General features: G+C 35.2%; 1 protein-coding gene and 1 long non-coding RNA gene across 7 annotated transcripts; one reads left to right on the top strand and one right to left on the bottom strand.

The window, feature by feature from the left end:
• Positions 1–203: 203 nt before the first annotated feature.
• Positions 204–72,706, bottom strand: MEOX2 (mesenchyme homeobox 2). Its single transcript, XM_005550066.5, has 3 exons — positions 71,914–72,706; positions 13,122–13,294; positions 204–1,602 (listed from the first exon to the last, which is right to left on the bottom strand). Exons 1-3 carry the CDS (start codon positions 72,425–72,427, stop codon positions 1,378–1,380), a joined length of 912 nt encoding a protein of 303 aa, XP_005550123.1. The 5' UTR covers positions 72,428–72,706; the 3' UTR covers positions 204–1,377.
• Positions 71,867–122,394, top strand: LOC102139605 (uncharacterized). Of its 6 annotated transcripts, none has more exons than XR_012433219.1 (10): positions 71,867–74,482; positions 80,879–81,480; positions 84,103–84,218; positions 87,744–88,331; positions 103,174–103,272; positions 107,299–107,413; positions 111,036–111,206; positions 114,248–114,400; positions 117,125–117,207; positions 122,201–122,394. It is a non-coding gene; the product is annotated as an uncharacterized lncRNA (long non-coding RNA). The 6 variants fall into 6 exon arrangements; XR_012433218.1 differs by having other exon boundaries at positions 119,007–122,394; XR_010585751.2 differs by adding an exon at positions 115,010–115,123 and having other exon boundaries at positions 107,299–111,206.
• The last annotated feature ends 121,399 nt before the right edge of the window (positions 122,395–243,793 follow it).

The following is a 243,793-nucleotide window of genomic DNA, read 5'->3' as shown; positions in this document are numbered from 1 at the left end:
ATATCTCCATTCTTAGGCACCCTTTGATTACACAAGGATTGATTTTTTTCCTGCCATAATAAAAAAATCAGAAATGAAAATACGTAAATAATTCACTAATTATAATCATCTGGATTTGCACAAGTGAGATAGATTTGAGACTTTGTTAATTATTGATATTGAAATCTATAAAAATTAAGGAAATTATAGTAGGGAGACCAAAGTTATTTACAAAGGATCATTTATTAAACACATTTTAAAAACAAAATACAAAGATTGTTGTTCTGCATGAATACATCACATATGAAAAAAATAATGTGTTTTTACCGAATTTAATTTGAAGATATTCAGAATTTTGTTTTCTATCAACTTGAGCAATCAGTTTTGCTTTGCACCTTGTCTAACACTGTTGTCAATCAGGAAGAAATGTTTCCTTGTTAATTAAATCATATTCATACAGCTAATATTTTACAGATATAAAATAAGGCAATGTCTGTCATACAAAGCTCTTTCTGCAAGGTAACTGATTTGCCTATGATCCTAATTTTTTTAAGCTATAAGATAGGAAGAATTCAGGAGCTAGGTAAGTTTTATAATAATGTATTAGCAGCAGTTGATAGTAAATGCAACATAAGATTTGTTTTGTCTGTGGTACAAGAATATGTCCTATCAGACTCTACTGTATTTTTCTCTACTTGAACACAGGTAAGCACATACTGATTGTCTCTGGGATGACAAAATGTATAAAAAAGACAAGAAGCTGGCTCTGGTTGTCATTGTGAGTGCCTATTTTCATCAGCTAATATGAATGCATTGCTCAATTAGTGAAGACAGGAAAATGACTTAAGGGTAATATATACAGAGTTAAAATACACTTTTTATCCACTTGAGTGATTTCAGGCACTGTGGCTGTTCAGGATAAAATGTTTCATGGTTTATTCTTGATAGCAATTTAATTTTCAGTGCAAGCAAAAGCAAATACCTGCCCACTGTAATACACATGACCTCACACATCTGGAATGTTCAATGCAAGTTCATCCTCGGCATCTTCACTTTGGAGGCATCTTGAATAAAAACGTTTCATAGTTTGCTCTTGATAGCAATTTAATTTTCAGTGCAAGCAAAAGCAAATACATACCTGCTCACTGCCATACACAGGACCAAACACATCTGGAATATTCAAAGCAAGTTCACCTTCTCCATCTTCACTGTGAAGCTCTTTAATAAGTGGCACTTTGTGTAAACCCTCTATAAATCATGAAAAACAGATTCGAGATGCCTGGATTTAATAATATTAAACATCACTGCCATAGTCATCTCTCTGTGTAAACGATGTTTGGGTAAGGCTTGCCATCACAACATTTCTTTCCTGAGAATGGAGCTAGTCCTCTGTGTATATCATAAGTGCGCATGCTCCGAGCTGTGGTCACTATCGTGACTGTCTTCATTTGCTAGAGAGTCCCCTGTTTGCTGGAGGGTGGCTGCACCAATTCCCGATAGCTCTGATGGGAGAAGTGTTCCCTTTTTCACATTCACCAGTTCCTTTTCCCGAGCCGCAGCTCCTTGCTGTCCGCCCTTTACCCTCTTCCACTTCATCCGCCTGTTTTGGAACCAGACTTTCACCTTCAACCACGAAAGGGAACAAACAAACAGAAGAAAAAAGATGATTAAAATGATATTTTCTTCTCCTTAGTGTCATCAATGAAAAGTAGCTCCTCAAAGGCTTGTACAAAGACACCTTGAAGGAGTGAAAAGAAAAATAAATCCACATTGAATTTAATCAGGTTGTACGTTCATGATAATTTTTAAACTTTCAAAAGGTGCATACAAAGTACTGTATTTGTATTTTACAGCACACAGTGTAAAATATGGAACTAGACAAAAACTTTGTCATTTACTCAAAGTACTTGTGTCTATAAAGAGTTTCTGTGAATTGGAGCTAACATAATATTGTGTTGGTCAAAGCCCCCTCACTCCTAAGTTCTTCTTGGATTTGATATCTAGCTGTCATTTCCTGAACCAATTTAAAACATGTTCTGGGAGCTACTGATTAAGTGGCATCTGAAAGGCCATTCTCTGCCATTAGAAACCACTGCTGCTTTCACAAATCTTTATTTGACCATTCCACCTCTCACTGAGCCTCTCTCCTTTTGAACTATTCTTCTTATTTTCTACCTTAATTCATTTATTTTACTTAGCAAATATTTGATCTAGTGATTTGTTTAAAATATGGTCACAATAAAAAATCTCAACATTTGTTAAATCACCAAGATTATATACTACATCATTCACATCAACTTTGTACAGATATTTTCCTTTTAAAAGCTTCATTGAAGTTGCCTAATACATTTAAATATATATATATATATATATAACATATGTGTTAAAAACAAAACAAAACAAAAAAACAGCAAACAGACGTTAAAGGTTTATCCATTATCAGAACTAGAATATTATTGACATTATTGCATCTTGTTTAGGAGGAAATCTGTTTCTTTCACATTGCATTTCTCATAATTATAGCTTCTAGTAAGCTAAGTGTTCTTTTTACATTGTATTTCTCTGTCTACCCCACCTAAAATGCCACAGGCCTGAATTGTGTGTATCATCTGCAAGTCTTTCTTAAAAAAGAAAACAAATTTTTTTCATAACACGTAACATTAAAAATATACTCTTTAATTTTATTTGTTTGTTAGGTTTATCAATGGAATGTTCTTAAGTGCAGGCTTTTTGCTATATCTATGTTGATTCAAGAGACTGTATTTATTCATTTTTTATCATTGTACAGCATTCTAAATTCTGCCAGTATAGCACTATTTTTCCATTCCATGGAAAAGTCCATGGATTTTCGAAAAGTCCATGGATATATTTGAATTCTTTTTTTTCTATATGTAAGCTGCTACAGATATTCTTGCATTTGTGTTCTGATAAGCATATCATGGGAACTTGCCTGGAGAACACAGTTATATGGCTGCTACTATCTATCTTCTCTCAATGTATGCTGTTTCTTTTTCCTTTTCTTAGAGTATCTTTTGATGATTAGAAACTCTTAATATTAATATGTTTAAATTTATCTACTATTTCTTTTATGACTAGTGTTTTTGTGTTTTCTTTTTTAAAAAAAATCTATTTTCTGAGGCCACTAAGATTTTCTATTGTGTCTTCTTCTAAGAGTTTTAAAGGTTGCCTTGTCCAACACAATGGGACCCTGTCTCTACAAATAAAATAAAATATAATAAAATAAAATTAGCGGAATGGGATGGCACAGTGCCTGTAGTCCCAGCTTCTCAGGAGGCTAAGGTGGGAGGATCGCTTGAGCCCAACAGGTTGAGGTTGCAGTGAGTGGTGGTTGTACCACTGCACTCCAGCCTGGGCAACAGAGCAAGATCCTGTCTCAAAAAGAAAAAAAAAAGTTTTCCTTTCAAATTGAAGTAGTTAATCAATGAAGTACTGATTTTAGTATATAGTCTGAGGAATAGGCTTAAATTTACTTTATTTTAAATGGATAACACATTGCCTCAGGTTCATTTATTAAATAACTCAGCTTTTTTCCAGTGATCACTGTTTCATCTGTGTTCATAAATCAAGCTTCCATATATGCATAGCTTTATTGCTATATTCTGTTCTGTTCCTATATTATTTTTTCTATAGTTGTGACAAAACCACATTATCTTATTAATTATAATTTTATAATAAACCTCTGTATCTGCTAGGGATAATTCTGTTTCATTCTTCTATATTAGGAATATTTTGAATATTCTCTATTTTCATTTTAGAAATAACCTCAATTTCTGTAAATAGTGCTATAGAGAAAGTGAGGAAAAATATATTAAATTTCCAAAGGCATTATTATATCAGTGATCTTCAAATCACGATGCTTTATCAGCATGCTTTCACAGTGAAATATTTAAACTGAGATATTTCTCTATTCTGGATTTTTCTTGGTCTCACTTTGAGCCATGGTTAAATTCGTGTATCATATATTACCCCAACATATAGTAATCAATTTGACAATAAAAAATAAGAAAAAATAGTACAAAGACTATTCACTAAAAAGTAGCTGATGGGTGTTCACATATTATTATTACTTACTAAACAAAAGAATCAGTAATTGCCTTTTATTATAGACCTACTTAGGGATAGACAGTATTCTCATACAGTTTTCCAAATATTATTACCATTATTCTTATATTATAGCTGAGAAAGTTGAGGTAAAGGTTAAGTGACTTACCTAAGATTACACAGAAAGAAAACCGTGGTGCCAGGATTTAAACTTGAGGGCTGGGGTTTGTTTGATTCCAGATTCTGTTTTGTTTGTTTGTTTGTTTGTTGTTTTTTGTTTCCTATTATATTTCAATCTCCTATTTTTAAAGCATTTGTAATAAAAAATAAAGCATATAGAGTATGTGAACGCCATCCATATGATTACTATCATTCAGGTAATTCTCCCACTTGATATAATTAGGTTTGTAAATATGACACAATTTTTCTGTACTATAATTTAGGTAATTATACTACTGAGTTCAATTACCTTTGCAAGCTTGACATTGCATTTTGCATTAGATCTATTGTACATGAGTTGGGTTCCACTCTTGGCTTTACTTGTTGATTTTGTGTGAATTTGAGAAAATTTTACTTCTCTCTACCTCAATTTTCATATTTCTAATATTGGAATCATAAGCCTTTCAAGACTTCCTATAGGGATATTTTCTCATGGACAACTCCAGATGGAAGAAATACATATGCCATGATCATCATCATTGTGCCCAAGAGCTGAAACATTCAGTCTAAATAATCCTGGCAGAAAAAGAGGAGAAATATACTTTTTAAGATCTACATATATTTCCTTTTCTAGAAGAAGGGGTATAGTAATTATATAATATCAGTATAAAAACTGTTATGGGCAATTCTAAATAAGAAAATTCTAAATGTAAGAATATGGTATTGATTTTAGATATATTATAGCCTATTTTGTGTGTTGTTTTCTATGTCTATCATGTGAAATTTTACCATTTCATTTTTTAAAATAGACTGAAAAAAGACTGAATAATTGCCAATAGTAGCTACATGTATATACATATGAATAGATATATACATATAAGAACATGCATTTGATTATATAGAGTAACTCTAATACCTTATATACTATTTCATTTAAAAACTAGATTATATATTTGACACTGAAATTCCATAATATGGGCAAGGAAACAAAAAATAGCAACAAATATATAATGGGCATATCTTATAGAAAAGAGAAGGAAGAACATAGAACTCTAAAAGTCAGCATGTTCAGATTTATTTTCAAATATACTATAAAGTATTGGGGTGAATTAAAATAAGTGGAGAAGGATTTTTGGAAAAACACACATTTTTCTATTAGCATTACAGTATTAGCAACCCCCCCAACAAAATCTACAAATTTAATTCCAGATTATGAGTCAATATTGTCATTAATGTAGGACAGTAGTCAATTTATAAATAAAAAGACTTCATAGTATAATTTAGTATCATTTTATTAACCCAGCTTTATTGACTGTAATGAAAAAAAACTTTTTCTTTTGGTTTTTCTTTTTAAGACAGCTAAATTATAATCATCCAAATGCCTAAAATTTTATTTACTAAAAAATAAGTGTTTGAATTATTTTTATTAAAATTTATAAGCATATTTTATATAATAAGATTAATTTATAAACTACATCGAGTGCAAGATTTCTCAAATCTCTTTGGTGACTTTGGATCTCTATTCATTCATTCATACATTTAAAAATATTACCAAATGTCCAGTAACCTGTACTGTGTTAGATCATAGATGGGAGGTATTGAAGCACAAATAAAACATAGTCCCCGCCCTTAAGGTATTCACAGTCAAGAAAATGAAGGAAATGTAAATGTAACTTATTTGGACATCACCTTACACCCTTTATCTTGTAAGTTCACAATACCTGTCCTTTTAGGTTTCACAATATATTACCAGACAAAATAAGTGACTTATGAATCTGTGTTGTTACACAATTTCCTAAGGTGTCCAGAGGCAAATAGGTTGATAGAAAGTTGAATCCATGTAATGCCATAACTCATATTTATGTAATAACATAAATGTCTGTGTTTTGAAGAAACAACCATAACACCAAACATCTGGATGAAAACTAAATATTTCAGTGACATACCCAGATGCCTCTAAACATCTGGGATTTGTAGATTCAACATTCCAACTGTTTCCATTTTTATCTGGGCACTTGGAATATTGTAGACATTGTCTAATAAATATTTATTTATATCTTTGAGATATGAAAACATGCAAAGGATAATTGTACAAATAACATTTTCAGATTTAATCACATCCCTAGTGATTACATTTGATCATGGCAGTGTATCTAGTAAATTCAAAAACTCACCCAAGTAATACAGTAACAAAGTAGCTGAACTACTGATTTAGCAGTATTAGAATTAGAAGCAAGAATGCTTAAAAGTAAAGGTGAAAAATGGGGAAGAGAAAGCTTTTTTTTTTACCCTTCCTGAATAGATAGATTTATATCTGATTAAGAGAAGGAATTCTTCAGCTATTTCCAAAAGCTTATTGGAGTCACGAATTGATTCTACACAATTAAAGGGTGTTTATGTGTGCTGGGGAGGCTGTGGAGGGTTAGGATACACTTCATAGCTAAAGGCTGAAGTCCTGTTTACAGGACTGCCTCTCACCTTTACCCACTGATTTAGCACATTGGGAATCATTTTCTCCTTAGTAGTCATCAAAAAAATGATAGCTATTTTGAAAATACTTGGCATTGGGCCATTTGATGATTTATGAGTAAAAAACAAAACATAATCCCTCTCATTTCCACCAATGGAGTGTGATCTAGTTAGGTGGGATTTTCCATTTATCTTGGCAGAAGTATCATTAATTTAGTCTGTTTATTCCAGTAATCTTAACTAGTTTACAAGTCTGCAACATTGCACCTTTATTAGCTCTGTGAAAAAGATGTTTTGAAGGGAAAAGATCTCCCATTCTTTCTACATTTTGGCAGCCTTAACTCTATAAAAATGTCCATTTTACCACTTCTTTTATATGCTCCTGCAGCTGCTTTCTCTCGTCTTCCCACTGTGAGATATTAAAAATCTGGTGGGAGTTCCCTCCAAGTTTATCTGGATGGAGAAAAAACACCAGAATAAGCTTGTCCAACTTAAAAATACCTTGAAACTGGAGAGCCTTTATACTGAGTTCTCTGCAAATCATTCAGGGTGACTGACAATTGAAGATTATTAGCTGTTGATCTTGAAGGGTATATGAGAATATATTGTAAACTAGAAGCTGTAAGTTAGAAGCTGGAAGATTTACTGGAGTGATCTGTAACTGTTTGACAAATAACACTATATAATTAAAATATTTGAAGCTCAGCTTCATTCTAGGTTCTGCATTTTTATTTAACATAATATAATTTTCTTTAACACTTGTATGCTAACATGGAATTACTTTGCAGAATGAGCCGGTTTTTTTATTTTTTATTTTTTTCTTCTTTAGCTGGATTAAGTTCAAAGAGAATTACAGACTACCCTGACACTGCATTATGGAAGATGCAAATATAAGAGTGTGACATCTTTGTGTGATTCCATGACTATTCTTCAGAATGAAATTTGGAAATTCAAGTCCTGAGTGATATTTAAGGATTTAACATACCTTATGTTTTCTAAAAGGAAACCTAATTATTATTGCAAATCTTCATGACAAATATATGATTCATCATAAAATTTGAGTTAGATATACTGATCGGTGATATAAGTAAGGTAGGGGTAGCCACATATAACATCGAATATAACATGCATATTTTATAAGCAATCATGTACAATTTCCACATGACAATATGTCTAAAGACTAGTTCTGATTATAAAGTAAGTTTTCACGTAGGAGAAAATTATTTCTCAAAAACAATTCTGTTACGGGCCAGGTGCCGTGGCTCAAGCCTGTAAATCTCAGCACTTTGGGAGGGTGAGGCTGGTGGATCATGAGGTCAGGAGTTCAAGACCAGCCTGGCCAAGATGGTGAAACCCTGTCCTTACTAAAAATACAAAAAATTAGCGGGGGATGGTAGCAGGTGCCTGTAATTCCCGCTACCAGTGAGGCTGAGGAAGAGAATGGCTTGAATCCAAGAGGCAGAGCTTGCAGTGAGCTGAGATTGCATCCCTGCACTCCAGCCTTGGTGACAGAGCGAGACTCCATCTCAAAAAAAAAAAAACAAACAAACAAAAACAATTTTGTTATATAATTTAATATTTGTTTTTCCCTGTTTGCATGATATCCTTCTTTTGATGTAGATAGATAGATATATGTATAGTTAGAGGTATGGAGATGTGTATATATCTATATGTACACACACACACATATATATCTGTGTATATGTGTATGTGTTTGCATATGTATATATTTACACTCAGCCACATAAAATGAGCCTATAAGTCCTGTCTCTGCATTTGACTCTCAAAAGACCTTGACAATGTTAAGGAAACTATTTTATATTCAGATAATTCTATTAAAGCTAAGGAAAATATCGAACAATATGAGGTTAGATGTAATATTCCTCGGTGTATATGTTTATTTTACTGAATCTCGGGTTATTTCAACATATGAAAAAAAAGTCTTAAAGAATGAATATGAAAAGACAACATATCTATAGTTAGATATTTTACACATGGAAATCCTAGGGAAAGATGTTATTTAAGATTATATAGGGTCAAGATATAGACTACATAGCTAAACATAGCATTTATGAGATTAATATAAAATCAAAATAATGGAATAGCTGTCCTGTGGTCTAAATATTTATGTCTCCCCCAAATTCTTTTTTTTTTTTTTTTTTTTTTTTTTTTTGAGATGGAGTCTTGCTCTGTCACCCAGGCTGGAGTGCAGTGCTGCGATCTCAGCTCACTGCAAGCTCCACCTCCTGGATTCATGCCATTCTCCTGCCTCAGACTCCCAAGTAGCTGGAACTACAGGCACCCGCCACCATGCCTGGCTAATTTTTTTGTAGAGATGGGGTTTCACTGTGTTATCCAGGATGGTCTGGATCTCCTGACCTAGTGATCGGCCCACCTCAGACTCCCAAAGTGCTGGGATTACACGCGTGAGCCACCGCACCCGGCCTCTCTACCCCAAATTCTTATGTTAAGATCCTAACCCTCAAGGTGATGGCATTAGGAAGTGGGGCCCTTGGAAGGAGATTAGGTCATAAGAACAGATCTAGCATTACTCAGATTAGTGCCCTTATTAAAGAGGTTCCAGAGAGCTACCTAGCCTCTTCAGCCATATCAAGGTAGAGTGGAAAGATGGAAGTCTATGAAGAAGTGTGTGCTCACCAGACACCGAATCTGCTGATGCCTTGATCTTGGACTTCCCATCCTCCAGAACTGTGAGAAATAAATGTGTGTTGTTTATAAGCCACCCAGTCTATGGCATTTTGTCACAGTGGCCCCAATAGACTACAAGCTGCATTTCAAATTACAGAAGATGGATTTGAAAGTGTTCTGATTGTAATTCTGTCAATAACTTTAAAAGCCCAACCTCCAGAAAATAAACTGAAAATATTTCACTGGGATGAGAGCACTGGCATTTTGAAAGAATATGCCATCTGACCTTCAAAAATAGCAAAGTTGATGACTGACATCATACTATATTTTTTCTGATAAATTCAGCATACTAAAATTTAGCCCGGAAAATACAAATATAACTTAAGGTAGAAAGATAATTAAAATATGCGATTTTTTTTTTGATATGGAGTCTCACTCTGTTGCCCAGGCAGGAGTGCAGTGGTGCAATCTCGACTCACTGCAACTTCTGCCTCCTGGGTCCAAGTTTTTCTCCTGCCTCAGCCTCCCGTGTACCTAGGATTATAGGTGCCTGCCACCATGCCTGGCTCATTTTTGTATTTTTAGTAGAGACGGGTTTTACCATGTTGGCCAGGATGGCCTTGAACTCCTGACCTCCAGTGACCGGCCTGCCTTGTCTTCCCAAAGGGCTGGGACAAGTACAGGCATGAGCCACCACTCCCAGCTTGATTGTTAATTTAAGATATTTTGTGCACAGATTCTCAATTTAAGAAACTTAAGATAATATGTGTGCATAGAAATGTTGGAATGAAATGGTGCAACCAGAAACATTATCCAACACAATTACATCATCCCTCTCTTGTGACATTCTACATTCATAACAATTGTAAATACTTGTTCGACTTTTACCTCTTCTGCGAATTCTAACAGGTATTTCTTTAGCTTATTTTAAGAAGATTTTATTTCCAGCACTTAGCTCAACAAATATTTGTGTTACAAAAGGATTAATTCAACATACTTTGCATAGCAAAGGTTTTTCCCACCTGGGTGATAATTCTGTTTTATAGTTTATGCTAAAAATTATTTCATATCCATTATGATATACAAATCTACATAGAAGAAAGAGCAGGTAGTTTTAATTTCCATTTTGTGCCTTGGGGAGATTGTTACTTACTTAAGAACACACAATTCTAATCGGCAAACCTTGGATTTTTATTCAGACTTTTTTCAAAACAATTACACTCTTTTTGACTAACCCATGTGGCCTTCTAAAGACTTAGTGTTGATTAGGAATTTAAATTCTGCATGCATACATCTTTTCACATTAACTTGCAAAACTATACATAGAGATTTATTAAATAAAAATATATTGTGCACAGTAACAAATTTTCAATTCAGTGAAAACCGAATTATCTCTCATATTCTTTGTTATTTTCCCCTCGTGATGCTGTGGTTAGATTATTTCAGGAATGACTTCCAATGAAGTGTTCTGTCCTATACTGACACTGAGTTTGGTCATGTGGCTTGCTTTGGACATTGGGACATTAGAAAATATGACGTAAGAAGCCTGAAAAGCCCTTGCTTACTAGAGTTTTTCCCCTCAGTGCTCCTGGGAATGCTTCTATCACCATTGGAAGGATCCCAAGCTAGCCTATAAGAAGATGAAGCCACAAGCAACAGAGACTAGCTGTCCCAGCTGAGGCCCAACCATCTCTTTCTTAGTCAACCCACCAGCTGACTGGAGCTCCATGAGGATTCCATGTAGGGCCAGCAGTATTACTGTCCAACTAAGCCCAGTCAAAATCTCTACAAAATCTAAAGCAAATAAAACTTTAGTTATTATTTGAAGCCACTAAGATTTGGAGTTGTTTGTTACACGGCAAAGGGTAGCTAACACAAAATTTTAAAAGAATCTTTCAAAAAACATTGAAATAGTATGTATATCTATATGTAATTCTTGCATGTAATTCTTTACCAAGCTTGTCAAGTCAGTTAGAAAGAAGAAATATCCAAGACACCTTCAACATTTTCAAACCAGATTTCCAAAACTGCTTCTAAAAATAAATGATTCTGCTCCATGGTCAATGACAGATAACCCTAGAACATCCCCGAACTGGCAAGTACAGAATCTTGTTTTTCATCTTGGCTGAGAGCACAGTAGTGCATCCTGTCATTTCTACATATTGGAAGCAAATCCTAGGTTCCTAGTTCCTTCATGTATTGTATAAAACACGCTTGCATTTCCTAGAGTTCACCATCTCTATATAAGAACATTACTGTGTAATTCTCCCTCCACATACACCTTTTTATTTTCCTGTTCCCTGTTTTAAAAAAATAATAATAAAATAAAGGTCTGATGATGTAGATTTTGGATCCTGCTTTCCAGCATGCCAAATGTTGAATACATAGAGGGAATTTTGTATGTGAAGTCCAAGGGAAGGAAAATGCTGCGCTCCATAACATAGGTACTAGTCATAATATGTAATAAAATATAAACTGCCAATAAATAAAACCAGAGAAAAGTGTTCCTCTGCATATTTCTACTACCCATAAATAACCTACCAAAGCTGAAATGTAAAAATTAACAGAAGGAAAGCAGATTATTTAAGAAATTGGATAAAATAATTTGCTCTAGTAAGACATGCATTCATTTGTCCACACCCTGTTGATATTTCTTTGGTTCCAATGGGATCCTGGAGGAGGTACACACAGTGAAAGAGGAAATGAGACTCTAGCCCTAAGAGTGCCAATCATAACTGCACTGTCCATAAAGATGTTTGCATTCGCCTTTCAGGAATGTTTTTGTAAAGATTAGCAACTGTTAACCGGCAGTAGGCTAGATTCTCCTTGGGGAAACCAGAATCTGTACAAGGAGTTCACTGGGAAGACTATTAGAACAAATCATTTGTCATTTAAAAAAATGCAAGAAAGGGACCTGAAAAGCAATTAATTTAAAAATATTATTTAGGTCTCATTAATTAGAGTCCAAAAACATTAATAATTTCAAAATATTCTCTAAGTGGATAGCAGATTTTTCAATATCTGAGAGCCATTCAATTTCAAAAATATGTTGGGTAATGGGGCAGAAATATTTACCAATGATCTATGTGACCTTGCCTTTCATCATTTCCCAGCCATCTTGCACCTAAGCTGCACCATTTGACTCTTCTAGACATCAGTGTGTAAATAGAAGTGACATGGGTAATTTCCAGGTGAAAACATTTAAAGGTCAGTGCATAAACTTCCAATTCTTTCTTATTTCTTGTAGTTACCACGGACACCACATGTTGAGATGTTAAAGAGTCAGAATGGGTCTGTGAGCGATTATCTGGAATGCTGGACATGTAGAGTTTGTATGGAGAGTGAGTAAGTAATGAATATTTTTGTGTTACGCCATTGAGGTTTACGGGTGAACGTGTTACTGCAGGGTAACATACCCTATCCTGAGCAATACAGAAAACTAATCTGGGGTTACCAACTTTCTCATATGCCAAATAAGGAGATTTTAGCATATAAGCATACACAATTCCTCACTGTATGCCATCATTATGTAAAAGAAATAATATTTTAAAACCAAAAAATACAGAAGGATCATAATCATAGGAGGATTCTTTCTTAAACTCAGTAAGTATGGTTTTCTTTTAAATATCATTATATTATTTTTAATTTTGTCATTTTGCTGGCAAAATTTTATCATGGAATAGTATACCTGTCTTCCAAATGGTATTGAAGAATTCTGGATCTAGGTATTTCAAATATGGCAAAGAAAACTGTGGACCCAGAGCAATTAAAAAAGATCATATAATGACAATGTCCAGCTTTACCTGTCTTTCAGTGAGATCCAGATTCACTGCTATCTCGTATCGCCTCAGTCTGGTGAGATAATTATGATGGGCAAATTCTGCTTCAAGTTCTCTGATTTGTTCTTTGGTAAATGCTGTCCTTTCTTTCCTGGGTTTGCTGTTGACTTCTGACTTGTAATTTCCTTCCTGGGAGTCTGAAAAAAAGTGAGGAAGAATTGGTAATAACTCATTTATTCAAACACATGCAATCATATCATTCACAATTATTGAGTTACTACTTTTCCAGGTTCCGCACAAGACATGGAACAAATATAGACCAAAGACAGTAAGACTGATGGCAACTCAACAGGGGGAGATATGTTTCTTATTTTTCTCATCTTCCTTCAGGTAACTCACAACCTAATTGGGAAAGCATGTAATTTTCCTCTTATAAAATATTAACAAAACTTCTAACTGCTTGTAATATGATTTTAAGATAAACCAAAACCTCTCTAGAAAACAATTTTAGATATGAAGTTTTGTTTCATAAGTTGTTGAGCATACGTACTTGAGGTCTAAGTAAGATTGAACATAGTAATCCTTTAAAAAGTGGCATCTAGTACATGAGTATTTGAGAAATTCAAACATTCAGCAACTGGACCATAAAAAATTTTATACTCAAACTGAGCATATGTAGAAGTATGTGTGTACTTATTGGTCTTTTTACCTGTATTTAAGTAAAATTATTGAGGGCAATAGCAATGTTCTTTTATTATATATAATACTTAGTCCAACATGGACTCTATAAATGAAATTGTGTTCGTATGACTTAAACTATGAACAGAGTTTTTCAATGTGTTTTTCATTACATATAAGATAAACTTGAGATGTACAACACGTACCATCAGTGATCCACAACATCAAATCTTATAATGCAGTGTAAAATACCAATAACAATTTTGAGCATATCATTCCATTTTTCCTCTTAAGGGTTCAAGACATAATTAATGTATAGAATTTCTTTCACCCTCATAGTACCCCTGAAATGTAGGTCAGAAGATATTCTTAATATACGAAAAAACAGAATGTGAATCAATAGTAAACACACACGCCAAGTAAAAAGTAATCATACCCAGCTCTAGTAACTTATGGCAAATTTATCCTCAGTGAAATATCAACATAATCAAGATAAAGGAGCACATTAATGCTCTCCTGAAAATTATTTCTGGTATCTAATTATTTTTGCACATGTACAAACAAGCTGTGATATCTTTAAAAAGTATGAATACAATTAACTCTTCTAGGAGCCCAGATGATACAAAATTGGTGTAGAAAGATCATCATTAACCAAAGGTTTCAAAGAGTGACATTTTAATTGTTTTTTTAATTGACAAATGTAATATTGCATGGCTTATACAGGATCTTTTTACATTATGGGTGTTTTTTTTTTTTGTGCAACGATGCTTAAATATGCTAAGAAGTACAAAAATGAATTTTTTAGTGTTCTACTTCTTTCTATCTGCCTGAGGGATGTTTAACTGAACTAAAGAGAACCTGCATAATGGAAATTCACTAGACAAGGCACTGTAACGTAAACACTTTTATTTTGATTCTTAGAAGTATCTAAGTGAGCCAGATGTAAGGTTTTTTAGGTCTAGTAGCAGCAGCAGCAGCAATAAGTTGCCTCAACAACTTGGCACACTGGTCATTACTTATCCTCTGATGGATCACAGAGTGTTTCACTCACTGGTGCACTGGCACTATCTAAAGCTCTTCATTCACTGACCACATTTCTGGGCTTGTCACTTACCCCTGTATCAGCTAGCTTCTCACCTTAGCAGGGCACGTGGGGCTTTATCCAGCACAAAAGTAGTTTGTGACATGTCATGCACAGGCTGACTGCACTTTATAGAAAGCCACTGGGACCGGGAAAGTGACATAAGAGATGATGTGTGTACTCTCAGGTAGGCCATGTTTACATGGTACCAACTTACCTGGCTGTGAGGATGGAAACTGCAGTCTATCATCCAATTTTCTCTAGTTACAGATATGTCAACATCCACACTGGTGGAGCATTTAGCTATTCTGGCATTGCATGAACATTTCCAAATGATTGATTATTTTTTTAACTTTTCCGTGGGCTGTTCTTGCAGCCTGCGAACTGTTACAGTACAGAATATTCATATAACAAGATCCTCTCACAAGCATTCATGTTCTCAGGTGAATTGAAACAACTTTTTCCAGTTTGAATCCCTGCGTTGCCTAAAATCTGTGGCTGATTATTCTTTATGTGGAGACAATGCTCTTTTCCTTTCACTCTGGAAACTGAGAGTAAAGCCAGCACATTTCTTCTCATGAGCAATTCAATTTGAATGATTCATAGTTAGCACATTCCCTTATGCAAGCATGAATGAACAAATTCAAATTCAGGAAAGCCTTTGACTTGTATTTATTTGAGTTTCTTTGAAAGTGATCTTCTTTAACTTTTGCGATATTCAAAAGTACTTCATAAATACCACACAGTAACACAAACCAAAACACAAAACACGGGCCAGTGCTCAGAAGAACACTCACAGGTAATGGGTCTATATACACACTCATTGTAACTAGAAATATACAACAGGAGGTTTATACAGCCAGTGACTGGATTTAAACTAAAATCTGGCTGTAATTCAATATTTAAATCCATAAATTATTTACTGAATGCCTGACTACCAAACCAAAAATTGCTCACAAAGTGAAATCCAATGACTAAAATGAAGTAAGTTGTGCACACTCATATTTATAACCACAGAAGGAACCATTAAATTGTAATTAAATTACATTAAATTAGATGACAGAGAGTGGATGTGTGCTTCTTGACCTTACCTCCTATGAGAGAGAACGTACATGCAGTTGAAGTGGCACCAGTGTTGATTAATCCGGCCACTACTTTTACCCTTGTATGGTAAAAGGTACTTTTACCCTTGTAGTGTGGTTTCCATCACAACCCTCATTCTCTTTTATTAAAAACATGCTTCTTGGAATTGCATTTCGGGATTTGTATTTCCTACAATCTTGGGTTTTTAATTTTTTTTTTTTTTTTTTTGCTTCTTTCTTTACAGTTTCCAAAGCCTATCGCTTGCTGCCATCACCTAACTAGACTTTCTTTGGTAGAAAATGGGTGGAAGATTTGCACCATGCATTTGACAATTTTCGCATCAGTTTCCATCTGTTTCCCAGCTGTTTTAAGTGAGGCAAAACTCCCTCCCTTTTCTTCAACCTCCCATATCCTATGCCAAATGGTAGGTGTTGAGGGGGGAATCTGGACACTGCCTTCCTTTCTTCCCTACAACCACAAACAAAATGTCACCATCTGTACAGTATATTCCCATGTAAAATACTACAATTGTTGTTTTTCGTCTCAGATACTTTAATGCACCTGTGGGTCCATTCACACACTCTCTCAGCGCTTCGAGGAAATGTTGACTTATGTGTTCAGGTATGGTTGGCAGTCCCAGTTCCCTAACCTTTTGCTCCCTGGGACTACGCTAATGGAAGAAGTCTGCAATACTTCCGTGGAGGATAAAAATTGCCCTCCAAGGATCATTTCTGTCTAGCATTTAGAACTTCTCCACATGTGACTTTTTATTTCCCCTAGTGCAAGAGAATGACAAAAGATAATAATGTTTTATTGAAGACAAGTAATGGGAGGGCTTGGTCTGTTCACTAGTGGCACAGAGTGCTATTTAGCAAATGAGAAATAAAAGTTCGATTGAGTATATTTTTGGCTACTCTGGGTAAATGTATTAGCTCGTTTAAATGAAGAACATAATTTACCTGTGTCTGTAAAATGTCAAAATTGAATGGAATGTCTATATAGCTTGGACTAATATAAATTCTTCTTCCATATCCTGAATAAAAATGAATACTAAGCCTCAGCATATTGATGTAACCTTTGTATCAATGTTTTGTAAACTATTCAAAATGAGAGGTATTTCATTATTTATTAACAAAACAGCACAAACCCGTAGTTACGGAAAGCTAATAATTTTTACGTAGGCATAGGGATTGTGGATGGAGGCAGAAAAATTTATGAAATCATTCTATTGGTGCTAGTAATTTTCACATTTAAAGGGGAAATTGCCTTCTTTATGGGCACTTATCCAATTTGCTACTCCAGCTTATTAATGAAAGAGCATTTCAGCTTCTCAGTGTTTCTTCTTTTTTCAAAGTAAACAACCTTCTCCAGGAGTTCTTAAATCCTCTTACCAATCCACTCTCCAGATTTGAGAACCACAGTCATAGTGAGCTACTAAGATTCATGAATGTGTCTATTATACACTAAGGTGTGTGAGGAGTTAAAAATTGGATCAAGCACCACTATGTTAGATCCAGAATAGGATAGCCAGAAAACATCTATTATTTCTTGTACCTCTTTGATAACTATAATAATATTTTCTCTTACAAAGCAAACCCAAATTTGACATACCAAAAAAGGAATTTCCATTGATTTGTAATTATTATTGTAATAGTTGTCTTCAAAATGCAAAAAAAAAAAAAAAAATCATTGTACCTGCTGAGCAGTGATTATCAATTGGCAGATGTACTCTTTTTCACTATCTGTCCTCTCTGCTCAACATCTTGATTATTCATGGGTTTGTCTAATATGCTTTCAGGGAGGAAATAAATCAGATAAATCCCAATTTAGTATAATTGAAGATAGATTTTTTATTATATTTGCATAGCCAATTATATGTCTTGAACAAATAATTTATAGAGGACATCCTAGTTATTCCTGTTAAAGGCATTTAAGTTCATACTTAGTGGTCTACATTGAAAGAGTAACGGTGTGGCTAAAAATTTTATCTAATAGTCTTTCAATTTAAGTTTATAGATTTGACTTTTTCTCAATATATTTAGGTTTATGTTTATACCACTCATTCTTAAAATGAGATCGATGAAAATTTTATGCACATGATTGCATCAGTATTTAGCAATAGCTACTTACATAAGAAAATATTTCAATTGCTAACTTGTAACACAATTTATGCTGTACAAAGCAATAATATAAAAGGGAAAAGTATAAAGATTTAAGATGCTTTATAAAATCTATATATTTTGCATATTATTTTAATATGAAAGAGAATTTTAATTTTTGGAAATATCATAAATTTATCACAGGCTATAAAATTTTACCAAAAAGAAAAGAGCAAGTTAAGCCAAGGTTAAATGTGTGTGTGTGTGTGTGTGTGTGTGTGTGTGTGTGTAGAGAAAGAGATAGACAGAGGAGAAAGTAGCACAAGATTATTCTTAAATGGGTAGAAATTTAGCAACTTAGCATGGATATGGATTTGAAAAATTTGCAAACACGTATCTCAGAATTTACACAAAAGTAAAATACTTAGGTCTCTAAAGTCCTCCACATCTTAGATGTAGATGTTTCCTTGAAGTAGGTAATAAAATTTCCTTGGCATTGCATTGCATTCCTGGAATAAACTGGCGAGTATTAGAACAAAGTCTTTCATTTTGCTTCCTCCTCTCTTCTCCACAATTTTGAGGTGATGGAAGTTACAGAAATTTTAGCTGTTTTAAAATAGGTGCATAGTACATAACTCATTTTAATTCCTTATTTTTTGTGCCCATCATATATGAATTCAGTTTTACCTTACAGCCTGTTTAGTAAAGATCCTTATTTTTAAATGATGAGATTTTAAAGTGTCATTTTGTTTTAATTTTATCTTTCCTTTTCTATAATTTATTATTATGCAATGCTTCCTCATAGTAAGAAGATGCCAACCCAATGGTTCTTCCTCCATGACTTAAGTACAGAGACAAATTCACAAAGAACTAAAAATGGTGATGAAATTACTATCATGATTAATGTGCAATTCCAAAACCATTTAACAAAAACAAAGTATTTTTGTTAAAAATATTTTTAAAGGCCAGAGACATATAAAACAGGAATATAATGCAATTTACTTGAGTCAAATTTGACACAGATTTGATTCTTCTAACTACCGACTTCAAAGCACAAAAACAAAACCAGGACATGTCTTCTGGGTAAAAATAAACTTTGTAGATTTTACTACACATTTCTAGGCTTAGAAAGAGTTTACAGAGCCCAGAATTGACTTTATGGCTCTTGCTATAGTCCAGAGAGAAAACATAAACTACAGAAAGATCATGGCCACCCATCCAACAAAACAAGGCACATGTGCCTGGATCTGCCTAATAGCAAAGGACTTCTCAAAGGTCATCGTTTGTACCTACAGTGGGACTAAAGGCCCTAAATAAGACTTTTTGACATAAAGCATTCCATTCCATTTTCCATGATTATATTAGTTTAAAGAGGGTACCCCTTCTGTTGGCTCCCTTCAAACTCTTTTTGTTCTTTTCTTACAATGCTTACCACATTCTGTCACTGTATGGATGCTTTCTTTCCTACACTAGAACGTTAAGTGTTTGAAGCCAACTCTTGTTCCAGTTTATTCAGATGTTGGAGGTCAATAAGAACAATACTTGCATTGATACTTACATTTTAATACATGCAGAAGCAATAGGCAAGATAGTGAAGAGAACTCAAGCTTCCACATGTGTCCCCCATTCACCTCCTATTCAGCTCTTATGTCAGCAAATGGCCTGGAATTACATGGTATTACTGCATATTTGAGAAGATGGGGAGGGAAAGAAACTATTTTCACAAATTAAGGACAATAGTAACTTGGCAACGACCAGAAGAATTGTGACACTTCTAATTTACAGCTGTCAACAGAGCAAAAAGGATTGAGCCCTCTTATGATATCAGATAACACCATACAGATTTGCAGTGTGATGCCAGAAAATTCAGCACCAATTCTGCTAGTAGTGCAGTAAAACCCTTGGACATGCAACAGGAAAACTTCCATAGAGTTTTTTATTTATATTATGAAAGACAAGTTCACGCCTTCTCAGAGTGTAAGGACTTGCATTTATGCCATAATTCTGAGCCATTTCTTCAGCAAGTCATCTTAGCGGCTTTAATGTATTTTTAAGTAGTGACATAGAAATTATTGAACTTTTCATTTATTTTCGTGTCTGCTTTGCTTCTCTGGACTCTAGACTCTGGGTAACTGAAGATTATGAATTTCGGCCGGGCACGGTAGCTCAAGCCTGTAATCCCAGCACTTTGGGAGGCCGAGACGGGCGGATCACGAGGTCAGGAGATCGAGACCATCCCGACTAACACGGTGAAAACACGTCTCTACTAAAAATACCAAAACAAAATTAGCCGGGCATGGTGGCGGGCGCCTGTAGTCCCAGCTACTCGGGAGGCTGAGGCAGGAGAATGGCGTAAACCCGGGAGGGGAGGCGGAGCTTGCAGTGAGCTGAGATCCGGTCACTGCACTCCAGCCTGGGCGACAGAGCGAGACTCCGTCTCAAAAAAAAAAAGATTATGAATTTCATCTTCTTCATCTTTGTATTTCTAATACTAAACACCTAATATTCTGCTGTATCTTTGATTTTATGATCTGGTTATAGATTACAATTACAAAATAACCCTAACCCTTAAGAAGCCTCGTTCTAGTATAGTAATTTAACTGACCTTCAGCTTAGAAAAAGGAAAATTAACATTTATTATTGCTTTCTATTAACTTTTAAGACATGTTTACACATATCTCGTGTAACTAATGGCAGACTGGTATTTATAATGATACCTCCAAACATGTTCACATAGAAAAGTACCAAATCAGTCTCCCTATTGTAAAATTTGAAACCAAAATGATTGAATGCTATACTAAGTGAAGGAACATACTGCACAGAGATTATAGTTCTGAACCTCAGCACTATTGACATTTTGGACTGGATAATTCTTGTTACATTTATATTCAATGAAACATAAACATATTCAAAATAAAGATGCCTGGTGTGAAGTAGGGACAGTTCTGGGCATTGTAGAATGTTTAGAACATCCCTGACTTCTTCTACTCACTGGATGCCTACAGCAAACCCCAACCCTAATTTTAGTGTTGCCAGATAAAATATGGTTCTCCCAGTCCAATTTGAATTTCAGACAAACAATAAATAAAGTTTTAGTATGTTACAAATATTACACAAAGCATACTTATATTTTAAAATGTTTATTGTTGTATGAAAATAATTCAACCAGGTATCTGTAGTTTAATTTGTTAAATCTGGCAATCCTAAACTGCCAATGTACCCAAAGGGAAAAACTGCTCCCAGTAGAGAATCATTGCATATGGATAATATTTGGATGAAGATATCAATAACTTTCAGTTATACAACTCTGTCTAGGAATGACCAACCTGATTCATAAGTTAGCATGCATTATTTATGTGTAAATAATACCACCTCTATACTGTGGTCAAGCCTTGTCTCCTCCAAGCCAATGATGAGATTATTTGCAGATAAAATTGTTCAAGAAGAGATTTTGTCAGTGCTAATTCACCCAAAATATAACTACAGAATAAGTGACTCTAACTTCAGAGGATTATCTACACAGAACTGTAAAATGACACATATGGCATCACCATAGAAATTGTTACGTCCCTAAGCCATCCCTTAGAGGTGTGATAGTTTCAATAAATTTCGGAGGGAAGTATCATGTTTCTACAGTGCATCAAAGCACATAAGCGCTAATAATAAATCAACTATTTGATGACATCCATATCATTTAATTAATAAACACTGACTAAATTAATAAATATTGACTTTGTAGGCACACATTTTAGAAATTGAGGAGATTCTTACAAACCATCTATTTCCATCTGCTCTCTACCTGAGAAAAGTGAGGCTCAAAGTGGCTGAAGGGCTCATCAATGGTCACAAATAGTCACAGAATGTTTCTAGGCCTAAGTGTCATTCATCTACAGAAACCAACAGGAATACATTTTATGAACTCCTGAAATATCTTTTACCTACTGCACAGCCTTTTCACAACAAGGATTTGAGGACCACTGCCATTTAATTGTGATACTAAATATGGTTATGAAACCTAAAATACTCAAACAGAATCTTGAGTACAAAAGATTCCAAATACACAGATATTAAGAGCATTGTCTGTACTCCTTATCTGCTTATTCAACCCCTATTGTCTCCACTGTGCTCATCTTTAATACAGAATTTAAGTGAAGAGGGTTAAATTAAGCAAATCATGTAGAACAATGCCTACATATTACGGGCACTCAATAATCCATTATAAACTCTAGCCGTTGTTAGGAGAGGACTGTGGTCCAAGACCTTAGCAATCGAAGATTATGCATTTGATAAAATCATGTGTTGGAATTATTATTTTTTTAATGTAAGAAAATTTTGTTTTTAAAATGGACCTCAATCTAAAAATCTAAGAATTAGGAATTTACATAGTGACTAGCAGAGTTCCACTTTACACTGAAAAATGGTTGGGCCCCTAAAAGTATCTATGTGTTATTTTTGGCTAATGTACAAATGAAGCTGAAAGTTTAATTACAATTTTCCAAGGAACCTGGGGAGGTGACACTTTACAAGTCTTAGTGGTATCAATGTATGAAATTTTATTTCCTCTGAAAGTTTTATTTGGAAATTCAACGAAACATAACCAAATCTGGCATACCCAATAAAATGGAGTCAGATAGTATGCTTGTGTTTGTGTGAGTATGTGTGTTTCTTCTCCTTTAAAGTCCTGGCAAACAGGTACATAAATTTAGGAAGATAGGAATCACATTCTGCCTAGTCGTTAAGGTATAAAAAAAGTTTAGTTAATACTTTTATATGGATTTTTAGAAGAGCAAGATAAGAAGTATTTACTGAAAACACTTACAAGCCAATTCTCTTAAATGTTGTGCTCTTATTTGTTTACTTAGAAATATTATCTAATTATGAGTTTCTTCATATAGAGGGTTTGAGAAAAAAAAAATCCCTTAGATATTTTTTCTGAAATAATCATATTGAAAGATTAATGACCAAGAATTCATAAATTGATTTTCCTTTAGTTTCAAAGTATAATAGACAAATTATAAACAATAATAAATAACGCATAAAGGTAATGAAATCAAACTAATTATAAAATCCAAACAACATAGGGTTCTAGCTCAGGCATCAGTTTCCTTTTGACTGCACCAGTGAAGTTAAATTCTTGTGATCTATTTCATGATTGCAACTGTACTGGCAAGAAGGAAAACAATCTCAGGTTGACGAATCTGCATTATAATCAAATTGTGATTTTTTTCGCAAAGATTTTCCCAATTAGAGAGCATCTAAATCATTTCTTTGAAGATCTTAAATTCAATTATACATGAAATATCGAAATTTAAGAACTTAAATGTAATAATTATCTGCCTCAGTCCATTTTGTGCTGCTATAACAGAATACCTGAGTGAATAATTTATAAAAAAATTTATTTCTGACAATCCTTGAGGCTGAGAAGAAGTGCACGATCAAGGCAGCAACATCTGGTGAGGGCTTTCTTGCTACACCCTTAATGGTAAAATGCAAAAGGGCAAAAGAGTGTGATCCCATCCATACAAGCCCTTTTCATAGTGGCATTAATCCATTTGTGGGAGTGAAATCCTCATGACCGAAACACCTCCCAAAGGCCTCACTTGCCAACACTGTTGCCCTGGGGATCAGGTTTTCAACACATGAATATTGGGGAACACATTCAGACCATAGAATTATCCATTCATTTATGATATTTTAGAGACTAACTTTAATGTTCTGTTGAGTAAATTATACTAGGAAAATGATGTCTCTGAAGTCTGAAATATTTTTTTAAATCATACTTAATTTCATATTAGATTAAATGTGAAAAATGTTCTACTAGTTCTGATCTCTCCCAAGATAGCCTATAATGATATAACATTAAGTTTTTGTGAATGGGAAGCTTTTATCTAGGTCTTACAGGCAATCCTTGGGTTGTAATTGTATAACAAATTCAGGCACTCAAAACTCACAATACTTTTTTCACATGTCATAGGTTACATCTTATAATCTTTGAAATGATTCATAAGTTTCTTACAGTTAGATATTAGACAACATTCAGTATTCTATTACACAGTGGAGAGAAAGGGACTTGAAGCATACACATTTGTATTTTACTTAACAACTGTGCTGCCATCCACCAAAAGAGTACGTGCTTACTCCTAAAATGTAATTTTCCAATACACACACACACACACACACACACACACACGCACGCACCTAAAACATACCATCCGCTAATCTTGCAATACTTCTCAATAAGCAGAAAAATCTTAGTAGTATCCAGTTTTTAACGGTTTTCATTGATTAAACAGAATTGTAGTTATAATTATAGCTGTATAACTTCTATAGTTTTGTTTACAATTCGAATATTTAGAAGGAAAGAATGGCTGGGGAATATATCAGGGGCTTTGAAGCCAGCAGAGTTGAGCTGGAAATCCATTGTTGCTACTTACTGTGTGGTCTTCTGAGCCTGGTCTTTTGAAATTCAGATTCCCCATCTAAGAATCCACAAGATGGTTGAAAATAGGAGAATAAGGGAATTTAAAGTGTGTATATCTGAGATGTAGTAAATTCAATAATACAAACTTACTATTAGCAATATTAAACTTAAAATGTACCAGGAATAGGATGGTACTGTTATATTTATTAGCCTTTTCTAAGTCAAATTTATTAGTTTTCCAATTCTGTTTGAATCATTTAACTTTCATTTAACACCTAACATTTAGTGAAATACACTTTTATTTCATTTTTAGTGATCTTGAACTTAGTAAAAAGGTGATTTTTATTTTCTAGCTCTTTCTACCTATGTGTATTTTAAAAGATCCACAATCCTCATAATTTCTTTAAGCAATCAGCGAGAGTTGTGTATTATTACTTTTTAAAAAGTTAATAGGTTGTGAAAGTCTGCATGCTTTTATTTCTTTCATGTTTTATAGCTTTGCTGCTAAAAAGTGCAGTCAAGTTTAAAGCATAAATTATTTTTCTGAGTCCAATTAAATGGCATTATCTTTTATTTATATACATTTGTATGTGTGTGGTCATATATATTACAGTTAACACACTTAAAATACTTTGCTTTATTTAGTCATCATTGGTCATATATGCATTTAGTCAAATTCATGCAAATGTTGTGCATACGTAAAGCATTTCTAGATCTTCTGTATTTTTTAGGTTCAGAGGGGTACATGTGCAGGTCTGTTATGTAGGTATATTGCATAATGGTAAGGTTTGGGCTTCTAGTGAACCCATCACCTAAATAGTGAACATGGTAGTATTTTTTACCCTCTCCTCTTTCTCTCTCTCCCCTTTTGGAATACCCAGGGTCTATTATTTCCATCTTTGTGTCCACGTGTACCTATTGTTTAGATTCCACTTGTAAGTGAGAACTTGTATTTCATTTCTTTCTGAGTTATTTCACTTAAGATAACAACCTCCAACTCCATCTCTGTTGATGCAAAGGACAGGATTTTATTCCTTTTTATGGTTCCATCATATTCCATGGTGTATATATATCACAATTTCTTTACACAGTCAACAGTCGATGGACATTTAGGTTGATTCCATAAATTTGCTATTGTGAATAGTGCTGTGATAAACATGATAAACAGGTGACGTTTTGATACAATTATTTCTTTTCCTTTGGGTAGGTACCCAGTAGTGGAATTGCTGGGTGAAATTATAGTTCTTTTTATAGCTGAGAAATCTCCATACTGGTTTCCATAGGATATAAGCTAATTTACTTTCCCACCAATGGTGTATAAGTATTCACTTCTCTCCACATCCTCACCATCTGTTATTTTTTGACTTTTTAATAATAGCCATTCTGACTGGTATGAGATGGTATCTCATAGGGGTTTTTATTTGTATTTCACTGAAGATTTGTGATGCTGAGCATGTTTTCATATGTTTATTAGCAGTTTGTATGTCTTCTTTTGAGACATATTTGTTCATGTCCTTTTTCTACTTTATAATTGGGTTGTCATTGTCTTGTGGATTTGTTTAAGTTCTTTATATATTCTGGATATTAGTCTTTTGTTGTATGCATAGTTTTTGAATATTTTCTTCCATTTTCTGATTATTCAATTGATTGTGTCCTTTGCTGTGCAGAAGCTCTTTAGTTTAATAAGTTCCATTAGTCTGCTTTTGTTTTTGGTGCGTTTTCTTTTGAGGTCTTAATCTAAAGGCCAGTTTCTAAAAGAGTTCTTTCTAGATTTTCCTCTTGTTTTTTTTTTTTTTTTTTTTTCTTATAGTTTTGGGTCTTATATTTAGATCTTTGATCCATCTTGAGTTAATTTTTGTATACAGTGAGAGATAAGGTTCCAGTTTCATTCTTCTGCATGCAGCTAGCCAGTTTTCTCAGAACCATTTATTAAAAAGGGTGTCCTTTCTCCATGTTTGTTTTTGTTCACTTTGTTGGAGATCAGCTAGCATTGGGAGTGTGGCTTTATTTCTAGGCTCTCTACTCTGTTCCATTGATCTATGTGTCTATTGTACCAGTACCAAACTGTTTTGGTTACTAAAGCCTTCTAGTATCCTTTTAAGTCAGGTAATGTGATATCCCCAGTTTTGCTTGCTTTTGGTTTTTGTTTGTTTGTTTTAGTTATGACTGTTTTGGCTATTTGAGCTCTCTTTTTTGTTTCCATGTGGATTTTAGAATTGTTTTTCTAATTCTGTGAAAAATGACCTTAGTAGTTTAATAGTAATTGTATTGAATCTGTAGATTGCTTTCGGCAAATATAGTCATTTTAATATTTATTTTTCCTATCCATGGGATGGTTTTTCCACTTGTTTGTATTGTCTATGATTCTATAATCAGTGCTTTGTAGTTCTCCTTGTAGAATTGTTTCACCTCCTTAGTTAGATATATTTCTAGGTTTGTTATTGTTGCTGTTTGGGGTGTGTGTGTGTGTGTGTGTGTGTGTGTGTGTGTGTGTGTTTTCTGGCTACCGTGAATGAGATTGGGTTCTTGATTCAGTTCTGAGCTTGAGCACTGTTGTTGTATAAAATGCAATTGATTTTTATACATTAATTTTGTATCCTGAAACTTTATTGAAGTTATTTTTCACATCTGGGAGTCTTTTGAAGGGATGTTTATAGAGTTTTCTAGATATAAGATCATGACATCAGTGAACAGAGGTAATTTGACTTCCTTGTTTCAAATGTGAATGCCTTTTGTTTCTTTCTCTTGCCCTGCTAGGACTTCCAGTACTATGTTGAATAGCAATGGTGAGAGTGGGCATCCTTGTCTTCTTTCAGTTCTTAAAGGGAATGTTTTCAAATTTTCCCCATTCAGTGTGATGTTAGTTGTGGGTTTGTCATACATGGCTTTTAGTATTTTGAAATCTATTCCTTCAATGCCTGGTTTGTTGAGGGTTTTTATCATGAAGGATGCTGGATTTTAACAAATGCTTTTTCTGTATCTATTGAGATTATCATATGGTTTTTGTTTTTAATTCTGTTTACATAGTGAATCATATTTATTGATTTGTGTATGTTGAACTATCCTTGCTTCCCTGGAATTAAACTCACTTGATCGTGATGAATTCTTTTTTGATATATTGCCAGATTTGGCTTCCCAGGATTTTCTTGAGAATTTTTGCATCTGTGTTCATCAGAGATATTGGCTTATGATTTTCTTTTTGTTGTTGTTGTAGTGGCCTTGCCATATTTTGATATATTGGTAGGATGAGTTAGGAAAGAAACTCTCTTCCTTGATTTCTTAGAATAATTTCAGTAATACCACCTTTGTCTTGTATGTCTGGTAGAATTTGGCTATGAATCCATCTGGCCCCGGGCTTTTTTTCATTGGGAGACTTTTTTTATTACTGATTCAATTTCATAACTCATTATTTGTCTGTGCAGAATTTCAATGTCTTCCTGGTTCACTCTTGGGAGATTATATGTTTCAGGAATTTATTCATTTGGGTTGCATGTATGTTTAGGGTAGTTAACTCTTACTGAATTGAATTGAACGCTTTATTTTAATACAATCCCCCCTTTTTTTTTATTTTTTGGTTTGTTTGTTTGTTTGTTTTAACTGTTGTTGGTTTAAAGTCTGTTTCATCAAATACAAGAATAGCAACCTCTGCTGTCTTTTCCTTTCTGTTTGCATCATAGATCTTTCTTCACTTCTTTACTTTGAGCTTGTGTCGTTACATGTTAAGTGGGTCCCATGAAGGCAGCAAATGGTTGGGTCTTGTTTTTTTCATCCAATTTGCCAATCTGTATTTTTTAAGTGGTGCAGTTAGGCCATTTACAATCACGGTTAATATTGATATGGGAGGTTTTGTTTCTCTAATAGTGTTGTTAGATAGTTGCTTTGTAGTCCCAGTTGTGTAATTGCTTCATAGCATCTGTAAACTTTGTATTTTCATTTGCTTTTGTCCTAGTAAGTATTGTCCTTTTATTTCCATTTTTAGAACTCCCTTGAGCATTTCTTGAAGGCCTAGTCTCATGGTGATAAATTCCATTAGTGTTTGCTTGTCTGAAAAAAATATTTTATTTCTCCTTCATTTATGAAGCTCAGTTTGAGAGGATATAAAATTTTGGGGTGCCATTTTTTAAAAAAGGCTAAAAATGAGCCCCCAATCTCTTCTGGCCTATAAAATTTCTGCTGAGAAATCTTCTGTTAGTCTGATGGGATTACCTTTATAGGTGATTTGACTCTTTTCTTTATCAGTCTTTACGATTTTTCCTTCATGCTGACCTTGGATAGCCTGAAGACTCTATGCCTTGTTGATGTTCATCTTGTATAGTATCTTGCAGGTATTCCCTGCATTTCTCATTTCTGGATGTTTACCTCTCTAGCAATATTAGAGAAATTTTCTTGAATTATCCCTTCAGCCATGTTTTCCAAGTTAGTTACTTTTTTGTCTTCTCTCTCTGGAGAGCCTTCAAGTCATAGATTTGTTTGCTTCACATAATCCCATATTTCTGAAAGTCTTTGTTCATTTCCTTAAATTATTTTTTCTTTATTTTTGTCTGACTGAGATAATTCAAAAGTACAGTCTTCAAGCTCTGAATTTCTTTTTTTCTGTTTGTTCTACTCTACTGCTAAGTTTGCCACAGTGTTTTGAAGTTCCTTCGTGCATTTTCCATTTCCAAAGGTTCTGTTTTGCTTTTCTTTAATATATCTATTTTGCCTTTTGTCTCCTAAATTGATTTTCTGGTTTCTTTGTGATTATTTTCAACTTTCTTTTGGATCTTGTTGATCTTGCTTACAACCCATGTTTTGAATTCCTTATCTCTCACTTCAAAGTTTTCATTTTGGTTAGGAGCCATTGCTAGAGAATTAACATGGTCCTTTGGGGGTGTCACAGCACTCTGTTTATTCGTGGTGCTAGAATTCTTTATGCTGGTTCCTTCTCATATGCAGAAGCTATTATTTCTTATTTTTTAATTTACTTTCATTTGGGTGGCGGTTTCCCCTTCTTGGGGATGTAACTATTGCATATGCTAGGTAGGGTCCTTTAGCTTTGCCTCTTTGTGTTTTAGGGGGCCGAGGCTCTATATGAAATCCTTGGCTATAGAGAACCTTAGTTTAGTGGTTTTCTCAAGTGCTAATTGTTTTCATGTTGTAGTAGTGATGTGCAGTGCTTGTGGTCAGACTCACTGTCTCCTACAAGGATAAGGTGTTGGAGGTCTAGAGAGGCTTATCTTGTTCCTTGCTGTGCAGTTCTGTCAACAATTATATCGGGTTGTGCAGTTTATGCTACAGGTCAATAGGTAGCTCTTGCAAGTAAGAGCCAGTTGAGTTCCTTACAATCAGGCTAGAAATTGTGATGGGACATACAGTTTGACCTCTCAGCCAGTAGGTGATGCTTGCAGGTGAGAGGCAGTTGCACTGTTGGCAGTGGGATTTTTGCTTGGCCTTTGTGGATCAAAGGAAGTATTGATATGTCCGTAATGAAGAGTGGCACTGGGGCTCCTGGGGGTATGTTCTGCACTTTGCTGCCAAGGTAGCTGGAGGTGGCAAAGCTGGGTGGAGCTGGGTCAGGCAACTCAGTCACTAGGCTCTCCAAGGCAGGTACAAGCATTGACCTTGGTCAAGGTCTAGGGGCAGCTCTCAGGCCACTGGGCCAACCTTTCAGGGAAGGGCTGTGTTGTCCCTCCTGTGCCACAGAGCTCACATAGGGAAACGGGGGTAGGGGAGGGTGCTGGGGTTTACAGCCCAGCAGACAGACATGGGGCATGCCCAGGGGAGTCTCCCTTCCACGTCCAGCCCAGTAACAGGCCTGAGCTCATCCCAAACTGCCTGTTTCAGGTCACTGAGCCATTTTAGGCTTTCTAAACTGTGGGACTCCCTGAGGGAAAAACTGCAGCTATCAGGCCACACACCCTTCACATTCCAGTTTCATGAAGGGAGGGATACCCAGCCCCTGTGCTCCTAAACAAACCTGTGCAACACTCTTCTCTGTTTTCTAACAATGGGCAAGTGAATCTGTAGTGAAGATCAAGCCATAAATCCCATTTTCATGCCCCTATGCAGAGTGCTTGTGTCCTGGGGAACTGGGACCAGACCAGCAGTTTCGTTCTCTGGCCCTCGGGGTCAAGCATCAACTGTGATGGGGTTGGTGAGCTGCTCCCAGGCCACCAACAAAACAAGACAATGCTGTGGCCCCACTGCAGGAACAGCCAGGCAGGCAGTCTTGGTTGCAGGGGTGACTGGAAGGCAAGGGGATATGTGTTTAAGATGCATCTTGGTCCCCTGACAATGGCAGTTGACCTGTCCTGGGTGCATGAGAGTGTCTGGGCTCTGTTTTCTCCTAGCCAGGCAGACAACAGGAGCTGTGGTTGTTCAGTGCAGGATGAGGGCCTTGGGAGATGAGCGCTCAGAGCCACATTTTCTTTGTAGCTGCCCAGCACAGCAAAGCCTTCTGGGCTCTATGCAGGTTCAAGCAGTGCCTCCATATGTTCTCCATTGGCTCCTCTGCCAATCCAAAGGTCTGTGAGGGTGTGGAAATTCCTCCTGTCGCTGGGATCTCAGAGTTCTGTGGCAAGATATGGTGCCTCGGGTTCCTCTTTTACCCCTTATGATAGAATTTCAGTGCTTTCTCTCAAAATATTTGTTCAAAGTGTTTCACAAGGAATCTAAAAGAGCAAAATCCTTCTATGCCTGAAACAGAGGAGGATGGAGAAGCACATGGACCCAGGAAAAATTCTCCAAGAAAAGGTGAATCTGCTCCTGGACCTCGGACAGATCTGCAACACAGCCTTTCCTGTGATGTCACTTTCTGCGGCTCACCTCCTTGCTCCAGGATTCGAGGGAGGCGCTCTGGATACGCTTTAGATAGTGGTAGAGCCCAGAAGGACGGGAATGAAAGCCTGGCCTCGAAAAGAAATCTAGATTTTTTTTGTTGTCCATTACTTATGCAACACATGAATCTTTTCTGGAGTAATTTACAGTGAATTATACCCAGTTGTGTGCTGGTAGGAGAGAAGAAAGGCTCGTTTTGCATAATTTGCCACCTTCCATGAAGTAAATACACCCACCAAAGGGGATTCCAAGCCATTAAGCTAAGGTGACGTCAACAGGGTTACAAACTTCCTGAAAATTTAACAGTCAGCCTCCGAGAGCCCCTATTCACTGGCCCCAGAACACCCACTGCTGTAATACCTTACTGCTTCACAAACTAAATCCTGGTATTCAGAAGCTGTCATAGAACAATAGATAAAGATCTCCTTAGTGATAACCTAATAAAGAAAGAAGATTAAGGGTAAGGAGGTATGATTAGCTAATTTGAAAGTTCTCTCAATGATTAGACAGCAGTATTGAAAGCGATATTCTAAAAATTCATCTATAAAACTGATTAATGAATTATTAATAATTCATTAATAACCTTTCTTATAGTGTTAATCTGACAATCAATTCCCCAAAATGGGTAAATCTTAGAGGCTATGCAAATGTCATTGTAAGCAAGGAAACTGCTAGGAGTAGCCATAAATAAGTGCAAAAGATTTCTTTTTAATCATGTGCAATACACAATAAGCAGTGTTCTTTAAATGAAATAACAGCTATGACAAATCTAAAGCATTGAGAAAAGATATGAAGGAGAAACCAAACATCCTTTTATATCCAAATATTGAAATGTAAAAGTATAGACATGGCCTCGTACCAGTGAAAAGAAACACCAAATTCCCCATGACTGCAATAATAGTTTTCTTTTAAGATGGATATTGGAATTATTTTTTCTTGAAAATATTTCTACATTGAACTTACTTAAGGAATTTACAACTTAAAACAAACAGAAATGTAAAGAATTGGTTGGTAAAAAACACCCTTGGTAGTTACTGAGTACCTGAATTATCTGGAGACTATTAACAAAGAAAGAAGCATTTCTCAAGTGGTCTCTTGGCTGTCGTGCTATTTTAAGTACTAGACAATGAAAGTAAAATATGCGGAGTGCCTGACCTCTAGAAAGAGTTGGCTTGCAAATAGTAAACAGGAGGGAAATTATCACAGAAATATACGTATACCTTGTATTCTGAGGAATGTATATGAATATTTTTGTGTCACAAGCATCGTGTGTGCATATGTGTATGTCCTTGTGGCAGTGCTAAAAGAAAGTATTTCTGGTTTATATCTTCTCTTTAAGGACAGAATCAAAAGAAATCTTTCATAAGTGGATGCATAATATTCAAAATTAAGAAGAATTTATGAGATAATATCTATGTTAGTAGCCACACAATAAATGCTAATTACTCGGCACTAAAACCCTACATTTTGTGGTGGTAGCTATGAAAATAAGAATAGCAACAAACTTGGCATAAAAACCTCTGTTGTAGTCCCTGTTTATTTATCTGATAGTTTTAACATCTCTCTACTCTTAGTTTACTCCCTGACTTACAAATTTTTGTTAATGAGCAAGTGGGATAATATATGTGAAAGAATTTTATAAACTCCTCCATAAATAAGCATAAATTTTCTTCTTTGGAAGCTTTCTATAGCACTTATATCTTCACAATATAATCGTGCTTTTTCCTTCCCAAACCTCAGATGAAATGACACTGGCTTTCTATTATTCGACTATCATCTGTCACATAGCTACACAACTACTCCCTGCTCTGGAATATATGATTTCTCAACTGAAGGAGATTCTCTTTGTAACATATAAAAGTTTAAAATTTGAGTTTGACAAAGTATAGTCAATAAAATCCATGATATTAAAACTCTGGGTTACTAAAAATATTACTTGTTTGATTATATTTTAAATCCTTATTATTTAACAGAGCTCTATCATACTTATCAATGAAGTAATGTCTTCTTAAAAGAAAGCACTTCAAGAACCTAAGAAAGTTTTCATAATGGAAGGAGAAATCTCCATAATTCATAATTACATTTAATCACAGATTTGAAAAGAGCACCAATATTCGCCACTTAAAAAAATCACACTGACATAAAACTAATATTCAGAATATGAAAGATTGATATACAAATTATTGAATCAGCATTTACTCTTCTTCTCTAAGGTGACAGTTGCTTTTAATTAATGTTTTATATTTATTAATATTCTATTATATTCAAGATACTATATTGGCTGTGTTGAAGTGCTTATGTCAAAATATATTTGCTATATCAAAGGCAATTTATAAACAGCACTATCTACACATTCAGTGCATTTATATATCTGGACATACCCCCTCAAGAAACAAATACAGCAAGTATATATTTATTATGTTACACTATAGCTAAAGATTGCATTTTTTTGATGCTCATAAGACTCATATATTAAAAATACTCCTTAATTTAGGTATTTCAGTACTTCTACAGGAAGAAAGTTTTTATTAGCTAAGTACAGTTGTTTTTGATAGATATCATGCCTTAAAAATAGTAAAGTTTCTGTTGAGAAAAAAATAATCATCCAATTCCCAGAAATCTATGTTACTCAAACATACATAAAATGAGTGTTGGAAGAACATCACAATTGCTTATTTTTACCAATAATCCAAGTTTGCCTCAGGAACCCACCATAGCAGTATCTCAGAGAGGTTCTCATGCTTTCTGCGTTAAATGGTAAGACATTTCCAGACATATGGCTGCAAGCTACATTTTAGTAAATTCTCTAGCTAGGCTCAACAAGCATTAAGATTCTGCTTATTATGCAAGAGTCTACTTTGATGGTTCAATTTCTTTGTCTTCTCATATTACAGTATTTCCTTTCCTTAGCAATCTTATGCATTAGCATAGACATTCTCAAGGATAATGATCTAGGTTCTAAAATGTAAAGACAGGAAGCTCAATTTTATGGAACATGAACATGAAACTAAAGCTGCTGTGAACAGCCACTGTATACTAGTAGCAATGCTACATGGCTGAAACTTTATAATTGTTTGTAACACCCAAAAACAAAAACAAATCATGAATAGTTCTATTATTTCAATTTTCTTGAAATTACTAAAATGTAATTTCTCATTTTAAAAGATAATCTTTTAATAAAACAGTAGGACTTTTAAAATTAATTCACCTTAAAAAATGATCACTGTTTCTAGGATTACCACGTATGCATTAGCCTATCTTCTAATAAATAACTGACTTCAGAACTCTCCTTTATTTTTAAACTTCTCAATTTACAGACCATGATTTGGATCACTTGTAAGACACATTCAAATAATTGAGACATAATAGTGTCAGAAGCATTTCTTTTACTCACTCATTGAAGTTGGGAAATCTGGCCTTCAACATGCTGAATATTAAGATATTGATACTATCAGGCTAGAGATATTCCCATAGCATGCAAATACGTCCTTAGCGACATATATTTTTAATTAATAGGTATTTTTAAAAAATCAAAAATAGACAAGTTTACCCGTTTTACATTTTTAAGTTTTTAAGACTTAATGTAATATTTACTTCTCTGAATTATTATGAACAGCATGAATAAATATTTACAGATAAAACACAGCTATTTAAAGAAGTAAAACTGAATGAGCATTATTTAAATGAATGAAAAGCAATTTTAACCCTATAATCATAGTATACTAGACTGCTTTTTTCCTTAAAATTGAAACCAACTATACATAAAAAAATAATTTTATGTCGGTGCGGATGAAGGAATAAAAAGAAAGCGTAAATTACATCCCAGAATATACAAAAGAGAGATTGTATTTGGAAGGTTTAAGATGGCTCTTTTTTGGAAACTGTGTAATCAGTGCTGGGATACAGAGGAAAGGATAGCAGGCCAGAGAAAGAGATCTGGGTCCTTTATTGTTACCATTAAAGTCTTACATAAAACTGTCTCCACATTCCATAAAAATGCCATGGTGCTTCAGGAAAAATACAGACCTGAGATAATAGTTTATTTTGGCTGGGACTAAGGTTCCAGAACTGAAGAGTTACTGCCAGAAATAGAAACCAGCTTTGAGAAAAATTTGACTGAACTAGGATGCAGCGAAAGTGCTGCAGCATCAATAACCTAGCGCTTCAGAATCTGAATCAAGGGTTCTTTGTTTAGAACCTTGTAACATAATTAATCACCAGAGGAAGTAAAGAGATTTGAGGTTGGAGTTTAGTTGCCCAGGGAATTCCCTCTTCCTTTGGCACCCACTTGCCAGCACAACTATAAAACAGGAGCAGAAATGCCTCACTCTATAAATGATTAATAATAGCTGATTTACATGAAATTAAGTTGTTCACTTGCTGAGACACAGTTGACCTGAATTCTGGGAGGCCCTCCCACATCTCCCTGAGTAACAAAGCAAGTCACCATCTCCAGGACGCCTCATCTCTGTTTCCATTACTCTTTCCTCCCGAAATAGGAAATTCTGCAATAGCCATGCATATGCTGATCTTTTCTATAAATAATTTCCGTATCTTAAACAGTTCACCGTTTTTAAGGTGTTAACTACCACATGAATTCCACTCAACAAATACAGTATTTATTGAATATTTACAATGCAAGGTATTGTTTTAATCACTAGGAAACAAATTGTAAGTAATATATTATGTAACTTCATTAAGGAGCTTATAAAAATAGTGTGCAGTAAAGGTGGGGGGAAACATCAGAAACAGATAAAAATAATTTCAAAAATAGCTAAAACATCAGAGAACATGCTTTGTACTAGAAAAGAGATACAAGCATCTATGGATGATGAAAGGTGGGAGAATCACTTAAATTGAAGAATCATGAAGTTTCACAAGCAAATTACATTTACGATAGTTCTTCTAGAAAGGACAGAGCTTCTGCGATAGCCGAAAATAACTTCCCAGATGACAAGAAAAATAAGAACAAAGACTTTAGGTTAGGGACTGACTAGTGGTTGCAGGAAACAGTAAGTATCTGGAATACAGATGGGAAAGATGGTAAACTCATTTCAGAAAAATAGTTAAGGCCGTGTCAATGCCATGAGTGAATGGCAGGCTGAGGGATGAAGCTGAACATTTTTGAGCAGAAAAACTGTTCTGTGACAGCAACAAGTATGGGGTATTGCAAAAGTACAGGTGTCCAGGCAATGGTATCATGGGGCTGAGTAGATCAGGACACTGTGCTGCTGATAAGCCATCAGGAACTCAGGACAGGGGTCTCACCCAGCAGAGCATCTAATATTTTTGGGTAAGCAAGGCAGAGGTCTCCGTATTAAGTCAACACTGTAGAAATTAAGCAGAGTGCTAGAACCATATTAAATTGCTGCAAAGCAATTTGGTCCAAACTCACAAAGCTGGTGACCAGGTAGGCCCAAGCATATAGATCGAAGGTTTTAAAGATCGGTAGTAAATAGAGGTGGATCTCAGGAGACTTCTCACCAGTCCAGCTCTTCTAATTGCCTACTGGGAAACTGCACTTGGATGTTTGGCCATCCCTTACAAGTCAACTGGTTTAGAGTTAAATTCCTCTTCACAAAAACGACACTTGCTTCCTTTTCCAACCTCTCTGTAAATTGCACCACAATTTTCCCAATTGTGGGCTCAAAATCATTAAAGAGTTCTAATGTTTTCCACTTTTCTCCATACCCCATAACTTAGTTGCAATGTTCTGTGTAATTTTCCCTTGAGATGGCAAGTAACACCTGCACCAGATTCAGCATCTTGTGCTAAGATGACTGCAATAATCTCTTAGTACAATTCACACTTAATTTTTTACCTACCTTCTAGGTACCTTTCAATTTGCTTTTACTGTTCCTTTGAAAATTGTTTCTATTTTACCATTTATGTTTCATAAGTGCAAATGATGCTGATCTCATTACATATTTCAGACTAATGCCATATCTTGTGAATATGTTATTTATAAATGTTTACTGAATGCTTCCTATGTGCCAGTAACTGTGCAGGGCACTGAGGAGACACAAAGATAAGTGAGAAATTATTCCTTCCCTTAAGGATCATAGCATTTCACACAGGAGAGAGAAGAAATAGAGGGGAAAAAAATTGACACTCATTTATTTTTTTGCACTTTTCCATACTTTTAAAATTTTGAATTATAAAAGCAATTAAACGAAAAAAGTCAATGCAATGAAAGAATTACTATTAGCATGGAGGGATTTCCACAGTGATTTAAAAAGAGAACAGACAAGAAGACAACAGAGGCACTCAATCTGTCTGCCTTTTATTAAAAGGGACTCCCAGAGAAGGTAAATATGAGTCAGGACTTGGAAATGGAGAGGAGTTTGCCTAAAAGAGAAATGAGGGCAGACTGCATTTGGACAAGTGAACAGAAGACTGAGATAGAGCATGTGGAATGTACTGGGAACACTTACTTTCTTAAAGTGCTGGAAACAAGGACATGGAGCAAAGAGGAGAGATGAGGCTGGGACCAGCCTGTGAAAGTCCTCGATCTTCATACTGAGTATTTTCTCTTGTTAATAGGAAGCCATTGGTGATTTTTAAAATTGAAAGAGAGTGGGGAATAAAATAGGTTTGAATGTCTAACTTTGGTATGTATAAATGAAATGTGATATACTTTCCCTCAATACTGCTATGAAAATATTCATGCTCCTTGAATATTCTGAGAATGTCTCCTGCCTTTAATAGTATATATATATATATCCAGTATTGTCACATTGTAGGTATTGAACAAAAAATAATCAGTTAATCCTGGCATGTTCTTAATGGTCAAAAAATTGTAAGAAATTGTCTCTTATAAAATTGCAATGCAATACTATTTCTAATCACTCAAAATAAAAGAAATTATTTTAGAATATAATGTCATTTCTACAGTATTCTTGATATTGATATAATAATATCTAACCTTTAGAGTCCTGATTATGCACCAGGCTGTATTCTGAGCACCTACATTTATTTACACTACCCTGCATTTCAAGACTGAGGAAACTGAGGCACAAGAAGTCCAGTAGCACATGCCAGATCACATAGCCAACAAGGGCTGGGGTTTAATTGTGTGAAGTCTTGCACTAGACTCTGTCCTCTTGATCACTACTCAAGACCCCCTTGTCCAAGTGTTCTATTTTGAGCCCACACTAAGAAAGACTCTACTGAAAAAAAGGAAAAATAAGGAGAAAAGATATGAACAACATTTAGTGGCTTCTACCTTCCCTACTGAAAAACTTCAAAGTCATATATGATTTCAACAGTCTCAGGGTCTTCAGTTACACAGGTGACCACATCATTAACAGACACACATGATTACTTAGTAATTTCACTTCCCCAACAGAAGACAACTGAATGTTAACAAGCATATCCTGAGAAGAAGGAATTATTTAGAACCCAGTCAATGATTAACTCATCTTCTTCCCGGTCTTGGAATCTACCAACAAAGGATCTGAACAGCTTACAAAATACCATCTTTAAAAGAAAAAATCTTTTAAGAGAATAGGGATTCAAGACTCAATTGCTTTGAACCTATAGGCTTCTCAGCAATTAATTCATTTTCATTTGACTTTTCTGAAAATGTGTTTTCAAATGCAGTTACATGCTTTTACTGTTCAAAAGAACTTTTAGGTAAATTAATTGTGACTGATTTATAGGATATTTTGGGATGCCTCTTTAGAACTCTGTTATAAAGTAGAAAATGCATTTACTCATGCATTTGAATACTCTCATTAAGTAATCTATAATGTTTTAACAAAATGTACGTGACATAAAAGCATGTAATATATGTCGCAGTATCTTTTGTAAACACCAGTCATATAAGCAGATCTTCTATTCTCAGCCAGAAGTATTTTCCATTTTAAAGGCAGCACTAACACTGCCACATTGGAAAATAAAATATCTACAAAGAGTATAAAGCATATCATAGCCCATATAAATAGTAAACATATAAATAAATAAACAAATATATGTTACAAATAAAGATATTCTAAAAAACTAAGCCACCATCTTTTTAATTGCGTTAATCTTTTTATTTTGAGATAGTTGTTGATTCCCATGCAATCTCTATTTCTGCAAGTTCTTGATGTCTGTAATTTTTGTCCTCTCGAGAATGCTATTTATATGGAATAATACATTGTTAGTCTTTGGGGAATGACTTTTTTCACTCACCATAATTCTTTAAAGATTCATCCAAGTTGCTATAAATACATCAACAGCTCCCTTCTCTTTAATTGCTGAGGGTATTCCATAGTATGGATGTACCACCGTTTGTTTAACCATTTGCCTATTGAAGAGCATTTGTACTGTTTCCAGATTTTGCTTATTATGATTAAAACTTCTGTGGATATTCACTCACAGATATTTGTATAAACATGTTTTCATCTCTCTGAAATAAATACTCAAAAGTGCAACTGATGAGTCATATGGTAGTTGCATGTTTTGTTTTTTTAAGAAACTGTCAAACTTTTTTCCAGAGTGGCTGGGGCATTTTACATTCCCACAAGTGGTGGTGTCTGGATGATCCAGTTTTTCCACATGTTTGCCATCATGTGTTAGTATCACCGTTTTTCAATTTTAGCTAGTATGATAGCTGTGTAGTGCTATCTCAGTGTGGTTTTAATTTGCTCTTTCTAAATAGCTAATAATGTTGAACACTTGTCGTGTATTTATTTGCCATCTTCATATTCTGTTCGATTAAAAGATCGCTTTCTATCCTTGGCCCACTTTCACATTTGATTTTTTTATTGTTGGGACTTGAGAGTTCTTTACGTATTTTTGATATTCATCCTTTATCAGATATGTGGTTTGTTAACATGTTCCTCCATTCTGCAGCTGGTCTTTTCATCCTCTTAACAGGGTCTTTCACAGAGCAAAAATTTGTAATTTTGATGAAGTCTGCTTTATCAATTTTTCCTTTTATGGACTATGCTTTTGCTGTCAAGTCTAACAAGTCTTCACCAAGCTCTATGGATTCAAAAGATTTTCTCATATGTTTTATTCTAATTATCATAAGTGAATGTTTTGTATTTACATTCATGATTCATTTTGATTTAATTTTTGTATAAGGTCTGAGGTTTAGATCAAGATTATTTTTTACCTATGATTGTCCAACTGCCTTAGCACCATTTGTTGAAAAGAATATGCCTTCTCCCCTGTTGATTTTCTATTTTTTTCCATTAATATATGTTTCTATGTCTCCACCAATAGCACACAGTTTTGATTAATGTAGGTATGTAATACATCAAAACAGAATCCATGACTTCTTATCACTTCATTCTCCCTGTTCAAAATCATTTAGCTATTCTAGTGTCTCTGATTTTCATATACATTTTAGAAAATCTCATGTCTATAACAATTCTTGTTGGGAATTTGATAGAGTGACATAAAACTTACAGCAAATTGGAGGAAATTGACATCTTTACTATGTTAAGTTTTCCAGTCCATAAACACAACATGTCTGTCCATTTATCTAGATCTTCTTTGATTTCCTTCAGCATTTTGTAGTTTTCTGCATGCAGATCATGTGAATGCTTTGTTAGATTTATACCTAAGATATTTCTTGTTGAGCTATTGGAGCTTGAATTGTGTTTTAATTTTAGAGTACATGTGTTAATTACCAGTAAATAGAAATACAATTATGTAATTTTTGTATGTTTATCTTGTATTCCACAACTTTTCTATACTTACATATAAGTTCTAATATTTGGGAGATTTTGTTGGTAAATTCCGTGGTTTTGCCTTGAAAACACATGTATCATCTGCAACTAAGGCAGGCTTTTTTTTTTCCTTTCTGATCTGTATGCATTTTATTTCCTTTTCTGGCCTTATTGGATTGGCTATACCTTTCAGTCTTATGTTGAATAAGAATGGTGAGGGAGGACATTCCTGATATTAAGGGTAAAACATTCAGTCTTTCATCATTAGTATGTTAGTTGTAGGCTGCCACTAAATTTATTTTTATCAAGTTGAGGAAGTTTGCCTCCATTTCTAGTTTTCTGAGAGGTTCTATGGTAAATGCTTCTAGAAATTTGTCAAATATTTCTTCCGCCACCAACTGGTTTAATCATGAGAATATTTTTTGCTTTTAATATAGTGAATTACATTGATTTTTAAATATTTAATCAGCTTTGCAACCCTACAATAAACAGTACTTGATCATAGTATATAATTATTTTTATATACTACTGAATTTTATTTTATATTATTTTAAGAATTTTTACATCTATATTCATGAACAATATAACTCTGTAGTTTTCTTCTGTTATACTGACTGTCTGCTGTTGATATTACAATAATACTATCTTCATTAAGTAAATTGGAAAGTATCCGCTCCTCTGCTATTTTCTGGAAGAGATTGTATAGAATTAACATAATTCTATGTTATGTCTTATTTCAGTTTGGTAGAATTCTGAAATGAGTTCATATGGGTCTGTAGTTTTTTTTGACATTTTAAAATCATAAATTCAATTTCTTAAATAAATTTAGAACTATTGAAATTATTTTTTTCATATTGGGTGAGTTGCACTAGTTTGTGCTTTTTAAGAAATGGGTCCATTTCCTCTACATTGTCAAATTGATGTGAGTGGAATTCATCATGGTATTTTCTTTTTGTCCTTTTGGTGTCTGCAGGATCTGCAGCAATATCTTTTATATAATATCTAATGCTGGCATTTTTGTGGCTTCTTTCTGTTTTTCATTATCTGTCTTGCTAGAGGATTATCAGTTTTAAAAATCATTTCAAAGAACAAGCTTTTTATTTCACTTATTTTCATTATTATTTTTATATTTTCAAAATCATTGATTTCTGGTCTTATATGTTCTATTTCCTTCCTTTTGCTTGCTTTGAGTTTATTTTTCTCTTTTTTTCTAGATGGGAGATTAGACAATTGTTTTGAAACCTTTTCTCTTTCCTAATGTTCATTACTGCTATAAATTTCCTTCTCAGGACTGCTATAACTAGATCCCAAAAAATTAACAATGTTGTATTTTCATTTTCTTGCAGATCAATGTATTTCTTATTTCTATCAAGATTTCCTTTTTGATCCATAATATTTAGAAGTGTGTTTAATTTCTGTGTTTGAAAATTTTCTGTTACTAATATCTGGTTTACTTTCAATGTGGTTAGAAAACACATTTTGTAAGATTCCAATTCTTTTAAGTTTGTTAAGATTTGTTTTGTAGTTCAAGTTACGGTGTACCTTGATATATGTTTAGTGAGCTTTAAAAATATGTGTATTCTACCATTTCAGAATAGAACATTCTATAAATTGTCCATTAGTTCTTGTTGGTTTATGGTGTTGTTAAGTTTTTTTATATCCTTGCTAGTTTTCTGTCTAGCTGTTTTATCGATTGAGAGAAGAATATTAAAATCTCCAACTATAATAATGGGTTTATCCATTTCTCCTATTAGTTCTATCAGTTTTTTGTATGTATTTTGAAGCTCTGCTTTTGGTGAATATACATTTAGGATACCTACATCTTCCCGATGAATTGACTTTGATCATTTTTAATATCTCTCTCTGTCTCTGGTAATTTTTTTCTCCAAAATCTACTTTATCTCATATTAATATAGCCACTCCTTCCTTCTTTTGATTAAAGTTTGAGTGGTAAATCTTTTTTAATTTTAATTTTCTTTGATCTCAACCTAGATTTATCATTGTATTTAGAGTGAGTTTTTTGTACACAACAAATGGTTGGTTCATGTTTTTAGTCCACTCTATCAATCTCTGCCTTTTAATTGCGTGTTTTTAGGCCATTAACACTTAATATAATTATTGTATGCTACAGCTTAAGTCTGCCTTTTTACTTTTTGTTTTTTCATTGTTACCTTGTTTTTTCATGGTTTTTCTTTCTTTTTTCTTTTATCTGCCATTCCCTTGGTTACTGAACATTTATTTAGAACACAGTTTTGATTTGTCTCATGTTTTTGTGTGCTTTAACCTCTTTGAGGTTAAAACCTTTTTGTTTAACCTTTTTGTTAAAACCTTTTGATGTTCTAAGATTACTTCCTTTATCATTTCTTTTTTGTCAAAAAAAAAAAAAAATTCTTCAGTCATTCTTTTTGGGTAGTCTTACTAGGAAAATTCTCTTAGTCTTCCTTCACTTGAGAATGTCATAATCTCCCTGTCCTTCCTGAGAATATTTTTTCTGGGTACCAAGTCCTGCATTGACTGTTCTTTTCTTTCTGCACTTGAAAAATGTTGTACTACTTCTTTCTGACCTCCACGGTTTTTAATGTGAAATCTACTATCATTGAAAAATTGCCCTTCATTGGTATAGCTTCTCTTTCACTGATTTAGACATGCTTTTATTTTCTTTGTTTTTAGTTTTCAGAAGTTTGACTGTGATGTGTTTAGTGTAAATTTCTTTGTGTTTATCCTATTTAGGATTCTCTCAGCTGCTTGTTTTTGCAGGTTTATGTCTTTTGCTAAATTTGGAAAAGTTTCAGCCATTATTTCAACAATTTCTCTGTCAGTTTCACCCTCTTTTTCTCCCCTTAAGGAATTCCAATTACACAAATATTAGATTGCTTTTGGTCACAGACTCACAGATCCACAAGGTAAAAATATTTTCTTTTTTTTTTTTCATTTTTCTTTTTATCATTCATTTTGGACAATTTCTATGGTTTTATCTTCATGTTCTCCAGTTCTTCCCTTTGTCCTATCCATCCTGCTATTAAGTTCATCCATTGAGATTTTATTTTGGCTAGTATATTTTTAGTTTTAAAATTTATGCTTGTTTCTCCTTTATGTCTTCTAGAGCATTGTTGAATTTTTTGCTTCTTTGCTGAGATGTTCTATTTTTTCATTTGTTCCAAGCATGTTTGTACTTAATCATTGAAAAGATTTTATGATTATTGATTTAAAACATTTTTAGCCAATTACTACATCTAACTTCTCTATTATCTCAATTTTAAGGTGCAATGATGGTCACTCTTCATTCAACTTCAGATTTACCTGGTTATTGGTAAAGGTCTGATGAGTGATTTTTTTCACTGAAACCTGGAAAGTTTAAGTATTATATATGGTGCTCTTATTTAAACCTTCTGTTTCAGCAGGCTTCTTTTGACACTGCTGTGATAATGAGTGAATGAGGGGTAAGGCAGGTGGAGCAGGCTCCTTACTGCTACCTGAAGTAGAAGTATAAGTCCCCCACTAAGCCTCAGTTTACATCAGAAGTGGAGAAGGTTCTTCATTACTCTTAGCTGGAGGTAGAATTTCTAGCTCCCCACTAGGCCTCTGATAATACCACCTTAGTTGGTAAGGATAAGACTAGCTTTTTACTAATACCACAGAGTAGGTAGGTGGAGTCATCCTCATTAACACTGCTTGGTTCTGAAAGTCCGGACTTTCTATGAGGCCTCCTCTGGAACCATCCCTTTGGGGAACAAGATGAGTAACTCATTACTGCCAGTTGGCTCTGGGTCCTTATTCAGGTTTCTCTGACTTCAGCCTGGTGGGGAGGTGGGAGGAAGATTGGGGTTCTCATTAAAGCCTGGTGAGGGCAGAAGTCTAGGCTATTCACTCAGCCTTCACTAGTGTGGATGCAGAAGAAGCCAGGGTGTTTTTTTTTTTTCCTACGGTGTTTAACTGGAGTAGAGAGGTGGTTGTCTTAAATTGGTATGCTTTGCGAGGCTCCTCCTTTCCTGGATTTTTGTCTAAAAACAGCAAACATTTGTTAGAACTTTTTGTCTGTATGTATCAGTGTATTGGATTTCTGGCTTCTTCAATTCTGGTATTAATGAGGCAAAAAAGCAAAAAGAGAACTCACGATCTCAAAATCCCTAGCTGTTATGGACCAAAAGTTTGTATCTTCCCCCAGTACATATGTTGAAATCTCTAATCCCCGATGTGATGGTATTTTGAGTTGGGGCTTTTGAAAAGCAATTAGGTCACAAGACTGGAGCCCTGAGGAACAGGATTTGAGCCTCATAAGACAAGATGCAAGAGAAATGATCTCTGTCTGCATGTGAGGACATAGTGAGAAGACAACCATATGCAAATCAGAAAAAGGATCATCATAAGACACTCAATCTGCCACCCTGGCCTTGGACTTCCCAGCCTCCGGAACTGTGAGAAATAAAGATTTATTTTTTAAGACAACCAGTCTATAATATTTTGTTATAGTACCCTGAACTAAGACACTAGCTATTCTGCCTCCTCTTTCTACCTTTCAGAAATTCTTTCTGTTTGTTTTACATATAATATCCAATGATCCAGTACTTTCTTTTGGTAAGACAGGGTCTCACTCTGTCACCAAGGCTGGAGTGCAGTGTCATGATCATCGCTCACTACAGCCTTGATCTCCTGGGCTCAAGCAATCCTCCTACCTGAGCTTCCCAGGTAGCTAGGACTACAGGCATATGCCACCATGTCTGGCTATTTTTTATTTTATTTTATTTTGTAGCGATGAAGCAGAAGTCCAAAAATTTACTTTAATATATAACTTATTTATAAACTAGGCAATGTTATTTTAAAATATGAAAGGTGTGGAAACCATAATGTTGCATCTTTATTGCAACCAATTTTCATATATTTATATGTAAGCATAGGAATTAGTGGTAGTAAAAAAAGAAATGCTTTTGCAGTCGGGTGTATGCATATAAAACGAAAATTTTATATCTATGTCTGCTATGTGTCAAAGAATGCCTAATGTCTAAACCCAGAATTTTAAGCACTTGAAACTAAAGCGCGCCGGGCCCAGTGGCTCATCCTGTAATCCCAGCACTTTGAGAGGCCGAGATGGGCAGATCACGAGGTCAGGAGATCGAGACAATCCTGGCTAACATGGTGAAACTCTGTCTCTACTAAAAATACAAAAAATTACCCCGCGGTGGCGGGCGCCTGTAGTCCCAGTTACTTGGGAGACTGAGGCAGAAGAATGGCGTGAACCCAGGAGGCAGAGCTTGCAGTGAGCCGAGATCGCGCCACTGCACTCCAGCCTGGGCGACAGAGTGAGACTCCTCTCAAAATAAAAAGAAAGCAAAGAGGATCCAGCTTAATGATTTTTAGAAGTTTTATGTGATATAGATTCTTTATTCTCTTTCCACAATTATTCAAATATTTATTTTATTCTTTTATCAAGTACTTGAGTGATATTCTGTACCAGTCATTGTCTTAAGCACATGGAACTAAAGACTTGGTCTCTGTAATCAGGTATAGGAGACACAAGTTAATAAATGATTACAATGCAAAATGACTTATTCAAAAATAAAAGCCTGTGCAATGATCTATCATATTGAGAGGAAAAGTGAATACCTTTCCTCCTTGAATGAGCTAAGGATGGCTTCTAGGAGGAAGTGACACCTGAGCTAGATCTTAAAGAATGAGTGAGATTTCTGTAGATGCAAAAGTAAGGGTATTCCACACAAAAGAAAAAGCAAGAACAAAATCTAGAAACACAAAAGAGTACAGAATGTCCTGTGGAAAATCATACTGTCCTGGGACTAAAACCAGCACATGGAGAACACCGGAGAATGGTAGAAAAAATTATCAAGAGAGTGTAGACTGTGAGCAACGGGAGTATAAATAAAAATCAAGAATTTCACTCAGCGCAGTACTAGATGAGTATGCCTGAAGAATAGAAACCTGATCTTATTCTTTAAATCCTGTCCACCCTACTCTCTCGAGGATTTTTCAGCTTTGGCACTATGGACCTTTTGGATGATGTAATTCCTGGTTGTAGGGCACTGTTGTTTGCATCGTAAGATATTTAACAGCATTTGTGGCCCCTAATCACCAGATGCCAATAGAACTACTCCTACTTCCAACGTGTCACAACTATTTGTCTCTAGAGATTACCAAATGCCTCTCGAGGGACAAAATCACTGTGACTTGAGAACCACTGATCCCACATGAAAGGTCCATGCCTGTCATAGAATGCTCATTGAACAATGGTTAAATACATGGTCACAATGGCATTAGAAATGAGAAAGGAGCCAGGCGTGATGGCTCATGCCTGTAATCCCAGCACTTTGAGAGGCCGAGGCAGGCGGATCACCTGAGGTCAGGAGTTCAAGACCAGCCTGGCCAACATGGTGAGACCCTACCTCTACAAAAATTAGCCAGGCATGATGGAGGGTGTCTGTAATCCCAGGTACTCGGGAGGCTGAGGCAGGAGAATCACTTGAACTCAGGAGGTGGATGTTGCAGTGAGCCAAGATCGCGCTATTGCACTCCAACATTGGCGACAGAGTGAGACTCAGTCTCAAAAAAAAAAAAAAAAAAAAAAAAAGAGAGAGAGAGAGAGAGAGAGAGAGAAAGGAAGCATTAGGATACACTGAAGAGGGGTTGTTGTAATGACACAGGTGAATAATAGCATTTCTAAATTAAGAAAGTGGGTTAAGGGAAATATTAAACAGTTGCCTAGAATGTAAAATTGGTAGGCTTTGATAACTAAAAACATAAATAACTTTTCTGTTGATAAGTGGCTATTTTTTTCCTTATCAAATCTGCCATGACCTATAGCTGAGCTACTTCACATAATAAACTAAGAAGCGTATTCACTCACATCTCTAATTTTTCTAGAGCTAAGCTAATTATGGTTTGAGAGAGGGATATTCAAAGTTTCTCAATTTTCTTTATGATTGATTAATATATTAGCATATTCACCAAACTGATTTGATCTAATAGCCACCTACATAAACCATGGGGCCTGAACTTTTGGAATACTTTTTGCTTTTAAAATCAACCACATGTGTTTTTAGAAGTTCATCACTTTGCCAATGGGAGGGACTCAATATGCACTTTATGAGTGACTGAATGACTGAAGGAGTAGGGAGATGAATCAGTCATTCTAAAAAATATGATCAGCCATTTCAAAGTGGCATTCTTGATGTGTTTTCCATTTATGGCAAGGCAAACACACAAAGTTCCCTGTGTAACACAGAATGCATTTATTATATGGCTGGTAATGATTGGGGCAGTGCTCTATTGTCACAAAAGAAAATCATTCTCTGAGAGAAGCTAACGTTCAAAACCTAAGCCTGTGGTTTTGACATTATTAGTACCACTCTACCTACTTAAGCATTGACAAATTATTCAGTAACAGATAATGACTGGCCGGGGTGGCAAACATAGATGCTACTACCTCCATAGTTGCACACTACATACTATAAAATTGCATTATGCAATGGAAATAGTCAAGTTAAATAGGGTAAAATAAAATAAACTTGTTTTGTATTTAGACAGAATTTTGCAAGGATAACAATTTCATTTTCATTTGAAGCAAGTTCATCCTTACACCCTGGAATTAAAATGAAAAAGATCAGTGTTTCCCCACCCCCCACCCCACCAACTCCATTTATTCTCTCTACTGGTGTTGACTAGGAAAATCTCGAACAGAAAACTAGCACTACTACCACTATTTATATTTCAGTTAATTTTTGAAAAGGAAAAATAAAATCAGTCAAAGTCTATTATTTAGAGAAGTCTAATTTAGCAACTTTGAGGTCTTCAAATAAGAGTGTAATATTAATGTTATACATAATATTTTTTTCTTTAGGGATGTGTATTAGTTATAGGGGTTTTCAGTTCTCCATTTTCTTAAACTAAAAGCAATTAAGTAGATAGGGAAGGAAAGATTGAGACAATTTTACTTATATTTAATTTTAAAAGTGTGTATGCCAAACTGCTCCAATAGCATGAACATCAGCTGTACAATAGTCTAATGAGAAGTGAACTGTCAGCAGAATAGAGCTTTTGAATGATACTCTTTTCAAAATAAAAGAATAAAGACAGAAGGACTGGGAAAATTAAATGTATTTTGTAGTTGCCAGGCAATATAATTTTTCAAGGTTGAGTAATGCATTAATCCCCTATAGAAATAAGCAGACTTTTAGTTTCCATAGTGTTATAAGCCAAATTTTGATATTTTTGGCTTAGAACAATGGAGCAGGTCCCCATTCCTTCAAAGTTTTTCCACATCCTCTTTAAAATCCACACTGCACAGTGACTGAGAGTATTTTTGGTAATTTATTTGCATTTCATACTGAAATTTATAAAAAATGAAAACACTTCAAAAGATGTATGACTGAATGCAGGACATATGAAAATTTAAAAACACAGTTCATTAAACCAATCAATGAGTCCCGTGATTAGAAAACAATAATCTAACAGACAGTGCATTTTTTTCTGAAGGTCAAAGTCTAAGTTATTATCAATACTTTAGGAAGAGAAGCCCCACACGTAAAAGACCTCCATCCCCTTTAATCACATAATTCATGGATGTAAATAGCATGAAATATACTAACATAGTGGTCATTCCCACATCTATAAATAACCAATCTCCAAATCTATTCTACAGAGAGAACACCAGCTTTCTTACCGAAGTTCCCAGTGACTGAGGCCACACAGAACACACAGGCATGACACTCTTTCACAGCCACAAATAACATTTTATTTTAAAAATATCAGAGGTTTCTGAAAATCAATATAATTATAAATTTATTATTGAAAATTAATGAGTAAGAAGATTCAATTTTCAAAAGTGATGTAAGAACTCATCTTGCGACCAACCGTGTTAATGTCAAGCAAGATACATTTCTGTAGTAATCTTTGTTTGCTGGTTTTTGTTTTTTTTTTTTTTTTTTGAGACGGAGTCTCGCTCTGTCACCCAAGCTGGAGTGCAGTGGCGCGATCTCAGCTCACTGCAACCTCCGCCTCCCGGATTCAAGTGATTCTCCTGCCTCAGCCTCCTGAGTAGCTGGGGTTACAGGCACATGTTACCACACCCTGCTAATTTTTGTTTTTTTTTTTTTTCAGTAGAGATGGGGTTTCACCATGTTGGTCAAGTTGGTCTCGAACTCCTGACCTTGTGATCCGCCCACCTTGTCCTCCCGAAGTTCTGGGATTACAGGCATGAGCCACCTCGCCCAGCCAATAATCTTTAATATAAACGAATGACATAGCACTAAACTTATGTTTTGAAAGATGAAAATAACATGCAAGCTTTCTGAAGGCTGGGACTATTGTAAATTAAATTAAATGCACAGTGGCAGGTATGTAAAGAGAAAGATAGACAGGTATAAGGCAGGCAGTAAGAAGCAAATCATAGCTCATAGGAACAGCATCATTCCAATGACTAAGCTGCTGGAAGACACAAAATAACTTGTGATTTGATCTCCTGATTAGGCTCTTGCTCTTTTCAATACTATCTGTTTGAAAATATAGAGATATAGATAGATAGATAGATAGATAGATAGATAGATAGATAGATAGATAGATAATAGATAGCTAACTGATTTAAGAAGTTTATCAAATCTTGAGAGAAAGAAAATTTTGAATTCATATAAAAATTTTAGTTCAGATCAAGTTTTGTTTCTGTTTTTATTTTGTTTTAGCAATCATTTAGCATCTTGATTGCTAAAGCAAATATAAACTACAGTTGACTGTATTAAAGAGCCAATATATGTGAAGGAGATCGGTTAAGAGGGATTTACTCTGCTCTTGAGACAAATCAATTCATTAATAAAAAAAATAAGGAATTAAAACAAAAATATGCTTTTAAATTTAATTTTGGGATATACTTTTTGTCTTCCTCTTAACGTCTGTTTCTTGCCTTTGTGTTTTATTTGCTTTTTGATCTTTCTAGTTGTTGTGACATTTGGCTTCTCTTTTTCTTACCTCTTACCTGATCTTGTATTTCCCTATTAAATTGCTGGCGAGAATATATATGCAATTACTTTGGAGGCACTCATTTGTTTTGATTGAGGTAAATAACAATGAGTCATATCTCTGAAATTTTCCAACATCAAATATGCCAGCAAACAAACAACAGAAACTCAGCAATAGATGCTTGATGTTTACTCCTTAAGCAAGACCCCACCTTTCTAGTAAAAGCTCCTATATATGGATCAATTACCATTTGACTTAAAGTAGAATATGAAATAATTTAAAGATAAAAATACTTCAGAGCTAATTCATTGGGTGGGGGACACAACCCTCCAGCTATAATTACTAACATTTTATCTTCAAACTTCCTATGTTCCCACAAATCAGTCTTTCTAATTAAGAAGTTTGCGAAGGCTGTACAGATTTCTTTCTTGGCTTAGTCTCTGCAATTTTGCTAAAAGTCAAAGTTTGAGATTTGTTAGAATTCGTGCTCTGTGGATATCTGCTGGACTTCTAGCAGGTGTGAAGACTCCACCACTCCTTCTGTTGCATCTCATTTCCACTTATTAAATACTTTATCTTAAAGGATGAAGCAAAAGTGACTTTTGTGTTTCCTGGCAGTCTCCTGTTTCAAAGGACTTAATAGTGATTTGTTTATTTCAGAGGAAATGAACACCAGTCAGTGATGACAGATTTATTATTAAGTGGACATCACACACACACACACACACACACACACAAAGCCTCTACTTTTCTTATATTTCAGGGTTCCTTCTAACCACGCTCTAAATTGTCAAGACAATGTTACACATTTTGGCAAACCAGAGGCATGTGATTCAATATCATCAAATCTGTGAATCTATATAACTTCCTCCAGATATGTTTCCAGAATAACCCAGGGAAAATAAAATGAGCAAAGAAAACTAAGGTTACCTTAAAGTGAGAGAAAAAAACACCTTAATGAATCAGTAACCCTAATTATCTTTTGGAAAATACTTGAAGGAATATTAAAAACAAAAAGAGATTAATTTCAGGAATTCAAGTAAGATGTCTGTTATTTAGAAAGAGCATACAGGAAAACCCTGAAACTTCAGATCTTGAAGTAGTTTCAAGTACAACAGCACTATAGATTTACTTGTCATTTTAGTCACTAATGAAATATATTAATGTTAAGTGGAATTTTCAAAATAAATTTGAAGAATAAATATCAACTCCAGAATGGTCCAAATTATTCTTCCCACAAAATGACCAATTTTACCATGTAGTAAATATCGTGCAGGTCAGACACTGAGCTCTCATCAATGAGAATTACATCCCATTTAGATTCAATTTTTAAAATACTGACAAACTAATTTGCAGTATTCATTCAGATCAAGTGGACAGCAGTAATGGAACAATAATTTTGTTAGACTAGGAAGGTAGACTTACATGCTATCTTTACCCTTATTGCTGAAAGTGCTCAGCTGAATAATCCTCAAAGGTAAAATTTCAGTTACTTGACACTTTAATAAATAAATGAAATGAAATGTTCAAACAACAGATTATAGAAGACACTTAATTGGATGCTATTATTCCCAGCTCTGCATATATGGTCTTAGGGGTGCCACTTTCAGAGCCTCAATTTTCTCAAATTTAAGATGAGATGGTGGTTTTGATGGATTCTAGATCCCCTTCCAATTCTAACATTCTGCAAATGTGTTCAAATGTAGACTGCAGGAAAGTATTAAGAGCTCTCAAGATAAAGATGGAAATAAAGGAAGAAATGCCGAGACCAATGGAGGGAAACTCAGAAAGGGCTAAAAGTCACATCACTTGTTTCGTAATTTTCATCTAAAGTCAGTCCTTGAAACATGGGAGAGCTAATACAATCACAGTCATGCCTGTAAATGTAATTCTCAATGACTTCCATAGGCCTAATCCTCCCTTACCTTATCAAAATGGCATTGATTTCATGCCCAAAATAATACAGCTTATATATATTTAACCAGCTATGAAAATCTGCCTTTCACTGTGACTTTATCTAATGATGTCCTAGGAATTGTATTTTTGAAATACAAAGTTTAGTAACCTTGGATCGATTACTGCTTCACTAACCTTGGTGCATGAGACAAAGAAATATTCAAATGGGGCTGGGCAGGGTGGCTCACACCTGTAATCCCAGCACTTTGGGAGGCCAAGGTGGGCAGATCATGAGGTCAGGAGTTCGCAACCAGCCTGGGCAACACAGTGAAACCCTGTCTCTACTAAAATACAAAAAATTAGCCGGGTGTTGTGGTATGCACCTGTAATCCCAACTTCTTGGGAGGCTGAGGCAAGAGAATTACTTGAACCCGGGAGGCGGAGGTTGCAGTGAGTTGAGTTCGTGTCACTACACTCCAGCGTGGACAACAGAGCAAGACTCCATCTTAAGAAACAAAACAAAACAAAAAGAAATATTCAAATGGTAAAAATTGAGGATATGAACAAGAATATCCTCAGAATAGATTTTGCACAGGATTCCAGGAACCCAAAAGCTACACTGAATTAAATATCCTTATTACTTGACAAGGTTCCTAATATTTTTCTTCAAAATGATTTGATCCTGGCCACCATCTACTAGATATTCATGTACTCATCACCTTTTGTAAGTAGGAAATACGACTGGGTGCAATGGCTCACACCTGTAATCCCAGCACTTTGGGAGGCCGAGGGCAACAGATCACGAAATCAAGAGATCTAGACCATCCTGGCCAACATGATGAAACACCAACTCTACTAAAAATACAAAAAAAAAAAAAAAAAAAAAAAAAAAAAAATAGCTGGGCGTGGTGGTGCGTGCCTGTAGTCCCAGCTACTGAGGAGGTTGAGTCAAGAGAATTGGTTGAATCCAAGAGGCAGAGGTTGCAGTGAGCCGAGATTGCACCACTGCCCTCCAGCCTGGCGACAGCGAGACTCTGTCTCAAAAAAAAAAAAAAAAAAAAAAAAAAGAAGTAGGCAGTCAGAGGTGAGAGGAATTGAGGCAGCCACCGTCCTTTTCCTGGAAACTCCCGGATTTCTCTGGATATTTGCAACATGTTTGCTGCATTATTATACCCTCTATCACAGATTGTCACCATTTGTTTCCATCGTTGGCTTCCCTATTATACTGTGGACCCTTCCAGAAACCTCAAGGTGTTCTATTTATCTTAGAGTACTCAAAACATAGGGCCAAGTCCCTGGAATTTAGAGAATTATGTACAAGCTTATTAATTATTATGCCGCTGAAACACCGATTGCATTGGTGTGTGTTGGGGGCCCTAGGGGAGGTAGGCTACAATTTGAAATGAATAACCATTTAGGAAAATCCTCCTTTTCTGAGCTACCTGCCTTTAAATAATTCATCTTGGGCTAAAATACTAATGTGCTTCCTAAGGTTAATAGGTGATTTTAAGTGAAGTATATTTTCATTAGGAAATGTAGAAGGAGAAAGTTTTTAAAAGGTAGAGAAAATGTGAGGAAGTATTTGTATCTGACCTGAGAATAGCACAGCTACTTGATGAGGAAACTCCCTTCATCACATTCTGTGTGTGATTCTTGTGGTAAGTGGTCCCTCCCTAGTTCAGCACCTCTTTACAACACAGTTAAACAACAGATCCACTTTATTCCATCCCCTTGGAATAACATATTTAAATTTCCTGTTGGTTTAATGTGTTTTTCTCACATCTTGAGTTTTCAAGGTAAAGCCAAGCAATGTGGAAACTACCTATTTCCACTGTGTGCTAACATGCATTTAACTATAGCTGACCTTTGAATAACAGGGGGTGCAACTGCGTGGGTCCACTTATGCGTGGATTCTCTTCCACCTCTGCTACCTGAGACAGAAGACCTTTCCCTTCTCTTGCTCCTTCTGCTCATCCTGCTCAACCTGAAGGTGATGAACACTGAAGCCCTTGATGACAATCCACCTCCACTTAATGAAGAGTAAATATATTTTCTCTTCCTCATGATTTTCTTAATAACATTTCTTTTCTCTGGTTTACTTTATTGTAAGAATACAGTATACAATACATATAACATTGAAAATGTGCATTAATCTACTGTTGATGTTATTGATAAGACTTCTGGGCAATAGTAGGCTAGTAGTAGTAGTTAAGTTTGTTTTGTTTTGTTTTGTTTTTGTTTGTTTTTGTTTTTACTTTGTCACCCAGGCTGGAGTGCAGTGGCACGATCTTGGCTCACTGCAACATCCGCCTCCTGGGTTCAAGCAATTATCCTGCCTCAGCTTCCTGAGTAGCTGGGATTACAGGCATGCACCACCACGCCCAGCTATTTTTGTATTTTTAGTAGAGATGGGGTTTCAATACGTTGGTCAGGCTTGTCTCGAACTCCTGATCTCAGATGATCCGCCCACCTGGGCCTCCCAAAGTGCTGAGATTAACAGGCGTGAGCCGCCACCACTGGCCAGTAGTTAAGTGTTTGAAGACTCGAAAGTTATACATGGATTTTCAACTGCACATGGGGGTCTGCCCCCCTGACTTCCGCATTATTCAAGGGTCAACTATACTTTACTGCATTTAATTAATATTAATTTAATTAGTGTCTCTAATAGGGATGCTATACATATGCAAACTATTTCTTCTAAGTGGTTTCTATTTAAAACATCATCTCTTATCTCTCCTTACTATGTCCATGGAAAAAACAATAGCACCTTTTCTTTATTTGCAAAAAGTCAGTTTTATTAATCTAAAGGAAAAAACAATTGGTATTAATAACACAATTACCACATCCACACATTTACACACCAATGACACTGATATCATGAGTAAAGTTTCAATATAAAAGTAAACTCATAAATGTCACTCAGTGAAAACTACTGAAAGGTTTTCTCTACCCTTCTGCTATACTGCCAATAAAACTTTATTACAAATTATATTTGGTCTAGACTTACTTCTGTTCCAAAACCCTTTGTGAATAATGAGAATTGCCTGGGCACTTATTTATATTTGGCTTAATGCTATAATATGTATATTTGTTTTTTGTGTTTCTAAGATATCCTGATTGCAATCATTAACATTTTTTCTACATTTTCATACTTTAACGCACACTCTCAACTCATAAATTCTAACGTGAATACGTCCAGTAATATTTTTGCCTGATGTGTAGTGTTAATACTACCTTTTCTACCACAAATCACTAACAGGTTAACCCTCAATTAATTCCTAATTAATCTTTATTAAAAATGAATTCACTGGTGAATAGTCCTCCTGCTTCCCACATAGTCAAAACTCTGCAGTCGTGGCAGCTGAATTGTGTAATGTATGGCCACAGCCAAACAGGCCCAGATGTTTCACGGTATAGACCAGAGACTCCCTATACGCCACTCTTACTTGCATTTGCTCTTTTCTAATGCCAAGATGAATACTTTATTCCCATTTTCCTTCTAAAAAGTTAAAAAACTCCTCTAGTAGCTTCTCCTGTTTCTCAGCTACCTGACTTGTGATTCTGGAATTCAGACCATGGATTACTAAAGATTACATCTTTTGAGAGGCTTGAAAGGTGAATGATTCCAGGTCATTAGTTGCCACTGCCTGATTCGATTAAGTTTTCATACTTTCCCCCTGGAAAATCTAGCCTACTTCCTGGCATGTTCCCCATCCTTTCCCAGAAAAATGTCTCCTCCCCATTCCTCAAGAGGCCTGGAAGAATCTCCCTAGTTGACCTTACATTCTTGAATATGCTTTTATTGTTTGCTTTCCTGCTTCCAATGTTCCACTTTTTTTTTTTAACATTCACTTCCATTGTTATGTCGTGCTTTACTCCATTTTCATTGGGTATCTTCACTTCAGTGATTTCATATTTCTGAGTTTGCTTTTATTTTGATAAGTCCCCATAACTTACATGTATGCATTATGTTTAATAATTATTTTAGGATGCATTTGTCCTCTTCAAAACAATTAATGCATTTTATTTTCATAAATATTTGGTTGATAGATGCAAGAATTTATCCACAGAGGCATTTGGTAAAATAGTACTCTTACATTTCACTTTCAGATATGTTTCAACTTTTCATTATAATTGGCTTCTTGTGGTATTTGAACCTCATAATCTCTTTGTCCATTAAGGTGGGAGAGGGATACTATCCTTGATGCTTCCTTCAGTAGCTGAAGAGTAAGAAAGTTTGTCTCGTTGTTTAGAATGACTGTCCAACTGGAGTTACTAACAGATGAAAATGTTCTATATTTGTGCTGCCCAATACATTAGCTAGTAGCCACATATAGTTATTGAGTACTTCGAATACGCTTAGTGGAGCCAAACAATTGAATTTTTAATTTTATTTAGTTAAAATTTAAATTTAGACAGCAACATGTGGCTTTACATACCATACTACATGGAATAAAACAGTATTACAATAATTGATGCTAATCACATATGTACAGATGGCCATTTCTAGCACATTTCTGGTATTTGTTGAGCAACTCTGTCTGACATTGGTCTCCAGGTGCAGAAAAAGATCATATTTAGACTACAGGGTCCTTGACTCTCAGAACTTTTCAACTGAGAAACAAGACTATTCTAAACTGGTAGTTCTCAACTTTGTCTATACATTCCAGTCACCTGGAAGTTTTTTTTAAAACTACTAATGTCCGGATAAAATAATAAGATATCTGAGATGTTTTCAAAATAATTGGGACACTATGAGGCAGTAGTGGGATGGTACAAATAAATAAGATTTGCCAGGTGTTGATAAACATTGAACATAATGGACACAGGGAAGTCCATTATACAATTATCTGTATTTTTTAGATGCTGAAATTTTCCAATATAAAATTTTTTAAATGCAAGCTCCATTATAGATGAACTTAATCATATTCTATGGGGTATCATTATTTCTTTAAAATGCCCATATCATTCCAATGTAACATCCGTGTTGAGAATTACTGGTCAGAAAAAAGTAATTTTATGATAAATTAAGGAAGCATGGAGAGTCTGACAGTGATCTGTTCTTATGAACTAAATAAATTGCTAAAATGGAATCAGTATCAGAGTCATTGGTAACAAAACAAATCAGATTTAACAGATTTTTTAAAACCTATCAAAATGCATTGCAATATGGATTGATTTTTACTTTCTTACAGAAATAAATGCTAACTCAATTGCACAAGTAGACTTATTGTACACTTCCCTTTCATTAGACTGTTTACCTGACTAAGCCCAGAACCACAGCTGAAATGACTTTGTTAGCTTGTCCACCCCTCACTATCATTGCTCCTTCCTTACAAGCCAGACCACAGTGTGGTTACTTATCAGTGCCTCATAACCACATAAACAAACAGCATTAATGAATATGGTTAATCAGTCATACTAAAAGCAGAGTGACATGACACAGGTATTACAGTTTAAATCAGTATCATCGTATCAAGGTCCTCATAAAGGAGATTTTTCATTTCTTTTTTAAAAACTGGTCAATCTGGGCTGGGCATGATGGCTCACGCCTGTAATTCCAGCACTTTGGGAGGCCACGAAGTGCTGATCACTTGAGGTCAGGAGTTCGAGACCAGCCTGGCATATATGGTGAAACCCTATCTCTACTAATAATACAAAAATTAGCCAGGCATGCTGCTGCACGCCTGTGATCCCAGCTGCATGGGTGGCTGAGGAAGGAGAATCACTTGAACCCAGGAGGCTTAGGTTGCAATGAGCCAAGATTGCACCACTACACTCCAACCTGGGTAACAGAGTAAGACTCCATTTCAAAAAAAAAAAAAAAAAGTAGTCAATTGAAAAATTTGCAATTAATCTATTTTTTATTTTCAGATCACCAACTATTTTCACCACTATCCAATACTACAATGCAGATTGCTTGATATTCCATATATTTCTCAGTTGTCCAATGATTCCATGTCTTATTTAATGTTTTGTCTCTGTGAGACTGGCATATTAAGTACTATGTTTCTTGACTGTATATAATGCTGAGAAACTCAACAATGTATAGCATAACTGCACAGAATCTATATAGAATCTTATGTCTTACTTAAAAATAATGTACTGAGGCATTCTCACATGTTAGTTAGAAAATTAGACTTGACAGTTACCAAATTCTTAAAAATATAGACATCTTACCTTTCAAACTATAGATTGTTTCGCTGGTTTATGGTAAACTTTTAAAAATGCATATTTATATTTGTCCTGATTAATCTAATAATAGCAAATATATCACATCTAATCAAGGTATTTCACTTTAGAAAGTATCCGTAAATATTGGGCCGGGCACAGTGGCTCATGCCTGTAATCCCAACACTTTGGGAGGCTGAGGTGGACAGATCATGAAGTCAGGAGATCGAGACCATCCTGGCTAAAATGGTGAAACCCCATCTCTACTAAAAATACAAAAAATTAGTCGGGTGTGGTGGCACGTGCCTGTAGTCCCAGCTACTTGGGAGGTTGAGGCAGAAGAATTGCTTGAACCCGGGAGGCAGAGGTTGCAGTGAGCCGAGATCGTGCTAATGCACTCCAGTCTGGGCAACAGAGCGAGATTCCATCTCAAAAAAAAAAAAAAAAAAGAAAGAAAGAAAGAAAGAAAGAAAGAAAGAAAGAAAGAAAGAAAGAAAGAAAGAAAGAAAGAAAGAAAGAAAGAAAGAAAGAAAAGTAAAAAGAAAGTATCCATAAATATCAATTAGACACAAACACAGATAATTAAACTTAACCTGGACAGTCATTCAACTCTCCTACAGATTGCCCAAGCATCTTCAAAATTTGCCTTACTACTAAAAGCCTGGAACCAAAACAAAAGCAAAACCAACATCAACAAAAACGGTCCTAGCTGGTCAATAAAGGTTGTAATGATTAGGATGAGAGACTGTAGACAGCAATTCATTAAAATATAGTCTAAATTCTTTTCTGAGGAAATTAGATAGTAAGACATAGCATGTCACTGGAGATTCTTGACTAACTGAGAGATGTGGAAAATCCTGTAGAAAACTTGAATGTAGCTAAACTATAAATATTTAGATATTCACATTAGGAAGTATCAGAACATTGTCTTAAACTCTTAACATTAAGCATCATGTTCCAAAGACTAAGAGAAAAGTTCACTTTGCCAGAAAAGCACTGCTCTAAATACACACACACATGCATATATGTGTATGTGTATATAGATAGATGATAGATATATATAATAATACATATGTATCTATCGATAAATATAATATTAAACAAAATTTGGTTACACACAAGAGCCAGTACGAGTGATATCTAATAACATATTATTTATTCACATTAGCCACTCCCTGTGTCATGTGTTTCAAAGCCAATAATTCAACATTTGTATTTTAAGTGTAGAATAATTTCAGGTTAACGTAGAATTCCACGAAGAGAAATGATAGGGTCAAAATAATACTACATGTTGTATTATTCTACAGCATTTAATTAGAGAAGAATGACAACAGATAAAGATGCTCAGAGAATACTTAGGGAGTCCTGGGGAAAGAACTAATTAAGTGCAAGTGACTTGAAAGTAGGTATAGAGAAAAAATACAGAAGAATATGGAATAGAATGGATTTGAACCATGCTCTGGTAGGATGAAGCAATGGAACGAGTTTTAAATACAAGTCTAATAGAAAAAGAGAAATCATCAACTGAGACTATGAATGTGTAAGCATTTTGAAAGTAAATTAAAATTAATTAGATAAAAGATTGTGTGTGTGCGTGTGTGTGTGTGTGTGTGTATGCATGTTTGGAACTGGTGTTGTCTTTAGAAAACAAAAGGAAAAAAGCTATGGAATAATTAACAGTATTTTTGACATTTAATTCTGTGTTTTGAGAGTCTTGTAAGAACTAAGGATCTGAAATAGACAAGAATGGTCAACGTCAGAGTGTTCCAGAGGTTATACAGTTCATTGTATTAGAGAGGAACAGATGGGTCTGGTGTTTACACATTGTGGGGAAGATGGGTGTGAACAGGAGAGGAGGAGAAACAAGGAAAGTATGCCTGGTTAGCATTAGAAAATGACCAATCATTAATATTTTTCAGCATCTTCTGTGCAAAAAGACTATATTCAATTTTCTTAAATCAATTGCTTTCTAAAACTGGGGATAAAGTTAAGGACTTGAGATAAGGGAAGGTTGCCTGGACTCTACTTGTAATAATGTTTTTTATTACTTTATCTGAACACACACAAAAAAGGCAAATACAATGTAGGTAATGCTCAACTTAACAAAATTACTTGGATTAAATGTTAAATTTTTAAACAAAAAACAGATTCTTCAATTCACAAATAACTACCTAAAATATGATTCGGTTCACATAAATATCTACTATTTGTAGCAAAGCCCATCTACACATTGCCAGATATTAAACTCTGTCAAATATATTCAGGTACTTTGGTAATTGACCACAAGAGCTATATCATTAAAAAATTTAAAAATTGAAGCTAGGAAAGTTAGTCACTGTTCGCATTCATAAAACAAAGCTGAAAAATGTCTGAGGTAATCATTAAATCAGACTCTGGGAGAGGTAATTTGCACCCAAGCAAAGCACTTCGTCAAATTCCATTTTGTTCACTTAAAAGCGGTAGCCAACATTTTAAATGATGCTGAAATTTATTTTTATTGGGAAGACTAAAAACTTAAGGCTTCAAAATATTTTATGAGATATTCCTTTTAAGGGCACTAGGCTGAAGTCAGGATATGGGAGCTCAGCTGCCACTACTTGGCTGAATGAACAGACATTACTTAACTTCTCTGGGCACATTCCCTCATCTAGGAAATACATTCATTGAACTGGGTAGTGCTCTGAGTCTCTTCTAGTGTCTTAATTATTTTGATTCTAATCATCTGTTTAAACATTACAGATTACTATTCATTAAGAAAACTTTGACAAATCAAGCCTCTTCTAAAATCAAAGAGTTGATGCACCGGTTGATGCCGTTGGACCCTTCTTGTCCCTGCTGTGTATTATCGGACATTTAATATTTTGTTCTTCCTGTACTCTTCTCCCTACATCCTGTACTCTTCTCCTCCCCGTTGTACTATTATCTAGCAGAGAAACACTATTCCTTTAAACTTCTCTCATTTTAGGGGTCAAATTGCTGTGGATCTGAAAATGCTTAAAGAGTTAACTTTGCATTTGTGATTTTAATGTAATGTTTGATTCTATTATTCATTCAAAAGGCACTGTAGAAGTCTAGCATATATAATCATCTACAATTTTGCTGAAGTACATTTCTGAATTCTGCACACTGCATTGTGGATGTGGGAGAGGTGACTAAACTAAATAGAGTCAATGCAGTCAACCACCCAGGACTTGCAATTCCAGGGGTTTTGCGGTTCCCTTTTACCTCAATCTAAGTGGTATTTCTCAATAACGTATTAAATATGCAAGCGTGAACAAACAAATAATTAAAATATTTTCTTTGTAAAAAGAAATTATACCACCAAAATAAAATTATTGTTATGCATTTTGTGTGAGACATACATGTTTTCAGCTTTCAGTAATATTTGCACATTTGCCATTCTTAATGGTCTCCAACTGGAACTGCTAAAAATAACAGAACTACAACAAGAAAACTCTCTCTGCCATAAAGTTTCTAACATAGCAGGAAAATGTCATTCCCACCCTCCTAGTTAACAGCTAAAACAGAGACCCAAAATTTCATTGTCATATTTGAATTCCTTTTATTTAAGTTCTGTTTCCTCTTGACTAAATGCCCTGCCCCTCTGTACACTCTTTTTAAAAAGTTAAGTTCTGGCCAGGAGCGGTGGTTTACACCTGTAATCCCAGCGCTTTGAGAGGCCGAGGCAGGCAGATCACTCGAGGTCAGTAGTTCAAGACCAGCCTGGCCAACATGTGAAACCGTGTCTCTACTAAAAATACAAAAATTATCTAGGCGTGATGGTGGGGCGCCTGTAGTCCTAGCTACCCGGGAGACTGAGGCAGGAGAATAGCTTGAACCCGGACAGCGGAGGTTGCAGTGAGTCGAGATAGCACCACTGCACTCCAGCCTGGGCAACAGAAAAAAACTTGGTCTCAAAAAAAAAAAAAAAAAAAAAGTCTTCATTTTATTCTTTATTTTGTTCAATATGTACTCTTCCTGAAAACAGCTTTTCAATGGAGAAGTAGCAGGAGACACAAGAGAAGAGGAGGTTAGGAGAGGCCTAAGCAAAAGAGGCTGTGGAATGGGAATCTTAAGGGTGGGAAAGGCACTTGAGCCTCTTACATAACTTGGCTAGAATTCATCTTACATTTCAGGGAAATTTCATGCCATTTACAATTCTGAGGACAATGATTATTTTAAATCTTTAGTAATTACTTAGGCAGGCCACATTTCCTATAGCAGTATTTGTAATAAAATGCAAACAGGTAGCATAAAACAGATTATTTTCAGATGGTGCATATGCATGACATAATGACACCTTCATTGATAGATGATAAAAATAATAACACTTTACTAAGCCAGTCATTGTTCTAATTGCTTTGTGTATATTAATTCAATTTCATTTTCAGAAACGATGGTACAAAAAAGTTAAAATTTGTGGCCGAGGGGTGACAATAGTAAGAGACAGAGCGGGGGTTTAGCCCTAACCATTGTGTTCTCCCAGATATGCTCGCCTCATTTCTTCTTCGGTTGACTCTTAGGGTTTCATCCACCTGGCCCCCGGGGTTCTGGCTTTGGATAGTGTTTGGTCAATGGGAAGCAACAAAAGAAGACTGGAGGACATGAAGACAGGTTATTGGATGATATTTGACATGAGATGCAATCCTCCATCTGAGGTCCCAACTTTTCAAGAAAGCTTCTGTCCTGTTGCCCTCATTGGATTCTGGTAAGAGCTCCCTGCATTTGCCCCCTCAGGTTAGGGGAGCTAACATATTCCAATTGTGGACAGATCCTGGGTGATTCATCATTTCCTGTGGTTTCCCTACATTCTACCCACCATCAAATTGCCATCATCAAACTCTCTTCAATTATCCCTTTGAGTGTGACATCTATTTCCTTGTCTAATATGATAACTAAGAAATAGGATAAATCTTTTATGATTTATCAACTAATGGCTAAATATGCAAAAGTGTTGCCACTTTTTTATATTTTCCTAAACATCTGGGTATTCTAGAGAATAAATTATAAAGCTCTACTTCCAGGAACAAAGAATAGTTCTGGAGGAAAAATTACTTATAATTATCTGAATTTTGAGTGTGGACATTCACAAGATGGTAATCCTGGAAACGTGGGTGGCAGCAAGCCTCCAAATAGGGATGCCTAAACTCTGACTTTCCTGTCATTTCAATCTGTCTCAATCATTTTTACATCTACACTCTGTCTAGTTTAATGCATTCAGATCTGTTTATACTTCAAATAAGAAAAAGAAATTCCCATGTAAACATAGCCTATAGGTGAGAAAATTTTAATTGTTAAAGGTAGTAAACATACTAAGACCTCATTTTATCTTTGAATAATATTAAATAAGAGACATCACTTGATTCCAACCTATGCAGTGAGTGTTAAAGCATTATTTATATGGTTCTTTAAATGTGAAAGTTATTTGCTAAATTGCTGTTGTCCCACAAAATCAAAGCTAGTTCCCATTACATTTCAGATGACACATATTTATTTTCCTAAATATTTTCCTGCTTGTGTTACCTACCAACATAAATCAATGGTTTGCGAAATTTGCTTTGCATTCATTGTTAATTTGATAAGAGTCATGCCCACTTAATTTTTTCAACTAATAAAAATATACCTCAGTTTAGTTTGCTAGTTTTTTGGGTGGCTAAGAGTAATCATCCAAATGTTTACTGTGCAGTCCAGACGGTGGACAAGCTACCTCGACAGACTCCGAATATATTTCACTACTACATTTGCAATTAACTATCACTTTGCAAAAATAAGTTTTCATTTGGGTGTCATTTCTGGCGAAAATTTAAGGCTGTATTTTCAAAGAGTAAAATTCCAGGCCTTTAAAATTCTACTGGCATCTGCCAACCTAAGCTGGACCCTCCTCTAGGTTTTGCAGAGCCTGACAGATGACTTCACCTTAGTCATTTTCTTGCCCACCGTCACGTAAGATAACTGCAGATTTGTTTTTTTCTTGTAACATTATGGGAATCTCTTGAAGTATGTGAAGAATAATGAGCTAAAGAAAGAGGAAAAACAAAAGAAAACAAAAACTGCAGGGACTTGGCAGGTTTGACTTTTATGACTATCATTGATTGCCAGCTTAAGCCTGCTGGACTCCTCATACAACTGTATATGCTTCAAGCTTAATATTAAATTTTGTAATTGGAACATTTATAATCATATTATGACATTTAATAAGGATGCTCTAATTCAGATTTACTATTATCAGAAAATTAAATTTGGAGTTCTAGTAATGTATGCATATATATGTGTGGGTGTGGGTGTGCATATATCTATATATCTATATGCATATATAAAGTAAATGCCTTCTTTTAACATGTGTTTTAAGTATAGCTTCCACGTCCTAGTTAATTCAGCACCCTCCCTTTTATCCTTTCCTTGCCATTTTCCTCTCTACTAGATTACAATAAAAACAAAAAACTATGAAAGTAAGCAGCTTATAATCATAATTTTAATCAATGAAGCCTATGCAAGCTTTAAGAAACATACCTCTAACATCTTAGAAATAAAGCTTATGAACACAAACAGCAGAATACTTAAACACATTTGAAACATTCACATTGAATTGATTCTGTAAAATTTTGAAGAGCAACAGCTTTTGAATTTAAAGCTATAATGAATACCCTAAAGTTTTTACCACTGTGAGTTATCACCTAGTAAAAAGATGTTATATTTACAATAAAAGTACACATTTTAAGGACATAAGAATTGTCATCAAGGTACACAAATAGTTTAGAATTATTAAACATTTAAGTAAATGGAAATTTTAAAAATAAAATAGCAATATTATCACACAAGTTAAAGATCCAGTTTATTAATTTCTAATTCTATTGATAAAACAAGGGATTATTTTTTAAAAGCTTTTTCCCTGTTTCATACAAACCCTTTCCAAAAATGTATAGATATAGTACAGATTCTACCTGATCATTCTTGCGCATACGCTGATGTAAGAAACAAAAAACATGTAAATTATTTTCATAACACTGTGAAAACCAATATTAAAAAATACAGTACACAATTAATACCGAGTAACCTGTATAAATTTAGAAATATTATGTTTCTGTAGACAGTGTAACATTATAAATGAAAGCTTCAGGAATAATGAGCTACTTTGCTATATATCAAAAATTTCAAATATAGAGGAAAGTTAATAACCACCCATCACCCATGAAAATTAATAACCCATTCAATCATACACTTACCATGTAACTTTCTGTTAATTTAGTAATACATAATGTCAAAAGGTTTTAAATGAAAATACTTATCTGAAACTTAAAAAGAACATCTGAGATGAACACAAATGCATCAATAGATACATTATAGATTATTTTGTGTCATAAAATATTATCTAGTAAAACATTCTTAAAAATCAATATTTTTATAATGTAAGTAAAATAGGAAGAACTCTTAGGGAAAGGGGCATCAGATTTAGATTAATTCTGCCTCTAATGCAAATCAAAGGCTGAGCTCTATATGACCTTAACCATTGTAAGTTTTATTACATTAAAATAAATAAAATATTCTGCGAGGTTTTCTCCAATGGGATTTTGAATCTCACTGATGACTATGATTTAGAAGTAGTGTAGAGAGTTTTGCAACTAACTATACTTTATATTGTTACCCCTTCTCTACTTGGGGGTTCAGTTCAACATGCTAATAAAAGAAATAGTCATAAGAACATCATAAGGAAAGTAGGCAAAATGTTAGTGCCTCATTATATTTATAATCTTTACAAAAAATGTATGTCAGTAAACCATATTAACATCTAAAGCACATGATATGTAGAAACAAATTGTGACTATAAAATGTGTCTTGTTTCTTAAAAACGCTAAATAGGAAATAGATCGCATTTACGTCAATTTTTAATCTGTGGACTTTGGCCTTAGTTAGTGTTTTATTTTATTTTTTTGCTTTTGATTTTAACCACTGAAATCATTCACCAAAACTATAAGCCAGGAAATACAATGTAACTGGCCAGTTGAGAATTAAGTCTTCTCATTTTATTATTACAATCAAGGGGGGAAATGCTTATATATCTTCCTGCACAAAATGCTTCATTTATTTAAAAAAAGTGACAAAAATAAAGAAAATTTGGGAGAGATAAATCATCCACAACTATTAATTCAACAAATATTATTTAAGGAATTCCTATCTGTAATTTATTTTCTAATATTTCTGCATCCTTAGCATTTATCGCTCAAAGACATTTGCAGTCCTCATAGCAGTGTGGAAAAGAGATATGCTCTGAAAATTTAGAAATAAATTCCTGAAGTGAATACAGTTCAAAACTAAAATATATTGTTGTACTATATTGGTTTTTCCCATTTGAAATGAAAATTTAAAAAGCCTTCACATTTGGTTTTATGTGTCAAGCTGCCATTATAAAAACACTAAATGAATAAAATTTCGCAAGCAAGGCAGCATTATCAGCCTAAGTACATGTAGTGGGCTTATATATGGTGACGTTTTACATAATTCAACTATTAATTCATCTACAGATTTACATTTCTTAAGTGCAAAAAAAAAAGCAATTATTTCATTACATACAGAATTGGCCTCCCAAATTTCCCAGAATCCAAGAGAAAGGATTGCTACTTTCTGATATTTCATTTTTGCTTAAAATTAAATTCTTAGGATGTTTAGAACTTATTATAAATATTACAAACTTAAATTCTAGGGTTATAATGAATGGTCTATGTTTTCAAACACAGAGGGAAAATGGGGTAATGGCTGAAGTACTGTTTTTTCAGTTTATTAGTAAAAATCAGCTTATAATATGTCAATGTAATGGTTTCTATTGATAATTACCGTAAACAAAGATTAAAATTTTAAATACTAAGTTCTGGATTTCGAAGCCCAGTGAAAGTTTGTGCAATACCATGACTTGCATTTATGATTTTTCTTTTAAAATGAACTATAAATGAAGAAATTTACACAGAAGTGGAAACTATTCCTACTTTTATTTGCATTCTTCCTTCCATTCATTGCTAACATTCAACAATAAAGCATTTTAATTCTAAAGGAATTGTTGCTTTTAACTTGAGTGTGATTATTTTAGATTGTATTTTAGAACACTCATGTAGGTCAATGATACTTAGAATTTTTTATGGCAGATTACCATTTTTAAATGTTCACACCCAAAATTAGTCTATGAGTCCAAGACAAAGAGTGAAAAACAAATCCATTTGATTTGTTCAATACTTCACTATAACCTTCAAGATCCAGTATATTATTTTTAAATTCTGAAGCAAATGCCGAAAAGCCACAATCCAGTAACACAGAAATGAAAAATAACACTATTTTATTCCTTTCAGAAAACACAATGATTGAAATGTCTTGGAAATATTACAGTGTAATACTGAATGAGGTTGAGAAGGTATTACTCTGAGTTTAACTTCCAGCTTATTAAATGTAATATTTGCTACTCATTCTGCATAGTCAAGCATATAGACAGACATAATTTGACAGCAAAGGCTTTATGATATAGTAGCTATAAATAAAATATTTGTAATTTTACAAGAATCTAATATGATTCAAAACCTAGTTAAATCTACCTCCCCAAATCGCTCTTTTCTTTTTTGATATAATTTTTATTTTTTATAAAATATGTATTCATAAATTTGAATAGAAAATATCTAGATATGTACACTGTATAATGCATGCACAAAAGCTAAAGTTAGATCAATGAATTAATTTTAGTTACTTTAACTAAAAGTGGGCAGTTTATTCCTACTACTAGATTGCTCAAAGAGCAATCAAATGTAATTGAAACCAAGCAATTCACACTATTTATAGACATTTTTCAGAATCACCTGCTTTGTAGTGATTTTTTTCAGCACAGTTGTAAAGTTTTGATTTTTAAGAGTCCCTTTGAAGACGTGGCAGATGTTGGCTTTGCTAATAATGCTGGAAAGCGCAGCAGGTTCAAAGTTACAAAAATGTTTAACACATATAAAATATAACGGCGTGCTTTTCTATTAAATTTGGTTATTTTCAATTGTCAATAAACTTATGTAAAGGAAGCCTAAAGTCCATAAATATTTGCTTCCAAAACATGAAGCTGCTAGAGTTTATATATGTGTGTGTCCATGTGCATTTGTGGAGGGAAAATGCATAAAATATATACTATAGAAGCTTACATATTATAGTTTTAAATCATTACTATAAATTAAATAGTAAGGTTTATAAATATTTAAGCTGTTTTTCAATATTTTCTGGTGCTTAAAATTCTATTAGAATTTAACATGGTAATTAGCGCAAACACATACAATCTAGGTATTAGATGCAGGGATACAGAATTTTGGTTCTGACTTTACCCTGGATTTATGTACTAAATCTTCTCTCAACCATAAATGAAAAGTAATTATAAACTACCTACCAAAATACAGATGGTCTCACTATATAGGATGAGATTTTTATCTAACACAATTTTAAATTTCAGGAGTTCTGAAAGCACTTCAATTTTGTTTTTTACAAATAGTGAAATACTAAAATGTGCTATAAACAATGAGAGATATACGTATTAATAGCATACCAGGATCATAATCATTTTCAATGTTGCTTTAGTTTGTGCTGGATCAAGATGTCTATGAAATAAAATATCTTTGAAGATAACTTATGGAAAACCTAATGCAATTGTTACACGAGAAAGATATCTTTAATTTAAATCTATCTGAATATCTGACAAATATACCTCAAGCTGAAATTGGAAAATAAAATTTTATTTTCAATAAGTGTACATAGATTTAAACAGAAATTATTGGGATACTTCCTTTTAGTCAATATTTCTTCAAAATATCAAAGGAAAGAAAAGCTCGTCCTAAGTCCCCAGTATTTTTATCCTTGGTGATGACTAATTGTACTTTCCACTCAAGTTTTAATCTGTTAATAATTTATGCAGCTGACACAAACACTTATATTGGCTTGTTTTTCCAGTACCCTCATTATCAGCTTCAACATGTAGAAATGAACTTAATTTTGTTAAATGGTTATTTCCCACTAAGTTAGGAGGAGAGATAAACACGTTTTGTTAAATTATTCCACTTTAAAAAAATTATTAAAATAAATTAAGGGAATCAGTTACTGAATTCCACTTTCTTGGTTTCCCCCAAACAAAATAACATGTGCTTGTATGAAAATTCAGTTTGCCCTAAGAAACTTAAGAGCAATGGCTCAGTTCAGGAAGCATAAAGGACAATCTGTCATGTAGGTTACTCATTGCAAAAAATAAAATGAACAGTAAGAGCTTACGGGAATTGCAAGAGTACTCTCATCAACCTGAACTGGGATCTGCTTCCAAAGTGACACTGATATCAAATGTTCGGTTTATGAAATTGTCACTGCATTCTAAAATTGACTGTTTTTCTAATACAAATTGAAACCTTCTTGCTATGATTAACCATTCAACTCACTATCTAAAGAGACTTTCACTTATAGTTAGGAAAGTACATTAAATATCAGTGACACTACTGGTAATTTTCTTATAAAAACTAATTTGTGACAGAACATTAAAAGTTCACCCCCTGACCTTGGAAAATAAAAGTTAGCTTTTGAGACCATGACAGAAGAATCCATCCCATAGGATTGCTGAATAACAATTGATATTGCTGTGAAGGGTGAAGGAATATTAAATATGCGGTCAATCATTTTCATTTAGGTGGCATCTTACCTAAAGCTTTATACACGATAAACATTTGTCCAATACTTCAAACCAACATATGGGATTACCTTCTAGGACTATTATTAACCCAATTCCGCAGAGGAAGAAAAATATGCAAATGTTATATTAAACAAATGATATCTTCCAAAAATATGCAATCCAGGTTGCACTATAGCCACGAAAGAAAACTCACAAGTCTCTTAATTTTAAAGTATCTTTTAACAATTTTATGATAATACAGGTAGGTAAGAGCTTTGAAAAGTGGTCTGGAAAACTTTGAGTTTCTCTGGATTGCTACAGAAAAGTTACTCGGCAAGTGTGTCTTCAAGTACCAGAGGTCAGAAAGGTTTCCCTTTTCCGTGGCTGCTCAAATTATCCCCCACTAAAATCAGCGCCTCCTGCGCGCACCCTTACATACCACCTTCAGGCACGTAGCTAACTAACACTACCCGAGCTACTGTTGCTTCGCTGTATTTGTCTCTACTAATACCCACTTGGTAGAGGGATTTGTTTTCCACTTTTGAAACGTTGATTCTGTAATTAGCTTACACCACATGAACATGTACTATTAAGGTTCGTCTTTCTTCCAATGTGAGCATCTATTTATTTACAATTCTCTGACACATTCCTTAAAATCTGAATTCCTAGATAATGTCTTTTTCCCCAATAAAGGGAAAATTTTACCATTTGAAATAGGGTGCTATTTAAAGAACGCTGAAATAAGAATGTTAGAAAAAAAAAAAAAAAAACTAAAACTTTTTTTTTTCTCATGCGCTCTGCCAAGTTCCACTGCAAGTTCCAAATATTGTGCAATGATTTGGAAATCCAGTTAACGATGGGAAAAATCGAGCCACTCACAGTCGGGAACTTGCAAGAGAAAAGTCAAGAAGCGGCACCCGCACGCACGCCTGCCCAACCGACGCTGCATCTCTGGGCGCACGCCCCTCCCTCCCCAGCGCTGGGATGGAAGGTCACGCTTCGCAATCGATTTCACAGCCACTTGTCCTTTTTTATCAACCTTCTGGTAAACTAGTTTAGGACCTTGGAGAGCTTAGAGCTGCTGGCTGTATATGCATTGCTCTCGGATAAACACGTGTCCCCCAAATATCAGGACCAAAGCTTCACCGCCGAATTTGGCCGCGGGAAGCCACAAAGGGCAACACATTCCCATATTCCCCGCTGCCACCCTGTAGTGCGAGAATCTCCCCTGGCATCTCTCCGCCCCCTTTCCAGGCCGGCGCGCACTCTCGAGGGTGCCTGGTGCGCCCTTACCTGAGCTGTCGCTTTTCCTCTTGCCACCGCTTCGCTTCTCCGCCTCCGCAGGTGACAGTGCCTGGCGGCCGTAGTCCCCCGGCGCGCACGCGGCCCCAGTCGGGGTGCTGGAGCCCAAGCTGGAAGAGTTGGAACACAGGACCGGAGGGCTGCTCCCCAACTCTGGGGGCCCTCCGGAGTCGGGCTGGAGGCAGAGGCTGTGTCGAGCCGCACTCGGTGGGGAAGACATCTGCGGGAGGTGCCAGTTGGTTTGCAGAGCCTGGTGCTGCTGCTGCTGATGATGGTGATGGTGGTGGTGGTGGTGGTGGTGGTGCCCCCTGTGATGCTGGCTGGCAAACATGCCTTCTTCGTTGGGGTATCCCGCGATTATGCAAGATGAGGAAGAAGTAGAGAGCTCGGGGTAAGACATATGGTCAGATCTTCCATGGAGGGCGAGAGAAGATTGGGAGAACGGGTGCAAGCCTTGCGCCGTGGCGTGAGGGCTGCGCAGGCAGCCAAAGAGCGGGTGTTCCATAGCATGCAAGTTTCAGGTTCCAGGCAGAAGACTTCAGGACGGTTCCAAAGGTCACCACCCTCTGTCACTTTTCACTGGAAACCGTATGATTTTTTTTTACCCTCCCAAAGCAATAGCCGTGCACTTCTGCAGAGCTCGGATAATCCCGGTTCTGAGCCCCAGCGACCAGTCTCCTTTGCATATGAACAGTCGGACCTGGAAGAGCTTCCCTGAACTACTCAGATGTCAAGAGTGGGAGAGGTTGAAGCCAAAAGAAGGTGGTCCCAGAGAACTGCTTTCAGGGGGAAATGGCTCTGAGAGGTTATAAATAGAGTGTAACGTGAGCTGGGGGCCGGCTTAGGAGCCCAGAGTTGACCACATGCAAACTCCCTCCAAAACTCCCGCTCAGTTTGCGCCACGCGCTCCCCAGTTCCACTTCCTATCGCCTGCTGGACAGACGCAGAGCGTCCACGCCCGCCCAGCACTGCCGGCTGCCAGGGCTACAAGCGGCACGCCAGTGCCTAAGTCCCGCCCGGGAGGGCAGCAGCTCTGCCCTCCAGACTCTGGAGGCCTGGGCGCGGCGCACACCACCCCCAACCCAGCACCCTGATTCCTACCTACTCACTTTCCTCTCCGGGAATCGTGATTTGTCAGTGTCATTTGTGAACTGTCACCTGCAGAAAAGCTAGGGATATGCCTAGCCTTTCAGGAACCCAAAAGAAGTAATAGGGTTAAACGAAAAGATCAGAGCTAGTTAGGCGCATCCTCGAAGTTTTTCAAACTTCGCATCTTCCAGTGCCCTGGGCGCCGCAGCGCGCCTAGGTTTTCACAGCTGGTTTCTGTGGGTGGATTGTTAATGGGCTGGGACGCCAGATCTGAGGTTGTGGGGATGAGTACCATGGCCTGGAAAAGGCAGTTCTCAGTGCGGAACCAAGAGGGACCCGGTAGGGTGGGTGGGAGGAAGGCGTGAGTCTGAAAGGGTTGCAGATGCCTGTTCCCTGGCATCCTCTTGTGCGATGCCAGGTGGAGTCTCCCTTCCCCCTCTTTCCTGGTCCCGCTCAATTTCCTAGCCACTTGTCCACCAAGAAGAAATTTTCCTGGGTCAAAAATATTTCCAGGCGATTTTGTCCCGGTCACATGAGATGTGTAGATTGCACGCACATATCTAGCCTTTCCCCTCAGGAGCTAGCCTAGGTCTCCGCAGTTTCCTACAGAAATCCACTCTCTTCCCCTCAAAAATAAATCCGCTAATCGCATCCCTTATCACCACCGTCCCATTTACTGAGAAATCTTACATTTCGATAGCTCCCAAAATTCACTAAGCTTGGGCACTTGGCTATAACTTTGCATCCGTGAAAATAAATTAGAAAATTTGCCTCCAGTAAGCATGCAAGAACGATGGCAGGGCTTTGAGACTGCCACTTGTTTGGCGGGTGACAGGGTCCGCTGGGGGCAGAGTCGTTTACACACAAGTGAGTGGCTCTGTAATGAGCAGGAGAAACAGTCAAGTCCCATCTGGGACCTGTCGCATCAGGAGAATATCTGTAGTCACCTATTCCGCCCGGGGCCCCAAATGCACCACCAGCAGTGTCGCCCCGTTATTTTCATTGTCTCAGGTGTCCAGAGGATGATGAGCAGGTCTTTGAAGTTGTTAGTGGGATTAATGGGTACAGCAAACTGGGCTAGACATCTGGTTTGAATTAGGAAAAAGTATTGATTAATCTTTGAGAGGTGTCCCCAAAGCAGAACCTTCCCCCTCCTCTTCCAGTCCCCCTGCTTAAGCCTCACTATCTTCTTTTCTTGTAAGTCATGCTGTAGAATAGTGGCTTCTCAAAAACATCCGTGTGAAAGATCGAATTGTTTTCTATTGCTTAGAGGTGGGGTGGAGTGGGGGTTGATCAGGAATTCTGAGATTTGTAAGCGCTGCTTTCTTTAACGGAAATTGAGCTCTATTTTGAGGGAAATTAGTTTTGCAGACTTCGTTTAAAAAAAAAAAAAAAAACTAAAACTTTTGTTCACCAGCTGCTCAGCTTTTCAGTCTGGGTCTGAGCTGAAACCTGCTGCAAGTCTTTGACGGTAAGAATTTCTTTGCCGATACTTTGGGAATCTAATATTGTTTTAGACTTCGAAAGGGGGTGTTGTTCAGGTTGCACGTTTCTAGGGGCTTTAAGCACTAGCAGGATGGCGTCCAGGACTTAGATCTTAAGAATATTTCTTCCTGCCACTCCCCACGCCCTTGGCTCTTTAAGAATAAAAAGAGGTGGGGGAGTTATAGTCCTCTAATATCGTCGGAATATTTTTTGTATTTTCATTGTGTTTATGGTTTCAATATGTGCTCTGATATTAAAAGTTTAAGTACAAAGAGCAACACTAAACTTCCCCAACTTGTGTAGCTTCTCTATGGATTCTAGGTGAAAGCATTAAACGCTTTATTTAAAGTGAGATTTAGGCAACCACCTCAATAAGCCTAACCAGAAATATTTACATAATACAATGCTGTCAACTAAAGCATTGTGGAAAATGTCAGACAAGACAGACTAAAATTACACATGATCTGCAGACATCAGTCCAAAACATCCACAATGGTCCTTTTGGTTTGCATTACATTGGTTTAGAGGAAGCTAAGCAATTACCAAATGAATGGATTTGAATTTAACCAGAGTGTTGCAGGTAACTAGCAACAAGAACACACAAATCTTTCATCTCCCAGAGCTGCCACTTCTTCTTAAACCTGCCCAGTGACTGTGCTGGATTTTTTCTCACTCATTGTGTCAGATGTTAACAATCTGTCCAGAAGTTTCTCTACAACCTGCCCCAGTCAGTCAGCCTCTAGAACTTTTTCTAGAAGAAAAATTTAGGAAAGGTTAGAAAAGGAGGAAGTCATTGCAAAGGCATGCAATGAAAGCAAAGGTAGTAAGATAGGTCTTTTTAATTGGAGACGCAAAACATTTAATATCAACAAAAATTATGAAGTCCAGTTTTCTTATAGAAAACACAACATAAGGAAAATATTTGAAAGGAAAAAAATGAAGGACTAAAAAGGAGGTCTTGGTAAATTCCAGAATTAAATAGGACTTTAATTTTCTCTGGATTTCTAAATATGTATTAATCATTACATAAAGATTTTTAAATATTAATTTATTCAAATATTTGGAATAAGATAGAATATTGAATTTTATGTTCTAGGTTTTAGAGAAATTTTTAAAATGTAGTAAAAACAGGAAAAAAAAATCCTTAGCTTTCCTATAACAGCTACTTCAGTGTCACATCCATAAAATCCAATATTGAGAAGATGCCTCTTTATTTAATGATATCAAGAATGGTAAAAATTATAAAGTTTATCATAAAATTTATATAAACAATCATTTAAAACTATATATGACATAGTATTTATCTAATATTTGCAATATACTTGAGTTTTCCTGAAGAAAAGTTATATTAATGCCAATATTTCATGGAAGGTTTCAATATCCAGTAACACATTATAAAGAGGTTGATTATGTGAAAAGGTAAGCTACCTAGCTCTTGTAGGCTCCACAACTATAATGATTTTAAATGTAGGCTAGGTTCTTTAAACTTGATGAGTGTGTATATCTATTGCTTCTTTGGCTTAAATATAATGACATTCAAGAGTAAAGGTAGAGATTTTTTTTTTTATTAGGACTATTTTTTTTTTAAGCGGAATAGAACTCATATTAAGCAACACAACAAAATTGTATTTACATTTTACTTTAAGATTCATGACGATTCTTTTAAAAGTTGCCATTCTTCTGCACACGTGTGACATGAGTTATCATGGTACTTCAAATATTTAAAATTAAATGGGAAATTTTACTTTGAATTTTACCTAATAGGTAAATTTTCCTTGGTAACACATAGTCGTAATATAAGAACTTAAGGATGGATAATTAAATTAATATTGTAACTTGTTTCTGAAAACTTTATTGAGTATAGAAATATTATTTCTGTTATATTTTGCCAAAAAGTAGCAGCTACGTCCTTCAGTTCCTTCTTCTAAAATAAAGAATTTTGAAAATGTATCCAAATACGCTAAATACCCAATGGTAATTTATGTGATTTATGATGTACTTTATTTTATAAAACTAAGGAATTGATTTTCCCCCGGAACTATGCATTATAAAATTTATGGAACAATTTTGCTATGGTTAATGCATGTTATTTAGTGATTCCATATACTTTTACACATTTTTTAAATGTTATTATTTTTACATAACATTAATTGGTACGTTCACAATAAAACTTGTTGCATTCATTTTACATGTACCAAAATAAATGAACACTTAAAACCTTACTTCTAAACTGTAAAACAATCCAATGTACTTTGTTTTTCTAGTTTCTAGGTCTTCCTGCATTTACATTTATTTCTTTCAGGAATTAGTGGTTTTCTTCAGTTCAATTCCGGTATACTATAATCAATGAAACTGTTCTAAACACTAAATATAACTCTGCCTAAAGCAATAAGACAGAAAACAAAATAAATCAAAATTAGAACTATTTAACAGATAATCTTTAGAAAGCCAGCATGCAATATAGATTATGACTAATAAAATTAAATCTAAAAGATTGAATTAAAAATCAAAAATATATGCATTCTTTCATAACATGTATTCACACAGTTAATAAAATTCTAATGATCTTTTGTCTTTCTTTTTCTTTTCTATTTTGTGAGGAGTATTATGATTGGGAAGACATAGATTGCCTCTCAAATTTCAAAAACTTCTAACTGGACTTCCTTTTGTTCACCTGTTTTAAATCCATAATTATTTGATAGTTACTTCATAATAATGCTAATAGACAATAATTAATTTCTACATTTTCATTTGCATTCATGTTGTATGTTATTTTTATTGATAAATGTAGGCCTTTTCAAAATTTTATTATTGAAAATTATATCCTTTCCAACACAGGGAAATGTACAGGCAAACTAATTCAAGATAATTTTATAATGAAATGCTCTATATTATATTTTCTATAGCATCCAACTCATAACCATTACATTTCTATCCACAATTTAAGGGAATTACACCATTTATTTCTCCCATGTCTTAAAAAGCAATGCTATCCTTTCATATGAATTGAATTTAGAAAAGTTTACAAATCTCAGAGAAGAAAAATTGAATCGAAAATACAGACGAGAATTATAAGTAAAACCTTAGTCTTCTGTTTTAAGTTTTCCAACTTGAAGAGTTTAACATAACTAATGTAACTTTGGCACTATGATACGTTTTTCTTGTGTGTTTTTATTTTTCATACTTCATCAAATTGTAGCAAGTTTTATTCTTAAAGTGGCTTTTCCATTTTGAGCTCAGGTTTATGATTTGGATTACTAAAAACCTCTGTGTTTTAGCTGTTAGTATAGTTCTCCAAAATATTTAATTGCATGCTCGTATTTTATATGATTCAGACTCAACAAAGAAACACCAGCTGCCTTTTATGTCAACATTCTTTTTCAGGAATAAAGGAAAAATGTTGTATATTTGTATACCAAACAAAATGAAAAGTTAAGGCCAAATACATGATCTCTTATAAAAGCATATTTTTGAGAGTTTAACATTATAATAGTACTTGATGGAGGACAGGTTTTTTTTCGAAGATTTTGAGAGTGATACGGAGTATTTCATACAAGGCGATGGCCATATGGAAATGGATCAAAACAAGGATGAAATGATTAAATGACAACTGTCTGCCCATGTTTTAATTAACGTAAGAACCAAGAAAGGTAACAGAAGGTCAGAATGAGCCAAAAAAAAATCAGAAGAGTATTTAGCAGGTGGAAAGACAGAAAGCGAGATAAGCTTAAAGATATTAAAAATAATTTTAAATTTGTTAATACATAAATTGTAAGCCACATATGATCATGATAAAAAGATTCCAGATTCATATCTTAGTTTAATTGGAATTTTAAAAATAAATAATCAGAAAGGTTCATATTTAACTGCATGGCATATATATTTTTGATAGAAGTAATAATGAAATATTACTAATCTGAGAAACTGTTTCAAATAATTAATATGAAATGTGGATATAGATGTGATCAGTGCTTAGATATGCACAGGCTATTGAATATCTGAAGTTCTGAAAAATCACTGCCTTTTCGTCTTACAAATTTGTAACCTGAAACTCATTATAATCAAAAGGTTTTTCTAAATTGTATCTATTTTTAGAGGATGATTTCTGCTAAGTTGGGTTCATAGTATATGGGAAGGGAATAAGCTGGTTTTCAACAGCTGTTAGTGTCTGAGGAAAAAAAAAAAAGAAGTCTTGGGCCAACTGCACTCTAGAGCACTTCAAAGCACAAGTAAGGAAATTCTGTACCGAACACCAACCAGAACCCAGGAGGAATACCAGCTCTGAGCTCAAAGGCCCAGGAAAAGGCAATTTCTCATACTACCAGCTAACAGTTGTTTTCATCCACAAAAGGGCCTGTGATCAAAACAAAGCTTTCTCTATATTACATAAGACTGTATAAATACTAGATACAACCTCTTCAACCCTTAGAGTGACTAGAAAAGATTCTCCCCCCCGCACCGCCCGGACATGCATTATGCATGACCTTTGTACTATAAGCTCAAAGTTGTGGGACCTTATGTTGGTCCAATTCCACTTCTAACGATTCATTCTTGAGGGTATAAAAAAACTAATGGGTAGAAAAAGAGAACAGTGACTGAAGAGGTCAAAATAATCTTGTAATACTTCGTGATAAAATAGAATCAAACTGACAACTGATGTTGAAAATGGACTTTATGAGTAAAAGAAAACTGATGGGTTTTTCATCTAATTTAGGACATCAGATTAGTAATCTGAAGCAGTATTTCTGCAAATAACTTACTAAAGATGATTAAGTGGCTGGTTAAAGTGACGGTAATGTTTCTCTGAAAATATACTCAAGGTCAAATTAAATAGACTTGACCCATAGTCAAATATAATAATACCTCCATTTATTGCAAACAACTTTAAGAATATTCCTTTGATATAGTAACTATAGAGCAATAAAAATAGCACATTTATGACCTTCCAGGTTAATTATTTTATTCATCATAGTTATCATCTGTGGGCCAGTACTACCTGTCAACAGCTTATGAAATGTTTGAATTTCTATAAATTTTGTTCTTGGTTACCTCTGGTATCCTACCTCTTACAGTTAATGATGTGATTTGATCAGAGTTGAAAGATGAGTCCTTTTGGGTTTTAAGATCTGATCATACCTTCATCAGATAGACCCCAACAGGCAAAGATCTCAGGACCAGGTAGCACCACTTGGAATCCTTCCAGAACCAAAGACAAGCACATAAGTATAAAACTGCAAAAATGTTCACTGTTGCACATGTGGTGATAAAGCCTAGTGTGTATTTTTAGAGAAGAAAGATATGAAGAAGCACATTAGAAGCTTGTAAATGTTATGCACTGTAAATCTAAGGTTATTGAATTAGCTATTGGTGTTTCTCTTTCTGTAACAGTATTAAAGACTTGCTGATTCATGTCTATGTGAACAATATTTTTCTTAAAAAGCAATTGTCAGATCACTATAATCTGGTATTTGTGTCAAATATAGCCGTGGCTAGAACCAAAAGAGTGGGTTATTTTCCTTGTACTGTACTGGTAATTCCAGTGATCAAAAATCGCTAAATCTCAATTTTAAGTGAGCAAGTCCATGTCAGTCTCTCTCTAAATAGACTTATTGACAAGTCAGTTGCTTAAGTCAGAAGTAGGAACCCGCAATTGCCAGGCCCCTCCTTCCTTCTCCTTTTCCCCCATGCAGTCAATCATCAAGTGCAGTATTTACTTGATGATTACCAATTATACTTATTTAATGTTCATTAACTCCATAATCCTCTCCATCACCAGTCAGTACTTTCTTTGGGGGCCTCACTCTTCTTGTTTGACTTATAGAGGGGTCCCATGATCCTGTAGTTGCCTAGAGCATTCCTCCATCTTCAGAGGCAGGGTGGAGAATTGATTTGGATCTTAGCTCCGTCACTTTCTGATTCTGTGGATATATTCATTTCTTAACTCAAGAGAATATTATAATAAACAATTTAGACGATGCTGTGAACATACTTACCATGATGACTGGCATAAGCTCAACAAATGTTTAACAAATTTAAGTTACATCTAGACCTCACTGTGGAACACAGATTCATGTGGTTATTGAGCACTTGAAATGTGGCTTTTCCAAATTAAGATCCATTTTAAGATTAAAATGCACACCAGATCTCAAAGACTTCTTATGAAATTAATGAAGTTTTTCATTGACTACACGTTAAAATAACCATGGTTGGATACACTGGGCTAAATAAAATATATTATTAAAATTAACTTCTGTTATTTTTTACTTTTTTCAGGCAGATGCCAGAAAACTTAAAATGACCTATGTAGTTTACATTGGACAGTGCTAAGCTAGAGGATGTCATTTAACTTTTTCTTTCTTTTATTCCCTCCCCTTGCAAATAGGTACCAAATTACATATATCTGTCAAAATGATGTAGGACCTAAAGTCTCTCTGTAAGTTGATCCTCTTGACCCCATGATTAGGAGCTTCACAATGTGATACCACACCTGGAAACCTCCAGAACAAGATCTCAAGGAAACACAGGAAATTCCTGAAACAGCAAAACCCCCTATGTGAAGACGCCTGTTATTCCTTTGTGCATCAGGAGCATCACTGTTAATTAACTGTTGATACACTTAAAAGAGCTTGGTTGGCAATGTCCTTTTTGAAAAAAGAAGAGCCAGGTATGTTATTCAGGATGAACTAGACAATGCTGTCACAAGTTTACCTCTACGTCTTATTGCCTTGGAAAAATTGCCTGCATATTGTGGCACAAGATGGTTGGCTCTCCAGGCAGCAGTTGGCATTGTGAATCAGTCTTCTCAGCATGTATCTCCAAGATCTCACAGCAGGGGAAAAAAGAGGTGGAGGGTCACATGCCTGGTGTTACATACTTCAAGGCAGAGGTGGTAGGTGCCATTTCTGCTCACAGCTCATGGACCAGAACAAAGCCATGCATACCTGCGAGAGGACCAGAAAATATTCTGAAGCACATGGCTATTTGGTGAGCAGTAAATGTTTCTGTTACAACAGGTTTTGACAAACTTCAAATGTACTCCTACTAGGCCTACTTCACACCACTAAACTCTATACTTCTTATTTCTTGATGGCATCTTATGTTGATGTTTTCTGTCATAGTGTTTGGCACAAAATGAGAGCTCAATACATATACTTAATAGTACATTTAGATCTAAGAGTTTCACTTTACACAAGATTTTAGTACCCGTGTAGCGTTGGGCCACATCAGGAAAATGTAACTGCTTCTACAACTGCAAAGAAAAATTAACTAATTATATGCTCATCGCAGCTTCAGGTTTTTGTTTTGCTTTGTGTTTTGTTTGCTTGCTTCTTTTTGGTTTATAATTGTTGCTTTGTTTTTTGCCCTTGAGCAGAGGTTCATTTCTAATTTTCACTGGAATTAGAACAACAGTTGTGTCCATATGCAATGACAGTGTTTCAGATTCTTTGAGGATTTGCCCACAGTGTCTGCAGTCGTATTGTGACAGCAGTTGTGATGCCAATCTCTGTAAATCAGACTTATTCCCAGTGAGACATTATATATTTTTGCAGCCAATACTATTTATTTTATAGTGATTTATAGCATTGTCTCTGAAGAGGATACTTTGGTTTGTGTCTTGTTTTTGTCAGTTTTCCACACTTTGATTGTGGCCAGGTTAATTAATATTTTTGTGTCTAGGTTTCCTCATCTCTAAAAAAAACGATGTTTATTTCTATAGCTTCATGTTGACAAATTATATAAACTATGTTACTCAACTGGCAAGTAAATTGATGTATAGTATATTTATAAATGATAGATACTATCTTTATGTTAATTTTTATTATCATCATTATCATCAATTTTCAGGTCCATGTTCTAAAAAGAAGGCACACTGTCTAAAACAAGCTTTGTAAGAAAATTTTGAAGTATTTACATATATCTAACCATTCATTCCACCTTTTCTCCCAAATAACACTCTAATACCTTGAGACATCTTGTCTAGAGCAAGATTTCATAAATGCTTGTGAGGCAGGATAGTAGGGTCTGGAGACAGGAAACCTAAAGCCAATTCACACTGACTTCCTAGTACTAAATCTAAAGGAAAACCCCAACTTTCCTCACCCAAGTAACAAAAGGATCAGAGGCTATACTCCCTTTGCAACCTGCCGCCTTTCTGCCTGGAAGATGAAAAATGAAACGTACCTCTGATTGGTCCCCTCCCGCGACCAGTCAGACTGGTCGCCGATCACTGCTTCATTTACATAGGGTGTAAACCGAATAACCAATGGGAAACCTCTAGAGGGTATTTAAACCCCAGAAAATTCTGTAACCAGTGGTCTCCAGCAGGTTGCTCAATCTTGCTCCCACTCTGTGGGATGTACTTTTGTTTCAATAACTCTGTGCTCTTCCTCCGTGGTTTTGTTTGTGCTTTTTGTCCAAAATGCCAGGAACCTGGACACTCTCCACTGGTAACACTTGTTAATCAAATAAAGAATATGCTAAAGATAAATGTGACTTTAGTTATCAACATTTTTAATTAAATGATTATACATTTAGGTTGTACATATTTCACTTGACTTTTCCACTTCCTTCAAAGTAATAGGAAAACAAAAACTCTTGGCTTATAAAACCTGGAATTTGAGATGCCTGACAAAAATGCTTCATATGGCCAAAAGAACTATTAAGTTCTAAAGAAAAAGTCATGTGTCATTTCTTATCTAAAGCACTTTGGATAAATTTATAGTGGAATTTGATTTTAGGTTGTACAGGATCTAGCCATTAGTTCAAAAATAATGAACAGTCCTGTAACAATAGAGGTTTAGTGAGATAATAACTACACGACTAGCCCTAACCTCAATTATGGTGTAATATGCAACTCACTTAACTCCAAATAAATGAGCATACTAACAATGAAATAAAATACTCATAAAATGAATAACATAGAACTTAAGATTTAACATCTATTTACATCATTTATGCTTGATTCATATAGTGGGTATATATAAGCTATGCTGAAAATAAGCGCAATGTACGGCTTAATGCTGACTAGAATGTACATTCTTTTACAACTGAATCTCCACTTCCAGAAATGTTTTGTGGTGATTTACAGTATAATTTCATAAAACAAAATGTAAATGTAGAATAAAGACTATAGATAAATAAATACTAAAGGTCAACACATTATAGACTAAAGTATAATATAAAATAAAGACATGAGAACCTTCTGAAGGAGAAGTTTCCAAACCTTAAATATCAGAAGAAACCTCTGGGTTTTTGTTTGTTTGTTTGTTTTTAGGAAACGCATTGTAGCACACAGCTATGTAAGGGCGGTGAGAACCAGAGCAATCAGGATGCGCACAGATCAGGGGCACCAAGCACCACTTGCTCAGTGATTTTTCCCTTCTCCTCACAGCCCACAGGCTCATGAGTGGCACCTACAAAGAAACAAATGGATCTTGAGACACAACCTAAAAACCAAACACGAATTTCTCCAATATATGTAATACAGCCAGTGAAATGGCTCCTCAAATGCTATGCCTGTGTTTTCTTGGTCTGTTAACTCATTTGATAGGTACATTCTTGGGGCAAATATTTGAGCAACATTATTTTAATTTTTATTTTTTTCAGAGGCAAGTTCTTCCTCTGTCTGGAGTGAAGTGGTATAATCATAGCTCACTGCAGCTTCAAACTCCTGAGCTCAAGTGATCATCCTGTCTCAGCCTCCATTGTAGTTGGGACTACAGGTGTGTACCACCACATTCAGCTAATTTTTAAAAATGTTTTATAGAGATGAGTCTTACCATGTTGCTCAAGTTGGTCTCAATCTCCTGGCCTCAAGCCATCCTCTCACCTTGGCCTCCCAAACTTCTGGGATTACAGGCGTGGGCCACCACACCCTATTTTCCTTTATTTTTCTCTTCAGCTGTTTAGTTATAAATTCTTTCCAGTTGTCTAAGTTTTGTTTAACATATAAAGATAGATTGCCTAAAACTATGAATGTAGAAATATTTCTAATGCAGAAAAATTTAATCTAATACCCTTGTATTTATCAAGAGTCAATTTTTTAAAAAACAGAGACTTCTCTGTAAGGCCTGAACAGCAAAATGTTAATTAGTGGAATCTAGAAAAATCAAATCCCCACAGAATTCAGAGCTAGAAAAACAGAGTCTAATAAAAAGAGAGTAAAGGACATGAATTACTGTATTTTCAAAGTAGAACTATTTATGATCAAGAAATATTAAACTACTGGAAACTTATTTGTAATAAAAATGAAAGTTAAAAAAGATAGCATTTCCCACCTAGCAAATTGATAACCATTAAAAAACAAATAGGTTATGATGACAAGGATTTTGGAAAATAATAAATGTTGTACACTTCTGGGAAGAGTGTAATTAGAACACATTATATAGTGGAAATTTTAAGAGTAAGTAAAATGCTGACTTTAATCCAATAATTGCAGATGAATTAATATAGTGAATGGAAATAATTGGATATCTCAAATGATGTACATACAAGTATATCTCTGAAGTGATACTTATTATATTGAAATATGTCAAATAAAATGGATTAAATAAATTATGATAAATCATAAGTAGAGCATAACTATTAAAAATCATGTTATAAAATAAAGAATATAGAAAGTCAATCATGATATAATGCTGAGAAAGAAAGCAGGTTACAACCATATGATTCAAATACACTCACACCATACGTGTTCTGTTGTATTTATTGTATATATATTTGATTTCAAAGACACACTCAAAATGACAACAATTTGAGCTTATTAATACTATCTCTAGTTGGTGAGATTAGTGGGTATTTGTATTGTTTCTAACAGTTTTAAAATAGTTTTATAATTTTTTTATAGTGAATGTGTACACTTTATTATCAGGAAAATGCCTTTGTTTTTTCTAAATATTTAAAAGATGTCCTATGTATTAGAAAAAAATCTGTAGTGGCTCAAGCCAAGTTTTCACATGTTAAATAAATCCATTATGTATAGACACAATTATCACATAATTTTTCATTGGCCAGCAGCTGTGTTAAAGGCCTTGATTATCTTTAATGAATCTTTGCCTTTGAAACTGTTGTTTCTCTTTCTAAATAACATCCATTACTCTAAAATTGTATTGTTCTGCTATCTCCAATTTGGCACTAATCCGAGCCAACTCAAATGTGAATGATTCAATGGTCTGCCTCTGAGTAAGGTGAAGCATATGGAGTGCATTATACTTAAGACCAAGAGTTTATACTGGCTGGTTGGTAGTATCTGGGGGTATAAACCAGGGTGTTGTCTTAGACAAATATAGCTATTTAATAGTTTGAGTTATGGTAAACGGAAACCAATTCTTCTCCCAAGTGTAAAAGTTGAGACTGGGGCAGGGACATTTTTGGGGTTTTTTGCTATGATAGGGTCTAATCTTTAGTGGGAGTCAGAATGGCAGCAAGTGTTCTCGAATGAAGGGATGACAAGGAAGAGTTCAGAGTGTCACATGACACCTTCTATTACCTATGAGGCATGAGCTGCTGCAGTGCTAAAGCACAAGTTTACAGAGTTTCAGGGTCTTGAGATTTTTACACAAAATTTCAAATGAAACTCAGAGTGTTACTTTTTCTCCTGAGTTGATACCATTTTGCAAAATACAAATATTTAACTAACAATCCAAAAATAAGCACATTCAAATTTCTAATACATAACCAAAGAAATAGTCTTTCCTTAATACTAAAAATATTGCATGAAAAAAACACAGTTTAACATCCATTTGTAGTAAATATCCTCTTCCTCTTCCTCTCCCTATCCTTATCTTCCCCCCTTACTCCCTCACCTCTTCTCTCTCTCTCTTTCTCTCACAAACGACTTAGATACTGTTATTGATGTCTCTAATATGAAAATACTCTTGGCATAATGAGAGCTTAAACTGTACTTAAAGTCCATTGAAACGTAAAGTTAAAAACAAAGCTTAGACTTAGATGGAAGCGACTTTAGAGATCATCTGATTCAATCTTCTTTATTTAAAAAGAATAATTCAAGGGCTATTTACAGCATATGAATGACCTATAAACTCACAAGTTAAATTAGAAATTAGTAGTAATTTGTTAAGAGGCTGTGACAAAATTTAAATTTCATATAGTCAACAAACCTGATAAAATTACAAAGTTAATTGGGCTGTTAATATTTTGACCCAAAATTTCTAAGTGACCTCAGTTAATACATATTTATATCTAGAAGGAACTAATTTGATGATGGAGAAAAATGGAGTTCTCTAATTCATATCAAATTATTTGTATCAAATATTAATATTTTATTGTCCCAGTAACTGTTTTTTCTTTTCTTTTTTTTTTTTTTTTTTTTTTTTTTTGAGTCATGGCCTTGCTCCATCCCCCAGGCTGAAGTGGTGCAATCTTGGCTCACTGCAGCCTCAATCTCCTGGACTCAAGCAATCCTCCCACCTCAGCTGCCCGAGTAGCTGGGACTATGGCTACATGCCACCACATCTGGCCAATTTGTAAAATGTTTTGTAGAGAGGAGGTATCATTATGTTGCCCAGGCTGCTCTCGAACTCCTGGGGTTAACTAATCCACCCACCTCAGCTTCCCAAACCGCTGGGATTATAGGTGTGAGTCACCATGCCTGGCCAATAATTTCCATTTAAGGAAAGTAAATAGCAAATATTTTAGACTGGCTATAAATTATTATATTACCTTAAAGTCCCATAATTCACTAAGGCATCAGTCATTCTTATACTTTAAAATAACTTTTTGGTTCATGCCATGAGAAACCATATATAAAAAACATTTTCTTATAAAATAATTAGCCTATACACTAGGAATAATTTGATCTTTTCTTTTTTTTTCTTTTTTTTTTTTTTTTTTTTTTTGAGATGGTGTCTCACTCTGTAACCCAAGCTGGAGTGCAGTGGCACAATCTTGGCTCACGGCACCCTCTGTTTCCCAGGCTCAAGCAATTCTCATGCCTCAGCCTCTCGAGTAGCTGAAACAAAAGGCACACGCCACCACACCCAGTTAGTTTTTTTTTTTTTTTTTTTTTGTATTTTAGCAGAGACGGGGTTTCACCATATTGGTCAGGGTTTTCTCGAACTCCTGAGCTCAGGCGATCCGCCAGCCTTGGCCTCCCAAAGTTCTGGGATTACAGGCTTGAGCCACCACACCCAGCTGAATATATATTTCTCATTGCAAAATGATGATGAAACTGAAAGCTTTGTGGCAAAAATTGCAGTTATAAGGAAAAGAGGTTCATGTTTCCCCAGGTATAAAAATGGGCTACCAAGTAACTATGTGACCTGAGCTACCCACCATGAACTGGGTGTTATCTGACCACCAACCCATCAAGTTGCTGTGTGAAATAACACTCCATCATCAAATAGAAGTGGTATATTTGTGATCTGGCCCTAGCAGCTGTGAAGGCACAAGTCAGTTACATGAAGAAGTGGCCCAAATGCTCCTGGTCTCCGCTTCTGCTACCCTGGCTTCTCTCTCCCAGCCTGCACCTGTGGTCTCATGGAGTTCCCGATGATCACTTGACAGAAGAAGAGAAGACTAGGGCCTGATTAACAGATGTTCTGCGTAATACTCAGGCACCACCCTAAAGGGGACAGCTGCAGCAAAAATAGAACAAAAAGGCTTAGAAAGGGCACATTTGCTCACTGAGCTGGGACATGTATTATCTCCTGCCCTTGGACATCAGCACTCCTGGTTCTCAGGCCTTTGGACTTTGACGAAGATTTCCATCATGGCTTCTCCTGGTTCTCAGGCCTTTTGACCCAAACGTCTTACACCACTGGCTTTCCTGCTTCTCCAGCTGGCAGATCGTGGGGCTTCTTGGCCTCCATAATCACGTGAGCAAATTCCCGTAATAAACCTCTCTGTATTTGTTTGTGTGTTTGTGTTTGTGTTTTTGTATTATGTTGGCTCTGTTTCTCTAGATGATCCTGATTAATTCAGATGGAGGAAATCATATCATCTTATCTGACAGTCAATAGTGTATCTCTCTTTTGACCTTGACTTCTTTTGTCTGTATTAAAAACTTTTATTGTATTTGATACATTGTGACTGTAATAACAGGAGTTTTTTTTTTAATATATATTAACATAGTGATCAGAATATTTGACTCTAAAGTAGGCCATATATTTAACTTTTAATAGGTCAGATATGGCTTGGGTTTAAAGGTGAGTACAATAAATTTATACTATAAATTAATTTCTCATCAACATTTCCAAAGAAGATATCAAGAATGCAAATATATACTACTTGTGTACATATTTGACAATAGTTTTCATGAAACACTTGAATAATTGTGACATTTAAGTAGCAGTTAAGAGACAAGATGGCAACATTTCCTGAGGAGACCAGTCAGCTTCCTGATGGCAGGTTGATTCCATTCAATCACTTTCATTATGAAACTGTCCACATTTTGTCCTTACTGGACAAAACTCAACTCTAGATATGGATTTTCCTTCCTTGCAGGCAATGATTTTGCCAAAACTACCACCTGTATACTTATAAAATGCCTTATCCACTGTCACGATATGCCATACAGCATTGCTTCTGATCAAGAAATTCACTTCACAGCAAAAAAAGTGTGCCAATGGGCTCATGCTCATGGAATTCACTAGTTTTACCATGTCTCCAACCATCCTAAAACAGCTGCCTTGATAGAATGGTAGTTTGGCCTTTTGAAGACTCAGTTACAGTGCTAGTTAGGTGACAATACCACTTGGCCAAGTTCTCCAGAAGGCTACACATGCTCTGAATCAGCATTCAATGAATGGTGTTTTTTGTTTTGTTTTGTTTTGTTTTTGGGTTTTGTTTTGTTTTGTTTTTTCTATACTAAGGATTCACAGGTCCAGGAATTCAGAAGTAGAAATGAGAGTGGTGCCACTCGCAATTACCCCTAGTGACCTATTAGCAAAATATATTTTTGTTACCATGACTTTGTGCTCTGCTCACCCAGAGGTCTTAGTCCCAGAGGGAGGAATGCTTCCACTAGGAGACGCAACAGTGATTCTAATGAACTGGAAGTTAAGACTGCCTCCTTAACACTTTGGGCAACTCATGCCTCTGAGACAACAAGAAGGGAGTTTTGGTGTTGACTAGGGAAATTGAACTGGACTACCAAAAGGAAATTGGCCTACTCCACAATGGAGGTAAAAATGAGTATACCTTAAATATAGATGCTTCCCTAGGACTTCTGCTAGTATTACCATGCCTGTGCTCAACGTTAATGGAAAGCTACAACAACCTCATCTGAACAGGACTACTAATGGCCCAAACTATAAAGGAATGGTTTGGGTCTCCCCACCAGGTAAAAAACCATGACCAGCTAAGGTTCGTGCTGAAGCAAAGGGCGTGTAGAAGAGTAGGTAGTTATAAACACCAGCTATGACAACAGGACCAGTTACAGAAACCAAAAGTTTTTCATGTGTATTTCCTCCTTATTTTGTTATTAATATATTTTGCTTATATATATATATATTAAGCAAATATACTTGTTTTCTTTTTTCTCTCATTCTCCTATTATGTAACATAAGATATTTGACTCTATATCAGTATTTAGTATTGTTAATTTTACATCATCGTATTTAAGTTATAAAATATCAGAAGGATAAATATTACTTAAGGACTGTATCTCCTCTGGAAGGGATTAGTGGATTTTTTATTTTATGCAAGATAGTTGTATTATGTAAGGCAGAATTATGGCCTTGTTAATTGTCGTTATTTGGAAACTAAGTATGGTTAAAGGACGTGCATGTGGGTGCCAAGTAGACAAAGGTGAATTGTGATGGTGAATGTCATGTATCAACTTGACTCAGCTAAGGAATGGCCAGATAGCTGGTAAAACATTATTAATGGGTGTGTTGATGAGGGTGTTGCTGGAAGACATTAGCATTTGAATCAGTAGAAAGAGTAAAGAAGACTGCCTTCATCAATGTGTGTGAGTTTGAAATAATAGAGTTTATAGGTGGATGTGTTTAGCACAAAGGCCCAAAATTGTTTTCTTAACATGATAGGTTTTAACAATTATATGACCTGCAAATAACACTAACCGTATGCCATAAAGACATTATATCTTTAGTCAAAATATGTCAATACAGGGCCAGAATTAGTAAATAAAATAAAAATCATTCTATATTTCTTGAAGACAAGTATTACTGATTTATCTGAGTGATAATTTACATATAAACCATGTATATTCTACTAGTATGTTTAGAGCAAATAAAAATTATGAAATCAGTTTAATAATTTATTTCTATAGTGAAAATCCCAGGGTAAAAATCAACAAATATAATTTGAAATATAAAATGTATTTCTATACATTTGTAAAACAGGGACCAATGCTTACTTCAGTAGGCAATAAAGCATACACACATTATTACATTCACCAGCATTTGGTTATAGTGGTTCTTATTTGAAATAAGTGGCAACTGTCTATCAAAACATATTTTTCTGGTTCAATTTTTCCCATGTGGACTTCATAATTTTATTTTAAGTACATATAAATTATATATAAATGATTACTAAGACATTTCAGGTTTGTATGTTAGCTTTAATTACTAAACACTAATCTAGCTGTGCAAGAAAATTGTTAATCATCTAATAATTCAAGTAAAATAAAACTAGATAAAATTCCAGTGGAAGATCTAATGCGGTGCTCAGTCATAAAGGTACAGACAGATTTTAAAAGTGTAGACAGATTCCTCTCCTGAGAAAACTTGTTGGATTTCTAGGAAGATAAGATTTACACATAAAAGGTAGCTAGACAATAGTACGAGAATATATATATAGTCTTCTGTAATTCATAAATGGAGAGAGGGAGGAGAGTGGGGAGAGAGAAAAAGAGAGAAAGAGAGACTATACATGTTAGAGTCATCTACAAAAGGTCTCTAGGAAGATAAAACAGCACAAATTAGAAAGGAGTCTGAAATTTCATTTGGAGAGAATGCTTGTGCAGTATTTGAGGCAAAAAGTTAGGTAAGAATTATCAACTGATTGTATTTTAGGATTGAAAAAGTAGTTATTGGTGGCCATGCAGTCCATCCCCCGACAGAATTAGAAATATCAAAAAGGATCTAGCTAGAGAGGAAAGTGGTGAGTGCTTATGTATTATGTATTTAATACATACGATTCAAGTGGATGGTTGCATATTTAATATATTCCTTTATTTGATGAGTTGGAATTTGCATTCGAAGTAAGGATAAAATTAAGACTTGATTGCCAAACGATCATTAAGACTATGATTATAAATAAGCTTTCTGAGATGACGTAGAGTGACCATACAAAAACAATGGCTCCTCCTGGAGGTAGTCTTACTCTCAGGAAGAAAGAAAAGGATGAAACCTCATAAGGAAGGTTTGTCAGAGAAATGATTAGAGAGGCAAGGAGCAAGCGAGCACAATATCCAGAAAGCCACGAGGAGAGAAAAATTCTGGACATGGGTGATGAAGAATTTCAAGTAGAGATATTGTGGAAGATAATATTTGAGAAAGGCCCCAGGGAAGGATGTGGTTAACAGTACAGAGACTGTTTCATCAGAGCAGCAGAGGATCCAGAAGACAGCAAGAAAAGAGAAAATAGATGCAGGGTTTATCTAGATACGAACAGGAAAAAAAGTAATGCAGCTATGTAAAAGAGAAGCAAAGACAATGAAAATGTTTTGCTTTGTTTATTTTCTTTGTCCTAAGAAACAATCCTTAAGAAATTTAAGTTGAAGGAAAGAAAGTGATTATGTTGTCATCACTTGGTACTTGTCTGGGCTCAGTATATATTGAGTGGATAATTGAGAAATAGTTGGAAATGGCAAAAATTATGAAAACAGTTATATTTTTGGAAGTCACAGAAGGTGAATACAAATGGGGAATTTTCTTTAAATGAAAAGAAAGAGAGAGACATACTACCTTAAAAATAATGTGGCTAGGTGCAGTGGCTCACGCCTGTAATCCCAGCACTTTGGGAGGCCGAGGCAGGTGGATTATGAGGTCAGGAGTTCGAGACCAGCCTGGCCAACATCGTGAAACCCTTTCTCTACTAAAAATACAAAAATTAGCTGGGCATGGTGGCGGGCACCTGTAATCTCAGCTACTCAGTAGGCTGAGGCAGGTGAATCCTTTGAACCTGGGAGGCGGAGGTTGCGGTGAGCCGAGATGGCAGCATTGCACTCCAGCCTGGGCGACAGGGTGAGACTTTGTCTCAAAAAAAAAAAAAAAAAAAGGAAAAATCTGGTTTGTTTTTTCCATATGCTGGGATGGTATTGTGGAGTTTTGAAAAAATTATCACTTTGATGTTAAATAATAATATGTTGCTTGGCAGTCTTGGTTTCTCTGTTCCATGTATATTTCTCTTTTTGACCTTACTATTTTAAATATGCTTGAATTTGGCATATGTAGCATTCTCCTTATCTATCTGTAATTAAATCTAGAATAAATAGTAAAATCAATAATACATAACCCAATTGCTATGTAATTCTGTAATAGAAATATGCGCATCAAGTTTCTGACCAGTAAGAACTTGGTAAAGAAAGCTAACTAAATATTTATCTCATTAGGATTTCAGGAAATTATTATCCAATTTTAGGACATATCAGAATACAGTGCTAAGCACTACAAGTCATGAATTTTACAAAAAATTTACTCTTTCACACAAATATGTAATTTACTTTGTTAACTTTAAATCACTTCAGCATCTTTCTAAGAATGTATTAATTTGGAATTGACCAGTGAGTTCTGTCAAGCAACACTCATATTTGTTCAAACATTAGGACAATGCATTTTCCCAATATTATCTTACAGGAAACAGGATGTCATAGTTTGAATCATTGAATCTTTACATAGTCTGATATGGCTCATTCTCTCAGTTACTTTATTTTTAGCCATAAACCACTATTCAGAGATACATGTTAATCTGAAACAATGTAAATTAATGCTTTTAATGTTTATGATTATTATATATTTATAATTAAAAAGGAAAAAAAAATAAATGTTTTTAAATTTCTCCCAGGAAATTACCTCAGAATAACAAGTGTTAGTTTAGGATGCTGTAAAGAAATCTTTTAAAGATTACTTAAAAATAAGGAATGGTGAAGTTGTGAGATCAAGCATATATAAATTTCAGGAAAAACGAAATGTTAATATTTTGTAAACTGGTGTAAAAATTGAGACAAAATATTGAGTGAGATAATTATGCAGCTCTGTGTCTCTTTTTAAAGGAGGTAAGGTTTATGTACTCTTGAAAACTGCCTTGGAAGACTCAAGACATGACTCCAGTATGAACCATGAATGAATCAACTGGTGTTGAAGATGCATATTAAGGGAGTAGTTTCCTATGACTTTTATAACAAATAACCGCAAACTGTGTAACTTAATAGGATTTGATTCTCTGACAGTTCTTGAGGCCAGAAGTCTGAAATCAAGGTGTTGGCAGAGCTGTGCTCCCTTTGATGGCACAGGGGAAATAACCATGGTTGCCTCTTCCTGGCTTCTGGGGGTTGCTAGAAATCCCTGGTGTTCTTTGACTGCAGCTATATCTCCCTGCCTCCATGGTTACATGCCTTGATTACTGTGTTTCTCTTCACATAACGACACCAGTCATATTGAATTTAGAGCCCACTCTAATCTTATATGGCCTCAACTTAACTAATTACCTCTGTAAATACAACATAAAGCTATGGAAACTAGCATATGAGAAGGAATCAATAGTGCACCGATGAAGCATACTATATATACTTCATCAACTGAAGGTAATGAAAATTCCTATGGAAGGAAAATTACTACTATAATGAAAATTACATGAGAAGTTGAAAACCAAGGGACTCAGGTCATTGAAAACCCTGACCAATATTTTACAACCTTTGAAATAAAAATCTAACTATAATACATCATATAGGAGGATTCTCCACTAGAGTTCACACACTTGAAGTAAGTAAAATAGATGCAAGGCATTTGACTTTTATTCAACACACCTGCTCACTAGGAACATGTCAGGGTCTGCCCCTGCTGGAATTTCTAGATTTTTAAAAAATGTATTTGCTTTGAGCATAAGATCTTCAGATTTAGCAATTTATAATTATTTACACTCACTTTACTTGCAGAATAATTTGAAAGCTTGAGTATCTTTTTTAGTGAAGAATTTGCTCTGCCCAAGTTAAGTTCCTGCCCAAAAACAAGGGCTCATCAATCGATGTTTCACGTTCAGTTTAGTCCATTCTCACTGAGACATACTCAAGTAGTTCTAACCAACAGTTTATTCTAGAATCTTCCATTTCTCTTAGCCATAAAATTCTACCATTTGTCAAATTTTAGAAAGTTCATATTGTAAATATATCTTGGCTCTTTCTTTTTCCTCTTCATAATTATCTCTATAGCTGAGTCTGTAAAATAACTCTGTACTCTTTTGTTTCTAGCTTCGGATTCTTCAAATCCAACCTACATATTGAATACCAGAAGAATAAAACCCAAATCTGGTTATGATTTCTTATACATATATAAAATGCACACACACTGCCTGGCATGTATAAAAATCCCACTTTAAGGTAGCAGAATGTTTGTTTCTGTCTTTTAAAATCCACTTCCTAAATTGCTGCAATGCCTCCTTATTACCTTGACAATGAAAATTCTTTACCTGATGAATTCGTTGGATGAGTTCACTGCTAAGAAACCCAGACTCAAAGTGGCTTAACAAGAAGAACATTTTAAATCTCATATCACATGAAGCTTAGAAACAGCATGAGGTTTTCTAGTTTCTGATACCTCAAGTTTCCAGCCCTGCTTCTCAGGTTTTCTTGACTCTGCCTGTAACCCAGTATCAGCTAATTATTCTCAATCTGGCTTCTCTCATGAAGCAGCAACCATGAAACATACCTCTCACCATCCATCTGGTTGCAGAAAAGATTTTTCTCTTTTCCATGGAGTTGAAGAAAGTTTCTCCTTGATTTAAATTTGCTTAGATTCTTCTATTATTGAACCAATCATAAAAGAAGGAATAAAATTACTATGATAGGTTTATCAATATCTGGAGAATAATTAACTAGTACACAATGAATATTGAAGAGTCAATTGCATATTTCATGTAACATATTCGATTTTTGCATGTTACTGCTCCAGATTTGCCTATACATATTCTAAATACTAACCACAACAACCACTTCCTGTTTCTTAAATGTGTCATGTTTTTTGTTTTTTTTTTTTTCTTTTTTTTTTTTTTTTGAGACGGAGTCTCACTCTGTCGCCCAAGCTGGAGTGCAGTGGCCGGATCTCAGCTCACTGCAAGCTCCGCCGCCCGAGTTTACACCATTCTCCTGCCTCAGCCTCCCGTGTAGCTGGGACTACAGGCGCCCGCCACCTCGCCCGGCTAGTTTTTTGTATTTTTTAGTAGAGACGGGGTTTCACCGTGTTAGCCAGGATGGTCTTGATCTCCTGACCTCGTGATCCGCCCGTCTCGGCCTCCCAAAGTGCTGGGATTACAGGCTTGAGCCACCGCGCCCGGCCATGTGTCATGTTTTTCTTCCCCTTTAGTCATGATTTCCTTTTTGCCAAGAATGACCTTCACCATGTCTTCATCTGACTGATCTCAAGCATTCTTGAAAGCTTAGTTTAAGCATCACCTTTCCTAGATCTATTGCCCTGTTTCTACCAGATGGAATCAAGAGAGCCTTTCTTATCACCTTGCCTTCCTCAAGCACAGTCCTTCTCAACCTCCCGAAAATTAGGATTACTCTGTAGACCATTTCAAAATTCTGATGCCCTGAAACTGCTTCCAAACATCTGATTCAACTGGTTTGCAGAAGAGCCTGGTCATGATATTTATTTGTTTTTAACTTCTCAGCTGGTTCTAAAGTGAAGTCAAGATTTAGATCACTGCTCTCGATCACTTGCCGTATCTGATTATTAGGATACATTTCTCTTTCTCCTCTACTAGGGTTTTAGTTTTTGAAGATATGACTATGTTTTTTACCTTGGTAGCCTAAGTACCTAAAAGAACATCTGATGTAATGTTGGTGCTCAAAAGTTTGTTGATTGAAAATAAACGCTGAGTTTCAAAAGACAGTTTTTAAAAATTCAATTTATCAGCTGTAAACCAAATGCCTTACGTGTGCTAAACTCTATAAAAACTGTTGGTACACATGGTAGATAATGCAGAGTCAGGTTTTAGCACAATTAATTTTCAATTAGGTGCTAACAAGTTAGCAATTATGATCACAGGGTTAGGAGCATCAGGCCACTACATCTGAAATTACTCTTCCAGAACTTCGACCTTCAATCTAATAGAGCAAGTTATTATTTCCTTAAATAATATTCCATTATCTTAAGTAGTAGTTTGCATAATTTAAAAAAATTAGGTCTTACAAGTCTTTTACTTACGAGTATGTAAAGTCTAACTATAAATAAGTCCATCCTTTTCTTTTTCTTTTACCCAAATATTTATTTTTTGTGTGTTTTTACCTAGGCTCCAAACAAAATCTAAAAGGTTTTGCATTGTTTTAATAGCCAATGAAAGGCAGGTGTTCACTAAATGGAATGAGAAAAATTAAAAGCAGCCTAACTGCAGAAGTGTCTTTGAACCACAAATTTAAATTTTTAGTGGTTTTATAATCTTCTTAAGCTGTCAATGGAAAAACATGGCTTGACATTGAACACATACCAAGTCAGTAGCATAAAACTATTTTATAATGTCTGATTGGTCATTGGAAAAAAACAGTTTAAAATTCAATCCGTGTGATAGAAATGCCACTTAGAAAAAGACCATTCATACTGCAGTGCTGTAGGAAACCCGTGGTTATAACAGTTCCCATTTCATCCAGCAGCAGAAGGGGTTTTAAAGAATTACAAATGGAATGGTTCCTAGAATCCTGCATGTTGGGTAAAATTTATTATCATAAAATTCACTATTAGAAGAAAAAAACATACTATTATTTTTTCACTCTCATGCATTAAAAAACATCATCTTAAATGATGATTTTCAGGTTTATTAATGGGAATTCTTTGGGAATGTCCATTCATAATTTCATCAGGTCATTCATTCATTAACCAAAATATGTTGAACACTTGCTATATTGTTACTCATAGTGGAAAGGTTTGGCCTAGTCATCTGTCCAGCTGGCATTTGTTAGTCATGAATTTTGTATTTGGAAAGTCTGTGTGCAGCTATTAATGGTGAGAGATTGTAGAATTACAGATTACCTGAAACAGAACTGGTTGTTTCAAAGTGTTTATAAGTCATATAACAAAACAAAACCTAAGTAATCAAAGTAAAGCAAATGGTGAATTTTTTAGATTTGAAACTATTCTGGAAAATTATGAAAAATTAAGTGGACTTCATCCACACTTGGAAATCAGATTTGTTGCACATATCTTAGTATCGGACAAGTTTTGAGGACTGTAAATTTTGAATTTCTAAACTTCTGCTAACTTCAGCTAAATTTGAACTGTCTAATTTTGAGAAATCCAAACTCATTATTTTCTCGTATGCCTATGTGTCTTATTTCTAGACTTTTCATTATTAATTAGCAATTTCAAAAGGGTAGAGACAAGGGGGAAAAAGCATGGACAAGAAAAGACAGCAGGACAAGAAAAAAAGCATTACACAAATTAACTCATTTATGCCTGAGGTTGCAATTTCTTGAATTTTTGCAATCAGGCCTTGGCGATGATCTTGAGCACTAAGCTAGAAATAATTCCCACATACTTAGCATTCCAATAATGCAACAATAGGCATAAATTGGACAGATTTGCCCAATCTTGGTTATCACCTCTAAAAAATTATTTAATAGAATATAAGGTTGAAATTAGTGTGAAAGCTTCAGAGAATATGTGGATTGCAAGATCTGCTTTAATCCTTTCCCCCCATCATTGCCAAAAGTTAAGAATTAGTCCTACATATAATGGTATGAAATTAATTCATGTTCTCATCTGTAAAATAAAAGTTAAGCATTATAATTGACTTCAATAGTTATTATGGTGACGATCAATAAAAATTCCTGGCAAGTATTGACAAGCCTTTAAGGACATAGCAGTTATGAGCTGCCAGCTAAAAAGTACTTAGAGACCTAGGCAGGAAGGTGACTTATGGCTACTTTATTTTTTTTTTTAATGTAATTTGATTTACTTCGTTCCTTAAGAGAAAACATTTTACTAAGGCTTTTTGTTTGTGTGTTTTTAAGGTTTTTTTTAATAGACTTTATTTTTTTAGAGTAATTTTTTTGAAGTAATTTTAGGTTCACAGCAAATTTAATGAGAAAGTATAGAAAATTCCTATATTCTCCTTCCCCACTCCTCCACGTACAGTCTCCTCCACTACTAAACATCCAGCATGAGAATGGTACCTTTGTTACAAAATAAACCTACATTGATACACTTTTCTTGTTGTGCTTGATTTAGGAAGAGATGTAAATATGCAGTTTGTAAAATCCTGGGAAAAAATTATCTACTCACCTCCCATCATACACATACCTAAAAAAAAGCATATATATGCACACACGAACACACATGCCACAACTTTTGACTTTCCATCCTAAGAATGCACAGTGAAACGGACATTATCTGCCTATCACAGTATCAAACAATAACTCTTAAAAGCTCTTCCTATCACACTTCCTTTTAAGATAAGTGAGTGTTTTTTACATTGAAGGGATACATAGTAACCTTCTAAAGTAAGCCCATAGATTTAGAATATTTTAGCAGTAGTGTTTTTAGTGGGTACACAGTGATTGATATAGACATTGTTAAAATTAGAGGCTGAACAAGTTTGATGTTTATCTTCCCTCCTCTTCCTTTCTCTCATCATTTCATAAAAGCAATGGCTTGGATTTTATTACAGAAATTATGCCACTCTGTTTAGAGACAGCATTTTTAAATTTAGGTTTAGGTATGTATTTGTCTAATAATTAATTACTAATAATAAATTACTATTCAATAAAATTCCCGTAAGATATAATTTAAAATGTGATAGGGAAATGTTTACAGAGTGTTTTCTTTTTACTTTTATGAAAGTTTTGTATACTTATCAAATGCCTTTATATAGGGTTTTCTTTTCATAGACATTGTGGTACCTATAATTCTTGATTATTTGTCCTTGGTAGTTACAGCTAAGGTTAAATTTGCACTGTATTTCTTTCTTTCTCTCTCTCTCTCTTTTTTTTTTTTTTTTTTTTTTTTTTTTTTTGAGACGGAATCTTGCTCTGTCACCCAGGCTGAAATGCAGTGGCATGATCTCGGCTCACTGCAAGCTGGCTCACACTCATGAATCTGCCTCCCGGGTTCATGCCATTCTCCTGCCTTAGCCTCCCAAGTGGCTGGGACTACAGACACCCACCACCACGCCCAGCTAATTTTTTTTTTTTTTGTATTTTTTAGTAGAGACGAGGTTTCACTGTGTTAGCCAGAATGGTCTCGATCTCCTAACCTCATGATCCGCCCGCCTCGGCCTCCCAAAGTACTGGGATTACAGGCATGAGCCACTGCACCCAGCCTGCATTGTATTTCTAAAATAAATATAATATAATTTATAAAGTTTTTAGTCATAAAAAGACAGGCCAAACCAACAAACCTTAAAACCTTACTACTAAGCTGGGCACCAGAGTTCGTGCCTGTAGTCCAGCTATTTGGGAATCTGTGGAGCCCAGCCTGAACAACAAAGTAAGACCTCATCACTCTAAAACAAACAAATGAGCAAAAAACCCAAAACAGAAAAAAAAATTCCACCTTACTATGTCACATGCAAAAAAAAAAAAAAAAAAAAAAAATTAGAACCAGACCTTATACCCTTCACAAAAATTAACTCAAAACTGACCATTGACATACATTTAAAATACAAAACTATAAAATGCCTAGCAAATAACAGAGAACTTCTAGATGATCTTGGGCATGATCACAACTTTTTAAATACAACACAAAAGGCAAGATCCATGAAAGAAATAACTGATAAACGGGGGGCTCCATTAAAATAAAAAACTTCTACTCTGTGAAAGATACTGTCAAGAGAAGGGGAAGATAACCACAGATTGGGAGAACATATTTGCCTAAGACTTAACAGACGGACTGTTATCCAAAATACAAAAATAACTCTTACAACTCAACAATAAGAAAATGAACAACCTAATTTAACAAATAGGCCAAAGAACCGAGTTCGCACCACTGCACTCCAGCCTGGGTGACAGAGTAAGATTTCATCTCAAAAGAAAAACAAAACAAAACAAAACAAAAAAGTGGTGAAATATAATATTTAATGAGGGGAATGGAAATCAAATGACAACAAAATTACATCATACACAGAAGAGAGTTAAGTACTTGTGTAGAGGAATTAAACTGATTAAGGTTTTCCTGCAAATTGCTCCATACACACATTATTTCCATAACTTTAAAGAATATATTTTGTTTTTTTGTCCAGGGTGTATTGTTAAGTACATTCCCTCTTACTCGTTCTTCTCAACCCAGATCCATTTTCCAATCTCCCACTGATCCCATGTCAGCATGCTCTGTTTTTGACTAGACAAATAATACACAGATTTATTTCTACAGGAAAAACCTCTGGTAAAATCATAGAGTGCCTACTTGAACGATACCCAAAAGGTAACTGCGTGCTTTCCGCTGGCCAGAAATAACTCACAGCAAATGAATTCACAGAGCAGTCAATGGAATACTGTAACCCTCTTAGGGGAGCCATTGTACTATGAAAGAAATGTAAAGCAGTGAAGCAGCCTTTATATCTATATCTATATGCATATATATATACACACACAATGCAGTGTGTGTATGTGTGTGTACATATATATACACACATACATGCATACATATGTATGTACACACATACACACTGTATTATGTACGATAGAAATTATGGTAAAAATAAGTTAGACTATTGATCTGTGACAAATTTCCACTTGAAGCCATATGGAGTTGGCTTAATATTCCTTTCATTGACATTGTATTATTGTGATAATTTATTTAGAATGATTTTTATTATTACTGTTGTAAGACTAGCAGTAGATTGAATGGCAGTAATTCTAAGACCAGAATAGACTGATGTTACTTCTTAGATGTAAATCTACAGATTGAAAGATTGGTACTGTGAGATTTGTTTTTGTTTTGTTTTGTTTTGTTTTTCTTTTGAGATGAAGTCTTACTCTGTCACCCAGGCTGGAGTGCAGTGGTGCGATCTCGGTTCACTGCAAACTCTGCCTCCTGGGTTCAAGCAATTCTCCTGCCTCAGCCTCCCATATTAGCTGGGATTACAGGCATGCGCCACCGCAACCAGCTAATTTTTGTATTTTAGTAGAGACGGGGTTTCACCGTGTTGGCCAGGCTAGTCTCAAACTCCTGGCCTCAAGCAATCCACCCACCTCAGTCACCCGAAGTGCTGGGATTACAGTCCTGAGCCACCGCACCTGGCCCAAGATTTGTATTTCTTAAACTGAATTCTAGAATTTATTTAAGGGGGGGGGGGAAACAACGCACACTTTCAGTGCATGAATGGGATTCTGTATTACTGGGATTAACTATAAGAATTCATTTAACGAATTTCTTTTACAGAAGTCAGTTTAGAATTGGGGGCAGTGTTAGAGCTGAAAGTATGGAAAAGTAAAGATGGAAATAAAATTGTTTAGAAATAAAACTCAAATTTATGACATGGGAGAAATCATGAATTTTTCAAGTGAACAGTGTTTGGCTATTGTTATATATATCCTGGTTTAGCCAATATGCACATCCATTGTTTTATGTTGACATGTCGTGTTACAAGTTTTGTGTTATTCTTGGAAGCTAGCACACTTCTGAAACTTTTGGCGACCATTCTGGCAGAGTATCTAATGCGTCTGAAAACAAACAAACAATAAAGGTAATTATTTGAAGGAAATCAATGCACAATTAAAAGTGGAGACACAGTGTCAGTTTGCATCAATCTAATTTAAAGATGTCTCCTAAACCTAAATGTCACTAAGAATTACTAGCTTTTTTTTTTTTTTTTCAGCGTAAGAATTTGGAAAATCTTACCCCCTTCCAAAATGATATTTCAGGGGATTTCCAGACCTTTTCCCGCTATTACATTTGATTGCTTTCTATCTCATTACTTCAAAATCTGATGTTTTCTAGAATATCTACACTCACACACACACACACACACACACACACACACACACACACACACTACATTTACATTGCATTCCCTTTAGCCCTAGTCATCTTTTTTTTAGGTCATCTAAATTTTGGGCTGGTTACTTTTCTCACTTCATCTAATTTCTGGGATGGTCACATTTCTTACTTCATCTTAATTCTGGTCAAGGGCGGGATTTACTGTGTCTGGACAGATAGTGAGAGAGAAAGGGCATGACAAAGGTGAAGATATCACACTCCTGCCTCCCACCTCCCCTGAGAATATGTATCTCAGTCTATCATTCTTCCTTCAGAGTGATGCTCCTAGATATAAAAGGAAATGATCAGAGACTTGCTGCTGGTTGAGTGCGTTTCAGTATATAGGATTCCTCACAGGAACTGAACTGCAAGTTTCTGCATGTCTCATAATTATTATTCCTGTGTGCTTTTGTCTCTGTAGATTATCAAAGGAGAAGGCAAAGGGGGAAAAGGGGAAAAACAGAGAAAGATAAAAATGGAGCCCTCTTCACAGCTTTTCTTTCTATTTGTTAATGGCTATGAAGATTCCTTAAAACTTGAGTGGGTTTCTTCATTCTCCCTTCAGGAAAAGAAGAGATGGAAGGAAGCTGTTGCTTCATTTTCTGTTCATAGCAGGGAAGAGAGAATATCAGAGTTTGATGGGAGCAGGCACAGCCAGAAGAAGGTAATTATGCAGCCAAATTCAGACTTGGGAGAAACACAACTGTGATAGGCGATTCCAGGACAGAGAATTGTGCTCTTAACAGGACTTTTTTTTTCGATCTGCATTTTTTTTTTTCTGCTGGCCACCAAGACCACTTGTCCAGACATGGAACTCCCAACAGGAGCTCAGAGCTCATACAATACCAAGTACTGCAACCGGGCAGAGTTTTCTCAGTCCAGAGTCACGGCTGTAGTGTGAAGGTGTCATCTGAATTTGGGATTTTGTCTGAATTTGTCTTACGTTTAATAATTTTTTGGCAATGCTAGGCCAGAGTTATTCTTTATGCACGATCCATAGCTTAACCAGAACACTGTGGGTCAGGTCGGAAATACAACCACCAGTGACAACATTGATTTTGTCTGCTCAACAAGTATTTATTAAGCACTATGAGGATGTATTCCAATTTTCAAGCAGAGAGTAGCAAGACATAGGTTTTTACAATTAGTGATTATCTGAACATGAGTGGCATTAAAATGTGTATTCAAATTATAATTTTTTCAAGATATATAAAGGCTTAATATTCTCTTCCAGAAGATGGCAAAGAATGAATTTCAATTATTGTAATCACCACTATTGATTTAATATGACTTCTTTAATTGGATGTGCTATCTTCTGCCATAGATATAATAAACAGAAAATTATATAATCTGGAGAGTATTTTTTCTCGTTCAGTTTCTATAACATTTATTTTAAATTCACGCTATGCCTCCTTAACTTGAAGAAAGCAAGCCTGCATTTGAAAAACACAACAACAAAATTTACTTCTGAGTCCAGCTTCATGTACTAAGAAATGTTGTTATTGTCTTATTGTAATGTTATTATTATATATAAAGTAAATTTTCACATCTATAATTACTATCCCACGTAATTTAAATCTCTCTACATTGTCACAGAAATATAATAATGTAATATTGACCATTTGTAGATATGTATTTTAATTTAAATGACTCATACAATTTGAGTTTATTTTAAGAAAAAAAGGAATGGATTGAGGCAAAATAATATTGATAAGTTGAAGAAATACCAGTGGGCAGTTAGAATCACTAAGCTGAATTTTTGACTTCTTGTCATATTCTAATTATTTGTTTTGATTTTAAATTTGGAATATTTTAAATACAATATTTTAGTGTAAGAAAGTTTGGTTCAAAGATATTTGGGCATTTCCCATTACCCCTTAACGATGTAATATTAATATTTTCAACATTATACTTGATACAGTAAACCATAAAAAAGATTTTCTTGAACTAATTAGAACATAAAAGACTCTTATTTTAGTCAAATAATATTCCAAACAGTAAGTCTCCTTTTATAAAGACAAATAACGGTAAACAGACCAAATCAGAGTGTTTGTAAAATGCTTATTATTATGATTGAAGGAGAAAAGCTCTTTCGGGTTTTGATATTGAGATTGATACAGATACGAATGTTCTCTACGTGCATGATTTACAATTGCCATTATATCAAGATGACAAATGTTCAAACAGTCTTGAAATAATTTTGATCATCTCCCCTCCTCACGAAAATAAAAAATGATATTACAATAGAAAAAGAAGAAAAAGAAACATAATGGGTAACTGAAAGTCATTGACTTGATTTAAAATCTGGTCAAAAGATTACGGCTCTCTGTAAACAAAGAAGCATAGACTGTCTCATTCTTTTCCCACAGTTGCGTTCTGATGCAAGAGGATATATATTTGGGTTCCCAAATTCTTGCCTCCCTAAGGGAATTTAACTTCTATACAATTCTCAGCAATAAATATGAACCACCATTTCACACTGTAAAACATTTCTGTCAACATAGCAGATGCTAAAGATGATATATTTGACTAAGCACACATCCAGATAATACAATGTATTTTGAGTGGGAAAGAAAAGTAACCTCTGCAGGTAAAGAAAATATTCTAATGATATATTTAATTTAGACAATATAATTTTTTGAATGTTTCTACCTTTTCTCTTCTATTTTAGCAAGGAAAAAATATAGTGTTCATAGTATTGAACTTTAAAGTAAAAGTAACAATATTCAGTTATTTTTGTTTTATAATATTATAGATTTATGCATGGCCTGCATTAAATACCATGTGAGGTTTATAGAGAAAAGAGAAGACATAGATATTACCTTTAAGAATATCCCTTATTTACTTTTAACATAAAATGTCAATCTAAAAACTAAACATTTTTAGATGGCCTTTATGGAAATTTTCAGCTATAACCACCAGAAAATGGGCATGAGAAACTGTCAATTTTTTTAATCCACTGAACCAAATCGTTTTGCAAAATATTGTATTTGTACATTTTTAAAACTTTTATAGTTTACATTTAGAATATAAAACAGCAGGGCATAACTCCTCCGTGTAACTTTCAATTATTCATAACAGAGTAGATCTAGGAACAAACGTCTAAGAAGTGTATTATTGTTGTTGTTGTTGTTATTCAAGATATGTCCCATAATATGTAGATGTGGAAAATCCCTATTTTTCCAGTGGTCAGATGTTTTGAACTTGTGTTGACTGAACCATAAAAATGGCTGACTCCACCACTACGACACTAAGGAAACTGAACCTGAAAGATACATTTCCTTGTTTTGTTCATGGTTTTTTTTTTTTTTCCTTCTGAATTACCTGATTTTCCTAGGAACTTCAGAATCTCTTTTACTATGTTTTGAAATCATTCATTAACCTCTCAAGCAAGTGAACAAAATCGATGTCACCATTTAAGATGAGAAAAAGAAATCCTCTGCCGCACAATTTATTATCATTTTTTAGCACTGCACGATTTTAAATCAAGGTTTAGACATTCTGGAATGGAAAAGTTGCACTAGAAAAGAATAAGTTTATAGCTACAGACTCGAAGGGTCTTGTTCCCTAAAGAACCTCTGCTTCCAAGATCTTTCTGATTCATCACAAAGACCTAAATGTGGGGAAAAATAAAAAGTTAAAAAAAGGATAATTGGAAAATATGCTTAAGTGTTGGAGAAGTGAGAGTCTGTCAGGAACAGAAATAGACAATTATCTAGAACAATAAACAACCAAAAGTAATTTACAAAATATATTGACGTTTCTGAGAATTTTCTAGAAAATAATTCTCGGTATGTTTTCTAGCTAAGAACATTCCCCAGCAGACTGCAAATATGAAACTGGTTTTTGAATTTCTAAGAAAAGAGGAAGGAATGTTTTAATATGTAACAATGAATCACACCCTGACAGCGCCATCTACCAGTCACAGTTCAAACTGCAAGGGAAAACCGAGTTCTAAAACAAAGCTTCTGATTGTAAATAACCAAAACAATTTCTGAAACAATATATAATTGTGTTTAATATATGAAACATTTTATTTTGGATTCATCATTTTATACTTTTATTATGTCCTCATAATAAATTATATAGGGGATTTCTACTTAACCAAAATAATATAATCCCATAGTCCTTGAATCATTATTTTTATGTGGCATAGAAAAAACTACAGCTTCCTAAGCTAATTACTATCTCAAAGTTCATTTTCTTTTCATCACTACAAATATGTTCTCCAGGAAAATATAATGCCCATAATTTGTCTATGCCCTTCTAACTGTGTTGCTATCTCATGCAGTGGATAATTTTATGACTTCCTGTTTCACTGACTTTCTCATGGTATCCTAAGGTCCAGAAAACTTCTTTTATCCTAGCACCCATTTGAGCTTGAAATTTAAAAGTCTAGAGGGTTAGTCTTTATTTTTCTCTTGCAGAAATGGAAATGATTGAAATGACACATTACTAAATCATTAAAGCATTATCACAAGATGTTTTGGTGTAGTCGTTTGGTTTGGAGTCTGTGAAATGGAAAACGCAACATTGTTTTACCTTGCAGCCCTGCTTTAGTTAAAAGACATTACAGTCTCTCATGAGTATGTGGTATAAGCTTCTCTGTCCAAAACCAACAGTCAGTTGGCTCCACGCTCACTCATTTCCTTCTCTCCTCTTCTTCCTCTTCCTCCTCCTCTTCTGACAGAAGCAGAAAAATTATTTCAGCATTTTGAAATAAATGTCCTTTTGGGGCCAAAGATGTCTACCACCCAACTGGAAAAGCAGGAGAGACCACGCAAACTTGAGAATCAGCGCAAATGGTGAGGCTGAGGAGCAAGCATGTTTCCAAGATGAAGCACAAATGCTTCTATGGGTAACTTAATTGGCTGTGGCATTTGGATCTACTCTAATGATTCGAAAAAAAGAATTGTTTATAAGCATAAATAGTAAAAATATGTAAACATTATTTGTGTGCCTCGAGGTTTTTTTACATGTAACCTCCATTAGAGATTACAAATGAAAAATAATATTTGTTAAATCATAAAGCTCTATTTGGTCAATTTCTTCTTTTAAAACCTTAGGAAGTATTTTAAAGAACCACAAATTATATTCCTCTTTTTTTTTCTTTTAGGGAGAAAGAATATTTAGTTTGTACTTGTTTGGATATCAGCAACATAGAGACCGTTTTCTTTTTTGGAAAGAAAATTTTTATACCCTTAGTTGACTTCACACACACACACAAATCTGGTACACAAATGTAGGCAATTTAAACTAGTCACTTGGGTGAAAATCTCTCTGTCTTCATCTCATTCAAAATATTACCTAAATGTAATCTGAACCATTTAGAGTAGCTCTACTTAAATCCTGTTATGTTTTCAGTAGTAAAGACTGATAACTTGATAGTTCCCAAGGGTTTGATGCTTACAGTTTAAGTACAAAGTTGACATTACATGCTCTTTTCTGAAAATCCCCAGGGCTATATTAGAGATGAGATAAGTAAAGATGTGTAGAACTGTGTAGAAATCTGTGGGTATCTTCGAACACAGTACTCTAAGTGAATATCCCTATAGGTTTAGTCATTCTCATATTAATATAATCTTCTTACTGGTGGTTAATGAAAGACAATGAAAACTTGGCCTCAAAGTTTTAAATACTTACATATTTCTTTGTAAGTAGAATTACTATGAAAATAGCATTTATTATACATTTAAAAACACTTCAAAGGTATTCATTTTTAGAGGTTGTGAGTTCATTTTTTCACTCATTCTTGCTCTCTAACATAGAATAGTATGCCCCCAAAGGCTCTTATTTAGGCCATCATAATTTCTCCTCTGGGCTATTACTTTACTCCCTAACTTAATCTCTAATTTCAGTGTCACCATTCTTCTCCCTTTGCACAGTAGATTGAATTTTCTAATCTCCTTATCCTATCATCAGTGCATAAAAATATACACAGGCCTTCCACAATGTTCCTTTATGATGGTACTTCATCCCTCCACTTCTCCATCTCCAACCTGAAATCTAGTCACACTGGATTCATGACAGTTCTTTTAAAGACTTTGCACTTTCACTTTCCTGTTCCCCACTCCTACCTACCAATCTCACATGTTTAGGACATCTTCATTTGTGTTTTAATACCTACTAAAATAAAACCCCACAGAGAAATCTTTCCTGACCTCTTGAACCCTTCTCTTTAACTCCCCACATGTCCAACTCACATTACCGTAACCCCGTACTTGAAATTCAATAGACTGTAAGACATTTATGGGCAGAAAGCACATGCGATCCATTTAGAAGGAAAGCACTGAAGACAAGGCCTGATAAGAGATAGTTCTCACTATCAGTTCATTGAATAAATGAAGGTATGTTTCAGTAGACAGTCAGATCAACTCAGTAACTTTAGAAACAAAGAAATTGAGAAGTAGTTTGATTAAAAGACTTATCTGAGGCCAGTTTTTGAAGGAATGGCACCATGACACCAGGTGACAATTACCATTCAGGGCTCCTTCCCCTTACAGCTCAAGAACAGCTCCTGAAAAATGTCAGTCTCAGTAGCATTAATTTAGGACTAAATCTTAGCTATGTACAATGTCCCAGTAAGAATAATATTCCATGTTTGTCCTTTGTGTTTAAACAAAGTGTGTGATCAATTTGAATTTAGTGTCCTCTGCCCCCATGCCTGAGGTGGGGAGCACAACTTTAGAAACTGCAAGTGGCAGCCCTTCTATGAAGCAAGAAGCTTGCACACTTAGCTCTGTTTTCCATGGTTTCTTCAACACTTAGGATTTTCCTGACTTCCTCCAGTTGTGTTTTTTTTCTTTTTCATTTTTCTTTTTTAAGTTTGGAGAAGTACAGCCAGCTGGCTGAAATCTGCTTCCCATGTGTTCTTAATAACTATTATTTCCCCAAGGGCTAGCCTATGCTTCTCAAACCTGGCTACAGATTAGAATCTCCAAGGTAACTTTTGAAAAAAAATACCAATGTGTGGACCCACAACCAATGATTCTGATTAAATTGGTTGGGGGTAGATCTTGGGCAACAGTAGGCTATAAAAACTCTCATCTGATTCTAATGTGTGGCTAGACCTGGCCATCTCCACTCTTTACTTTTTCAGGAGGAATAATGAAATGGCTTGGCCTTCCATTTAATTTGTATATCGCTTCCGTCCACAGCTGCCAGGGCAGAGGATGCTGCATGTTCAATGTATACATTCTATTCAAATGTGGAATGAATGATGAAATGATTGTTCTTTCTTTGTATGTTAGTTTGGATATGTGGCTGGTCAAAGACTCCTATAAGCACCAATAAAAAGGAAGGTATCATTGGATTCGATACCGTCAATGTCTGACTTTGTCTTGGAAAAATTGTACTGAAACCCTATTCGGACTTGGCTTTGGAAAGCCCCTCCCTCTCCCAGAAGGGTGAGGCAAGTGGTGACAGAAGTTGATTACAGAACAAAGAACCATTTTCCCAATTTCTCTTTAATTCTGAGTATTTTCTTATCAAATTGCCATTCCTCTACACTTATTCTTCCCTTGAATTGAATATGTAATCTGAATAGGTACTAGATCAGGTTATTATAATTTCTAATAAAGTTGTTAAGCTGTTGATAGTAACACAATAGAAGACTAATGAAAAGTGAACAATGAGCTGTTCTTGGCATAACAATAGAAGAGTGAATAGCACTCTGACACCTTATGACTACCTAATCAGTTACTGTTATTTATGGAGAGATTGATGGTTCTCTTGAGATATTAATTTGGGTTTTGAGGGGCGGTTAAGGAAAGAACATGTTGCTAATGTGCTAGTCAATTCATTTATATTTTCTATGCTTCTTTTTCAGAGTTTGTCTGTTCCAGAGTATCAGCTTACAGAGCAACGTTATCTAGGGAGCCCTATACCTCTGGCCATTGCTGATTAGATAAGAATAAGCATTTGGTTATTTGTTATATACTTGGTTGTCCAGTATATAAACCAATAAACTTGGTTGTCCAGTGACAAATCTGATTTTTTTTCCAGCGATTCATACTAATAGTGCCAGAGATATTCTGAGGTATTCACAAATATTGACACCCTAAGGTTACATATTCTAAGGCCGGTGGCCAATTTCATCTATGTTTAAGTTAATGATTAAACAGGGAAATCTGGTTCTAATGTGTGTTCTAACAGATAAAATGTACTGAGTATTTGGCTTAATGAGCATGCCTTGGAATGAGTGGCAGATAGAGAAAGGAGACTAGCTACTTTTAGTTCCTGGGAGCCCTGGCTACTCTTTCTTTCAGTCACTTGGTGAGATTCCCTTGTGTTCCTCGGATACATTTATTTTTTCTTAGCTAATTTATGTTCATTAAAATAACACTGCCCTTAACCAGGAAGAACAGTAAAGTGTTCCGTAACATACATATTTATATTAGTCTTCACTTTGAATTTTTTTGTTTAAAGTGATTGAAAGAAACCATTTAGCTTTGGATTGACAAATTTCCAGAGGAGGCTTTTCACCTAAAACAACAGACTGTGGAAAGACCTACGGGCTTGTGTGATGGAGGAAAAACAAAGAGAACTCAAAGGATGAGGAAAGAACTTGAAAGTTAAATTCTCTGTTACTTCATATCAGTAAGTGATTTCTTCTTATATAATTTACACTGTAATATTCTTTAAATGAACAAAAATATTTTGTATATTTGTAAAAGGCCCTATACATACACTGGTAAGAAATGTGTTAAAAATGAAAGAAAAATGCTGACATGCCTAGGAATGATTATAATGATAACCATTGTAAATATTATGGGCCAGACACTATACCAATGCCAATACAATACCAAGTTTATTGTAAAGCAATAAACTTTACATGGATGATAACATTGAATTATAACAACAGTTTTACGAATTTAGAAATGTTATGTCTATTTTATGAATAAGGAAACCTAGACTTAGAGTGGTTAAATCACAGTCCAAAGTTATACAGCTGTAATATGGTGGATTCAAATTGCAAAATCAACTGAGTATTGTTTTAGCGTCCGTGATCTTAAGCATTCTGCTTTAATATACTTAGAGGAAAACTTTCCTCAATTTCTGGAGATGAAGAAATGGAAAATTATCCAAGCTAGTGGCAATGCAAACCATCTGAGAAAGGAGAGTCTGGGAGTGTGGCTGTCTGAGACACATCATTTCATCCCAGCTGGTGCTCTTGGGAAGAATTAGGACTTTGTAAGAAAGATTTACTTTGAAAAAGATTATCTTGACACTTCTGCAGAAGGTCGACCAGAAAAAGGAAGATACATCATAAGACTATTTTAGTAATTAAAATAAAATGAAAATGTCCAGTTTGGGGTTATAATTATCAAGGTTTATAGAAGCTGGTAAAGAAGAAAATTTGTTACAGATAATTTTAAATTTTGAGTCTGGTGGACTGAAAAAATAATGATGCCATTGGGAGCAAAAGTAAAATTATAAAGTGTCTGTTTTTTGATGAGGAAAAAAATATATTTCGCTGGTGGTGTAATCAAGCTGCCAACAAAGATGTGAGATAGATCTTTTCTTATTCAAGTGTATTATCTTCCTGTTCTGTTCTAGTCAGGCTTTCTGAGTGTGTAGGTCAGCGTCTTAACCTCAAATTATTCTTTTAGCTCATCTTATTGTTGTCTTTGTCTTGTTCTTTGGAACTGTGTCTTCTCATCTCATATCCATTCTTCATTAGCTGGATAGTACACTATTTTATATGCCGATACCCTGTCTTGTATTTCAGAAAGATCTACAGTTATGGAGACCAGTAGCTTAACCCAGTGGTTGGAGATTCTAACTAGTAGTAGCTCTTTGGTGCCAACTTTATACATACTTGGATTTTGACTTACTGACTGATACGCACAATTCTTGTAGTGTCATATTGTTTACCTTCCAGTATGTCAGCTTGATAACTGTCTTTAGATAACCTTGATTCTCAAAGAAACATCAGCATAGATGTCTACCAAGTTTCCGAAGATCAGCCATTTCCAGTGGGAGGATTGTACTTGGGCCATAGTCTAAATACTTATTTTCTTTAATTCCCCTGTATATTCATTATGCCTTGATGTTATTTAATAGATCAGATGTATTTATTATACATTTGCATATATATTAATACACATGTGCACTCTGATCTATTTATTACATGTATTATTTTCTTTGTTTTCCAAAATTGGAATCATGCTACAAATATTGGTTTGTTTTTTAAATTTTTATCCACTTACTCAATTATCATATGTACCATTTTAGGTTAGCACCTCATTATTTTTAATAGTTTCATAGTAATTTTTAAATATAGGTACTATAATTCTTTATCTCATTTTATTTTTTATTGATATTGAGCCTGCAAATAACATTTATAACGAATATCGTTTATGCATAAGTGTCCCTGACTGCATGTGTATCTGCTGTAGAGGTTAGACTAATGTAACTAAAGAATAGATTCTTAGATTTTCAATTTCTGGGGGAAAGAGAGGACAATCTTAAAAGTATATACATATTCCCAGGTTACTCTCCAAAACCCATATCTACTCACACCAAATATTCATATTTATGACTATACATTTTACCCCATCTTTGTCCACACTGAACATTGTTGAATCTTTTTATTTAAATAGCTAGGTAAAGAGTATAACATTATTTTATTAAATTAATGAAGTTGAACATCTTTTTATGTGTTTGCTGGCCATTTATATGTCTTCTAATGTCAAGTTGCACTCTTGTTTTCCTTGTTATTGAAGTATATATCTTTTTCTTTTCATTTTATATGAGCTCCCAAATTTTACTAAATTTGAATGCAGAAGTTATTCTTTATTAATGTGCTAATTAAATGTATTTCTCTGTTTAAATGTATTTTAAACTATATTTTAAATAAATGTTCTCAGAATACTTTAGAGTACATTGAAGCAACCTTGGAGTAATTTAGTTTAGGATTGTTCATTAAGTAAGAGCTACATGGAGAAATAGACTTAATCTATCTAACGGCACATAGAAGTACAACAAACTCACAGCACACACCTTCTAGACTTTAGGATCATGCAAAAGATGTCAACTTTGTACTGTCTGTTCTTAATCACTGCAGTATGTTGAAAGTGATTTTAAAAATATTTAGCAGACATAATTGAAGTATTTACAAAGAATAAATGAAATGAGATTATGCTTGCCAGAAGTCCTATGTTGTATACATTTCTTCATATGTTCTATTTTTAAGGCACAGTCAACTTTCAACATATTCATGAGAGGCATGTATAAACAAACATAATATGTTATCTCCCAACAAAATATTGTTTCATAATTTCATATTGATTGTAAATATAATAGAAATTGTGCTGGGAATTTAAGACTAAATTTAAAGGCAAGAATGAGATTTCAGTGACTATGTTTTTAAAGATAAAGATTGAGGAGTTGGAAACGAAATAGAAAGTGAGAAAGTATAGCTGGAGAGAGATGTTCAAGGAACAAATCCTACATTGTCATGGGACTCAAGATAAACTGACTTATACAAAGGAAATTCTTCACTCTTTTCTCACCTTTCTGTCAGCCCAATATTGCTTAATTCCTCTAGAAATCAGTAGAGTTGAGAGTGCCTGCAGACAGATATTAATAAAAATCTACACCTTTCTTTTTCTTTTTCATTTTTTTTTCCACATTAGTAAAGCTGATCAGCTAGAAACTTTTCTCCACCGCTTCTGTGTATCTGGGGTCATGAAGAACATATTTCTAAGAGAGTTTCAGTGGAGGTAAATTATTGCTGCTAAAGAATTGCAGCCAATACACATGCCCATTGCCTTCTAGGTGAATAGTTGGTAAGTATTCAGTGTAAACATTATGCATATTAAAATCAATCAATATGTATAAACTTATGAATGAATATTCAATATTTATTGTGTATTTATAATATGTTAAAGAACATATTGATGAACAAAACCAGAAAGCTGCTTTCATGAAACTCAAATATATTTTAATACAAATATATTCAATTGATTTTACAATAATATATTAAAAATATGATGGCATAGCATAAATCATGGGCATTGGGGTCTCACATATCTAGATTCTTGTACCAGCATTACCACTTACTGGCTACGTGACCTTGGGCAATTTATCTGACCTCTTTAAGTGGTCTTAATTATGTTGTCAGAGATTATTTCCTCCTGTCATTTAGAAGGTGTAATGGAAAAAACCACTGGATTAGAAGTAGAATCCTGGCTTAAGGTTTCTTCTGCTCCTGGCTCCAGCACCACCCTGCTCTGGGACTCAGTTTCCTTATGTATGAAATAAAGCTCTGGATAATGTAATTTGCTAAAGTCTCTTTCATATTTTAGGACACAAAGAACTTTTACTTTCACACTTAATTTCACATTCATGAGGGAAAATTAGCTTCCTTCATGTTTCCCCCTTCTTTTATTTTTTAGATTCTATTGCAAGGCTGCAGCTTCAAATCTAGGAGCAAAATATGTTGAAAGCTTTAAAATTTCAAAATCATTTATTTACCAGAGAAGACCTTTGCCATTGGATTTCAAACAATGGTAGGAGTGGTTTTAAGAAGCACAGTCTACACTACAATTTATTTCCCAAGGGCTTTGAAAGAAAGGCCTCTCCTAAAACTTACATTTTTGAGAAAGGTGGAGCTGAACTCTCATCTGTAGAAAACATCAGTCAGAATCTATGATTCATTGCCAGAAGCCTTATTTTGGAATCTTTTCTTAATAACAACCCTGTATAACAAAAAGATGCTTTGTATTTCAGAAATGCCTTTATTTAGACCACCTTTCCAATGTATTTATAAACATGTCTAAGAAACACAGGCTATGTCTAGACTATCAAAGCAAAACGGCACCAAAATCTAACAGAAACAAAGGTATAGCATTGGTGAACTGGTATGTTCAGTAGTCTGAACATCCATATTAGTTTATTCCATTGATAACTCCAATAAAGATTGTAGAGAGGCCGGGCGCGGTGGCTCAAGCCTGTAATCCCAGCACTTTGGGAGGCCGAGACGGGCGGATCACAAGGTCAGGAGATCGAGACCATCCTGGCTAACACGGCGAAACCCCGTCTCTACTAAAAACACAAAAAAATTAGCCGGGCGAGGTGGCGGCGCCTGTGGTCCCAGCTACTCGGGAGGCTGAGGCAGGAGAATGGCGGGAACCCGGGAGGCGGAGCTTGCAGTGAGCTGAGATCCGGCCACTGCACTCCAGCCTGGGCGACAGAGCGAGACTCCGTCTCAAAAAAAAAAAAAAAAAAAAAAAAAAAAAAAAAAAAAAAAAAGATTGTAGAGAAAAGTATAAATTTTATGGAAGCAGATTTTTATTTAAGTCATTCCCTGTCAGTTTGGACATGTTCAAAATATATTTATTAACTGTGATTGGTGCTGATAGCTTAAAGAAATGTAGGTTATTCAGGGCTTACCCACATGAAAAGCTAAAAATCAAAACAAGAGTGTCTGTTCAAATCTTTTGCCCATTTTTAAATTATGATGTTTATTTTATTATTGAGTTAGAAGAATTCTTTATATATTCTAAACACAAGTTCTTTCTCAGATACATGTCCTGCAAATATTTTTTTCTCAGTTTTTTGCTTGCCTTTTGTTTTTATAACAGTGCCTTTTGAAAACCCAACAATTTTAATGTTGATAATGTCAAATGTACTGATTTTGTTCTTGCTTTCTGTGTTATAGCTTTAAAAATATTTGTCAAACTCAAGGCGACTAAGATTTTCTTTCCATCTCCCAAAACTTTTATAGTTTTAGGTTTTTGATCCATTTTGAGTTATTTTTACATATGACATAAAATAAGGCTTCTTTTTTGCATATGGCTATAAAATTGTTCCACTAGTATATATTGAAACGCTTATCCTTCCCAATTGAAATTCTTGGGTACCTTTGGCAAAAATTGATTGACCATAAATGTGTGAATTGATATTTAATATATCCATTGATCTGTTTTCCTGTGATTACAGCAATACCCACTTTCTTGATTACTAAACTTGTATAATAAGTATTGAAATCAGATAGTGAAAAGTCCTTCAAAATTATTTTTCTTTTTCAATGATGTTTTCATTATTCCAAGTTCTTTGTATTTCCATATAAATTTTAAAACAAACAATTTCTACAGCAAAGTCTACTGAGATTTTGACTGGGCTCGCATTGAATGAATTTGCAGGGAATTGATGTTTTAACAATATTGAGTCATCACACTATGAATGCACCATATTTCTCCACATATTCAATCTTTAATTTATGCTAGGTATCTTTTGTGGTTTCCACTGTCTAGAACTTACACCTCTCTGTCAAATTTATCCCTAAGCAGTTTATATTTTTATATTATAGTAAATAGTATTATTTTATAAGTTCATTTTCTAATTGTTCACAGCTAGTATAATAGAAATATATTTAATTTTTTAAATTGATCTTGTATCCTGAAACCTTGTTAAACTCATTTACTAATTCTGATAGTTTCTCTGTAGATTTTTTAGAATGTATTACACAAATGATTGCCTTTTCTTTCTTTTTCAACCTGATTACACAGGCTGGAATCTCCAGTAAAATGTTGAATAGAAATAATAAAGAGTGTACCACTTTGGCCACTTTGCTTTGTTCCTGAATTTACAGGTATAGTATCCAGTCTTCACCATTAACTATGATTTGAGTTGTTAATTTTTCATGGATTCCCTTTAGGGATATTTAAGGAGTCATCAGACTCCATGGAACATACACATGTAAGATTATTATTTAAAGACAAAGGATTAGATACAGAAAGAGAAAGAGAATTGAGGCAAGCATGAAATATCGAAGAGACATTCAACAAGAAGTTTCCCCGGGGCCACTATTCATATTCATGTCCCACATATGTAACAATCTGTATCTCCAGCCGTGCTGGACAAAATGGTTAGATCAGTTGCAAATATTAGTAAGGAAACTGATTTTGAAGGCCGTAGGAGAGTTTTGGACCTTAAACAGCATAACATAAATGCCTACTACTCACCTTCTCAGTTTGAGGAAGTTCACTTCTATTCTTAGTTTCTTCAGAGCTTTAATTAGAAACGGATGGTGTGTTTTATCAAATACTTTTCTCCAGCTCTACAGATTACGTTTTTCAGCTGTTACTGAAAATAATTACATTGGTTGACTTGAAAATCTTAAACCAGGCAGGCATTCCTGGAATAAAGCCCCATTTTGTCATGGGATTATATATGAGACATGACATCTGTATGACATATGTCATGAGTGTGTGTGTGTGTGTGTGTGTGTGATATAAACATTTGGCAAAACTTTGTTAGAAATTTTTGCGTCGATGTTCATGACGGATTTTCATCTCCAGTTTTCTCTTGCTTGGCTTGGGTATCAGGATCATAATGCCCTCATAGGATTGAAAAGCATTCTGTCCTCTTCAATTTTCTAAGAATTTGTGCAGAATTATTATTCTTTCCTTGACATTGTGGTGGAATTTTCCCATGAAGCTATCTGATCCACAATTTTTCTTCGTGGAAAAGTTTAACTGTAAGCTCAATTTATTTAATAGAGTTGAGGCTATTTGAGTTATATTTATTTTCGAGTGAGCTTTGTTGGTTTGTGTCTTTCAAGGATTTTTTTCATTTCATTGAAATTGTTAAATTTGTCATAAAATGTATTATATCTGCTCATTATCCTTCTAATGTGTGCAAAATTACTAGTGATGTCACCTCTCTCATTCCTAGTTTGTTAATTTGTGTTTCATTTTTATTTTTTTAAATCAATCTAACAAGAAATGTATCAATTGTATTTGTCGTCTCAAAGAAGCAGCTTTCCCTTTTATTGATTTTTCTCTGTTTTCTCTTTTTACCTTTACTTTGCATTTAGTATTTCATTTCTTCTGTATTTTGGATTGGGATTGATTTTTTTCAAATTGTGTTAGTTTCTTAACGTAAAAGTTTAAATCACTGATTTGATAACTTTTCTCTCTTTTTTTTTTTAACATAGGTATTTAGTGTTATAAATTTGCCTTTAAGTATAGTTTTAGCTACAACCTAAACTTTTGGTATGTTTTCATTTTTATTCAGTTCAAAAAACTTTCTAATTTCTTTTGTTATGTCTTCTTTGATCCATAGTTTACTTAGAAGTTTGTCTTGTAGTTTCTAGATGTTTGAAGATTTTTCCGATATATTAATCTTATTGATTGTTAATTTAACTTTATCTTGGTCAAATAACATGCTCTGTATAATTTGAGATCTTCCTAGAAATATTGAGAACTTTTTCATGGCCCAGAATATGACATTTTATGGTAAATGTTCTGTGTGTACTTAAAATGAGTATGTACTTTGTTGTTGTTGAATAGATTGTTTATAAATATAAATGAAATCTAGTTGGTTGACTTATTTAAGGAAGAATGCAATCTTATTCTACATGTGTGAATTTCTCTGTTTTTCTTGCAGTACCATCATCGTTTTCTTTATGTATTTTGAAGCTGTGTTACTTGGCATACACGTATTTTGAACTGTTATTTTCTATCAGTTGACCTTCTACATCATTATGCAGAGGCCTTCGTTAGCTCTTTTAATACATTTTTTTCAAAGTTAAAAAGAAGATTCTTACTATGACTCAGTGCTTCTGTTACCCTTCTGAAGAAAGTTATATTATAATGTTATATAAAGGCTACATTGAAAGTTCTTCTTTAAATTAACTACACTTTATTCCTAAAATTACAAAGAATTGAGGTATTTTGCAAGTCAAATGCAATAAATTAAAATGTTCTTTTAACATAAATCAACACTAGAAAAAATAAACGTTATAGATGGAAGTTAAATAGTTTTCAAGTGGCTTCGTTGAATATTTTTATCTCTGAAATCCACTCTGTCTAAAATTATTAGCATTGTAGCATTTTTTCATTAATATTATTATATATTTTCCCATTCACTTATTTTTACCCCATTGCTATCTATATACTCAAAGTAAGTTTCTTACGGCAGTGATAAGCAATTCTTGCTATTTTATCTAGTAATATCTGCCTTTTAATTTGAGTATTTAGACCATTTATATGTAATGTGGTTATTGATATTATTAATTAATACTGTTTCCTTACCCTTTGTTTTCTATTTGTTCCATTTTTTTTTCTTCTTCCCCTTTCCTTTCTTTTCTTTTCTTTTTTTTCTTTAGGGCTAATTTAGTATTTTTATGATTCCATTTTATTTATTTTTTTATTAGCTGTAATCCAGCAATTTATGACAAATAAGCATATGAAAAGATGTGGAACATCAGTAGTAAGTAAATTCAAATTAACACTACAATGAGATATTACTACTCACTAGAATTAGTAAATTTAATTTGGATAATAACAATAATTCAGATAATAGTTAAATTAGATAATAACAAGTATTGGTAAGAGAGTTAAATAACTGAAACTCTCATACGCTACTGGTGGATAAAAATTGTACAGCCAATTGAAAAAACTGTTCAGAAATTTCTTAGAAAATTTAACATACAATTACCTTATAAACCTGCCATTTAACTTCTAGTTTATCTTCCAATTAACTTCTAATTTATCCATTAGAAATAAAAACAGATGTTCATATAAAGATCATACACCAACGTTTACAGCACCTTTATTTATAACAGTTTGAAAACTGGCTGGGTGCCTTGGCTCACACCTGTAATCCCAGTACTTTGGTAGGCCAAGGTAGGTGGATCAAGCAAGGTCAGGGGTTCGAGACCAGCCTGGCCAACATGTCAAAACCCCATCTCTATTAAAAATACAAAAATTAGTTACGCATGGTGGCAGGTGCCTGTAATTTCAGCTACTAGGGAGGCCAAGGCAGGAGAATCGCTTGAACCTGGGAGGCGGAGGTTTCAGTGAGCTGAGATCGTGCCATTGCACTCTAGCCTGGGCCACAAGAGTGAAACTCCATCTCAAAAAAAAAAAAAAGGTAGTAAAAAGAAAATAACTTAAGTCTTGTACACTTCAAATCATGGAGAGGACAGCTTTGTTTCTTATAAAGAGTTTCCGCCTGCAGGCTGGCCACCCTGCAGACTGGGAAGCATAGTCTCCAGCAGAAATCAAAAGCAGGCACTTCAATGGAAGAAGGATGAGACAGGAATTTATACTGGACAGGATGGCTAAATAAACATATCAACAAGTTATAAGAAGAGTTAGGAATATTCACAAGGGACACACATATGCTAGTAAGCAAACATACATATTACACATGTCACATGTTCACTTTATGATGGAGAATTAACACTGAAATATATTAAAATTAGGCTGTATACATTAAAACGTGACAGACATCTTGTGGGCAACCTCTGTATCTGGCCAGAACCAGTCCATGGCTAGTAATAAAAAATCAGAAAGGAATGCGCTATTAAACTGGTTAGCTGCTGTGTAGAAACTACAAGAAGGGAGGGGATTCCAGCTGCAGTGTCCAGAGTTGGCTGAAATCAGCAAAGGAGTGAGGTTTCATTTCTTTATTTTTCCAGGGCCAGTTTCTGTTTAACCCTTAGGAAATAATCTAGTAAAGATTGGCAAGGAAGGAGGTATACCAAAGGGTAATCAACCTCCCACCTTGTCATGACCAGGAATCTCAATTTTTCAAAGTTTTTCTGGAGTCTCCTTGGGCAGCAGGTGTCTACTCAGTCAGTTGCAGGGCTTAGGATTTTATTTATATTTCACGATCTTTACAAAAATATAAATGGATAAATAAGTTATAGAATATCTATGTAATGAAATTCTACTCTGCAACATGGAAAAATATGAAAATAATTATGCTGAATATAAGATGTCAGAGGAAAAAGCGTTCACAGTGAATGATTCCATTGTATATAACATTTCAGAAAATGCAAATGAATCTATAGTGACTGAAAGCAGATTAGTGGTTTATTGGGTTTGAGGGATGCTGGGGAGTGTTGAGAGGTAACAATTACAAAGCCTGATGAGAAAATATTTGGGAATCATGTCTGAGCTCATTATCTTGAGTGTAATGATAAATTTTCATCAGATGATTGATAGACAGATGATTGATAGACAGATAACTAAATATGTCAACTATAGCTCATTAAAATTATTTTAAATACAATAAGATAGTTTAAACAGAATTCAAAGTACAAGGTAGAAAAGAAATTTATGTTCTTGGAGGTCAAAGGAATTGGTGATCACTGAGAACTGGAGCAGGTACAGGAGATATTTTAGAAGGTATGAGACTTAGGCTGTATGTTGAAGGCAATGGGTGTGGTCATGAAGATAATTTATGGATCAAAAATGGGCCCTGTTTTTGAATGATGTTAAACACCAGCAGGTTCCTATCACTGTACGTAGACAGAATATGCCTCCATATGGTACAAGCAAAAAACAATTGTATTCAATTTCCCTTTTGCCCATTCAAAACTTTCTCATGAGGCTAGTTATTTTCTGTTCCATGGTGACATCCACAGCAGTCCACATGTTGTTGTCTAGTCTTAGTTCAGGAATTAAAATGTCCAGATAATTTAATTGTCTAAACTCCCAATTTTATTTGTGGTCAGTGATCTTTCTCCATCCCTCCTTGTTGTACCTTTTCAGATATGGAGCCTGCAATGAAAAAGGGAATGTGTCTTCTTCATTTCTATTTTGTAACCATTGCTTCTTTTTGTCCCCCAGTTTCTATCCTCTCTAGCATGAAAAGAATTAGAATAAAGAGAAGAATAAAGTGAAGAATAAAGTGAAGAAACATCATGACTTGTCTGTTACTGTTGTGATCTTACTTTAGCAAACGTTTACATTTGACTCTTTTATGGAGTCCTACTGCACCTCCCCTGACTTGGATAATAAATTGTATTATTTTTCCCTTCCCACTCAGTCTTAGATTTCTGAAGACGTTATCGCTTTGGTTGAGGTCATATCAAACCCACAGATGGTCCTCTTCATCACAGTCGAAATCAATCTCTGACCAGTTATTTCTCACTTGGCACAATCCCTACATCACAAAAAACCACATTGCAGGGAAGTCTGTGATGGCTCCTTTACCTCTCTCTTTCTTGTTTCTCTCAGAGATTGCTCAGGAACCTGTATGCTCTGTATTTGACTTCAGAAGCTGTATATATATATCTCCAGGAGATAGATGTATATGTGTATATATATGTATGTACATGTACATGAATATATAGATGCATTTGAACATGTACAAATATATGTATGTATGATAATATGACTAAATATGTATGATAATATGACTAATGCCAAAATGTCTTATATACATATATACAAATGTATCTATATATACATTCATATACATTCATATCCACATACAGATATACAGATATATATATACACATAATATATATACATATGTATCTGTATATATATACAGTATATATCTCAAGTTCTCTGGATGATTAGATTAAAGATCCCATAGCTGATTTCAGTTAAGGCTAGGGTACCCTCCATTATTTTTTGCCTCTTTGAGCAGATACACAAAAAAAATCCATAGCAGTTCAGCAACTGTATAAAAAAAAAAAATCCTCTTAGCTCTTTAACCTGAAAAATGTTGTGCTAAAAAGGATATGTAGCTAGAGTTCCAGAAACTGTTTTCATTTTTGTTTCTGCACTGTTTCCTTTGCTGGTCGTATATAGGCAGTATATCACCTCAGTGTGGAATGTGAAAGCACTTGCCTGCTATTGTTTTCGTCTTGGAATTTGAAGTCTCCACCAAAACTAAAAAGAAAGGTTTCCATTTTAACATCCTGTTACAAGAATGTATACTGCCAAGGATGTGATGTAATTGAATTTGACTATCAAAGTCTGTAGTTCTCAGAAAATAGGATTGCAAGAGGCATCACTTATGAGCAACTTGAAAGAATGTGTGATTAGTTTGGATGTTTAATTTTTTGTTTATTTGCATTTATTTCAGACTTTGTGCCAATATGCTGTTAAGATTTACATTGGATAACAAAACAAGATTATGAATAATTCTATAAATGTCAAAATACTAGCAAGCACTCTTATTAATATATTTTTCCATGAAAGCTATCAAAATAATAATACTTTGAAAAATAATTCCTCCTTATAATATCACAGATTTATCTAAATAGACAGTCAAATCAAAGGTTGTTTCTTGCAACTAATAATGCACGATTGATTATTTGGGGCATGGGATAATATGACTACATGCCAAAATGTCTTCTTACGTCTTGAAATTATTAGTGAGAGTTTAATGTAGAAAAGTTCATTACAATTCACAACACATTAAAATAACAAAGACTTTAAAACTTTTTCATAAAGCTAAGGAGAATATGTATAAGTTTGTTAGAAGGGGGTGTCAAAGACAAAAGTTTTATTCAGTCTATTACAATAGGGAGAACACTCCAGATCTGAATATCAGAGTTTCTCAGCAGGATGATTTTGCTTTGGCATTTATAAATAGGAATAAACAAGTTACAGGTGGGCAATTATCCAGTTGGGCTTATTTTTATAATCAGGGAGTGTCTCAGTCAATCAGCTGAAAAAGAAATGTTTATCTCCGTGTCTAGTTAATATCAGGGGACAAACATTTCACCTAATCATTGGTGAGCCAAAGAATAAGAATTTAGAGCTTTTGTATCTGGCCTTGTTATAGGTTAACAAGGAGGTCATCTGTCAGTCTTAGGAGAGTCACAATAAATAGTGGACATCAAATCTTATCTGAATCATATGGTGAAAGGTGGTTCTTTGCAGCAAACAATTTTCTGGAACATAAAATATTGGAGGTTCTGAAAAACACAGAGTGGGGAATGATTCTTAACCACAACTGTGTTGTGGAGCAAAGTGCTCAGGTTCAATGTTGTAAATCTTACCTCTGGATAGGTATTAGGAAACTGATTTAGCAAACCTTCCTTTGTGTTAAAGAAAAAACTAATGACATTGTTATGATTTTAATTTTTATCATTGGTACTTTGCAAATTAAAAAAAAAAAAAAAACATTTACTTTCAGTCGAACATGTAAAGAGCTTAAACTCATCAATCCCATCCTCAAAACTAAAGAAAGCTGAACAAATTGAAAGTTAACAATGCTACTTAAACCCATCAGAGAATTACAGTCCTGAAGAAAATGAGGTACACAGAGAGTCACAATTTGGCAGGAACAGAATCAGTCAGAAGACAGGATCTGGGAACTGAAAAATTGTTGAAGACTGACATGGACTGGCTCAAGGGTAAAACCTCCTGGGACCAGCCTTGAAGAAGCTGTCATACGTTCTGGAGGTTCTGGAGTTTTTACCTCCAGAGGCCCACCAGGTTCTCAGCCTGAAGACTGCAGGAAATACTATCACGATTCTGGCAGAGGAAAAGGAAAAACAACCATTTTTAAATATCCCCATAGTCTTCTGTTCTTCCTAACAAAGTCCTGCCCTTAAGGGAAACTATTTTATCAGAACTTAAACAATTTGGGTTTTTCCAGAGACTGAAGGACCTTGGGGAAGGGAAATACCCAGTTCCAGGCTTCTCTAGCCTTCCTGTCTCACCTAAAGAGGAAAACAAGGCTGACAACACTTTTGAAGGTCAGGGACCAAGGGCAGAAGCCCACTAAAATATTAATCAGAGGAGTATAGAACACTTCCCCTCCTCCCACACATTTCCAACTAGACTACTGAATAGTAACAAGGGATTACAGCTGAAATAAGTGCAAAGCTCAGACCCTACTTAAGAAAGAGTCTAAAAGGAAATCCAAAGACAAAAGGAGGTGCAATAACAAAGACACTGGAGGAAAATTTTAGCCTCTGACACCTGTAGATACAGCCTAACCCCAGCCAGATAATACAAAACTTCATACTAATGACCTATTTATTTCAGCTCCTTGTACCTGATATGTCACTTCTGGCTTTGAACAACAACAACAACAAAATCACAAGGCGTACTAAAAGGTAAAAAAAATATAATCTAAACATACAAATTAAGCATCACAATTAGATTTAGAGATGGTAGAAATTGGAATTTTCAGTCTGGAAATAGAAAATAACTATGATTAATATGCTAAGTGCTCTCTCGGAAAACGTAGACCCCACATAAGAAAAGATGGATGCCATAAACAGAGAAGACACAGAAATTCTAAGAAATAATACAAAGTATATGCTAAAAATAAAAAATTATATATTGCAAGAAAAAGGAAAACAAGTCTTTCAGTGGCCTGATAGGCAGACTGGAGGCTGAGGAAAGAATCAGAGACCTGGAGACATATCAATAGAAACTTCCCAAACTGAAAAGGAGAAAAAAGTGAAAAAAAAATAAACAAGATATCTAAGAACTGTTGGACAGTTACAAAATGTGTAACAAACATGTAACTGGAATCCTGTAAGAAGAGAGAAAGGAACAGAAAAAAATCATTTGAAGTACTTAATGGCTAAGAATTTTCCAAAATTAATGACTGACACCAAAACACAACACGAGGAATCTCAGAGAACACCAAGTACGATAAATACAAAAAATACATACCTAGGTATATAATGGCCACACTGCAGAAAATAAGAGTTAAAGGGAATATCTTGATAGGAGCCAAGGATGGGGAAACCCAAAACACCTTAACTATAGGTGAACAAGGACAGGAATTATATCAGATTTTTTCTACAGAAATCATGACAGTAAAAAGAAAGTGGAGTAAAATATTTTGTATTGAAAGGAGAAAAGCACCAACCAAAAATTCCATAAAGAATAAAATTATCATTAAAAACTGGAAGAAAAATAAAGACTTTCTCAGACAAAAGTGGAAGGAATTTGTTGTCTGTAGACTTGCCTTGCAAGAAATATTAAATTATATAGGTCAGTAACTCTATCTATACAAATGAAGGAATAGCATCAAAAAAGGAATTAAACAAAGGTAAAATAAAATAGTTTGCTTTTACCATTCCTAATTGTAAATGGATTTGTTTAAAATTCTAATAGCAACAATATATTTGATGATTATAGCTTATGAGTAAGCGAAATCAATAACAGCAATATTACAAGGCATGGGAGGGAGTAATTGAGAATGCTTTGTTATAAGGTACCTGTACTACACATGAAGCAGCACAGTGTTACTTGCAAATGAACTTAGATTACTTGTAAATGTATATTTCCTAGGGCAAACACTAATTTTTTTCTGGGCCACATAATGCACTATAAAATACAAGGAATAGCAATCATGTAAAATAAGGTCTCAGTTCACAACAAAATTAAACTAAAACAACAGAATGATAGCTGGAAATCCCCCAAATATTTGGAGATTATAAAGCAGAGTATAAAATAACAGACCAGTCAAATAAGAAGTCTCAGGAGAAATTAGATATATTTGAACTAAATTAAAAGGGAGAAAAAAATCAAAATTTGTAGGATACAGTGAAAGCAGCAGTTAGAAGGAAACTTATAGCATTGAATGTGTATATTAGAAAAAAAAAAAAGACCTGAACTCAAAAAAATCTAAGCTTCCACATTGGGAAACTAGAAAAAGAAGAGCAAATTAAATCCAAAGTAAGAAGAAGATACAAAATTACAAAAATTAGAGCAAAAATCAGTGATCTTGAAAACAAGAGATCAATACATAAAATCAATGAATCCAAGAGCTTTTTTTTTTTTTTTAAAAGATAAGTAAAATGTATAAACTTCTACCCAGATTAATACCCCTGCCCCCAAAAGAAAAGAGAGAAGACACAAATTACTAATATCAGGAATGAAAGAGGGGTCATCACTACTGATCCTTTGGATATTAAAAGGATAATAAATAAATATTATAAACAACTCTTTGCCCACAAATAAACCAGATAAAATGAACCAATTTCTTGAAAGATACTGCTCTTCTGGGGAGAGAATTTGAGAAACCGTGCTTTAATTGAACTCAGACTGCCATGATGTTTAAATTTTTCTATCAGTTTTTTTAAACAATCTTCATCTTTAATATTGAAATTCCATTTGCCATTTCTCCTTTATCTTAAAGGAATAACAAAAGCAGACACCTACAACTGTATATCTGTTTATTCATCCTTTAAACTTGTTTATCTGTGTCTCACTGAACACTGCGTAAGATGCAGAGGACTGTGTTAGCTAGGGATCATTTGGTAGCAGTGAGAAAAAAGTTTTAGTCAGCTGAAGTGGAAGGAGGAGTTTACTGGTGGAAATCAATCCATCTCACAGAATTTACAAGTAGCGAGTACTGCTGAGTCTGAGGAGGTGCTAAAACCAGGAGCTAAAAAGTTATTATGAATCTAGGTGTATTTGTGCTTATTGCTGTCTCTCTCCCTTTCTCTCTCCCTCTGCCACCACAGCTCCATATTATATCTCCTTCCTTTTCAAGTCCCTAGTTGAGCTGACTGGAGTTATTTTCTACCAATTACAAGTGTCAGGGAGAGAGTAAAATGCTCAATTTTGTCATCTCGACCCAAACATCTGTGTTTTAGTCAGCCTGCAGGTGATTCAGATACATGCTAGAGTGTGAGAAACCTTGGACCAGAACAATTATCCAGGAAGGAGGCTTCTGAGAGTTGCTGGCAGCAACACTGACTGCTAGATCTTGCAGATGAGTGCACCACGGGTGCACTCAATGGAAGCCATCAATGGCTTCCACTACAGGGTGCTAAGTGCTAGCTCCTCTCTTTTTATATTCACTTAGAAAATTTTACTCTAGGACACAAAAAATTCTGAGAGCAGAGGAGACAAGTGTCTTCTAATGTGTCCTAAAATTGGTAATAACCTTAAAATGTTATAGGTCAAATAGGAAAAGGAGCACTGTAGAAGCAGAATGTCTTACAGTATCTTAAGCATATTACACATTACAATGGAAAACTGCAGAGTACATTGATCTTTGAACAGAGCAGTCAGAGAAATTCTACCACTGAATAGCATGGCCTCATGGGCTGAGTGCTTGTTAGGCATGTGACCCCGTTGAAGCACTTCTATTGAATGTGATTGCAGAACAAAATAGATGGACACTCAAGCCCCACAAGGGGAACTTCAGAGTTCTGGGATAGGAAGCTCTTCATTCATGGATGAGGAAATCCATTTACACACAAAACCTCAGCACAAGGCTCATCAACAATTCTCTGACACAAAAGAGATAACATTTGTTGGAAGATTTGGGAAAACAAATACCCTAAAATAATTTATTAAATAAAATAGAAGATTTTCTGAGAAAATTTACTTAGTGTTCTATCTTACAAAAGATAGAGGAAAATATTGCCTTAATTCTTTCTAAAAAACTGATTCAAATATGTCACATGATACGAATTATAAATGAAGACTCAAACTATGTTTCATTGGACTCTCCTATATAAGCAATAGGACAAAATGTAATTCACTGGAGCCCTATTAGGAATCTTCATGGGGGCAAGTATGTTGGAAGGAATGGCCACATCATTGAACCTACTTTGATGTGCAGAATCATTCTATCCTTTTATAGTGTAATCTAGCTCATGGGCCAAAGGAAACAATTTCCTTTTCTCTGTTATTATTCACAAGTCCTCCAGTAGTTTGCTACCAGATTCTGAAGTCTAATAAAATATTATCATAACTGGTTAAAAATAAATGACTCATGTCTACTGTAAAAAATTAGCTCATATAATACCATTCTAGGAAGTACTATTAACAAAGTATAATTTAGTAAGTCCTATATATTATGACAGATATAATTTACAAATTTGTACTCTAGTCACCACTAAATAAGCCCAATAACCAAACTCTCGTAAAAGTAATATATAATTTTCTCTGATTAAATACATATTACAGAAGGCAAAAGCAGATTTTGCCAAAGTATATTCCTTTGACACTCTGAGTTGCATATGATTTTCATAAATACTTTTATGCATTATATTGAGTTCAAAATCCATGGCATATGTTTAACATTACATGTTGAAGAAATTCCAAGTTTACATTCAATAGTTAAAGTAAACAAATGCTTAGAAACACATAAAATTCTTATAAACTGTCACTACCTAACTGTCACCTGTCAATGTAAACATTTTTAAATTAACAGACATGTATTCACTGGCTGGAGTGATCACATGAAAACCATGGTCAGATAAAGTTTGGGAAAATGAACATAAAAGTTTCATGCAGATAAAAGAAGATAAAAAAGAAGATGGTCCATTACAATTTGGAGCGATCACAGCTGACCTCCTTCCTGCTTTGTGTGCTGCATGGGCAGAAAAAACAGAGCCTTTTTGGAATCTGAAGAGGGAGTCGGGATAGAATGGGTGCTCTGCCTGGGGTGGTCATCCTACAGTAATCTAAGAAGGTCTATGTGTCTGAATTGGCCAATATGTGTGACATAGTCCATACGTACATTATGCTGGCATGCCCAGAGTTGTCATAATCTAAGAGCCATCAATGTATCTTGACTCTGAAGTATCATATCAGTCATCCTGGACTGCTAGTTCATCCAGAAGGAAAAAGATGGTCAAATAGGTGTTTGGTAAGTGTCTCAGCAATGCCTTATTTCCAGCATCCTTTCCTACCTTAGAGTGGTTCTGCCCTTGCAGCCAGAATGTTGCCAAAAGCAGATGGCTGCTAGGGTGAGATGTTTTAATAGCTCATCTTAGAATTCAAACTCCTGTTAACCAAGCAATATCCTTCCGTCTGGGTACATCTGAACTGTCTGCCGTTCTCTTCTCCAGGCTAGTAGGCAGGGAATGGATATATGGAATGTACCTTAAGCCCCAAGTAATCTGGATAACAGGAATCTCTTTGTCCTCAAATTCTCTTTCCCAAATGATCTATCTTAAAATTAGGGGCATGTGGATATTCTGTCCCCAGTAGTTAATCTTTGTCGCCTCTGAAATCTGAGTAAATCCAAATCACAGTTTCACCAGTTATTGGTTGAACAACTCTTTTAACCCCTCTATGGCTTAAATAAATCATGTAAAGCACGGACAGCAATAGGATTTAACAGCAAAAAAATTTACAAGCCCAGCATCACTATTTTCTAGCTGAGCGACTATGGCAAAGTTATTTAACTCCTCTGTGGCTCAATTTATTTCTATGTAAAGCATGGATCATAATAGTTTCTGCTTCATAGATTTGATATGAAAATTAAATGAATTAATACATGTGTGTTACATAGAACAGACCTTGGCACATTGTAGACACTGTATAAGTGCTTGTTATCATTACTGATGCTATCATTATCATCATCATCATTATCATTATCACTGCATTTTCCATATTCAACTGAAGAGTTTTTCATGTGATCAATGGATATCTCTGCCCTTATTTGTCAATGTGATCATGTAAAACTTATACCCAGGTTAAACTTTCTTTTTTATGGAGTCTTGCTATGTCATCCAGGTTGGGGTGCAATGGTGCAATATTAGCTCGCTCTAACCTCCACCTCCTAGGTTCAAGCAATTCTCCTGCCTCAGCTTACTGAGTAGTTGGGACTACAGACACCCACCACCACACCCAGCTAATTTTGTATATTTAGAGACGGGGTTTCATCATGTTGGCCAAGCTGGTCTTGAACTCCTGACTGCAAGTGATCTGCCTGGCTCGGCCTCCCAAAGTGCTAGGACTACAGGTCCAGGTTAAACTTACTTTTAACAACTTACATAGATATAGAGATAAATAATAAAATATATAAGTAGTATTTGAATTGTGTTTCAGTGGGCTATTTTTTTCTTCCTTAAACTGTATGTGTTTTTAAAAATGTATAAAAGTATGGATCACAAGAACAGAAAACCAAACACCGCATGTTCTCACTCATAGGTGGGAACCGAACAATGAGATCACTTGGACTCAGGAAGGGGAACATCACACACCGGGGCCTATCATGGGGAGGGGGGAGGGGGGAGGGATTGCATTGGGAGTTATACCTGATGTAAATGACGAGTTGATGGGTGCAGCACACCAACAAGGCACAAGTATACATATGTAACAAACCTGCACGTTATGCACATGTACCCTACAACTTAAAGTATTATAATAATAAATAAATTTTAAAAAAAAGTGTAAAAGTATCATTGTAAATAAAAATATAAATTTAAAAAATGCTCATAGCTGACAAAGAGTAATAATGAACATCTGGAAAAGAGAAGTATTATTTAATCTATGATGGTTGGACAATTGGCTAGCTTCTGTCAAAATAAATATCTAAAGAAAAAAATTTGGCCAGGCACGGTAGCTCAGGCCTGTAATCCCAGCACTTTGAGGGGCTGCGGCGGGCGGATCACGAGGTCATGAGATTGAGACCATCCTGGCTAACAGAGTGAAACTCCATCGCTACTTAAAATTCAAAAAATTAGTCGGGCGTGGTGGCACCCGCCTGTAGTCCCAGCTACTTGGGAGGCTGAAGCAGGAGAATCCCTTGAGCCTGGGAGGTAGAGGTTGCCAAGATCAGGCCATTGCATTCCAGGCTGGGCAACAGAGTGAGACTCCAACTCAGAAAAAAAAAAGGAAAAAATGTTAAATGTAAACATTAAATGGTGGAGTGAGGAACTTGGTAGATCCTCTCTTCAATAAACACAACAAAACATCAGCAAAATCAACATGATATCAAATAACAAGAAAATAAAGGGAGAGACTTAACAAATTTCTGAATAAGGACAAACTTTAGAAGGTTAAAGTAACAGAAGAACTCATAACAATAATACTTTAGGCAAGGTGAGACTATTAGAAAGGTGGAGTGAGGAACTTGGTAGATCCTCTCTTCAATAAACACAACAAAATATCAGCAAAATCAACATTTTTGGAACTCCAGAAATTAACCAAAGGCTTACAATACTCTGAAGAGCAATTATATTCCGGAAAAACTACTGAACTTGGTGATGTTTTAACTTGGCTTACTCCCATCCCCTTGTCCACAGAAATGCAGTTTAAAACCACAATAAGATACCATTCACGCTTACTAGAATGCTTGTGATATTAATTAAGACAGACAATGCAAATATTGGTGAGGATGTGGACAAACAAGCCTGGTGGGAATGTAAATTGGTGCAGCCACTTTGGACGATAGTTTGACAGTTTCTCAGAAAGATAAACATAAAATTATCTTTTGACCCAGCAATTCCACTCCTAAGCACCTACCAAAGAGAAGGTATTTCCACACAAAAACATATGTTTACAGTACCTTATTCATCATATCCAAACCCTGAAAAACTGCTAATCAACTAGATAGACAAAAATGGATGGAGAGACAAAATGTGGCATATTCATACAATAAAATAGCATTCAGTAATAAAAACAATTGAAACATGTTATGTCATGGGTGAACTTCAAAAGTGATGCTACATGAAACAAGCCAAGCAAAAGATACCACGCAGTGCATGATCCCATTTATAAGAGATGTTCATAAAAGGCAAATTGTTAGAGAGGGAACGTAGATTAATTATTGCCTGAGCTGGGAATTGGGAGGGGGATTAACTGTACATAAGGAGTGATCCTATTGGAAGGCTAAAAATCAATTATAAAACTGATTTATGTGATGTTTACACCTCTCATTAAAGTTACCAGTGATCATCAAATTGTGTATTTGAAAAGGGTGAATTTTATGGTATGTAAAATACACTTCAATAAAGTTAACAACCAAAAAAAAATGTTTTAAGCTAATTCCCTGTCCCATAAACCAGTGGATACTTTGCTAGGTGTATTCTGGGACCAATGGCCTAGACTCCTGGTTATGCAAAAAGGCAGGATTTCAGTTGCCAATAATGTGCTGTGCCTGGCATGGACAGAGGAAAGAATTTATAAATCAGTGTCTGGTGGAGTCTTTGAATAAAAAGCCCATTAAAAATGGTCTTTCTTTAAAAACAGAGTTCTGGGTGTAAACTCAAATTACTGAATGACAGAGAGCCAAATATGTGTAAGAATATTTAAAGCCAAATTTAGGAGGCAGAGCAGGGACAAATTCTTAAAATAGCAGTGAGATAGCTGAGTGGCCTTGGACAGCTCCACATGCACTTTAGAAGAGTGTTATGTTGACTGCCAGGCATAGTTCTTCTCTTAGATCTTAAGTAAGAATGTAAATGTTCAAGGACCAATAACCAAGTGAAGAACAAAGTAGAGCTTTGGTACTCTAGACAAAAACCTTTTGTCACTGAAGTTTTACTTGAGGAAAATTCAGATTATAAAACAGTTTTGTTTCTTTTATTGAATCCTTCATAGTTTATCTTTCTCCTTCAACAGAGGGTAGGATATTCACTGTACAGTTCACAACTATTCATTAATAATTATTAAGCAAGTATTATGCCTTAAGTACTTGCACTTGGGATATAACAGTAACAAAACAGACTATAACTTTTTTCCCTCATTGAGCTTGTATCCTCACAGAAAGAGAGTAACAAGAATAAACAAACAGATATAGATATCAAGTTAAGTCACATAGAGATGCTACAAAAAGTATAAATAGGGAAGGGGCATGAGCAGCAAAACAGGAAAGGCGCTGTGATTTTAGGGTGGTCAAGGAAATGTCAAAGAGAACGTGGGACACTCTGGGAACGGTCATCCCATTGAGTGAGGCAATGTCTGCAGTGGTTGACAACTGAACATGGCTCACCAAGAGCACTCCCAGCCACACTGGCAATGTTTTTTGTTAAAGAGAAATCCAAGTCCACCAGGTGCTCCAATATTCTCAAACAATAAAATGATCAGAATGAGTTATTTACCTGTGATTTAGTTATTAATCTCCATGTATAGGTGGTTACACCCCATGATAGCAAACCCAGATGAGGGAGTAACAGGAGTGTAATACCTGATTGCTAAATTATTAGGTGTAGAAGATAATACACAAATCCAAAAAATGTAACAAGAATGTAGTAGGAGAAATCATCAAAACATAGATGGATTGCAACATGGGCATTTGCCATCTCTTTAATTCTTAGGACTCATAAAATATACATAATATTATTGGTATACTATCTCTTTTTATTCTCAATTACTTTAGGGTACAAGTGAAAAATTGCAGTCATATACATATTTTTAAAGTTCTATTTACTTCAAGTCATTGCCAAATTCTCGTTATGTAGCATTTATTCACATTCTAATGCAAGACAATTTAAGCTAAATCACTGTTATCACAAAGACTTTTCAAGAGTGTATAACTTCAGAAATAATAATAGCTAACATTTATTAAGCAATTTCTACATGTCAGGCATTATGTGGAACACTAAATAACTTATCTCTAACAAATCTGTATAACAACTCTACCAAGAATAGTCCAGGATTAATTATCCTTATTAACATATGAGGAACCTGAGGGTAAGGCAGCCTAAATGGCCTGTCTAAGTTTACACAGCTACTAGATTGCCCATCTAGAATCCAGTCTCAGCCATGGAATTAGATGTAAAACTTGTAAGAGCTTTATTGCCAAGAATCCTGTTTGATGGCAACAGGAGATACACTCCTGATAAGGGATGATTAGCAGAGATGAAAGTCATATGTAAATGATCTGAGGAGCACTCCCCAGTCTAGCCTCAATCCCTGATTGCAGTTCTTTACCTCAGGTCTTGAATTGGACAGTCACTCACAAAGAGATTTAGAGAGCCAGGAAACTGAAGACTTAAACAAGAACACAAGAGGTGATAATAGTTTGGTGAAAACTAACAAAGCAATTCAGTTATATATAATTTCACAGAAAAAAAATTATGATCTTTAAAACATGCTGTGAGATAGGGTTAATTCTCTGAAGATATATACAAAAATCAGTCCAGCATTGGAAGAATGGAATGCAATGTTTAAGAAAAGTAAATTGCTGAAAAGTTGTCATTACAAAGAAACTCTGAAGTGTGCAATTGCTTTAGCTGAAGCAGATGGAGTTAATCATGCCATGTTCAAGACTTTTTTTCACCTCCCCTTGAAATAATTAGCCACAAGACTATAAGTACATTTTTCATGTCAAATGGACAGTGGCTTCAAAGAAATTGGAGGACAGAACTCTAGGAGAGAGTGAGAAAAGAAGATTGGATGCACGAAAGATAAAATATCAACATTTTTTGTGTAATCACTGAACATGTGTCAGCAAGTATGAGATCACTTTTTAACTGGGAACAATACAACTAAAATAGGTAGTTTGTTAAATAAGAGAAGCAACGAAGTGGAGCTCATCTTGCTGATCAACTCAAAGTCTTGCAGAATTTTGGGGGCATCATGGAATTTTAGTTAAATCTAAACTCAAACAATACGAGTTAAAGTAATGAAACTGCTAGAAAACTAATATTAAATACAATGCCCGAAAATGAAGAGCAAAAAATCTAATTCAAACCCTACCCAAATCAAACTCGATGACATGTCTTTTGGTCTGAACTGCACACTTGACCTAATAGTGGCAAGGTTGGGTGTCTCAGAAGAACGTTTATGTTACGGAGGGCCTAGTAGAAGCTCTCTTATTGAAGGCTATCAGCCTGGAATTAGTTTAGTTAATCAAAATGTCCATTATATGACTTCTGCCATGGTCATTTGAATCCAAATCTTTAGTAAGGAATGGTTAGTGAGTTTTATCAGATTCAGTTTGGTTGCTCTCAGACTCTAGTTACATAAGCAGAAAAATAGGCATACTTGTGAGTTTGCCATGCTAGAACTACTTACTGTCAAAACCTGTGCAGGGTATCACCAACCAGAAATAATAATCATCATCATAATTCTGGTCAAAGCGCTTTATATATAGTAACTCTTATAATTGTAATAATAGTACCCTTTGAGGTAGGTCCAATGATTAAAGCCTCATTTTACTAATAAGCAAGCAGAGGTGCAGAGAAGTTAAGTAACTTCACCACATCACATACTAGCGAGTAGCAGAGTTGAGACTGAAACCCAGTTATCTCATCTTCAGAGTCTGCACTTAACCACAATGATATAACGTTGTGACAGCTACGTGGAGGCCACTTTGCTCTAATATGTGCATATCTCCCTCCTGACTCTACCCACAGGTTTCTTACCCACTATTGCTGACTATTCTGTGGAGTATCTCTTTTTGCTTCCTCTCTAGGGTAATCCAAGTCAACATTTATGAGAATGCCATAACTTACACGTAGCCTCAATGGAATCAAGTTTCGTTTCTTCAGTATCAGAGAACAGGATCCTGGGAGGCCTGAACATAAAGTCAATGGAAATTTACCCCATTCAAAAATACAGCATCCTATATATCATAACATAAAAATGCTCAAAGGGGCTATATCTAAGTTCTACTCATATAACTTGAAAGTAATGATTGAAAAATGTTTTGTAAAAACTCACAAAAAATGTTCTAAGCAGTTTTGGAATGAGTAATTGATGTTTGCGGTACCCAGGGACAAATTAGTCATTCAGAATTTCAGAATGGAAGGAAAGCCCCACGGGTGTTTCTGCAAATATTATTTTACTCCTTTTTTTCCTATTGTCCCTGTTTATTATAATGACCTGTTGGAATTTTTTGGATCGCACCATCCTTTCATCACATAGCTAAGAAACACCCGAATGTTCTGGCGTTCCCTGTATCTATATCCAACCCTGAGCCTGGTCAGCAATGATATAAGGAGTTGCAAATCAGAGAAGTTAACTCAGTTCTGCTGTAATCTAGGGCTTCTCTCTTTTTGGTGTCCAGCAATAATACTCTAGACACATGCCCGTAAGTCTTAGTCTGATTTTACAAGCTTAGTCATTGCTGTAGCCATCTTCTAGGGAAGTCATATGTCTTCCCTTGCTTGCCCCTTTCCCGAAACGAAAACCAACCAGGGTTCTATCTTTTGAATTTGAGTCTTATAACCTAAGGATTTAAACTCCTGCCTATCCCAAACATTGACGAGCCCCAGAGAAACTGTGCTTCTAAACTCCATTTTGATAACTTTTTGCATTTTACTTCTTGGCAGAATATCCTGATGCTTACTATTGCTTCAACCACTACTTGCTTCCTATTGTCATTTATTTTTTAAAAACCCATAACCTTGCTGTATTGCAGTTCTTCTGATCCATAACTTGTTAGATGCCACCCTCCCCAACCATCCTGTCATGTCCCCTACTCTATGGTAGGGCAGCTATTTATTTGTATCATAGTCTTCATGTTCCTTGACAGTAACATTAGAGTTACCAAATCTATTTTAAGTCGAACTAAACTTTAAATTCCAAAGGCGCAGGGAGGTTAACTTTCTTTCTTTCTTTCTTTCTTTATTTTTGTCTTATCATTTGTTAAATTCTTATTGTACAGCACACTGGTAAATTACTGGCATGTAGTGGACTCTTAAAAACATCTGTTGAATAATGAAAGGAAGGAAATGAAGAGGGAAGAAAGACAGGATAGCTGTGAAACTTTAAAAATTAGAACTCATTCAAGAGGTAGTAACGAAAGATAAAGTCCTAGTACAATTCCTGGTTTCCGAATTAAAAAAAAAAAAAATACTACATTTTGGCAGGCAACTTAATCTGTTAGTGATGACATTTAGGTCAATGGTCATCGAAAATATAATAATAATTAAGATTTAAATATTTTGGTGCTAATAATTTTATTTAGAAACTAATAGTAACACTTAGATCTCTGATACTAAGAATAATAAATGCTGCATCAGGTGAGCAGGAAGAACATGAAGTCATACATTTTTCTGTTCCAACTCAGCTTAAGCTCTTGCTAGTTGAGTGAACATGGTTAAGTAAATTAAGCTCTGGGAAATTTACTTTCCTCATTATAAAAGGGGACTAGTAATTTTTATGTAGGTTTGAAATATTACCAATATTTGCCTCTAGGGGCAAGGTAGAATGTTTTATTTAAATGTTAGAGGGATAGAAAAGGAATCATGTTATAAAGAAAATTTAGTCACTTGAAGAGATGTTATTAATACTTTTAAGTTAATAAAAGGTTATAAAAGTTTCTATAACATCATTTTTGTATGTTAATTTATAAATGAAAAAATAATAAAAGTATGTTTTTCCACAAAAGCTACCATGAATTATTTCTGTGTTGTGGTTCTATCACATTTTGTTAAACACAAAGAAATTTATCAACATGTATTATATATTTATCAATATGTATTTATCAATATGTATTATACTTGTATTTATCAATATGAATTATACTTATATTTATCAATATGTATTATACTCACAAATTGAAAACAAATAGATATAAGGAAAAAGGGAATTTAATATGTGTTAGATCAATGTTTTTAGCACATTTGTCTTCCTGAATAGGAATAACTGATAGATAAAAACTTGTCCAAAGTAGTATATTTGTTTTAATGTTATTTTAAAATCAATTAGTGGTATTTTAAATGAAGTGTGAAAGAAGGTAGTTTTTACTATCTGTATTTTTTAATTCTTGATTTTAAACTAATCAATAATATCGATAACGAAACACATAAATTTTTCTTTTGGTAAGAGAAAATATACTACTTTACTAAATATAGAAGATATAACAAACTTTGAGAGTAGTTTTGGTTGCTTTGAAGAGCTGGTTGTTGATTATAATAATGGTTCATAAAAAGAAACATGGATGCAATGTAGCTGATATTTTCATGATTCAAGATCTCCCTAAAATATTGTGTAGTTTGGCCTGCAAGTTGCACTGGTCTCTTATCCTCATGGCAAGCAAGGTAATGAAATGGGATATTACTTAAGCCAAGTAATTTTATTGGAAATACTACAGTTCAATTGTTGTCAAATCTTTCCAGAACAAGTCAAAATACACCTTAACTTACAAATATCCAAAGTTCTGACCTTTTGATTTTTCATAAATTTTTCTTTACTGACATGAGTTATTCTTCCCACCCTTTTCCAGTTAGTAATTTGGATTCTTTCCTGAAGAGGATTTTTCCATGCACACCACATAAAGCTATCCATCAACTTCTTCCCATGCTTAAGTTTTTATTCATCTTAACCAACACCAATTTTTGTTGGCAACAAATCAGAAAGTTAGGGAAACTACAAATGGAAAAGATACAACATGTCAACCAGTATAACACCGTACAAACAAGATTCTGTCTTAAAATTTACTTATAGTTTATTTTATTATACCTGACATCACCACAATAGCATCATTATTCTTTAATCACAGAGTAAGAATATTTGCCTTGCTTAATGTTTAATATAATATTCAGTTTTATGTTTTCTTCCTTCCTTCCCAGAGTTGGAGGAAAAAATGAAGAGAAATATTTTGGCTGCATAATTCTCCTCCCATCCCTGCCTATGCCAAGTCTTTTCTTCTTAGTTCTGAACTATTAACTCTTAGTGCAGAGAGCATTACTAAACTAAAAGGGATTTTCCTCAACAAGGAAGAAAAAGGAACAAAATATTTTGTCATTTACTGGAAAGGGGATAAAGGAAAGTTACCCAAACTGTGTTCCTCTTCTCTGCTTAAAGATGGCCAGCACCATGATCCTCCTTATTACCCTTTACCTCCCTACAAATTTCCTTGTCAAGGACTGTCACTTCTCAATTATTTAGCAAATACACAAGCAGTTCATAGTATATAAACAAGCAGTATAGTATATGAACAAGCAGTTCATAGTATATAGCATATTGTTCTAAGTGCTGGGTTTACAAAATTAAAATTCTGTAATCTCAATCCTACAGTTGATATGGACACAAATGAGAAAGAAGTACTATGTAAAAAGCATTTTAAAGAACAATAAACATGGTGCAATGGAAGTATGAAAAGGATGGGTGTGGTGACTGTAATTCCAGCACATTGGGAAGCCAAGGTCAGTGGATCACCTGAGGTCAGGAGTTCGAGATCAGCCTGGCCAACATGGTGAAACTCCGTCTCTACTAAAATTACAAAATTTGCTGTATGTGGTGGTGTGTGCCTGTAATCCCAGCTACTCCAAAGACTGAGGGAGGAGAATCGCTTAGAACTTGGGAGGCAGAGGTTGCAGTGAGCTGAGATTGTACCACTGCACTCCAGCCTGGGAGACACAGCAAGATTCTGGCAAACAAGAAGGAGAAGGAGAAGAAGAAGAAGAAGAAGCATTAATTCTCTGAGAGTATAAAAAGGATGCAGTAAAAGAGGGCTTGAGGTTTGGCATGAGTTATGACTTGAAAAAAATGACTAGAAGGAACTCATCAGTGGAGCTGCCAAACCAATGAAAACAGTATGCAAAACCTAGATGGTGTGAGTGAGTGTGACATGCTTGGCAAGCAGTGCTAAGCCATAAAATGAATATCATAAGATCTTTGATTCATATTCAGAAAAAATTAATCTGGAACTATGGAGAGCTAAAATAATAAATGCAATCTCAATAAAGTTTACATTTCTAAAAGTTTATTCATCTTATTGTTTCAGATCTTCGGCAAAGGTAGAATTTCAAATATTAAATTAACTCTACATGATTGGTGACCATATCTAATATGAAAAAGAGAAGTACTTATGAAATGGTGAGGAGAGTACCTCTAAAAAGTCTTTCTTTCATAAAAAGAATTACAACAAAGATAATCAAAATAAACATTTACAGAATTCTGGAAATTAACCAAAGGCTTACAACAATACCACTAGTGGAACATATTTAAGGAAAACAGCTGAATCTTATTAAGAACAAGGAACTCTGACATTTTAGTCTATTATCAACCCTCTTTCTACAACTCTGGGGCAGCCTTAAAAACCAATACCCTTGTAACCACGGTAGTTGTGAAATCCAGCAGCCTACCAGCCAATGTAGATAACAGAAATGGTTGGAAGTACCCCAAATAACCTGTACCACCAAAAATTGTCACTATTTGACTAGTCTAGCAGCCTCCTAGAAAAGCTTTGATCTTAGGTCTTGTGTTTACTTGAGATGACTAAATAATTGCCGTGTGTGAACAGTTTTATTGCCAAGTTGTCTGTTGGAAACAATCAGTGACAAATGTTTAATGTTGTATTGCTCTGAGCTTGTCATATCAGTTGGGTTAACAAAGGCTGATGAAAATACTTAGCAGAAATTTGGAATGAAATGTCCATGGTAGCTTTGAAAGTTCCAACATATTTCTGGGAATCCAGAACACCATGTCCATGTGCAGGGCTATGTGCATGCCCAGAAAAGACTTTAGAGGCCTTATTCTCTCACTTTTTATTCTGAGGCTTTACAAATCAGGAAATAAAGACTTAGGCAGAGTTATAAAATGCCTGTCAACACATTAAGAGCATGTCCCAACACACACACATACACACACACACCGTTGGCAAAGACTGAGAGAATCATTTGTTTGATGCGTTTAATGAAATCCCTGTCCAACCATGAGCTGACTCCTGAACTAACTGAGCAGAGACTTCAGTGTCCACATATGACAAATAATACAGGCTTTACAGGATTAGTTCAAGAAAGCCAATAAATAAATAGCAACAATAACAAACGAGGGACAGGGGTAGGGGTTGATTTTAAGAGTTGTCACATTATATTATCTACAATATTCAATTAGTAATATAAAAGAAAATGAGACATGCAATGAAGCAGGAAATTATTGTCTACCCATAGGGAAAAAAAAAAAAAAAGCAGCCTATAGAAAGTGTCCCTGAGGAAACCATAAACATGAGACTTACTAGGCAAGAACTTTAAATAAGCTGTTATAAATATGCTAAACAACTGAAAAATCTGTGTCTAATGAACTAAAAGGAAATGTGAAAATGGTAATTCATCAACAAGAGAATATCAACAAAGCGTTAGAATTCAGTTTTAAAAATTAAGAAAAATTAAGCAATTGAAAAGTACAACAAATTCACTAGAAAATTCACTAGAGCTCAAAAGAAAATTTAAAATTTAAACTTACAGTAAAAAGAATCAAAAAGCTTGGAGAATGTCAGTTGAGATTATCCAGTGTGAGGAACAGACAGAAAAAAAAGGAAGAAAATGAACAGAGCCTTAGCATCCTGTGGGACACCATTGAGGAAAGGAATGTACTCATTGTATTCATTTTCTGTTGCAGCTATGATAAATGATGTCAAATTTAGTGACTTCAAATCACACAAATTTATTATCTTACAGTTGTAGGGGTCAGAAATCTCACTGGGCTATAGCCAAGGTGTCTATTGGACGGTATTCCTGTGCAGACTTTAGGGTAGAATCTGTTTTTTGTCTTTTCCAGATTTTAGAGGCTGCTTGAAATCTCTGGCTAGTGGGTAAACATCAGCTTGACCTCTGCCTCTGTCATAACATCTCTGACTCTGACCCTTCTGTTTCCCTTTTACACTTTCAAAGACTCTTGTGATTATATGGTGCCCACATAAATAATTCAGAATAACCACCACATTTTAAGACTCTTAACTTAATCTTATTTGTAAAGTACCTTTTGCCATGCTAATTAACATATACACATCCTCTGGGGAGTAGAACATGAAAGTTTTTTGAGGAGTCATTATGCTGTCTACTTCATACATAATGTTCCTAAAAGAGTGCAGAGAAAGTAAAGGGCAGAAAGGGTATTTGAAAAAATTGTGGTTGTATGCATCCCAAGTTTAAAGAAAAATGTTAATACGGCAATTAAATAATCTTAATAAACTTGAAGTAATATGTATATGTAGACACATGGTAGTCAAAAGAGAGACTTTCAAAAGCTGCAAAAGGAAAGTGACTCATGATGTAAAAGAAAACCTCAGTTAGTTTAATGGCTGGCCTTTTATCAGAAACCACGAAGACTAAAAGGCAATGAAATGACTTCTTTAAGGTGCTGAAAGTAAAAACACTGTAAACCAAGATTTATTTATATACCACAACCATCCTTCAAAAACAAAGAAAAAATTAACACATTCTCAAATACCAAAACGAAGAGACTTCATCATGAGTAGACTTGCCCTACAGGAAATACTAAAGAGAGTTTGTGAGGCTGAAATAAAAGGGCATTAGACAATAAAGTGCTTCAACATGAATAAATTAAAGCACTGGTGAAGGTGACTACATAGATGAAATAAAAGTGACAGTGTATGCTTTTTTGTTTGTAAATCTTTTCTTCTATTGGATTTAAAAGATAAGGGCATAAATTAATAATTATAAAACTGTATTGATAAGGTTATAATGTATAAAGATGTAATTTTTAAGACAATTATAGCACAAAGGCAGGGGAAAACATATAGCTATATGGGAGCAAAGCTTTTATATAATATTAAAATTAAATTAATATTAATCTGAATTATAAAATTTAAGATGTTAATCCTTATCCTTAGGGCAGTCACTCAGGGAATAAGTCCAAAAATAACAGTAAAATAAGATTTTTTAAATTATATATTAGAAAATATCTCATTAACAAAAAAGAAAGAAGTAATACAGAAATAGAGGAACAAAAACAAAAACACAAAAAAAGTACCTAAGACATATAGAAAACAAATAACAAAATGATAGATGTAAATTTAATTCATCACTAATTACATTAAATATAGACTAAGCTCTCCAATAGAAAAATTGAAATTTATAGAATGGATTTTTTAAAAATATTTTCTACAAAGGACACACTGTATATTCAAAGATCAAAAATAGGTTGAAAGTAAAGTGATCAAAAAATATATACCACATAAACAGTAAGTACAAAAGAGCTCAAAGAGTTATGTTAAAATCAGACAAAATATTATTTAAGATAAATTGTTACCAAAGACATACCAAAGTATTGTATACTGATACAAAAAGATTTGAACAAGACTATAAATCAACCAGACATAACAGACATGTATTAAATATTCAGATCAGTAACATCAGAATACACATTTTCTCTAGTGTACATGCAGAACAGACAATATGTTAGGTCCTTAAAAACTCTTCATAAACTTAATGTTTGAAACTATACAAATGAACAAAATTATGTATGAATAATTTAAAGAGTTTTTGAAAATGTACAAAGTTGGGAAAATTATACAACATACTACTAAATAACCCATGAATCATAGAAGTCAGAAGCAAAAATAGAAAGTACTTTGAGATTAATGAAAAGGAAAACACAGTACACCAAAACTTATAAGATGTGTGTAAAACAGTTTATAGAGGTCAATTCACACCAGTAGAAGTCTATACCAAAAAGAAAAAAAATTCTAAAATCAAGAACCTAACCTTCCAGCTAAAGAAAATAGAAGAAGGAATCAAATTGAATTTAATGCCCATAGAAAGAAGAAAATAATATAGATTAGAGCAGAAATAAATGATATTGGTAATAGAAAAAAGTAGAGAAAATCCACAACGCCAAAAGTTGATTCTTTGAAAAAATAAAAAGTATTGACAAACTAGATGAATGAAGGAAAAAAAAAAAAAGAGTCAAATTGCTAAAATCAGGAATAAAAGTCCACATCACTCGTGACCTCACAAACCAAAAGAAGACGAAACAAAAAAGACAAAATGACAAGGTAAAGGTATAATAAGGAAAGAAAACTAGATACTACTATCTCTTATGCATGAAGATGTAAAAATCCTAAAACCAAATCCATCAACAATAAAAATGAGTATACACCATGACCAAGTGGGATTTATCCCAAAATGGAAAGTTGACTTAACACATGAAAATAATTCAGTTTAATATATCATATTGAAAGGACAAAGAATAAAAACTACATGGTCATCTCAATAGACACAGAGCAGAAAAGGCATTTCACAAAATCTAAAACTCTTTCATGGTGAAAAACCATTACAAAACACAGGGAATAGAAGAGACCTACTACAATGTGGTAAAAAGTATCTATTAAAAAATGCATTTATTCTTGCCACCTCTATTCAACATTTTACTGAAGGTTCTACATGGGGAAATTAGGCAGGAAACAAAATAAAATCGGCTGGGCACAATGGCTCACACCTATAATCCAAGCACTTTGAGAGGCCGAGGTAGGTGAATCACTTGAGGTCAAGAGTTTGAGACCAGTCTGACCAACACAGTAAAATTCCATCTCAACTGAAAACATGAAAATTAGCCGGGCTGGGCATGGTGGTGGATGTCTGTAATCCCAGCTACGTGGGAGGCTGAGGAAGGAGAATTGCTTGAACCTGGGAAGCTGAGGTTGCAGTAAGCCAAGATCACGTCATTGCACTTTAGTCTGGGTGACAGAGTGAGACTCTGTCTCAAAAAAACAAAAAAACAAAAAAAACCATACATACATAAAATAAAATAATAAAATAAAATTCATCTTGATTGGAAGGGAAGAAATAAACTACCTCTATTTGGAGATCTCATGATTTTGAATGTTAAAACTCATAAGAAGGTTCCTGTCTCTCCCTAAAAAATCTTTTGGAACTAATGAACAAGTTCAACAAGTGTGCAGGATATAAGAACAATATAGAAAGAATCAATTCTTTTCCTATATACTGCCAAAGGACACCCAAAAATGAAATTAAGAAAACAATTTTATTTACATTTAGTATCAAAATAATAATACTTGGTAATTGCCTGAATCAGTTTAGTGTTACTATAACAGAACAATGAGGCTGCATACTTTATTTAAAAAAACAGTTTTGCTGGGCGCGGTGGCTCATGCCTGTAAACCCAGCACTTTGGAAGGCTGAGGTGGGTGGATCACGAGGTCAGGAGTTCAAGACCAGCCTGGCCAACATGGTGAAACCCCGTCTCTACTAAAAGTACAAAAAGTATCTGGGCACGGTGGCACATGCCTCTAATCCCAGCTACTTGGGAGGCTGAAGCAGGAGAATTGCTTGAACCAGGACCCTGGAGGCGGAGGTAGCCATGAGCAGAGATTGTGCCACTGCACTCCAACCTGGGCTACAGAGCAAGACTGTGTCTCCCAACCCCACCCCCCCAAAAAATAGTTTTATTTGGCTCATGATCCTAGTGGCTGGAAGGTTCAAGATTGGGTTTCAATATCTGGTGAGTGACTCAGGCCGTTTCAACTCATACTGGAAAGTGGAAGGGATGCAGGCATTTGTAAAGAGAATGCCTTGTGAGAAAGGAAGCAAAAGAAAGAAACTGAGGAAGCCAGATTGTTTTTTAAAACCTGCTTTCATACAAACTAACACATCCCTGAGAGAGTGAGAACGCATTCTGTGGGAGGTCATTAATCTATTTATGAGGGATCTGCCACGTGACCCAAACTCCTCCCACCAGACTTCACCTCTAAACCTGCCACATTCGCATTTCAACATGAGTTTTGGTTGAGACAAACGATATCCAAATCATAGCAGTAATAACATTTAACAAAAGAAGTTCAATTCTTGTACACTGAAAACTGCAAAGCGTTGCTGAAAGAAACCAAAGAATTCCTAAGTAAATAGAAATAAAAGTTTACGGATTGGAAACATTTAATATTGCTAAAATGACAGTGTTTCTCAAATTAATCTACAAATTCAACATAATCCCCACACAAATTCCAGTTGCTTTTTTAAAATAAATTGACTAACTGATCCCAAAATGTCTATGAAAAGGCATGGGACCCAGGGAGCTAAAACAATCTTGAAATTCAAGAACAAAGTTGTGGGACTCATACTTCCTGATTTCAAAACTTACATCTGCAATATTTAAGACTATGTGGTACTAACATAAGTCTAGACATGTAGATAAATGGAATATAATTAAAAGTCCAGAAATAAGCCCTTACACTTATTGTCAGTTTATTTTAGGCAAAGGTGCCAGTATGGAGGGAAAATAGCCTTTTTAAATTTTCCATCATTTTTTGCAAGTGCATAGATTTTTGCAAAAGAGTAAATTTAGACTCCTTCCTCACATCATATACAAAACTTAACTAGAAATGGAAAGTAGACCTAATGGTAAAGGCTAAAACAACAGAACGTTTAGAAGATAACACAGGACTAAATCTTTGTCACCTTGAATTAAACAATAGTTTCATAAATATAACAATAGGCTGGGTGCGGTGGCTCATGCCTGTGACCCCCAGCACTTCGGAAGGTCAAGATGAGCAGATTGCTTTGAGCTCAGGAGCTTGAGACCAGCCTGGGCAACATGGTGAAACCCTGTCTCTACAAAATTACAAAAATCAGCTGGGTGTGGTGGCTCACTCCTGTAATCCCAACACTGTGGGAGGCTGAGGCAGGCAGATCACCTAAGGCCAGGAGTTCAAGACCAGCCTGGACAACATGGTGAAACCCCATCTCTAGTAAAAATGCAAAAAATTAGCTGTGCACTTGTAGTCCCTGCTACTCAGGAGGCTGAGGCAGGAGAATCGCTTGAACCAGGGAGCCAGAGGTTGCAGTCAACCAAGATCACACCACTGGACTCTAGCCTAAGCAACAGAGCAAGACCCTGTTTCAAACAAACAAACAAAAACTATGATGAAGGTAAGTGTGCTCTGGAGTTACTTTAAAATGTCAAGCATCAGAAATACTAAGCACAACATTGCTGAAGATGTGGAGAAATTGGAACCCTCATTTATTGTTGGGAATATAAAATAGCTCAGATATTTTGGAAAAACAGTGGCAGTTCCTGCAAGGGTTAAGCAAAGTTACCATATGACCCAGCAATTCGAATCCTATGTATGTGCCTGTTATGGAGTGAGTTACAAATAATTAACTGCCCCAGGAGGCCAGAGTGCACAAACCTGAGGAGCAAAGCAATCTCTTCCTTGGCTCTACAGGTTGCAACACATCTTTGGTTTCTGCAGGCAAGGCTGCCTAGCCCAGGGTTTCAGGGGACAATCCACAGGTTATGGAAGGTGAGATTACTACCTAGGGTTGAGGGTGTGGAACTGTCACTCCCCTTTGGCCCTGAAGGTGGGGTTGCCACTCTAGTGGGCCTGCAAAGTTGGTCCAGATGGCACACCATTTAGACAAAGAGAATTATTCTCCAGCCTTAAGATCTAATGGAATTTGTTTAGCTAAATTTTGCATTTGCTTGGGATTCACTACCTCTTTCATCTTTACAATGTCTTCCTTTTGGAATGATTTTTCTATTCTGTCTTTTTCACCAAGCATTTTGACTGCACATAACTTGTCTGGTTTTGCAGATTCAGAATTGGAGAAAAAATTCATCTCAGGAACAATGTATCTTGAGTCTCACTCATACCTGATTTAGACAATGTTTAAATGAGACTTTGGACTTGGAGCTGATGCTCAAATCAGTTAGGGCTTTGGGGGCTGTTGGGCTGGGATGAATATACTTTACATGTGTGAAAGAAATAAATTTGGGGGGCAAAGGGTAGAATGTTATGGACTGAATTGTATCTCCTCTCAAATCCTCTATGGATTTGCCTATTCTAGACATTTCATGTAAATGGCATCATATAATACATGATATTTTCTGATTGACCTCATTTAGAATCATGTGTTCAAGATTCATCCATATTGAAACATGTATCTGTACTTTATCCATTTTTGCTGACATATTCCATTGAGTAAATGTATCACTTTTGTCCATTCATCAGTTAATGGACAATTGGGTTGTTTCTACTTTTTTGGCTATTTTGAATAATGCTGTTATAAACATTAATGTACAAGTTATTATCAGACATGTATTTTTATTTTTAGGGGGAATATAATTAGGAGTGGAATTATTGGTCATATAGTAACTCCAGATTCTGATTTTTGAGAAACCACAAAACTATTTTCTAAAGTGTATCTACAGCTTTTCATCATCCCATGAGAAATGCATGAGCCGCAATTTATTATTGTTCATCCTTTTTATTTAGCCATTATAGTAGTATGAAGTGGTATCTCATTATGCTTTTGATTTGCGTTTTCCTAAAACTAATAATGTTGAGTGTCTTTTCATGTAGAGACAGGGTTTCACCATATTGGCCAGGCTGGTCTTGAACTCCTGACCTCATGATCTGCCCACCTCGGCCTCCCAAGTGCTGGGATTGCAGGCGTGAGCCACTGCACCTGGCCCTCATCAGAGTTTTAATCACAACTTCTTTCATTCTTTCTTCTGCCCTGTGATGACTCCTTTGCTTTTCTCTATCACTCCATCTTATCAAAGTCCTGCCAGCACATTCCCAGAATGCAACACATAAAAAGGAACTTGTAAGGCTTTTTAGGATTTTTTTTAAAATACTTTTGTTTTAGTACTATGACATTTGCCATCACTAAGTCAATTTGGTTTTGCAAGACAAGCTCTCTGAAGCCGGTTAATTTTGCTTAGATACCCTTTCTCCAGTTTTCTTCCAGACAGTTTCTGGGTGCCTGGAGTTCAGCTGGAGTGAGTCTCAGGCAAGGACTTCCTTGTCTAGTGGCAGAACATTTTCACATGAGGATAAAACTAAATTTAAAAAAATCAATATAATTAATTAATGTAATCGCATAAATTATATATGCTCTTGGTAATTAGTTATGTTTGCATAGCAAATTAACTCATGATCTTAGAACAAATTTACACCCTTCCAATAACCTCTCCAATGTGGGAGAAGTCTAAATACTGATGGAAAAATAAATGAGATAAAATAAATATTTTTTATTCAGTTAACTGTGAATTTTCTTTTTTTTTTTTTTTTTTTTTTTTTTTTTTTTTGAGACGGAGTCTCGCTCTGTCGCCCAGGCTGGAGTGCAGTGGCCGGATCTCAGCTCACTGCAAGCTCCGCCTCCCGGGTTCACGCCATTCTCCTGCCTCAGCCTCCGGAGTAGCTGGGACTACAGGCGCCCGCCACCGCGCCCGGCTAGTTTTTTGTATTTTTTAGTAGAGACGGGGTTTCACCGTGTTAGCCAGGATGGTCTCGATCTCCTGACCTCGTGATCCGCCCATCTCGGCCTCCCAAAGTGCTGGGATTACAGGCTTGAGCCACCGCGCCCGGCCAACTGTGAATTTTCTTAATAGCCCAAGTAAAACTAGTGCTTCTGCTTTCCAGCTGTGTAATTCCTGTCTGTAATTTTTTTTTTAAAATGACCTTTTTCATTCACAGTGGTCACATAAACCTGGGACATCCTCTTTAACTTTAAATTGCAGATTATCAGTATCAGGCTGGAATTAAGTCATAAAAGATTATTGACTGATTTATTAGGGCTGATGTTGTAATGTTTTTTCAATTCATAAAATGCATATACTATGAAGCCAGAGATTCAGAGATTTTTTTGATACACAGATTTTTCCATGGAAACAGAGATGATCTTGTCGTTTCACAATTTACTAGTAAGGCCCAGGCCAAGCACGTGTTCAAAAAAAATTGGCGGATGCTCACAGCATGCAGAACAAATTCCAGCCCCAAAGTAAAGGCATTACAAATGCCTAAAATTACAATCTTTATCTCTAAGGCAGGTGTTTCAAAACTGGAGTCGTCCCAATTCTTTTTTTCCTTCTTGGTTATTGTTTTACTACAAGAATTTGAAAAGGATATTGAAGATAAAGCAGGTGTTAGATAAGATTCCTCACCAGGAATGACTCATCAAGAGCCAATCAGGGATTTTCTATCTGTGAACATGACCAGGGTGGTGGCTTGGCTATGGCTATGAAAATTCCCTTCAATTCAACAGTAACAAATAGTTTTAAACAAAAGTTTGAAATAATCCCCACTTTAAGGAAAAAAAAGATTTTCCACAGTCACTTGCACTAATTATATTCCAATGAATCTGTTACTGTGTGAACATAAAGTGAGCAGTTCTGACTTTGTCTATTACATTAAGGTGTATTAGATCCTTAAAATTTTAAATTTTATTAGATGATACACTAAATCTCTTAGTTAGTTTAAGTAAAACATATCAAAACGAATTATTAAAACAATATATATTAATCAAAGAATGAATCAGTAGCAAAAGGGAACAAACATAAGAGTTTAAGATGTTCAACACTGGAGTCTTCCAGAACTATGCTATTTTTCCTTGGAATAAAACGGATTAATAGATAATATCAAGACAGAGGTTCATTGGCCCCTTTGTCATTCACCTCCACTGGGAATTACAACAAGGAACAGTTGCCCTTGTTAACCTGTGAACATTTTTCACTCTCTTAGGTCATTGACTCTAGCTCAGGGGTCCAATTTTCCTTTCATTCATTAAGCACATTAGGAAGCAGAGTTCCTAACCCTTTCCAGTCTAAATGTGGAACAATCACATCCCCTCACAATCCACTGCCAGCGTGCTGGGACCTTTACGTTTCACTGTGCTCTTGCAGTGACGCAAGTTTCTAACAATTGAAGGATATTAACTCAAAAACTTGTTTTCTAATTGGAGGAGCTCAAGGGATTTCAAATAAATGAACTTGTATAAACTGGAAGCTGATACATGTGCCTTTCCAATTATTTTTTTGTTCAAATTAGAGGAGAGGGCACTGCTAATCTCAGAAAGCAGATTTCAGAAATTATTTTAGCTATGAAGCCAACTCTGAATAACAAAACTGAGCAGTTATGAATTGTTTAGATAACTGAAAAGATATAATAATGTCTTTTATCTTAGTAAAGATACCATATATTCAGAACAACGTCATTTTATTACTTAAACATGTGCATGTTATTAATCCATTGGATTGCTTTTATTTCACCAATAAGAAGCAAAGGAAATGTCCAATTGAATATTAGATGTTTGCTAGACCTTTTTACTTTCCTCCAATTTATATAAGCTAATTGTGAATGTTTTGAAACACAAAGTGTTTATTTGTAATAATTATGATCAAAGTATTTTCTTTATTAGTCAGCAATTTACTAATAAATCTATATTGCTAGCATCATCAGGGAACAACTTCCCACACTGTTTAAGTTAAGCACATCACCTTCAAGAGACTGAAATGAATGTGTACAGCAGGCTTTCAAGGAACTTTCAAACTGTGCACTATCAGTTTGAAGTTAAAAAAGCTTGATTTGGAAGAATGATAGGGAAATCCTCAGTGTTATTTTTCATTTTCTATATCTCACAAGAATGATAGAGAGAGACAGAATATGTATTTGAGAAAAAGAGAGAGAGAGAATATGTATCTGAGAGAGAGAGAGAATATATATCTGAGAGAGAGAGAGAGAGAAGGTAGGGCCTCATATAACTATATCTCTATTCAGATAATATTAGATACTTCTTACAAAGGATGAGATTTAGGCCTCTTCTTAAAATCTCTAATTGATCTTCACAAGGGAAAATTTTCATTAAGAAAATATTTTATTTTATTTTTAATGTAAAATTATGTTAATATATAAATATATTAGAAAATTTGATATTAAAAAGCTGCCAATTCTCACCAACACACACACACACACACACACACACACACACAAAATATCTCCAATGGCAAAATAATGCTTTTATACTTAAAAATTTGTTTCACTCAAATGGCCATACTACCCAAGGTAATTTATAGATTCAGTGCAATCCCCATTAAGCTACCAATGAGTTTCTTCACAGAATTGGAAAAAAACACTTTAAAGTTCATATGGAACCAAAAAAGAGCCCACATTGCCAAGACAATCCTAAGTCAAAAGAACAAAGCTAGAGGCATCACACTACCTGACTTCAAACTATACCACAACGTTACGGTAACCAAAACAGCATGGTACTGCTACCAAAACAGAGATATAGACAAATAGAATAGAACAGAGCCCTCAGAAATAATACCACACATCTACAACCATCTGATCTTTGACAAACTTGACAAAAACAAGAAATGGGGAAAGGATTCCCTATTTAATAAATGGTGCTGGGAAAACTGGCTAGCCGTTAGTAGAAAGCTGAAACTGGATCCCTTCCTTACACCTTATATAAAAATTAATTCAACATGGATTAGAGACTTAAATAACAGACCTAAAACCATAAAATCCCTAGAAGAAAACCTAGACAATACCATTCAGGACTTAGGCATGGGCAAGGACTTCATGTCTAAAACACCAAGAGCAATGGCAACAAAAGCCAAAATTGACAAATGGGATCTAATTAAACTAAAGAGCTTCTGCACAGCAAAAGAATCTACCATCAGAGTGAACAGGCAACCTACAGAATGGGAGAAAAATTTTGCAATCTACTCATCTGACAAAAGGATAATATCCAGAATCTACAAATAATTCAATCAAATTTACAAGAAAAAAACAAACAACCTCATCAAAAAGTGGGCAAAGGAAATGAACAGACATTTCTCAAAAGAAGATGTTTATACAGCCAACAGACATATGAAAAAATGCTCATCATCACTAGCCCTCAGAGAAATGCAAATCAAAACCATAATGAGATACCATCTCACAGTTAGAATGGCAATGATTAAAAAGTCAGGAAACAACAAGTGCTGGAGAGGATGTGGAGAAATAGGAACATTTTTACACTGTTTGTGGGACTGTAAACTAGTTCAACCATTGTGGAAGACAGTCTGGGGATTCCTCAAGGATCTAGAATTAGAAATACCATTTCACCTAGCCATCCCATTATGGGTATATACCCAAAGGATTATAAATCATGCTGCTATAAAGACACATGCACATGTATGTTTATTGTAGCACTATTCACAATAGCAAAGACTTGGAACCAACCCAAATGTCCATCAATGACAGACTGGATTAAGAAAATGTGGCACATATACACCATGAAATACTAAGCAGCCATAAAAAAGGATGAGTTCACGTCCTTTGTAGGGACATGGATGCAGCTGGAAACCATCATTCTCAGCAAACTATCACAAGAACAGAATACCTAACACCACATGTTCTCACTCAAAGGTGGGAATTGAACAATGAGATCACTTGGACACAGGAAGTGGAACATCACATACTGGGGCCTATTGTGGGGAGGGGAGATTGGGGAGGGATAGCATTAGGAGATATACCTAATGTAAATGACAAGTTAATGGGTGTAGCACACCAACATGGCACATGTATACATATGTAACAAACCTGCACTTGTGCACATGTACCTTAGAACATAAAGTATAATTAAAAAAGTATTACTAATATCTTCATAAAATTCATTGATATAAATAAAAATGACTAATATGATCAATTTGTAGCATTTTGAAGACTAACATGACTCCTTTGAATATATAAAAATAAAAAATAAAAATAAAGAGTTCCAAAAATAGAAAAAAAAATTGTTTCACCTCCTAAAATTAAGGCACTCACTGGTCCAGTTGGTAAAGTATAAATATTTGGGTATAAGATTGTAATCATTAACTACTCATTTAGACATGTTGTTCAAATTACAAAAGTGATTCATGAAGATACACGTGTTGTATAATATTTATACAATACATAACACAACCAGGCCACTAGTTCTGCAATGTATATTACCAGTAGCAAAAATTTTTGAAAACAGTGACTCTATATTTTTTATTCTCCTATGTGTTCTACAAATATTTATTTTGTAATGTATGACAAATGACCAATTTACAATTTCAATGAAACCATATGAGATCCCTGGTTTCCAATAACTATAACAAGATGCAATGTTATCCTTCAAATCAAATTTTTTAAATATTATAGATAAAACATAATATTTTCTTGCTCTTTTATTTGCCTTTCTCTTGATACTAATTTGAGCATATTTCAATGCATTTTTAAACTACTTATGTTACTACTACTTATATTATTTTAAACCACTTTTAAATGCATCTGTATGTTTTACTTGTATATTTTAGGTTATTTTTATTTTTATATTTTGTTGTACTAGAACTTTTCATATAGTCTCTGCAGGGTAGTTACATTGAATGGTTTATTTGGTTACGTTATATTTACTAAAGATGCTTCTTGTAACTAAAACTAGTTATTATTTTTTGTCCTAGGAAAACAATAATAAGACATCCCATTAAGGGGCAACAGAATTAGACCTTAAGTAAATGAATTAATATAGAAGACAATTTCTGTAAAAAACGGAGATTATAAACAAATTATAATAGGAAGTCTTACTCATTACTAATGGGCATAAAAAATGGTACTGACACTTTGGGAGATGGTTTGGTAATTTCATACAAAACTAAACCTACTCTTACCATACAATCAAGCAATCGTACTCCCTGGGATTTATCCCCAGGCTCTGAGCTCACCCCTATGGCCCCAGGCTCCAGGACTGCCCAGCACACCCAGGTTCCAGACCCACTGCAGCACCAGACCAGCCCTCATGGTTCCAGGCTCCAGGCCAATCTCAGCACCAGGCTGATCACGGCCCTAGATTAACAAACCTGTGATCCAGGTCTGTCTCAGTAAACGTTGGCACTTGCCAGCCACCATGGATCTAGGCTACACATCCTGCCCCTAAAGTCCCAGATTCTAGGCCAGCCTTTATGGGAGCAAGACCCTGTAACCTTCCCCCATGGCCCAAGGCTGTAAGTCCACCTAACAGGATCCCAGACTGGCCCCCATGGACTCAGGATCAGGTTTGTTTCCATGGATCTGGTGCTAGGCTCACCCCGGGGTGAGCACAAGGATCACAAATAATCAGGAAAACATAACACCAACAAAGAAACAAAATAAAGCACCAATAACTGAACCTAAAAAATATCTGACAAAGAATTCAAAATAATCATCTTAAAACAGCTCAGTGAGCTACAAGAGAACATATATAGATACAAATTAGGAAAACAAAACATGAACAAAATGATGAGCTCAACAAAGAGAGAGAAACCATAAAAAAGAATGAAACAAATTCTGGAGCTGAAGCACACAATGATTGAAGTAAAAAATTCCATAGAGTTTCATTCAAGTAGAAGAATCAGTGAGCTTGCAGACATGTTATTTGCAATTACCCACATAGAGAAACAAAAAGAAAAATGAATGAAAAACAGTGAAAAAGACTATAAAACTTATGGGGCACCATCAAACAAATGAATATTCTCATTATGGGAGTTCTAAGAAGTAAGAGAGAAAGACAAAAGGGCAGAAGACTTATTTAAATAAATAATAACAGAAAAGTTTCCAAATCTGGAGAGGGAAATTAGTATTTAGATTAAATGTAAAGAAATTTTCAGTTAGATACATTATAATGAAATTCTCAAAACTCAAAGGAAGAGAGAATTTTGAAAGCAGAAAGAAAAGTGAAGAGTACCTTGTTGACTGCAAGAAAATCTTAAAATGGTCATCAGAGGACTTCTCAGTAGAAACTGAAGAGTAGGAGAAAGTGGGACGGCTTATTCACAATGCTGAAAGAATAAAACTACCACACAAAAGTAGTATATCTAGCCAAGCTTTTCTTCAAAAATGAGGAAGAGATACAGACTTTTCCAGACAAGTAAAAGTTGAGGAGTTCATGACCACTAGACCTACCTTAAAAGAAGAGCTGAAGGAAATTATTCGAGTTGAAAAAGGACACTAATTAACTACATGAAAGTGTAAAGCTCACTGTAAAGGTTGGAATATAGTCAGATTTACAATATCTGATACTGTGTAATGGTGGTGTGCAAATCAATTTTAACTCTATTTTAAACTTAAAAGACAAAAGTAATAAAACAAACTACAGCTACAATAATTTGTTAGTTGATATGAAATATAAAAATATGTAAATCGACACAAATAAAATAAAATCTTGGGGGAAGAGAAGATAAATTGTAGAATTTTTGTGTGTCAAGTTAAGTTGTTATTAAAATAGACTGTTATAAGATGCTTCATGTACACCATATGGCAAACACAAATAAAAAAATATGTATCAGATACACAAAAGATAAAGAGAAAAAAATCACAACATACGACTACAAAAGTCTAGAAATCACAAAGGAAGACAAAAAGAGAAAGAAGAAAGAAAAGAAAGAGAGAAAGAAGAAACAAAAGAAAAAAGAAAAGAAAGAAGAAAGAAAGATGAAAAGAAAGAGAAAAGAAAGAAAGATAAGAAAGAAAGAGAGGGAGAAAAAGAAAGAAAGAAAGAAAGAAAGAAAGAAAGAAAGAAAGAAAGAAAGAAAGAAAGAAAGAAAGAAAGAAAGAAAGAAAGAAAGAAAGAGAGAGAGAGAGAGAAAGAAAGAAAGAAAGGAGGGAGGGAGGGAGGGAGGGAGGGAGGGAGGGAGAGAGAGAGAAGGGAAACTTCAAAACATTCAGAAAAGAATTAACAAAATGGCAGTTGAAGGTACTCACCTATGAAGAATTATTTTAAATGTAATGTTATTCTTCCTTTTTTAGTTTTTTTTTTTTTTTTTCTTTTTTTGAGATTGAGTCTTGCTCTTGTCACCCAGGCTGGAGTACAGTGGCACGATCTGGGCTCACTGCAACCTCCGCCTCCCGGGTTCAAGAAATTTTCCTGCCTCAGCCTCCTGAGTACCTGAGATCACATGCACCCTCCACCATGACTGGTTAATTTTTGTAGTTTTAGTAGAGATGGGCTTTCACCATGTTGGCTAGGCTGGTCTAGAACTCCTGACCTCAAGTGATCTGCTCGTCTCAGTCTCCCAAAGTGCTGGGATTACAGGCATGAGCCACCATACCCGGCCTAAATTCTTCAATCAAAAGACATAAAGTGGTTAAATCAATTCTAAAGAAATTTTAAAAAACATAAATAAATGAAAGGCTATCTCATATTTCTGGATTGGAAAAATTCTTATTGTTAAAATGTTGATACTACTCAAAGTGATCTAGACTTAATAGAATTGCCATCAAAATCCCAACGATATTATTTTGCAGATATAGGATAAACAATCCTACAATTCATGTGGAATCATAAAGCATCCATAATACCTAAAGAAGCCTTCAGAAGGACAAATCTGAAGGCATCTGAATTCAAAATAAACTACAAATCTACAGAAATAAAAACAGTATAGTGTCGGCATTAAAGCAAGTATATAGACCAATGGAAAAGAATAGACAGCCCAGAAATAAACCCAAACTTAAAAAGTCAACTAATTTTTGTCAAGGGTATCAATAATACACAATAGGGGAAAAAAAGACTCTTCCATAAATAGTGTTAGAAAATCTGGATATCCATATGCAGAAGAATGAAATAAGACCCTTATCTCATACGATATTTAAAAAAAAATCAACTCAAAATGGTTTGAAGACTTAAAAGTAATGGCTGAAATTGTTCAAATTACTGAAAGAAAATGTAGGGAGAAAGTTCCTTGACATTGGTCTGGGTAATGGTTTTTTTGGAGAGGACCCCAAAACCACAAACAACAAAAGCAAAAAAAAAAAAAAAAAAGGCAAATGGGATTGCATCAAAAAACTCTGCACTACAAAGGATATAATCAACAGAGTAACAGACAACCTAAAAGATGAGAGAAAAAATATTTGTAAACCACAGGTCTGATAAGGAGTGAATATCCAAAATATATAGTGAACTCAAACAGCTCAATAGCAAAATACCCTCCCCAATAACTCATTACAAAATGAGTGAAGAACCTCAATAGACACTTCTCAAGAGAAGATATCCAAATGGCCAACAGGCATATGAAGAAATGTTCAGTATCACTAAGCATCAGGGAAATGCAAATCAAAACCACAATGAGTTATCACCTTACACCTGGTAAAATGGCTACTACTATTTTTAAAAAGATAGCAAATGTTGGGGAGGATATGAAGACTAAGGAACCCTTGTACACTTAGTGGGAATGTGAATTGACACAGTCACTATGGAAAGCATAGAAGTTTCTAAAAAAAATTAAAAATAGAAGTACCATATAAGCTAGTCATTCCTCTTCTGGGTAAATATCCAAAGGAAATTAAACCAGCATCTCAAAAAGAAGTTTGCACTCCATATTCATTACAGCATTATTCACAATAGCCAAAATATGGAATCAAATGGAGCTGATTAAATCTACTTGGAATTAATCTAAGACTGATGAAGATTTTAATATTATATATGTGTGTGTGTGTATATATATATACAAACACATATAAAATATTAAAATACACACAAATTATATTTGTGTGTATATATACACAGATATAATATTAAAATCACACATATATGTGTGTGTGTATATATACATACACACACACACAATCTGATATTACTGAGCCTTAGAAAAAGAAGGAAATCCTGCCATATGTGACAATATGGATGAACCTATAGAATATTATGCTATGTGAAATAAGCCAGTCACAAAAGATAAAATACTTCATGATTTTACTTATATGTATAATCTTAAAAAGTTGAACTCATAGAAGCATAGGGTAGAATGCTGATTGTCAGGAGAAGGTGGGCAGAAAGGGCCATTGAGAGACGTTGGGCAAACAGTACAGAATTTCAGTTATGTGCCATGAATAAATTTTGGAAATCTAATGTAGAATATGTTGACTATAGTTAATAATACTGTATTGTACTGTATACTTGAAATTTGCTAACGGAGTAGATTGTAAATGTTCTCACCACAAAAAACTATGACAACTAGTGAAATGATGGATATGTTATTTTGCTCTATTGTGGAAATCATTTCACAATGTATATACATATAAAAACATCACATTGTATACCTTAAATATATACCATTTTTGTCAGCTGTATCCTCATAAAGCTGACAAACAAAGCCATTGAATGTGCAACACCAAGAATGAACCCTAATGTAAACTGAACTTTGGGTGTAATGATGTATCATAGTAAGCTCATCCTCTGTAACATATGTATCACTATGACTGGGAATGTTGATAATGAAGGAGGCTAGGCATAAGGAGGGGCAGGAGTTATATGGGAAATCTCTGTATCTTTTGCTGTGAACCAAGATTTTTTTGGTTTGTTTCAAGATTATGCTAGTATTGTAAAATGAACAGGGAAACTTTATATCTACTAACATCTATTTCTGCTCTTTAAAACAGTGTATAAAAGATTAGAATAATCTATTTAAATAGAACTCATTCATAAAATTATCTGATCATAGAACTCATTCATAAAATTATCTGATCTGGGTATCTTTAATATAAACTGACTTTCAGCAGTCTTGTATTTCTGCAATGGTTATTGGTATGTTGAAATTTTCTACTCTATTTCTTCTCTAATTCTTGAGCCAATAATAAGGACGATTTAGATAACACTTAAGTATTCACAGATATCATCTATTTTGCATATATTTTCAAATATATTGGCATACATACAGGGTATATTCATTTGCTAGGGTTGGCATAACAAAGTACCATAAATGAAGTGGCTTAAATAACAGAAATTTATAAATTCCCAGTTCTGGAGTCTGGAAGTCCAAATTCAAGATGGTGGCAGGAATTTCTTCTTCTGAAGGCTCTAAGGAAAGAGTCTGTTGTAGGCCTCTTTCCTTGTATGTAGATAGCAATCTTCTACACGTGTTTCTTCATATCATTTTCCTTTTACATGTGTCTGTCTCTGTTCTAATTTCCTCTTTTTGTATGGATACCAGCCATATCAGATTTAAGTCTAATCACCTTATTTCTAACTTGATTACCTCTGTAAAGACCCTATCTCCAAATAAGGTCACATTAGATTAGGTACTGAGGTTTGGACATTAACATATTAATTTCGGGGATACACAATTTAATCCATAGTACATGTCATCATTTTTTAAAAATTTAATATCACTTAATATCTGTAATTATGCTTAACTTCTCATTTCTAATATTACTTAGTGCTTCTTTTCTTCTATTTTATTTTGTTAGTCTTGCCGCAGTGTATTTAGTATTACTGAAAATTGTGTTCTTATTTATGTATTCCTTTCTTCCGCTTTATATGTTTTTTATTCTACTTTCTCGATACTGATAGAGGCAGGAGGCAAAGAAATTCTGGGCAGACAGGGGCAGGTCCCTGGCATAACCCTACCTTCAAGCTGAGAAGCTGGAAATCCATGGTCCAAAGTGAGAACTTCTATCTCTGTTTGCCTGCTTTCTCCCAATTGGTTCTTTGAATAATGTCTTTTTACCAATTAAATATTGCCTTTTCCAAAATTACCTATGGCCCACTCTGGCCCCCACCCTGTTCCTATAAAGAACCCGGACTCAGCCAGTAGGGAGAGAGACCTGGCTTGACTGGAGAGAGGTTTGACTTCACTTCAGAGGGACAGCTGGACTTCAGAGGAGAGACAGCTTAACTGTGAAGAGGCGGCTAGAGTCAACCAGACTTCAGGGAAAATTATCTGCCCATCCTGTCCCCTCTCCAGCTTTTCTCTCCACTGAGAGCCATTTTCATCACTAAAATTCTCCACCTCCACCATCCTTCAAGTGTCTGTGCAACCTCATTCTTCTTGGACGCTGGACAAGAGCTCAGCACTCACTGAGTGCACGTGCCCAAAAAAGGTTGTCACACTGGCTCTTTGCCCTCACTAGTGGAGGGCAGCTCCCCCATGTGAGGAGGCAAGGGGCCCACTGAGCAGATAACACAGCACTGTTCATGGATGGCAGAGCTAGAGAGCACTGCAACATGCCCTCTGGGGCTGCAGGGTCACAGACACCCCCACCTGGTCGCCGCAGTAGAGACCGCAAAGAGCCTGCTCCTGTAGGTGCCCAAAGCAGCTGGCTGGATCCTGCACTTGATCGCTCATGTGCTCCCTCCTGCAAGAGGTTGAGCATGATAGACTGAGTAAATGGGGCACCCCTGTCGCATGTCCATTGAAGGGGTTAAGAAAAACATCCTGCATCAATATGAAACTTGGATAACTCATTTTTACATTTGCTTTTGTTGTTGTTTTGAGAGTATTTTGTCCTCTTTTTTTTTTTTTTTTTTTTTTTTTTTTTGTTGTTGTTGTTGTTGTTGTTGAGATAGTCTTGCTCTGTTACCCAATCTGGGATGCAGTGGCAAGATCATGGCTCACTGCAGCCTCAACCTCCTGGGCTCAAGCTATCCTTCCACCTCAGCCCCCTAGAGCAGCTAGAACTACACGCATGCACCACCACATCCAGATAATTTTTTTAGTTTTGCAGAGATGGTGTATAAATATGTTGTCCTGGTTAGTCTCAAATTCCTGGGCTCAAGTAATCCTCCTGCCTTGGCCTCCTGAAGTTTTGGGATAACAGGATGAGCCACCTTGACTGGCCTACATTTTCGCATTTTTTAATAAACTCATTCGTAGATAAACGCATTTTGTCATGAGCATTATTTAAGTCACTTCCCAAAGATGCTAAGACATAGTAGTCCATCTTTGGTCATTTCCAAAGAGTTTCTTATTTTTATTTTTATTTCTTCTTTATCCTAATTTATAAAATAACATTTTAAGATTAATGAGTAGATAATTTGTGATTAAAGAAAAATAATTTAGGCTGCATGGTTCCCGTTTTTAAAAATCTATGGAGATTTATTTGGTCTACGATTTAGTGACTAATTGGTGAATTCCTCACATTTTCTAAAGCAGAGTTTTATTTTAAGAATACAGAGTGTTTATGTGTATGGGTATATACAAGTGTATATATTTGTAGAATGATATTTGTCATTTGCCTTACATTTCCCTAGACATTTTTGTTTGTTAAATCTCCTTGAATTTTTCAAAACTGTTAGGTTAATTCCTGGGACATCTTGGTGAGGTATATCTTTTATCAGAAATAATTTCCCTTTTTCAATTTAATAATTTCACATTAAAATAAATTTATTTTTATTGCTCTGCCTACTTTATTTTGTACTTACCTGCAAATTTACTTCTTATTTCAAAACTTTGTAATATCAGTAGGTAGATGTTGTGTAAGTATATATTATTAGGATAATACTCAGACAATTTGTGAATCTAAAACTTTTAATAGGTTTTATTTCACCAATGCAAGTTTTAACTATTTATATGTTTGGGAATATTTCTGTAATTGTATATTGTATTTCCTATTTACTGTGCTCTTGATAGATTTTAGTCCATTCTTCCTTTTGTTGTTTTATTTTTCCTCATTTTTTTTTCAAGTTATTTTGAGGGCTTCCATCTATATCTTGTGTGCTAATGAACATTATGCTTTTTATTCTGTAGATCTGCCCTTAAATTATTCTACCAAAGTCTAGGATTAAGCAATATCCTCTCCCTCAAACCAATTTTCTCTTTCTCAAAATTTTACATATTTTTATTTCTCCATTTCTGCATTTCTCTTCACTCCCAGGTTCCATTAATCTGGATTTTATATCCATATGTTATATTTTACATTAGAAATAACTGCTACATGCAGTTAAAATTTAGTGTTTTTTCCTTACCATGTGTCTATTACCACTTTTAGCCTAGTTTATTGGACTTATTTTGAATTTTGCTAGAAATAATCCCCTAGTTGTTCTTTTCTGGAATGTCTGTGTTTAGGGAAATTTATGAGTATTTATATGTTTTATGATGTCTTTATTTTGCCCTTTTCATTTATTGATGGTTTGACTAGATAGAAGACTAAGATTTAAACTCACAATCATATTTCCTCAATTTGTTAAATACTACTTTATATGCTCTAGCATCTGCTGCTGACAAGGAAGCCTTATTCAAATATAATTCTTGTTCTATTGTAGTAACTCATTTTTGTCTCTTTAGAAGATTTAACTTTACTCTTTATCCTCAGAGTTCTGCATTTTACCATGGCATTTCAATACGTAGTTCTTTCTTTATTTATTTGTCTTAGGACTTATTCATGTGTATTCATGTATGATGCCAATTTTTATTATGGAAATTTCCTTCTATGTTATGATCACTATGGCTTTTTTTTCTGTATTTAGTGATTTATTATCATATGATCATTGTTGTATTTGAAAACACCTGTTCAAGTTTTATTAGAACTGTTTCTGATTATAGGAATTTGCATGGTTGATTATGGGAAATGAATATAATATTATTGGATGAGGTGCAACTGTAGTTTGTCTTCTGCATATGGAAGCTCAATCTCCTTTTAAAGAGTTGCTACCTACCTCAGACTTTGTCCAAATATCTTTGTTTCCTCTAACTTGGCCAATCTAAGAGACAGGAGAGGGTCTAGTCAGTCAGCAATTCCTGCGAAGTTTACAATTAATTATCTCAGCAGATCCCAGGGTTATCAGGCTGCTCCTTATATTTAATTACTTTGCTTTATCTTCCATTATAGATATGCTATCTTAAAATGTTTTATGCCATGTTATGTGCATTTTCTTGTCAATCTGATTATATCTCCTTTGTATCTTGCAGAAATTCCTCTCTCATCTACAAGTGCAGGATGCTATATTATGTGTTACCTTTTGAGTCATGTCCTGCATAGTTGTTTCTGTTTGTGTCAGGTCAGGCAGGAATTAAAGGCACTTCTGTTCATTTTCAAATACTATTGAGAATAATTTTCAATTTAAAAATAGTTTTTCTTCTTTTTAAATAGATTTAATTGGGAGTCAAGCCAGAAATATTTTATTAACATGACATTTGGTGATCAATCTTTGTTTGTTTGTTTTTGTTTATTTATTTATTTATTTTTTGAGATGGAGTCTTGCTCTGTTGCCCAGGCTGGAGTGCAGTGGCATAATCTTGGCTCACTGCAAGCTCTGCCTCCCGGGTTCACACCATTCTCCTGCCTCAGCCTCCCGAATAGCTGAGACTGCAGGCGTCTGCCACCACACCCAGCTAATTTTTTTTTTATTTTATTTTTATTAGAGATGGGGTTTCACTGGGTTATCCAGGATGGTCTCGATCTCCTGACCTCGTGATCCTCCCACCTCAGCCTCCCAAAGTGCTGGGATTACTGGCGTGAGCCACCGCGCCCTGCCTAGTGCCCAATCTTCTTATTGTCTGTCACAGCAATCTGTTCATATAATCAAAAATTCCGTTTTTTTAAAGAAAAGGATATAGAAAGATCTTTCCATAACATAAAAATAAGACTATTAGTATAAGAAATCATATAATATAAATTTCCATGTTTGTTTTTTTCTTGGTATGTCATGGCAGTTCACTGTTTCTGAGGAAATTTGGAGTTTGTTGGCTCTAAGAAAATAGTTATGTTCTTTTAGCTCTCTCTAAAAATTTAGAATTAAAATTATGGCAGCTAATGATTCAAGAGAAGGCAGAAAAGAAAATGAATTCATTCTTTCACTGTTTTTTCAATAGAGCTATGGTTTGTCAAACTGATGTCTGAAACAATGAGTTTAACATCAAAGATTTATCTGGTTTAGGTACTAGAGATGGTTGGATTCTGACTACATTGTTTTAGGAAGCACAAACATGACTTCTAGATAATTAGGAAAAAAAAAAAATCTTGCAGGAAATAAGAGTTGTCTCTTCGTAGCCCCTACACTTCCCATCACAGAGAAAAAGTCTTTAGAATTGTTCGATTTTACCTAAGCTAACTCCGCACAATGAATGACTGAACTGAACTTCCTCCCAGGCACCGCCCGTTATTCCACACCACTTCACTCACTAACTAACCCAGCTGGAACTTTATCTAGTCACTTGCCAAAATCCTCCTCCTTCTTAAAGATGTTCTGACCCACCTCTGAGTTTTAATTTCCTCCCACTCTACCCTAGTGATGAGCTCTAACCTCTTCCTTCCAGCTGTCAAACCCACCTACTCCCTGGAGGTAAAATATCTGCAACAGTCTTGCTTCTCTGCCAACCATTCACTAAGGTGAAAATGAATTTTCATATTTCTTTCTCAAGTGTAAAAAAGTACATATCAAAGGGAAAAATTATACGCCCCCTTAAAACATATCACCAGTCTACTAGATACATCAATCTAGATGTAAGAAATCATTTTATTTTATTCTTATAATTTCTCCAGTAAATGCACAAGTGCACACACATGACATTAATGAAATATAGTATCTAAAAACTCATTTTTAAATATTAACTCATGAAAAGTAATTATACCATCTTGCTCCTCAGTTATTTGGAAGTGGAATTACTAGGTATTTCTCATATACATATTTTTAAAATCCTCTTTTTATAATGTATTACATTACTGGTTGCCTGTGGCAATCATAGAAGTATAGAATTTTAATAGAAGGGAATATAGAAATCATGTAATATAGCTTTTTGTTCCCAGCATGGAATTTAAATGTATCTAATTTTAGGTGCTTACTATTTTGTGAGGAAGTTTGTTTATTGTTCATTTATTTATTCAATAAATACTTATTGAGTGTTTTATTATGCCCCAAATTTAATCTAGTGGCTGGGCATAAATCCAGGAATAAAATATGGTTCTGCACTTTCAAGGAAGTTACATTTTAGTGGGAAAATAACAAGCAATATTTATAAGTGATCAACATAATAATTTTTAAAGTAATAAGTAATAAACATCATAATTAAATCAATAATGAAATGTGATGAGGTAATCTGGAATTTTACTTACTTGTGAGTTAATAAATTAGACACTGTTAACCTGTTACTGTTTGATAGTTGCTGGCAGCAGACATGAGACTCCTCAGCCAGGGACAAGGTTATCTTTTACTCTCAGCACAGTGGGCAGATTATTAGCAATTTTGCTTAGTCATTATGCAGACTCCCCCACCACCCCATAGGAATTATGCAGATGGGAACAGATGGATTCTGTACATACAGTAAGGTTGTAGCACAACTGAAGAATTCTGACTGTGGGAAAATCATGTTCTTAATCTTCCTTAACATCATAATGTTTACCTGCATTTTTCTATGAGTTTCTAAAGGTAGGTATCAAGAATCTACCAAAATAAATGGGCATAATTTATTTTTAAAATTATGCAGAATTTAGAATTGTGTATCTTCCTGTTGGATTGATAACTTCATCAGAAAATGACTGTCTCTGTATCTAGTAATGTTTCTCCTTTAAAGTTGTTTTATCAGATATCAGTAGAACCATACTAGTTTATTTTGTTTAGAGTACGTGTAGTACATGTCCAATAATTTTACTTTTTTTTTTTTTGAGATGGATTTTTCACTCTTGTTGCCCAGGCTGGAGTGCAATGGCACTATCTCGGCACACTGCAACCTCCATCTCCTGTGTTCAAGTGATTCTCCTCCCTAAACTTCCTAAGTAGCTGGGATTACAGGCGCCTACCACAACACCTGGCTAATTCTGTATTTTTTTAGTAGAGATGCGGTTTCACCACGTTGGTCAGGATGGTCTTGAACTCCTGACCTCGAGTGATCCACCCGCTTCTGCCTCCCAAAGTGCTGGTATTAGAGGAGTGAGCCACCATGCCTGGCCCAATAATTTTACTTTTAAACATTCAAGGACTGTATCTTAGACAGCATATAGTTGACTTCTGTGGTTTTATACAGTCTGACAATGTTGAATTTTAGCTGGAAGATTCAGTTAATTTACACTTTTTTTTAAATTATTTGTGACAGAATCTTGCTTTGTCACCCAGGCTAAAGTTCAGTGGCACAATCTCAGCTCACTGCAGCCTCCGCTTTCTGCTCCTCGGTGATCCTCCTGCCTCAGCCTCCTGAGTAGCTGGGACTACAGGTATGTGTCAACATGCCTGGCTAATTTTTGCGGGTTTTTTTTTTTTTTTTTGATACAGAGTCTCGCTGTGTTGCCCAGGCTGGAGTGCAGTCGCACCATCTCGGCTCACTGCAAGCTCCACCTCCCAGGTTCATGCCATTCTCCTGCCTCAGCCTCCCGAGTAGCTGGGACTACAGGTGCCCACCACCACACCCGGCTAATTTTTTGTATTTTTTTAGTAGAGACAGTGTTTCACCATGTTAGCCAGAATGATCTCGATCTCCTGACATCGTGATTGATCTGCCTTCCTCGGTCTCCCAAAGTGCTGGGATTACAGGTGTGAGCCACCATGCCCAGCCTGTGGGGTTTTTTTGTTTTGTTTTGTTTTGTTTTTGTAGAGACTGGGTTTTGCCATGTTGCCCAGGCTGATCTCAAACTCACGGGCTTATGCAATCCTCCCACCTCAGTCTCCTGAAGTACTGAGATTACAGACATGAGCCACTGTCCCCAGCCTAGTTAATTTACATTTAAAGTTTTGTTTATATATTGGTATTTCTATCTAGCATTTTACTATAGCTTTTAAATTTTACTAGTAGTTTTGTTCTTTTCTTGAGACTCTTTATTTCTCTTTAATCTATATATGTTCTTATTTTACTTCCCCTCTGTTTGTTATGCATTCCTCATTTTTGTGGTTACCCCAGAGATTGCAATATTTACTATTTATTAAACTATATTTCAAATTAGTACGTTTGTCACTTTCTCAGAAATACTAGCTTTATGTACTTTCTTGCCAATGCATATTTGTCTAAAAAAAATCTATATATTTTGCCTTTGTTTGCAAAGATTACTTTTGCTTATAGACTGTTTGGTTGCTGCTACTGTTTACGCATTTTAAAGATGTCATTCTACTATCTTTTGTCAGCTGAACAGTGAGTCTCAGTCTTACACTGCACCTATGATAGTAATATGATTGTTTTATCTGTCTCATTTGAAAAAGATCTCTTAGATCTTGGTTTTGAAAAGTTTTTCTAACTCATAATGAGATGTGACTTTTATTGCATTTTTCTGTTTAGAGTTTCTATTATTTAGTGCCTAATTCTAATTATCGGAGTTTTCAGTTGTCAAATTTTCACTTGATTCTATTTTGTAGATTTCTCTTGTATAGTGAAATTCTCCATTTGTACCCATTTTTGAACATTTTAATCATATTTTAAAATTCACATTTGATAAATTCAATGTCTAAATTACCTGTGTGACTGTTTCTATTTTCCGTTTGTTGTTGTTGTTGTCCTGGTTTTCAATAATTTGGTTCTATTTTCTAGCATGCCTGGTAATTTTTTTATTGCATGCTAAACATGGTATATATAAAAATGTATGGACTTTTTATGTGTCAGAGACTTAATTTTTTTTCTGGCAATGAATCATAATATGGGTGAGTTAGGTTATTTCAATTAAAATTTGAAATAATTTTAGTTTAGATTTCAATGTCATTGAGCCATCTGGATTATATCTGGTATGTTCTTAAATGTAGGAAAGATCTTCTTGTAGGGCCTCAATTTATAAGTGTTCTCTCTTCTTCATGAGCACTAAATTCTATTTTTTCTAGGTCTCATATTGTGGGACAGATAAAATGTATGTTTCATTTTTTAGCTCCTTATTGTAACCATCTGAGGAGTTCTACCTCCCTGTTGCACAAAGAAAAACAACAACATTGCAGTAAAGAAAGCATTTAATAGACATGAAGCCAGCCATGCCTGCCACCTCAAATCAGTCTCCTTGAAGGCATGTAGTTAGTGGTTTTTCAGCGCTTACTGCTGATAGGTTGGGATGGAGACAAAATCATAAGTGGTCGAAGCTGTTCTCTTGAGCGTAGTGGTTTCTGGGTGGGCCCACAGGAATGGGGGTCAGCAAGTACAGATGGAGTCTCTGTGTCCACGTATAGCTATGAGTGTCACACATGCAAAAAAGTTGTGTATCTAATGACTAGTCTAGACATTAGCTCCTCTCCCTAATTTGATGACCTTTCATTAGCTTTAAAAAGGCAGTTGATGTTTGGAGAATGGCCATTATCATTTAAACTATAACCCAAAAGCCTCTCAAAGTTAGCTTGGTCCAAAAGCCCAGGAATAATTAAGGAGAAGGTGAGATAAGGAAAGGGTTAAATCAGAATCCTTCACTGCCATAATTTTCTCACTGATACAATTTTTGCAAGGGTGGTTTCATTATCAGCTAATCTCTATTCTTAAAAAAATATTTTAAATATGGCCCATACAAGAGTAGTTTAGGAGTTAGGAAATCCCTCAAGAGGAAATTGTACACAGAATGTTAGGTCCATTTCTCTGTGATTTTCTTTATTATCTGGGACATCAGCCCCTCAAATTCTGGCTGGCTCAATGGTCTTAAATTGCAATATTTTACCTCCCAAATACAGATTGATCACAAAAACCTTTAACCTTATTTTTCTGGTAACCTCTATGCTCAGTGCTTTGAATTATCAAATGTCCCAACGTGTAATTGCAGTGATAGATGTATGACTTATTTTGATGCATCTTCTTCTCTTCTTGATCTCATTGGTTGCTTTCTAATCCCTTCAACTGGCTGTTTCTGTTTTTGTGTTTTGCATTTACTCAGCTTTTTTACAGTAGTTGAACTAATCAGCAACATGAGTATGATACATATCTCTGGTTACTTTGACATAGCTAGAAGCAGAAGTCTGTCAAATATCTTTTTTATATTATAATTTAGAAATTGGATTGCAGGTTTATGAGTCAGATTATTGTGCTTTGAAAACAAATTTACTGCTTTTACGATGCCTGAATGTAAGCAAAGTAGTTACTCACTCTAGGCCTTAGTTTCCTTATATGTAAAATAGAAATAACAGAGTTCCAAAATTACAGAATTGTTGTGAGAAGGCATTACAAGGGTTATATGTGTGATGTGCTGTGCATAGAGTTTGGCACTTCTGAAGCACAAAGAAAAGTTACAAATATGAATATCAGTTATGTTCTACTCTAAAGATACTCACCCAGCAGAGAATAGAGACATTGCCCTATTTTTAAAACGAGCCTTGCCAATGCCTAACAATTAAAATTATTCTAAATAATCAAAACAATTGTAATAATCTGCACAAGAATTTAGTCAGTACTTTTTGTCAAACTTACCAAATTGTGTGTTTTAATTATTCCTTTTAAAATATGGCATTTTTCTGTCCACTGTCCTCTATCACCTCAATTGTTCTGCAAAATTTCTCTAATACTACCTGAAATAATGTACTATATCTGCTTCCTTCCACTCAGTTTGGCATAAAGTTTTATGTTGTTGTCTATTTATGTTTTTATTTTCCCTCCAACAAAATTCTGTATGCCTAATGAAAGCCATAGTTTTTGTTATTGCTGATAATTTTCCTATGAGCAGAGTGCTGAGTACATAGTTTCAATACAATGTTTATTTGTTGACTTTAATAGGAGCATGAATTTAAAAAAAATAAATAGGAAAAAGAGAGATTCCCACTCTAGTTTAAAAAGTTGAAAAGATACATAGGGATTCACACCTCTTAAAATTGTGCTTTGAAGGAAATATTTTATGACTGTTTCCATGGAACACCAGAAGATGTAAAATATTAAGTCTAGTAAAATATGTGATTTACTTTATATATTTTAAAAGATAAAAATACTTTTAAATTACATATTTATTAATTTTTAATACCAATTATGGCATATAACAGAAAACATTAGCTTGTGCTATACCCATTGCACTACAAAAAGCTGCATTAATGTTTTTTGTTACTTGAAAACAGTTAAGCTTGTAGTTTGGTTTTATAAAGTTTCCAGGCTCTTCAGTAAGAGAGATAACTCAAGGAGTAAAAAAAAAAAAAAAAAGGGAGCTTAGGGAGGAGTGGAGCAAGGGAGCAAGAAGGCTGAATAGAAGGTTCCAGTGATTGTTCCTCTGGCAAAGACACCAATTTAACAGCTATCTACACAACAAAAGCACCTTCATAAGAAGCAAAAAGCAGTTAGCACTCATAGTACTTGCTTTAACTTTATATCACTGAGTCTTGAATAGCTGGCACTACTTCTCCCCCATCCCCCAGCAGTGGCCATGTAGTACAGAGAGTGTTTCTGTTCCCTTGGGAGAGGGAGAGTGCAGCAATTGTGAGACACTTCATTGAATTTATCCTCTGTCACAGAAGAAAGCAAAACTGGGCTGAACTCAGCTGACACGTGTATTTAAAACAGCCCTAGCCAGAGGGGAATCATCCTTGCAAGCGGTTGAAATTTGAGTTTCAGCAAGTCTTACCACCACAAGCTAAAGTGTTCTGGGGCTCTAAATAAGCTTAAAAGGCTGTCTAGGCCACAAGGACTGCAACTTGTAGGTAAGTCTTACTGCTCAGAGCCAGTGAACTTGGGAGGCTTGTGACCTACTGAGATACCAGCCAGAGTGGCTGAGGGAGTGCTTGCACCACACCTCCCTCAACCCCAGGTGTCATAGCTCGCAGCTCCAAAAATGACCCCTTCCTTCTGCTTGGGAGAAGAGAGGGAAGAATAAAGAGGACTTTCTCTTGCTTCTTAGATACCAGCTCAGCCACAGTAGGATAGGGAACCAGTAGGAGTTCCCCTTTCCAGGCCCCCTTAGCTCCCAGATGACATTTCTAGAGATACCTTGAGCCAGAAGGGAACCCATTGCCTTGAAGGGAAGAACCCAGTCCTGGCAGCATCTATCACATGATGTCTATAGAGCCCTTAAGTCCTAAACATTCAGCAACAATACCCAGGTAGTATACCGTGGGCCTTGGGTGAGCCTCTGAGGCTTGCTGACTTCAGGTGAGACTCAGCACATTCCCACTTGTGGTGGCTATGGAGCGAGACTAATTCTGCTTGAGAAAAGCATGGGAAAAAGTAAAGGGGACTTTGTCTTGCACCTTAGGTACTAGCTTGGCTATAGGAGGATAGCACATCAAACAGACTCCTGGGGTTCCTGATTCCAGGCTTTCCCTCTTGGACAGCATTTCTGGACCTCTCCTGAGACAGAGGGCACCCCACTTCCCTGAAGAGTGAGTCTGAGGCCACACAGCATTCAACGCAAGCTGCCTAAAGAGCCCTTGAGACATAAGGAAACGTCGGTGGTACCCTGGAAGTAGTCTCCGTGGACCTGTGGTGGGGGTGGCCATGGGGTTCTTTTCTGCCTGTGGAAAGGGAGAGAAGTGTGAGAAGAGCTGTGACTCATTATTTGAGTGCCAGCTCAGCTGCAGTAAAATAGAACACTAGGTAGACTTCTAAGATTTTTGACTCCAGTCCCTGGCTCCCAGATGGCACCTCTGGATCATCTGAGGCCAGAGGGAACTTACCACCCTAAAGGGAAGGACACTAGCCTGGCTGGCTTCACCCCCCTGCTGATTGTAGAGCCCCATGACCTTGAGTGAACATAGCAGCTAGCCAAGTAGTGGTTACAGTGAGCCTTGGGTAAGAGTCAGTGCTGTGCTGGCTTCAGGTCTGACCCAGCAGTCCCAGTGATGGTGGCCACAGGGGTACTTGTATCACTCCACCCTTAGCTTCAGGTGGCTCAGAACAGAGAGAGAGAGAATCCATTTGTTTGGGAGAAAGTAAGGGAAGACACTAAAAGACTCTGCTTGGTAATCCAGAGAATTATTCCAGAACTTATCAAAGACCATCAAGCAGTACCTCTACAAGTCTGAAAGAACCACAGTGTTACTGGGTTTGAGATGCCTCCTAATGCAGATAAAGTTTGGATTACAACACCCAAGTCCTTTGGAATACCTGAAAGCCTCACCAAAAAGGATGACTACAAATAAGTACAGACAGCAAAGACTACAAAAAATACCTAACTCTTCAAGGCCAAGACAAAGATGAACATCCACAAGCATCAAGACTAGCCAGGAAAACATGACCTAACCAAATGAACTAAATGAGGCACCAGGGATCAATCATGGAGAAACAGAGATATGTGACCTTCCAGACAGTGAATACAAAATAGCTGTTTTGAGGAAACTCAAAGACATTCATGATAATACAGAGGAGGAATTCATAATACATTTAATAAAGAAATTGAAATTGTTCAAAAGAATCGAGTAGAAATTCTGGAGTTAAAACATGCAATTGAGATACTGAAGAATGCATCAGAGTCTTTTATAGCACAATTAATCAACTAGAAAAAATAATTAGTGAGCTTGGAGGTAGGTTTTTTTGAAAATACATAGTCAGAGGAGACAAAAAAAAAAAAAATAAAGACAATGCAGCATGTCTACAGGATCTAGAAGATAGTCTCCAAGGGGCAAATCTAAGAGTTATCGGCCTTAAAGACGTAGAGAGAAAGATAGGGGTAGAACAATTTTTCAAAGGGATAATAACTCAGAACTTCCTAAACCTAGAGAAAGACATCAATATCCATGTACATGAAGGTTATAGAACACCCAGTAGATTTAACCCAAACACGATTATCTCAAGAAATTCTAATAATCAAACACTCAAAGGTCAAGGATGAAGAAAGTATCCTAAAAGCAGCAAGAAAAAGGAATAGATAACATACAATGGAATGCCAATACCTCTGGCAGCAGACTTTTCAGTGGAAAACACCAGGCCAGGAGAGAGTGTTGTGACATATTTAAAGTGCTGGGAATTTTTTTTTCTTTTTTTCTTTTTCTTTCTTTCTTTTTTTTTGAGGCAAGTTTCACTCTTGTTGCCCAGGCTGGAGTACAATGCATGATCTCGGCTCACTGCAATCTCTGCCTCCTGGGTTCAAACGATTCTTCTGCCTCAACCTCCTGAGTAGCTAGGATTATAGGCACCTACAACCATGCCCAGCTAATTTTTGTATTTCTAGTAGAGGTGGAGTTTCACCATGTTGGTCAGGCTAGTCTCGAATTCCTGACCTCAGGTGATCCACCAGCTTCAGCCTCCCAAAGTGCTAGTGTTACAGTTGTGAATCACCGCATCCAGCCGAAAAAAATTTTTTTGACCCTAGAATAGTATATCTTGAAATAGTTGAAAATACTCTTTCAAATAGTTGAAAATATTCTTCAAACATGAAGGAGAAATAAAAACTTTCTCAGGAAAACAAAAGCTTAAGAGTTTTATTGACACCAGACCTTACATATAATAAATGCTAAAGGGTGTACTTCAGTTAGAAAGAAAAGGACATTAATGAGCAATAAGAAATCATCTGAAGGTACAAAACTCACTGCTAATGATAAGCACACAGAGAAATTTAGAATACTACAATAATGTAGCTATGGGGTGTAAACTGTTCTTATCTTAAATAGAAAGGCTAAAAAATAAAGCAATCAGAAATAAAAACTAAAACAACTTTTTGAGACCTAAGACAGTACAACAAGATATAAATGGAAACAACAAAAGGTTAAAAAGCAGGGAGATGAAGTTAAGGTGTAGAATTTCTATTAATTTTATTTTTTCTTAGTTTGTTTATATGATCATGCAATCAATGTTAAATCGTTATCAGCTTAAGATAATGAGTTATAGGATAGTATTTGCAAACCTCATGGTATCCTCAAGTCAAAAACCATATAATGGATACACAAAATGTAAAAAACAAGAAATGAAATATCACCAGAGAAAATCGCCTTCACTGAAAAAAAAAAAAAAAAAAAAAAAAAAAGACAGGAAGGAAAGAAAGAGAAGGAAGAGAAGACCACAAAACAACCAGAAAACCAGAACTAACTGTCCTGTCAAAAGACATAGAGTGGCTGAATGGATTAAACAACAACAACAACAACCAAGACCCAATGATCTCGGGCCAATAAGAAATATACTTGACCTATAGAAACACACATAGACTGAAAAGAAAGAAATGGAAGAAGATATGTCATCCCAGTGGAAACCAAAATAGAGTAGAAGTAGCTATAATTATATCAGACAAAATAGATTCCAAGACAAAGACTATAAGAAGATACAAAGAAGGTCACTATATAATGATAAAAGAATTAATTAGCCGGGCGCGGTGGCTCAAGCCTGTAATCCCAGCACTTTGGGAGGCTGAGACGGGCGGATCACAAGGTCAGGAGATGGAGACCATCCTGGCTAACACGGCGAAACCCCGTCTCTACTAAAAAATACAAAAAAAGCTAGCCGGGCGAGGTGGCGGGCGCCTGTAGTCCCAGCTACTCGGGAGGCTGAGGCAGGAGAATGGCGTGAACCCGGGAGGCGGAGCTTGCAGTGAGCTGAGATCCGGCCACTGCACTCCAGCCCGGGTGACAGAGCGAGACTCCGTCTCAAAAAAAAAAAAAAAAAAAGAATTAATTCAGCAAGAAGATATAATAATTTTAACCCTATTCCTATTTAGAAAAAAAAGTGCAGCTCATTGCCAGCACTCATGTAATTTTACATAAATACACTCTTTGAGGCTGAAGCAAATCTGACTGATTTTCAATGTAAAAATAAAATATAAAAATTACTTTTGGAGTTATTTCTAAACAGAACTAACATCAGAATCATCAGAATCATTCCTTTTGGAAAAAATAAGATTTATCAAATGAATCTTTGTCAACAACTGTTCAAGAATGATGTTAACATTACATGAAATGTCACATTTTCCAAGGTCTGACATTGTCAGTAATCAAGAATTACTATATTTTGTAAATGGAAATACCACTATGTATTATTACATTCTCACACTGCTATAAAGAAATACCTGAGACTGGGTAATTTATAAAGGAAAGAAGTTTAGTTGACTCACAGCTCCACATGTATTGGGAGGTCTCGGGAGACTTACAATCATGGCAGAAGGTTAAAGGGAAGCAAGGCTTTCTTCATATGGCAGCAGGAGAGAGAAGAGTGAGCAGGAGAAATGCCAGACACTTATAAAACCATCAGATCTAATGAGGACTCACTCACTTTCACCAGAACAGCATGGAGGAAACTGCCCCCATGATCCAATTGCCTCCCACTGGGTCCTTCCCTTAACAGATGGGGAATATGGGGATAACAATTCAAGATGAGATTTGGGTGGGAACACAAAGCCACACCATATCACGCTACTAAAAACAGAATGCTACAAATAAAATGATGTCTTGTGTCCAATGTTGATCTACTAGAGCAATACAAAAATAGCAAAAGCGAGATAATTTCATGTCCAAGTTATCTTGGGATAAACTTGGGAACCACAAACTCTGCTGGCAAGTATTCTTGAGGCAGATAGGAAAAGGGTTAAATATACATCCACTGAACACTGGAGCACCCAGATTTACAAAGCAAATATTATTAAAGATAAGGAGAGCAATAGACTCAATATGATAACAACTGGAGACTTTAACAACCCGCTTTCAGCATTGGACAGACCATTCAGACAGAAAATCAACAAAGAAAAATGGGACTTAATCACACTATAGAACAAATGGGCCTGATACATGTTAGCAGAACATTTTATCTAATGACTGCAGATTATACATTTTTTCCTCAGCACACGGACCATTCTCAAGGATAGATGATATGTTAGGTCACAAAACAAGTCTTAAAACATTCAAAATAATTGAAATAATATCAAGAATCTTCTTCTCTGAAAACAATGGAATAAAACTAGAAATAAATAACAAGAGAAATTTTGGAAACTATAGAAACACATGGAAATTAAACAATATGCCCCTGAAAGACCACTGGGTCCATGAGGAAATTAAGAAGGAAATTAAAAATTTTTGGAAACAAATAATAATGGAAACACAACATACCAAAATCTATAGGACACAGCAAAAGCAGAACCTAAGAGGGAAGTTTATAGCTCCAAGTGCCTAGATTAAAAAAAAGAAGTAAAACTTCAAACAAACAATCTATGTACTTTAAAGAATTTAAAAAAGCAAGCACAAACAAAACCCAAAATTAGTAGAAGAAAATGAATAATAAATATCAGAGCAAAAATAAATGAACTTGAAGTGAAGAAAACAATACAAAAGAACAATGAACCAAAAAGTTGTTATTTTGAAAAGATAAACAATTGTGAAACTTTTAGCCAGATTAAGGAAAAAAATAAATACCTAAATAAATAAAATCAACGATTAAAAATGAGAAATTATAACCGATACCACTAAAATTCAAAGGATCATTAGTGGCTATTATAAGCAACTATATGCCAATTAATTGAAAAATCTACAACTGGGCAAATTCCTAGACTTAAATCTACCAAGATTGAACCACAAATAAATTCAAAACTTGAACATACCAATAACAGGTAATGAGATAAAAGCCATAATAAAAATTCTTCCAGGGAAAAAATCTCAGGACCCAATGCCTTCACTGCTGAATTCTGCCAAACATTTAAGGAAGAACTAATACTAATAACAACTCAAACTATTTCAAAAAAGACAGAGGAGAAGAGAATACTTCCAAACCCATTCTATGAGGCCAGTATTACCCTGATACCAAACCCAGATAAAGATACATCAAAAAGAAAATTATAGGACAAAATCTCTTATGAATATTGATACAAAATCCTCAACAAAACACTGGCAAATCAAATTTAGCAATATATTAGAAAGATTACTCATCATTACAAAGTGCAGTTTATTCCTGGGAAGAAAGGATGGTTCAACATAAGCAAATCAATCAATGTGATACATCATATTAACAGAATGAAGGATAAAAACCACATGATCATATCAATTGATTCTGAAAACCCATTTGATAAAATTTAACATGCTTCACAATAAAAACCCTCAAAAAACTGTGTATAGAAGGAAAATAACACAATAAAAGCTGTATACAACAGAACCACAGCTAATATCATACTGAATGGGAAAAAACTTAAACCCTTTTCTCTAAGATCTGCAATGCAACAAGGATGCCTAATTTCATTCCTTTTATTCAACATAGTACTGGAAATCCTAGCTAGAGCAATCAGAAAAGAGAAAGAATTAAAGGGCATCCATATTGGAATGAAAGAATTCAAACTATATTTGTTTGCAGATAATATGATTTTGTATTTGGAAAAACCTGAAGACTTCACAAAGAGACTATTAGAACTGATAAACAAATTCAATAAAGTTGCAGGATATAAAATTAACATACAAAAATCAGTATCATTTCTGTATGCCAACACCGAACACTCTCAGAAAGGAATTAAGAAAGTAATCCCATCTACAGTAGCTACAAATAAAATGAAATACCTAGGAATTAACTTAACCAAAGGGGTGAGGGATCTGTACAACGAAAACTATAAAATACTCATGCAAGAAATTAAAGAGGACACACAAAAATGGAAAGACAATCTATATTCATGGATAGAAAGAATCAATACTACCAAAATCTCCACACTACCAAAAGCAAGCTACAGATTTATTGCAATTCTTATCAAAATATCAATGACATTCCTCACAGAAATATAAAAAGTAGCCCTAAAATTTACATAGAAACACAAAAGACCCAGAACAGCCAAAGCTCTCCTAAGCAAAAAGAATGAAACTGGAGGAATCACATTACCTGACTTTATACTATGGAGCCATAGTAGCCAAAACGACATACTAATGGCATAAAAACAGACACATAGATAAGTGGAACAGAAAAAGGGAACCCGGAGATAAATGCATAGACAGTAAACTCATTTTTGACAAAGGTGCAAGAATCTACACTGGAAAAAGAGAAGTCTCTTCAATACATTGCTCTGGGAAAACTGAATATCCATATGCAAAAGAATGAAACTAGAACTCTACCTCTCACCATATACAAAAAAAAATCAAAGTGGATTAAAGATCTAAATGCAAGACCTCAAATTATAAAACTACTAAAAGCAAACATAAGGGAAACTGTGCAGGGCATTGCACTGGGTAAATATTTCTTGAGTAATACCCCACAAACACAGACAATCAAAGCAAAAATGGACAAATATAATCACATCAACTTAAAAGCTTCTGCACAGGAAAGGAACCAATTGACAAAGTGAACAGGCAGTCCACAGAATGGGAGAAAATATATTCAAACTACCCATCTAACAAATTAATAACCAGAATATACAAGGAACTCAAATAACACTATAGGAAAAAAAATCTAATTATTTGATTTTAAAAATGGGCAAAAATCTAAATAGATACTTCTCAAAAGAAGACATACAAATGGCAAACAGGTATATAAAAAGGTGCTCAATATCATTAATCATCAGAGAAATACAATTCAAAACTACATTGAGATGCATCATCTCACCCCATTTATAATGGCTTTTATCTCAATTTCAGGCACTAACAAATGTTGACAAGGATATGGTGAAAGGGGAACCCTCCTACACTGTTGGTGGGAATGCAAATCGGTATAACCACTATGGAAAACACTTTGGAAGTTCCTCAAAAAACTGAAAATAGAGCTACCATTTGATCTAGCAATCCCACTTTAGCTATATGCTCCAAGTAAAGAAATTCAGTATATCAAAGAGCTATCTGCACGGCAATGATTATTGCAGTACTATTCATAATAGCCAAAAGTTGAAAGCAAGCTACATGTCAATCACCAGATGAATTGATAAAGGAAATGTGTACATATACACAATAGAGTACTTTTCAGTCATAAAAATGAATGAGATCCTGTTATTTGCAACAACATGAATGGAACTGGAGGTCATTATATTAGGTAATATAAGTCCAGCACAGAAAGACAAGCTCCACACATTCTCACTTATTTGTGGAAGCTAATAATGAAAATAATTCAACTCATGAACATAGAGAGCAGAAGGACGATTACCAGAGGCTGGGCAGGGTAGTGGGGGACTGGAGGAAGCACAGATGGTTAATTAATACAAAAAATAGTTAGAAAGAATGAATAGGATGTATTATTTGCTAGCACAACAGGGTGACTACAGTCAAAAGTGATTTAATTGTACATTTTAAAATAACAAAAGGAGTATAATTGAATTGTTTGTAACACAAAGGATAAATCCTTCAGGTGATGGATACCCCATTTACCCTTATGTTATTATCATGCATTGCATGCTTCTATCAAAATATCTTATGTAACACATAAATATATACACCTACTATATACCCACAAAAATATAGAAAATTTAAAAATATATGAGCTTAGCTTTCTTTACCCAGATCAAAGTAAACATTGCTGTCTGTCAACAACATGGTCAATATAAATATATTTCAGTAGTAACAGCATTTATAATATGTTTAAATATGGCATTCTTAAATTTTATTAGTCAAAATGTTGGAAACAATAAAGAAAGTACTATTTACCACCCAATAAACTATTTATAGTACTATTACTAAAAATTATAAAAATTCTTACTGTCTGTTTTGAATTTCTCTTCTGCTACAATCATTCCAAAGAAGTGTCTGTACTTGGGTCTGAACATATCATTATGGATCTCTGAATAACACACTTGTTATTTGATGAAATTCTTCTGGAAATCCTCTCAGTATTGAATTGCAATTGTTCTGTAAGAAGGAATACATAGAAAAGCCAATTAGCTTGCCAGGCTCCACCAGCATTTTAAAGATGGTATTTAAGAGAGGCCCATGACTACTTTGATTTTACAAATTTCACTAGGTGATAATTTCCCAGTCATCAGAATTAATAAAAATTCAGGAAATGTCAAACTTCAGAGAATATAAAACCTCACCTAAGAACATTTTAGAAGGGTCCAGTAACCATCCCAAGTGACAAATCAGGCCTTCCTTTATGTACATTACAGGGAGAAGAGAAGGTGGAAGGGGAGCATAGGGGTGGAGGGCAAAGCTAGATCTACAGCTTCCTGCAGATGTATCCTCCACTTCCCTGGACAGGGGTCAGTCTAATTTAATTAACTAATTATTTTCATATGTTCTGTAAGAATGGACTATTTGCTACATCTGTTATAGGATGTAGTAATTGGAAGGGTGGATGGAAATACAGAGAGAGGAATTGACAGTGAGACTTGCCAATTTCATACTCTAAGGTGATGTGGATGTCCATCCAAGACCCTTCAGAAACCCTAATTCCAGAAGGCACTGACTACTCTTTAGGGAATTCAGGTCTCACTGCATTATTCATCAGAACCAGTGTCTGTGTAGATGACTGAAATAGCATATTAGATTTTTTTCTATAAAAGGGAGGAAAAAAATACCGTTAGGTTATATAGATTGAATTTTAGCATGCAACTCTTAGCTAAAGAGAGACATACTCTCCTCTGCAGTCATCTACTGTAGTGCTTTTAATGAAGTTTCTTAGGAATACTATGAAGATCTTACAGGGTCATCTCTGTGTTTCTGGGGTAATCCTTCGCACATACCTCACCCTTCCCTGTGCCTTCAATCGGAAAACAACAAATTCTAGATAGTTGAGTGTCTTAGTCCATTCTCACACTGCTATGAAGAAATACCCGAGACTGGGTAATTCCTAAAGAAAAGAATTTTAATTGACTCACAGTTCCACATGGCTGGGAAAGCCTCAGGACACTTACAATCATGGTGGAAGGTACCTCTTCACGGAGTGGCAGGAGAGAGAATGAGTGCCAAGTGAAGGGGGAAGCCCCTTATAAAACCATCAGATCTCCTAAGAACTCCCTCACTATCATGAGAATAGCATGCGGGAAACTGTCCCCATGTCTCAATTATCTCCACCTGGTCCCACCCTTGACACATGGAGATTATTACAATTCAAGGTGAGATTTAGGAGGGGATATAGAACCAAATCATATCAATGAGTGAAGTATTTATAAGCAATGGTGCTTTGTGTGGGTTACTCTCTGAAAAGCAGTGCAGTCATTTGTGCCATTACATATATCCCTCGGTATGTTAATAAATTTCTGCTCCATGACCTGTGGGCCTCAACAATAAATTGAGCTATATGACTTCTTCTATTTTTCACACTGCACTCAGAAACACAAGTCTAAAATAAATAGACTGTGAATCAGGGCCATGGGAGTCTCTTCTTTTACAAGGGTTGTCCTTTGGAAGCACTTTCTCCTTCCCTAAAGAGCTTATGTTTTTACCAGCTAAACTTAAAAATGGGTCTTTTCCATGTCCATTTCCTGAATATTTTGTTATTGATCCAAACTATTTTTTTCTCTGCCTTTAATGTTATTATAAAAGTAACCTCATTGTGCCCTAGTGCACATATTAAAATATAAAATAAAAGAAGATTAAAGGTATAAACCGAAAAGTCAGCAAGCAACTAAAAATCCTACCACTTAAAAAAAAGAAAGAAAGTGGGTTAAAAGGTTACAAAGGAAAAGAATATGGGTTTCTGGAAGAGGCTAAAACATAAACAGCCCCCTGACCTTGGGTTCAAATAAGGAATGAATAGAAGGGTTGGACATACTTATTAAGGCAGACAATTTGAAAAATTTAATCCTCAGCTAAACTAAAAAACATCCAAGGAAGGCAGTATTTGAATGTCTACCCTCAAGTCCAAGAGGAAGAATCTCTAGGGATTTTCTGGAGAGAAGAAACTCTATTACAACATTTTCCTGGCCTGAAAGCCTAGTTAGGAGGAAGTGAACAGAACCCAGCCCCAAGGCCAAATTTCAGCTCAAATGGATGGACTGCCAGGACATCCTACACACTGGACAAAGACAGTGAAGCCAAGACTACCCACATTCCCATGCTTTTAAAACCGGGGAACCTCAAGGGGGTACTTGATTTATGTGGAATAACTGGTCTGCGTAAATTCGTTTAAGAAAGAAAACCTTTTCCAGCACCCTCACCTGGGATTGAGGGTTTTAGAAAATGGAAATGGAAGATGGAAATATATTAAATTGCTCCTTGGCTAATATATTAGGACCCTGAAAAAAAGAGCCTAAGGTTCAAATGATAACAATAGACAGCAGTTATTGAACACTGAGTGCTCCATGCCATGTTGTTTTACATGTAGAATCTCCTTCTATTGTCACAAAAATCCTATGAAGCATGTAACATCACACCAGGATTTATAGATGAGGAAGCCTGAGCCTAGGTTGGTTCATTAGCCAATGAATATATTATAAACATGTAATGAAGAGCTATAATAGTTAATGGTAGAGACAGGATTCAACCTCCAGGTCTGCCTGACTCAAGGCCTATATTCTTTACAACCTACACTATAGAATGAATGAACCACTGCAATAAATATAATCATGAATTAACAAGCAAACAATACGAATATGATACTCTACTTATATTAATAAATCTTATGAGCAAAGGATGTCAAAGAAGATTCTTTACAACTCACCTACACAACAATAAGAGCTTAGAGGGCCTAATGTTGCAAGATACAATTTGTGTATTTACTCAGGCTCTAACATTCAGAATTTCCATGAATTGGTCCTACTCCTTCATCAACTGTTATTAATCTAATGTATTAATCTTAAAATAATAAAAGTAATAAATAAAAAATAATAAAATAAAGTAATAAAAAATAATAAATAAAAAATAAAAATTAAGTTACTATAATATGTCATTTCCTGTGCTGTTGCTACACATTCATAGAAATTTTCTCTTTTAATCTAATACCCACTTCAGTGGTTAGTATAAAATATGCATTCAGTAAATATTTGTAAAATAGTATAGTTAGTATTTCCCTCATTTTCCTGATGTGACAATTGACACTCAGAGAAAACTTACCAAGGACCACAGGTCCTTATGTAGGATTCAAATTTAGTTTTTCTAACTTCAAGACCCATATATTTGGTACAATATCAAAAACTACAAAATTACAAAATTAAATTGTTATAGAAATGAATAAAGTGAGTTAAAAGAAGATTACACCTGAGGAGTGTCTTAAATAATGAGCAAAATCTTTCATGGAACAAAAGTTGATTGTATATGGGGATCAGATATTCTTGGCCACTGCTTCCAAATTTGTTCATATCATGGCACATATATTAATATTTTTATGGCACACTTTTGGAAATAAAATGATTCTCAACTGGAAGCAACTTTCTTGTGTTATCTGGCCACCCTGGCTCTGACCAGCTACCCTATGAACTGTGGAATCAATATCACACATTTAGTCCACTGGTTGCATGCAAATATTCAGGATTTACCAGTTGAGAAGCTTAGTTGTATGCATATAAAACAGCATGCAAAAATGAAGATTTGAGGAAATGCATAAACTATTTTTGAAACCTTGAAAAGTTCAGTTTGGTTTAGGAAATATGGTGGGAAATAGTACCGGAGAAGAGTTTAGAGTCAGATCATAAAATTTCTTATATGTCATGCATTTGAACTGTAAAATTACATTAAATAGGCAAAAATTGCATAATAATGTATAGATTTTCGTTTTTCAATTTTTCTCTTCGGCATTGTTTCATTTACTTCAAACTGTATTTATTACTCTGGATTCCTTTCTGCAGTGCAGTATTTGGCACAATACAAATACTCTCAATGAGATCAACTATAAAAGTTGCATAAAACAAATGAAGCAGTAACAACTACTTAAAATTATTGGAGATTAACTAAGTCAACAAGAAATTGAGGAACTGAGTTCCTGAAGAGAATGGAAGTACATTAGGATGAATGTTCATTTGCATTCACTTTTTTGCATTAGCAACCAATTATTAGCTCTAAGCATAGAAACTGATCATGCAGCAAGAGTCTAAAAATGTGAGGGGCCCAAATCAGCAAACTTCAGAAAAGTGACTTTGACATTCTACACAGTTTCTACTCTTGGCATTTACCAACTCTAAAACACTGAGATTAGAAACTAAAAAAATAGCTTAGCAATGATTTTGAAACTTTTATTGTGCTAGAAAGACAAAAAGTAGTATTCAGATACCCCAAATAAGAATGATCCTAAGCACCAAAGCTCTTTTTTAGTTGAGATTTCTACAAACATTGCATAGAAATGACTGAGAACAAACTAAAAATAGGCCAGTTTTGCCTAGATGAAAATGATTTGTCTGTACTTGGGACTGGAAAAAACAAAACACATGAAATTGTCTTTGGAGGAAGATGTCATCTAAATATTCTACATTTTATCCCACATACTGTCCAGCATTTAATGAAAACTTACAAAACATGTCAATAAACACAGTCATTAACCAAACCCAAAGAGAAAACATATAGGAACAGGTGTCCAAGTAATCTAAATTTTGTTGGAGATACACATAGATTTAAAATAACTGAGTTTAATATATATAATAAGATAGAGTACAATTTGAAAATTTCCTAAACATCGACTCTTAAAAAAGAAATTAAGAATTAAAGGATTAATCTAATGGCACCTTAGAAACTGCAGAAGACGGGATTAGTGGCCTATAGATTAGTAGAAAATAATTTGTAATGAAGCACAAAGAAAGGACTGAAAATGACATATATATAGATAAATTAATAGAATTAATAAAAATAGCAGTGTTGCCAAGTATAATTTCTATATGAGTTAATTACATTCCTATATTAGCAACAAGCATTTATAAATGGAAGTTGAAAGCTAAATCAATTTACAATAGTTTGAAAGTCACCACATACCTAGGAATAAGTCTAATAAAAATTGTAATACTGCTACATAGAAATCAAGAAAATACTACAAGTGAAATCAAAGAAAATATATCAAAGGGAGGAAAATATCATGGTAAGAAATACAGGAAGAGCAGATATCTTAATAATATTGAATCCTCTAATCTCTGATTTACAACAAAATTGTTTTTGAAAAAAGACAACTGTGAGATTCGAACAATTCCAAAATTGCTTTTGAGAAACTATATATTACTTGGCTTGATTGTGAGTATTTCACAGTGTGCAAATACATACACAATTTTTCATTTTCAACTGTACCTCAACAAAACTGAGAAGATGCAACAAGGAAAGGGTTATCTTTTCAGTAAATGGTGCTAGGTCAATCGAATTTTTATTAAAGAGGTGATCATTTATTTCTTCTTCACACCCCACACATGAAATTCAGTTGCAATGGAATGTTAATGTAAATGCTTATTGCTCAAGGCTCCACCTCAAGCCTTCTTTCCTCCAACAGGCATCACCTTACCTTACTGCTCTAACAGTCACTTATGTGCTTATTTTCTAAATACTTTTAGGTAGAAATTGTATCACATTATGCTGTTATACATTTTCTTTACCCATGACCATTTTATCTACCCCATAACGTATAAGCTCTTTAAAGAGAAGAAATATGGGTTTGTTGTCCATATCATTAATTTGACAGGCACAGCTCCCCGATGTAAAATGCTTCGTTATCTGTACGTGATTCATCTACTCAAATACTCTGTTAGATTCAGGAAGTCAAGCTTCTAACTGTATTCTTTATTTTCTCAAACATTGAGCCCAATGCCTTGCACAATGAAAACCTCCAATATATACTTATGGATTGAATTTTCCAAGAATTAGGCCTTTATAATGCTAGAGACTAACACCCCAAATTTTACTTTAATTCTAAGGGCATCACACTCAGCAAAAAAATCCTAATGACTCGCCATGTGCCACAGGTCTTACGGATCTAGCTCTGTCCCAGTTCCCTGGGGTTCTATTCTTTACCTCTCTCCCCTCCCTCCCTCTCAGTCTAGTCTTATTCTTCTCTCTGCCTGGAATGCTCTCCCAGGTCTTCCCAGTGCTTGACTCTTCATATATTTTCAGTCTTTCTTCAAATGTTGCCTCCATAGAGAGGTCATTATCCATCTTGTCACTCCCTGTCCAATATTCACTTTTGTTTTTCTTCATAGTTTCACCCACTCTTACCTAAAAATAAGCTGCCCAAGGGCAGGGATTTTGTGTTTCTTATTTTTGGTGTATCTCCAAGTTTTGCACATACAGTGTGTTCAGTAAATATGTATTGAATATATAAATAAATGAACAAATTGTGTAGACACTTGCAATAATGTTTGACAAAAAGAAAAACTTCTAATTCATAGCATTAGTTCAGAGTGAATGAAAACAAAATCCTGAGAGACAGAGTAATATAGCAATGATACAGGAAGAAGGCACAACCTCAGAATCTGTGGTTATAATTAATTTTAAAAATAGGGTGAATGTGAGTTGTGGGCAAATTACTTTTACAAAACGATAAGATGTGCTAGTGCTTTATAACTTCTAAATTCAGCCGACATTGAATACTGAGCTATATGGTAAATAATCAATAAAGCTCATTATTTATCTATGTCTATCCTTATTCTAAAAAGCAGTGCATCTGGGGGCCAGATGACTTTAGAATCACTTTATTAAAAATAACTCCTGGCCGGGCGCGGTGGCTCACCCCTGTAATCCCAGCACTTTGGGAGGCCGAGGTGGGCGGATCACGAGGTCAGGAAATCGAGACCGTCCAGGCCAACATGCTGAAACCCCGTATCTACTGAAAATAAAAAATTAGGCAGCCGTGATGGCACGCACCTGTAGTCCCAGCTACTCAGGAGGCTGAGGCAGGAGAATTGCTTGAATCCGGGAGGCGGAGGTTGCAGTGAACCGAGATCGCGCCACTGCCCGCCAGCCTGCCAATAGAGCGAGACTCCGTCTCAAACAAAAGAAACAAAAAAAGAAAAAATAAGTAAAAATAACTCCTTAATTCTTCAACATAAGTGGAGACAGGCTTCATTATCTCATTTAGCAGAGATAGCTCACGATTGTAATCCCAGCACTTTGGAAGACCAAGACAGGAGGATCACCTGAGGTCAGGAGTTCAAAACCAGCCTGACCAAAATGGAGAAACCCCGTCTCTACTAAAAATACAAAAAAAAAAAAAAAAAAAATAGCCGGGCGTGGTGGTGCATGCCTGTAATCCCAGGTACTCGGGGGACTGAGGCAGGAGAATCGCTTGAACCCGGGAGGCAGACGTTGCGGTGAGCCGAGATCTCGCCATTGTGCTCCTGCCTGAGCAACAAGAGCGAAGCTCTGTCTCAAAAAAAAAAAAAAAAAAGAAAGAAAAAGAAAAAAGTTGAGGCAGTAAAAAGTAAATGGTTTGTCTAACGTTTCAACATTAATTTGATAGTGTCATGTTGAATATCAATTTGTAGCCACGTTTGTTCCTGAATTTGTGACATCATTTATGACATAATTTATATTATGAACATAACTTTCAACAGAGTGAGAGAAGCATCACACTCTGTGCTCTAGAATAGATTTCTCTTCTATAATCATTCAATTATGGGTAACCAGAAAGGCAATGAATATAACATGAGGTCTTAAATGTGGACATTTCCCCCATTAACTCATTCAAAATGTGTTGTCAGGGAGTTGGTTCAGGTTCAAAAGTGAGCTGACTTATGGAAAGACATGAATTGAAACCCAAATTAGAATCTTAAAGGAAGTATGGTACTATAAAGCAGAGAAAGTGGGTTTGTGGTGGCACAGTGGTAGTGCATACCAACTTGATGACTCTTGACAAATCACATAGAGCGAGACTCCGTCTCAAAAAAAAAAAAAAAAAAAATTAAAATTAAACAAATTGGGGTAATATTGTGATAGAAAATTATTTTTCCTCTTGTGCACCATGTCCTATAGATGCATCCCTTTACTTTTATTTATTTTTTATTCATTGATATTCAAAACTCCATTCTCCCAACCAAAAAGTTCCAGCCTCAAACTTGTTAAAGTCAAAACAATTGTTAAAATGGAAAATAGAAGCAATTTTTATCATTGGCCCACCACAGTTTGGCTCAATTCTTCCAGTCTCTGCTCTAGTGAGAACGAAGCCAGACCACACACTGAGGCTGAATTACAACACTTCAAAAAGAAGAAAAACACTAATGGAAAAAGTCAAATGGGTTTCCAAATAGGAGGTGGTAGACAGTACAGAAACCTCTTAGCACAGCTCTTACAAGGCTAAACTCTGAATCCCAGGCCCCAACAGGCAATCATTAGCTTGCTTTCCCATTCTTCTGTGGTTGTAGGACAGGAAATGTCCATTCAGCTGCACATTGTTCTAGAGTGCATCAGCTTAAGTGGAAATGCATTTTTAGAGCCTCTTAACCCAATCCCCACTTTTGTAAAACGGAACCTGTCATTTATAAAAATAAAAATGAGAGCTGCATGAGATATTTTCTTCCTTAAAATTATTTCAGCAAGTGAATGAAAAAATAAAGGAGTAAATTATTTCAGCAAGTGAATGAAAAATTTAAAGGAGTAAATGTTTGGAAGGAAGTCCTTAAGTTGATAGTGGTAGAGGAACCTAATTTTGTTATCTTGGACACAAATGCAGCTTCCTAACTCCTAGAAGGCAAGTGAATGTTGATAACACAAACTGTGGAAAGGGGCGGGGTACAGACAGGTTTCAGGGAAAACTCAAGAAAGGTATTTTATTTCTTCTGGAATGTTGTCTATCTCTTTTCTCTGGCCATGGCACTTAGGACACAGTGGTAAGCAGAAGAAAATACTGTTCCTTCTTTAAGGAAGACAGATCAAAATTTAAAAACAGTCCCACAGATGCAAAATTAGAATTGTCCTGAGTGCTAGAAAAGAGAGGTACCTGTTAATATGAGTATAAAATGTATAAATTGACTAGGGAAGGCTTTTCTGAAGAAATATCATGAAGCTGACCTATAATATGAGCAAGTAAGTCTCAAAATCATGAAGCAGTTTGTCTCCTGAACACAGCCATGCTGAGAAGTTCTAAACTATAGTTTGGTTAGACCTGGGAAGGTTAAGGTCATTTGGCCAGACATATATGTTTCCATGGCTCCTTCACAAACATTATGCAAACTTCTGAAAATCTGGACTTAACTTGACATTTAAGGAGTCCTTTGGGGAAGAGCACAAATAGGAGCTTGAGAGATGCTTTAAATCTAGTCAGCAGAAATAAAAGGATAAAAATAAAGAAGCAACAGGGAAGAAAATTGACATTTTTAAGTGTCAAGCAGAAACTTGATGCTGTATATCAATTACCTCACTGAATCTCCCCAAATACTACAGGCATTGGGTATAGTTATCCCCATTTTATACTAGCTGAAACTGAGGCTCCCAAGATTTAAGTAGCTTACCAATGATGACAAATTCAGGTACTAGGAATGCTAGGATTTGAACACAGGACTTGCTTTGACTTCTTACTTTGCTCTTCAGTTTTCCATACACAGTACATTTTCTCTAGAGAAACATCAGTAGGCCTTAGGAGTGGATAAGAGATGTCATTTTTAACTCTATAGCTAATTCAATTTAAATATAGGAAAACAGTCCTGAAAATTCAAACTGATTGTCATTATCTTTTGGTTGGTTGGTTGTGTGTTTTCTGAGACAGGGTCTCACTTTGTAGCTCAGGCTAGAGTGCAGTAGTGCAGTCACAGCTCACTGCATCCTCAACCTCCTGGGCTCAAGTGATTCTCCCACCTCAGCCTTCCGAGTAGCTGGGACTACAAGCATGTACCACCCAATCCAGCTAACATTTTTTCTTTTTTGTAGCGATAAGGACCTCACTATGTTGCCCAGGCTATATCATTATAATAAGAGAGAGATTCCAGAGATTTGTCTTAATTCTGTGTGTCTTGATAACTTTTTCTATCAATTTAGTCATGCCCTAACCTTCTTTTGTGAAAATAGGAGCTCCTCCCTGACCACAGAGACAGACCCATAACTCAGGCTGGGACAATAACACTTTCCTATTCTCCTGTCATAATATCAGTCAGTGTGGCAGCCTTTGTAGTTTGGCTCACCCAATACTCAAATATAATCACATTTTCCCCTACTTGACTCTATCACAGAGACTGAAAAAGACAAAATAATTGATGTCTCAGACTCTTCCGTGGATAAGAGTAGCCATGTGGTCCATTTCTAGTCTATAAGATGTAAGTGAAAGTTTGCTGAATAGGATTTCTGGGAAAGATTTTACATCCCTGATAATAAAGTACGGACTCAGTTGGCTTGTCCTTTTGCCCATTTGTTCTCTCTCCAGCCTGAAATTCAGATGTAATACCTAGAGGCACAGCACCCATTCTATAACCATGAAGTAATAAGCCCGAGGGCATAAGTCAACACTAAAGATGTTGGTTCAAGAAGATGGAAAGCGCCTGGGTCCTTCAGTCACTTTTCTGGCCGCAAACTGTCTACCTTTGGTTTTGTCATAGGAAAAAATATTATCCAATTGTTTAAGCCACTATTGTGAGGTTCTCTTCTGTTTTATTGCCAAAAGCACTCCTGACAGCCAGAGTTGGGCGTACAAAACAAGCCAGGCCAATTGACATTCTTACTCAAGAGCTTTCTGACTGAGTGAGAAGGGTAACACTCTTTTCAATATTTTGCCTCAAGGCAATGGTCATGTTCCCTGCAGTTGTGACCACTCCACAGAAACAGGATGGACCCCCAATAAAATTTGGTTTGGATGTCTAGATTGATGATATCCCATGCAAACCAAAAGGGTGTGAAGAGGATAGGGACAAATCCTAAAACAGATATACTGGACCTATATCAAACAAATTCACAAAACAATGTTGGTAGAAATTTTAAAAACCTAAATAAATTGGTAAACTTGCATACAGGTGAGAGAACTCAGTATTTTAATATGTAAATCACCCCAACTTAATTTCTATGTCACATTAATTACAATCAGATCTCGGCAAGCTGTTTTTTGGGAAAAGTAAACTGATTTTAAAATTTAGGTAGAAATGACCAACAGTAATCAAAGCAACTATTGAAAATAATAAAATAATTGAAAAAAACTAACATTTGTTCTCAAGAATGATTATGAAGCTATAATAGTCAAGATTGTCTGCTAATGGCATCAAAAAAAAAATAGATCTATGGAATACAATAGAAATTCCAGAAATAGAACTACACATATATAAACAACTGATTTTTAGCAAAAAAAAAAAAAAATGCACAATCAATTCAATGGCAAAAGGAGATAAGAGATGGTGCTGGAACAATTGGCTACTGTGAAAAATAAAAGCTTCAATCTATACTCCACGCCATATATAAAAATTAACTCAATATGAAGCATAGACCTAAATGTAAACCTTTTTTTTTTTTTTTTTTTTTTTTTTTTTTGAGACGGAGTCTCGCTCTGTCGCCCAGGCTGGAGTGCAGTGGCGCGATCTCGGCTCACTGCAAGCTCCGCCTCCCGGGTTCACGCCATTCTCCTGCCTCAGCCTCCCCAGTAGCTGGGACTACAGGCGCCCACAACCGCGCCCGGCTAATTTTTTGTATTTTTAGTAGAGACGGGGTTTCACCGTGGTCTCGATCTCCTGACCTTGTGATCCGCCCGCCTCGGCCTCCCAAAGCGCTGGGATTACAGGCGTGAGCCACCGCGCCCGGCAATGTAAACCTTAAAATATAAAACTTTGAGAATAAAACAGAGAAGAAAAGTTTCATCATATTGGGTCAGGCAGTGATTTCTTAAATATTGCACTATTACAATGGATGAGAAATAGAAATTTTACTGTGATTTCAATTTGCATATACCTAATTACTTATGATGTTGAATTTCTTTTCTTGTGTTGTAATTTTTATATCTTCTTTGATGAAACGTGTGCTCAAATCTTCAGCCTATTTTTATATTTCTTCCTCTTATTGACTTGTGTGTTTTCTGTATATTCTAGATACAAGACAGTTATTAGATCGTTGTTTTGTAAATATTTTTCCCAGTTTGTGGCTTGTCTTCTAATTTTTAAATAATTTCTTTTGAAAAGTAAATGTTTTTAATTTAATGAAGCTCATTTTTTAATATTTTAAGTGAATTTAGCTTTATATATAAATCTAAAGTCTTTGCTTATGCCAAGATTATAATGATTTTCTCTGCTTTGTTCTAGTTGTATTGTTTTAGCTTTCCCAGTTAGGTCTCTAGTCTTTTGGAAGTTTGCAGTTATGCTGAGGTTCTTTTTTCCTTTCTTGTGTAGGTATTCAGTTCTTCCATGACATTTGTTGAGATGGCTATACTTTATGCATACTTATCTTCACACTTTTAACAAAATCATTGTTCATATTTATTTATGGACTGGTTATATTTGTAAACTCCCTATTCTGTTTGATTTGTATATTTAAGACTATTATGACCATGTCTTGATTACTGTAGTTTTGTTAAATTCTTAATTCAGAGAATGTGCTAACTTTGACTTTTACTTCTACTGCTTTTACGTTGGTGCAAAAGCAATTGCAGTTTTTGCCATTAATTTCAGTGTTAATAAGCATAGTCTATGTCCTTTGAATTTCCATATTGATTTTTAGAATCAGTCTGCCTATTTTCTAAAGAAAAGCCTCTCCCTCTGTAGCTTCCTCCTCCTCTTAAGTATTCTGACTCACAGATTCCAGCATGTTGCCCTCTTCAAACTCTATCTTTTTAAACTCTGAATCTACAAGGACACCAGGCTCCATTTGGGCTCATCCATCCTGCCCTGAGGCCTGGAAATTGCTTCCAGGAAGCACTGGAGCATTTAGAGTGCTGACCCCATTTGTTTTCCTTCTCTTAGAGATTATAATCCTCTGGTGTCTGTTGTTCAATATCTGGAAACAGTTGTTTCCATTATTTTGTCCAGTTTTCTGTTTACATTGAGGAGACATTCTCTGCAACAGTAAATCCTTTATGGACAGAAGCAGATGCCTGCCAGACATTTTAATATTAGCCCTTCCAGTGGAGGTGTAGTGCATGTTATTGTGATTTTAATTTGCATTTTCTGAATGACTCATGATATTGAAAATCCTGCATGTGCTTATTAGTCTTTCACGTATTTTCCTTTATGAAAGATTTATCAATTTTTGCTTATTTTGATTTTTTTGGTTTCTTTACATTTGTAGGAATTCTTATGTATTCTAGAAACCAGACCTTTGTCAGAAATGTTAATATGTACTGTGAACATTTGCTCTCACTCTATACATTTTCTTTTCATTTTCAGTAATATATTTTTGTAGAGCAGAAGTTGCTAATATAACTCAAATGTTGATTTTTAAAATTTTATGATTTACACTCTTTGTGTCCCAAGATACCTTTGCCCACCCCCAAAGTTACAAAGGTTTAGACATTTTATAAGTTTTAACTTTTATGTTTATATCTGATCCACATGAAACTAATTTTGCATGTATAGGTTAAGGTAAGCGTTGAGGAACATGTTCTTCAAGTATATGTCTACTTATACCAGAACCATTTTTGGAAATAAATATTTTCCTCATTTAATTATCTTGGTACACTTGTTAAACATGATCTCCCTTTATATTCCCTTTTAATTTGTCTTCATTTTTGAAAGATGTTTCTATTGCGTTCACATTAATTTTTTCAGTGCTTTAATGCCATTTCATTGTATATGATCTTACAAAGCTTCTTAAAATAATTCTGCTGTCACACTTATTTTATTCCTTTGTATATAATGTGCACTTTTTTCTCTCTACTTTTGAGATTTTATTTTTCTGTATTGTTAGTTTTCTGCAATTTAATTATGATGTGCCTAGGTATTTGTGGTAGGTAGAATAATGGCACTCCAAAGATAAACACACTCTAATACTTGGAACTTGTGAATACACTATTTTTTGTGGCAAAGGGAGATTAAGGTTGTAGATGGAATTAAGCTTGCTAATTAACTGACCTTAAAATAGTCTTAATTATGTAGGTAGATTCAGTGTATTCACAGGGAGTCTTAAAACTAGAAGAGAGACTCAGAAAGAAGAAGATATGTCTATGTAAGAAGTTCACAATGAGGTGCAATGTTGCGATCCTTGGAGATGCAGAAATGGGATTATGTGGGTGGTTCTAGAAGCTGGAAAGGTCTTGAACTCATACTATTTGTGGGTTATTAATCCTTATGTATCAGTGGAGTCATATTTTTATTAAATTTGGAAAATGTTCAGCTATTATTTCTTCATGTGTGTGTGTATATATGTGTGTGTGTGCGAGCATATATACATATATATTTTTTTTTTAGACGGAGTGTTACTCTGTCGCCCAGACTGGAGTGTAGTGGCACCGTCTTGGCTCACTGCAACCTCCACCTTCTGGGTTCAAGCAATTCTCCTGCCTCAACCTTCCAAGTAGCTGGGATTACAAGTGACCGTCACTACACCCGGATAATTTTTGTGGGTTTTACCATGTTGGCCAGGCTGTACTCAAACTCCTGACCTCAGGTGATCCGCCCTTCCAAAGTGCTAGGATTATAGGTGTGAGCCACCGCATCCAGCCCCTCTTCTAATATTTTTAATGATTCTCACTTCAGGATTTGTATAACACTATCTGATATTTATCACAAGCCCCTGAGTGTCTATTTATATATTTTTTTCATTCTTTTTCTTTTTCTCTCTCTCTGGACTTCATTTTGTAGTTTGAGCTACTGCATATTCAAGTTTACTGGTCTTTTTTAACATTGTGTTTAATCTGTTAATCTCATCCAGTAAAACTTTTATTTTAGTTCTGTTTGGTTCTTTTTCATTGCTTATATTTCTTTCCTCACATTTTGTTTTAAATACTTGAAGATATCAGTGATAGCCCCTTTAAAATCATTATCTGTTTATTTCACCTTTTCTGTCTTTTTTTTTTTTTTTTCATTATTTTTTTGAGACGGAGTCTCATTCTGTCGCCCAGGTTGGAGTGCAGTGGCTCAATCTCGGCTCACTGCAAGCTCCGCCTCCCAGGTTCACACCATTCTCCTGCCTCAGCCTCCCAAGTAGCTGGGACTACAGGCGCCTGCCACCACGCCTGGCTAATTTTTTGTATTTTTAGTTGAGATGGGGTTTCACCATATTAGCCAGCAAAGTCTCAATCTCCTGACCTCGTGATCTGCCTGCCTCAGCCTCCCAAAGTGCTAGGATTATAGGCGTGAACCACCACACCCGGCCTTCTGTCATTTTTTGGGTTTTCTTCTATTTCTGCTTATAGGTAACAATTTCCTGTTTCTTCTTATTTCTCTTTTTTTTTTTTTTTTTTTTTTTTTTTTTTCTGGAGACGGAGTCTCGCTCTGTCGCCCAGGCTGGAGTGCAGTGGCCGGATCTCAGCTCACTGCAAGCTCCGCCTCCCGGGTCTACGCCATTCTCCTGCCTCAGCCTCCCGAGTAGCTGGGACTACAGGCGCCCGCCACCTCGCCCGGCTAGTTTTTTGTATTTTTTAGTAGAGACGGGGTTTCACTGTGTTAGCCAGGATGGTCTCGATCTCCTGACCTCGTGATCCGCCCGTCTCGGCCTCCCAAAGTGCTGGGATTACAGGCTTGAGCCACCGCGCCCGGCTGTTTCTTCTTATTTCTAATCATTCTTATTTAGTGCTGGGCACTTGTGAATTCTATATTTTTTAATACTAATTTAAAAAATTGTTTAAAGGCTATTAAACTTTGGTCTGTCAGATAGTTATTTGTAGATAAACTAAATTTTTGAGGCTTGTTTTTAAGTTTTAGTAGAGCACGTTTGGAGTAGTTTTGCACTAGGAATTTTTTTTTCCAGTCCTACTACTAACTCTGCTATGTATATTGAATGTACTGAGTGTGCATTTTAGCTGTGTGCATTCTAAACTCTCCATTCTAGCTGGTCAAAACTATAAAGTCTCCTAACCTTGTAAACTCTGCACTTCTTTAGCTTTCAGGTCTCAAGTCTTTCTTTTCCTAGACTAGTGAATTGTTTCCTATGCATGGACAATTTCAAATTTAGAAACAGACTCAAGGGTACCCTATGCAGATTTCTGAGACTTTCACTCTCCAGCTCCCTCTTTTCTGGCACTCTACTCTTCAATTTTCAGCTGTCTCCACCTCCCTGAAATCTAGTCTCTACCTCTTCAGAGAGATCACTATTCTATATTTGGGATTCCCACCCTACATACACCATGGACTGGAGAATGCCTCTAGAGAAAAAGTCACAAAAATCATAGAGCTCATCACACTTGGTTATCTTTTCTTAATATCAGGATTATTAATATCTTCATGGCCTATAACGACAGTTGTCCAATGTCTGCAAACCATTGCTTCATATATGTATTAGTCCATTTTCACACTGCTGATACAGACATACCCGAGATTGGGCAATTTACAAAATAAAGAGGTTTTTGGACTTATAGTTCCACATGGCTGGGGAGGCCTCACAATCATGGGGGAAGGCGAGGAGAAGCAAGTCACATCTTACGTGTATGGCAGCATGCAAAGAGAGCTTGTGGAAGAAATTCCCATTTTTAAAACCATCCGATCAGAATAGGGCATGTCAGACCTATTCACTATCATGAGAAGAGCACAATAAAGACCCGCCCCCATGATTTGATCTTCTCCCACCAGGTCCCTCCCACAACATGCAGGAATTATGGGAGCTACAAGATGTGATTTGGGTGGGGACACAGGGCCAAATAATATCAATATATTTTGTCCAATTTTCCAGTTGTTTATGGCAGGAGGGTAAGTCTTATATCAATTTCTCTAGCAAGTAAGGAAGTGTAATTGTTTTCTTTAGTTTTTATTGAAAATTTATATGTTGAAAGATTATCAGTATGACTTACCAAAGAAAAAAAGATTTTTTTCTTTCCTGTGTGTTCCTTCATGTATACTAGATTGTCACCTAATTGCAAGGATTAATTTGTAAGAAAAAAAATAATTGGAATTCAAATGGTGTGCCTTAATCATTTTTGCTTTAATTCCCAAAAGGAATTTTTAAAAATTATTTTCCTCTATGCATATTTTCAAGTAAAATATACATATTTTATTAAATTTTTACATATTTTTGGAAGATTTCCAGAATATTATACAAATTAGCATTAAACCAACCTCCTCACTATTTGTTGTTTGTTTACTGTTTATTTGTTCAATGTTTATTTTTATTGTTTATTGTTTTAATAAACATCATAGCAACTTGATATCATCTATAATCTTTTTTTAATGTATGTGTTGGCTCCTTTTTAACCTCATTTCCAGCAAAGACTATTTTGACAAAATGTAATATATTTTTAGTCTTAAATTATCTTATTGCTTATGTGTTACACTTCTCTGCCACAATAATGAGGACTGAAATGGAAAGTTAATATTTTTTTCTCATTTTCTGAAATTACAATTCTCTGAATATTAAAAAGTGCTTTTTTCTGCATTTTATTCTAATTATTTCTATTGCCATAAAATTGATCCAAGTAAGATATAATTCACATTTTGTTAAGTAATTATTAAACATTCAAAGGGAAGGTTTTGTTTTTTTTTTTTTTAAAGAAATGCATTTCTTAATGAGATAGATAGGCATTTTTTTGGTCAAGTTAGGTTTTAAATCCTTGGATGAAATAAGAAGTAAGGGTTCTGACATCAATTTGATACTCATTTTTCATTTTTATAGATCTAAGCCCTGAGGAACCATGTAGTCATAAACTTAAAAAATTGAATGGAGGCAGTATTGTTTTAGCTATTTCATTCAATTCTTTGAACAATTTCTGATTTATATGACAGTGTAATTTATTGTTTAAAATGATTTTTTATAATCAGTATGTAGATAACTAGATTACAGTCTAATCTGGTATTTCTGATTGTAAAGAATTTGAAGCCATCTGATGTGCAAAGAAAAATTTCATTAATCAGTAATTAGAAATTAGTGCCCTTCATTATCATTGGTGTCATAATGTTACCTAGGTATATTAGGTGATGCTAACGTTTGGGGTAAAAATGATCCCCTCACCCAAGTACTGAGCATAGTACTCAACAGTTAGATTTTCGACCTTTCCCCCTTCCTCCCTCACCTGCTCTGGTAGTCCCCAATATCTATTGTTGCCATCTTTATGTCCATCAGTATCCAATGTTTATCTTCCACTTATAAGTGAGAACATGCAGTATTTGGTTTTCTGTTTCGGCATTACTTTGCTTAGGATAATAGTCTCTCGCTGCTTCCATGTTGCTGCAAAGGACACAATTTTGTTCTTTTTTATGACTGCATATTATTCATAGTATTCCATGGCATATACGTACCATATTTTCTTTATCCAATCTACTGTTAATAGGCACATGGTTTGATTCCATGTCTTTTTTATGTTGAGCAGTGCTATGATTAAAATATGAGTGTGTGTGTCTCGATATTTTTGAATTGTCCCTTTTCTCAGCTGGCTGCAGGTTTGAACACCATGAGTCACAAATAAAATAAGATTCAACATTTCTGTTGTAAAGCAGAAAAGAGGGCCATTAATTTCTTGACTATAGGCACTTTGTTAGGTAGATGACTCTTAGGAAAGTACAGGCACACCTTATTTTATTATGCTTCACTTTATTGTCTTTCATAGATACTGTGTTTTATAACCAATTGAAGGTTATGGTAGCCCTGCATCAAGCAAGCCTATGGGACAATTTTTCCAACAGCATGTGCTCACTTCATGTCTCAGCGTCACATTCTGGTAATTCTCACAATATTTTAAACTCTTTCCTATTATTATATCAGTTATAGAAATCTGTGATCAATGATCTTCAATGTCATTATTGTAATTGCTTTGGGGCACCACAAAGGATGCCCATATATAAGACAGTGAAGTTAATCAATAAATGTGTGTGTTTTGACTGCTCCACTAACTAGATATTTCCTCATCATTTTGTCCTCAGGCCTCCCTATTCACTAAGATAAAATACTATTAGACTTAAGTCAATTAATAACCTCACAATGGTCTCTAAATATTCGAGTGAAAGAAAGAGCTACACATCTCTCACTTTCAGTTAAAAGCTAGAAATCACGAGGCTCGGTGAAGTAGGCATGTCAAAAGCCAGCTAAAGGCTAAACTCTTGTACCAGTTAACCAAGTTGTAAATACAAAAAAAAAATATATATATATATATATATAGAAGGAAATTAGAGGTGCTACTCCAGTGAACACATGAATGATATTAAAACAAAACAGCCTTATTGCTGACAGGGAGACTATTATAATGGTCTGTATAGAAGATCAAAAAAGCCACACTTCCTTATTAAGCTAAACCCTGATCTAAAGCAAGGCCTCAACTCTATTCAATTCTGTGAAGGCTGAAAGAGATGAGGAAGCTGCAAAAGGAAAGTGTGAAACTAGCAGAATTTGGTTCATGAGGCTTAAAGAAAGAAGTCATCTCCATGACAGAAAAGTGCAAAGTGAAGCAGCAAGTGCTGATGGAGAAGCTGCACGAAATTATTCAGAAGATCTAGCTATGATCATTTATAAAGGTGGCTACACTAAACAACAGATTTTCAATGTAAATGAAATAGCTTTTTATTGGGAGAAGATGGCATCTAGGACTTTCATACCTAGAAGAAAGACAATGCCTGGCTTGAAAACTTCAAAGAACAGGCTGACTCTTCTTAGAGGGCTAATGCAGATGGTGACTTTCACTTGAAAGCAATGCTCATGTACCATTTCAAAAATCCTAGGGCCCTGAAGAATTATGCTAAATCTTCTCTCCCTACGCTTTACATATGGAACAACAAAGCCTACATGACAGCACATCTGTTACAGTAGGGTTTACTGAATATCTTGAGCTCACTGTTGAGACCCACTACTCAAAATTTTTTTTCTTCAAAATATTACTGCTCAATAACAATGCACCCAGTCACCCAAGAGATATGATGGATGTGTACAGGGAGATTAATTTTGTTTTCATGCCTGCTAACACAACATCTATCCTGTAGCCCATGGATCAAGGAGTCATTTCAATTTTCAAGTCTTATTGTTTCCGACATACATTTCATAAGTCTATAGCAGCTATAGATAGTGATTTCTCTGATAGATCTGGGAAAAGTAAATAGAAAACCTTCTGGAAAGGATTCAGTATTCTAGGTGTCATTAATCACATTTTTGATTCATGAGATTAGGTCAAAATATCAATACTAAGGGGAGTTTGAAAGAAGTTGATTTTAGTCTTAACGGATGACTTTGAGGAGTCTGAGACTTCAGTAGAGAAAGTAATTGCAGATATGGTAGAAATAGCAAGAGAACTAAAATTAGAAGTAGAACCTAAAGATGTAACTGCTGCAGTCTTACAATAAAACTGAAATGGAGGTTGGGCACAGTGGCTCATGCCTGTAATCCCAGCAGGCATGAGCCACAGGGAGGCTGAGGCGAACAGATCACCTGAGGTCAGGACTTCAAGAACAGTCTGGCCAACATGGTGAAACCCCATCTCTACTAAAAATACAAAAATTAGCCAGGAGTGGTGGCGCACGCCTGTAATCCCAGCTACTCAGGAGGCTGAGGCAGGAGAATTGCTTGAACCCAGGAGGCGGAGGTTGCAGTGAGTCAAGATCACACCACTGCACTCCAGACTGGGCAACAAAGCAAGACTCTGTCTCAAACAACAACAACAACAACAACAACAACAAACTCCAATGGATGCAGAGTTGCTTCTTAAGGAACTCAAATGGATGAGGAGTTGTTTCTATCTTGTAGATAGAAACTGCTCCTAGTAAATATGCTATGAACACTATTAAAAAGACAATAAAGCATTTAGAATATTCTATAAATGTAGTTGATAAAGCAGTGGCAGAGTTTGAGAGGACTGACCCCATTTTTGAAAGATGTTCTACTGTGGGTAAAATGCTATCAAACAGCATTGCATGGTACAGAAAAGTTTTTCTTAAAAGGAAGAGTCATTCAATGTGACAAACTTCACTGGTGTCTTATTTTTTAAAAGTGCCACAGCCACCCTAACCTTCAGCACCTACCAGCCGTATCAGTCACCAGCCATCAACATCAATGCAAGACCTTTACCAACAAAAAAGTGACAACTCACTGAAGCCTCAGATGATCATTAGCATTTTTAACAATAAATTGTTTTAATTAACATATTTACATTATTTTTTAGACACAATGCCAATGTACACTTAATAGATTACAGTAACTTTTAACCTTTAAAAGTAAACATAACTTTTATATCCACTGGGAAACAAAACATTTGTGTGACCCAGTTTATTTCAACAATCACTTTGTTGCAGTGGTTTAAACCAAACCTGCAATATCTCTGAGGTATGCCTGTACATAGATGTAAGTTGAGGATGTAGAAATTTGCCCTGCATTTTAAGCTATTCATGTCCATGCATTACTTGGAAAATCTTTATGTACCCCCACAGATCTCAGTTGGAAGATCATAGAACTAGAAGACTGTGCGAGTGCATGTGTGTGCGTGTGTGTGTGTGTGTGTGTGTGTATGCTCCATTCTGAATACCTCTAGGGATTGTGCAATCTAGAATAAAAGACGTGGATTCTGCTTTCTATAAGACTACACTTTGACCAGGTGCAGTGGCTCATGCCTGTAATCCTAAGCACATTGGGATGCTGAGGCAGGCGGATTATCTGAGGTCAGGAGTTTGAGACCAGCCTGACCAACATGGCAAACACCCATCTCTACTAAAAATACAAAAATTAGCTGGGCATGGTTGTGGGTGCCTGTAATCCCAGCTACTTAGGAGGCTGAGGCAGGAGAATCACTTGAACATGGAGGCGGAGGTTGCAGTGACCTGAGATGGCAGCACTGCACTCCAGCCTGGGCGACAAGAGCAAGACTCTGTATCAAAAAAAAAAAAAAAAGACTACACTTTATTGGGAAACAGAAGACTGCACACTTATACTGTGTTACTCTATTTCTATAGACGAGGCAAATGGAGCTCAGGAAGATGAGAGAGCATGTCCAGTTTCACAGGCAGTAATTGATGACCTTGGAGCTCAAACCTTGGCTCTGTTAATTGAAAGTCCATGCTCTTTTTCCTAATACCATCTTCTAAATGGCCAGAAAAAATAGTATAATTTGACTAACTTTATAAATGGAAGTTATCATGTGAATATGTATTATTTGGAAGTTTACATGAAGAGAGAGGAAAACAAATAACTTGGTCTTGAGGAATGGGGAAGATTTCTGTAGATAGAAACAAAGAGCCAGTTAGGTTGAGGCATAGTGTAAAGAATTTGGGAATGTGTAAGGCACATTGTAGAAGAAAGGGAAAACAAAAACATTCGGAGATGGAGTTTATTTGGAAAGCAGAGAAAGTTGGCAAGTTGTTGTGGAGTCAAGCATGGAAAATCTTAAAATGAAAATGATTTTCTTGAGAATTAGGAGGCATTGATGGGTTTTGAACAGGGGACATGGTAAAAGTCATGTTTTACGAAGAATTATCCGGTAGCAGCCTGAAGTATGGTTTGAAAACGGCTTTGACAAGACTACCTAAGTAGGCTGCTGTAATAATCCAGATGTGAGGTTATAATGGAATAGACTAGAGTGTGAGCTGTGGGAATATAAAGGAGAAGACAAATACCAGAGACAGTAAGAAGGAAATCGCAGCCTGGGTTAAATAATGCATGTGGGGAATGGTGAAATATTAGGCAAGAGAGACTACCTTGGATTACACAGAGCCTTTAATGCAAGTTCAGGGCCTGTGTATTTTAGATAGTAAGGAGCCAAAAAAAGTTTTGAGCATAAGAGGAAGAGTGTTTGAAGACTATTCATAGTGAAATAAATATTTTTATCTCATTCTACAGCAATGAAGTTAAAATATAATTCAAAAACCCAGGAATCTAAAGTCTCAATTCCATAAATTAGAAACTCCTTTCCTCAAAGAGTAATATAAAGTTGTTTATTTGTCATATTTGATCTCAGCCAGATTAGCTTGTTTCTGCCATTGTATATTTAAAAGAAAGTGTAAGGAAATGGTTAGTGAGACTTTTGGATTGCTCTGGAATTGTTTTCTATCAGGGGACAAAGAAGATGTAAACAATTTGGGCTCAGCTACCCTCTCCAGACAGTAAAGCTTGTGCGATCAATGGCTGCTATTCCCAACTTCACCAAAACACCACCCAAGACAACTGGCTGCTTGATAAGAGTTTCTACGACCAGGAGCTGGAGCTGAAGGGAGCACTGAAAACAGATAATTGGAAGTGAATCTCTCATGTCATGAAAAGTGCAGGGAGACTTTCAGCAGGGTTTGGAAAGAATTTATCTATTAAGTCCCATGAGAGAATCATAAGGTCAAAGGAAAGGTTGCCCTGGCAAAATCATGCAAGACTGACTGTTTTCTTCAGTGTCCATTTGACTTGCTAAACATGGAGGTTTCTTCCTCTTTCTCTCTCTTTCTCTCTCTCTCTCCTGCTCTCGCACTCCCTCCTACTCTCTCCTACTCTGCAATTCCCTTTCCCTTATATCTAACTGGATGAGAGATACCAGTATCCACTTTGTTCTCAATTTTTCTAAGTGACTCTTAAGGAATCACTCACAAGATTGGAAGTAGGGAGCGCTACATTCACGATTCACACTGCAGGGAAAGGAAAAAAAGTGTTGAAAATTTCCCACTGACCCAAGGAGTCGTACTTCATTGACTCATTCTCTTATCTTTCCACTTACAAAGACTGATTGGGAGGCAGTAATGAAAGGATGTTTGGGAATAGCACAGTTAATTTGGTATCTTCCTAAGAAGATTCTAAGGAGGTCTGATCCCCACATTTTTAAAGTATTTTATTTTCAATACTATTTATTTAGATATAATTCCATATTTCCTGAAGATTTTAAATAATATTACAAATAAACTCATTTACCTAGATTCGTCAATTTTGTATATTTTATTTTATCATCCTACCCACATATCTATCTATCTATCTACCTACCTACCTACCTACCTATCTATTTTCTGAAAGTTGGAGACAGTTAGCCTCTTTAAATACTGCACTGTGTATTTTCTTAGGTATCCAGTTCTTTTTAGAATGTGACAGAATCAGAAATTTGTCCCTAGCTTTTGAATCTAGTGACAAAACCCAGAGCAACTAAGAGGCTAACTCAGCCATACTATTATAAAAACATTCTATAAAGTATAATTTTCCTAAAAAGAAAATTGATAAACAGTAGTCTGACAGAAATTTATTATTATATATCAACTACTTATTCAGGTTTTAAGATATACCAGGCAATGTATTTGTAGTTTTACATACTATTTATTGTTCTCATCATATTTTTCTAATCATGCTATTCTTTACAATAAATTCATGATGGAAGCCTTATTTGAACAAATTAGCCATAAAATATTAGTTCACTAAGTAAGGAAACCTAAAAAGTATTACTAGTTAATGTTGTATTAATTACTAATGTATGTGCCTTTACATCAGAGGGGATGAATATCATGTTCTATTAATACAAAACATCATTAAGTGGTTGGGAATATTCACTAATTCTAGAAAATTGCACCCAAGATATAGTGAATGTGTTTGCTTTAGACAGCGAGCTTGGTTAGTTTAATTTTGTACAGGCTTTACTTCACCCTTTTTCAATGGGTAGTCCAGTAGTTCTTTGTTCTTGATTCTTGGAGTTGACTACTTGTTCACTTTTCTCCTGATGTCTCAATGTTCCTTTCCATTCCCTTCTACCCTTTTTATTTTCTTAGTCATATCTATGAAAGACTTTGGACCTTGGTGACCTAGGAGAATAAAAGCAACAGAGAGCCAAATATCTACCAAAAAAAAAAAAAAAAAATTCGATCTCTTAGATAGTCCAGGGTAAAACCATTCTAGGCATAACTTCAATGTTAAGATCTTCCTTTTCCCTCCTCATCTATAAGTGACACAATTTACAATTTTAAAAAGTTGATTTAGCATCTTCTATGTAGCATGCATCGCTCAGCCACTTTATACATAACACAATTTAATCTTCAAAACAATCCTCTGTGTAACTAATGACTGAGAAAAAAAATATTATTGAAAAATCTATGACCAGAATATAAATATTATATACTAGAATATAATGATAATAGAATATAAATATAATAAAATACCAAATACTTAAATATAAAGAAAATAACGTGATACTCACATAATAATATCTCTTTATTTGGGGCCATTCTTTTGAAATCATGTTTCTTTTCTCATACTATTGAGTGTCATTTGGAGAAAAAAAAATTAAGAAGTTGCTTCAGATGTTCTTTCTTCAACTTCACCTTGTGTCTTCTTTTTCTGCTACCTGTAACAGATAGGATGGCTGGAGCTCCAGTGATTAACTGGGACCAAAAAGTGACTTTGAGAATAGAAATCTTGTGCTAAGCATGGCAGAGCAAAGGAGACTGAGTTTTTTGATGACTTTGTGAAACCTCCATAACAGCCTAAGTCATCCTGCCTCCACACTTTTTATATATGACACAGAAATATAATTTTCTCATTTATAGGCTACTCTAGTATCATTTTGGATTTTTCTATTAAATCAAAGTAAACCCAAAGCTCCTAACTACAAGTACTTAACTATGCTATATATTTAGGTGCTTGCACTTTATTCCATCATAAGCTTTGCAGAGACATTAACGATTATTAAACAGAAATCAGAGTGTGATCAGAATTTTTGTTTCAGGTATTTCTGACTAAAATGTATTTGATACATTTTTTGAAAACTCAATATTGGAGCAGAAAACCATTTAGGAGGTTGTTACAGTGATTCAACAAGAAGATGATGAAAGCCCAATCTAGAAAAGCTATACTTAGGGTAGGGTAGGGGAAATAAAGAATAAATAAATACTTCGGATCTAAAACTGTCAAGAGTAGATGGAACTAAGATGAGAGAGAGAGTGGAGACATTCTAGAAACTCTTGAGTTTCCAAAACTGTGTGGTGCAACCAATAGTGTTAGTGAATATTGAGAGAAGCGTCAGTGGGAAAGTTCAACTTTGCACATGGTGAATTTGAGTTATTTATGGGAAAGCCAAATGGATATATGCAGAATGCAGCTGGATAAAAGAAGACTCTTGCTGTTGTTTACCAGGGAAATTCTGAATTCTACTTACAGAATGTGTGTGTGTGTGTGTGTGTATGTGTGTGTGTGTGTGTGTGTGTGTGTTTTATCAGAATAAAAATCAACCAGAGAGGGAATGAAGAGTGGAAAAATTCATAAATTCAAGATGAAGTCTCGGGGAACCTTAAATTTGGGGGTTGGTGGAGAAAGACAGATGTTCAAAAAGGAGACAGAGAAGAAAGAGTGATTGAGGAACAAAGGTGTTCAAGAATTGTTTCAATAAATGTCATCTCAAGTGACAAAATAAAATGTGCTCAATGCAAGATCACCCTTGGATTGGGCAATGAAGAAGTCATTATTGTTAATGAGAAAAATTTCTGTTGAGTTGTTGAGTTGGGAAAATACTATAGTAAGTTAGGGGGTAATGATAAATGAAGATGGTTGACCATTCTTTGGAGAAGTTTAGATGAAAAGTAAAAAGAAATATTCAGTAATAGGCAGAGCAAAATCTAGATTAGAAGATGATTAAATGACAACTAATTTAAAAATAAAAATTTTGAAGTTGTCATTATTAAATACTATTTGATTGATAACTTTTGGAATAACACCTGTATCAAAATGATGCCCCTCATCCTAGGTTTAGAGAAATATGGTTTCAGTTTTAAATATTCTAAAGAGAGAGGAGCAACTCAATACAAATTCCAAGTTCTGTGTAGTTATGGATAAGGTAATAGAGACAGAAAATTATAAATAGTTTGAATTTTGATATCAATAGGAAAAAATAAAATAAATCAGGAGAAGAGTGAGAACAATGTTACCATATTAATTGGTCCACTAATATGTTTTTACATGTCTCTTAGCAGTTAAGAAAATAATAAACCAACCACATCTGTACTTTTTCAGTCAGCATACAGATCCAGGAATAGACTCTAAATTAGTTACCATGAAGCCAACGAGCTCATGCAAATGTCAGAACTCACGTTTCTGAATTTCACCATTTCCCAAAGCAAGTTGACCCAATGATCTATATTTGGTGGTGATTTTTATTCCCAGATGTTGAAAACAGCTTCTTTGCTGGCAGTAGGTCCTTGAGGATGCATGTTCCTTAAGCTTTAAATAGCATGCCCTAGGGAATTAGTATTACCCAAGATATAAAAAGATTAATAAGGATTTAAAATTGAATAACTCCAGTAATTCCTTTAATGGATGTGCATCCAAATTATTTCCTTGGTCAGCTTGTTTATCACTGCATTCCTAAGAGATAACTCTCTTAATTTAGTGCCCATAGGGTTTCAGTCATAATGCAGTGCTGAGGCGGCCTGCCTTATTTCTTGGCACATGAGCAACCTTGCATAAGTCCATGTGTGAGACTTTGGAGAGCCTATATCCTTCGATACCCTGTGTAGCTTCTTTTTAAAGACATCTGAATTTTCCCTGTGTCTTCTGGCTTTCATTGAAGATGTTTATTCAATTCAATGTGAGATAATTGAATTCTCAACAAGGATCATGATGAATTTTCAAATTCAAACTGGGTACCAAGAGGTGGCCTGTCATCGTTTTCCTTTTGTTGTACTGGGAAAAAAAAAAAAAAAAAAAGGCAAAGAGTCTCCTTGAGAGCCGTTCCCATTTCTGTTTCAAGTTCCCCCAACAAGTCATTAAACATTCTCTGGATTTTGTCAACAGCCTGGTAAACATCCAGAGAAAGAATCAAAATAAGATTGTTTATTTAACATTCTTCAGCTCCAACTGCTGATTAGGGTAAATAGTTTGGATAAAACTCCTATATGATCCAAAAATCACAAGAAGAAAGCATTAGCTATTGGGCAAGTTTAGAATGAGTTAGAAATTCTTTAAACAGCAAAGACATTTTTGCACACTTTGATATTTTCTTCATCTTCAACTCATCTTGTGAAGGCATTGTTAGAGCTAAACATGAAAGTTGAACAACCACTGAGAAAGCTCCTTGGATTCTAAGTGAAAATATAACAGTGATTTCCAGAACAATATGATGCCTCATATTATATAGCTGTGCAAGCTTTTTAAAGAAAATATCTATCATAATCCTGAAAAAAGATCTAGTGAAATATGCTGCTAATATATTTTTTAAAATGTTATTTTCTTCTTATAACCTCTAATCCAAATTTCAGTACATTAATTGTGCTTCAATAAGTGGAATATTTAGCAGATCAATTTTTTTTTGGTGGGGGGGGGAAATGTCTCATTCTGTCGCCAAGGCTGGGGTGCAGTGGTGTGATCTTGGCTCACTGCAGCCTCTGCCTCCCAGGCTGAGGCAATTCTAATGGTTCAGCCTCCTGAGTAGCTGGGGCTAGAGGTGTGTGCCACTGTACCCAGCTAATTTTTGTATTTTCATTTTAGTAGAGACAAAATTTTCCATATTGGCCAGGCTGGTCTAAACTCCTGGCCTCAAGTGATCTGCCAGCCTTGGCCTCCCAATAGATCATTTTTTAACATGAACTTTAACATAAATTTAAGGTTCTGAATAACACAAAATTTCCTCCACCAGCCTTGCTCTTATTTTCTGTCCTGCTCCAGATTAACTAATTTAGTTACAAGGGCCATAGGATAACACTCACATCAATGCATTCATGCTTTTTCTTAGAAAGTTCTCTTTTCCTTCTTCAAGGCTGATTATAATCCTATTATTACTTTCAGAATGACTTCAAATGACACCATGAAATATTATTTTACTAGAAATAATGATTGAAAGACAAACTATCATTCTGCAGACTTGAATATTGGGCAGACATTTCCTTAAAAATGAATAAAATGAGCCTGGCACTTTGAGAAACACAAGTGACAATAATTATGATAAAATTCGAGCTGTCAAAAGAAAATAAAAATTTTGGAAAGTGTTTATCTACCTTCATGAATTTGGTAGTTTCCTGATACTTAAAAATATGACTTTTCAATAATGCATATCAACCTTTGGAGATCTACATAAGCCAATAATCTGTTATATTACAAATTAGTAATGTATTAAGTTACAAAATCATATATGAGAAAAAAGCCATCTAAAGTATAAGATAAACCAGTAGATTTTGCTATACAAGGTAAGAAAAGTTTGTTGATATAATTTCAGATTCTTACATTTCAACTAACTTGTAAGAAAATACTACTTGTCAGTTGTTAATTTAATACCAAAGAAGAGTATCTGCAATTATCTCCAATCTCCTCCTCTTTTCAATTATATATCTGTGTAAAAGAAGATTTTCTTCATATACTTCAAGTAGAAAGAAATATATTGCTACAGAGTGATTGCAGGAAAAATATAAGAACCCAATTGTCTTTGATTAAGACTTCAAAGAGATTTCCAAAAATGTAAAATAATACCACTCTTCTGGCCAAATTTTTTGAATATATTGGTTATTTTTCAAAATGACTAATATTAAGGACAATTTAAAGTGCCAGTATAAATTTATCCATGAAAAATATTTCCAAGGAAATGCAACTTTATATAAACTCTAGCTCATTTTATTTTCTTAAGTTTTATAAAATTTAGTTGCATTTATTTTTTGAATCCAAGCAAATTATTTGCCTAAAGAAAAAATATATCTAATCTCATTTAAATTTAAGGATTTCTTAATTATTTTATGTTTGATGCAAATCCTTTTAATCGCTTTCTTCCCACCTAATTTGGTGAAAGGAGGATAATTTGAGACGGGATTGTGCAGGTGCTATGAATCTCAATGGAGTAAGGGAGTGTTAACTTCTCAACCTTGATCTCAGATCACTTCGTGTACCATATATGGAGTAATTTGTCATCCGGTTCTCTACATTGCTGGAACTCAGGAATTTCGCAATGTTGCACAATGAGTACTAGAGAACAAGTTAAGTAACCTGATGTGAGAAGAGGGATGAAAAGCATATTGACTAGAAATTTGAAATATTATCATTACCATGTTGATAAATATAGAGAGAGCTGGGTACAATGGCTAGCACCTGTAGTCCCAGCTACTCAGGAGGCTGGGGTGGGGAGACAGCTTGAGCCCAGGAGTTCAAGGCCAAGGTGGACAATATGGTGAGACCTTGTCTTAAAATATATATACATATTTCATCTTTTCTTGTTTTCTTGTTACATCTGCTTTATAAACAATATATCGGGGACATTTTATCTTCTTATTACATATTCCTCTAAATTATAATTTATAAATGTTGCATCATATTTTATCCTAATGACATACTTCATCTAAGAAATTTCATTTACATGTTTCCAATTCATCATTATTATCAACAATGAGCTTAAAACAGCTGTTCATCTCTTCACCCAAATCTCTGTATTCATTCATGATTATTTCATTAAGACAAATTCCTAGCAAAAAAAATTATTGGGTCAAAAGTTCTATATATTATTAAAGATTTGAGAGGTTTTTTTCAAGATTATTCTCTAGAACAGTTGTACAATTTAGAATTCACCGAGAACCATATAAATATACTTAATTTAGTAGAGTGAACATTATTTCAGATATGAAATGGCTGTTTCAATATTTTTTGTGATCATTCTATTTATATTTATTGTCCATTTTATTGTTTGTATGTTGGGCCTTTTCTTATTGATTTAATTATTTGTACAATAATTCTTTGAGTGATCTTAATGATACCAGCCTATTCTTTCTTTTGGTTGTTTTACTTGTCTATCCTTTTATTTTTAAACCATGTCTATCATTCTGTTATGAATATATTCTTTTAAAAAGCAAATGTGCCTGGTGCTGTGGCTGATGCCTATAATCCCAGTACTTTGAGAGACCAGGTGGGAGGATCACTTGGGCCCAGGGGTTCAGACCACCTGGAACAATACAATGAGGCTGCGTCTCTACAAAAAAAATAAAATAAAATAATTGACCACATGTGGTGGTTGTGCATGCCGGTAGTCCCAGCTACTCCAGAAGCTGAGGCAGGAAGCTCTCTTGAACCTAGGAATTTGAGGCTGCAATGAACTGTGATCACACATCTGCACTCCAGCCTTGGCAACAGAGTGAGACGCTGTCTCTAAAAATATAAATAAATAAATAATAAAAAAAATAGAAAATGCTAGGTTTTTGTGTTTTGTCAAATTTATATAGAGAAATTTAACATATTCATATATTTTTATTTTATTTTATTATTATTATTTTTTTTGAGACGGAGTCTCACTCTGTTGCCCAGGCTGGAGTGCAATGGCACGATCTCGGCTGACTGCAAGCTCCGCCTCCCGGGTTCACGCCATTCTCCTACCTCAGCCTCCCGTATAGCTGGGACTACAGGTGCCCTCCACCACGCTTGGCTCATTTTTTGTATTTTTTTTAGTAGAGATGGGGTTTCACCGTGTTAGCCAGGATGGTCTCAATCCCCTAATCTCGTGATTCGCCTGCCTCGGCCTCCCTAAAGTGCTGTGATCCTAGGCGTGAGCCACTACGCCGGCCCATATTCATATATTTTTAAAACTAATATCGAAGTTTAGTTTCAATGCTGTCATCCTCATTGCTTTCTGGGATTTTGTTTGTTGTGTTTTTCAGTGTTCCTTTCTTCTTCTATCTTTTGCTTTTAGATCATGTTTTCCTTGCAATTTTTGTTAGTAATTTGGATACTTTGCATCCTTCTTATAAAAGTTGTCATTACTTTTTAGTTATTAAAATACATCATAACCACAGCAAAAAAAAAAAAAAAAAATTACTTAGCATCTGTTTTGTAATTAGAATAATATCACTTGAATTATTTCTGTGTCTCATTACTGATCCAGGGGTTGAATTCTACAGGGGAAGAACCCTTTGGGTGATTTTTTTGTGACAATTTTTGTTATTTTAATAGGATAATTTAACATACTCAAAAAGAGTTCAATGAAACTCCATGTACACATTATGCAGATTCAAGTAAGGCTTGGCTACAGCTGTGCCATTTATTATCTTTGTCTAAAATATATTTAAATCACTGTTTCTTCGAATTACCGGTTCCAGTGATGAAAAAGAATCTATGTAATATCTCTTGTAAAAATAACTCCAGCTCATTTTCTTCCTATTTTTCTGTTTTTGTTGATATATGCCTTATTATTTTTTAAACTACACAATGTGGTAAGAATCTTTTGAATACAGATATTATTGTATATCCTGTGAAGTCAATTATTTAGACTTAATTCTGCGTCTACTGGTTTCATGATACACCACAGTTTCTTTCATGCCATTATTCTCCAATCTACCCTAGCATATATTTGTGTCATCTTTACCAGGGAAGTATGTGGGTGACATCCTTCCTATGCCCTTGCATGCCTGATAATGTCAATCCATTCCTCTCGCACATAAATAGATTTGGCTGGTCATAGAATTTTGCCGCTCACTGACAACATGACTCCTTTGTTTTCTAGCAGTTAAAATGCCTATATGATAAAATCCAAATATTTCAATTTATTATCCATGGTTGGGCACAGTATAATCTTTAAATAGTCTTTCTTGTTCCAGCTCCCAAGTCTTCTGAACACAGTTTTTTGTTCAAATGAGACTGTTTCCTCATTGTTTTCCAAATAAGCCATGTTTAATTGTACTTGCTCTCTTTTCCTCACGCTGTATCATTGGTCTGGAATGGTTTCTATGCTATAGGCAAATTCTCTCCATTATTTTATTCCTAGCTCAAGAACTACTTTTTACACTGAGCTATGTAAAGTTATCCCAGTTTACACAGTATTTTCTTTCCTGTGACACTCAGATTAGTAATTAATTGTATGATGTCGTATATTTGTTTTCATACATTGAATGAGGAGTTGTCTCATCTCTTCTACTTAGATAATACCTTAAGGTAAGTGGCAGTTAGCAGTAACAGTTTTTGATCTGCATTTTACCTTCAACATTGTATACATGATAGCTTTCAATAAGTACCTGCTGAATAAATAAATGTGTGAATAAACAGAGAAAACAAAACAAACAGACCTAAAAATTGGTTTTCACTTTAAGGCACTTTATATGTTCTTGAAAAAAGTCTAAATTTCTCACTGAAAAATTCAGTTGAGTTAAACTGAGCCTGGCATGGTGGCTCACGCCTGTAATCCCAGCACTTTGGGAGCCAAAGGAGGATGGATCACCTGAGGTTCAGGAGTTCAAGACCAGCCTGGCCAACATGGTGAAACCCTGACTCTATTAAAAATACAAAAATTAGCCGAGCATGGTGGCGGGCACCTGTAGTCTCAGCTACTCGGGAGGCTGAGGCAGGAGAATCGCTTAAACCCGGGAGACGGAAGTTGCAGTGAGCCGAGATGGTGCCACTGCACTCTAGCCTGGGCCACAGAGTGAGACTCACTTTCAAAAAAAAAAAAAAAAAAGTCCAAATTATTATAAATGAAAATTATACCACGTTCACAGGGTACTTGAAATGACCTTCAAGGTATCCTTTCTAGGATGAGCAGATAATTGCCTCATTATACAGGCAGAATGGTGAAATGAGATTTGAAGTGAGGTCGCTTTGAGTTCAACTCTCAGTCCTGAGTTCTGTGACTGTTTAATGATATCTTCTTGGACAAGTTTCTAATCCCACTTTGTCCTGTTCCTTCATCCGTAAAATGGGAATAATAATGGCATATGAACGATGTGTCAGACTAAATATTTAAAATATCTCTGGAAGCACAGGGTCTAGTAGAGCAGAGAATAATAATCACATCTAGCAAACATATCTTTAACCCCTTAAAATGCATTCATTCATCTTTCACAGCTTGATGAGCTGGGTAGTAGTATCACTTCAGTTAAAGATGATGAGACTGACAGATAAAATAAGTACTTTTCTAAAGCCAGATAGTTAAAAAAAAAAAACCAACAAACAAGTAGCAGAACCAAACAATTGATTTTGTGTGCATCTAGAGCACACATTCCTGACCTTGAGGCTATCCTGCTACCCAGAGCCACAGGTATTCTTGGCCTATTCTTATTCATCTTGACTCACACTGGCAGTCAGACCTTGTGGGAGTTACCCATCCTCTTGTGGAGCCGGTGTAAGCCTGTTGGGATGTTAATGGGAAATGATAATCCTCCATTTCCCTTGAGGTATGAACAGGAGACAGGAAGGATTTAAGAAAATAGATCACTTCTCAAACAGTCATAAAATCTCTTTTCTGGAGATTTTCAACAATATTATTTGAAATGGTTTAGCAATTTCTGAATGAATGTTACAACTTCTCATGGTGCCCTTTGAGGCCTATAGTACAAAATTTGATTTTTTAATTCTTTGATGTATGATTCAGATGTGTTTCCCTCCGTGCGAAAAATGAAATAGCTGGTATCCTAAGTGGGAAAGAACTCAGAATTTCTAAATTAGGCTTCTATTTATATTCATATATTTTGAAAAAGGTTTTAAAAATTTATTCTATATGCATTTAAATGAGACTATGTCTTTTATAGTTAATGAGGGAGCTGTGCTGGAACAAAGTTCGAAATATCTCATTTTTAAAGTCCTTTCTGTGGCTTTAACACATTCTGCAAATTTTGGTAAAAGTAATTAAATGTCTATCCTAACATACTCATAGCATAGACATATTGAGCAATATTAAAGCATGACAGGAAAAAAAAAAAAGGAAAGAAAATTACAGGTCAGCAAAGGAGGAACAAATTACTAGGCTTGAGGCACTGCTCAATATGTATTATCTGATCTCCAGTATCCACATTGGAATATGATGACAACTCTAAAGGATCAAACTTGGATGTGGGTGGAGTGAACATGAACAAGTGTGTGAATGTTTTTTCCTGGCTGGACAGACATTTTGCCATTTTGCCAAAGCCATCTTCTGTGTCGAAAAGATGAACTCCCTGTTCCTGATGCCATCACATACACCAGGAAGCAGCAGGAACATCCTGGAGCCAACGCTTTTGGAAAACCAGACAAACTCTTGGAAAAATGCCTCTAAATATTGAATTCATCCTTGTGTACAAAATAATTCTTTTGGGGTTTTGTATCAAGTTATTTAAATATCCTGAAACCGAGATAGGGAAATGGCACATTATAAAAATAGAAGGGGGCTGGCCTTAAATGCTCATGTGGATCTAGTCTTGTGATGCTGTCATAAAATCAGTGACATGCAGTCATGCGAGAAGATGAGCCATCGAACTTCCTTAGCACAAAGAAAAATATCACAGTTTTCGCTTATGAGGCCATCCCTACATCTCATCATCTTACAGTAATTAAATGTCTCTTTACGGATAGTAAATGTAGATGACTACAGGTGTGGGATATGCAAGAAAGAAAGAAAATGAAAACAATGTTGCTTAAGTAGGTTAGCATCAAACATATCGAATATACTCAACAAGTATCTTCCCCTTTACTAAAATCAGTTTTACAGAAATCTTAGTTCCTTTCCCTTTATAAAAATCCTCTCAATAGCCCTTAAATGATATCACTCCCATTTTTCAGACACCGAGTCCTAACTACTTATAAATGATGAAGATGGACTTGATCTGTTTGACCACAACCCCACATATGAGTTTTCCACAACGTCAGGATGATTCTTCAGATTGTACTAGCTTTTCCAGAACCAAAGCAAAAACCCCTTTTCCTGATTTTAATTGGTATAGTTTCTTATTGAGATATCTGATTTAATGGCTATACCTTCCTCTCACAAGGCATTATAAAGTAACACTTAAAGTTTGGGCCTCTGGAGTTAGAGCTGGAATCCAAGATCTGTCAACTACTACTGGAAGTTACTTTAAACATCTTATGCTAGGAACACTAAGAAGACATTAAGAATTAATGAAATCTAAAAAAGTATGGAGTGTAGTTAATAATAATATTTTTTTATTGGTTTCTTATTTGTTACCATAGTAATGTAAGGTGTTAATAATAATGTTACTAATACCCTTGGATATGTGGCATATGCAAACTCTCTGTACTATCTTCGCAATTTTCTGTAAATTTAAAATTGCTCTAAAAATTTATTTAAAACAAAAACACTGTTTCAGTGCTCTCACAGTTTTCTTGTTAAAACTGAATGAATTAATTAATAGTTATGCAGTACTTAGTTTCTGATAAATGTAAAATGTGCAATAATTGTTAGCTATTTTTAAAGTATTAGCTATTTTGGAGGATGTTTGGAAAGAGGAGAGGGTTTGAGAAAGAAAGAAACTCTCATTTATTGAGAATGTACTCCAAGTGGCAATGGATTGGTAGTCAAACTAGAGTCCCTGCCTTTCTATGCACCAAAGGTTTGTGCACCTAAAGTCTTACCAGAAATGTGCTTTTTAAGGTTAACAAGTATCCTTAGGTCTTCTAGGTAAAGTTTATCTGCCTGCTTCTCTCCAGCCTATCCCCAGTTACGAAGAAGGGTAAGGTGAGATTGAAGAGAAACACAAGAGGAATTAAACCAAGCCCCACAGAGAGGCAGACGAATCACACATACACATATAAGTTAAAGATGTTTTGCTTAGACTCAATGTAACCCTGGTTGCTGCACTATGAAGCATGTTGGAAACTCAATATTCTGTTGCCTAAGACTCTCAGTCACCAGTTGTCAATCACCAAATTCCCTCATCCCTCAATATTTGCCTCTACTGCCTTTGGTTACAATTTTCTTACATAGGATGAAAAATTCAGTGTAGTGCCAAAGAAAGAAAGCATATGTGAAAAGATAGCACGTTCATTAGGAAATGAAACTAGGTGTCAGATGAAAAGAATTAACGACTGAAATGAAGACCTATGAATCATCTTGGGAAAGCTTCCATTTGGATGACCTCCACGCGTTGGGGAAATGTCCTCCATCCGTTTCTTAAGTCCATGTTTCATTCATTTTTTAATGTACTATCAAAAAACAACGATCTACTAACTTCAAAAGATTTTCCAATAGCTGAAATTGTATATCGATCCTTTCCAAACTTGAAAGTGCATGTAAACCTCCCTAGAGAGTCTTGTTAAAAGGCACATTTTAAATTCGATGATTCTGTCATGCGGCCTGAAATTCTGCATTTCTAACAAGCTCCCAGATCTTTGAACCACACGTTGTTTAGTAAGGTTATAAGGGTTAGCTTAAGATATACTGCATTGTCTGCACATGAAGACCTTAATGTCATCTGGTAAAGGGTTAGCTTAAGATACACTGCACTCTCTGTACGTGAAGACCTTAATGTCATCTGGTGAGTTTAAACTCAATATGGATGAGCAGTCCTATCTATTTTTAGGTGAATAAACTCCTATATTTTGAAATTCTAAAGATACAATATACTTTTACATTTTTTTAAAATAGAAATATTCACTTAGCTCAATAATTCTTAACCCTGGCAGCACCACAGAACTTTGAAAACTGCCATACCTCATCTATAGAGATTTGATGCAATTGATCTGGTGCAGGGCTGAGAATCAGTATTTTTTAAAGCTTGCTGTATAATTCTACCATGCAACCAAGATTGAGAACCACTGCAGAAGAAAGATGAGATTAATGAATGTCTTTCCAGTCTGGTTTATTCATTGATTAGCTTCCTTATGACACCCAAGTAAAACATTAAATAAGTCACCAATGGCCTCTAGAACTCAGAGATCAAATATAGAGTGACTGTCTATTTCTGTATACAGAATACATATTCTGTATATATACATTTCTTATCCTTTCCTTAGAGATTCACAATACATACGTTCAAGGTGTATATATAGATTATCAGAATTTCTGTTGAATATGAGAGGAAAGTCAGAGCTCTGGAGCTCTATCATCCAGCTAATTGAAAATGAACTTTGGGCATTCTGTAGATATTACACATCTGTGTAGTGTGTCTAAAGCCAGCCCCATCCAAAACCAACTGGTCCCTAGAGATCACTGTGAGAATAACACCAGTGACAGAGAGTCTCTCTGGCCTAATTAAGAACATGGATATCAAGTTAGTATCAAGGAAGTACACTCTAATAACACATTAATTGTAAGATCTTTAAATAGGTCTATCCTAGCGCTTGTTCCTCCTGCTGCTTATCTGAGAGGAGAAGAAAATTTAAAAGGTGTTACAAACAGTAGGGAAGAGGCCTTGCCTTCCAAAGGAAATGTGGTGTCTTCTGTGCTCAGCATAGGATCTTGAATACAATCGGGACCAGCTGCTGGCCAAATTCTCCTTCACTCCACCCTTGGAACCAGGCCAGAGCTGGGCTTCAAAGTATATTTCAGTGAAAGTTCATTTCAACTTTATCAACAAACATGAGTGCAGCCAAGTAATGCTGAATTACCCTTATGTAAACAATGTTTATCTGTTGTTTCCCTTTGAAAATAACTATTGTGTTTTTTGAATAAGCCAATAAAATATTGTTTTTCTTTGTGATTCCTATGTTTTATTTTTCATACAAATTCCACCTATAAAATCTACTTTTAAAGGTTCCCAAAATTTAAAAACATGTAGTGTTTTGCTCATGAATTAGAGTACAAACACAAAGAGGGATATTCTGTATTGTTGACTATTCAAGAGTGTTGTGATAAGAAATGCTACCACAAATATTTTCCCCTTCTCAAACTTCAGTTTCCTCATCTGTAGAAGAGGGTGAAATCCATCTACCTGAGAGGATAATGAAGATTAAGTGAGAAAATATTCACTGTATTTAATAGTGCTAATGGTTTCTCTGTCAAGGGTTACTTACATGATGCATAACAAATGCAAATTAAGACTATTGTGCGTTCATTTTGTGCCTGACCCAGTGGTGGGGGCGGTAGCATACTGAAAAAAAAAAAAAAAATGTGTCATGCAAGTCGGGTTAACTCAGGAAACTTCTAGAGTCTGCATCCAAATCAAAGACACAGAGATAACCTCTCATCTCCTACTCTCACACTCAGTGATACTCATTTTGCTTTTAATCAGCGCAAGCAGGCACAAGGGTTGGTTGCATTTACATTTCCTTGATGGTCTTTACATTTTAGAATCAGTGTTTTCCAAATGGGTACTCATGGAGCCTAAAAACTCCTTGGAGGGGTTCGGTTGTGAGACATGAGTTCAAACAGGTGAGGCTGTGCCTCCACTGCCACCAGAACAGCTTTATGCCTACTCACTTATACTTCTGCTTTGGAATAAGGTTTCTATGGTGGAAAAGGGTTTTATAGCTAACGTAAGAGTGATAACAATTGCTTTAAAGAACCACAAGCAATGAAGCACAGCCTACAACTTATATCAGTCCTCAATCGTCAAAATAATAAATGTTTAAATGACCTTACATCTTCCTACAAACTCATTTAATATTCCTTTGAAGTGGTATGCTAAGTGGCAATTTTTATGTCAAATTTCATTTCCACCTTGACTTTCTATGTGCTTTCAGATCTTTGCTTTCATTTAAAAAGTTGTTTCCTGCTGTCTCATTGAAAGGTTTAATCAATAAAAATGCTTTTGCCAAGTTGGTTAAAATCCATATATTTTAACCTAATTTTATTGGGACATGCTAGTCGAGCCATCATTCTGGGCATCCAACTGTTTAAAATGTGCAGAAATTAAATCAAGAACAGAAATGGCCACATGGAGATGCTTTCAGGGGCTGTACAAGGATCTCTAACATGTGCTCAAAAGGTTCCTTTAAATTGCTAAGTTTTTAAAGATATTTGCTGATTCTGCACAGCAGCTTTTGTGTGTCGGCTGGCAGGATGACTTCAAATATAAAGAAATAGGTACCAGATAAACGAATTAAATTACAGTAACACTTCATTAAATGCAAGGATGTGAGAGTTCATTCAATAAATATGAATACAACAGACCGACCTATTAATGGAATTAATGGGTTAAGTATGTACCTTATTAAAAGGTATGTGAATCTCAAATACTATTTCTTAAATATAAAATTCAAAATGTGCTACTGCTATGAAATAATTTTTTAAAAAACATCCAATTATTCTCTAAATTTGAGTCAGACCATTGTATACATTTGGACTGATTTTTAAAATGATCACAGGGGAAAAAATACTGTGTTTTTGGTCAAGTTCACCTAAGTAGGTTAGAGGGGTAGGTACGATTTATTTCTCGTTTGTTTTAGAAAAAGCAAAGAAGAGAGAATATTTTTATTTTTTCTTTTTCTTTTTCTTTCCTTTTTGTTTAAATCAGGTTCTGACTCTAGAGAGCGCTACGGGGGAGAATGGGTGAATTATATTAATACAATTATTTCAAGGAGTAAGCTACATTTTCCATGAGGTTATCATAAATCGACTTTTCAGTGTTCCTAAGAGACACAGAAAATTTGAAACCCCAATAGATTTCTCTTTGTTAAAGTTTGTTTTTATATGCTTTGAAATTGATGTGTGCAGGTCCATCAAAAGGTATGTAAGAGGATGTTAACTCTAGCATCTTTTTTGGTGGTGAGGAATTGGAGGGAACCTGGAAACTCCTTCATCTCTTGGAGAACATATAGGTACAATGTAAAGGATTCACTCTATGGAGATTATGGAGCAGGTAGATGCTGCAGATTCGATTATGCATTGCAATGTAAATTGATTTTAAAGTCATGATGGTCAATGGAAAGTACAGAAGAGAATGTGATATATAATACCATTCCATGTATGTAAACTAAAAATGTGTGCATTCTAAAAGAACACATATTTTGCTAGAGTACCTATAAACTAAAAAATGCATGCAATGACTGAAGAGACAGATTATTTCAACTCTACATAATCAGAGGCCACTACACACAGGTGTGTAATGTTAGTCCTCAACCATATGTTGTTTAAGAAAATCAAAGACACAAAACAGACAACTCACTGCTTTATCATCCCCTTTCCCTTTTCTGACGTTTAATTAAAAAAAAAAAAAAAGAATTAATACTGAATATACACAGTACTGATGGAATAAAGGTCAAAGTTAGAGGTGACCTTGAAGCTAACTTAATTTAATCATCCCTCTGATATTCAAATTTTTTTATAACATTTTCTCCAGGTGCTTGTCAAGTCAACACAGGAACACTTGCATTGAAGAGGCCTCCATGGTCTTCAAAAGGAGTACACATTTTCTATGAGTGTATGAAGATATTCCCTAACAAGGAAACCAACTGGGGCATGAATAAGTCTAACTCCCTTTGTCCAAGGCATTTTTTCATACGATCTAAAGCAGTGTTTTCTCAAAATTGAGAAAAGGACCAATGGCATCAGTGGGAAAAGGAGAAAGTTATACTTTAAATTTACATTCCTGGGCCCCATTCCAGACCTACTGAATTAGACTCTCTGCATCAAGAAACTTGGATATTTAACAAGTCACTCACCACTACTAAGTGATGCTTGGGTTCATGAAAGTTAAAGAACTACTAGTTACTAAAAATACAAAAATTAGCTGGGTGTGGTGGCACACGCTTGTAGTCCCAGCTACTCAGGAGGCTGAGGCAGGAGGATCACTTGAAACCAGGAGGCGGAGGTTGCAGTGAGCTGAGATCGCACCACTGCACTCTGGCTTGGCAACAGAGCAAGACTCCATTTCCAAAAAAAAAAAAAAAATTTAACGTGTTCCAGTGATGAATTATTTTTTCTGTATTTACACTTCTTTCTTTTCAATCACTGCTCTAAAACATTGGATACACGCTGAAATTTAAAATAGAAGAAACATAAATCTATTAGCTTATTTTAAATTTAAAAGTTTTCGTTGTTGAAGAATGCCAAAAAATCAGGAATAAACTTATAACATTATGGTTATAATTATGTACTTCCATTATAGCAATAAAAAATATTCCTTTAGTAAATGTCCCTATAGTTATCTAATTCAAAAAATTCCTTTTCCTTTCAATACTGTTGAAGAAAAAACAAAACAAACACCCATTCACTGGCAGAGTTGAGAGAAGGCATTAGGGATAAAATGTTCAAGTCTGGCACTGATGTTAATACTCGTCACATATATATGTATGTGTGTGTGTATGTGGGGGGTGCTGTATACACATACACATATATGTAGGTATTTTACAAGAAAAAGACTTTACATGAAAATTCCTAACAAGGATAACCCTCTTTTAAAATATAAGTTTTCAAAGCCAAAATTCATTGCTCTGAGCTGAGAGGATTACTTTCCCCCCTTCCTCCCGCTTGGTCATTCCTTCTCACCCTTAAAATTTGAAAATTTATAATTATGCTAAGCAAAAAAAAAAAAATAGGATAAAATATACTTTTCCTAACAACATCCAGTGGAAAGGGGCATTTAGTAACCAACTCATTGTGTTTTGTAAGGCTGTTATCTTCCTCATTCATTCAGCTTTGCAATTTTTGGAATTCTGACAATGATGCTACAATCTGGGACTTGGGACTTGTAGTATTTTTCTTTCTCTAAAAGTTCAAAGAAAACTACTCCCAGTCAACCCACACACATTAACTACACACTCACAAATACAGGTGAATGTATGTCCATATACCCAAACACAGCCCGTCCTTCTGAAGACAGAAATCTGGCCCTTTGGTGCATTACAAAGAATACTAAGGACCAAACTTTTTAGGCCTGGAAAATAGCTAATGTTCTTGCCAGAGAGTTAAAGCCGGAATATCCCCTTTGTCATAGTCAAATTTATGGCATGGATCAAAAACTATAAAAAGCTACGTTGCATCCTGCCATTAAGGAGAATTAATATTTTCAGTGGTATGTTAACCAACATTTTTCCAGTGTCTCTCGTTAAAAGCAGATTGTTGACTTTTCATCGTGGTGTGCCAAACATTTTCATTGAAACCCTAACAAGACTTTCATCTTAGAACCATTATTTCTTAATGGACTTGGATAAGGGCAACGTAAAGGAATGGCTTTGCTTTGCAGCATTGTGGCATGTGGCAATGGCCTGTCATTAGCGCATTGGGCCTTGCTGAATCATTACACATGTAGACACTTAAGGCATTTCCAGTGTGATTTGATTGTTTTCCCTGAAGCACACTTCATGTTTTATCTATTACACTTAAACAACAGAGGTTCTTTTTCCACTTTCATGTATCTTTATTATGATTCTTTCTATTCAGCTGTTCAGTAAAAACCACAATAAATGAAATCATTCACACTCACACACACATACACACAGAGAACTTTTGCTTTTTTGTTTTTTATTGAGGATATCTATGAAATTTTTCTCTGTGCTTAGGAAATCAATGCATCTTTTTAAAACCCCTGGGCTTCAACGACTTAGCAATAAACTGCGTGACATCAGTTGTTCAGATTCCTCAAATATATATATTTTCAAAAACCCTTGTCTCCATGCAAACTGGAATCAACTGTACTATAGCAAAAGAAGTCTGTAGTCTTGGAGACAAAAGGTGCTGTGTAAACAGCATGCGTCTTTTTTCTGGACCCCTTGATTTGGCTGAATTTGATATACATGATGTGAAAATGATTGTGATATAGTTAGTGAGCTGATGTCGACAGGCTCTAATTTGCCCAATAGGCCTTCTTTTTCCTCAAATACATATTCAGAGTCAATGACAATTAAATCTAGAGATGGAAACTTTGGCTTTTGGCCTGGGCTCTCACTTGAATGTGTTGGCCAATATTTCTATTGAGTGTTTTATGATGTGGTTGATCAAATTGTGGGGTATAACTACAGGCCCTACCACTGATTCTGAAACTGGCAAGCTGAGAGTCACCTGAAGTTAGCTATCAGAGTCAGACAAACTGAAATTTAAGAATGCCTGGAGGAAGGCTGGTTATCAAAGAAATAATACTTAATTCTAGAATCTAGATTTTATGGAGTTTAATATGCCTCCCAAGAAGTTTTATGATTTGGAAACCTGCATGAACTATATACATATTACAAAATCCCTTACTTGGAATATAAGTAAAGATATTCCATTTTTATTCCTAGGAAATAAAAGTCATCCCACTTCCTCTAAAGGTATTATTTCAGTTCAGATGCTTTTCACTGCAAGTAACCGATTTTCAAAACAAAAGTGGTTTTTAAAAAGAAAATTATCAATATAGCTCACGTAAGAAATTCAGAGGTTCCTTTCCAGGTGGGTTAATTGAGCAACTCAAGTTTGCAGGCCCTGGGTCAGCACCTCTGCCATTTGCTTTCCCTCACAATTGACAGACTGTTGTAGCACCACCTCCCTCACTTCCCTACACCAGAATCTTCAAGATGAGGACAAAAGTAGTGAAGGCTTTCTTTTCACATTTCTCTTTTTTGTCCCCAAAGAAAAGACATTTCTAAAGAACTCCTCAATGGATTTCCACTTACGTTTTTATTTGTTTATTTGTATGTTTGTTTTCAGCCAGAAGTGAAGCATATATAAGGTAAATACATTGTTAAAAATATTTGAGAGAATACCAAATTCTATTGGATCTAAAAAGTCATGCAACTAAAAATGTTTGTAAATGGTGCAACTTGGGAAATAACCAGAGCGTATGCAGGGACTAGTCAGAATGGATGACAGGTGTGAAGACCAAGGAGGCGTCAGAACGGCAGGAATGACATGTGTTCATTTAGACAGAACATGGACGGTGACGGAAACCCAGACTGGCATGTCTTCCCCCGAACTGTGTGTTTTACTCATGATTGAATCCTTAATGTATAGCATGATGCTTAAAACATGGAAGGCAATTTCTATTCAGTTAATTAATCAATGAATAGATGTAACCAATCACAAAATATCTGGATGTAGCTTAATATGAAATTAAGGGTTTTTTTTTTTTTTAAACTCTTCCATCTGTTACATTCTCTAATTACTTGTTCAATAGTTTTCTTTCTCTATGCTTTTTTCTTTTTGTGCAGTATAGATATAGTTGGTCGGAACATGTTATTCTTCATGTGACAAAATACCTAACCGTTTTATCATAGGCATTATAGAGTTTGCATAGTCTATAGCTTTGAATTAAATAAATGTAATATAAATGTTCTACAAAAATATACTCTTTATGTGGCATATTTTGCTTCTCCTATGAGGGCAATGATGAGGTTAAAAATAACAGTTCATTTTATACTTTAGCATAACCTATTTGGTTTGTTTCCTCTTAATTTCTGGGTGAGGAAATAATCTGTACATAAGAGTTTACCTTATTATGAGATTATCATCATATAATGTGTGATAAGAGTTTACTTTCACATGTACCCCCGAACCTAAAATAAAAATTTAAAAAAGCCCAAAATAAAAGTTATCTTTAAGAAACATCTTGATTTAGTATACTAGTATGCTGTAAAAGTTTATAAATGGAAGACTATGATAATGAAATTGCCTTAAAAATATAAATCAAATAGTATGATTGTGAAATTAAGCCCTTGTTATTGGTGCCCAAAGAGATAATGTATTTATAAAATTTATACCACCAGGGAAAATCTATGAAAAAAACAAAATATTCAAAATGTGATTTTTTTTAAAAAAATGGAGAGAACACTATTAATACTATATTTGATGTGCTAAAAATACTTTTAATTATTTTCGAATTCAAAATTGCTTTCTCTCACTTGAAATTGTTGCATAACTCAAAAGTACTATTATAATTCAGCCCAAATGGTACGGTACTTCAATGAGCTGGTGAAACTGATTCAGGACATTAAAGAGATGTCGGCAAAATTATAAATCGCTATTCTAATCGGGAGTGAAGAGGTTAATTCAAGATTCCACTAAAAACAGACTGGCAGAAATGTTTCCAGGGACGTGCGTATTTTTTTTTCTTTTCTCTCTCTCTCTTTTTTTTACTCAGTAGGGGTTTGGAGAAGAGGTTTGGAAGGGAAGGAGAGGGCTGGTTCCAGGCCCCTTGCATTCCCCAGAGCCCCGTTAAGGAAGGGGGAGGGCTTCCTGCCCAGGCAGCCATCTGTAACATTCTATGAACAGCAGGAACCCGGGCTGCTCCAGTCCGTAAACCCGGGTGAGGATTCTGTCTGCATTCAAAGAAAAAAAACAGAGGAGTCTCCCCTCTTATTTCTGCGTTCTATCATTTTTTTTTTCTTTCTTTTCTACTATCTCTTGAGGGTGAGCAAGGTAGTTGGGGAGCTCGGAAGTTGCTTACATACGTAAACTATCATCTCAATGATATCAGAACAGTACTATTGAGAACTGGCCCAACTGGTACCAAAATGCCGGGCCTGCCATCTGGAATGTGCTGGCAGCAAGCTGGGAATGTCATCATCCCCGCTAATGTCACACTGTCACACCGTGGACCGCTTTCTGGGATCAGTGGACGTGTGTCTAATGTTCCCTTAAGTTACTGCTTTCTAGGCTTGAGTCAATTAGAGCTGGCTTTTTGGAAAGTGGTGTCATTTAAAACCTATTTTATGAAAGTTATTTTTGTGCCTATAATTTTGGGGCTCACACGTCTGTTATTTCCTCCAGTTCTTGGCTTGCACAATATGCTGCCTATGGAAAGTAGTAAAGAGTGACAATGGAAAAAATAACAAGCACTTTTTTTTAACTTCCAACATCTGGAGAAAACACATTTAAGGAAATGTTAACAAATAGGTACAGGGATTGATAACATTAAAAAATATATATACTTCCTTATAGAGGGAAAAACAATCAGAATAGATAGAATCTTTTAGATCAGTTTTATACAAAGAACACCAAAAAATTTTACAACAAAAATGATCTCATTCAAGAGGATTCAGTTCACATCCTTTCCTAGGGTCAATCAAATGACTAATGTCAAATCCCCAAAGCACATAGGTACAAAAATCTTTTCTCCAAAAGAAGAAAGACATAGAATTTCAATTTCCAAAAATTTTCTATTTTCTACTTTTCAATAAAGTTTTACAGTTACATTTAACTTCCTGGCAGCGGAGTAGAGAAGTAAACACATTCTCATGTAGAATATGAAACTTAAAAATAAAAAAGAAAAATTCAAGAAGCAATTCAATGCAGAGATACATATTAGAACGAACAATGCAGCAACAGTTTTATTGAAGAAAAAAAAAAAAAGCACAAATGTGAATGTACTCTGGTCTTATACACCGAAATAACTTAAAGACAAAATATGCTTCAAGGGAAAATAAATCATAATGAATACCTACTACTGTATTACCAAAAGAGTGGTGGATACATTTCAGCCCAGTTTTTCTACTTTCATTTATTCACATTTTTATACCTTAAAGTAAATATTGGTAAATATTCCACATGTGTCTAAGTTTTTTCCTTTTTTTATTTTTTAACCCAGTTTTACACTATCAGTATAGACTAATTTATAAAGTCGTTGCATCAAAATCTGAAGACACGAAGTACCAAATATAACTCTTTTTTTCCTGGAATTACTCAGTGTTCAGATGAGAAAAAAAATCCAAGCCAGTATTTGGAAATAAATAAAAAATCTTGGTAAAATACTTTAAGAAACATATTGAAAATTGAAAAATCAGGTTTGTAGGAAGTTTTAAAGTTTTAGAAAATAAATGGATTGTTCCCAGGTGCATGGGGATGTGGCCAGTGCTTATGGGGTTATAAGTGCTCTTGATGGAGTATGGGGGAGATACTTCCTGAGGTGACATTAATTTTCTTCTTGTATCCAGTCATCTTGGTGTCATGTTTGGGGTCAAGATTTGAGTTAACATCTCAGAAACTTCATTTCATTTTAATCTTGCAAAAGCGAAGGCAGTGCCATCAACAGGATCAAGGACTTCCATATAATACCAGAAGAGCAAATTGTTAATTTACAATGACAAATGATTATTGTAAAAAGCAAGTTGCCCTCATCCACACAGCCAGCCTCTTCCTTACCTGTAGTCAAGTCACAAAGGAAACCAAATTATATTTCAACCAGTTTATTATTTTGCTGTGAGAACTTCTGTGCATGATGAGAATGGTCCAAATTCTATGACCCACATGATTTCTCCATGAGGGTACATATTCTTTCCTTAAACAACTTAATACATTGAAGAATGTTACAGTCCAGATAGGAGGGTCTGGGATCCATTTTGACTTTTTTAGGAAAATGTAAATATGTTAGATGATATAGAATTCTAAAGTAAAAGTATCAGTAAACAATTTTATCCTCCATTGTTTACATTTTTTTCAGGTGCTTTTTGTTTTACTCAGTTTCTAAGTATTGACAGCAGAGTTTACTTATATTTATTGACTTTTTTCAATGACTATTCAAGAGAAATGGTTATTGTGACAAACTCCAAATTAATGGAAGGAATCCTCCATTTTTCCAGCCTAAAGCAAGATATTCATGAACTCTTAGCTATATATGTGCCAATAAAAGGCCTTGAAATTTATTACAGGATGTCTAAACTCAGTTAACCACATTAAACTGCCAATCTGGTTAATCTACAAAACCCTAGGATAAGAAAAATTACCCCTATTTTTCTGGTAAGAAAATTCAACTTACATAAGATTTTCTAGTCATTCATCTGATAAAGACAGAGAAGGTATTTGAATTAGACCTCTCTGACTACTCAGTATGACTACCTGACTCTTCTCTATGTTGATTCATATTTCACTAAATAAAAATAATGCCTCCTAAATTAGAGATAAATAGAGAATAGGAACTATGGCATATGACTTACACAGTCCCAGAAACTAGCACAGTGAAATAAATATGAAACATCCAGTATTTTCTGAATGAAAGAAAGGGGAAAAAAAATGAATGAATGAATGGTATAAACTCAACAAAACATTCAACTGCTGCTTTGGAAAGCTGTGGGTTGAATATAAAATAAACTGACTTGTATTTCATTAAGCTGTTTCTTTTAAATGTATACTAATCATTTAAAATATATACACTTGTACTATTTAAATTCATACAACTTTGGAATTTTCTTTTTATTTAGCTCCTTTTTCTTAGAATTGTCAAATGGCAGGGAAAACAGTTTCATATCTACACAATTAAAAATATATATAATCAGAGAAAAATACATTGGTCCACACATATAAGTTCCTTTTTGGACCCTATTCAGCATTGCCCCCTCTCCCAATATTTGGTTTGTTACTTTAATATAATTTATAATCATCCAATTGTTCTTTTTATTATGAAGGAGAACATAATGATCTGTGGATGCTGGTTAATTACTTAAGTGAACTTAACATCTTTCAAGTTGAAATAACCTCTTTGATCCCAGAGATTCCTGAAAAGCCCATTCTTAGACATCATAGGAAATATTGCTGGAAAGTCTTAAGAAAATCAAGAGTTATAAGAAAATTCAGAATTTTAAAATAAACATTATCACCAATACCACCATAGTATGAATTACTTGTTAGCAACAAAATATAATTTATTAAGACCTAGACATAAAGAGATAGCAACAGCTAATTAGAATTGTTTCCTGTTCCACACTCTATGAATTCTATGAATTGATTTGTCAATTCTAGCTTCTGATCAAAGATGTACCTGTGGGCCATATGTTTTTTTAGTCAGCAATTAATTAAAATATGTATTTTTAAAAAAACTAGCAAATATTATTGATCACACACTCTAGCCCTGAGTAGGAAAAATACAATAAATATGGTTGACATGGACATATTAAAATGTGTTTTTCTGTAAAGAAACAATTCTTAAATAGAAATAATTACTGTATATTATACATTTTTGTTTTAAAAGTGTATATAACTCAAATTTCCAACATTGAATTAGAATGGCTAAAATATAGCCCTATAATTGATTGGAAAAGTTTTAAACATCATATCTTTCTATTAGAGTTTGCAAAGAGTGGTGGTTAAATTCGTACGCTTATGGTTAAGAAGCCCTTTAATGATTTTTGTTTCTGTCCTGTTTAATAAGATCAAGAATGATGTACTGTACACTATATTATTTCTCTAATGCCTAATTTTATCTTTTGTGGCCAATTATAAACACTCAAATATTTAAGAATTCAACTAGAAGAACCATTAAGGAAGTAGAGATACGCAGAAAGGACTCTCAATATTGATTCAAGTCAACAAATACGCTTTTGGCCACAGAACACATTGTTACATGCTATTAAAAGAGTTAGGTAAAAGAAGGCCATGTGGTGTGCTCCCTTCCTTTATTCAGGAGGGTGTCAATGCCAGCAGCCTTCTTTAGGTGATTTGAAACCACTTGGCTTCCAAAGGGAAACTTGAGGTGAATGAACTGAAGTAGTTAAATTTCGCACACAAACCAAGTAGCCAGGAACTCCAAGACACAGACAGGTAATCATTATGGTATCTGGAGGAACCCTTTTCAATACAGAAGTTCAACAGGTTAACAGCAGAAGATACTTTTGATACCAAGGAAGCATAAAGCAGAGAAGGCCGAGAACCTAAATAGCAGGATTCACCCACTTTGAGATTCACAGCATGGGCTTCTGGGCACATGTGTTTGGTAAAAGGTAGCAGCGAGTAGTTTGTGGAGGGGGAAAAAAAGAGGGCAATTAGTTATTAATAAAAGCAGTCATTAAAAACTTTCAAAAAGTAGAGAATGTTCAAGGCTTACCAAGCATGCTCTCAATAAACACATTCAGCAACAGAGACTGAGGATGACTTCCCTGAATGTCGTTGTTTTCCTGAAAGACCTTTCAGCAGGAATTGCACTAAAAAATAAATTGGGACATAGTAATTTGATGCTCCTGTATTGTTGTCTACTCATTGTCTCTCTTTTAAATAAGAACACATTGAACATCCATTTCTCAACAGCATCAATGAATACAACTATCTAATTTAAGCTTCATTCAGGAAATAAACAGCAGGTTCTAATACGGGCTCCAGAGGCGTAAATACATGTGTATACATACCAGCATGAATGTACATAAGTGCCTTTGCTCTGCCCGGTCACAGCAATTACTACAAAAGCTTCAGTAACTTCATTTTGGCAACAGAATGATAGATCTGCAAACCAAATGTTATCCTTAAGTGTGTTTTTCTCTTAGATCATTAGGTTTCTTTTTTTTTTTTTTCTGTGCTTAACAGATGTGTGGAAATTAAATGGGTCTGGAATCATTAATATTTTACGAATATGAAAAGCACTATCCTTTGAGTAAAACCATTATCCAGTTAATCTAAATAAAATATTTCCCTGCATTAAAAATAATTTCTGTGCTCTAACTCCATTTTTTATCTTCTTTGCTTCTGGAAACATAAACAACAACAACAAAAAAAACCTACCAGGCTGTGGAATGGAATAAATCCCTTACTTTTGCATTCTTCCTCGCTTGTCTGTTAAACTCAACTCATGTCCTTTTTAAAGAGCAGTGAGTGTCATGCAAGTCCGTCGGCCCCAACACTGTAAATAACGCTAAAGCATGTGCTATGTCATCACACAGGAATCATTGTAAGGAATAACAGGAAGGGACTTCAAAGATTATCTGGTTTAATTTACCCACTTTATAGATGAGGAAACCAGGGTCTAGAGAGGGAAGTCCCCTGAACAAGGTCACATGTATAATTAGTGGGAGACCATGTTTGTCTGTATTAATACGATTCTACCTTCACTGTTCTCCAAACAGCTGGTGGCCCTACAACAGGGAAAAAAAAAAAAAAAAAAGTATATTACTGTTTCTGTATGAATAGTGAATGAATAAACATTCATTTATTCAATCAATTTAGTCAGTCAACATTTAACAAACATGTATTGAGCCTTCCCCTAGGCAAGGCAGTGTGCTAAAAGTTGGGGACCCAGAGTTGGACATATTAGGTGGAATCCCAGCAGGAAGGAGTTGCTCTCTGCTTCCACAGGCAACAATCAGAATGAGCTGGTCCTTAACAAGCAAAGGCCATTGAGGACTCTTCATGGCCTATGGGCATGGCACCAAGATAATGTCTCCTGCTACATGGAGTGAAAAAAAATCAAAGGGTCCTACCTTAATATTTTCAAAATCAGGCCGGGCACGGTGGCTCATGCCTGTAATCCCAGCACTTTGGGAGGCCAAGGCGGGCGGGTCACCAGGTCATGAGATCAAGACCATCCTGGCTAACACGGTGAAACCCCGTCTCTACTAAAAATACAAAAAAAGATTAGCCGGGCGTGGTAGCGGGTGCCTGTAGTCCCAGCTACTCGGGAGGCTGAGGCAGGAGAATGGTGTCAACTCCGGAGGTGGAACTTGCAGTGAGCTGAGATCGCACCACTGCACTCCAGCCTGGGTGACAGTGCAAGACTCCTTCTCAAAAAAAAAAAAAAATTCAAAATCAGTCACAGGTGCCACTGACTGTTAGTACCACAATCGTGAAAGGCAGCATGTAAGTAGCGAGAACGGAGGTTATGCTAGGACATTGATTCGCACCCTTCACTGATTTTTGAATTGCAGTTTTCCTTATACTTCCTACTCTCTAAAAACATTACTTTAAAAATTATTTATTTATTCATTTATTTATTATTTATTATTATTATTTTTTGAGATGGAGTCTCGCTCTGTCACCCAAGCTGGAGTGCAGTGGCGTGATCTCAGCTCACTGCAACCTCCGTCCCTCTAGGTTTAAGTATTTCTCTGCCTCAGCCTCCAGAGTAGCTGGGATTATCCACCGCACCTGGCTAATTTTTTGTGTTTTTAGTAGAGAGGGGATTCACCATCTTGGCCAGGCTGGTCTTGAACTCCTGACCTCGTGATCTACCTGCCTCGGCCTCCTAAGGTGCTGGGATTACAGGCGTGAGCCACCGTGCCCAGTCAAAAATGTATTCTTTAGGTTTAGGAATAAGGGTCAGGAGATTAGAGGACTTTTCCATCAGGTAGATACTCTCAAGGTGTTAAAAAACAAAACTACATTGCAGTTATTTAAGAATATCAGGTTAGATAAATGTCAGTGTTCCTTTTAGAGAACAATTATATTTCAGTAAATGCTTCACAACATATATTTTTTAAATTTATTTATTAATATTATACTTTAAGTTGTAGGGTACATGTGCATAACGTGCAGGTTTGTCACATATGTATACTTGTGCCATGTTGGTGTGCTGCACCCATCAACTCATCATTTACATCAGGTATAACTCCCAATGCAATCCCTCCCCCCTTCCCCCTCCCCATGATAGGCCCCGGTGTGTGATGTTCCCCTTCCTGAGTCCAAGTGATCTCATTGTTCAGTTCCCACCTATGAGTGAGAACATGCGGTGTTTGGTTTTCTGTTCTTGTGATAGTTTGCTAAGAATGATGGTTTCCAGCTGCATCCATGTCCCTACAAAGGACACAAACTCATCCTTTTTGATGGCTGCATAGTATTCCATGGTGTATATGTGCCAGGTAGTACCATTCAGGACATAGGCATGGGCAAAGACTTCATGTCTAAAACACCAAAAGCAACGGCAGCAAAAGCCAAAATTGACAAATGGGATCTCATTAAACTAAAGAACTTCTGCACAGCAAAAGAAACTACCATCAGAGTGAACAGGCAACCTACAGAATGGGAGAAAATGTTTGCAATCTACTCATCTGACAAAGGGCTAATATCCAGAACCTACAAATAACTCAAACAAATTTACAAGAAAAAAACAAACAACCCCATCAAAAAGTGGGCAAAGGATATGAACAGACATTTCTCAAAAGAAGACATTCATACAGCCAACAGACACATGAAAAAATGCTCATCATCACTGGCCATCAGAGAAATGCAAATCAAAACCACAATGAGATACCATCTCACACCAGTTAGAATGGCGATCATTAAAAAGTCAGGAAACAACAGGTGCTGGAGAGGATGTGGAAAAATAGGAACACTTTTACACTGTTGGTGGGATTGTAAACTAGTTCAACCATTATGGAAAACAGTATGACAATTCCTCAAAGATCTAGAACTAGATGTACCATATGACCCAGCCATCCCATTACTGGGTATATACCCAAAGGATTATAAATTATGCTGCTATAAAGACACATGCACACGTATGTTTATTGCAGCACTATTCACAATAGCAAAGACTTGGAATCAACCCAAATGTCCATCAGTGACAGATTGGATTAAGAAAATGTGGCACAACATATTTTTATAGAAAGTATATATGTATCATTGAAGTATTTTTAAATAGAAACATATCCTAGGAGTGAATATTTAGAATCAGAAATAAGCACCTAGGATATCCTTGTATATACAGGTCACAAGAGACCACTGAAAAATAGTGAACCCTCAGAGACTTTTGACAAATCTCACAGGAAGGATCCCAAATCCTAATCCTAAAGTTAAAAACTAATAGAAAATTGGTCAGGTGCGGTGGCTCACGCCTGTAATCCCAGCACTTTGGGAGGCTGAGGCAGGCAGATTCCTTGAGGTCAGTAGTTTGAGACCAGCCTGGCAAACATGGTGAAACTCCGTTTCTACCCAAAAAATACAAAAATTAGCTGGATATGGTGTGGGCGCCTGTAATCCCAGCTACTCGGGAGGCTGAGACAGGAGAATCTCTTGAACCTGAGAAGTGGAGGTTGCAGTGAGCTGAGATCCTGCCACTCCAGCCTGGGAGACAGAGGGAGATCATGTCTCAAAACAAAAAAGAAAAGAAAGAGAAAATATGGTTAATTTCAAATAGGAAATTGTATTACTCATGATACAACTAGTTCACTAACAAATAGAGAGACTATAATTTCTAATTCTAAAAGTGTATTGATTAAGACCCTTGACCCTGGGAAAGACAGATCCAGTTTGAAATACTGGCTCTGTCACAATAGTTTCAGTAAGATTCCGTAACATTGATGACTATTAAGATAAAGTAGCAGAGCATTATATTTTATTTTCTTATGTCCAAAAATATTTGAAATTGAAAATTTTTTATTTAGTATTCCAAGCAACATTTCAGAAATGTGTACAGATCATATCACATGTCTCCTTTAGTCCAGTAAGATGCATATTTCACCAAACACTGCAAATCCCTTTCTGGTTTCCTCACACTGAGATCTTCCACAGCCGGTTGTTATCTCTTATGGACATTTAACCACAACCAGATTAAAAACTGAAGTTAAAGAAGTGACTGAAAACCAAAAAGGATTTACTTAATTGCCTATTTTATGTAAAAACAGGCCTTAGGCCCTAAAGAGGAAAGTGAGTCTGTTTCTTAACAGTTAATTACTGGGAGGATAGTTTCAGTGACCACTCCACTGCCAGAAGAGTCAGCAAATTGGCAGCTTGTTCTCTCCTTCTCTCTTCTTGGTATTTCACCAAGATAAGGTGGTATGAGATCAATTTCCCCAATTTCTCCCTCCCTAGGCTTTCCATCTTTCTCTAGAAATCAAGAACAGTTCCTTTCCTTTTTTCAGTGCCAGTCCCCCACCCCGCTTAGAAATCAATGGAATCTGCCTTGGTTTAGGAAAGTTCCAAAATACTTCCTAGGCAGAATCATGGAAATTAAAGATGTGGAAGACCTCATTGGATCATCTAGTTCATCTATTTCCTATTAAAGAGTTTTCCAGATGGAAGATTTTTGTATGTTGGATGCCTCCTCTCATTTCTGCAGGGCCTGAAGTCAGATTTTGAGCATCCAAGTCTAACGTAGAGAGGTGAATAAGGCCTGCATTCAATAATTTCATAGACAGAAAAGTGCCTTATCCCAAAGGTGTTATCATATTACAACAGCTTTTGGATGGAAATAGGCGACACCTCATCAGAACAGTTATGTGAGAGTGCTGGATGGTTCTCCAAGCACCATGGGCTTGACATTTCTTTTGCAGAGAACAGTGTTTTGTTGCTGTGTCCTGAGCACAATGGAGCCCATTGGGAGCTCAGCTTTTTCTTTCGGTTTTTTTTTTTTTTTTTTTTTTCTTTTTCAAAAAATTGCTCTAGGTTTCTACATATAGGAACTGCTGTTTTGGTGACTTTTCCAGAAGGCTCTTGGAAGTGGGAGTGTTGTCCAACAGTACATAGATAGAATTGCAGGAGGCCATCGGCCAGTAACAGACACTTGTTTTATTAGCAATTTATTTATGAATCTCCCCATTCATATATTTTCATCAGCATCATGCAATGCTTCCAAAAAATGACACCAGTTTCTTCCTTAGTGTTATATTCAAGAGCCATCTTAAGTAAGCGCCATTGTGTTTACCTGGTTATGGTTATATTGTAGTCAAGAACGACCTTCAGTTTTATCACAATATAGAAACATACTTTAAAATCAGGTGAGGTGGAATCCTGGCTGGCTTGTTGTATTAACTCTATAAATTTGTATAGATTATTTACCCTGAGTCTCAATGTACACATTTGTGCTGTGATTTTTTTACAAGGCAAAACTAATGTTAAAATATCTGACCCATGCTCAATGAAAAATGAATAATAGTTTCTTTCTTCCCCTTTCAAAAATGACAATTAATTTGAGAGCCTTGGAAGAATCCTAAACATCAGAAATAAATGTTGTTTTTCTCCCCAGTGTCACTTTACAAAAAAGCCCAAATTAATTCTACACTTTTCTGGCAATAATGGTTTGCTTTTGAATGCATAGCTCCTTGATATTTCTTTTTTAAAAGAGGAGATGAAAAGAAAATCTTACATCTAGTATAGAGTTGATAAGAGCAACTGAAAGAATGTTAGATACTGAGCTTATTAGATCCTTCAGTACTCCATTTACCCTTCCCCTAATAAATTAAAATTATATCCTTTAAAAAATTATCTAATGACATAAGAATCATCAGACCGTTCACATTCAGGGGATCAAAATTATTAAGTCTCTTATTTACCAGTAGCAGGAAACAACTTGAACTAACAAGCATAAAGGGCAAAATATAGGAATGGTTTTGAGAGTCTTTGCTTAGAGTCCTCTTCCCTCAGATACGTCTCAGTTTTTCTTGTTTTTCCTTAAAATCGTTATTCAAGTGTAACTTTCTGAGGTTTTACATGACCTCTTTTAATAAAATTATAATCCCCTATAGATTCTCAACTCCTTTTACTTGACATATTGCATATTGACTTATTTATATTGTTTATTTTCCATCTACTCTCACTAAATATAAGATCCATGAGGGCAGAGATTTTATACAATTTTAAGATTTATATATAGACCAATTGCTTTGGCCTCAGCAACTAAAACAAATGGCATACAATGAGCATTCAAATATTTGTTGAATAAAGGACTGAAACTGAATTTTATAAAATCTGAGAAAAAATAAGTTGTGACTTCAGAAAGAATCAGGGTCATGTCATTTCAAAAGAAGACTATTTAGATTTTTCCCCTGGAGACCTACCATTAACATGGAAGCCCATTTTTATGGATAGAATGTGTCTAAAGTCCCATTCGATGTTCATTCTCTGTTAGCATACCCAAACAGTTAGTTTGGAGGAAGATACAACTAACTTGCCTGTCATCATCATTAAATAGCACCTCAAACATTTCTGTGCTTAGATTCTGGAACAGTGACTGAAATGCCTACTTACCACGTTCATATAAAGATGTGAGGCAGTCTAGGTGTAATCCAGTGGGAGAAGTGTACCCTGGTAGTGTACCCTGGTGAGAATGTATTGAAGTAGAAAAAAAAAAAAATTCCTTTTTGAAAGAGCAAAACTCCTATTCCATTTTGGCTGAGTGTTCTATTGGGTCAAAGAACATGAATGTTGTTCAGAGCTTCTTATTTTAAAAAGAAACTGCATATATGGATCTTTTTATAAAACTTCTCAATTTCAAAATTATATCAACCACTTAAAATATTGAATTAAAATATACTGCAAAGGTCATACAAAGTGTATCTAGCAGACTGGTGTGACTGACAGACCATGTATTTATAATTTCTGGTCTAGCTTCCAATTCTAATTATCTGAGTATATCTGAGCCTCCTGTCCACTCAGCAGCGGCATTAGATTCTCGTAGGAGCACAAACAATTGTGAACTGCTCATGTGAGGGATCTAGGTTGTGCACTCCTTAAGAGAATCTAATTAATGCCTGATTATCTGAGTCTGAGGTGGAACCATTTCATACTGAAACCATTGTCCCTGGTCACCATCTGTGAAAAAATTGTTTTCCTTGAAATTAATCTCTGGTGCCAAAAAGGCTGGGGACTGCTGTTCTAAGCCATCTTCACTTTATTTGTGACCTTTATACAATTACTAACAAAATCTACTGCTTTTCAAACTAGATTTCTAATACATATACTTTTTTTTTTTTTAAGTTTTCTTTCTATAGAATCCCCTTTGCTCTCTTGATTATTTTAGCATGCTCTTTAGGATTTTTCTAGTTCTTTATATCCATATCTTCCTTGAGTGCTAAGTAGCACGGATTAAAAAACAAACAAACAAACAAACAAAAAAACAGAATTTGCCTACAGAAAACCTAGACTATCCCTGGACTGATCTATCTCTCACTAGCTATGCAAGTTTGACATAAGCTATTTAAACCACTTAGATCTATGTAATTCTACTTGTAAAATAAACGTAAGAGCCCTGTTCTTTTTCACCTGATGTGAAGTCACATACATGAAAGAATTTGCAAACAATAAAAAGCTTTAAATGTTAAGTCTTGCCCATGCCTATGTTCTGAATGGTATTGCCTAGATTTTCTTCTAGGGTTTTTATGGTTTTCGGTCTAACATTTAAGTCTCTAATCCATATTGAATTAATTTTCGTATAACGTGTAAGGAAGGGATCCAGTTTCAGCTTTCTACATATGGCTAGCCAGTTTTCCCAGCACCATTTATTAAATAGGGAATCCTTTCCTCATTTCTTGTTTTTGTCAGGTTTGTCAAAGATCAGATGGCTGTAGATGTGTGGTATTATTTCTGAGGGCTCTGTTCTGTTCCATTGGTCTATATCTCTGTTTTGGTACCAGTACCATGCTGTTTTGGTTACTGTAGCCTTGTAGTATAGTTTGAAGTCAGGTAGTGGGATGCCTGCAGGACACAGGGTGGGGAACATCACACACTGGGGCCTGTCTTTGGGTGTGGGGAGGGGAGAAGGATAGCATTAGGAGATACACATAATGCAAATGATGATTTAATGAGTGCAGCACACCAGCATGGCACATGTATACATATGTAACAAACCTGAACATTGTGCACATGTACCCTAGAACTTAAAGTGTAATAAAAAAATTAAAAAATAATAGAATAAAAAAAGTTAAGTCTTATTCAAGTGGAGGAGCACCGTGGCTTTACAGAACAGTTGGGTCTCTCTGAATGCTTTATTTCTAATAAAATGCTTTATTGCCAATAAAACTCTTTATTTTCAATAACATTTAGAATGCATAAATTGCATGGTTTTGTTGTTGCTGCTGTTACCATTGCAACAATATTCTAAGGTGTTTTCTAGACTCCATGAATTTTTCCTAGGTCATGATTTATAATTCAGAGTGTAGTAACTTATACATTTACTTTGCCCCATCCTAACTGATCCTTTTTTCTCCCTTCAATCCACTTTCTGAGTTTTTTTTTTTTTTTTATTGGTAACTATCTCCTTTCAGTCACACTAAATTTTACTTAGGAAATCATATTCAATCCTTTCTTATCATTTATTTTAAGTCACTTCCTCTAGTTTTACCTTTAAAAATCATATTCACACATCAATAGCTACTCAAATAACATGGTTTTTATGAAGCTCTAATTCTTCCAACTAAAATGTATCTCTTACTATGTTGAAACGTCTATATAACTTTGTAACTTTGAGGCTTAATGCCTTTTATTTTGGGGAAAATTTGCATTCATATTTCAAGACACAATGACTCAGGTTTATTCACTTCTGTAACCCTGCAGTTTTTAACATAGGACTTTGTATTATATATAATAAGTACTCAAAATGAGTTGAATTAATGGGTCTTCTTTAACTCTATTAATTTTCCTACATCAAACTCAAATGTCATTATTCTTTATTTTCATTGCTTTCATTAAATTCTTCCCTGCTATGTCTACCAACTCAATATTTCACTACACAGAAGACCTTGTAATAAGAGAGAAAAAACTTAAATTTTTTTTGTCTTTATTCTAAGCAATATATTTAACGTATTAGTTGAGATTGTGTTCCAGCCTCAGTCCCTAGGGAACCTTGACACTAACCCTTCTCTAAGTAGAGAAATGCTCATTTATTCCTACACATTACTTCCTGTTATTAAGCCATTTCCACGCTTAAAGACAAAACACTTTCCATAATAACAAGGAAATCGGTTTTTGAAAATTGTGTTTGACCACCTATAGGATATACACTTTCAATCTCTTTGAAAGTGGAAATAAAATTACCTTCTCTTTTGTCCATATCACCTCTGAAAAATCTACACTCGTTTATTTAATAAATCGGTAATGATAACCTTCTATGTGCCAGGTACTGTAAGAGACTCTAAGGATACATACAAGAAAAGCCCATTTTGCTTTCAAAAAGCTTTGCTGTCTGCAATCTGCTAAGAGCTGTAATGAGATAGAGAGGCAAACCTCTAACTCTACTTTCATGGATGTCTACGGAGATTTAACTGAGGTGAACACTTAAGTCTTCAAAGACAACTCACTTGATACCCAAGGGACAGGAGGTGCATTCTGAGAAAAAGGAAGAGCACATATTGAGGCATGAAGGCAGGCACCAGCATCATGATGTGGTGGAGGGCATGCAGGCTAGCAGGTGTTTCAGGAGAGGAGCTATGGAGGAAGATGAGATGGGAAGAGGCCCTATTGCAGAAGGCCTTCTGAGCTATGGTGGAGAGTTCCTACAGTCTGGGCAATTAAATATTTGCAGGCAGGGGTGGGTACCAATAAGAGATGTGCTAGAGCGTTTACTCTGATGGTGGAATAAAGAATATACTATGGAACACAAGGCTGGAAGCAGGCAGGCATGTTTGCAAGTTATCTGAAAAATCTAGTCCAATGCTCTGAACCATTAAAGAGTAGCAACAGTAAGGAAAGGAAGGGAGAAGATGTGTTTTTAGAAGATTTAATAGGAATTTCCAATTGTGATTGAGTTAATTAGTGGGACACTATTTTCCCCTTATAGAAGCTACGTTACATATCTCCCCAAAAGTTGTATTTTTCTAGAAATCCATGATGCCATCATTCTTTTCAGCTGCTGCCCTCCTGACAAGTATGGGGATACGAATCACCACTCTGAAGTTCCCAGGTTTGCTTCCAGTTTCCTCCCAAAGGACACTGTGTACTGAAAACCATTAGTCTTTGCTACCACAAGTCAGCTTAGCATGATAGCTTGCACATTCTAGCCAAAAGTTTCACCAGAATCCCTGATGACTTATTTATACTAGTCTGTCAATTAAATATAGAGCATAACTCTTTATTTACCAAGTACAACTTTGTTTTACTATTTAACCTGCCATAGTTTGTGTATCTCTTGATTTCCTTTAAAGATGCTCTTATCCCTTCTCTCGACCATCTCTGATCATTCCTCATTTCCCATTTTAGCTTGCCAACGTGAGCTACAGTCAAGTTATTTTTTATATGTGACACATATTTTTCCTTAGGTTTCTGATAAGGTCATTGTAGGAGATTCCAGGCTTCCTGTGTTCTAATTCCTCTCTAAATGATTCCTGTTTCCTTTTACCAGTTTATGTCAATAAGTGAAGATAAAGAATTATGGGCAAAATGGAATTCTGATACATTGTAATTTATATACCATAAAATTAAAACTGTTGAGTCTACCCTTAATTTTGTAATGTTGTTATTTATTAAGAACCAGAAATATAATTAAAGTACTTTGCACTTGTTCCAATAATTCCGTATATTAACTCTAGCATTGTTTTTAAGCACAGAAAATATTTAAAAATAACCTAAATTCTCTAAGATGGTATTCTTAGTGACAGTCATAGTGTACATAGATAATGTGCTAAGCAGCTATTAAAAATTATTTTAGTATTTTGAAATGAAAAGCTATTCATTATATGTAATAAAAGAAAAGCATGTTACATAATTAGATATAAGCTATGAACTTACATTGTGATAGGTTTTGTCCATAATTCTATTTGGGTAATAGAATTTCAGATGACTTTAATGTTTACAATGTCTTACCTTCTGGCAAAGAAAGCTGCTCCTTGAAAATTCAGAATCCTTTCTCTGTTTATTTGGGAATACTTATCCTGGGTTCAAGCTCTGCTAACACTTTCAACAAGATATTAGTCATGCAAATGACCAACATTCTATTTTAAGAATGTTTTCAAGAAATATTACAAAACAAAGCAAAAGTAAACCAAAAGCCTTCCATTCATCATTTCCTCATAGTTTGGAGCCCCTGTCTGACCAAAGAGAGATACTAGGCCTCACCTGCGCCTGAGCGTAGTCAGGGTTTATTTCACAAGTAGTAATGCCATGATGACTAAATCGAATTGACAACTCCAGAGTAAATGGAGGTAGCATACTGTGAATATGTTTAATCAATAAAACTTTCTTATTTCCTATTTCAAGGTTTATTTTGAAACTTTATGTCTATTTTGTAAAATAGCAAACAGTGTTTTTCCCTTTTTCTATACTCTTTCTTTTGAAAGAATCTGCACCCCATCACCCTTCAGTCCAGTGACCAACAGCAGCATTTAGCATCGTTATTCCTATACTAAGAAAAAGAAAGGACAGTTCCTGGGCCCACTGACATTTTAATCTATGATCTCTATTTACTTGGTGGCTCACATTCTGCCATTTCACACTTGATAACTAGTGTGGGTATATTGCATGCATTTTTCTCTTATTCCCCTTTACTTTGGCAAGTCTCATGGAAAGGGGAGGTGACTCCTTCCAATATCTAGTGGTCTTTTTTCCCCTCACAATCTTGGAAATTACCTTATAAAATGTGAAACTCAATATCATGCCACCAACGCATTTTGCATGTTAATTCACCGAGAAGATAAATCGCATTTTCTCATGTTTCCAGAATCTCTAGGATTTTACGGCATCCAACACTTGCTCCCGGGATGCTCTACCCTGGAGCCCCATCTGGTTTTCTTTTCTAACCGTGTTCCCCTGAGATCTTCTTTAATCTGAATTGTATTAAATTCATCAAACTCTTTAATGAGCCTTGGGCATTGTTCGACTTGTGTGGTGGCCTCTCCTGGATAGTAGCAGAGGGGAATCTTAACTGCCTTCAGTGTATATACTTCTGGGCGTTCCCATCAGGTCTAAGCGCTGTTTCACATTATGTGAATGTCATAAATAACTTGGTTGAAAGGGTCAATGTTTTCTTATCTTGAAGAGAGTCAAAGGGCAGTTTGCATTTATCTAGGAAATGCACCTCACAGATGCTAGTCTTAAAAGCTCCTCAGGGGATGGGTGGGGAAATACTATTATCCTTACATAATTCTAAAAATCTGGGGGGTAGTAAACCAACTGCATAAATCCTTCCCTTTCCTTTTAATCAAGGCTATAGCAAAAAAATAATTATAATAAAAAAATACCGCTCATAATCACAAGTAATTTTATTTTTCTTACAATATACTGCTTTTCTCAGTAGTATATGCTTTCTTTGTT

Source organism: Macaca fascicularis, chromosome 3 (assembly GCF_037993035.2).
Source record: "Macaca fascicularis isolate 582-1 chromosome 3, T2T-MFA8v1.1".
Classification (NCBI taxonomy): domain Eukaryota; kingdom Metazoa; phylum Chordata; class Mammalia; order Primates; family Cercopithecidae; genus Macaca; species Macaca fascicularis.
Note: the sequence above shows the minus strand (reverse complement) of the source record. Positions and strands in the feature narration are given on the sequence as shown.

Coding starts and splice junctions, on each gene's coding strand:
- MEOX2 (XM_005550066.5), bottom strand. CDS start 72,427: ATGGAACACCCGCTCTTTGGCTGCCTGCGCAGCCCTCACGCCACGGCG. Junction 13,295..71,913: donor GAGGAAAAGCGACAGCTCAG/GTAAGGGCGCAC, acceptor ACTTTTTTTCAG/ACTCCCAGGAAGGAAATTAC. Junction 1,603..13,121: donor TGGATCTCACTGAAAGACAG/GTAAAGCTGGAC, acceptor TCGTGGTTGAAG/GTGAAAGTCTGGTTCCAAAA.